This window comes from Callithrix jacchus, chromosome 7 (assembly GCF_049354715.1).
Source record: "Callithrix jacchus isolate 240 chromosome 7, calJac240_pri, whole genome shotgun sequence".
Taxonomy (NCBI): domain Eukaryota; kingdom Metazoa; phylum Chordata; class Mammalia; order Primates; family Cebidae; genus Callithrix; species Callithrix jacchus.
The window spans coordinates 55,669,158-55,956,554 of NC_133508.1; the positions used below are offsets into that span (position 1 = coordinate 55,669,158).

The 287,397-nt window shown below is 50.1% G+C and overlaps 3 protein-coding genes, 1 long non-coding RNA gene and 1 pseudogene across 8 annotated transcripts; 1 reads left to right on the forward strand and 4 right to left on the reverse strand.

Moving 5' to 3' along the window:
• Positions 1-61,969: 61,969 nt before the first annotated feature.
• On the reverse strand, positions 61,970-100,428 carry TAS1R2 (taste 1 receptor member 2). 3 transcript variants are annotated; one of them, XM_017974375.4, is made up of 6 exons: positions 100,304-100,428; positions 90,861-91,161; positions 87,517-88,275; positions 82,386-82,595; positions 69,443-69,566; positions 61,970-68,262 (listed from the first exon to the last, which is right to left on the reverse strand). In XM_017974375.4, the coding sequence occupies exons 2-6, from the start codon at positions 91,152-91,154 to the stop codon at positions 67,334-67,336; spliced, it is 2,316 nt and encodes a 771-aa protein (XP_017829864.3). In that variant the 5' UTR covers positions 91,155-91,161; positions 100,304-100,428; the 3' UTR covers positions 61,970-67,333. The 3 variants fall into 3 exon arrangements, with proteins under 3 accessions (XP_017829864.3, XP_017829865.3, XP_002750402.4); XM_017974376.4 differs by lacking the exon at positions 100,304-100,428 and adding an exon at positions 93,611-93,911; XM_002750356.6 differs by lacking the exon at positions 100,304-100,428 and having other exon boundaries at positions 90,861-91,439.
• A 3,247-nt stretch (positions 100,429-103,675) lies between these two features.
• On the reverse strand, positions 103,676-135,496 carry ALDH4A1 (aldehyde dehydrogenase 4 family member A1). Its single transcript, XM_009000525.5, has 15 exons — positions 135,403-135,496; positions 122,999-123,092; positions 122,040-122,132; positions 119,156-119,203; positions 118,194-118,349; positions 115,823-115,972; positions 115,668-115,742; positions 114,285-114,472; positions 111,917-111,990; positions 110,151-110,347; positions 109,943-109,990; positions 108,986-109,138; positions 108,048-108,169; positions 107,143-107,261; positions 103,676-105,163 (listed from the first exon to the last, which is right to left on the reverse strand). The coding sequence occupies exons 1-15, from the start codon at positions 135,462-135,464 to the stop codon at positions 105,051-105,053; spliced, it is 1,692 nt and encodes a 563-aa protein (XP_008998773.3). The 5' UTR covers positions 135,465-135,496; the 3' UTR covers positions 103,676-105,050.
• Positions 135,497-137,196: 1,700 nt separating this feature from the next.
• Positions 137,197-189,562, reverse strand: IFFO2 (intermediate filament family orphan 2). Of its 3 annotated transcripts, XM_035307937.3 has the most exons (10): positions 188,554-189,541; positions 154,473-154,533; positions 152,470-152,565; positions 151,124-151,264; positions 150,567-150,629; positions 149,668-149,807; positions 144,761-144,881; positions 144,206-144,298; positions 143,195-143,325; positions 137,197-141,531 (listed from the first exon to the last, which is right to left on the reverse strand). In XM_035307937.3, exons 1-10 carry the CDS (start codon positions 189,216-189,218, stop codon positions 141,426-141,428), a joined length of 1,617 nt encoding a protein of 538 aa, XP_035163828.2. In that variant the 5' UTR covers positions 189,219-189,541; the 3' UTR covers positions 137,197-141,425. The 3 variants fall into 3 exon arrangements, with proteins under 3 accessions (XP_035163828.2, XP_003733401.2, XP_035163829.2); XM_003733353.6 differs by lacking the exon at positions 150,567-150,629 and having other exon boundaries at positions 188,554-189,562; XM_035307938.3 differs by lacking the exons at positions 150,567-150,629; positions 151,124-151,264 and having other exon boundaries at positions 188,554-189,352.
• Positions 189,563-214,223: 24,661 nt separating this feature from the next.
• On the forward strand, positions 214,224-215,145 carry LOC100409029 (vacuolar protein sorting-associated protein 26C-like; annotated as a pseudogene).
• A 13,595-nt stretch (positions 215,146-228,740) lies between these two features.
• Positions 228,741-242,720, reverse strand: LOC118155352 (uncharacterized). Its single transcript, XR_004745760.3, has 3 exons — positions 242,613-242,720; positions 241,181-241,268; positions 228,741-231,254 (listed from the first exon to the last, which is right to left on the reverse strand). It is a non-coding gene; the product is annotated as an uncharacterized LOC118155352 (long non-coding RNA).
• Between the last annotated feature and the right edge of the window lie 44,677 nt (positions 242,721-287,397).

Genomic DNA, 287,397 nt, shown 5'->3' on the forward strand with positions numbered 1-287,397 from the left:
GGCACCGAGTGGGCAGCAGGTCACCTGCCAAGTTCATCCATGCTCCATACTCAGCCGGAATTCTTGGAGGGCTTCCAATGCTCTGTGCTAATGCCTGAGAGTCTGGGAACACTGAAATACTTCAACCAGCTCAGGCAGCTGATGAGAGAAAGGGGCCAGCCCCTCGAGAGTTCAGAGGAAGCAAGGGGAGAGGGCTGAATGGGTGGGATGGTCCCCTTATCTGTGGCTTCAGCGAGGACCTTGCTATCTGCTCAGCTACCAGGAATTCCAGATGAGGCCCTTCACATGAGCTGGGACAGAGGAGTGCAGGGCTTGCACAAACTCAGAGTCCTTCATGGAGATTAGGAGCTTTGCCTCCGTCCTGCTGTCTGGGTAGCTCAGAGTCCCTCCAGGGCCATCACAAGGCTTAGGGCTGCCCTCACAATCTGGTCTGGGGGAAACTGCTAGGAGGCTCTAGGATGAGACTAAGTCTTCCCTGCCCACTCGTAGACAGTGAGGTCCTTGCAGTGACGTCAGAGGAGCTGATATGAACCCTGAGGACCCCTGCTATTGGCCAGGTCCTCACTCCATGCAGGTGGCCCATGCCCTCTCTTGGGTCATCTCATTCTTTCCTTTCAACAACACTGCAAACTGGAAATGATGGTGCTCAGTTTATAGATGAGGAAACCAAGGTCTAGAGAAGCAAGGAAAAATACTAAAGATGGCACTCCAGGTGGTGAAGCCAGGGCATGAGCCCAGATAAGAACTTTAAAAACCAATGTAAGATAGAAAACATCACAAGAGTAAAGACGTAGCGATCACTGGCCCCCACAGTTACCGCTCACCACCCATCCCATTTCACGTGGACCCCACCAATCACCCCTCTACACTCTGGGTTACTTTGGAGCAAATTCCAGACCTCACATCATTTTTAGATAGTTCACTGTTGTCTCTAAAAGATAAGGAAGGGCCTGTGTTCTTAACTACAGGACCTGGCATGGAGTGGACATCAATAAACATTCAATAACTCTTCACTTATTCTCTATGTGAATAAAATCTCTAAGCACCTGTCAAGCCAAAAGTGCATTTGTGAATCTCTAAAAGGCAGTCAGCAGTAGTGGGGAGATAATGGGCTTCACCATAAGCTTTGGGTTCAAAACCTGGCTGTGCCAATTGCCATGGCTATGTGATACTGCGTGAGCTCATGGAAACTGCATAAGCCTCGGCTTCCTCCTCTGAAATCCACACATCATGACACTGACTTGCAAAGTTGTTAGTATTGAATGAGCACATGAATGCGGGGACATACCCCATAGAGAGCCTGGCTCTCTAGTGTAGTGTGTCAATGTCATAACATTCGATGGGTAATCCACCGAATCTCTTGTGCCTCAGTCTCCTCATCTGTAAAATGGACTAAAAACAGTACCTGCTGCAACGGGCTGCTGTGAGGAGTCACTGAGCTGATCTATGTTATGTGTGATGCCTGGCACTTCGTAAGTGTTCCATGTGAGTTACCAATCATTAGAAGCCTGTGGAAAAGTAATGTCCAGTGTAAGGGTCATAATCCTGCAAACAGAACAGTTCTGGATCAAGCTATGTTGAGATTAGAGCAATGATTCTTACCTGGGGGCAATTTCACGGCAATCTTAACTGGGGGCAATCTGCTGTCTTACCAACCCTAGGAGACATCTGGCAATGTCTGGTATCACAGCTGGGTGGTTGAGCCGCTGTTGGCATCGAATGAGTAGAGGCCAGCGAAGCTGCTCCTCATCCTGTGAGGTTCAGGATGGTCCCTTCAGGGTACAGTTATCTGGCCTAAAATGTTAGTGTCAAGGTTGAGAAACTCTGGATTAGAGAAAAGATCAGGAGGGGGTTAGCTCCACTGCACAGAGGCTGGGAGATTGAGGTTTCCATCGTCGGGGGCTGTGTCCAAACTCATGAAATTAATGGAATTTTTTCCATCTTCAGCAGCGTAGCAGTTGGTCTGGTTCTTTCCGGAAGACAGCTGGATGTGGCAGGACGCCCTCTGTGAGTTGGGTACACTCTGTCTTATGAAGTGTCCTCTCTGAGCCTCTGCAGCTGGTTTGGGAGTGGCCAGGCCCTGGTGGGTGGAGGGTTCCGCAGGACAAGGGGGCCCAGCTCCCAACTGGAATGCAGGGTCAGGTGGGGGTTTCTAGCAGCAGCTGGATGTGCTTCTGGTCCCAACCTGGAGACAAGAGGAGGGATCAGGGATGGGAGGCACATTCGGAGAAAAGCACGAGCAAGTCATGGGCTTTGGAACCAGAGTGGGAGCTGTTCAAATCCTAGGTTTCTTGGCTACCCCTGGATGACCTTGGCACGGAACTGATCTCCTCCAAGACCCCTTCTGATTTGTAAAGTGGGTGTAGCAATACCTATTTCACGGGATGTTGTGAAAATTTATGCAATAAATGTTGTGAGTCAGGACAATCAGGGGCTGTCCAAAGTCCCAGAGTAGCCAGGGCTTGAGTCCGTGTCTCTTAATTCTCAGTCTAAGCCCTTCCCCATGCATGCATTCATTTATTCATTCATTTGGTCAATCCGCCATTCATTCGTGATAGGAGATTGGAAGGGTGAAATGGACAAGGACCACACAATGAAGGGACTTAGAGATCCTGGTGAAGAAGTTAGATTTTATTCTAAGACTGTATGAAAGCCATGGAGGGTCTTGAGGGACAGAATAGACTTATGTTGGTCAGATGCCATGATTCATGCCTGTAATGCCAGCACTTTGGGAGGCCAAGGCGAAGCGGGCCGATCACAAGGTCAGGAGATCAAGACCATCCCGACTAACATGGTGAATGAAGCCTGCCAGGTGCTCTACTAAAATACAAAAAATTAGCAGGGCATGGTGGCATGTGCCTGTAGTCCCAGCTACTCGGGGGCTGAGGCAGAATTGCTTGGAAGTAGAGGTTGCAGTGAGTTGAGATCACACCACTGCAGTACAGCCTGGGCAACAGAGCAAGAGTCTGAGAAGGAAGGAAGGAAGGAAGGAAAGAAGGGAGGCAGGAGGAGGGAGGGGAGAGGGAGGTGGAGGAGGGAGGGGAGAGGGAGGTGGAGGGGGGAGGGAGGTTGTAGGGGGAGAAAGGGGGGAAGGAGGGGGAGAGGGAGGGAGGGGGGAAGGGGGAGGGGGAGGGAGAGGGAGGGAAGGAAGGAAGATTATAACCCCAGTGTAGGGGTTATAGAAAGAAAAGAAAGAAAGAAAGGAGGGAGAGGGAAGGAAGGAAGGAAGGAAGGAAGGAAGGAAGGAAGGAAGGAAGGAAGGAAGGAAGGAAGGAAGGAAGGAAGGAAAGGTGGGAGGGAGGAAAAAAGAAAAGGAAATAAAGGAGGGAGGGAGAGGGAAGGAAGGAAGGAAGGAACAGAGGGAGGGAAAAAGGAAGGGAAGGATCTGTTTGACTATTGGATGAAGCTGGACAGGCAAGAAGCCAAGGGCCCAGTGACAATGGTGGCTTTGACTGGGTGGTGGCAATGAGGTGGAAAGGAGAGAGATTCAGGACACATTCTGGAGGATAAGCCAGCAAGCTTTGCTCATGAATTGGGATATGGTGGGGGCAGGAAAGGAGAGAATGGAGAGTAACTCCTGGGCTTTGGTCCTTTAGAGTTGGGGAGATGTGGAGGCAACTTACTGAGATGGGAAAGGCTGGGAAAGGAGCCTGTCAGGGGCAGGATGCAGGGGGCAGAGATTCAACAGGTCTGCTCAGCCCCGGCAGAGCTGAGAGCTGCATGGGAGGCCCCTGAGTAAAGATGGCGCTGCTCGACAATATTGTAGCCTGGAGAAGATGATGCGTGTGGCTCTGGAAATTTGGCTGGGATGCAACGTTTGAGATCATTTAGAGAGGGGTGAGATAGAACATGGAAGAAGAAAAGAGAGCCAGGTACTGGGCCCCGGGTGCTCCAGACTTTAGAGTTCAAAAGAAAATAAGCTTCCAGCAAAGAAGTCTGCTAAGTAGCAGCAGAGGACAGTGGAAGAGCTGGGGAGAAAGATTCCGGAGCGGCAGGAGAGAGCGCTGGGTGAGGCCACACGCCCAGCACATAGTACGTCCTCCATGAGGCGACATGTGCAAGGCATCTGGAACACAGCGGGCCTGTAGTAATTATTCCATATTGGTATTAACTCCATGTTTTTGTTTGTTTGCTTGCTTTTTTTTTTTTTTTTTTTTGAGACCGAGTCTTGCTCTGTTACCCAGGCTGTAGTGCAGTGGCACGATCTTGGCTCACTGCAACCTCTGCCTTCTGGGTTCAAGCTATTCTCCTGTCTCAGCCTCCCAAGTAGCTGGGACTACAGGTACATGCCACCATGCCCGGCCAATCTTTTTTATTTTTAGTAGAGACGGGGTTTCACCATGTTAGTCAGGATGGTCTGGATCTCCTGACCTCATGATCCGCCCACCTCAGCCTCCCAAAGTGTTGGGATTACAGGCGTGAGCCACCGCATCTGGCAGTATTAACTCTTAAACATTCTTGGAAGATGGCTGCTACATATCAGTCCTCCATCAGCTAGCTGATGCTGGAGTCTGACCCCTGTCTGACAGGGCAGATGCTCCCACAGCTTCAGCCTCCATTCTCAGCTCTGCCAGCCCTGGGGGTGTGGCCCTGAGCATGTTCCAGAAGCTCTTGGAGCCTGCGTGTTGTCATCTGTAACAGGGTTATTGATAGAATGTGAGAACAGAATCAGGATTCGAGTCCCCTTCTGCTGAACCCAGAGCCCACTATCTTTCCGTGACACAGCATGGCAGCAGTTCTCACAGGAGGAGGGAGCTGCTGAAGGGGCATTGAAGATGGGGCTGCCTGGAGGCCCTGTTCTGGATGTACTCTGCCACACAGTGGTCCTGCTTCAAGCACATCGAGTCACTTGTTCTCCACTCTGGCTGCTGCCTGTTAGAATCAGAGCTGGGTAGCTGAAGAGGGTAGAGTGAAGGGGGTTAAAACATATCAATGTCCAGGCCACTCCCCTGCCCCACTAAATCAGTCTCCGGGAATGAAACCCAGATATCATCATCATCATCGTCATCATCATCATCATCATTTTAGGTCCCCAGTTGATACTGACACACATCCAGGATCGACAACCAATGGAGAAACTGAAGCCCTAGGTGTCTAACCCTCAGTCTTTCCTACCCTGAGTTCCTGCAGGATGAGAAACAAGGCTGGTTTTCTCTTCCCTGCATAAAACAGACCCACAGAGGAAGCGTGATGGGTAGTCAAGCACCCCTCAGTATGGGGTTAAACCCATCTGAATTACTTTTTAGCCATGTGGCCTTAGTCAAGTTCTCTCCAGCCTGATTCCTGGGAAAGATAAATCCTTCAATAACAATTGCACAACTCTTTCCAGTTGATAAGACATTATGACATATGCCATCTCTTTGAATTCTCCCCCATAATCCTGTACGGAAGAGAGAAATTATTAGTACTGTTTTCTGGTTGGGGAAACTGAGGCTCAGAGACAAAGTCAGTTGCCAAAGGACATTCAGCTATGGTTCGAGTGCAGGTTTTCTTTCTCTTTTGCCAAAGGGAGGCTGGAATTAAGAAGATCCACAATGAAGCCTTGCCCAAGACAGTGTCTGGGACATAGGAGAGAGGCTTGCAAATTGCAGAATGAATGAATGAACGAACGAATGAATAAATAAATAAATAAACTAAAGGATGGACAGTAGAGGCCAGGTACTGTGGCTTATGCCTGTAATCCCAGCACTTCGGGAGGCCAAGGAGGGTGGATCAGGAGGTCAGGAGATCATGACCGACCTGCCCAATATGGTGAAATCCCATCTCTAATAAAAAATACAAAAAAAATTAGCCAGGCTTGGTGGTGCATGCCTGTAGTCCCAGCTCCTCAGGAGGCTGAGGCAGGAGAACAGCTTGAACCCAGGAGGTGGAGGTTGCAGTGAGCCCAGATGGTGCCACTGTACTCCAACCTGGGAGACAGAGTGAGATTCCATCTCAAAACAAACAAACAAAAAATTATGGGCAGTAGATGCTTCTAAACAGGGCATTGCAGTGACCAAGGCTCCTACCCCAGTGAAAGAAGAGGAAGAAATCAGCCATTCCAGGCAGCGGCTGCACCAAGAACATGCCAGCATTTACGCACAGCATGGGGCACTCACAGTCGTACCTCTGCTGGAAGGGACCCAATTTACAGATGAGAGATTGGGGCCCACAGTCAGTGGATGGACAAGATCATCTAACTTCTGATCCAGAGCCCCTTCTGACATCCCAGAGTTCAAAAAAACTCAGGGAATTTTCAAGAAAATTCTGGGTAAAGCTTCTCTGGGGAAACAAAGCCCTAATTGTGGTGTTCATCCCAAAGAGAAATTCTGCATGTCTGACCAGTGTGTACCAGGCATAAGCTGGACAATGGAAACTGTCACAGGAACACTGGTTGATTGTCTTCCTGACACCCAAACTCGCTCACATCCCATGCCAGATTGGTTAAGTGCTTTACTTACGTTATTTCAGGGGCGGGCACACTTTCTCCACAAGGTCCAGTTAGTAAATATCTGAGGCTCTGTGGACCCTCCAGTCTCTGTCAGTTTCTCACCTCTGAATGTTGTACGAAAGCAGCCATGTATAAACACGTGAGCATGAATGTGTTCCAGGATTTAATATGTGGGCACTTAAATTTGCATTTCACATAATTACATACCACAAAATGTTCTTCTTTGCATGTATTTTTCAACCATTAAAAAATGCAAAAACTCGTTAATTCAAGGACATGCGAAGAAAAACAGGAAAAAAAATGCAAAAACTCCTCTTAGCTCCCAGCCTGTTTGGACACGGGGCAGGAGGATTTGGTCCTAAAGGGCCATTGTTTGCTAACAGTAGCCATATGAAGTAGATCTTGTTGTTACTCTCATCTTAAAGGTGAAGAAACTGAGTCCCAGAGAGGTTCAGGGATTTTCGTAAGATCACACAGCTAGCAAGTAGCAAAACCAGGAGTCAGAGTTGGACTCGGAGTCAGAGTTGGACTCGGAGTCAGGCAGCTGGGCTCTAGAGCCAGGCTCTTAACCACTCCGTTGCCATATGGGCACAAAACCTTCATGCGGAGGAAACTTTAAGTGCATGAAACTGAGACCCAGAGAGGGGATTCAGGCTGCAACCTACCAGAGACACACAGTGAGGGAGAAGCAGAGCCCCACCTGGCTCCCTGACTTAGTCCAGCCTTACTTCCTCCACAACGTGCAGCTTCCTCGTTTATTCCAACTAATTATCATCCGTTAAGCAGATCTGGAAATGCTGCCATGGGAGTCGGAAGTGGGGGTGGGCAACTGACAAGGCGGGAGCGGGAAGTGGGCAAGAGGCCCCCCTGCCTCCACACGCATCCACACGCATCCACATGCATACGCACACACCACAGCTTCCATTTCCTGAGATGTCCACCTGCTTTTATGAATATAAGTGGATTTGTAACAAGCATTGCAGCTGCATATAAGGCATTCAGACATGGAGACAATTTTACTAGATAATGGACTATCATGCAGGATACAATTTAAATTAAAAAATGCAATTTTCACCTTGAAATGAACAAATGATTACAATTTCTATACAAATTAAGGCATTCAGCCTCTCTTTCAGTAGTGGCACCAGCCCATGAAATATGACATAATTACCATGAAATACATTTTCAAATATTTTGATTTTTGTCCGCCGCTTTTTAAAAAACATAGGCCGCCTTCTAGGTCTGCGAGTATGTGTTGGCATTTCCCACCTTCTGGGAAAAACACATTAAAAAGAAAAGCCAAAGTCCCCGAAGATGAAGTGGGCCCCCCTCCCTGCCCTCCCCTCCTCCCATCTCCTCACCCCTCAGAGTTCCCTGCCCTCCCCCTCCCCCTCCCTTGGCTCAGAGATAAAATTGAAAAAAGGCAGACAGAGGAGAGGGGACACAGGCGCCCACCTCCAAAGCCTAAGCTTTATCTGAGTTGCCACGCTTATCTGCAGAATCACATCTGTTGGTTATCACAATGCCAAACGCTCCAACCCTCTATCCCACTCCTCTCTGGAAATGGCTCCCCCTTCCCTCCTACCACTGCATTTCACCCCCCCCCCAAACTGCACTCTTATTTTTTAATTATTTTTCCATTCTGTTGTCTCTTTGTGGCTGGAGATGGAAGGATGAACAGTCACTGCCTGTGGCTTAATCCAGCCCCACGGAACTCTGGAGTTGAGAAGGAGTGGACAGGGTAGGTGGCCAGTGAGTCTCAGCTACAGAACTGGGTGGAGCTCTCTGTTCATTGTCCTAGCTGAGTGACCTTGATGAAGGTCATCCCTACCTGAATCCATCTCCTCCCTGTGCCTGCCATCTTGAACAACCCACCCCATTGGTCTGAGCTTTGGGTGGAAGATCTCTTGGGACATTGGATCTGCATCCAAAACACTTAAAGGCAGATCTTCATGCTCTGCCTTGGTTCTTGGTGTTGGTCTGAGTCTTCTGTTCTGAACCACCATTGGCTAGGCAGGCTTCCCCACTCCCGACTCTGCATCTGCTGTCCCCAGAACTTGGCTCCCATCTGTTGTGTGGGCTCACAACACTCTTTCGGCCAGCTGTGCCCTGCCTTTCCCTCCTTAAGGGTTATTCTGGCTCTTTCTCCATCCTGGCTAGTCTAGTCTGGCCCAAGTCTCCTCCACTTCAGGGGGTTGTCTTTCCACCTAAACAAAGCCTGTGGAGGAAAACTGATGATGACATGCAGTGCTGAAAGCCCCTTGCTTTTGCTTAGCACATGTGTTTGGGTTTTCCACACATTCTCCTCTGATCCCATCTTGCAACTGCCCTGGATGGAGGACCTCACCCACTAAAGAAGCTCTCAACGATTGACAGAGAAGTAACCAGATATTCCAGACCAACGTGGGAAATGACTCCAAGAATGAGTGCGGACCACACCCTCTTCCTCTGACCCCAGCCTACCCACATCCTACCCTCCCTCCTCTCCTCCCCGACCCAGGACAAGGTGAAGACCGGATCATATTCCAGCTCAGAGAGAAAAGCAGGACATCCTAATGGAAAGAGAATAAATGTTAGGTTCAAACATTCAGAGTCTCCAACTCTGGTCTCTACCTCTTTCTTGCTCTCTGACCTTGGCCATATTAATTGGTCTCTGTGCCTCAAGTGTTCTCATCTACAAGATGTAGGTGATGATCTCCTCTGCACAGAGGTCTGAGAATGAACTTCTCAAGAGGGTGGCCAGCCTTCAGCGACGTGAATTTCCCTTCCCATGCTCTGGCTCCCAGCTTGCTAAGGGATTTTGAGATCATTTTTTAATTCTTCCAGGTCATCAAGAAAAGCCCAAGCCCCAAAGAGTTCATCACTTAGAAACTGGTTGGTATTTGGGGGTGAACCAGCTACCAGGGTATTGAGAGATGACGGTGCAAGTATCCAGGGAGAGGGTGGTGGGAGTTGAGAGGAAGCAGGAGGGCAAGAGCAAGAGCCGATTATAACCTGTCTTACTAAACACTTACACTCTGTCATAGCCGCTGTGATAACCGTCTCCATCTCATCAATCCCCACAATCGCATGATGAAGTTAATATTAATCCCATGTAACAAATGGAAAAACTCAGTCACAGAGAAGTTATATCACTTGCTTAAGATCACACAGCTAGGAAGTGACAGAGCTGGGATTTGAACCCTGCTTCCTGGCCCTAACAAAAAGCTCTACTCAAGTGTTCTGGGTTGACCAGATGACCATCTTTTCCCAGCTATGCATTTTCTAAGTAAAAAGATATAAGTAAATGACATGTGCCGTAGGAACTTAAGGCGTGTCAACAGCTAGCTGGTTAAGTAAGACGTACACAATTCGCTTCACTCCAAGGCAGAATTGACTGATGCCAAGCAGAGGAGGCAGCATTGCCAAGCACCCATGGCACTCTGGTCAGACCATGACCAGGGAGCGGCTGAGCCACGGGGCTGGGAGAGACGACAGCATGTGCATAGTCAGGCTGTCGGATTCCACTCCTGGTTCTCTGAAGTCCCCCATGTGGCATGACCAGATCACCTGGTGACTCTGGTCCTCTGCATCTTCACTGGTGGAATGAAGGGACTGATCTGAAATCAGTGATCTGCACGTATTTCCACAAGCCTCCCTGGGACAGGGGAAAGAACTGTGAGTGCCCACACCAAGGGCAATCAGAGTGGGGAAATAACCCCAACTAGCCCACCCCAGGCCAACATTTACTTAAATGGCCAAATCTTTTGTGTCAAAAATGCATGTACATTTGGGATTCTGTTCCCCAATGTGCACTATATTATAAAAACAGTGCCCGTTAAGTTTAGAATTTTTCCCTGCAAAATTCTATCTAAAACCACTACTACCAACCCCCAGAAAAGTTATGTTATATTTTTTTCCTGTGGCTTTTCTTATGTCTACAAATTCAGCAAAAGGCCAGATCCTCTGTAATAGCAACTTCCAAAGCCAAAGTCCTTCTAGGAGAATGCTCTATCCGTCATTATAACACCCACACATTCTAATACGGAACTGTTTTTAACACTCTAGCATAACATTGATACCTTGGTTATGATATTATTCTGATGCACAGGTGCCATCTCATCCCAACATTCCATCTGTCTACCTCATGGAAATCCTCTCATCTTCAATTCACCTGTTTTCAGTATTTGATTCTAAGTTATGGGTGAACAGAAAGGTGCTTCCTTGCCCTGGGAGGGCAAAGGAACCCATGGGAGCCTTTCTGCCGGCACCAGGCAACTAACCTCCACAGCCACATGACTTGAATTCGTTCGTCCTGAAAATGGGACAAAATGACTACCTTAGTAGTTGTTTGAGATCCTTTTCTCAATGTAATAGCAGTTTATAGCTAATATTTGCTGGGTGCTTACCAAGAGCTTTACTTCATTCTATCATTGAATCCACCCAAACACCTTACAGGCTGCTATCATTGTTCTCAATTTACGGAGGAAAAACTGAGACTTAGAGAGGTTCAATGACTTGACTTGTTCAAGTCTCACAGATGAGGGTGAGAGAGAGAGAGAGAGAGAGAGAGAGAGAGAGGGAGAGAGAGAGACAGGATTTTAACCCGTGACTGTCTGACCTCAGCTCAGTCCTCTGTTGAACCAATGAGCATAGATGGAACTTTGAGGAGTAAGGAATCAGTCCCAGAACCTGACACAGTGCTAATTAAATATTGATTGAGTAAATAATTGAGTTAGTGGACAGGCCTCTTAGAAATGGACCAGCCCTAAGAAATCATTAACCAGCAGCCAGATGGGTGAAGGGTTAACCCTACTTTAAAGATAAGATGTTTTGCAAGATCATGCAGCAACAAAGTGACAGGGATGGGGATGGTGGATGGGCATGGCAGGGACCCAGGTCTACTGCACATGGGGACTCTCTTTCCTCCACCATGCTGCTCCCACAGCGGAACAGCCCCCAGCCTTGGCAGAGCCATCCTGGACACCTTGGAAATCTGCTTGCACTGGCTTCTGACAGTCTTGGATTTAGGTAACTTGGAGCTGCTTTAGGGAAACAAGTGTGAAATTTGTGTCTGTCTCTCAGATGAAAGCACTGTCTGTTAGAAAGGCAGGATTTTTAAAACCACATATTAAAATACAGCTGATTAGAGGTAATGGGGACGGGGTAGAGACAGGAATCAAGATCCTGAACCATCTTCACAGATGCTTAACCATCTCCATAAATCCTCAACCATCTTCATACATCCTTAGCCAACCTCACAGTCACTCACCGCTCCTGGGAACTCAAGCCTCAGAGAAGAACCTATGACAAAGGCAGGGCTCTCTGAGTGTAGATACCTGGGATAGTGAAATAAACTGAGAACAACCCCGTAGTTCCACAGTAGAAGGGTGGTTGAGAAAAACATGGTATCTCCACTTAATGGCTACTCCTTAATGTCCATTAAAATGTAACATTTACAACATTTTTAACATAGGGAGATACTGATACGCCACTAATGAGCCAAATAACATAGGATAGGAAACTGGCCCTTAAGATGTGACCTTAAGGTACCAGAAGGTAGGCTAGAAGGAACAGAATGGACGTGTCCATAGAAGTTGCCCTGGAGAATGGGATGACAGGGATTACTTTACTCTCCAAATGGATGCTCTATTGCTTTGATAACTAGAAATTCATTAAAAAGAGGAAAGCAGACAAGGAGTAAATATGAGAAGGAAGACAAGAAGAAAAATGCCCTATTCTTGGCTGTCACTTCTTGTGAGTGACACCTTCCCAAAGAAAGCAGAAGTCAGCCAGGCGCGGTGGCTCAAGCCTGTAATCCCAGCACTTTGGGAGGCCGAGGTGGGTGGATCACGAGGTCAACAGATTGAGACCATCCTGGTCAACATGGTGAAACCCCGTCTCTACTAAAAATACAAAAAATTAGCTGGGCATGGTAGCACATGCCTGTAATCCCAGCTACTCAGGAGGCTGAGGCAGGAGAATTGCCTGAACCCAGGAGGTGGAGGTTGCAGTGAGCCGAGATCGCGCCACTGCACTGCAGCCTGGGTAACAAGAGTGAAACTCCGTCTCAAAAAAAAAAAAAGAAAGCAGAAGTCGCCACTAAGAGAGAAAGAAAAACAGGGGAAAGGATTTAACAAAATCCAGAAATCTCTAAGCCCAAATGTACCCAATGACTAAGAACCAATAAAAGGCTGCAAAAGAAAACTCCCACCCCATCTGTCTCCACGGCGGAGGCCACCATTCATGAGCAATTAGCATAGATGTTTCTAAACAGAGGATTCCAGCTTCATTACAGCACATGTGTCTCGTGACCTTCACCAATCTTCATGTCCTGGCACAGGTTTGAGCAATAATACTTATTTTTATTATAATGCCTAATACTTGTCGAAGCAGCCATTATGTACTGAGTATCTACTGTGTGCCACATACAGAGCCAAGACTTCAACATGCTTGACCTTATAGTACCAATAAGCTTTTCAGGTAATGGCAGGGAAGAAATCCAGGTCTCATGCTATGCAGCCCAAGGGCTGCTCAGGAGGGATGGTTCAGAGCCTGACCTAATGAGTACATGGTTGGTGACATCTCCCTGTTTATACCTTCAAGAGCAATGAGTTCTTTGTTTCCTTTAAATTTTAAGAATCTGTAAATTCTCTATGTTTAGTATCATGCATTCACATAGTTCAAAATTCAAAAGGACGAAGGCATCACTCCCAGTCACCCTCCCTAAAGGTAACCAATGTAACCAGCTTTTCACGTTGCTTCCAGAGACTGTTTTATACTTGTACAGGCAAGAACATCGATGTATTCTTTTTTATCTTTCATACGCATGTGGTACACCATTCATTTTCTTACTATTTTTTAATCTAACTGGATGTCTTGGAAATCTTTCCATAATGAATAGCTAGAGAACACCCATGTCCTTATTTATGGCAGCAGCAAAAGGAGCAATGTTTTCTTCTATTATTATTATTGACTGGATAGCAAGTCACAAGACAGGTACTGGGGTCATCCTCTGCAGACGTGTACACTGAGGTTCTTCCGCTCAGTGACCCACCAGGGCCAGTGGCAGAGCTGGAATTTAAACCCTGATCTCTGACTTTCACTGCCACCACAGCCAGCTCCCCAGGCAGGAGCCCTGAAAATATCAACCAACCCATTGCACAGAAGAAAAACATTGCTCCTTTTTCTGCTGCCATAAATAAGGACATGGGTGTTCTCTAGCTATTCATTACGGAAAAATTTCCAAGATATCCAGTTAGATTAAAAAATAGTAAGAAAATGAATGGTGTACCACATGCGTATGAAAGATAAAAAAGGATACATCGATGTTCTTGCCTGTACAAGTATAAAACAGTCTCTGGAAGCAACGTGAAAAGCTGGTTACATTGGTTACCTTTAGGGAGGGTGACTGGGAGTGATGCCTTCGTCCTTTTGAATTTTGAACTATGTAATTGCATGATACTAAACATAGAGAATTTACAAATTCTTAACATTTAAGGGGAACAAAGAACTCATTGCTCTTGAAGGTACAAACAGGGAGATGTCACTAGCCACGTAGTCACTGGGGCAGGCTCTGAACCATCCCTCCTGAGCAGGCCTTGGGTCTCACAGCATTAGACCTGGATTTCTTTCCTGTCACCCAAAAAGCTTATTGGCACCATCAGGTAGTCCTTTGAAGGAGCCCAAGTTAGTGAGTTAGTTCCAAGGGCAGGGATGGTTTTGATGGTTGAGATTTGAACTAGGAAGGTAAGAAAAAAAAGTTCAAGAACATTTGACTGAAAGAGAGAGAGAGAAAACTAAAGAGGACTTGATGTATTCTACAGACATTACATGAGCTCTTTTGTATCCCAGAGCTCTGTTGGGCACTGGGACGCAGAAGGAACAGCACAGGGTTCCTGACCTCAGGTAGTTCACATTCTAGCAGCTGGGGGCAGATGGTAAGTCGCTGAACAATTACATATTGAAAACAGTCATTGCAGCTTCCTGTAAGCCCAGCGAGGGAGCAGAGGGCTCTGGGAGGGGATAGCAGGGCTGCATTCAATGCCTCTCAGGAGGCTACATTTATACAGCAACCTAAATGATGCCCATGAGGCAGCCACCTAGAAGCATGCAAAAGGCATTCCCTGGCTGAAGGAACAGCCAGTGCAAAGGCCCTGCAACAGAATCTTCCAGAGTAGGAGATCATGCGCTTTGGGGTGAGGACACCCTAACTATGGTCAGGGTCTCGGCAAGTCATTCCACTTCTCTAAACCTTAAATCCCTCTCTGGAAATAGAATAATAGTCGCTCCAGAGTCCCAAGGCTTTGCACAGGTGCTGTGTGAAGCTCTTCAAGAGCCTGTGTCCTCCTCCGTTAGCTTTACCAGTGGTTCTCAAAGTGGCTCCCATCAACAGCAGCATCGGGGAACTTGTTAGAAATGCAAACTACCCAGCGCCACCCTAGACCCCCTGAATCTGAAACTCTGGAGCTGGGGACCAGCAGTCTATGCTTTAACAAGCTCTCCCAGCGATGCTTGTTGCAAACTCCAGTACAAAAAGCAGAGATCTACTGCATGGTCACCATCATCCTCTTCACCCTTCTTGTCCAGCACTTCCTCTGATACCATCCCTTAACAAGTTACCCACTTCCCTACTTCCCAAGGTCTCCAGTGTTGACTGCTAGGCCCTTCTGTGGTCTTGAATCAGCAGCTTTTGCTACATGCTTTCAAAGTCCCAGCAGGTAGATGCCCTGTCCCTTCTCCAGAGACTCACCAGCCGCACGTGCATCCAGGGGGCCCATCTCCTTTGTAAGTGAAATGAAGTGATTTGACACACAGAGGCTGGCATGGTGGCTCATGTCTGTAATCCCAGCACTTGGAGAGGCTGAGGCAGGCAGATCAACTGAGGTCAGGAGTTTGAGACCAGCCTGGGCAACATGGCAAAATTGCGTCTCTACTAAAAATACAAAAATTAGTGGAGCATGGTAGCAATTGCCTGTAATCCCAGCTACTCGGGAAGCTGAAGCAGGAGAATCACTGGAACCAGGGAGGTGGAGATCAAGGTGAGCCAAGATCATGCCACTGAACTCCAGCCTGGATGACAGAGCGAGACTCTATCTCAAAAACAACAAAAAAGACACACACACACAGTTTGAATCCTGGCTCTTCTGCTTACCAGCTGTGTGTTCTCAGAAAAGTTTCTTAACCTCTCTGTGTCTTGATTTCTCATCTTTAAAACAGAGATAATACTCATTTCCAGGATGGTCTCAAGGATTAAGTATATTAATCCAGATATAGGTTGGAAAACACCTGCCAGGGAACACACACTTGAATTTTAGAAATTCTCATTCTCCGGGCCCTTCCCACACAGGCTTCTGGACTTACCTGCTCCTGTTTCCCTCCATGCACCCCAGGCACCGGCCAGACTGGACCACCGTGATTCCTGAACCTGCATTTTTTTTCACGCCTCCACCCTTTGCCCATGCTGTGACCTCTATCTGGAACACTTCTTCCTCTTCACCTGCAAAACCCCTACTGGCTCACCCTTCCCCTCTGCCCTCCATTCACAACCAGGTTGGCCTAGCTCCCCTCTCCCCCAACATACAACAGCCTTCCCTCTCAGCCTCCAATCTCCAGGTACTTAAATGTCTAGTTTGATGTCTGGCTTCCCTCCTAGCATGTAAGTTCCCTGAAAGCAGAGTTTAGGTCTTATTCATCTCCATATCCTGGGTCTGGCTCTTAGTGAGTGTTTAATAAACATTTACGGAATCAAAATTTGGAGTAAATTTTTAAAAATCAAATGAGAGTTACAGGGACTGACAACTCAAGATCTTTAAGACACGGTGAGAGACCTTTAGAGATGGCAGAAAAGTACATACAATATGACCCCACGTATTGACCCTCCAAAAGCCATATTTCTGCACGTGCGTTTATATATTGTGTGCACGGAAGGGCATTTGGAAGAGAAACCTGCAGTGATACCAGGGCTGGAGTTGGGCAGAGACTCATCTCAATGGTGGGCGAAGGCTTTGTCTCCCTGTCTTATTTGAATTATTACCAAGATAATTAAGAGTTTGTTGTATATTAAAATCAAAGAAAAGAGTTTTCCTCCTGTAAATAGTTGATGTGAGCTGGGCGCAATGGCTCATGCCTGTAATTCCAGAACTTTGGGAGACCGAGGTGGCCTGATCACGAGGTCAAGAGATCGAGACCATCCTGGCCAACATGGTGAAACCCCATCTCTACTAAAAATACAAAAATTAGTTGGGCGTGGTGGTGCACACCTGCAGTCCCAGCTACTCGGGAGACTGAGGCAGGAGAATCACTAGAACCCAGGAGGCAGAGGTTGCAGTGAGCCAAGACTGCACCACTGAACTCCAGCCTGGCAACGAAGCAAGACTCTGGAAAAGAAAAAAAGAGTTTCTGTGGAAGCCTTCCCTCCCCCTGCTTCAGATTCATCCTACATCTGCAGGGGCTGGGGAGGCCAATGGGTCCTCTGGGCCTATCCTCCCTGCTCCTCACCTGGCCCTCGCTCCCTCCTCTGCTGAGTGTGTGATGGGCTGGTGAGCAGGACGGCATTGATGGGGCTGCTTTGGGAAGGGTGATCAGGCCAAAGGATGGCTCAGTCACCTGGGAAACAGCAAGGGAAGGAGGAAGACCAGTGGGTGCGGAGGGAAGGAAGAGAGAAAAGGACAGAAAGCCTGAAAATCACTGAACAGGCATTTCGTGAGCATCTACTGTGTTCTGGGAGCTTGAAAGATACCCAACAAGCCTTGTGTTTCAGATGGAGAAACTGAGGCCCAAACCTGGGAAGGGCTTGTCTAGAGGCAGGCCTGGAACTAGAACCCGGGTCTCTCGGCCCTGAGTTCTCCATTGGGAGAGTGGCTCCCAGGCAGGCCAGGCCCTTCTTATAGACTTCAGGAGATGGGCTGCCACCCCTCCGGCTGCATGGGTGCTGGCCCGCGACCCAACAAGGCAGGAGGGAAGCACCGCCCTTTGTCAGGCTCCTACTACATGCCAGTTCTCCCCGGAACCCTGAAAGGTAGGCACACTTATTTCCATTCACAGATAAGAAAACTGAGGTTCCGAGTGATGAAGTGACTTGCCCCAGAATGTTTGGTGAATACCTACTATGTGCCAATCTTACTATGTACCAAACTAGCTCCACCTACTGGTCTTGGAATGATGCTGGGACATTATAGCTGATTCAGCAGGTGAGGAAGATGAGGCTCAGAGAGGCTCAGATGAGGCTGTGTCACCTAAGGTAACACAGCCAGCACATGTGGGCTTTTCCAGAAGAGGAAGCTTTCTGGAAAAGGAAGAGTTGGTTGGACAGGGGGGTGGCTAGGTTTGGATGTCTGTATATACCTCCACTGATCCTAGACACTGGGGCTCCTATCTCGTTTCTGTCCTCCGTGCCCCAGTCCCTGCAGCTGTGCCTGCCCTTCTGGCCCCCTCAACTGTCACGGATTATCCCAGGGACCCTGGGGACAGGGGAGCAAACATCCGGATCCTATTACAGGGCCTAGCTGGGGTGTGGGGGCAGGGGTGCAAAGCCAGCGGACAGGGGCTCTAAATGAGATTCAGAATTTCAGCAGGGCCCTAGCATGGGCGGGTGAGGGGCTGAGAGGCTGCAGATGCGGACTGGGCAGGAAGGTGGGAGCAGAGCAGACCAGCAAACCCTTCCTGAGCCGCTGGGGCCAGTCAGGAGGCAGGATTATGAAATTAGTTCAGGGGGCAGCGCTGGGCAGAAGCTGGCAACGGTGGCCCCAGGCAATGGCCCAGCCAGGCTCCGTCCACCTCCCAGGGGTCACTGGGCACTGGGAGTTCAGTGGGAATATGGTTTGGTTTAGAGGCCAGCCCTTAAGGACAGGTCACATCCAATTCAGCCTGAAACTCCAAGCTAGTCAAGGAAGCCCCGTTGTGTTCCAAAGTCAACAGGGAGCCTGGGAAGGGCTATGCAGGGGGCATGGGTGGAGGTCCTCATCATGGGGGTGTCCCAGGGGCTTCACTGTTGCTACCCGGCATGGCCTGCTCTGTGTTGGCGAATTGGGAGGATCAACAGAAGAAACCCAGCCAGATGCAGTGGCTCATACCTGTAATTCCAGCACTTTGGGAGGCCAAGGTGGGCAGATCACTTGAGGTCAGGAGATCGAGACCATCCTGGCCAACACAGTGAAACCCTGTCTCTACTAAAAATACAAAAACTTAGCCAAGGGGATGGCACATGCCTGTAATCCCAGCTACTCAGGAGGCTGAGGCAGGAGAATCACTTGAACCTGGGAGGCAGAGGTTGCAGTGAGTTGAGATCACATCATTGCACTCCAGCCTAGGCAAAGAGAGTGAAACTAGGTCTCAAAAAGAAAAAAGAAGAGAAGAAACCCCACATTGGGCAACACTTCCAAAGCACTTACTGTGCTTGGAGAACATTGGTGTTCAAGAAAATGCCACAATGTGGGCACGGTGAGTACCCACTTGACAGATGAGAAAATAGAGGCTCAAAGAGGTCGGTGAAGATGCAACTCCCTGGGAGGAGGTGAAACTGAACTGGAACAAGAAGGGGGCGGTGGAGAAGGCATTCCAGGCAGAGGACATGGCAGTAGCAAAACCAAGGTGGCAGGACGGCCCCTGCATTGGGTGGGTGCCTTGTGGGGAAATAGAAGGTTCTCTTGGGTAGGGTAAGAATTCAGATTAGGCAGTGAGGACAGAGGTTTAGAAATGTTTCTGAAGTGCCTTGAATGCCAAGGGAAGCGGTTTGGACTTTGTCTTGGAAGCAAGAGGGAGCCATCGAAGGTTCCTAATGATGGCATTGCCATGATTAGAGATGGGCTATCAGGAGAGTCACCAGGGCAACTCTCACCCAATGGGTTAAAGAGAGGAGAGAGTGAACACGGCAAGGCAGGTGAGCAAGGACTCTGTTCATGGGGCCCTGAATGAATGGGCTACCGCACAGATATGTCATGAAGAGGAGGAAATCCAAGAATAACTGTGATTAAAATCCCAGTTGTGTTAGGCCATTCTTGCACTGCTCTAAAGAAACACCTGAGACTGGGCTGGGCATGGTGGTTCATGTCTGTAATTCCAGCACTTTGGGAGGCTGAGGTAGGAGAATCACTTGAGGCCAGGAGTTCAAGACCAGCCTGGCCAACACAGTGAAACCCAACCTCTACCAAAAAATACAAAAATTAGCCAGGTGTGGTGGCACGTACCTGGAGTCCCAGCTACTTGAGAGGTTAAGGCAGGAGAATCTCTTGAACCCAGGAAGCAGAGGTTGCAGTGAGCCGAGATTGTGCCACTGCATTCCAGCCTGGGTGACAGAGTGAGACCCTGTCTCAGAGAGAAATACCTGAGACCGGATAATTTATAAAGAAAAGAAGTTTAATTGGCTCACAGTTCTGTAGACTATACAGGAAGCATGATGCTGACATCTGCTTGGCTCCTGGGGAGTCCTCAGGAAGCTTTTACTCATGGCAGAAGGTGAAGCAAAGCAGGAGCAAGGGGTAGGAGGAGGCACCACACACTTTTAAACAACCACGTCTCGGGAGAACTCACTGCTGCCAAGACAGCACCAAGGGAATAGTCCTAAGCCATTCATGAGAAATCCACCCCGTTAGCCAATCACCTCCTATCTGGCCTCACCTCTGACACTGAGGGCTACATTTCTTCTTTCTTTCTTTCTTTCATTTTCTTTCTTTCTTTTTTTCTTTCTTTCTTTCTTTCTTTCTTTCCTTCCTTCCTTCCTTCCTTCTTTCATTTCTTCCTTCTTTTCTTTTTTTTTTTTTTTTGACAAAGTTTCACTCTTGTCACCCAGGCTGGAGTGCAATGGGGCCATCCCAGCTCACTGCAACCTCCGCCTACCAGGTTCAAGTGATTCTCCTCCCTCAGCATCATGAGTAGCTAGGATTACAGGCATATGTCCCTATACCCAGCTGATTTTGTATTTTTAGTAGAGACAGGGTTTCTCCATGTAGGTTAGACTGGTCTCGAACTCCCGACCTCAGATGATGGGCCCACCTCAGCCTCCCAAAATGCTGGGATTACAGGCGGGAGCCACTGCACCCAGCCTGGGGGCTACATTTCAATGTGAGATTTGGTGGGACACAGATCCTAACCCTATCAATCGCTTAATGTTTACTGAGAGCTTCCAGGTTTACTGAGTTCTGGCGTCTACTGAGCCTCATTCTGAGTATGTGCAGGAATTTTGTGAGCATTACATGAGGTAAACAGAAAGCACTTAGCTTCAGGACTGGCACGTAGTAGATACTCAATAAACAATAGTCAGGTTAGAGCCTGGGAACTCGCCCCCGTGCCCAAGTGACATCATGGGTGATCCCAGTTGGATCTAAGTTCCTTGGGGAGCTCTGCATTCCTGATAGCATGTGGTGGTGTCAGCACATCCCAAGCCAGGTGTGTGCCATCAGCCTAGGCCTGATGGGGCTGCAGGTATTCCAGGCACCTGCATCTGGGTCCCAGGCCAGTGCTTCTTGGGAGCTGGGGTGAGGGTCAAAATAGCAATGATGGTGGGGGAGGTGGTGACAAGGAGGATGGTGGAGGTGATGAAGTCATGATGGAACCCAATCTGCGTCCTTTCCCCACCCCACCCCCACGCTTTTGGTAAAAAATTAAACACTGACTGAGCCTTCCAGTACACTGTTTTCAAAGCTTTCCATGCGTCGGCACATGGATATTCCCAGTATCCCTGTGAGCCTGCACTGTCCCATTTCCATTTTTCAGACGAGGAAGCCAAGGCACAAACAGGCAAATGGCTTGCCCAGATCCCATAGCTGTAAGTAGCAGATCCAAGGTGCCAACCCAGGTCTGCCTGATTCCGGGCCCCAGACCCCTCATCTCCCAGAGCTGCTTCCCAGGTCCAGTGTTCAGAAGTTCATGCCAACACTGCACAGATTTTAAGAGTGGAATTGGCCAGGCGCAGTGGCTCATGCCTGTAATCCCAGCACTTTGGGAGTTTGAGGCGGGTGGATCACTTGAGGTCAGCAGTTCAAGACCAGCCTGACCAATATGGTGAAACCCCGTCTCTACTAAAAATATAAAAATTAGCCAGGTATGGTGGCGGGCTAGTTTATTTTTTTAATTGTCCATCTAGTGCGATTCAATATGATAATTTGAGGAACTGACAACTACAGTGAAGGGAAACACAGTGGGTCAAATGGGTGGAGAGGGAGGAGGGAATCTTGGGGAAAGAAGATTGTAGACATCTGGAAAAACGACTTAACAAAAACTACCTCTTCTGGTCTTCCACTAAGCATTTGCTCAGCAAAGTAATAGAACTAGTCAGATTCATGACACATATCAAAACTGGATTCTTGGTAGGAAACCCTTTGGTAGAACCAAGAGTCACTTAGTCAAATGCCCTTAAATGATAGCCAGTTAGGCACAAGCTCAGCCTACCTTGTCAAACCCATGACCGAGCCTTCTAAACCTCAGTTTCTTCTGCTGCACAAATGGGATCTTTTGTGGGAAAAAAATAGGATCACAAGCCCCTCCTAGTAGAGTGGCTGGCGGAGCTCAAGGAGATGGTCTATGTAGAGCCTTCACCCAGCCCCATTCCCAGCTGCGCAGTCACTGGTCACTAAGCAGCATTGTTGAGCGCCTGCTGGATACACTGCAATCCAGAGTGTTAGGACATCTTCCGTCCCCAGGTCTGCCATCCCCTTCATGCCTGGGTCTCGGTGGTGCCTGGTGTTGGGCTGGCCTGGCATCCTCAGGCAGGAAAGGGCAGAGGCTCCTTTAAGGCAGGCCCCAGCTGGGCCGCCTGGATATTGGAGCAGGGACGAGATTAGGTGGCGGAGTCGCTGGCCGGGCCAGATGCGCCTGAGCACGGCCTCGTTATGTATTCATGAGCTGTGAGGAAAAGAAATAAAAGGATTCATTATCGTCCAAACTGTTACTAATGACATGTACCTGGAGCCCGAGCACCTCTGGAAATCTAATGCGACACACTCTAAGAGAAAATGTATTCCCGGGCTCGACGCCGCGGCCGATGGAAAATGTCCCCTCCCCGCCCTTCCTCATTGCCATTCACTCAGGGCAACATTTACAATTCTTCTGCCATTATGTCCGACCAGGGCCTCTGAGCCTCTGTCACGACCTGCACATTAGCTGAAAATTGGAAATTCCACAGCGTGGCTGTGGCCGTGGCCATGGCCACGGTGGGCTGGGCCAGAGCAGGACTCTGAAACTGAGAGGCACAAGGGACTGAGCCAGAGGGGTGCCCAGGGGCACAGCGAAGGGACAAGGGGAGGAACAGTGCTGCTGGCCTTTAGGGGTCCTGCTGGATCTGTCCCCAAGCTGGCCACACACCACCATGCCGAGCCCAGCCTCGGGGTACCCAGGGTGGCGACCACAACCCCTTTTACCTCTTCGCCTTTGTTCTCCCTCCCACCCCATCCTGCTTTGAAAGTCTTCTGCCTCCCACATAGCAATCCCAATCCTTTGTTCCCTTCAACAACCCAGTAGAAATATTATGCAACGAGACATCAGTCTAGATCTTATTTTCCAAGATAAACGTGTCTCAGGTGCATTATAAAAGCATTATCTCAACTGAACTTCACCGCCACCCTGTGAGCTGAGTTCTATTCTGATCCCCATTTTACAGAGGAGAAAACTCAGACTTGCAGAGTGAAGGGATTTTCCCACAGTCACGCAGGGAAAAAGGAACAGAGTTGGGATTTCCCCCTGGGCTGGAGTGATTCCAAGACTTGAGCCTTGCCCTGGCACCACATGGAAACTCGAAGCTCAAGGCTTAGCTCCTCCAAGAAGCCTTCTCAGGCAGGTCTCTGCCTATTAAAGTTAAATCCTTGGGGTAGATGCCCCTGGGCTGTCCCCTGTGACAAACTGCAGGCCTCTGTTTAATGCACCTTCCTGAGAAAGATGCAGCTGCCCATATAGACTGCTGTGCCCTGGAAGGCAGGTGCCCCTCACCTGAGCCTTCTGTGTCTGCCTACAATGCTTATCACTCAGTAAGCACAGAGTTAAGTCCTGTGGAGTATACGTCTGTCCCATGTGGCTTCAGGAGCAGAGATGGGATGGACTGGGGGACCCAGGGAAAGTGGGTCTGGGTCTTATCCAAGGAAGAACTTTGAGTAGAAAGGACAAATAAAATACAATATTTCAAATAGACAATGAATGGTGTATTCATCCATTTTCACACTGCTATAAATAAATGACTGAGAGTGGGTAATTTATAAAGAAAAGAGGTTTCATTGACTCACAATTCAGCATGGCTGGGGAGGCCTCAGGAAACTTACAATCATGGTGGAAGGGGAAGGGGAAACAGGCACTTTCTTCACAAGGTGGCAGGAAAAAGACCGTGAAGGAGGAACTTCCAAACACTTAAAAAAACCATCAGCTCTCTCGAGAGCTCACTCACCATCACAAGAACAGCAGAGGGGAACCACCCCCATGATCTAATCAGCTCCCTCCTTTCACAGGTTGAGACTCCAAGTCCCCCCAACCTGACACGTGGGGATTACAATTCGAGATGAGATTTGGGTGGGGACACAGGACAAACAATATCTAATAGCTTTTTGGTGTAAAGATATCTCAACTATCATTGTTTATTTGAAATTCAAATTAAGCAGGTGCCTTGTCTTTGGATTGCTAAATCTGGTATCCAAGCTTGGAGATACCCCAAGCAACCGCACAAGGGGCCTGGCTCACCTAGAGATTTGGGGTCAGCACCTCAGGCCACTACATCCGGAACTCTTAAAAACGTTATTCAGAGATTCCATTCCCCAGACTTTCTTTTGGCTACGTGTGGTCACTTGACTAAGTTCTTGTCAGTGGAATGTGAGTAAAAGTGATAGCAGACCTTTCTGGTTAAAAGGAAAGGACAGACATTTATCTTGCCCTTTCCCACTTCCTGCTTGCTGGGTTGCGGAAGAAATGGCAGGAGCTGCAGCAGCTATCTTTGAACCAGAGGCAGAAGCCACATGTTGAGGATGACACAGTTGTCCCTAGTAGGCCTGGACCACTTACCTCTGGAATGTTACTCAAGGTAAAACAAACAAATAAATAAACAAAAAAGACCTAATTGTTTAAGCCACTCTATTGTTGAGTTTATTTGTTCTAGTGGCTTAGACTGTACCCCTAACTAACACATTCTCCCACCAAACTTCCAGCCCCCAGGAAAGTGAGGACTTAATCATTCAATGTGCTAACATCAACACGTGTCACCAAGTAGATCCTCAATAAACACTTGTTGAACAAATAAATGAATGGCCTAGATGAGTAAATAAACAAACAGCTAATTAACTCATTATAACAATGAGCGATTAGTGAATGCTCACATAACCATTAACTCCTTCGATCCTCACAACCCTCTGATGTAGGAACCATTCACATCCCCACTTTATAAGTGAGGACACTAAGGCGGCTTGGCCCAGTTTAGAGAGCAGGTGTGCGAGGGAGGCAGGGCGCAGTCTGACTTCAGGGCCCTCTCACTTAACCTTCTCTCCTGCCTCTCATTAGAAGAAAAGATGAGCAAGTGGGTGAGTGAAAGGGCAACTCTATAGCTGTTTATTCAACACATTTTTATCGAGTGTGACAGGCACCTGGAGCCTGAGCACCCCTGGAAATCTAATCTAAGGCACTGTTCTAGAAACTGGAAATTTAGCAATAAACAAGACCAACAAGAATCCATCCCTACAGTGCTTAGATCCTAGTCGGGCAGACAGGCAGTAAACAGGATAAATAAGCCTAATGGATAGTGTTACTATAGGATTCTGTTTGTGTGAAGTTCAAGAACAAGCAAAACGAATCCATGGAAATAGAAATCAGAGCAGTAGTTGCCTTCGGAAGGAGCATTAAAGGAAAGGACACAAGGGGTTCTCTAGGATGGTGGAAATATTGTTTATCTTGTTTTGGGACGTGGTAACATGGAGGTAGGCTTTGTTTGTTTGTTTGTTTGTTTGTTTGTTTGTTTGTTTTTGAGATGGAGACTTGCTCTGTTGTCCAGGCTGGAGTGCAGTGGTACCATGTCAGTTCACTGTAACCTCCACCTCTTGAGTTCAAATGATTCTCCTGCCTCAGCCTCCCAAGTAACTGGAATTACAGGCACCTGCTACCATTCCCGGCTAATTTTTGTATTTTTAGTAGAGACAGAGCTTCACCATGTTGGCCAGGCTGGTCTTGAACACCTGACAAGAGGTGATCCACCCAACTCGGCCTCCCACAGTACTGGGATTATAGACGTGAGCCACTGTGCCTGGCCCGAGGTTGATATTTACCAAAACTCATCAAACTTTATGTGTAAGGCCTGTGCATCTTATTGTATGTACATCAAGTGAACCTCAGTCAAGAATCAGTAAAATCAATATATATAGAAAATAGACATAATGTCTAGTAGTTCTAAAGACTAAGGAGAAAATAAGAAGAAAATCAGGGGTGGAGCCAGGGGGTTTTACATAGAGTGTTGGAAGGAAGGAAGGCAGGAAGGAGGGAAGGAGGGAAGGAGGGAGGGTGGGAGGGAGGGAAAGAAAGAGGGAAGGAGAGAGGGATGGGCAAATGAGGAAGTAAAAGCCATGTCCTGCCCAGAAATGAGGACTCAGGCACCCAGAGTCTGAACAGGGATTCAGGCACCCAGAGCTTCAAGCCCTGGGGAACCAGGCCCTTCCAGTGTGGGAGGGGCAGTGGCGCTTTCTATTTAAGAATAGCCTCTTGCATGGAGCCCTGCTAAGGAGTAGTTTGAGGACAAATGCTACATCCCAGGGTCCAGGAGACAGAAATCATGGGGCAGACAGACCAGGGTGGCTACTGTGCTCATTAAAGAAAAGCAGAGTCCCTTAACTCTGCTCACCCTGCCCCCAACCCTAATGTCTCAGCCAGCACAGCTGCCACCCTCCCCACCCTCGCTACCTCCACCAATAAGTGGACATAAACAGCAGCAGAAATTGGAAATCCATATGAAAAAATCCATATGAGCCGAGATTGCACCACTGCACTCCAGCCTGCGCAACAAAGACAGATTCTGCCTCAAAAAACAAACAACAACAACAACAAAAAACAGTGAATGAATGAAACAAAGGCTCTGCAGCACCTCTGATCCTGGTTACACAGCTCTGGTGACGGGGAGCTTATCCCCTGTAGGTCAAGCCTGATCTGCCATGGGGGGAGCACCAACTGGCCAAGGCTGCCTTGGATGGAGCCCTTGTTCTCCTCCCCATCCTCCTCTTCCCATTTCTGCAACCTTCCTCCAGCATAAACCTCCCCCAAGGGACATCGGTCCCAGCTACACACACACACACACACACACACACACACAGGCTCCCTGTTAGAACCAAGGAAGGAGGGGAGGTCTACCCATCCCTGTGAGTGGGAAAGGGGAGGAAAAGAGGATCTGAAACCATCTTGTGCCTTCATTCATTCACTTACTCGTTTATTCACTTAGTTAACCTCCTCTTGGCTCCCATTCCTGGGTAGATCTTGAGCTAAGCGTTAAGAACTGAGAGGAGGCCACGCACAGTGGTTCACGCCTTTAACTCTAGCACATGGAAGGCTGAGGTGGGAGGATCACTTGAGGCCAGGAGTTCAAGACCAGCCTGGGCAACATAAGTGAGACCCTGTCTGTACAAAGCAGAAAATTAGCCCAGCACGGTTGTGCATGCGCCTGTAGTCCCAGCTCCTCAGGAGGCTGGGGCAGGAGGAGCACTTGAGCCCAGGAGTTGGAGGTTCCAGTGAGCTATGATCTTGCCACTGCACTCCAGCCTGGGCAGCAGAGCCAGATCCCGTCTCCAAAAAGGAATAACCATGATGAATATGAAATCACTTTTGCCCTCAAGGAACTTCCAGTTCAGTGGGGGTCAGGCCGACAGGTAAGAGTATCTGTGCAGTGCCCGGTCTGCACTTGAAGCCAGGTAGGTGGTTGATGGGGAGTGGCAGGACCTGGAGCTGATATTTCTCTCCCAGCATCCCCCCACCCCAAGTCTAAAGAGGAAAGAGATTTATAAACAAATGATCCCCGACCTCCCGGCTACTTGCTGGGCTGGTGGCAGTAATAATGCTAATAATAATAATAAGTTTTCCAAACAGCTAATCTTCATGGCAGTGCTATTATTGTCTTCCAGTTCACAGATGAGGAAGCCGAGAGGTTAAGTGGCATGACACCCACTGCTAATGAGAAAGGAAATGAGATTTAAACTTGTAGCACTCTGACCTAAGGACCAAGATGCCTCCTTTGAGAGGAGTATGGGAGCATGGAAGGAGGACACCCACTCTGATCCTGGAGGCTAGGGAAGGCTTCCTGGAGGCAGTGGCCCTTGATCTTGTTCTTGAACACTGTTGAAAGACTGAATATACAAATGGACAACGGCCAGACCGAAGAGAAAAACAGAACTTTAACCCACAACCCACAGCCCCTGCCCAGGAAACAAACTACCTCATCTACAAAAGAAAAAACAACCCAGGAAGCCAGCCTGCTAGATGTCAGCCATGCCGTCTCCAGGGACAATCCGGAAAGCTAAACAGTAACTTCTATAACAATAGATCCCAAAACGGTCAGGCCCTGATGAGTAACTGACAGCTTCCCTAATGTTTATTCCTGCGTCCAACTTACAACCAAGCAGAGAAAGTCAAATGTGTACCCCTAACCAATCACTCGGGATACCCCACTTCTAGTTAGCCACCTCTAGCCTCCCCATGCCCATGGCCTCCCATCAGGACACACCTGAGGCTTCTCTTTTTCCCCCAATGTTCCTCTCTTTGAACCTCTGACAAAACAAAAAGGCTGACTCCCTTGCTATAGCAAGCTAAGAATAAATAGCGTTTGCTTTTCTCATTGCGTCGGTCTTCTTTATTTCCACAAGATGTAGGAGTTTGCCAGGTGGCAAAGTAGGGAAAGGAAGAAGCCAGAGAGAATGATATGTGCAAAGGCATGAGGTATAAATTAGCCAACTCTGAGAAGTGAAAAAAATAAGAGATAAGGCCAGTGAGCGGAGAAAACTCCTACTCATCCAACAACACCCAGTTTGAGAAGGTTCCTCTATGCATACAGCATAATAAGTACCTCTGGGGTCTGCAGGGACCAAGTGAACTTGCTCAGCTGGTACTCACCCAAGACCCCCAGGAGCAACTTACATCACCAGGCGAAGGTGGTTGGGGATGGGGAGCCCCATTGCCCAGATGTGGGGCCAAGGCCAGTGAGCCCTTTGTACACTCTTGCCCTGTCTGGGCTGCCCAAGCCTCTGCCTGGCCCCGCACCGTATGCCCTGGCGCCCCTCCCCTCATGTGTCAGCCACATCTTCCCCACCTTAGCTGCCCTCTCTGGCTGTGCTAATGGGCATGGACTGGCAGTGCGTTCTGATTTAATCAAGACTGGAGACAGGATTCCCCCCGCTGCCACCGCTTGTACTGCCCGGGGCCCAGGACGCTCAGATTAATTCACAAGACGTCACAGACGCTGTTCTGCCGCGCTTGTCATCTTCTCCAGCCAGGTGTGAGGTTTCCCAAGGCCCTGAACATGCGGCCTCAGCACCCGGGCTCAGAGGCTCCATGGCCCACCCCCTCCACATACACCTCCCCAGCTTAGGGGTACAGGCTGCAAGTGAGACACACCAGCCCAGAGGAGGGGCCTGGGGCGGAAGCCCAATTCAGATGTCTGAATCTGGGATGGGCCCTGTGGCAGAGGGAGAGAGGCTAGCCTGGGAACAGAAGAAATGGATTAGATTGCTATCCGACTGTCAATGCGTTAGATAAATCATCCAAAGCTCCCCTATCTACCCCTAACCCTCACCCCTGATTCCTTCTTCTTTTCGTCTTCGACTTAACAAGCATTGTCTGATCACAGCCTGTGTGCCAGGGCTGGAGATGCCACAGGGACAAAGGTATGGTTCCTGGCTGGAAATAGTGTTCTCTGGGCCTTGATTTCTCATCTGCAGAACGGGGCACCAATCCCTCCCTGGATGGCTTCACCAAGCGATTGTGAGGATCTTGGATGGTCATTAATTCGGCCATAGTGGGAAAGCAGTCGGCTCAGGGAATAGATGACCCAACACAGAGTCAGGGTGTCTGGGTTCAAGTCCCGGTGCAGCCACCAGCAAGCTGAGGGGCTTCAGGCAAATGACTGCCTCTCCCTGAGCCTGTCTTCTCAGCTGCAAAGTGGGGAGTGCAGAAATAACCCAAATAATATCTACTTGTCAAGCACTTACGACGTGCCACGCTCTTGGGAAGATATGAATTCATTTAGGCTCCACAATCTCCTGTTTTGAAGATGAAAGAAACTGAAATACAAGAGGTCAAATAGCAGGCCCAAGGCCACACAGCCAGGCCGTCTGGCTCCAGTACCTGCTCTCCTAAGCCCCTCGCTCCGGCGTCTCTCACCACCCGTCCATGAGCACCTGGCCCAATCTCTCCGCCCGCCCCAGAGTTCACGTAAAACAAAGCCCTCTCCAATGCTCTCTCGGAGTCCACGGCCACCAGGTCTCATTTTTGTTTTATCTTTCTTGGTATGTGTTTCTGTTTTTTGGTTTGGGTTTTAGAATCAGACAGGAAACTTGATCAGGGCAATTGCTATGCCTCCCCTATCAAGTAGCTCCCTCAAACGGGCTGATTCTCCCATCATTCTGGGGGTGCCCCAGAGTGAGGACAGGAGGGGAGCTCTGGGTCTCATGGCAGTTTTTCCACCTGCCAGTTCTTAATCTCCCTAATTCCCATCAGAGGCCCAGCCCTTCCTGGAGCCATCTGTTCTACCTCCTCTGGGGCGCCACCTGCAGGATGATCTCTCCAGCCGCCTTGGAGAAATGAATACAGTAATACCGTTTCCCAAATTACTGCATAGTTGGCTAAATGTGAGAAACCTAGAGCTGGGGGCATTGGCAGCTCAAGTGCTAAGAGTTAATTCAATTAGCCAGAGCACAGAAAGCTTGGGCCTGCTGTCTGCCTGCAGCACAGACCAGCAGGCTTCAGTGGACTTTCCACACCTCCGAAATCTCAACTCCCCTTCACCCTGTGTGGCTTTCCCCATTTTCCCTTATGGAAAACTAAGGCTTGGATTAGGACAAATACCTAATGCACACAGGGCTTAAAACCTAGATGACGGGTTGATAGGTGAGCAAACCACTGTGGCATGTTTTAGAATCCTGTCTAATTCTAAAACCAACGTACCTATGTAACAAACCTGCGCATTCTGCACATGTAGCCGGGAACTTAGAGTAAAATAAAATAAAATTTAAAAACGAAGGCTTGGGGCTGGGCACAGTGGCTCACGCCTGTAATCCCAGCACTTTGGGAGGCCAAGGTGGCCGGATCATGAGGTCAGAAGTTCGAGACCAGCCTGACCAAGATGAAACCCCATCTCTACTAAAAATACAAAAAAAAAAAAATTAGCCGGGCGTGGTGGCATGTGCCTGTAATCCCAGGTACTCAGGAGGCTAAGGCAGGAGGATTGTTTGAACCCAGGAGGAAGAGGTTGCAATGAGCCAAGGTTGTGCCACTGCACTCCAGCCTGGGCAACAGAAGGAGACTCCATCTCAAAACAAACAAACAAAAACAAAAACGAAGGCAAAGACTTGGAAGTATGAGTGAGTCCAACTCAAACAGGTGACCTGACCTGAAAAGGCCCTGACACGCCCCTCAGCACATCCTGGCAGCCTCAGGCTTGGAACCCAGGACTTCTGGTTCCAAGTTCTGCTTTTGCATTTGCTGCTCCGCCTGCCTGGAATGCTCTCCCCCAGATCTCTGCCTGGGCCCCTCCTTCTCATCCTTCCCTAATCCCATCATCTCAAGCCCAGGCACACTCCCTCCAGAGCAGCATCCATCCCCCTCCCGCCTCGATCTCCAAGTGTGTTGCCTCCCATGGAGAGGGCACTGCCTACCTCATCACCACCCCACTCGCACCTTCAGGCTGCCAGCTCCATGGCCATCTGCCTCACATCAGTCTAGGTCACAGCTGTATTGCCAGCACCTGGCACATGGTTGCCTTCAGTAAATCTTTGTGGAATGAACAAATGGGGGTCCATGAAGACCCCACAGTCTGGAACTTGGGCTTCTTCTTCTGTGGTCATGGCAGGAGGGGTGCCAGACGGACCAGCACGGGGGGGCACCCTTCCCATGACCCAGCTGTGGCTGCAGCCGCCTCTGATTAGGCCCTAATTCAGAGAGAGGCCTTTTGGCCATCAGCTTCCATTAGTTACATCAGATTTTAGCTGGGAAGTCTGGCTGTTGCCCAAGAAGGTGGTCTCACTGGAGTAGGCCTGAGTGCGAAGCTTACTCCTGTAAGCTTGGGAGAGACTCAGCAATGGGGTATCAGCAATGTGATGATCCAAGCTCTGCTGGGAAGGCTGGGGCGGGTTGGGGAATGGGTGGTGGAAGATGCGGGCAGGGCAAGGGTTCCCGGAGTGGTGACTCTGCCATCCATCATGGGGTCAGGGGATCACTCAGCCTCCCCCTTCTTCACCCTCATTCTGGATCTGCCACCACCATTCCGTGTGACCTTGGGCTGGTCACTCACCTTCTCCAGGGCTCACTTCCATGACTGCAAAGAGAGGGGATCAGACATTTTGGGGGCTTCAAGTTTCCATCTGGCTATGATGCCCACATTCCCTGGATATCCAGGGTCTCTACCATCTCCCTGGCTCTTTCCCCACTCACCCTGGCCCTCTGTGGCTGGAGAGATCTTTCCAACACAAATCACCCACATCCTGTCCCTCAGCCTCTGTCTCTGTTGCCTCAGCTCTTGCCATTTGCCACCAACTTTAGTAGTTTCTTTAAAAACCAAACATACACATACCACACAATGCAGCAATGGCGCCCCAGGCCTCTATCACAGAGACAGGAACACTGATGTCCATGCAGAAGCTGAGCACACACATTCACAGCAGCTGTATTTGTATTGGCCAAAAGTTGGAAATAACCAAAATGCCTTCAGTGGACATGTGGTTAGCACACAGTGGCTCACCCATTCCGTGGAATCATACTCAGCAATGACAAGGAATCGGTGATTGATACATGCAGCACCTGGGCACGTGCCTGTAATCCCAGCTACTCAGGAGGCTGAGGCAGGAGAATTGCCTGAACCCAGGAGGCGGAGGTTGCAGTGAGCCGAGATCACGCCATTGCACTCCAGCCTGGGCAACAAGAGCGAAACTCCGTCTCAAAAAAAAAAAAAAAGCCAACTCAAAGTCATGCTGTGTGAGTTCAATTCTATAACGCTCTTGAAATGATGAAATCACAGATCAACAGATTAGGGATGGCCAGAGGTTCGGGATGGTTGCAGGATGAAGGAGAGTGTGATTATAAAGGGACAGCACAGGGTCTTTATGCTCTGTATCTTGGTTGTGGTGGTGGATACACAAATCTACACGGGATAAAATGGCAGGGAACTGGCTGGGCGCAGTGACCCATGCCTGTAATCCCAGCACTTTGGGAGGCCAAGGTCGGCGCATCACTTGAGGTCAGGAGTTCGAGGAGAGCTTGCCCAACATGGCAAAACCCTGTCTCTACTAAAAATATAAAAATTAGCCAGGCATGGTGGCACACACCTGTAGTCCAAGCTACTCTGGAGGCTGAAAAAGGAGAATCACTTGAATCTGGGAGGCAGAGGTTGCAATGGGCTGAGATCACCCAGCTGCACTCCAGCCTGGGGGACAGAGCAAGACTCTGCCTCAAGACACCAAACTAGAGCTTATAAGATATCACTATTGGGGGGAAATTGGGTGAAGGGTACATGGAACCCCTGTGTACTATCTTTGCAAATCCCTGCGAAACCATAGTGATTTTGAAATAAAGATTTATTTAAAACAGGATTCAAACATCTATACAGCATGGCTCTAATGATGTGGTAATGGTCGTGGAGAAGGTGGGGCCACTCTCCTGTAATAACAGCATGGGAGACTTGCACTCTGACCACATGCTCCGTGAAAGGCACTTTTCAAACATCAGCTCATCTTATTCAGACGATCTTCCTGTGATGTTGAAAGGGATGCTTATTCCCATCTTACAAAAAAGGAAACTGAGTCTCAGGAAATTGGAGTTTCCTGAGAAACTCAGGAAATTTCTCTGTCCCAGGGACAGAGAAATTTAAGCCCAAAATGTCCTGTTTCCCCTCCGCCCACCCACCCCGCCCTCACCTCTGTTTCGGTCTCAGTTGCCGTTGGGTGGTATTGTTTATTTTCTTCTTTCTACTTCTCTGTATTTCCTCTAATAAGCATGCCTTACTGTAATCATCAAAAGAAAAAATAAGCAAACACTAGAAAGTGTTTCTTGGTGGGTTGCCTGTTTGTTCTGGAGCCCGTGGCACCACAGTCTGCGATTTCTGTCTCCTGGACATTCTCCTGGCTGCCCAGGACGGGAGCCGCCTTCTGGGCCTTCTGTCACATGCACCCCCTACTCACCCACTGTGGACAGTGGGGTCTGAAGTCAAAGCCCCAGGTCTGCTCACACCCACTAGGAGCCCTGGCACAAAACTCTTAACCTGGGAGCCTCAGATTCCTCATCTGCAAAATGAGAATTAGTAGACTGGGCATCGTGGTTCACGCCTGCAATCCTAGCACTTTGGAAGGCCAAGGTGGGAAGATCACCTGAGGTCAGGAGTTCAAAACCAGCCTGACCAACATGGAGAAACCCCATCTCTACTAAAAATACAAAATTAGCTGGACATGGTGGTGCATATCTGTAATCTCAGCTATTCAGGAGGCTGAGGCAGGAGAATCACTTGAACCCAGGAGGCAGAGGTTGCAGTGAGCCGAGATTGCACCATTACACTCCAGCCTGGGCAACAAGAGTGAAACTCCATCTCAAAAAAAGGGGGGGAATTAATAATACCTCCCACTTGTCAAGGTTGTTGTGAAGACCCAATAGAATAAGATGGCAATATTCCACCGACATTTGCTGTGTATCCACTGTGTGAGAGCATTTGATCCTTTGCAAAACTGAAAGCCACCTCAGTCCCTCCTGGAGCACGGCGGGGTGGGAATTGCTAAGTAAACATCACATTTGTTATTGTTGTCCTTGTCCCTGTCCCTGCCTGCTGGCGGCAGCCTTGTACATCCAGATGGGCAGCGGTTCCTTGGGAACCTGGCAGAACTGGGTGGAACTGAGCCTCCCTGGGAATGGCAGCCCAAGAGGGGAACATGCCACAGCCCACGAGACCCCGAAAGACCCCGCTAGACCCCGCTTTGCCTGCTGATTTTTCGCACCAAGAATCAATTTTCAAGGGTGTTTCCCAGAAGTGGTCTGGCCTCTACAGTATCATCATTCATCCTATCCTGGCTACCAGCCGCTCCTGACCAAGCCCTCTCTGCCCTGACTGCCTATTGCAGCTGGGACAGGAAGCCACTTCCCGAAAATATCCCAACCTCACCCATGAGGGCATTGATGCCAGCACTCCCTGCCCGCCATGTCCCAGCCTTCACCCGCTGAGGCTCTTGGCAAGGCTGGGCCAGGAATACCACACTGGAGCCAGGGAAGCATTTCCCAGGCTGGGGCTTAGAGAAGAGGAGTCCAGGCCAAGTGGTCAGAGCGGGGGGTGGGGCACTTCCTGCGTTCCAGTGGGAGACGAAGCCACTGCCAGCTTCCCATGCCCATCCCAGCTTGCAGATGTTCCAGGGAGTGTTCAGAGAAAATGCAAAGATTAAGACAGGGAGTGGGGGCAGAACAGGAGAGGGTCCATCCAGGGAAGATGAGAGAAGAGTCCTGCAGAGTCACAGGACCAGTGAGAGGAGGTTGGGATAGAGGACACACAGGCTGTCTCTGCTGCTGGCCTGCTGCGTGAACCTGGGGCAGTCACGTCCCACTATAGTCTTCAGTCCATCTACAATCCAAGGGTCTGGATGAGACCGTTTATTTCGAGAATTCACTGAGTACCTCCTGCTGCGGGCCCTGAACTGGGCCCTGGGGGCAGAGCAGCAAAGGAGACAGGCCTCCTTCCTGACCCCTGGAGCTGACCGAGGGTAGGAAGGCAGAGAACAAATGATTTCAATAAGGAATGTGAGATGGGCAGTGAACGGGTGCCAGGGGCAGACCTGGGTGCCAGGGGGTGGGAGGATGGGGCAGGCTCCTCCTGGGGAATCAGGAGGCTTCCCTGAGGAAGCAAAGACCTGGACACATAGGAATCCACTGGATGTCCCAGATTCAGGGAACAGCATGGCTGGGACTGGGAAGCTGGCATATGGGGAGACCAAAAGGCCCAGGGGCTGGGTCATGACCCCTGTCCATCACGGTAAGGATTTTAATCCTTAAGAACAACAGTAAGCCATGGAAGGGGAAGACGGGAAGATGGAATAGAGGTGCTGCCTTCAGTCCCCTTCTCATTTGCAGAGGTGGCCCAGTGGAATCCCAAGGCCTCAAGGAACCCAGTTTGGGAACCATTAGAGTCGCCAATTTCTAAGGACCCTTCTGGGCTCCATGAGGATTCCAGGACATCCCCAAGCTGCACTTGGGCCATGCTAGCGCCTTCAAGCAAGGCTTTGACCAAGCCCCACCCCACCCCAACCCAAGGAGTCATCTCACCAGGGTCCTATGCTCAATGACCATCGCCCTCCACTTAGTCTCAGGAAGTCAGGAGGGGAAGAAGTGAGGTCAGGTGGCCCAAGTAAAGGGTGGTTTCTGCAGATGCAGGGCCTTTCTCTCTTCTCTCCCCCTGCTCGAGACCTTGTCATGTCCAGATCAAGAGCCACCTCTTGAGGAAAGCTTCCTGGGATCCCTTAGGCAGAGTCCATCCCTCCCTCCCTTGGGCTCACTAGTGTGTGAGCTCCCTGAGATGGGGGTGGCATGGCTGCATCTGTGCATTCATACATTCAGCAGGTGCTGGGAATGCTGTGATGAACAAGGCAGGCCAGCTCCCTGTACTCAAGGGGCTCACAGCCACTTGTTATCTAAAATAGTGCCATATTTATCTCTGTACCTCAGGATCTGGCACCAAGGGTCCCCAGTGAGTCTGCTGAATAAGTGGATCAGAGAACAAACAAGGGTGGACAGAAAGGTAGGGGTGGGGAGGAGGTTGAAGGGACCTGGAGGGGAGAAAAAGGCCCCATGGGGAAGGCTTTGTGGGCCTTGCCTTCCCCAGGTCTCACCCCCATCCAAGGTTGCCCCTGCTTCTCACTGAACTGAAGGACCTCACTTAGTAGCCTTACCAGACACCCTGATCCCCTCCCTAAGCTGAATCAACTGTGGCCATATGCTTTGCAGTCCATGTTGGAGTTTTTTGAAAGAGAAATAAGGAATGGCAAAGAAAGTCAGATGCCAAACAAAGCACACAGGCATGGCCGCAGGGTACAGATGCCTTCAGATAAGTCTGGCTGGACCACTGAAGGGATGTTGGCCATGGCATTGTTTCAGCATAGCTGGGTGGCTGCTACACCCAGAAAACAACAGCATCCCTCAAATCAACACTAACAACACCAGCAAGTGTCAGCACCGCTATCACCACCACCACCAAAACCAAAATAATGTTAGCAACACCACCACCACCAAAACCAGTAATAACATTAGTACAAACACCACCGTCACCAGTAACAATGTCAACACCACCACCAAAACCAGTAATAACATTAGCACAAATGCCACCAACAACAACAACAACACCAGTAACAACGTCAACAACACCAAAACCAGTAATAACGTTAGTGCGAACGCCACCAACACCACCAGTAGCGATGCCAACAATACTAGCACCACCAAAACTAATAATATTAGCACCAACACCATCACCAATGCAAATACCACCTGTAATCATGTAACACCACCACCAACACCACCATCAGCAATAACATTAATACTAACACCAACACCACCAAAACTGTTAACAATGTTAACACCAACAAAAACACTAACACCACCAGTAATCATGTTAGCACCACCAACACCAAAACCAAAACCAGTAATAACACTAGTGCCAACACCACCACCAACACTAACACCACCAGTGATCATGTTAGCACCACCAGTACCACCACCAAAACTACCAACATTAGCGCCAACACCATCACCAACACAAATCCCATCTGCAATCATGTTAACACCACCACCAAAACCAGTAATAATCTTAGCACCAACACCATCACCAACACAAATCCCATCTGCAATCATGTTAACACCACCACCAAAACCAGTAATAATCTTAGCACCAACACCATCACCAACACTAACACCACTTGTAATCATGTTAGCACCACCTCCAACACCATCATCAGCAATAACATTAACACCAACACCAACACCACCAACCCCATAACATTACCACCTCCAATAGCAATAAAAAGAACACCCTCAACACCAACAACAATAACCTCAACATTCCAGTAGTGACAATACCCCTAACACCAATAACACCTCCGTCACCACTGCCAATAACAGCAACCTCAACACCAACACCAATAATAACACCTCCATCACCACTGCCAATAACAACAACCTCAACACCAACACCAATAACTTCCACATGATCAATACCAACATCACAATCTCTCTCTAATAACACTCCCCCCAACAGTGACATTAAAACCAACACTGTCAATGTCAACTCCACCATCAACAACCCCAACACAAGAGCAGAAACATGACCAATACCAACACTACTACCAATGACATCAACACCCCAGCACCATCGCCAGTACGCTATCACCACCATCAACAGCAGTGGCAACAATGCTCCCAGAAACAGCCACTACTGCCACCTTAACCCATCAGTCACACCTTCTACCTTAGTAGCAAACCCAGTAATAACATGAATAACAACACAAACTCCCTTCCTGACACCCCACTGCTACCAGCACTCACTTCATACCAGGAACCATACCATGTGCCATGCGCTCTACACACATGATTTCAGTGAGGGCTCATCTCAACCCCATTCAGTGTCATCTCATTATCTCCAGCTACACAGGAGAATACAGAGGCTCACAAAGGTTAGCTGCTGTGTGTTGGGTCAAGAATGCTGGACTCCTCACTCCTAGTCCAGTGCTCTCCCCACTGTATCTGTGTCTGTCTCCATCGCCTGGACGACCTCCTCCAGCCTGCTCCTCTTGCTCTGTGAAGTTGGCCTGAAATCTTCTCCATGACACTCACAGGCTGGATGAGTCTCTCCATGTGGCTTTCTATCTTCTCCTACAAAACGGGACAGTACATTATTCTGTCCTGACTGGCAGGGAGACCCTGAGATCGCATATATAAGTCTTCAGGCAGGGTACTCAGGGCACAGAAGGCATGGAGTAAGAGGCAGTTGTTATTGTTATCAGGGTTGGCAAAAAAAGGGGTGCTCTCATTCTATCAAAAGCCTGCATTCATCCATACAATGTTGGTAGGACCAATCACAGCCGTAACTGCTTGTGTTTATTGAGAACTCACTGTGTTGCCAGGTATGTCCAAAGGGCAGCGCATGAGAAAATTGAGGTTCAGAAATGTTAATTAATTAACTAAGCCGGGAAGTGGCAGAGGTGGGATTTGAACCCAGGCAGCGAGGGTCTCACTGTGGTCTTAATCATTTGTTTACGCTCCCTCCAGTAATATAATTAGCCTCTACCAAGCACCTACTATGTGCTGGTGCTTCTCAGATATTATCTCTAATCTTCACAACAACCTTGCAGAGCAGATAATACTGACCCTGAAATGAACTTGAACTTGGAGTCCACCAGGCTCCAAAGTGGGGCCCCCACCTCCCTGTCTCCTGGGCTATGGCCCTCTGGATACCCAGGGGAAACCCCGGCACCCTGGGGGCAAGGTCCTAAGGCCCCTCCCAGCGCAGGTCTACGCTAAAGGCTGTTCAGGCACAGAGGGTGGCTGATTCCAGGCAGGGCCCTACTGGCTCCCAGAGCTCTTTGGGAGCCAAGTGCCACTCCCCAACCGTCACAACCCCAGGAGATCCCAGGGGCTCAGGCTGGTTGGTTTTTGGCATCCCCGTGAGCAGCTGCCCGGACAGAAGGGTTTCGTCTTTCCAGACTGGATGGGAGAATCCTGCCCCCCTCCTGAGTTCTTGTTCCCAGGGAAAGACCTTGGCAAAACCCCTGATCCTTCCCTTCCCTGGGACGGATGGCTTCCAGCTGCCTGCTGCCCCCAGCCTGGGAAAATTCCTCCGTGCTCTGCAGGTCCCTGGATCTCTGAAACCTGAGTGGTGCCTCCATCACCCCACCCAGGGCTCCCTTGGCCACCATTTTCCTTTAGCACCAGGCACTCTTGTATTCCCAATAGGACTCCAATTACAGCAGCAACAGGAATGGGCAACTTCAACTTTGGACGGGCTTAAAACAAAGAAATTCTCAGTCACTGCTCCCCGACGTATGCCAGGCCCTGTGCTAGGCACCTTACAAATGACAAGTGGGTGCTCCCACCTGCTTGTGAGTTTGGCATTTTACAAATAGGGAAACTGAGGCTGGGGCAGGTTTCCATCACTGATTAATGACAGAGCTTTGTAGTAACTCAGGGTGCTCAGAGGTCCACCACGCTTTGTCTGGCCAACTCCCTCATTACAAAGTTGGGGAAACTGAGGCCCAGAGAAGGGAGGTACCTTCACAAGGGATACTGCGGCCCAGGAGGCTTTGACTCTCAGTCTCCCCTCTGCCTTCCATGGGAACGCATCTCTGACCTCACCTATTGTTCTCTGCCTTGCTGTTCACCTCAGTCCCTCCTCCACTCAGAGCGGAGAGGTTTTTAGGTGTCCCACTACTGCTTCTGAACCCACAGCCACCCCTAATCACCGTCAGAATTAGACCACACGCATTCCCTGTCTCTGATCCAGCTGCCCACACTGATCTCATACCCTGTGAGTTTCCCAAAACGCCCTGCCCTGCCGAGCCTCTGGGCTTTCACAGATGCTGTCCTGCAGCCTCTTGGCCCTTCCCTCCGCTGCCTGTGCTGTTTCTGCACTGAAACTGCTGGCTGACTCTGTCTCGCCTTTGGAATTGAAGCCTTAGCAGGGCCAGAGCTGGCTGCTCTCCTCTCTGGGAGCTCCCAGGGCCTGCCACCTCTTCTGGAAGGAAAACCAGCACACTAGAGCAGTGGGAAAGCCCAGGCTCTTAGGGACCCCCACTCTTATCACAGCCCCTTCACCCTGGCTATGTCAGCAGTGCTCAGAGTCTGTGACTGTGACAGAGGTTCCCGAGTCCCCCCCTCCCCATCATCCCCTCCACGAGGAACTGGAAGGATCCGTGGTGCTGAGCTTAGGGAGAGTGAGAGCGACAGGTGACGCCCCTGCCAGCGGGACCATTCCCACAAGCAGCCGCCAGCTGGGAAGATGGATGGGCCTTCCCCGGCCAGGGCCAAGGAACAAACAGGGAGCTCATATCGCCGGGGCTTCACGTCCCTGACTGGAAAGGGCCATAAAATGTTCCGGGGCCAGACACAGGATTTGGACCATTCCTCAAGTCATGGGGGGAATCCATTGTTTGGTTTTCTTCTTAAAGAAGAAAAAAGAGAGTGAGAAGGAGGAGGAGGAAAGACTATCTGCAGCGCTGCCCCCAACCCCATTTCCAGAGGCATGGCCGGGAGACACCAGCAGCTAAGGCTGCTTCCATCTTTGACCTGCCCTGCCTCTAGCAAGCTCTGTTGACCTCGGGCCAGGGAGCTCTCCCGGCCCAGGGCCATCCAGGAGTGAGCATCAGGGATTTGCACCCAGTGTGCTACCCTGTCCTCTCTGCCTGCCTGTGGGTGGATTCTCCAACCCAAAAGAATGCAGAACCTAAGGCTCTGAGCCAAAGCCAGGAGCCCCCGGGCAGTGAATGAGGAGGGACCCTTCACGTGGGCCCAGCTTTCAGGGCTGGCCTTCCTGTGGCCACTGTGATGCCCATGCTCCAGTGTGAAACCAGGGGTGGAGAGGCACAGACTCACCCCAGTCCATCCCCAATCCCCTCCACAATCAGTTCTTGCCCCGCACCCCACTCTGCCCTCCACGCCATCTCTCCAGCCTCTGCCTGGCCTTTTGCTTATGACTTCAGAATTCAAGTCATCTGGGAACATGTCCACCAGCCCCATTAGTTCATCAGCTCCTTGAGGCCAGGACCTATCTTACTGCTTCCTGGAGCCTCCAGAGTGCCTAGCAGAGGGCCCACCAATTACTCATTCATTCAACAATTATTGAGAACTTACTACGTGCCAGATATAGGCCCTACTATGTGCCTATGTGTAGGACCTAGAATACAACAGGGAACAAGGAGCCATGCCTTCCCTCAGGAAGCTTGCCTTCTAGTGGGAGAGATGGACAAAGATGAAGCCACTGGGGACAGTGCCGAGGGAAAGAAGTGGAGGAAGGATGATAGGATGGGTGGAGAGAGGCAGGCTCTCTAAGGAAGTGATGGTTTTGTATTTTTTTTAGACAGAGTCTCACTGTGTTGCTGAGACTGGAGTGCAGTGACATGATCACAGCTCACTGCAGCCTTGAGCTCCTGGGCTCAAGAGATCCTCCAGCCTCAGCCTCCCAAAGTGCTGGGATCATGGGCGCCCACCACCATGCCTGGCCAGGATTTGATGTTTAAAGTGACCTAAAGCATAAACAAGAGCCAGCCTGGCTCACTGTTTCCAGGAAATGAGAGAAATTTAGACTAAATTCTACTTACTCATGGGGCAACTGAGACCCAAGGAGTCACACAGCCAGTTAGAAGCTTGACCCCTGGGAACGGACTTGGCTTCTTTTCCTTCAGAGCTCAGGAGGAGGGAAAGGGAGGGTCTCAGCCTGAGGCACAGCCTAGGGAAGAGGAAGGGGGCAGGAGAAGTGACAGGGCTTCTGGTGCTGGAGGAGGGGCTGCCTTCCACCTGCTGGACACAGAGCCCCTCCCCATCCTGGACCCGAGGCTCCCCAAGGCCTGCTTGCCCACCCCACTGACCAAGCTTCAGAAAATTGATTTCTTAACTGCCATCCATCAACCCGGCACCTCCAGCTGTTGGCGTGACACCCGCGTCCCCAGAGCCTAATCCGCCCAAGGAAGCTGCTCCTGGACCGCCCTCCCTCACCCCTGTAATGACCTCTGCAATTCCAGGAGCTGGTAACTGGAGACCCAAGACGGCACCTCTCCTGTGACTACCCGTCCCCACCCCCACCCCATCGCTCTGAAAGGGGCTTCCAACCTCTTCCCCCAGAGGCCCTCTGCAGCCTCACAATACTGGGTCTACTTGGATACCCCTCAGTGACAGGGTGCTCAGCCCCTTCTGGGGCAGCCCTGATGATAACTCAGGTTCCACTGATTGTGGAGCAACTGAGAGTGGCCATTACTGTAGGTAAGCCTCAAGATAATCAGGCAAGTCGGTGTTACTCTTCACATTTGAGAGATGACGACATTGAGGTTCCAGGGTGGACCATCCCACCCAAGGACTGGCTCACCCCAAAGGTGCAGGCGTCACCCCTGCCTCCCTCGTCCTCCTTCCTGGTGGTAAACAAATTCCTTCACCCCATGGCTTCTCCCACCAGCCTTGGTTCCCCTGAAGACCACATGGCATCTTCCCTAGGATGCCCCCGGAAGGTCCTGAGCTGGGAGCCGTGGCTTCAAGCCAACTCTGAGCTTCTATTCCTCAGCCCGAGTTCCCCCAGCCTCCACTCACAGGGGAGACTGGACAGCCGTCCAATCACCTTAGCCCTGACAGCAACCCAAGACCCTGGAATGGCCCAGAGATCCCTTTCCAGTGGCAGAGGGAGGAAAGGAGAAAGGAAGAGCATTTTAGCCCTGGGGTTGGCAGCTCCAGCCTAATTTGTGGCAATTTGCTGCGTGATCTTGGGTAATAGAAAGTCCTATCTGAATCTCAGGTTCCAAAACGGAAACAGGGATAAAGAGTCTATGGAGAAGCTCCTCCCAGAGAGGAAGGACTCTGATGTGAAGACGGTGGAGCCCAAGGCCAAGTTCCACCCATGTTGAAGACACTGGGACAACCACAGTAAGATCAGCAAGGGGCTGCTGGGAGGTGAGGAGCAAGACCAGAGAGGGAAAGCAATTTGCCTGAGGTCACACAGCCACAAAGCAGAGAGACCTTGAGCCAGAATGCAGATTTTCAGGTGGGGCCCAAACCATCCTCTGATCCACAGGCCTTCCTGCAGGTCCCTGAGAGCAGTCAAGACCCCAGAAGACCTTGTCACCTCTGTGTAAGTCTCTCTGTCACCTCTGAGGAAACTAGTTTGGTAGGGTTGGAGGAGGAGAGGAGCTGTGCCCACAGCTGGTAGGAACAGGATCACAAAGGGTTAAGGCCCTGCTCAGGTCTGCTTGATCCCCCTAAGCAGGCACAACCCCAGGCGGAGTCGGGGCTTGTGTTTCATGCCACCCCCACCCTGGTCTGGCTATAAAATACAATCGTGTCTCGCTGCTGATTGATGGTCTGGGGGAAACCTTGGGGAGATGGGCTGGAGCGAGATCAGATTTTCAAGGGCTCAGTCACTGATATTCTATCCGGGGCCTTCCAGAACCTGCCACCGGCCCATTTCCCTGGGCCCTCCAAACCCTGGAGGAGGCAGGAGTAGAGAGGCAGGCATAGAGAGGCAGTCAGATCACCCTCCAAGGCCACACCACAAGGCAGGGGTGCCTGGGCTCACCTGTGGTCCACAGAGTCCCCTCCAGAAACCTCAGGAGACTTGCCTGGGTGGCTGTTCATTCATTCATTCATTCATCCAATTCATTCATTCATTCATTTCCCATATACCTACTAGATTATTTCAGGCAAAGGAGCTCCAGAGGTGAGCCTCGGCCAGAGATAGTCCAGAGACAGTTCCTGGCCTCATGAAGTCTTCCATCTAGCAGGCCCAGAAAAGCGTGTTTCTGAGACTTCATGCCCACCCACACTGTGCAGGATTGAGGACCAGATCAAGAGTGAGGTACCAGTGGGGGCTTAGGCTCTGTCTCCAGGCTGATCTGAGTTTGAACCCCAGCTCTGCCACTTGGGAACTATGTGACCCTGAGTACGTTGCTTAACCTTTCCTCACCTCATCTGTAAAATGGGCAGGTAATAGCATTTATCACCTGGCATTCTGGTGTGGAACGAATGAGGTAATGAATCCAGAGCTCTCAACATCCAGCCTGGCATTGAGCAATTGAGTAATTAAAGTTGCCCATTATGACTTTGGATTCTGGGAGACTGCCTGGCACTCTGTGTGAATGAATGAATGAAGCTGATATGCCAGGCTGCATTGGGTGCTTCCTACAAAATATCTAATTTAACCCCCACCGTGATGGGGAAACTGAGAAGCCATTCTCAGAATTTCCTTCCTCCTGCAAGCCCCAGGTCCTCAGTTTTGGCCTCAACTGGAGACTGACCACTTTGCCCTCCCAGTCAATCACGAGTGTCCTGGGGACAGAGGTGGTGCCAGTTTGTCTCTGAGACCTCTTCTTGCTCATTTAGCACCAAGCACACAGGAGGCATGAAGGGAGAGGAAGAAAGAAGGCAGGAGGGAGATCAGAAGAGGAGAGAGGGTCAGGAGCCCAGCCAGCCCAAGGGCCTTGGTTCCAGGTGCCTGCACTCCAGGCACAGCTCAAAGAGAAACTGTCTTTGAAAACCATCCCAGGTTCCTCTTTCTGCCCTCAGGCAGACACAGATGCCCATACCCGGCAGGTGAGTTTAATGTGCAGGCTTGAGGGTCCAGCCACCTGGACTCAAGTCTCACCATCCTCTACCAACAATATGAGACTGGGTGAGTCACCTCCCCTCCCTGGGGCTCAGTTTTCCCCCTCTTTTAAATGGGAATAATAATAGTGAGATCGTGTAGACTCTTCCTTGCCTCTTCACCCTGGCCCAGCCTGGTCATCTGAGCACAGCCTCCTCTAATGGTCTTTGCAGGAAGAAGAGCCCCAACCCAGCAGCTGGCCCTCAGCCTTGCCCCTCAACTCCCCTTCTTCTCAGCACCCCCAACCCCCCGGCCCCAGGGTCCTTAATCCACCCCAGAGTGACATGGAGCACGTGCTGTATCCCAGCGCCCGCCTGCTTCAAGGGGCGGAGGATCACACAGGCCGGGAGAAACCCAAGCTCTGCACGCAGCCTGGGGGCCAGAGGAATGTCAACAGCAGATTAGACCCCACACTGTTCCCAGGATCCAAGAAGGGTTAGGGGGGCTCTCTCCCCCAGTCCCCTCCAACTTTTTGCTTGAGGGTGAGAGTCCCAGGCCCCTGTCCCCAGAGCGTGGAAAGGCAGAAGTGTTGAGAGAATTTATCCACTCCTGTCACACAGGCTCAGAGATAGAGAGGGGCTGGCCCAAGGTCACAGAGCAGACCTGTTCAGAGCCAAGCCCCGCTCTCCGGCTTCCTTGCTCCCAGACCTTGCTTCAGCCCAACCCAACGCCAGAGATCTGCCCTGACTGTGACCTTGACCAGGTCAACAGAGCTTTTCTTCCTCGTTAACCTGTCAGCTAGCAACCCACTGTCTCAAATAACCTGGACTGATCCATCTCCCCCTGCCCCAACCTCGGAAAGTTCCACATCCCTTCAGCCAGGTGTTCCACAGTAAGGGCTCTTGCACCACTGCTGTGGGAGATTTTGCACTAAAATTCGTATTTCTAGCAGCTCTTAAAATAAAAGTCCAGGCTGCAGAGTTCCCCATAGTCCCTGCCTGCGCAAAGTCCCTGTGTGGAACGTTATCTGGGTATGTCCCATATGTTTAGTCCTTATCACAACGGGAATTCCTGTTCCATCAATAAAGAAACCAGACTCAGAGACGAGCGGGCACACGGAGAGCGTATTCACAGCCTGGAAACTCAAACCCAAGTCCAGGGACCCCAAAACCAGAGCTCCTACTGCTTCTTGTTCAAGGCAATGGGGTTACTGCCTCACAGCCTTGCAAACGGAAGTCTTAAATTCCCTCCAATTCACAACATTTTCTAGTTGACCTCTCCATTCCTCCACAAGCCTCAAACACTGGCTTGGGCTGAGCTTGGAGAAGCTTCCTCCCCAGTCTCTCCTGCTCTGGACTGACTTGCTGGGGAAATTTCCTGGGGTCCAGATTCAACCCCACACTTTCCCTTCATTGCCCACACTGCCACCATGATTATGAGACAAATGCCACAGGTCTGGCTTTCTAGGCCCACCATGGTCTAATCTAGCCCACCTTCCTCCCTCATCTCCCTCCCTCCTCCTCCTGTCATCCCAGAAAAACAAAGCCACTCCCTGATCCCACAGCCAGCTGCTCTTTCCTATCCCCTCTGCAGTTCATACCACACCCCCAGTCAGAAATTCTTTCCCTACCCTGGTCCTCAATTGCATCCTCCCCAATCCCAATCACGGGTGGCCTCCTGCTTTCTCTTAAGCATAGATTTTGGAGCCAGACAGACCTAGATTTGAATCCAGCTCTGCTGTGTGCCAGCTGGGTGCCCCTAAGCAATGCACTGTCCTTGCATTCCTCAACTCCTCCATCTGTAAAGTGGGTTTGTTTTTTTTTAGAATTCATCTCCTCCTCGCTCAACAGCTACTAATTCAATGAGGATTCAATGGGATGATGTTTGCAAAGTACCTACCACATAGTAGGTGCTGCCTGGCTTTCATTAGTATCTATTGCCAACATCTCTCCTCTCATGCTCTGTGTTTTAAGCTACCTGAAGGCAGAATCTTATTGTTGTGCACCATTTTTCCCCCAGGCCTAGTGGACCACCTGGCACATAGCCCGAAGTTCATGCTTTAGATATTGCAAGAAGAAACGTGAGTCTCAATGCTCCAAGGATTGGACCCTAAGTGTCCTTGGCTCAGTGACAACAGCAGGGGTGGGGTCCCAGCCTGAGACTGTCAGACAGCCAGGCAGGTGGCTAGAGAGGAAATGTCACCTTTGAACTCTAGACGATCTTGGTCATTGGTCAATCACTGGCTTATTGAGCACCTGAGTGTGTGCTGGTGTTGTACTAGGAACCGGGGTTACAGCAGTCGACAGAACGGATGAAGTCTCTGCTCTCAGAATGTTCATATTTTAGTCATGGAGACAGATCATAAACTCAAAAACAAAGAAGAGAGTGAGATGATTTCAGATGCCACTGACTGCTATGAAGAGCGTCCGGTCCCGTGATGTAATTGGAGATCAACGTCAGCAAAGGCCAGGCTGAATCGACAGGGAGAGAGCCGTGCACAGATGTGGGGCAGAGCAATCCAAGCAGAAGAAAGAGCACGTGCAAAGGCCCTGGGGTGGGAACAAGCCTGGATGGTTCAAGAAAAAGGAAGGGGGGCATTTGTGTCTGACACAACAAGTGAGTGACAATTATAATGACGAGAGCTGTGGGAGGTGAGATCAGAGCAGAGGGAGGCAGGGCTGTGTGGGGCCTATGGGCTGCCTGAGACGCCTATAGTTTCTTCAAAAATTGGTGGAAGCCACCAGAAGGGGAGTGACATGATCTGATTCCCACTAGTAGAAGTGTCCCCAGCTCTTTGTGAAGAATGAATGCCCTGGGGTGGGAGCAAGGAGGGAGGCAGAGACCAGCAAAGAGGCTGTAGGCATCCTGGCAAGAAAAGATTGCAGCCAGGTGGGATGCGATGGAACTTGCCTGTAATCCCGCACTTTGGGAGGCCAAGATGGGAGCATCCCTTGAGCCCAGGAGTTTGAGATCAGCCTGGGCAATATGGCGAACCCCTATCTCTACAAAAAACACAAAAATTAGCCAGTCATGGTGGCACACGCCTGTGGTACCAGTTACTTAGGAAGCTGAGGTGGGAGGATTGCTCGAGCCCAAGAGGTCGACGCTGCAGTGAGCTGTGATAGTGCCACTGCACTCCAGCCTGGGTGACAGAAACACACCCTGTCTCAAAAAAAAAAAAGATGGCAGCCAGTTTCAACATGGCACCCACGGAGATAGAGCCAAGATTTGGGAGACGTGCAGGAGGCATCCTCCACTTGTTCTTGGATGGGAGGAACAAGGATGGCTTCTGTATCACTAGCAGGAGCCACTGCGTCTATGAAGAGATCATAGTTCCAAGTCTGCACTCAGTGTGTGTCTGGGAAGATTTGCTACTATTATTATTTGCTGTGTGACTCAGCAAATCACCTCAATTCTCTGAGGCTCAGTGTCCACATCTGTACAATGGGTTAACAACACACAAAGAGTGCGTAGGACCACACAAGATCATGGATGTGAAGGGCTTGGTAATCTCTGAAATACTATAAAACAGAAACTACCAAAGCCATGAACTGTGTATAAAATCAAAAGGTTATGAAATATTATTAGTATCCTCATTATTACCCTTTCAGGGTTGGAGTTCCGGCTGGTGAGTGGGCATGTGGCACCCTGTAAGATGAACCAACGGAGTCTGTATCCGCTGTCCAGTTAAACTCCTTCCCTGAGATGGGGAGAGGATGAGGAGCAGCTTGGGTAATACAGGAAGTTCCAGCTTTGGGGCCAAGAGGCCTTGGGCCCACTCACTTATTCTTGGGTGACTTTGAGCCACTCACTGCTCCTCCTTCTCTGGGCCTCAATTTCCCCTTCTATAAAGCAAAGGGGTGGGGCTAGAGGCCCCCAGACCTTCCAGCTGTGACTCTGTTAAAAGCCTGCTCCCTGGCCAGGTGCAGTGGCTCATGCCTATAATCCCAGCACTCTGGGAGGCTGAGGTGGATGGATCACCTGAGGTCAGGAGTTCAAGACCAGCCTGGTCAACATGGTGAAACCCTGTCTCTACTAAAAATAAAAAAATTATCCAGGTGTGGTGGCAGGTGCCTGTAATCCCAGCTACTGGAGAGGCTGAGGGAGGAGGATCTCTTGAACCCAGGAGGCAGAAGTCGCCATGGGCCAAGATGGCACCATTGCACACCAGCCTGGGTGACAGGGCAAGACTCTGTCTCAAAAAAAGAAAAGCCTATTGTTTTCCTCCCACTCTGTCATGCTCAGAAATTTCGTCTCCCAGCACCTCCGAGGGAGGGCCAGCTGGCCACACCTGGGGGTCAGCTACCCAGGGCGGACTCACCCACAGGCAATTTCAGCTTTCGCCTAGCTCCTCTTCCCAGCTCCAAGTCGCCTCTGCTTGCCTTTCTCTTCCCGCTTCCCCACCTCCCGACTCCAGCCCTGCCAGGGTTAATTGGCCCACAGCCCCCACCCTGCAGAAAAAGCAGAGAAGGGGGGCCCAGGCTCCCAGAGCCTCCCCCTACACCCGACACAGCTGTCTCCCCACATCCAGGATAACCAGGTCCCAGGAGCCCGGGAGGAAGCGGACCACATTCTTGAGGGCCTTATGTCAGGCTGGCTGCTTCCCACTACCCCCCACCAGCCCAACAGCCCCCCAGCAGCCCTCCAGACCCCTCCCTCACTCTCCCCTGCCAAGGCGGCTCTGTGGGCATGGAGCCAGCCAGGCCGGGCATGAATCCTGGCTAGACAAGCTTCCTACCTCCCTTCTCGGTCTCTTCATCTGCAAAGCGGGGGCAATTCCTACTTCAAGCAGGAAGGCAAAAGCACCCGCATTGCCATCTTCATCCCCTTTGCCCCAAATGTCACCATCATCACCCCCAGCAATGGCAGCGGCCCTGGGGCCATCACCATCAAACTGTCATCCTAATGATGTCATTCCGCACATGGTCACTCAAAACCTCACGTGGGCTAAGAGCTTTCCAGGCGTCTTCTCATCTAATCCTAACAACCCACCTAGGCCCGGCCATGCCCCAATGGAGTAGGTGCTCTTATTGTACCTGCTTTATAGATGGGGAAACTGAGACCCCAAAGCATTCCTTGGATGCCTAAAGTGACAGGGGCGGGGGAGGAACCCAAGTTTGACCAACTCCAAAGCCCATTTTCTCAAACAGCCTCTGTACCATCACCCCAAAGCCACAGCAAAATTGCCATTGTTTTCACTGCCAAATTAGCAACCAACATCAACATGAGTATTATCGTTAGTGCCATCATCAACACGGTCACCACCACTGCCAAGAGCTGTCACCGTTAACCGCACCACCATCAGCTCCACCCGCCCCACCAGCCGCAAGAGCTTTCTTTACATTCTGCTCAGCCAACGGTCCTCAAGCACCAGCATGCACCAGAGACAGAAGACAGGCAGCGGAGCAGACCCCGCCCTGGCCTCGAAAAGCCTATGTCCCCTTCCCTCGTCACAACCCAGCTTCACTACCCTCATTATACAAAGGAAAGCCTGGAGCAGACTCATTCTCTGAGCTCAGGCCTTTGAGTCGCTGTACTCAGCAAATTGTCACCCAACAATTCATTCAATTCTCTAAGCGTTTATTAGGCATCACAGTATAAGCACAAGGGCTACAGAAGTAAGGAAAACAGAGAGCACCTCAAAGAAATCACAGGAGGGACGGAGTGCCAAAGAGAGGAGCTGATTATAGAAAGGGGTGAAATGGAACAACCTAGCCTAGTCTGGGAAATGCTGGAGGGCTTCCTGGAGGAAGCACCAGCTAAACTGAGACCCCAGTGCTAAGTGGAAGTGAGCTAGGCAAAGAGGAGAATATGCTGGGGCTGCTAGGAAGGCGTTCTGGTGGCAGACACAGAGTGTTCAAAAGCCCTGGGGCAGAAGAGACGTTTGCTCTTAGAGGAACCAGGGGGATCCTAATGTGGCTGATGCCAGGTGACACGGGAATGAGGAGATGACCAGAAACTGAGGCAGCCCTCCTGGCCTCATGGGGAGTGCAACGGGATGGCAGCAGGGGGCAGGGGACAGCTCTCACTGGGATTTGGAAAAACAGCGCCCAGTCCCGGAAGAGAGGGCATGGGCAACCCAGCGTGAGGCCCAGAGGAAGCAGCCCGGAGGGCCGATGGGGGCTGATGAAATGTTATGGACGGTGCTGAGCGATTATGCAGAGAGAATCGATTGATCGGCCTGGTGCCTGCCTGGCACAGAGACACAAGCACTAAAATGTCAGCCTGTGATCTGAGAGTGCCACTCCACAGCCCCTGAGCGAGACAGCCCCCCCAGGCGCAGGCAAAGATGGGGGTGTATACAAAAAATCCCAATGCCCCCAAAATGGAATCGTTGTCCTGGCAGGGTTGAGGCAGCAGGGAGAGGAACGGGGCATCTCGGAAGGTTCTGGCAAGGAGCGGCCGGGTGGACATGCTTCTCTGGGTTCTTGTGCATGCCGATAGCTCAGCTCCCAAACACGCAGGCAGGCAGGGAGGGAGGGAGGCTGGGCCCAGTGAGCTAGAGAGATGGGTCTGCAGATACATTCTAAACATGCAAATCAGAGAAGGGAAGGGGCGTTGGGAGACTTCTGAATGCCCACTCCCTGGGGCACAGTGGAGAGTGGAGGGAGGGCTGGAGGGAGGGCAGGTGAAGGGGGAGCTGAGGGAGGTGGAGGAGGAAACCACGGGGCCTGAGAGAACCTGACCCACTCCTGCCCCCAAGCCATACCCCTGCTCCCAAGCCAACTCCCTGCAGAACAGACTGATCCTTCCCTCCCTGCCAAAGAAGGCTGGGCAGCTGAAGCAACTCCTCAACACAAGCATCCTGTGCACCTACTACGTGTCACAAGCCTTGGGGATTCTACAGGGAGAAAACTGCCATTCAGAGACTTAAGTGACTTGTGCCAGGCCATATGGGTCACTTAGTGATCAAGAAGAGGGCCACAGCTCTTATGCTGCGCCAGGCACTGCATGGAGCCATTGAGCGCTCCATTCCATTTCAGCCTCACCCTACAATCAGGTGCTCCAAGAAGCATCATTACCCTCATTTTACAGATGGAGAAACTGAGGCTCTCCGAGAAGCAACTTGACTGAAGTTATCCTGCCAATAAGAGACCAGCTAGAATTTGAGCCCTGAGCTGGGATAGAGGGTCTACACCTGGAAACCGTACTCCCAAGATTCAGAGTGGTAAGAAAAAAGTCAGTCCAGGCATAAGAAAATAAGCCAGGGAAAGAGCCTCACTTAGGCTGGGGCCAAAGGGAAGGAAGAGAATAGAGAAAGGGCTTGCTCAAGGGTACAAGGTTCACAGCTGCCCAGACGCCCTGTGCCCTGAACACACTGGCTCGGCGTGGCTTTTCTATAGAATCCCTGCCACATGCTGGTCCCTTCTGCAAAATCATTGGTCCCCACAGAACATTCTCCACATTGCATGTGGTGATCTTTTTTTTTTTTTTTTTGAGATGGAGTCTTGCTCAGTTGCCCAGGCTGGAGTGCAATGGTGCACTCTCAGCTGACCGCAACTTCCGCCTCCCGAGTTCAAGCCTCAGCCTCCCAAGTAGTTGGGATTACAGGTGCATGCCACCACGCCTGGCTAATTCTTGTATTTTTAAGTAGAGACCGGGTTTCACCGTGTTGATCAGGCTGGTCTTGAACCCCTGACCTCGTGATTCACCTGCCTCAGCCTCCCAAGTGCTGGGATTACAGGCATGAGTCACCGCACCCGGATTGCATCTGGTGATCTTTAAAGCAGGAATCAGATCCAGGTCGGGCCTTCTCCTGCTTAAATCCTCTGGGTGACGTCCTGTCGCCCTGAGAATGAAAGCCTGGGAGGCCCTGCCCCATCCAGCTCCTGCCCCACCTCCATCCCTCTGTCCAGAAGATGCTTTCCCCAGAGCCTGCTGCTGCAGCCCCTCCCCACAGCCTCCCTCCCTGGCCACAAGTGGCCCCAGCCCCAGTCTATCCGGTAGCCTGGCCATTCTTCACAGCACTCACCTCAGTCCTCACAGCACTTAGTCACTTACTTCAGTCCTGTCCGATTCCTCTCTTGCCTTCACTGCGGGAGTCTGGGCTTGTGCACTGGAGTTTGGGCTTCATGACGGTGGAGAGCTGGTCTGTCCTGTTCCCCATGGCAACCCCCATGTCACATAGTAGATGCCCAATAAACACTTGTTTAATGGGGAATGTGCAGTGCCCAAAAAGGTCTCTTGCATGCGATCAGGGCATAGCATGCCTTGTCTGGCAGACGGAGAAACTGAGGCTCTGAGGGGCTGATCCCACAGCTAAGGGCAGAGGCCAACACTCTAAGGGAGCACTCACCTCCCAGGTCGGGATTTTCTCACTGCCCGGGAGACCTGGGCTGCCTTCTCTCCTCTCATCCTTGCCCCTCCCCCTGCCTCTCCCACCCTCGTTCACCAGCACCCTGTCCCTCCCTCCTGCCAGACTTGCTTGAGGCAAAGGTGGTTTGGTGGCAGGGCTTGGGGCTGGACTTCAGTTCAAGCCCCAGCTCCACCACCTCCTGGCTGACTAACTGCAGCCAAGTTCCTCTACCTCTCCCAGCCTCAGTTTCCTCATCTGTACAGTGGGGATGTCAAGGGGTGTTAGATGAGAGTGTGTGTGAATGTAAAGGGCCCAGGATGTGCTTGGCACCAAGGATACTCGTTTAACTCATGATGAGAGCAGCACTGCCATCTCCCCCAGCTCGTGAGGACCGGCACGCCCATCCCCAATCCAGGTTGGGGTCTCTGGGCATGGGGTCCATCTGCTTCTACCCGTATCCTTTTAACAAAGAGGTTAGTCAGTCTTTCCAGCCTGTCCGCTCACACCCTCCCTACTACTCAAACCATTCATCATTCCTCCGACTTCCTCTCCCGTCGGCCCAGCCAAGAGGTTGTGATTCACACACACACACACACACGCATGTACCAAACACACGTGTGCACACAAGCCCAGATGCCTGCACACACAGCCCACACAGCAGAGTAGTCACCCAGAGGGACCTGGCGTTGGGGTACTTACACACACACACCCCCTGGCAGACCCAGGTGCACACACGGCTCTCCGCGGGCACTGTGCACACACGGACCACAGACACCAGCACCTGTGCACCTGCGCTCACCTGCACAAACGGCCCTGCTTTCAGCCCTTGCCCCTCTCCCGCACCTGCAGCCGGTTGACCCCTGCTGTGGAGGTGACATGGGATGAGTTAACAGTTGGGCCTGGCATTTGGCACCACACTCTGGATAGACAGGAACAGCCTGCATGCATTCACTTCTGTGTCTCTGCGTCGTGCGTTTGTGTCTACCCAAGTGTCCAGCCTTTGGCCTGGAGGAGAGGGGACCTCACCATTTCCAAGCCCAGAGCCCCTGGCAGCGGCTCATCGTCCCTTTGCACAGGAATGGGGCCAACAGCACCATCTGCTGTCAGCTTCTGGAACTGCCCTGCAGAGAGCACATACCTGGCTCTCAGATCAGCTTTCCAGAAGGACCTGGGCTGTGGCCGCTATCCTGACAACAAGCTGGGCCATAGGGCCATCCCCAGTCCCGTGATCTAGAATGAGGCTGGTCATCAGAACCACCGGGAAGATGTGTGCCCAAGTTAGGGACCACTCTTCTTGTATGGATGGGGAAACAGGCCCAGAGCAGGGAGTGCAGGGTCCACTGGTTGCCCAGGGAAGAGGACCATGGCAATTTCATAAATAGAGATTTTGGGCTCCAAGTCCTCATTTTGGTTCCTATCTTGACTGTATTCCATGTTTTGGCAGGCAGGGCACTGATTTAAGGGAGCTGCCCAGGAGGCAGGCAGGCAGGCTGGGGTGAAGTGCTGGGACACACAGGCCCCTGCTCCTCACACCAGGCCTGATTGGGAAGGCCTATTGCAGGAATCCTGTTCTCAGCCACACTGAGGTACACATACCTGACACCCTGTGAGGGGGCTGTGGGCAGAGATAGGAAGGTCCAGGCAAGAAATGCAAACAGGATGACGGATGAGGAAGGCCAGGCCACAGGTGGATGGGGCAGTGCTGATGAGCTGCTTCTGTGCTGGGTTGAATGAAGGATGGAAGCAGCCTTAGCTTAGAGATGACTTGGTCCAGCATGCTTCTTTTACAGATGGGGAGACTGAGGCCCAGGGAGGAGGGGCGATGGGCCCAAGGTCACTGGAGCCAACAGCCTGGCTAAGAATCGATCCAGCTCTTCTGGTTCCCAACCCAGAGCTCTTGCCTTCCGCGTGCCTGGCTCCTTCCTTGACTTGGGTTAAGAAATATTCTTTCCAGGGGAGAGGGGCCCTCTCTTCACATCCCTGGCAAAAGTGGCTGAGATCGGCCCTTTTCAAGAGGATCTGGAGAACCCAGAGGCAGAGGAGACCTGGGGACTCTACCAGTTTCCTAAGTTCAACCCTAAGCCAACCCCTACCCCTGCCTCCCTTTTATTAATGCATAGATATCATGGACTATTGGGGTTAAGAATTCACAATAATAGTAGTCCTGATGAATGTTTATGTCCCCGCAAAATGCATCTGATGAAATCCTAATCCCTCGTGTGATTGTACTGGGAGGCAGGGCCTTTGGGGGTGATTAGGTCATACGGGTGGAGCCCTCACAAATGGGATTCATGCCCTTCTGAAAGGGACCCCAGAGAGTTCTCTCACCCTCTTTGCACCACGTTAGCATTTAACAAGTCAGCAGTCTGCAACCAGAGGAGGGACCTCACCAGGACCCAACTATGCTGGGACCCTGAACTCAGACTTCCAGCCTCCAGAACTGTGAGAAATAAATGTCTGTTGTTTATAACCTGCTCAGTTTATGCTGTTTCGTTACAGCATCTGGAGATGACTAAGACACATGATTATAGTAGCTACTGTGTATTAAGTAGTCTGGAGACATCTCCCTGCAGGAATGGATCATTCTTATCTCATTTACAGCTCAGATGAGGCCCAGGGAGGGGCAGTAGCTTACCCAACGTCACAGCACCCCAAGTGGCTGCACCAGCATACACCCTGGGACACCAACTTCAAGTCCAAGGCCCTCCCCCCTGCTCCTCACTACCAAATACAGAACAATTTGTGTCCCTGAAATTGTTCAGCAGTATTGCTGCCCGATGGCAACAGGGGTACAAAAACACACAGAAGTTCATTCAACAAGTATTTATTGAGCACCTACTGTACGCCAAGCTCTGTCCCATGTGCTCAGGGTACAGCAAAGAATAAAACAGACAAAACTGCTCTCTACTGGCAGGGGCAGAAGGGACAGATAAACACCATGAGTCAGCAAGCAGGTGTCCTGCCAGATGGTGACATGGGCTGTGGAGTGAAGTGGAGCATGGAGGGCGGATAGGGAGTGGGAATGACGACAAGCAGAAGGGGCCTCAGGAAGGTGTCACTGAGAAGGGGATGACTGAGCAGAGGCCTGAAGCAGGTGGGGGAACCAGCCATGTGAGTGTGCTTCTAGCAGAGGAAACGGCCTGTGCAAAGGCCCTAAGCCAGGTCCATGGTTCGTGTCCCTGAGAAACAGCAAGGAGGCCAGTGCTGCTGGCGCAGAGGGGAAAGTGGGAGGAGGTGAGATCAAGGAGGTGAAAAGATTGGCCTGCTGATGGCGAGGGGCTTTGGCCTCCAGACTTCATCCCCACTTCACTGCATCCCACAGGCTGCTCTGCCCAGCCAGAATGTGGGTGAATCCCCTAACGACCCAGATCTGACAGGGAGCAGAGTCTGCATGTTGCCAGCATAAGAAAGGGCAAAAGAAGATAACTTAGCCTTTGGCCCCTAACTGGAGGCTTAATGAAGGCATCCAATGAGGAAAGAAAGGATCAGCATTAACATCCTTGTCAACACCACCACCATCAGCATCACCATCACCATTTCACCACTACCACCATCGTTATCACCACCACCACAATCACCTCTACTACGGCTACCATCACCATTACCACCATCATCACCACCACCACCACCATCACCACTACCGCCACTACCATTGACACTACCACCATCATCACCATCACCAACATCACTACTACCGCCATCAACACTACCACCATCATCACCACCACCACCATAATCACCACCACCATCACCACTACTACCACCACCATTAACACTACACCATCATTATTACCATCACCAACATCATTACTACCACCATCACTAACACTACCACCATTATCACCACCACCATCATTATCACCACCACCATCATCACCACCACCATCAACACTACTACCACTACCATTAACACTACACCATCATCACCACCACCACCATCACCACTACCACCACTACCATTGACACTACCACCATCATCACCATCACCAACATCACTACTACCACCATCATTAACACTACCACCATTATCACCACCACCATCATTATCACCACCACCATCATCACCACCACTATCAACACTACTACCACTACCATTAACACTACACCATCATCACCACCACCACCATCACCACTACCACCACTACCATTAACACTACCACCACTACCATTAACACTACCACCATCACCAGCACCAACATGATCACCACCACCACCAACATAATCACCATCACTAACACCACCACCATTGTCATCACCACCAACACCATCACTACCATCAACACCTCTTCATCCTCATCACCATCGCCACTGAGTCAGATCTAGTCTGGGTTGCACTGGAGAGCAAAGCGGACCCCTGCAGCTGACACTGAAGCCAGAAAGCTTCCCAGAGAGACTGAGTGGGCTGGGCATCTGCCCCAGAGAGAGCCAAATGGCTGTTGGTCATCAAGAAGTAGAGCTGGAAGGGCTGGAAATGGGGTTGAGTCAGGACTAGGGAGTAGCAGCAGCAGGCAAGAGTCTATCCAGGGCAGCCATCAAGCTGGCTAGGAGAAAGAGGGACTAGGGAGTCTAAGGAGTGAGAAGGCAGCTGGCAGCTGTCCGAATAGAATGTCAAAGAGGGAAAGAGGACAGCCCCTACGGGAGCCTGCTCATGAGGTGAAAAGCAGGACAGGAGTCAGTGGGGTCCAGCAGGCAGGCAAGCCTAGCCCAGTTAAACGAACATTGCCATGACACCGTCACAGCATCCCACTCTCTTGCACAGCCACAGCCACCATCACCATGACAACCAGCCTCAACACCATCTTCCCCACAGTCATAGACACTCTCACATCCCCTGATGGTCACCACCACTACCGAAGCAGAGATTGCTGCTGTCCATCAGCAGGCACTGTCCCCTGCCTCCTTCAGTGACGGAGCTCCCAAGGTTACCTGGGCATAGGGGTGCTGTTACAGGTTAGCTTCCCCTGCAAGCAGACTCCTCAGTGGCACAGGGGGAAGAAGGAAGGACTGCATCTGCCCACGTGCTTCAAAGCTTCTTGACACTTGTGAATATCCTCCCACTTCTGTGCACGAAGGTCTGGTTCGCATTAGCACCCCAGGCCCCAAGGTGGTAGGATGCAGGGCTTGGGCTCCAACCAAAAAGTGTCAGACTCCACTGGGGCCGGTCTAACTACTTACTTAACATGGAACATCAAATGGTTTGATCTGCCGATTAGGCTCACCCAGAGCTGCTAACTGGAAGCAGATGGGCCTGTCGGTTATTATATGGACAACTTGCATTTCCCACTTCCCTATAGAAGGGGAAGGCAGTGCCCTGCCCTCCTCCTCTCGCCCACCCTGCATACCCCACAGACAGCAGTGTGTCTGAGGGTCTCCTAGGGAAGCCCAGCGTGGGAGATTTGAAGCCCAGGAAGAACGGGCCTTATCTCCTGTCTTGGAGGATGAGAGGGAATGGTTGCTTCTGGGTGGGCCTGGATGGGCATCTGCCCAAGGGGTCCCAAATTCTCAGAGCATCTACAAGCTCCTGCCAGGTTTCTCCAGTGTTCATGGGCCTGCCCAGGGAGATGGATATGGTTTGGATCCGTGTCCCCCACCGCTGCCCAAATCTCATGTTGAAGTGTTATCCTCAGTGTTGGAAGTGGGGCCTGGGGGGAAGTGACTGGATCACAGAGGCAGATTTCTCATGAATTATTTAGTGCCACACCCTTGGTGCTCTCCTCGAGATAGTGAGTGAGTTCTCAAGAGATCTGGTCATTTAAAAGTGCGTGGCACCTCCCCACTCTCTCTCTGCCCCTGCCCCCACCCTGTGAGATGCCTCGCTCCCCCTTTGCCTCCTGCCATGCGTGATTGGAAGCTTTCTGAGGGCTCCCCAGAAGCAGAAGCTGCTATGCTTCGTATTCAGCCTGCAGAACTGTGAACAAATTAAACCTCTTTTCTTTATAAATTACCCAGTCTCAGGTATTTCTTTGTAGCAGTGAAAGAATAAACTCACAGAGATCTTTATAAACCAGACCAGCACAGGCCACTGGACTGGATCCCAGTCCTGCATTGAGGCAGGGACATGGTAGGAATGACTTCAGGGTGTCACTCTTGGGTGGCACAAACACAGTCCCCCAAAACACCCAAAAGCCTTCTCAGCTAACCGCTGCCCAGACAAGGACCTGCCCACCCCATCTCACTCCCACGGCCAGCCAGTCACCGAAACTACCAAGACCACTGATGTGGCACAGCCGCCACTGGCCAGTGCCAGGCCACCATCCTCACTCACCTGGGTCCAGTGGCAGACTCCAAGGGGTCTCCATGCCTCCTCCCTCAGACCCCTTGAGCCCACTTCCCACATCGCCATCTCCTCTTTCCAAAACACCTTCAAGATTCTACCCTAGGAAAAAGTCCAGATTCCTTAGAATCAGTGCAGCTAACAGGCAGGGAGTTCTTATGCGCATGCCAGGCATCCCTGCTGGGAGCTCCCCAGTAGCCCTGGGAGGGTGGTGCTGGCATCACACAGAAGGGAAGGGCAGCACAGAACACCCCATCACACAGAAGAGAAGGGCAGCACAGAGGGGTGAGGGCCCCAGCCAGAGCAGCACAGCCTGGCAGTCTGACAGTCTCTCTCTCTCTCTCTATCTATCTCTCTATCTCTGTCTCTCCCCCTTTCTCCCTTCTCTTATTTCCTCTGAGTTGCTCCCTTTGTCTTTGATATGGTTTGGCTGTGTCCCTACCCAAATCTTATCTTGAATTATAACCCCCATAATCCCCAAGTGGCATGGGAAGGACCCAGTGAGAGGTAAGTGAATCATGGGGAGAAGTTTTCCTCATACTGTTCTCATCATGGTGAATAAGTCTCTCGAGATCTGATGGTTTTATAAAGGCCAGTTCCTCTTGCTTGCCACCGTGTAAGACGTGCCTTTGCTCCTCCTTCACCTTCCGCCATGATCATGAGGCCTCCCCAGCCATGTGGAACTGTGAGTCTGTTAAATCTCTTTTCTTTATAAATTACCTAGTCTCACGTATGTCCTTGTAGCAGCATGAAAACAGACTAATGCACTCTCCTTCCCTTTTTTCTCACTCCTTCATCCTCCTTCCCTTCCTCTCTCCCACCTCTCTCCTCTCTCTACTCCTCTCTTTCTCTTTTTTCTCTCTTCTCTCCCTCTTCCGTTCTATACCCCCCTCCCTTTTCTGTCTGCCCCTCCATCTCCCTCCCTCCTTCTCCCCTCTCTTTCCCCACTCTCTTTCCCTCTATTTGCCCCTACCCTCTCCCTCTCCCCCTCTCTCTCCTTGTCTCCCTGTCTTCCCCTCCCCTAGTTCACCCACTTTCTCTCCAGCTCCAGCTTCACTAGCCCTCACTCTGTTTTTCTGGCCTTCTGGGTCTCCCTGCACTGGGCTCTTGCCCAAGTTGCTCCTGTCTGGTGCACCCCTGGTGATGCCCTCCCTTGCTTGGCTCACAGTGATCCATTCTTCAGGCCTCTGCTTGACACCTGAATGCTCAGGGAGCCTTTCTCCACCTCCCAAGGCAAGAAGCACTCTCTTGGTGTCTCTGTAGCACCATAAGCCACCCCATCACAGATGATCGCATGGTGTTGTGAGCATCTGCCTGGTCTCCTGAGTCCTCCACTAGAATGTGAGCTGCTTGGGAACAGGAACTATGCTCCTGGGTGCTGTACTCTCAGTGCTACACAGGGCCTGACTCCTTAGTAGTGCTCAATAGCCATGTGCTAAGTGAATGAGTGAATGAGAAAGAATGAATGAGTGAATGAGGTATTGGCTTCCAAACCTCCCCTTGCTCACAGACTCACCCTGTCCATTACCTTCCCTACTTCCTGGCATACTGCAAGTTCTCCTGGCTTCTAACCTCATGATCCATTAAAGTTCTGTTTCATTCATTCATTCACTCATTCTTTCTTTCAAACAGCACCTACTGGCCGGGCGTGGTGGCTCACACCTGCAATCCCAGCACCCTGGGAGGCCGAGGTCAGGAGTTCAAGACCAGCCTGGCCAACATGGCGAAACCCTGTCTCTACTAAAAATACAAAACTTAGCCTGGCATGGTGGCACACACCTGTAATCCCAGCTACTCAGGAGGCTGAGGCAGGAGAATTGCTCCAACCCAGGAGGCAGAGATTGCAGTGAGCCAAGATCATACCAATGCTCTCCAGCCTGGGCAATAGAATGAGACTCTGTCTCAAAAAAAAAAAAAAAAAAAACCACCCAGCACCTACTGAGCACCTTTCTGTGCCAAGTGCTCTTCCAGCTTCTTGAGACACATCTGCGAACCAAACGGACAAAACTCGCTGCCTTCAGGGAGTTTGCCATATATTGGGAGAGATCAAGACAGAAAGTGAACCATACAATGTGTTTGAAAGCGGAAAAGTGTTAAGGAAATGAGTGAAGCAGAAAGAGAAAATAAATGAGGGAGCAAGCCATGTGCCTATCTGGGGAAGAGGATTTCAAGAAGAGAGAATGGCTAGTGGAAAGGCCCTGGGGCAGAATCATGGCATCTTCAGGGATGGTGAGGAGGCCAGTGTGGCTGCAGACGGGTGTGGGAGGCAAGAGGAGGCCGCAGAGAGGTCACAGAGGTAGAGGGGAGCCTGTGGGTCTGACACACACTTCAGGATTTTGGATCTTCAGGTCAGTGAGTTGGGGAGCCTTGGGGAGTGCAGAGTAGAGAAGGAACATGAACGAATTCAGAGTTTTAAAAGTCCACTCCCGACTCTAGAGAGCAAGGGTGAAGCCAGAGATGGCAATTTGGGCTTAACTAGGTTTAAGGTATATTTTGAAGGTAGAGCAGATAGTTTTGCTGATGCTGTTAACAGAAAAACCAGACTCTGTCAAATATCGTAAAGAGGTTTATTCTGAGCCAATATGAATGACCACAGCCTGGGAACACGCAGTTACAAGGAGTCCTGAGGAAGTGTCTCCGAGGCGGTCGGATTACAGTTTGGTTTTACACATTTCAGGGATGCTGGGGTTACAAGCAAAGCGATACATCAGTACATGGAAGGTATACATTGATTTGGCCCCAAAAGGCAGAATATCTTGAAGTGGGGGCTTATCATAGGTAGATTCAGAGATTCTTTAATCCACAATTGGTAAAAGGAAGAAAACTTTGTCTAAAAAGTTTGAGTTAGCAGAAAGGAATGTTTAAGTTAAGATAAAGATGCTGTAGGCCAGGCGTGGTGGTTCACGCCTGTAATCCTGGCATTTTGGGAGGCTGAAGTGAGCAGATCACTTGAGGTCAGGAGTTCAAAACCAGCCTGGCCAAGATAGAGAAACCCCGTCTCTACTGAAAATACAAAAAATCAGCTGGGTATAGTGGTGCATGCCTGTAATCCCAGCTACTTGGGAGGCTGAGGCAGGAGAATTGCTTGAACCCAGGAGGCGGAGGTTGTGGTGAGTTAAGGTTGTGATGAGCTGAGATCACGCCATTGCACTCCAGCCTGAGAAACAAGAGGAAAACTCTGTCTCAAAAAAAAAAAAAAAGATGAGGATGCTGTATCAGAGTCAGCCACGCTATGGCCTATTGAGCGAGATCAATGGCCTGCAGGCTGACCTAGCCCTTCCCTGTCACGCCTTTAGGTCTTGCTTATAACTTGGTATCCTACTGCCACAACGGGTATTTTGTCTGTCTTATGTATGACGTTGATTTTACCATGAATGCTGGTCAGTGGTGCCTAAACCCCAAAACAGAAGGGATGTAACGAGGCATCTGACTTCCCTTCGCCTCATGGCCTAGAACCCAGTTTTTAAGGTTCCCCTGGTCCCCTTGGCCAAGAGGGGGTCCTTTCAGCCAATGGAGGACTTGGGATTTTATTTTTAGTTTACCATAAGGTATGGGATGGGAGAGAAACGGAGTGAAGAATGACTCTGAGGTTTCTGGTCTGAATAATGGAAAGGCCACCCATGAGTTCTGACCACACCCTCCTCCTTATCTGTGAGGCTCAGCTCCAGCCTCTGCATTCCCCTTGTCATTCTCTCGGTCGCCCTCTGCAGCCCCAGCCACTGGAGGAAATGCCAGCACATTTCACCTGGCCTGGAGCCAGGCCGCCAGGTCCCCAAAAAGGACACTCCCACCAGGTCAGTGCCAGCTCTGCAAATGGCCCCAGATATTGCCCTGCCCAGCCAACAAGTGCTCAAGGCTTCAAGCAGCAATGCGTTGCAGGTGACCACAACAGGTGAGAAAAGAGCTTCACAGAGAACACGGCTGACCCTCTCCTGCATGAAGTCCCAGACCAGAAAGACAGCAGCCAAGTCCCAGGCATTAGGACCAACAGGGATGAAACTCAAGAGGCTATAGGAGCAGAGAATCCCCTCCTCCCTAAAGCAGGAAAGTCTCCCCAGGGGAGGAGGCATTTGACCCCAGCCCTGAAGGATAAATGCAAGTTTCCCATAGGGCAATCAAGAAGGAACATTTTGAGCAAAGGTGTGAAACCAGGAACATGTTTGGGGATAGTCAGGAGTCCACTGGAGCCACTGGGAGATGAGGCTGGGAAGGTGAGCAGGATTCAGATTTTATGAGGCTTTCCACGGCACACAAAGGAGGTCAGGCATGACCATCCAGGAAGCCCTCACTCAATGCTGTTGTGGATAAGCTTTTGGAAACTGCGACTTTAAATGAAAGGACTTACAGCAGGTCATCAGATAATGTTGTTTTGTTATAATATTGATGAGAACAAAATATTGGTTTTATTATATGCCTTGTCTTTGTGTTGAAAGTCACAGTTTCCAAGAATGTACAACAACGTTAAGTGAGGACGTACTGCCCAAGCACTGGGGAGCCATAGGTTTCTGAGGCAGGCGGGCTCCTGACGGCGACTGTTTAGAAGACATTACTCAGGTGGCCAGAGACTGTGGATCTGGGCAGGAATGTAAGGGCCAAAGAGGAAAGATCGAAAGGTGATCAAAGAGAGACACTTGCAAATCAGAGTGTGCCCAGAGGAGAGGACCAGGATGGTGGCCAAAATCAGGTCCTCAGAGCACCTGGGGACCTTCAGACCAAAGAAGAGGTGACCTGAGAACACAATTGCTGTAACCTCTCCCAATTTCCCCTTGAGCCCAAATCCCAGCTCCCTGACTTAAGAGCTGGATGGCCCTAGGCAACTTAATCAGCATCTCTGAGCTTCAGTTTCCTTTACAGTAGTACAGGGATGCTTTGGGTGGCAGAGGACAGAAAATCCAACTCAAGCTATCTTAAGCAATAAGGGATATTAACTGACTCAGGAAATGCAAGGTTTCAGAGGCAGGGCTGCCATCAGGTGAGATCCAGTCGCTCATAAAGAGTTTCAAGGGCTGAGTTTTTCCATCTTTCCTCTTTGCCTTCTATAAGTTCCAGCCTTCCCCTGAGGCTGACTTGCCTTGCGATCCCACAGGAACTGCCCCAGCTCTTGGGTCTAGGGCCTTGCAAGTTCCTATAGAAAGCAGCTTGGTTCTAGCCAAAGTTCTAAGAGTCTCTCTGATTGGACAAACCAAGGTCATGTGTCCACCTCTGAGCCAATCACTGCAGACTGGGAAGAACAGCGCTGATTGACTTGGCCTGCTGCACCCCTCGGAGCCAGGAGATGAACTCCTCTAACTTGGAACCATACAGGGACTGCTGGGCAGAGCAGAAGGATGGGGTCTGGGAGGCACTGGCCCATGTCCACCAACGTCACTGGTACCCATGGGGCGTGGTCACTGTGGGGACTGGAGATAATGTGTGAAAAGTACCTGGCACACAGTAGGTGCTCCTTGAAAAGCAATTCTTTTTGTTATTGTATGTAAAAGACATCATGAGAAAGAGGAATTCAATTTTCTGGGAAAGGAGATAAGATCTTGCTCTGTCATTCAGGCTGGAATGCAGTGGCACAATCATTGCTCACTGTAGCCTCTAACTCCTGCACTCAAGAGATCCTCCTGCCTCAGCTTCTTAAGTAACTGGGACTACAGGCACGCACCACCATGCCCAGCTAATTTTTATTTTTGTAGAGATGGGGTCTTGCTACATTGCCCAGGCTGATCTCAAACTCCTGGCCTCAAGCAATCTTCCTACATTGGCTTCCCAAACTGCTGAGATTACAGGCATGAGCCACCATGCTTAGGCTAGAAATTAGATTTAATTCACGATCCCAAAGGATGAAACTAGTGTCCATAAACAGAAATCCCAGGGAGTCAGGTTTTGATTCAAGCTAAGAATAAGTTTCTGATAACTAGAGTTGTCCTCGGTGAGGCTCCCGTCACTGGAGGGAACGCTAAAGGCTCAAGATCCCAGCCTCAGGGCTGCTCTAGGAGGTGTGGAGCAGAGGCCCTCTGAGGTCAGTGGGATTCCAGGATTCTCTTCGCTCATGGTGGTCCAAGAGGCAGAACCAAGAAATGAGGTGATTATCTCTTTAAAAAAATATTAAAGCAATGCATCAGAAGCATGCAAGAAAAGAGAATTAACAGCTTAAAACTCCCTGAGCCTCTGACAATCTGGTCCCAAGGGCAAGGGGGATGGGATACAGCCGCACCCAGGGACGGATCATGCAGGGTGGCTCCCCGAAAGCTTGGGACTGGAGTGGGCCTCAGTCAAGGCTCTGGGCTCCCCTGGGAAGTGAGTGGAGGAGACAGAGAGGAACATTCTAGAAAGACCTTGACCATCTATCCTTGGGGTCTGTGCCCAGCAGTCTCCAGCCCACAAGGCCAGGCCAGCACTGGGGACTGTGGGAAGAGGACCGAGCCGCAGAGGACGCTGGTCACGGTGGCCAGAGAGGGGCAGGATGGCATCCCAGGTGACCCAGGGGAGGGATAAACCAGCATGTGCACAGGATGCTGGGAGTAGCCACCCAGGGAGGACAAGGTCCAGACACCAGACACCCAGGGCCAGACCCCCCTGCATCTGGCCCTAGCCGTCCTTTGAAGCTGAGTTCTCAAAGCCTGGCCACTCTCGGCCACATGCTCCTCCTGGAACTGCCTGGGCTTCCTTCCATCCCGCCTTTCCTCCTGCTGGCCCCACCTGTCCCTCCCCCACACATCCAAACTTCCAGCCTTCCAACACTTCCGTGTCTTTCAAGGCTCTTTCCAAATGCTAGCTTCTCCCAAAGACTTTCCTGGTCACTGCACCCACCAGCCACCTCCCTAACATCTGAATCCCCTGCCATAGCACAGCTCCTTGACAAGGGAGCCCGAGCCTTCCCCCATGCACTGCAGTGGGGACAGCTTCCCAGGCCAGGCCACCTGGATATCACCCCATAAAGGACAGTGGCTCCGGGAGTGGGCTCTGGGGAGAGGAAGCGGGTGCTCAGACAAGCTTTGTGACTCTGGGTAAGCTCTATGACTTCTTTGAGTTCTTCCCCCGCCTTCGGCCCACCATCTATAAAATAAGGAGCATAATTGCACATATCCAATAGAGTTTTGCGAGGAGTATGTGGACTCAGTAGTAAAATTCTTAGCCAGGGACATGGCAACAAATGTAAGCTGTTGTCCACATCGAAGTCAATGTGGCGGCCTAAAGTCACACAGCCTGGAAGTGGCACTACTGGGATTGAGACTGAGGTCTGATTCCACATGTTCTTTCTCAAGGGACTTCTGAAAACGGGAAGGAAGCGCATTCATTTCACCCAAGGGAGGTTTATTCACAAGCATTTGGGAAGCATGCTATGCGTGGCCAGCCCTGCGAGATAACCCAGGGATCTGGGCCCGAGCTCTTCAGGAATAAGGAAAGGGAACCGATACGTGAGACAGCTGGCGAATGGAGCCACGGCTGCACTATCCGAGCTCACGGGCTGACCGGCAGGCCCCACCAGCCCACACCAACCCCCCCCCAGCCCAGCCCAGCGCCCCACAGGGCTTCCCTTGGCCTTGAACTTGAGTGAAGGGAATGAGCTGCAACCCACAGATGCCCACTGTGACCGCCAGATGGCAGCTGTAGGCTGCTAAATCAGACTGTCCTTGAAAACCAATAGGTCACCTTGGGTGGTTTTTTTCTAGAAGAAGGTGGCAGTGCCTGGCAATTAAAATTGGTCAAGGGAAAGGAACTAAGTGGATGTTTTAAGGCATCCATCACTAAGTGGGCAAAAATGGCCCTGATGCAGAGAACCTCCAGAAACTGCTAAGTTAGAAACCAGGGCAAGGTGGGAAAAGTTGGGGATGGCTTCCCTGCCTCCCTCTGGAGTTGAACCAGCAAGACCCCCAGCTTCCGCCTCCCAATGCCGAGGCCCTCCCTCCTGGACGCCCCTGGGCGGCACTAGTCCCGCCTCATGGTGTAACCCTGGATCATGCTGTTGAAGTAGGCTGGTGTGTTGCGCTCCGGGTAGAAGAGGATCATGTAGCACTTGGGGCCGAAGTAGCCCAGACTGATTGCCAGGAGGTTGAACACGGTGACCAAGAGGTCCACGATGGTGACCAGCACTCCATCGTAGACAGACATGAAGGTGCAGAGGGAGACGGACGAGGTGAAATAGAAGGTCATGCTGAAGGTGATGAACTTGGCCTCGTTGTAGTTGGTGGGCAGCTCCTTGCCCATGTAGGCGAAGCTGAATCCCACCACCGAGAGCAGCAGGTCCAGGCTGGTGTTGAACAGCAGACTGTTGCGGTAGTTGGGGTTGCAGGAAATGATCATGATCTTGGGGTCATCGGTGTCAGCGCGGGTGGTGGGGTTGAGGCCCGTAGCCAGCAAACTGATCACCACAGTGACCACCTTGAGTGCCGTGATAAATGCCACAGAGACGTAGGAACCCTGGTAGCGGACCCAGTAGCTATAGGCGCGCGGGAAGCGGCTGGCCATCTTGAAGACGCAGACGATCTGGAAGGAGCGCATGGTGATGCAGGAGATGCAGATGGTGAAGCAGACGGGGAAGAGGGCCTGGCGACAGAGGCAGGTGGTGACCTTGGGCGGCCCCACGTACACCGGGACCACCATGTACGCCACCAGCAGCAGTGTCAGCATCAGGAAGCACATCGGGCCTCCAGCCGAGCGAACCATGGGCGTATGGAAGTGCCTCCAGAATATCACCAGGATGGCCAGGGTGCTGAGGAAGCCCAGGGCGGCCAGCAGGGCCACAGCAATGGTGGGTGCCTCGTGCCATTCCAGGAAAGACAGCCGCCGCTTGAAGCAGGAGGTCTCACTCTGGTGGGACCACTCGTTACTCAGGCAGGCCTGGCAATCATATTCATCTGCAAAAACCCACAGCGACTCCCATTAGCCAAGCCCATCTTCCAAGCACCTGCATCCTCCCAGTCCTGCACAGACCCAGGCCCCAAGGATGGAGAGAGAGCGCCAGGGGAGAGAGTACCAGGGGCAACCCTGGCATTCACAGCAAATGCTCCTCGAGTCTCTTATGTGCATTGGCTCATCAAATCCTCACACAACCACACTTCACCAATGAGGAAACAAGGCTTAATTAGGTGAACTAATTTGCCCAAAGTCACAAAGCCAGTAAATCAGAGAGGCAGGATTTGAACCCAGGTCTTATTGACCCAGAGCCCATTACCTATAGTTCCTCCCTTCCAAGACCTCACCCTCTGGTGTGAGAGGCATTTAACCACTTACTCAAAGAATGCATTCAATACGTGTTTTTCTGAGCACCATCCATTATATTAGGCACCTGGGGTGGAAGTCCACAGAGAGATGGATAAAACCCAGCCCTTGCCTCCCAGCTATTGACTGACTGAGAGGAGGGCCAATGAAATCATTCCACAAACTTGCTCACCACCTCCTCTGTGCTCTGTGGTCTGCTAGACACATAGTAAATACTTGTGTTTGGTAAATGTCATCATCTGTTTAGTTTACACTAGTGAAGTCATAAAAAAACTGAGCTCCAACTCTGAACTGTGCCAAACACTAACGTGGACAGAAATGACGTTGTCTGTACCTTCCTAGAGTGTTCTATGGGGAGAAATGATCTTCTCATCAAGGAAGTCATTCGACAAGCACCCGCTGAGCAACGGTGCTGTGCTGTGCACTATGCTAGGCACTTGGGAAGCCAGAGGGATAAATGAGTTAGTGTCTTCCCTGTCTGCCAGAAACTTTCCTCCTATTGCAAGCACCATTCATCCATTCATTCATTCATCATCCACTGGATGTTCCCTGGCCTGACTCCCTGGGCCCTGGGCTGCATGTGTGCGGAATGCACTCAGCTGCAGCCTTGCTTGGGGCAATGTTGTTCCTTCTCCCTCTCTCTCTGAAGCAGCCTGTGTGGAGGATTTCACTCTATGCCAGGTTTTGGGAGGATGTAAGAGGAATCAGATATGGCCTTTGGACACTCACACCCCCCTGAGAGAGACTCCAGAGACTCCAGGAGTGGGGCAGGAGCGGGGCAGGGGCAGGGCAGGAGTGCTAGGCCTCCAATCATACTTGCAGTCTGATTGAGGAAGGTGCCGGGAAGGCAGTCAATGCACTCGAAACAGCAGGTGTGGATGCCCACGGGCTTCTTCTTCTGCCCTGACTGGCACCTCTTGGAACACATGGACACAGGGATCTGGAGGGAGGAGGGCAGAAGACCTTGAGTCCTCTTTTCCCACATTCTGGGGTCCTCCTCCTCTCTGCAACCAGGAGCACGTTCAGGGGAGAAAGCCTAATCCCTGCCTGGGAGGGGAAAAGGGGCTGGAAATGCCGCTAGAACCAGACCTTTGTAAAGACTCTTAGTTTTGCCTGCCCAAGACTTAATCCACCTTCCTCTGGTAATAGTACCCCACTGTTGAGTCAAAGATTTTCTGAGGTTGCTGGGAGTCTAGAGGAAACCCTGGGGCTGCTGCAGCTATCTTGTCATGAAAAAGACAACATGGCCGAGGAAGGATCTGAGAGATGGAGAGAGTGAGACCCTGGATCCATCTGTGCCTGAAGCCTCACTGTTTACCTGTAGAGTTTTCAGTTATATGAAGCAATAAATTAACTCCTACTGATCATTCCTCATTTGTTTGTTTTTTGAGACAGAGTCTTGCTTTGTCACTTAGTTGGAGTACAGTGGCACAATCTTGGCTCACTGCAGGTTCAAGCAATTCTCCTACCTCAGCCTCCCAAGTGGTTGGGATGATAGGTGCATGCCATCACACTCAGCTAATTTTTTGTTGTTGTTGTTGTTGTTGTTGTTGTATTTTTAGTAGAGACAGCGTTTCGCTCTGTTGGCCAGGCTGGTCTCAAAGTCCTGACATCAGGTGGTCCACCCACCTCGGTGATCCACAGGCCTCCCGAAGTGCTGGGATTACAGGCATGAGCCACTGCACTGACCCTGATCATTACTCTTAATGATAATTGCTTACATCATTTTCTGTCACTTGCAACCAATACTTAATTCATACAGCCTTTCTGGAAGGGCAGAGACTTTTCTCATTCAGGTGAACAAGAGCAGGCAGGCAGCAATCCTATCTATTGCTTTTACTTCTTTATTTCCAGAACATAGAAGAGGACCCAGCACAAAGGAGGCCTGCAATCATGGCGTATTAAACAAATGAATGAATTACATGGAGAGGAAATGATAAAAGCAATGGGAAGAGGGTGGAGGAGGATGGCACAATTGGAAAGATGGAGGATCTGGGCCCGGCTAGAGTCAGGATGCATGGGGAGGTGGTGGGAAAGCCACATTCCAAAAGCCCCTCTATGGCACACTAACAACGCCAGGGCAGTGGGAGGGAACCACAGCTCTCCAGCTGGCAAGTGGCCTTGTAAGATTTGGGTTTTATAAAAATCGTTCTGAGGACCCATTAGGTGAGTGTTGCATGAGCACACATAAGAAGGGCCAAGGGCCCAGCTGAGGGCAGTGCCTAAGCCCTGTCTCTGGCCCCTCTAAGGTCCTCTGCTTTCAGGTTCCTCCCTGTAGTCCCTCTTGTCCGCATCCATCAGGGGTGTTTCCAGATGTCACATGCCCCTCTCTGAAACTTCTTCATAGAAGAACCTCCATGACTTTCCATCGGCCAGAATAAAGCATCTTATCCTCTGCCAGGCTTTCTAGGCCCTGGTCTTCTCTGCTGTGTGTGTGATTACACACATGTGCAGGAAGGTGCACACCAATACACACACACACACACACACACACACACACATCCCTTATCCAGACCTGCTTCCCACCACTCCCTTGCCAGATATCCTGTCTGCCACCTTTCCCTAAATCATCAAATTAATCCTACCTTATGTCCCTGGAATCTCATCCTGCTGTTCATTCATTCAAAAAGTTATTGAGCACATATAGTGCCAGGCACTAGGAACATAGCAGTGAACCAAAGGAGGCAGAGTCGCGTTTCAAAGGAATTAGTATTTTCATGGGGAAAGAGAGATGATGACAAACGTATAAATACATGATGTGATGGATGGTGAGAAATACTGCTAAGAAAAATAAAGCAGTACAGAAAGGGTGGACAATGCTGTGGAAGTGGATCGCACTTTCAACTGGGGTGGGCAAGAAAGGCCTTGCTGAGCAGGTGATGTTGGAGGAGAGACCTAAGGCTGGAAGGGAGTACATCATAAAGATATCTCTCCAGGCAGAGGGAACAGCATGTGTAAGAAACTTGGTACAGTTGAGGAAGAGCCAGGCCAGTGGGGTTTGGGATGGGCAAAAGGGAGAGGGGCAGGTCAGCTCAAAGAGGTGGAGTCAAAATACTCTGGTGTTTGCTCTGAGTACATGAGAAGCTACTGGAGGATTCCAGGCAGAGGAGTGAAAGGATCTGACTTCATTTTAACAGCATCACCTTATTTTCTGTGTTGAGTATAGACTGCAAGATACAAAGGCAGAAGCAAGAGATGAGGTAAGATGTTATTTATTTCCCCAGGTGAGACATGGCCATGGTTCTGACTAAAGAGATAGCAATGGAGGTGAGAAGCAGTCAGATTCTGGATGTAATCTGGAAGTAGACTGGATGAGATTTCCTGCTGGATTGGATGAGGAAGGAAGGAGTCAAGGATGATGCCAGTGTTTTTGGTTTAAACAAGGGTGTTGCCTTCTGTTGATATGGGAGGACCTTGGGGGAGCAGGTTTGAGTAGGCAAATGAATATGTAAATCGAACTTTAGGGGAGAAGTCCAGTATGAAGATACAGAACTGAGAATTATAAATATGTGGATAATATTTCATGTCAAGTAGACAGAGAAGAGGATAAATCTAATGTCTGAGCCATGGCATCCTCCAAGGTTGAAAATAAGGAAGTGAGGGGGAAATGGAAAAGGAGATTTAGGAGTGGTCATGGGTGTGGGAGAACATAAAGAATGGCTCAAAGTCCACTTCTCTTTGTGTCCAAAGAGAAGTGATCCGTTGTGTCAAATGTTATTTATTTAGGGTAGCCACCATGGAAACTACTGGACTGGAAACACACAGACACTGGTGACCTTGACAGAAGCAATTTCAGAAGAGTATTGTGGATAAAAGCCTCCTTGGAGTGGGTGCAGAGAGATCAGGGGACTGCCAGTTTCCAGTCTAGCACGTAAGGAGCTTGGAAATCATCACTCTCATCCTCAAAACAACCAAAAAGCTGAACAAACTGAAAATTAACAATTCTTCTTAGATCCATCATGGAATCAGGGTCACAGAGAAAACTGCAGCCCCCAAAACTAGAGAGTGAGGTGGATACAGAAAGTGTTCAGAATACATGACTCTAGGGCACTAGGAGTAGAAAATGCCACTGAAGATAACAAATGGTAAGAAAACTGAAAGAGAAAATGACTAACTGCTGGAGACTAAGTGTGGACTAGCTTAGAGACAAACATTTCTGGGGCATAGCCTTAGGGGTGCCCCTAATATTGTCATAAGTTTAACCTCCAGGAGCCCCATAGGTTTTGTGGTGGGGGGAAATTGTAGAAAAAATAAAAACCTCATGCTTCTAGCAGGGATATAAGGAAAGGAGCCATTTTGAAATATGCTCAGAGCATTCTGGTCTCCTTAACAAGCCTTTCCTCAAGGGAAACTATTTTACCAGAACCCAACTGATACGAATTTTACCAGAACTTAACTGACATGGGAAAAGAGAAATTCCCAACTCCAGCCCTCTCTAGCCTTCTTGTCTTACCTAAGGGGGTGCGGTGAGAAGCACTTATGAAGGCCACAGTTCTGGGGCACAGGCTCACTAAAAAAGATTGAGACCTAATCATAGGATTACACAGCACTTCCCCTCTACCTTAACACCACATCAATCAAGGGATACAGCTGAAAGAACTGCAAGGCTCAGAGTGCATTTAAGAAGGAATATCTAGGGAAACCCAAAGATGAAATGGGAAACAAAAAAGGACACTAGAGAAAATTTTGGCCTCTGACACCATTGCTATTTATTTATAGCAAATAGTAAATATAATTTAACTCCAAATAAACATAAAATCTCATACTAAAAATTTATTTACCTCAATTTCTTTTACCCAATACATCATGTCTGGCTTTCAGCAAAAACTTAAAAGCCATGCTAAAAGGCAAAAAAATATAGTCTGAAGAGACAAAATAAGCATCAGAACCAGATTCAGATATGGCAGATATGTTGGAATTATCCAATGGGAAATTTTAAATAACTGATTAATTTTCTAAGGGCTCTAACTGAAAAAAGTGAACAACATGCAAGAAAAGGTAAAAAATGTAATCAGACAAATTGAAATTCTAAGAAAGAACAAAAAGGAAATGCTAGAAATAAAAAACAAGCAAACAACAGAAATGGAGAATGCCTTTGATGTGATCACCAATAGGCTGGATACAACTGAGAAAAGAATCACTGAGCTTGATGATATGTCAGTAGGAACTTCCCCAACTATAAAGCAAAGAAAAACAACAACAACAGTAAAAGACCAGGTACTGTGGCTCATGCCTGCAATCCCAGCACTTTGGGAGGCCAAGGTGGGTGGATCACTTCAGACCAGGAGCTTGAGACCAGCCTAGCCAACATGGCAAAACCCCACCTCTACCAAAAATACAAAAATTAGTTGGGCATGGTGACACATGCCTGTAATCCCAGCTACTTGGGAGGCTGAGGCACAAGAATTGCTTGAACCCAGGAGGCGGAGGTTGCAATGAGCTGAGATCACACTACTGCACTCCAGCCTGGGCAAGAGAGGGAAACTGTCTCAAAAGAGAAGGAAGGAGGGAGGGAGGAGGGAGGGAGAGAGGAAGAAAGAAGGAAGGAAGGAAGGAAGGAAGGAAGGAAGGAAGGAAGGGAGGGAGGGAGGGAGGGAGGGAGGGAGGGAGGGAGGGAGGGAGGGAGGGAAAGAAAAGAAGAAAGAAAGAAAGGAAGGAAGGTAAAAAAAAATCCAAGGACTATAGACAATTTCAAAGGTGTAACATACACATAATGAGACTATCAGAAGAAGTAGAAAAAGAAAAAAGAACAGTGGAAATATTTGAAGTAATCATGGCTGAATATTTTCCAAAATTAAAGACAGACACCAATCCACAGTTCCAGAAAGCTCAGAAAACACTAAGCAGGATAAACTATACCTAGGTTTATCAAATAAACTATACCTAGGCATACCATATTCTTGCTCCAAATAACAAACATGCATGAAAGAATGAAGCAAATAACAAAGAATGAAACCAGAAAGGGAAAAATACCAACAAAAACGGTTACTAGAGGAAAAGAAGGACATTTTATAATGATAAAAGGTCAATTCATTAAGAAGATATCATAAAAATAAATGTATATCCCCCTAAGAAAACAGCCTAAAATATATTAAGCAAAAACCATCAGAATCAAATAAAGAAATGAGTAATTTAACATGTAATCTTTAACAATAGGTGGAAACTTCTGTACTCTACTATCAATAATGCACAGAATTAAACAGAAGATCAACAAAGAAATAGAAAACTTGAACAACACTATAAACCAATTATATTAATCCATTTTCACACTGCTGTGAAGAAATACCTGGGACTGGGTAATTTATTAAGAAAAAGGGGCTTCATAGACTCACAGTTCCACGTGGCTGGGGAGGCCTCACAATCATGGTGGAAGGTGAAGGAGGAGCAAAAGCACATCTTACATGGCAACAGGCAAGAGAGTGTGTGCAGGGGAACTGTCCTTTATAAAATCATCAGATCTCATGAGACTTATTCACTATTACAAGAACAGAATGGAAAAACCTGCCCCCATAATTCAATTACCTCCCACTGGATTCCTCCCATGACACATAGGGATTATGGGAGCTACAATTCAAGATGAGACTTGGGTGGGGACACAGCCAAACCATACCACCAACTAAACCTAACAGACATCTATAGAACACTACTTAACAACAATAGAATACACATTTTTCTCAAGTGCATGTGAAACGTTCTCCAGGACAGACCATAAGTTAGGCCATAGAACAAGTTTTAATAAACTTAAAAGGACTGAAATGATAACAAGTATGTTCTCTAACAACAATGGAATGAAATAGAAATCAATAACAGAAAGAAATTTGTGAAATTCATAGATATGTGGAAATTAAAAAACATAACCTTCAAAAACAATAGTCAGAGTAATATTCACGAGGGAAATCAGAAAATACTTTGAGATTAATGAAAATAAAAACACAGCATAACCTCGCAAAAAGACAAACAATATATGATTCTACTTATATAAGGTATCTAAAGTAGTCAAACTCATAGAAACAGAAAGTAGAAGGATGGTTACCAGAGGCTGGAGGAAGGGAGAAATAAGGAGTTGTTCAATAGGAATAGAGTTAAAATTTTGCAAAATGAAAAATTTCTAGAGATCTGTTGCACAAAAATGTGAATATACTTCGCACTACTGAATTGTATGCTTAAAAATAGGTAAGTTGGTAATGTTATATGTTTTTTATAACAAATATTTAAAAATTTTAAAACATACCAAAATTAATGGGGTACAATGAAAACAATACTTGAGGAAAATTTATAATTAAAAACATATGTATTAAAAAAGAAGAAAGATGTGACATCACTAACACTATCTTATCAAATCACTAACATTCACTATCTTATCACAGAGTTTGCTCTTTCACTCTCGATCTCAATGTGGTCCATGTGAAACTCGTTCATCTTGGCATTCTGCAGAATATGAAGCTGGTCTATGATATTAATGATACCATGGTAATTGGACCTGGTTAGTAGGAAGTAGCAAGTACTTTTACATCCAAGTAAGACCTATGAATGCCAGAGGGTCAGAGATAAACCTTACAAAGATTCAAAACTTGGGGTGGGGGGTGCTCTCACATTGGTGATGTTTCTAGAAGGCCAATGGCACGGATAATGCCAGGACAACCATTCTAACATGATAGACAAGTCATCCACCCTACATCTGCTACCATGAAAGTACGGCACCTTGTGAACTTCTTTAGATTTGGGGGACAACATAAATTGCTCCTGGAAATACTGCTCCAACCCATTTATCAGGTGATTCAGAAGGCTTTCAGTTTCAGGGCAGACAGTAACAGGCCCAGAGAATGGCTCTGAAGAAGGCCCTGGCTTCCGTGTAAGCGATCCTGCCACTGGGGCCATACGATCAAGGACATCTGATGACGTTTGAGTTATCTATGCTTATAAGAATTGGCAAGCCCAAAGAGAGAGATGCAACAATGCCAAGTCTTCTACAACAACACCCTACTCTCTATTTAAAAATCAACTCTTGGAGTCCTCCTGGGCCATCGTGGAAACTGAGTATCTGATGCCAGGACATCAAGTGACTATCAGATTCACAGAGTCTTACAAAGAGGCAGGAATAAAAGCAAATCTTCATATAAGGGAAATGGTATCCAAGAAATGCCAGTGGCTCCAAGTAAATTTCCTAAATCAATTATTGTGACACCTGTATCTATTTCTGTTGTAACAAATGCCTCTCCCTCAAATCACACCTAAGACCTCATGGAGAGATTCTTTATGACAAATAATTAGAGAAGAACATTCAGGAATGATTCCCAAGTAGGCTGGCTTGATATATTAATGTGAGTTGACAGTGGACTGCTGCCATACTAAGCTTTTTTTTCAGTGCTAATCTTGAAGGATGGTAATGATGGAAGATACTGTTTGTATGTAGAGATGCAAGCAGGGCACTTGGTTGTTTGCTTTGTATGGCTAGACAGATATCCTGAAGAATGGATATTCCTGAGCTCCTGGACAATATGGAATGGCTTGGCTAGAAAGAGCAAAGAGTGGAAGAATGGAGACAAGGTTGCTTGGGGAAAGGTATATGCATGGATCCTTGAGAGTCAGCACAAAGCAAGAAGATCTATGTCTCATGTTAATACAAACCGGAGAACAAAGACAGAGTAATAGAAACCAGATTGAAAGACTGACTTGTCTCGGCTGGGCACCGTGGCTTATGCTTGTCATCCCAGCACTTTGGGAGGCTGAGGTGGGCAGATCACTTGAGGTCAGGAGTTCCAGACCAACCTGAACAACATGGCGAAAGCCTGTCCCTACTGAAAACACAAAAGTTAGCCAGGTGTGGTGGTACACTCCTGTAATCCCAGCTCCCTGAGAGGCTGAAGCAGGAGAATCACTTGAGCCCCGGTTGTAGAGGTTGCAGTGAGCCAGGATTGCACCACTGCACTCCAGCCTGGGTGACAGAGGGAGACTCTGTCTCAAGAAAAAAAAAAAGAAGAAGAAGAAGATTGATTTGTCCAATGGAGGTCTCTTGGCTTCTGTTCTCAGCCACCCCAAGGCCTGCACAGACTGGCCATGATATCAGGGATGGAGACTACAGGTAGGAACCCAAAACTGAGCTTCCTTTCATCATGGCCAACCTAGCTACTGCCACTGCTGAACACTTAACCTTCCAGCAACAGCAACAGAGACTGATGCTGAGCCCTTGACTCGGCACAGTTCTTAAAAAAGACCAGCCAACCAACTGCCAAAAGATCTATTACATCATATCCTTTCCTCTCTGGAAGAAGCAGTGTTTCAACCTCATAAGAATTTTCCTGCCGGGCACAGTGGCTCACGCCTGTAATCCAAGAACTTTGGAGGCCAAGGCGGGTGGATCACCTGAGGTCGGGAGTTCAAGACCAGCCTGACCAACATGGTGAAACCCTGTCTTTAAAAAAAGAAAAAAAGAATTTTCCTTCCCTGATTTCAGTGCAGCATCACCAACTGAGGGCTTACAGGGTAAATGATTTACTGATGCCGGATACCATATCAAAGGGGTGTGACATGGGCATGTGACCACAGGCTCCACTGGTCCTGATATATACCACATTATCCAAAAGTATCCTATCTAACCAGGTGATGAGATGACATACTAAAAGCTCAGCTAAGGTACCACCTTCGGGACCTCCTGCAAGGTGGGACACTGCCCTTTACGATGAAGTATAGACATTGAATGAATGGCTGGTGTATAGTGTTGTGGCCCCAACAGCTAGAGTATGTGTATCCAGCAACTTGAAAGCTTGGCTACATGCAATATTATTCTCATGGGCTCATTGGAGAAGCATTGGTGCTTCTCCTCTCTACAATCTTAGACTATGCTGGAATAGAGGTTCTGGTCCCCAAAGAGGGAATACTTCTACCAGCAGGCACTGTAGGGCTCTATGATTACCACATGGTCATTTTGGGGTCCTCATGCCAGTGAATGAAAAGGCCAAGAAAGGAAGAGGCAACTGACCTGGATTCTTGGGTAGAGCTGGCATGGTTGCTACACGAGTGGAGTAGGAAGGAGTAGGTCTGGCACACAAGGACTCACCAGGCAACCCTGGGTGCTTTGATCCCAGTGCACCTGCTGGTGGCAATCTGCAGCAGGCATAGCCCATCAAGGTAAGGCAACTAAGGGCCCAGACACCTTGGGGAGGAAGGTCTGGATCACCCCCAAGGCAAGTGACTGACAGCAGCCAAATGCTGGCTGAGAATGAAGGAATCCAGAAGGTGAATGTCAGTGACAACCTCGGGCTGTGGCTAAGTCCACCAAGCTCCCTTTCTGTAGAGACTGAGTTGGCTGATGCTCTGAAAAGTCTATGAGTCCCCAGGCTCAAGCAAAGCCAGAGTGGAACAAGAAATGGACCTCTCTGTGGAACAATAAAATACCCACTGTTTATTCCAGCCATTGCTGCAGCCACCAATTTCAAGCAAGTACCACCTGTCAGTACCTGGCCTTGGCGACACAGCTCTGTCTTGTATTCTGCCCTGAGGCTGTAGTATGAGATGCCCATAGGAGGATTCTGGAGCTAACACCCTATAGGGCAATCCCTGACCACCAGGTAATGGGAGTCAGTGGATTACCTTTTACTTCCTCTGGGAGACAGTGCTAGGGTGGCTCTTCAGGAGGTCCCAGTAAGATTGAGCTCCAGTTGCTCACAGTCGTGTCTGGCTTGAGGACGTTTTCTTGGACCAACTTTCCCTCTTCCCTGTGGAACTCTCCCCAGTCCCCCACTCTTGTTCCTGTCCATGTGTCATGTCCTGGAATAAATCTTCTGCACATAAACCTTTGACTCAGGCTCTGCTTTCTGGGAGAAACCCAAGCTAAGACAGTGCTATGGACTGAACTGTATCCTGCTTGAAGTTCTAATCCCCAGGACCTCAGAAAGTAACCTTATTCAGAAATAAGGCCATTGCAGATATAATTAGTTAAGATGAGGTCATCCTGGAGGAGGCTGAGTCCCTAATCTCATATGAGTGATGTTCTTGCAAAAGGGATGAATTTGGAGACAGACACATGGTGAATACCATGTGAAAGCAGAGATGGGGTCTGATATGGTTAGGATCTGTGTCCCCACCCAAATCTCATGTCTAACTAGTCCCCAGTGTTGGAGCTGAGTCCTGGTTGGAGGTGACTGGATCATGGAGACAGAGTTCTCAAGAATGGTATACTACTATCGTCTTGGCACCCTCCTCCTGATCATGAGGGAGTTTTGTGAGATCTGGTCCTTTAAATGTGCATGGTACCTCCTTCTTCACTCTCTCTTACTGCTCCAGCCATATGACAAGCTGGCTCCCCCTTTGCCTCCCGCCATGACTGTATGTTTCCTAAGGCCTCGCTGCAAGCCAAGCAGATGCCAGCATCATGCTTCCTGTACAGCCTGCAGAACTGTGTGCTCATTCAACCTCTTTTCTCTATAAATCACCCAGTCTCTGGTATTTCTTTGTAACAATTCAAGAATGGATGAATATAGGTGATGCATCTACAGTGAAGGAGCACCAAAGAGTGCCAGCAAACCACCAGAAGCTGGGAGAAAGACCTGGAACAGACTATCACACAGCTCTCAGATGGAGCCAACCCTGCTGACACCTTGGTCTTGGACTTCCAGCCTCCAGAACTATGAGACAATAAATTTCATTTGTTTAAAAGCTCCATACCAACCCCAGTTTGTGATACTTTGCTATGGCAGTCCCAGGAAGCTAATGCAGACACCACACTAACTTACTCCACAAAAATCCCCAAGGCACTCAAGAACTCACAGCATCAGGTACCTCTGCAGCTGAAGATAGAGTATGCTGTGGGGGAGTGGAGGGGAGTGGAGGGTAGAGGATGCAGGCTATTAGCAAAAGAGAGTGATGAAGGCTCTTCCAGAAACTTTTAGATCCCTAGATCCCCTCCCCAACTCCACAAGGCAGGTCTCTATCCCTTCCCACTCCAGCAGAATTCTGATGGTGTATTCTCTAAAGAGAGTAAAACAATGGATCTTTAGACTGACAGATGTCAGACTCAGTTGAAGGCATAGCTACCATACTAAAACACGAGTATCCGATGACAGGCTGTTATGAGTCTATTTTCACGTTGCTGATAAAGACATACCAAGACTGGACAATTTAAAAAAGAAAAAGGTTTAAAGGACCTACAGTTCCATGTGGCAGGGGAGGCCTCACAATCATGGTGGAAGGCAAGGAGAAGCAAGTCATGTCTCATATGGATGGCATCAGGCAGAGAGAGCTTGCGCAGGGAAACTCCCATTTTTCAAACCATCAGATCTCATGAGACTTACCCACTATCAGGATAACAGCACAGGAAAGACCCACCAGCACAATTCAAGTATCTCCCACCAAGTCCCTCCCACATGTGGGGAATATGGGAGCTGCAAAATGAGATTTGGGTGGGGACACAGCCAAGCCATATCACAGGCTTTAGCCTGAATGCTGTGTATAGAGAACCTCCACCACAGACTAGCTGTGTGGCCTCAGACAGGTCACACAACCTCTCTGTGCCTTCAGTTTCCTAACCTATAAAACAGGGAGAATGGTAGCATCTATCCCCTAGGATTGATATGAGAATTGAAGTCCTTAGCACTGGGCCTGGCACACATATGTTCAGTGAGTGTTTACAGAGGTCCCTGAACCCCTCTTCCTGGGGAGCTGGAGAGCCCTGAACATACATAGTTCCCAATCAGTGGGAGAAGGGCAGGACCCCAGGTTATATGCTCACAAATAGAGATCCTACCAGCTATTGATAAAGCAGAGGTCCCTAATCCCCAGGCCACAGACCAGTACCAGTTTGTGGTCTGTTAAGAACCTGATCACACATCAGGAGGTGAGCAGCAGGTGAGCAAGAGCAGAGCTTCATCTATATTTATAGCTGCTCCCCATCGTTCACATTACAGCCTGAGCTCCACCTCTGTCAGCTCAGTGGCAGCATTAGCTTCTCACAGGAACATGAACCCTGTGAACGGTGTATGCAAGGGATCTAGGTTGGGCACTCCTTATGAGAATCGAATGCCTGAGGCTGGGCATGGTGGCGTATGCCTGTAGTCCCAGCTACTCGTGAGGCTGTGGCAGGAAAATTGCTTGAACCCAGGAGGCAGAGGTTGCAGTGAGCCAAGATTGTGCCACTGCACTCCAGCATGGTGACAGAGCGAGACTCTGTCTCAAAAAAAAAAAAAAAAAAAAAAGAGAATCTAATGCCTGATGATCTGTCAGTGACTCCCATCACCCCCAAATAGGATCATCTAGTTGCAGAAAAACAAGCTTAGAGCTCCCACTGATACTACATTATGGTGAGTTGTATAATTATTTCATTATATATTACAATCTAATAATAATAGAAATAACATGCACAGTGTAATATGCTTAAGTCATCCAGAAACTATCCTTACCCTAGTGGTGAAAAAACTGTCTTCCACTAAACCAGTCCCTGGTGCCAAAAACCACAGCCCCAGGGTTGAGATGAGAATTGAAATTCTTAGCACCAGACCAGGAACGCACAGGTTCAGTGAGTGTTGACCTCGCCGAGGCCCCTCAACCCCTCTTCCTGGGAAACTAGAAAGCCCTGAACATGCATAGTTCCCAATCAGTGGGGGAAGGACAGGACCCCAGACTACACACCCACAAATAGAAATCCCCGTAGAGATTGATAAAGCATCTCCAGGCTCAGTCCATAATGAAAAGGGCCCCAGCCACTCCAGCATGAGCTCCAGACCCCACACCCAGGCCTGCCCGCCCACCGGGCCCCCTGGCTGACCGTGTTGTTGATGGTGTGCCAGGAGATGTCTTGGATGTGCTTCAGCCGTCCCTGCAGGGGGTTGTAGGAGGCGATGCTCTGGAAGGGATTCTGGCTCAGGTCCCATTGCCACTGGACAATCTCCAAGTGCAGGGCCACGTCCCCTTGCGGGTCGAAGAAGATTTGGTGGTCCAGGAGAGTGAAGTTGACCTTCCAGATCTCCTCAAGCAGCTGGTGGGGTCAGAGGGAAGGGAAGTGGAGCTAGCATCAGAATCTGGGCCAAACTTTTTCCTGGACCTGAGAAAGATTCTATCATGTCACTAGCCTTGATTTCCAACTCTGTAATATGGAGGCAATACATCTCCAAAAAGGTGACAGTTTAGGAGTCAGTGGCTGAGAGCTCTGCTCTGGAATCAGACAGATGTGGGTTCAGGCCTTAGCTCTGCCTCTTGCTGTGAGGCCTTGGACCTTTTGCTTAACCTCTCTGTAGCCGTTTCCTCTTCTGCAAAGTGGGAGCAATAAAAACTCTATCTTCTGGGCTTGGAAGCAAACAAATACATTGATCTATGTTAGGGACTTAGAGCAGAGCCTGAGACAGGAAGCACTCCTTCCAAGGTGCTGATAGAATTTCTTTTCCCTAGAAGTCACCTCAATCATCCCTCTGGGATCCAATAAATGAGGTACAGAGTCCACTGTCTCTGTCATCCCCAAAGGTCAGCTGGGATCTCCCCTGATCCCTGGGTCCTTCCTGCTCCCCACACCGTAGGGTCAGCTCTCATTCCAGTCTCTCACCTCTCTCAAGCCCCGCATCACTCTCAGTAGGCAGCAGCAAGGACAAACTAGAGCACACTTTGAACTGGGCATCCTCCAACCTAAGGTCCAGTCCCAGCTCTGTCTGCAAATTGCTGTGTGACTCTGGGCAAGTTTCTGAACCTTGCTGGGCTGACCCTGAAAAAGCTTCCAGCTCAAATATCCCAAGGATCTGGCTCCTAGATTTTCCCTCCACAAATGGGAGTGTTCATTGGGCGACACCTTCAGAGACACACAGACAGGTAGCCAAGGTAGTTGGGTCCTAGCCTTCTCCCCTCCTTGCCCGGCGGGTGAGGTCCTGGCTCAGACTCTTTGGAATGCGCACAGGTTGCTAGGCCAAGGGCAATGGTCCTTTGAGCTAAGAAGAAGGAGGCTCTAACCAGATGGTCAGCCTGAGGATAAGGATCAGGATGGTGGAGGCCCCTGGGAGTCAGGCCCTGGGTGCCCATATTGCACTCCTGCAGTATCTGCCCAAGCAGATCCTTGGATTCGAGGAGCCAAGATATCGCCCCCAAGGGATCGGAAAGCCTTTATTTATTTTTTTTTCTTGAGATGGAGTCTCACTCTGTTGCCAGGCTAGAGTACAGTGGCGTGATCTCGGCTCACTGCAACCTCTGTGTCCTGGGTTCAAGTGATTCTCCTGTCTCAGCCTCCCAAGTAGCTGGGACTACAGGTGCGCACTACCATGCCCAGTTAATTTTTGTATTTTTAGTAGAGACAGAGTTTCACCATGTTGGCCAGGATGGTCTAAATCTCTTGACCCTGTGATCCACCTGCCTTGGCCTCCCAGAGTTCTGGGATTACAGGCGTGAGTCACCGTGCCTGACTGGAGCCTAGATTATTATTGGCAGGGGTTTAGGTATCTTGGGGTTCCCCCATTGGGTTGAACCCCATTTCCCCTTCCCCATATAGCACCACCCCTGCCCCAGCATAGGCTGTACATCTAAGACAGACTCATATCCACCTCTCCAGCCCACCACTCTCTCCTGAGGTCAGGCACTCAGAGTCTGAGGAAGAGGAGGAAGAGGAGCTCCTTCAGCCTCTATGCTGCCCCAGGTAATTTGCATACATGATTGCAAATCCCCTCAATAACTCAGCAGGGTATATATGATTCCTTCCATTTAACAGATGAGAAAACCAAGGCTAGGAGATATTAAATTTGCCCAAGTTTGCACAGCTAGTAGGGCAGCACTGGGATTCCAATCCAGCTCTGATTGCTGAGCTCTGCCCAGCTCCCCACCACCTGCCTCACCATGTATGAATGGGTGGGTCATATCTGAGATGCCTGAGGGGTGGACAGAGATGGAGAGAGGGGTGTGGGGAAGGGCCAGACCAGTGCCAAGGGCCCCATTTGTGAAATAGAAGGATTGGACCAGAACCTGAGAAGCCCTCACAACCCTGACCCATCCCAGGCTCTCAACCCTGGAGAGGCTGGGGGAGAAGAGGGGCTGCAGTTCCCACTGCCTTTGGCATTTCCTTCTGCTGAATTCCACCTGAACCTCCAAGAACAGACTATCTTGGATGGCGAAGGTTAAATTAATGTAAAAAGCAATTTCGTTTTGGGACCAGGGAGGACCAGCGCTATGTGTCTGGAAGAAAGGAATGCCCGTGGCTCCTCACACCCATTTGCCTAGAACCCCAAGGGAGGAGGATGGAGGTGCCCTGCAGTCTCTACGGCAACCACCCCCTGGGGCCCTCACCTGCCAGGGGTAGACCAACCTGTTGGTGCAGGTGTTCTGGTCACAGCCAAGGAGGCTGTGCAGGGCATGGGCTCTCTATGATTCAATTACCTGCTGAACATTTTTACTGGGATGGCCACACATTTGCCAGCCTGGACTTACCCAACCTCCCACTGATGTCACCCCACCACCACCATCACCACAGGCGCACATCCGCCCAGTGCCATCTCCCACTCTCATCACCCCTGAGGCCTCTCTCTCTGCCTTGCCTCTCATGGGGTGCCCATCCCCACTACCTCAGCACTATTTCATCACCATCCACTACCACCACCCCCGGCCACTCCCTAGCTGGATGCCTGTCACCTCTCCGAACCTCAGTTTCACCTGTGTATGGGAGAGCACCCATGTAGAAACAGTGTCTGCTCATCGGGTGTCTGAGGGTAACTGAGAATTTAAATAAAGAGGTGAACACAATGTCTGGTGCATAGAAAGTGCGCAGTCATTCATTCATTCAGACCAGTGCCAGCAACCTGGGATATCACTGGAAAGGATTGACAAGGTCCCTGCTCTCACTGGCCTGTTTGGAAGGTGTGGGGAATAGCCATCAAACAAAAAAAGAAAATCAACACAGTAACAACTTGGGATATGTGTTTTGATAAAAATAAACAGTGCCGTGGTGTGACCCGGCAAGGGGGATGGGAGGTAGGAAGGACACCACAGACCATTTTGCAGGTTGTGCCCTGCACGAGTGGGTCCAGTTAGGACAACTGGGAGGAACAGCTGGAGTCCAGCCCACTCAGGCCACCAAGCCACACGCCTGCCACAGGTCTGCATCCATCCGAAGCAAAGAGCATCTTGTTCTGACTTCTCTTCACAAAAGGGCATCATCTTCTAATTCACACAAGGACACCGTTGATGCCAGCAGAGACCCCGGGCAAAGCCTACATGGGGTGGGCTGGGCTTCCTGTTCTTTGACTCCATCATCCCCCACCACAGTCCTAAATTGGCTTGCTGAGCTGTCTCAAGAACGTCATCTTGGTGCTTAGAACTCTCTATGAACTCCTGCTGCCTCTAGGACAAAGCCCCCTCTCCTTCACCCGGCACTAGATGCCCTCCAGTATCACCTGCACTTCCTGTAGCCTCTCAGTCTTTGCCACATGAACCCAACCATGTGGCCCCCACTCTCCCACTCTCCTCCTGGAAGCTCCAGTGCCTGCTCACTCCCTACATCAGTCCTGCCTTCCGTGACCCCCTCCCACCATGATGACGCCCGTGCCCTGTGCACAGCTGCAATTCTGACTTCCTGCTGCACTTGGCAGACAGAGCTTATAAACTAACCTCATCTCTTCCTAGGGTGGGGGTCCCCCAGGCCTGGCACATAGTAGGTGCTCAACAAAAGGGATAGAGCACCCTGGTTGCTATGATTGGTGCCCTTTCGTCTCTACTCCTGGGAGAAGGAGAGCCAACTGTCTTTCATCATAGCTCCTGCCAGTTGCAGCTGGGAGGATGCCCAGAAGGCGAAGTGGGAAAACCACAGCAGAATGGGCCAGACCTGGGTTCAAAGCCAGGGTCTGCCACTTACCACTGAACAATCACGAGCTAGTCACTTTAACTTCCTGTCCCTCAGTTTTTCTACCTGTAGATTATCCTCACAGGATGGTCATGAGTTAGATGTGATGTATACTAGGCATTCAGTGCCTAGCAGGCACTCGCAGAGCAGTAAAGCACCCATGATCGTTATGTGTATCGTTAATGTAGCAGGACATGGAGCAATACACAGCATTTTTACCAAGTGGCAGCAGAATTCCTTTTAAAGAATAACTGCGATCTTTTAAAAGAAAAATGTTCAAGGTTGCAAGGTTAGGATCTGAGGTTATGGGATAGAGAGGTACAATTACATAGAATGAGAAAGAGAAGTTCTTCAGAGCAAACTAATTTGCTCTGTTAAGGAAGTGAAGAGTTATTTGAGGACGGGAGAGGGATCTAGCAAGTGGGAGAAAGGAGAGAACGAAGAGGGGAGATGGGCAGGGCTTGGGGAGGTGGCTGAGCAAGAGTGGAAGGCTGGCTCCAAACTGTGAAAAGCCAAGCAATTGTTTAAGAACAGAGATCTCTAATAGCAAATTATAAAGTGTGTCTCTCTAATGCAAATCCCCTCTGCGCCTCTGATCCTGAGTAAAACCTTCTATATCCCAGCAGGCTTCGTGGTAGGGGGTTTCTGTGTGTGCCTGTGAATGTGGATGTGTGTGCTAAACCAGAAGAACAGATCTAAAGTCTCTGTCTGAACCCTGGTGATAGAGAACTAGGGTCATGAGAAGACCCATAAAAGTGATGAAAGGCCTTAGAGGGTCCAGGGGAAAATGCAAGCCCATCCCAGACTCCCAACCACGGAAAGGCTGGAGAGGGGAGGGAGGCTGCCATTCCCGCTGCCTGTGGGATTTCCTTCTGCTGAATTCTACCTGAATCTCCAAGAACAAACTATCCTGGATGCTGAAGGTTAAATTAATGTAAAAAGCAATTTTGTTTTGGGACCAGGGAGGACTAGTGCTATGTGTCAGGAAGAACAGGATGCCTGTGCCCCTTCACACTCATTTGCCTAGAACCCCAAGGGAGGAGGATGGAGGTGCCCTGCAGTCTCTATGGCAACCACCCCCTGGGGCCCTCACCTGCCAGGGATAGACCACCCTCTTGGTGCAGGTGCTGTGGTCACAGCTGAGGAGGCTGTGCAGGGCATGGGCCACGGCGTAGACCGCAGAATACACACTGTATACGATGCGCTCCCCAGAGAGCCTGAGAACGGTATTGAAGGACAAGGTGGAGTTCAAACAGGTGTCACACTCCTGGTTGCAGGTAGACCTCTGGTTGGTCGGCCCAGCCTGTGGGCCCCGCACGCGGAACTCGCTGAAGCCTGGGATGGGCACATTCTGGATGGTGATGCCCAGGAAGGTGCCCGTGCGGTGCAGCCCCGTGAGGTTGTGCAGGACCGGGTCGATGGCCCAGGACTCGGAGGCAATCCACACAGCGCCTGTGAAGTTCTGGCGCAGCACCTCCCTGAAGAAGTTGTACAGGCTCAGGTCAGGTGAGAACACAACCACGACGCGCGCCGTGCTCTGCTGCAGCTTCTCCACGATGCTCACCAGGCGCTGGTGATCCTCTGGCATTATGTCCTGGTTGGACTGCAGTGTGGGCAGCGTCTCCTGGAAGGCGATGCAGATGTCGCCACCGGCCAGGCGATCACCCAGCATCTGGCCATTGTCGCGGCCATAGGTGTCGCTGCTCACCAGCACACTGATCCAGTTCCAGTGGAAGTGCAGCATCAGCTGCACCATGGCCTCGATGTGGTGCTTGGCGCTGGGTGTGGTACGCAGCAGGGCCGGGAACCGCTGCTTGTCTTGCAGCTGGTCGCTGATGGCGCTGTAGGTGATCTGCAAGAGGAGAGGCCATGGCATGAGCAAGTGCCTCACTGGGTGCTCTGCCGCCACCCCAGGGCTCTATTCACCATCGTCATTCAGAAAGCACCTAGTACAACCCACCCCAGAGGGAGGTTGTTTACACCATCATGGTCTGTAGGTAGCCACATGCAATAAGAACCTACTGTGTGCCGGGCCCCAGCACCATCATGATTATTGAGCACCTACTGTGTACCATGCCCTGGGCCAAGCCGTATACACCATCATCCTCATAGTCATCAGCACACTGGCTTTTAGTAAGAACCACATCCTGGGCTAGGTGTGACATTCCCATCATCCCCATCACCTAGAAACCCTTACTGAGCACAGTGCTTTCCCCCTCGCCCTCATCACCATCAGGCTCATCAACTGGCCACGTTTCTTCCCTCTGCCTCCAGTGCTCCATGGTTTTCTTCCCAACTCACTGGGTGTCCCATCTCTTTTGCTGGTTCCTTCTCTTCTCTATGGCCTCTTAGCCTTGGAGGACTCTGGCCTCAGGCTTCGGTCCCTGTCTCGTCTCCAACTGCTCTCCCTGTCCCTTGATGGTCCCATCCAGCTTCATGGCTTCAAATCCCACTTCCACACTGACAACTCCCAATGGACAGCCTGGCCTGGACTTCTCTCCTGAACTCCAGACGCATACCACACCTGCCTGCCTGATGTCTCGGACTTCACAAATCCAACCCAAAGCCCTGCTCTCCTCTGACCCTGTTCCACCCACACCCTCCCCCATCTAGGTTGATGACGAATCCATCTTTCCAGTGACTCAGGCCAAAAACTCTGGAGACGCCCTTGACTCTTCTTTCACACACAGGTCACAGTGGATCCATCAGCAAATCCTCTTGGCTCTACCTTCAAAATGTATCCATCCAGCACCTACCAGCTCCACGCTTCCTGCTGTCCAGCCACCATCGCCCCTGGCCTACGCTGCAACATGACACACCCACTTTCCCCTACAGTCTACGCAGAACGTGGCAGCCCGGTGACCCTGCTCACATGCGTGTCAGGTCACTTTACTCCTCCTCTCAGAACCCCTCAACAGCTGCTAACATCACCCAGGAAAAGCCAGAGTCCTTGAAGGGCCCCTAAGGCCTCCAACATTTCTTTGCAGAGCCCTCACCCGTCTGGTTTCATCTCCTTCTCCTCTCTCTCCAGCTCCACTTCCGCCAACGTGCCAGGCACCTTCTGGCCTTGGCATTTGCTAACCCCTCTTCCTGGAATGCTCTTATCTTAGATCCCTCCTGGCCCCCTCACTCCTTCACCTCCCTCAAGTCTTTGCCCTGTTGTCAGTGAGACCCACCTGACCACCCTGTTGAAAACTGCAATCTCCCTGTACCAACTCCTCCTTTCCATCAACATGCCAGATCCCTCTACCCTGCCCACATTTTTATTTTATTCATTGCACATCTCACCTCTGACATCCTACCTCACTTATTGTTTACACTTATTTTCTGTCTCTCCCCGCTAGGAGAGAAGCTCCACGAGGGCAATGATTTCCATATTCTTGCCAATTATATCCCAATACCTACAACAGTACCTGGCACATAGTAGGTGCTCAATAAATATCTGTTACACGAATGAAAAAATGAATTCAGTCCTCAGATAGATGCTTCATGTAAAAGTACTAACATTAAACACTAACAATCGCAATATTCATGACTGCCTACTATGTGCAAAGTCTTTTGCTAGCTGATCTTGAATGAATATATAGTCTGTACCCATACTGCACTGGGCACTTTCAATCAAGATGATGATAATAGTTATAATACTAGTAATAATACAAATAACCCTTTTTTGAGGACCTACTAGGGCACAGACCTTGTGCATACCAAATAATATTAAGCACTTCAAGTTTTCATTCCTGTGCAAGATGCTTTATAAAAACATTATTGAGAGGCTGGGCACAGTGGCTCATGCCTGTAATCCCAGCACTTTGGGAGGTCAAAGCAGGTGGATCACCTGAGGTCAGGAGTTCGAGACCAACCTGACCAAAATGGAGAAACCCCATCTCTACTAAAAATACAAAATTAGCGGGGTGTGGTGGCATATGCCTGTCATCCCAGCTACTCGCGAGGCTGAAGCAGGAGAACCGCTTGAACGTGGGAGGCAGAGGTTGCGGTAAGCCAAGATCACAACACTGCACTCCAGCCTAGGCATCAAGAGCAAAACTCCATCTCAGAAAAAAAAATTATTGACTACCTACTGTGTGCTAGAAACTTACACAGGTTGAACACTAATCTTCAGATAGTCCTGTGATGGAACGCTCATCATCCCACTTTACAGGTGGGGAAACTGAGGCCTAGAAGAGTTAAGAGATGTGCCAAAGGCTTCACTGTGGCCAAGACTCAGAGCCAAGTTGCACAATCAGATCTGCCCCCCAAAAGCCTGAGCTCTTATGCCATAAGCTGCTGCCTTCTCAAGATTCAGGCTGATGTCCTGATCCTGCTTCTAGTCCTAGCATCACCTCCCATGATTGATAGAGGAAGTGGCTTCTGAGGCCCCTAGACAGCCACTCCTCTTCCCTCCTTTCCATGTTCTTCTCCAGGGCCCAGGGGCCTCACCTGTGGAAGGAGAAAGAGGGAGAGGAAGTGGGCCACAGTCATGACAGACTCAGAGTTTTCAGGGCCAATGACAGCCACCACACGGGGCACGTAGTTACTGTAGTCCTCTCGGATGGGAAGAAGGTTGTCCTCCTGTGCCAGGAAGTAGAGCGCCGGCTGGACATTGTTGGAGATGTAGCACACATCCACCATCTCGTAGCCCAGCAGCACATTAGGCAGCAGGCTGCTGTCATTGTTGATCTCCTCCACCGCGAAGCGCATGGCCTGCATGAGGTTGTAGCCACTCACCTTCATTTCATACCTGGAGGGGCCACAGCAGCATGAGGTGGAAGTAGATTCAGAGTGAGGAAGGGAGGGGTAAGAGAACCAGCCTTCCTCCTCACTGCCACAGGAAAGCCAAGGCATTGGCTGAAAAGGAACCACTTCAGAAGACTCTGGAATTTTCACGTCACTGTCACCATGGCACATCTCTAGGGGCACTATTGACCATGTGGCCACCACTGACACTATTATCCATGTGGCTGTGATCACTATAACCTCCATCACCACTCTACCGATGTCCACCAATGTGACCACCATTATCCACTATAACTTCCATCATCACCATCACCACTATCACCATCATCACCAACTATCCCTATTACCAATATCACCACCACTGCCATCACTGTCACACAACATTGTGACCATCATCACCACCATCATCTCTGTCACCATCACCATCTCTGTCACCACCATGACTATTACTATCAGCACCACTACTATCTCCACCAATATCACCACCATCATCACCATCATTTCCACCATCACCATCACCATCATCACTGCCATCGCTAACACCATCACCACCATCACCATCATCATCACCACCACTATCACCACCACCATTTCCACCATCACCATCACCACCATCACTATCAACAGCACCATCATCACCACCATCACCATCACCATCATCACTGCCATCACCACCACCATCACCATCATCACTGCCATCACCAACACCATCACCACCATCACCATCATCATCACCACCACCATCACCACCACCATTTCCACCATCACCATCACCACCATCACTATCAACAGCACCAGCATCACCACCATCACCACCACCATTTCCACCATCACGACCACCATCACCAACATCACTGCCATCACCAACACCATCACCACCATCACCATCATGAGCACCATCATCACCACCATCATCACCACCATTTCCACCAACACCATCATCACTGCCAACACCAACACCATCACCACCCCTATCACCAATATCATCACAATCACCATCATCACTGCCATCACCATCATCATCATCAGTGCCATCATCACCACCATCACCATCATTGCCACCAGCGTTTCCACCATCACCACCACCGTCACCATCATCACTGCCATCATGATTATCACCACCATCACCATTTCCACCATCACCAACACCATCACCACCATCACCATCATCAGCACCATCCTCACCACCATCACCATCATCAGCACCCCCATCACCAACATCACTACCATCAGTATCATCACCAACACCAGCACCATCATCAGCATCACTATCAACACCACCATCACCATCATCACCAACATTATCATTGATAGCATCACCATCATCACAGCAACCATCACCATTATGACTACCAGCACCATCATTACCAATACTATTACCACCACCACCACCATCGCCATTATCACCACCATCACCGTCATCACTGCCATCACCAACACCATCACCACCATCACCATCATCAGCACCATCATCACCACCATCACCATCATCACCACCCCCATCACCAACGTCACTACCATCAGCATCATCACCAACACCATCATTGATAGCATCACCATCATCACAGCAACCATCACCGTCATCACCACCATACTCTTTATCATTGTCATCATCACCAGTATTACTGTTATCAACATTATCAGCATCACCACCACTACATTCATACACCCCGCCATGATCACAGCATTAGAAAATCCAGCCTTGGGCCTGGTGCCATCACCTTCACCATTCTCAAGCCAGCATACAATCCCCAATGTCATAAATGATGCATTTCTTATAGTCAACCCTTAATCATCTTTTACACTGTCCTACCTTTCTCCTTGTCTCCCACAATACCTTCACCCCCTCTGCAAGAGGTCAGTATTTTTATAGTCCCAGGCTGGCTCCATGTCGCAGCCTTCATGCTGGCATGGGGATGCACCCACCCCCTACAATCTCCAAGTGATGCTGCCATCCCAAGGGGCTCGTGGAGGAGGTGAGGGAAGGGGAACTTCCCTCTAGGCCCAAAAGCACCCCTACCCACCCAGCCACAGGCCTTGGAAAATGCAGTCTGAGAACCTGCTACAGAAAACTCACATTCTGCCTCCCAAAGGTTTTTTGAATGAGCTTTGACACGGACCCATTGGGAGTCCTCCCAGTTGCCAAAGTGGGTGGGGCAGTTTTGATGGCCCTCTAGGCTCAAACATTCTGCAACTCAATTTTTTTAAAAAATGACATTGAGATGAGCCAAGCCTCAGTGTTTCAGAACACAATCGCCAAAGATTTTGGTAACACGCACTGTATAAGGCCTCCCTGGGGGCTAGGGGCATGGATCCAGAATAAGGGGGTTGGCAATAAATGGGGAGCAGTGCTCTAAGCCTTTGGCCCTGGCCTGGCTCCCAAGGACCACAGGACCAGCCCTGGCTTCCCACCCCATCCCCACTGCCACTTCCAGCCCCCACTGGAGACTCACTCCTTGCACATGGGCACCTGCAGGAAGTTGAGGTGGACAATGCCCTTCATGTTGGCATGGAGGGTGAAGAGGCCACCCAGGAGGTAATCCCCAGGCAGGTGGAAGTCCGAGTTCTCAGCTAGCTCAGCCAGGACCCACAGCAGGAAGAACAGGAAGCAGACGGTCCTTGCCCTGGGCCCCATGGCTGGGAAGTGATGGTGTCAGGAGGTAGTCCTGCCTCGCTGGAGAACTGGTGTTCAATGACAGTGCATTTGCACAGACATTTACATAGCGATGGTCCTGCCACTGACCGCGGGGCACCTGGAGCAGATGGAGAGGTTTGGGGGCCCAGGGGAGGAAAGGAGGCTGGAATTACGATGATTCTTTCTTAAAGCACCGTGGGGCTAGGTGGTCTAGGCAAACCCGATTTGGAAAGAAAGGAAGCACCCTGATAACTTGGCTACACCCTAGCCTTCTGCCACTTGTCCAAGGACAAAGTCTTATCTTCCTGACATTTCAAATAGTTCAGGAGCAAAGGACATAGGTGCTGTCAGGAGACAGAGTAGTGTGGCCAGAAGCACCCAAGCTCTAGAGCCCAGCCAAGTCAGGCCAGGCATGTAGTGATGTACAGGTGCTCAGAAAGTGGTAGCCATTGTCAGTAAGAATCAGGCATCATTTGCTGCTCATCATCTCATCTAAGGCTCACAGTAACGGGGACCATTACTAACCCCACTTCAGAGATGAAGAAATGGAGGCGCTGAGAAATGAAGAAACGCAGCCCCGGCCACATGACTAGCAGAGCTGAGATTCAAACCACGTGGTCTGACACCGGGGCTGGGTCCTTCATCGCCACACCTCATTACATCACAAAGTTAGAGCTTTTGATTAAAAAAAACAAAAACAGCAGTTACAAAGAGGATAGGGGAAGGAGTGGAGGGGGTGGCCTCCCACCCTCTGAAGGCTGCCATCGTCAGCCTAGCAACACCCTCTCTGGGTCCCAACCCTCAGACCCCACACCAAAGGGCAGGGTTGTTGGCAAAACAGAAAGTTGGAAATTCCTAAATTCAAAGGTGAATACTCCCAAGGAGTCAGAGGTGGGGAGGTGGCTCCAGTGAACTAGGGACCCATTTGAATCAGAGACCTTTGTCCACTTGGAGCTGTTTTGTTCCTTTCCAGCCCTAACAACAGGTGGCCGAGACTTAGGGGACCGGCCACACACCACTCAGCTGGAATGGGTCGGTCATAGGCACGTACCTGGCTGCTGCGCTCCAGGGCTCTGATGGGCAGAGGCTTCAAGGTACAAAGAGGTGATTAAAAACCCCGTGCACTGCCCTTGTCTGCCTCCATGTGAGCTGGCCCAAAGCCCCAGAGCTGACTCTCCACTACCCCACAGGCTCTCTCCATGCCCTCCCACTTTCCACGCCACACCCCCTGCAGACCCTCATCACCCCCTTTCTGCACCTCTCCATCTGCCCCATGCTGTCTGTTTAAAACCCCAAACCACAGCTCTCAGTTCATCCCTTCTCTGCTCTAATACCCCACCCCACCCCCACCGTCACCAGCTGGATCAAGTCTGAGCTCCTTGTCCTGGTATTTGAGGCCTCCCCAGCCTGGCCCCAGCTCACTCATCCTCCCTTTCCCAGCCTTTCTAGCCTGGTCTCTCCTGCAGCATGTGCCACAAACCACAGCCACACTGGCCTCCTCGGATCTGGGTCCCTGGAGGATCTTCCTGGGGTAGCATTCTAGTGACCTCCCAAGACCATAGACACCCACCCTGCCAAATACCTAGGGGTTATGAGTGGGTCATAACAACAAATAACACCTTTCCCGGAGCATGATTTGTTGTTTCTGTTTTTTAGAGACAGGGTCTCACTCTGTCACCCAGGCTGGAGTGCAGTGGCATAATCAAAACTCACTGCAGCCTCGACCTTCTGGGCTCAAGCGATCCTCCCACCTCAGCCTCCTGAGTAGCTAGGACTACAGGCACGTGCTGCCACACCCAGCTAAGTTTTTAAATTTTTTGTAGAGAATGGTGACGGTGGGGGTGCGGTGGGGTATTAGAGCAGAGAAGGGATGAACTGAGAGCTGTGGTTTGGGGTTTTAAACAGACAGCATGGGGCAGTCTCATGTTGCCCAGGATGGTCACGAACTCCTGGCCTCAAACGGTCCTCCCTCCTCTGCCTGCTGAAGTGCTGGAATGACAGGTCTGAGTCGCCACGCCTGGTGTGTATTAAACACACCCAGAGTCTACTAAATTCCAGGCATTGTGCCAAGCATTTTATATGCATTGTCATTTAATTGATTTGCATTAGCGTTTAATTCTTACAACTCCCCTTCAAAGTAACCATTTTTATTCCCATTTTGAAGATAAGAAAACTGAGGCTCAGAGAAGCTAAGAAAAGTCACAGAGCTACTAGGTGGTGAAGCCAGAATGTAAATCCAGGCTGCCCAAGCTCCTAGCCCCCGTGCTAAGTGTGTTCTGCCCACAGAAGCTGTCACTGTGCCTCCCACCATGGGGGTTCAGGGATGGCGCTGCCCTCCCTCAACACAGGTCCCACCCCAGGTGCTGGGGAAGGATTCATTCCCGGTAAGACCACAAGAAGCCACATATGACTGCACATGTCTGTTCTGAATCGGGGAATAAAGATGCTGGGAGCTGGGAGGCCCTGGGATGCTCTGGAGACTTCCATAAAGCCACATTATTTGGCAAAGCTTAGGAGTAAGGGGATGGCAGAGAGATAGAGCATCTAAGTTAACTGGGAACCCCAGGATATAGCGCTGATTTCAGGGCACCCCCTTTTCCTGCCCCAACCACTCCTGGGGCGGAGTCATCCCATGGGCCTGTAAGACAACAGCGGGAGGCCTCCTGATGCTGCAGGAAGAAGCAGAATTGGCTGTGTGATCTGGGCCTGTCCCTGCCCCTCTCTGGGCCTGGGTAAACGAGTGGATGGGAACTGGGGATGCATACAACAAAAGGAAGCGCGCTGCATGGAGTGTTTGGACATGTGGGCTCTGGGCCTGACTCTCCCTTCTCTGGGTCTCAGTTTCCTCCTCTATAGAGTGGGGAGGCCCCCTTTGCACTGCCTTTATCTGCCTCCGTTTCAGTCAGCCCAGAGCCCCAATCTCAGGTTTTGAGACAGGGAGGGTGGTAGAGGACAAGAATGCCTGGGCAAGCCGTCCATCCAGTGGGCACCGGCTGAGCCCACTGTGTGGCACAGTTTACCATCCAGAGACAGAAACCAAGGCCCTGGTGAGGGCAGTGCATGCTGGAGGACAGCAGGGAAGCAGGCCCATCCAGTGTGATGTAGTGTCAGAGCCAAGAGAGCCTACAGAGACCCACAAGCCTACCCATTGTACAGATAGGGAAACTGAGGCCTGGAGAGGGGCAGTCACGCAAGTCCAGAAAGGCAGATTGACTTTCAGGACCAAGTTCTTTCTGGGTCAAGTCCAGAAAGGCAGATTTCTTTCTGGAACAAGGGGCTAAGGCTGGGATTTGAGCCCTCTGCTCTAATGAAGTCAATCAAAAGTACATCAGGACAGCAGGTGATGCCACCAGGATGGGGTAAAGAGGAAGGAAGCACCAACCAGCCAAGAGCTCCATGGGGGAGGCAGGGTCTGTGCCGTGAAACATGGGACAACGAGGATGATAGTGAGCACAAGCGATTTCTGTTGTTAACGTGATTCAAGGATTCTATCTGCTGGGCGCTGCGCTGAGCCCTCGCCATGCTCTGCCGTCCTGTTTTATTCTACCGTTTTTGTTTATTTTTTTGTTTTGTTTTGTTTTGATTTTTTTTGAGATGGAGTCTTGCTCTGTCACCCAGGCAGGAGTGCAGTGGCATGATCTCAGCTCACTGCAACCTCCGCCTCCTGGGTTCAAGCGATTCTCCTGCCTCAGCCTCCTAAGTAGCTGGGATTACAGGTGTGTGCCACCAAACCCAGCTGATTTTTGTATTTTTAGTAGAGATGGGGTTTCTCCATGTTAGCCAGGCTGGTCCTGAACTCAAGTGATCCACCCGCCTTGGCCTCCCAAATTGTTGAGATTATAGGCATGAGCCACTTCACCTGGCCTATTCCGCCTTAAGGTGCTACTATCGCCCCATTTTGCAGAAGAGAGGAGATTGAGGTTCAGAGAGGACCAGTAACTTACTCAAAAGCACACAGCAAGTATGCAGATTGGAACAACCCAAGACCCTAATGGGGGCTGATGAGAGTGGTGGAGACTCAGGGACTCCAATGAGGAAGAAATAATGGGGGTCCCACTGACAGGGAGAGCTTTTTTGCGTGGGCTGTTACTATGGATAGATGGTGTCTCTGAAGACTGAAAACTGAAGGCACACTGGACAGAGAGTCAGAGTCCTGGTCCAGCTCCACCCCGACCTGCGACGCTGCTCTTGAGTAAGTCACTTGCATTCTCTGGGCCTCACTCTCCCCATCTGTAAAATGGACTAAGTGCTTCTTAATGGATTGGAGACAAGCATCCTTTTGAGATTCTGATGAAAGCCCTGCACACCAACACACCCCCAACAAATGCAGCCATGCACCCACATCCAGGACGTTGCCAGTCCTTGAGGCTTATCTGAGAACTCTCGGCTGAGATGATCTCCAAGGTCCCCTCAGGCCCTGACATTATCTAGGAGGGGCAAGCAGACACTGTCCAGAGCACCGGCTTCCCTGAGGACAGATGTCTGGGAATGCCATGGGAAGGCCTGGGAATGTCACTGGGATTCTCCTCCAGTGCCACACACATAGCATGTGCCCCAGTATGGCTGGACACAGCGCAGGCCAGCCCTAGCCATCACCCTCACCGCCTGGTCCAGGGCCTGCGGTCCCTATGCTCATACCTGTGTGGCTGTCCAGGTGATTAACAGCCGTGACACACTCATGCAAAGTACACGGGGGAAGGAGAGAGGGGTGAGCTATGGAAACAGCCAGCCAGGAGCTGCCCATTTGCCTTGGCATCTGCTTACCCTAGGGCTCACGGAAAGGAAATGAGCATGTCAGCTGAAAGGGGCTGCTTTGAAAGTCCTTCCTCCCCCTGCCCTATGGTTGGATGGGGGCTGGGGCACAGGGGAAGCCCCCAAGAGGGGCCTGACCCTAGGGACTGGGGGATGCATCAGCTGCTGCTCCCACCTGACCCTCTAATCTGTCTCTGCCTCTCTACTTGCAAGTCTCTCTATTCACTCCTGTCTCCTTCCCCACCCACCATTCCCTCTCTCTCTTTCTCACCAGCACTCCATACTCCAGGACAAAACTGGGCCACTAGAAACCCACCTCTAGTCTGGCTTATGATGGGCAGGGGGTGGGCACGCAGGGCCACCCCAGGACAGGTCTGGGAGATGGGCAGCCCCTAAGCCAACCTGTTTGGTTCAGAAGCACCTTGGAGGAGGGTTGCTGGGAAGACCTCAAAGCCAGGTCTCAGAGGACCCAGCCTCATCAGCACTTCTCACCCAACTCCTATGAGACAAGAAGTCCAAGGAGTGGAGTGGTGTGGGCTCCTAAAGCTGGAAAGCCAGGGGTCAGCTAAGACATGAGGAAGGGACCCTGCTGTGGTTGGGATACCCTTTTGTACCCAGGGATCCACTCAAGCCTCCTCACCAAACTTTGTTGGGTAATGCTGAACAAGTTGCCTCTCAACCAGAAAAAGAGCTGGAGGTCTTAAATGACCACAAGCTCAATAAGAGCCAAGAGGGTAATAGTAACTAAAGCCTAAAGGAAGGGAATCAGCTTTTATGGAGACTCTGCAATGCTTTCAAACAGCACTGCATCTGCTCGTCAGAATTCTATGAAGGGCCTTTTATCCCCATTGTACAGATGAAGAAACCAGAGCTCAGGAGGTTAAGTGGCTTGTCCAAAGTCACTGGGAACTGACTTTTCTTCCACCTCCTGAACTGATCCTCCTGCCTCAGCCTCTTGTGTGGCCGGGATTACAGGTGCACACCACCATGCCCAGTTAATTTTTGTATTTTTAGTAGAGACGGGGTTTCACCGTGTTGGCCAGGCTGGTCTTCAACTCCTGATCTCAGGTGATCCACCCATCTTGGCCTCCCAAAGTGCTGAGAATTTAATAATGTAAATTTGCATTTATCATTTTTTTTTTTTTTGAGTCAGAGTCTCACTCTGTTGCCCAGGCTGGAGTGCAGTGGTGCAATCTTGGCTCACTGAAACCTCCACCTCCTTGGTTCAAGTGAGTCTCCTGCCTCAGCCTCCTGAGTAGCTGGGACCACAGGCATGTGCCACCATACCTGGATAATTTCTGTATTTTAGTAGAAATGGGGTTTCACTATGTTGGTCAGGCTGGTCTCGAACTCACGACCTCAAGTGATCCTCCCACATCAGCCTCCCAAAGTGCTGGGATTACAGACGTGAGCCACTGCACCCAGCCAGCACCCTCAATTTTAGTGCTAGTAAAAGGGTGGGGTCTATGACTCTGTGGCTCTCAACTCTGAAACTCCGATCTGACTCACTGGGGTTCTAGTTTGTGGCTCTGCACTTGCTGTGTGGCCCCTTCCAGGCATTTCCCTGGCTGAGCCTCACTGTCCCTCCAGTGCTGCCTGCCCCAGTGCACATCCTGGAGCAGGTGCCCAGCAGTGCCTTTGTGGACCAGATGCTCAGGGGCTGAGGGCAACTGCCTGGGCACACAGAGCTGAGGGAAGCATGGCAGAGGCCTGGAACAGCCTTCTGCTCTACTTTGGGTGACCAAGGGGCATGTGGTACCTGCTCCATCATCCAGCGTGGCTGGCAGCCAGCCGGGCACAGAAGGACAAGACTGGCTGGTTGTGTTCAGAGCCATGACAGCAGCAGTGCCTCCTCCCGCCTGTGCACAGACCACCTGGAAGGATGGATTCCTGCAAGGGACAAGGACAAGGACTTGCTGGTGTGATCATCAGAAACAAGTTCTGCTTTTGCCCCTGCCCCTTACTAAGCAGGTCTCTCCTCACCTCCGTAAGCCTCAGTGGTCATCTGTGAAATGGGGCTAAAATGCTATTTCACAGACCAGTGTGGTCCAAGAGAATGTGTAGGAATAATTGGCCTATTAATAGGTGCTCAGTTAAACCTGGCTTCTCCTCTTTCCTGGAAACTCACATATCTAGATGAAGAAGTACTAAGGTTGAAAATTAAAAGTTCACACTGATGGAGCATCTCACCCTGGCAGGGCATGGGATGCAGCATGTTGTTTTTAAATATTTCATTTGGTCCTCAGCTCCTGGAGAAGTCTGAAGCTGGGAGGTCAGGGCACAGGAACAAGGGGCTAAGGCTGGGGTTTGAGCCCAGCACCTGTCCAGCTCCAGGGCACCAGACAGTGGTGGTTGGAAGTCAGAGATGTGGGACTGAAACCCAGTTTGCTCATTTCCTCCTGGCATGTGAGTTACTTCACCTATCACTGCCACCGTTTTCCTCCTCTGTAAAATGGGAGTAACAGCACCTGCTTTATGGGACTGCTGTGGGGATCTGAGGCCAGGATGCCCGAAGCATTTAGCCCAATGCCTGGCACAGAGCCTGCATTCAAGCAATGGTGGCTCTTGTTATTTACTATCTGGCCCCTAAACAGAACATCCAGGAAACAGGACGATGAATTTGGTGGGGGGATGAATTAGTGAAAATGAAGACTCCCTGGAGAGAGTGGGTCTGCCGCCTGCTGCTTCCCCTGACCACCCCCCACCCCCGCCACCCAGGAGCTCCTGGTCAGCCTGGTGTCCTGTAGCCAGCACAGGTGGCCCTTCATTTTCTTAGAGGGCATGCTCCACCGGCAGCCTGTGGGACAGTGGTGGCAGGGCCATCCGGCCTCAGTCAAATGGTTCATGCTCCAAGCCCAGGGCTGCTACTGGGCCCCTGTCCACAGCAGGGAAATGAAGGGGCTCCTTGGGCCACCGCAGACATGGGGACTTATTGTGGTGACCATGCAAAGAAGCCTCAGGTCCCTGAGCAGGCCCTGGGCCCTCAAGAGCCACCCCCCAAGGCTGGGGGATGAGGGAGGGGAGAGGGAACAGGGTGAGCAACAGCTTTGAGTCACCCCTGGTTCAACAGGAGGCACAGGTGGCAGGTTGGAGAGGGATGGATAAAATAACTGTAGGGGAGCAGGAGCATGGAAGGCAGGAGCCCGATGGAGCAGGTGGCGAAGAACATGGGCTGCGGGTACCCACAGACCTGGGGGCAAGCCCCTCTCTTCCTCCTAACCAGCTGCATGACCTTGCACTAGTCATTCCTCCTCCAACCTCCATGAGCCCGGCCACAGTTACCTGGTAAGGTCACTGCCAAGGCTCTAAGTGACCAGGCAGGTAAAGCACTTAGTAATTAGCCACCTCTGCCTCAGTGTGATCTTATGCGAGTCACACCATGGGTTTAAACACATTAACAGCCTGCCCGTCCCTCAACTCTACATGCAGTTGCCACCATTCCCTTCGGTGCCCCCGCCTAGGGCACCCTGGGTGTTGCCTGTTGTCCCTGGAGGTGTCAATGTGGTTTATAAAACAGCCCCCTTTACATCATGGGCAGGTGGGGACAGGCCCAGGTCACATTTTCCCTGCTCCACAAGTCAGCTGGCCTGCACAGGCCAGGGAACAGACCTGGGATCAAGCTAACTGGCCACAGTGGCTCCCCTCGGCCGTTCGTCTTTCGACAGTCAGCTCAGCACCAGCTGTGGGCATCTGGGTGAAGAAGAGAGAACAGGCTTTGAAATCGGACAGACCAGAGTTTACGTCTCAGCAATACCATACCCCCAGGAAGTTCCCCTGACCTCTGTACCTAAATTTCCTTATCTGCAAAATGGGAGCATGGCAGAATTTCCTTCCTAAGGCTGTTGTAAGGAACCATACAGGGTCTTCAGCACACATATTCGTCAGGGTCCTCCAGAGACAGAGAACAGGAGCAAGAGAGAGGTTTTAAGAATTGGCTGAAGTTCGTGTCCTTTGTAGGGACTTGGATGAATGTGGAAACCATCATTCTCAGTAAACTGACACAAGAACAGAAAACCAAAAACCGTATGTTCTCACTCATAGGTGGGTGTTGAACAACAAGAACACGTGGACTCAGGGAGAGGAACATCACACACTGGGGACAGTTGGGAGGGGTAGGGGAGAGACGCTGGGGGGTGGGGAGGGGGGAGGGTGGGGAGGGATAACATGGGGAGAAATGCCAGATTATAGTATGCACCTAAAGTAAAATAAATAAATTTTAAAAATAAATAAATAAAATAAAGTGTTGTTAAAAAAAAAGAATTGGCTCATGCGATTCTGGAGGCTTACTAAGTCCAAAGTCTGCACAGCAGCCCAGCAGGCTGGAGGCCCAGGGAAGAGTGGCAGCTCTTCTGTCCAAGGGCAATCTCCTGGCAGAACTCCTTCCTGTGTGGAGAGCTCCTTCTTCACTCTATTAAGACCTTCAGCTGGTTAGACCATGCCCACCACAGGACAAACCGTCACCTGCCTTGCTTTTTACTTTTAAAACTCCACTGAATTAAATGTTAATCTCATCCAAATACACCTTCACAGAAACGCCCAGAATGTTTGACCAGAATGTCAGCTCATTGCAACCTCTGCTTTCCAGGTTCAAGCAATTCTCCTGCCTCAGCCTCCCTAAGCAGCTGGGATTACAGGTAAACACCAGCATGTCTGGCTAATTCTTGTATTTTTACTAGAGATGGGGTTTTCCCATATTGGACAGGCTGGTCTTGAACTCCAGGCTTCAAGTTATCCACCCATCTCAGCCTCCCAGAGTGCTGGGATTACAGGCATGGGCCACCGCGCCTAGCCTTACGGGTAAAATGTTTTAATCGTTATGTGTCTGGCACTGTTCTAAGCATGTGTATGTATTAACTCATTCAATTCTCATGAGGACCCATGGTGTAGCAGTGTGAGTCCTCATGTGACGGAAGGTCAGAGAGGCTACATAACTTTGTGGCAATCATTCGACCAGGAGGCAGTGAGCGGGATGTGAACCCAGCAGGGGATTTCAAACATCAGCACCTACTGTTCCTCTGTTACACTGAGAGCACTGTGCCCACGACCCGGTGACACACTGGCAAGGCCACCAGACTTAGAAGATGTTGGCTGCCCCCACCATCCCCTCCAGAAAGACCATCAACCACTTTGATTAAGTAACAGGCATTTTATTGGGTGGCATCAGAGCAAATCCCATTGCCACCTCACAGTGTAGAACCCAGAATACCCCAGCCCATGTCCCCTCAGCCACCTGCCCTGGCCCCTCATGGGAAATGACATAGATCCTGGAAAGACGCAGAACCCACACCCAGCCCAGGTGGTACCGGCACCCGCCAGTGGCACTTGGGGAATGGTCACACAAGCTCCGGGGGCGGGGGGGGGCCCATGCAGCCATCCTAGAAGACCACCCAACACTTTCACAGTCCCCTAAAAACCATCCTTGAAAGTCATACTTTATAAATCCCTGACCACTCAGAATCCAACCAGGAGCCATTTGTGGGAGGAATCGTGGCCACCGACTGGCTGCATCAAAAAAAGAATGGGCCAATGACGGATTGGTCCACACAGAGCCACTCCCACGCAGAAGAGGAGGATTCTACAGGCAACGCCCTGGGCCCAGGCTGGCAAACCTAAGGCCAGGCCTCTGGGGGCTGGGAGAAGGGAGGGGCAGTGTCTGCCTCAGCCTGTGTCTCCATGTCACAGTGGTGGCTCAGCTCCTGTGGGGAAATCCCAGACCCTGAGATTGACTCTAGGAATGGAGGTCTCTAGAGGTAGGGCCTGAGGATCTGAGACCTATCCAAAATTTTCCAGAATCACAGCCCAAACCGGCAGAACCACCCCATCCCACGCTTTGGCAAGTGGCCTCCAGTGGGCCCCCAGCCCCACCATGTGGACCAGGAATCACATGAGCCTTGGTGAAACACAGGCACCTGGAGAAAGGCATGCCAGCATCTAAGGCAAGTGGCTGGGTACAGGGGGCCTCCTGGCCCAGGTGGGTCTGGGCAAAGACACACTGAGGCGGGTAGGCAGCCCAGACCAGATAGGGCAAAGCCAGCTGATGCCCTCTGTGCCCCATAGTCAGCCTGGGTTACACTTCACCCTGGACACCTGGAGGACCCGGGATCAAGGCCAGGAGCCTCTGTGAGTGGTGAGGTTTGCCAAGGGGCCCAGAGATGCCTCCTTTTCCCCAAAGGATCCTGAGAGCTGCTCCATCTCCTTTCCCCAGGTCCCTGAGCCACTGGGCTCAGGGGAGGGAAGGAGAACCTGCCAGGCTCCAGGGTCATATCTCCCACATGGCCGATGGGATAAGGGGTAGTGGCCCTGTTCCTTCCCAAAACAGTCTCAAACCAGAGCCTGAGGCATGGGAGAGGCCAGAATAATACAGTAGTAGGAAGGGGGTAAAGCCCAGGCTCTAGAAGGGCAGCTGTCCATGAAGAAGGAAGGGGTGGAGGGGCTGGAGAGGGGCCTGTGCAGTGAGGTCAGCCACCTGGACAGACAGACAGGTGGCCAGTAGAGGCCCAAGCGGCTCACTGCATATATGCGTAGCCCCAGTCCCCCAGGGGTTTATGCGTCTCCTTGATGACCTGGGGCGACGTCCAGCGCAGGATGTAGTGCGGGCCCCCTGGCTTGTCATTGGTTCCTGTGGAAAAGACACTTCTGTTTTCCTCTGAAAAGACACAACAGCCTGGGCAGAAGGGGAGAAGTGATGGAATCAACGAGCCAGCAGCATGGGCGGCCAGCAGCGGGCCTGCTGCCAAGCTTGGGGCATGGGAAGAGTTGGGGATGGATGGGAGACCCTGCCTCCAGTCTTCAGTCTGCTGGGGAACCTCCGTTGTTCTCTCCACATCACACTCTGCCTCCCAGACACCCTTACTCTCAGCCTTGAATCCTTGCTGGAATGCAAGGATGTCTAGGAGGCAGGGTGCGACGTGGAGAGAGCACTGGACTGAGAGGTAGAGACATCGCATGGTCCTGGGGTGCCATAACAAGTACATACCTGGGATTCATCCCTGGTTCCTAGCCAGAGCTCCTAAAGCTCTTGGGATTTCCTGAGTGACGGGGTGAAAGGATCATCTTCCGTATTCATAACAAGCCCCTTTAATCACACATGAGTTTATGCTAATGAGGGCTCTTGCAGGATGGGGCTGGTTGGCAAAGGAACCAACCCTGTGATTAGAGGCTTGGAAGCTTCAGCCGCAGGGAGGGCAGAGGGGCTGGAGGTTGAGTTGACCCCCAATGGCCAATGATTGAATCAACTGTATCTGTGTAATGAAGCCTCCATGAAAATCCAAAAGGACAGTGTCAGGAGAGCTTCCAGACTGGTGAATACAGACACATGCCAAGGGGGTGGCACAGCCCAAACTCCAGGGGGATGGAGGCTCCGTGCTGGGGACCCTTCCAGTCTCTGCCCTGTATGTCTGCACATCTGGCTGTTTATCTGTGCGTTTTCTTTCTTTTTTCTTTTCTTTTTTTTTTTTTGCAATAGAGTCTCGCTCTATCACCAAGTCAGAGGGCAATGGTGCAATCTCAGCTCACCGCCACCTCCAGCTCGCAGGTTCAAGTGATTCTCCTGCCTCAGCCTCCTGAGTAGCTGGGACTACAGGCACCCGCCACTGCCCAGCTAACTTTTTTATTTTTCATAGAGACGGGGTTTCACCATATTGGCCAGGATGGTCTCGACCTCTTCACCTCCCAAAGGGCTGGGATTACAGGTATGAGAGCCACTGCACCCAGCCTCATCTGTATCCTTTAAAATACCCTCTCGATACATAGGTAATAGTAAGTACGCCTCCCCTGGGTTCTGTGAGCCAGAGTTCAGTATCAAAACTGAAGAGGGCATCGCGGGAACTTCTGATTTATAGCCAAGTCAGACAAGGTAACCCTGGGCAGTTAGCATCAAGTTAAACTCTAGGATGCCCAGCCAGTGTCCACCAGGAACGGGAGAACTGGTTGGTGTGGGAAAGCCCAGCACACTTGGATCTGGCGCTGGCTCTGCCATTCGGGAGCAGTACCCTTTGCTAGGTCATTGCTCCTTCTAAGCCTCAGTTTCCCATTTGTGAAGTAGAGGCTGTTGGACTTAAGAGAAACTGGGTATGGTACAGAAAGTGTGGTTGCTGGAGCCAAAATTACAACCCCACCAGGCCCATGTGGCCTTGATCAAGTCACTGCCCTGTGCCTGTTTCCTCCTATGTAAAATGGGGAGAATGGGTCCCTTTGCTCACAAGTGTGCTGAAAGGAGCCTGAGCTAGCTGGCCCACAATACGTGCTCAGTAAATGGTGGCCTTCCTGTTACTCCAGCATGCTCTCAAACCAGAGCCTGAGGCGTGGGAGAGGCCAGAAAACAGTGGTAGGAAGGGGGTCAAGCCCGGGCTCTAGAAAGGCAGCTGCCCATGAAGGAGGGGTAGAGGGGCTGGAGAAGGGCCTGTGCAGTGAGATTGGCAGCTGCATGGGCAGACAGGTGGATAGTGGAGCCCTGAGCGGGGCTCACTGCATGTATGCGTAGCCCCGGTCCCCCAGTCTTCCTATTTTACAGAGGAGGAAACCGTGACTTGCTCAGATGCAGCATCTAGGGTCTTGCACCAGGAACTCGGCTCCCCTGTGGGAAAGGGACCCACTCACCAGAGGCTCGGGCCCCCCCAAAGGGCTGCTGGCCCACGACCGAGCCGGTGGACTTGTCGTTGATGTAGAAGTTGCCAGCAGCATTCCTGAGCACCTTTGTGGCCTCCTGCACGACATCCCTACAAAGCAGGGCAGTAGTAAGAGAGCAACCAGCTCATGTCCCTCCAGCCCCCACTCCAGCCCATACTGGCTTTCCAGGTTCAGCACGAGGCCGAGGCCTAGTCAGGGAAGAGGGATGCTGGCCAACTCTTGGCTGTGGACCTTCGGTCAGGTGAACCTGTCTCTGAGCCCAGCTCCTCCTCTGGGGAGGGGCTTAGCACGCCCCATCGAGGGCAGAGTTCAAGGGAGTGGCCTGTCCTAGTCCAATGTTCCTGCCCCTCAGGAGCAGGGGAAATCCCAGCCCCCAAGCTCCCACCTTGCCTCTGTCTCCAAGCCCCTCTCTACTCTCTCATAGAGGCAGATGTGGGGGCAACCAGTGCCACGGAGGAAGGAAGAGGAGAAGCCTCAAGTTTAGCCTCACGGGACCCAGGTTCGAACTCCACCTCTGCAGCCCCTGGCCTGCCCTGCCCTGCTCTGCAGCGTGGGACAATCACCTTGCTCAGCGGGGCCCCATCAGATCTCACAGAGCTGGTCAAAAGCACCAATTCCCAGCCCTGCCCATAGAGGTTCAGATTCAAGGGTGCCCAGTGGCGCCCTGGCACCAGTACTGGCAACAAAGAGCCTGCTGCTGCTGTGGGCTCACATGGGGAGCCCTGGCTGCTTGTCTGGGCTGATAGGAGGGAACAAACAGGAGGTGGGGGTGGCATTATTACTGGGAGCCATGTCCAGGAGGTGGGGATGAGGCGAGAGCCGACAGGGACAGGACACCCAGAGCATAGCACCAGGGCTGCGGCCTGGCCACTCACTTATCCTGGGAGAACACTGCCCCCGTGAGGCCATAGCTGGTGGTGCTGTCAACCAGCTGCAGAGTCTCCTTGTACTTATCATCTGGGTAGACGTACACAGTCAGTACAGGCCCGAAGATCTCCTAGGAGAGAGGTCCCCGTGTCAGGCCCTCCATGGGGCCAGGGCCATGAGCCCTCCCAGTGCCCTGCTCTGACTCCCCTCTTCCCAGTCCCTGGGCCTCAGTCCACACTTCAGAATCTGCAAGAAGAGTGAGGTGCTGCCTCCTCCTGGGTTCCCTCCAGGACAGCAAGGTGCCCAGCTCCCTGCCCTGTCCACCGCAAGCTGGCAAAAGATGCAAACATGTTCTGGCTCTCCCTGTCAAACCCACACCCGGAGGACAAAGGGTCCAGGTCCCAGAGGCTTCTGGCAGCAGCTGAGATGAGAATGGCCCAGAGATACCATTCTCTCCAGGAGGGTTTGTGGTTCCCTCTGCCACCAAGGGGCTGGGGAAGATCTCCTTCTCGGGCAGACTCCAGCCCTGCACTGCCAACTTGGGCAAGTGCCTTGACCTCAGTTTCTCATCTATAAAATGGGAACAGTAACGCTCACCTCATCTCAGCCAAGTGCTCAGCCAAGCTATCCCACAGTACGAGTCTGTCAAGGTGAGCCATTATGATTGCTGTGGTGACCGTGGTTGCTGTGGGCAGCAGAAGCGCTCGGACCCCATCCAGGGTGAAGGACACAGCCCTAGATCTGGAGTCAGGCAGCCTGAGCTCAACACCAGACTCCGCTTTCTCCTGGTAGGAGGCATTCAGTCCCTTTGAGGGCCTCCCTTTAGAGCCTCATCTGCGAAATGGGAGCATGTCTCCAGGAGAACATGCCGTGCCAGTGGCCTGTGTGTGTGCTGTGCTCTGGTGGGACTGTCTCCCTCTGGGCCCAGGCTGCCCACCCCAGTCACCTCCTTCATGATGGGCTCCTGAGGGTCCTTGCTCTCCACGATGCAGGGTTCCACAAAGTAGCCCACGGAGTCATCACACTTGCCCCCAGCCAGGATGGTGAGGCTGGGCGAGGAGCGTGCATGCTCCAGCCACTTCTTGATACGGCCAAAGGACTAGGGTGGGCAGGGAGGAGGGAGGTCAAAGGTGCTGGGAGGGCAGCCCAGAGGCAGCCCCCACAACACACTCACCCCAAAACACCTGTACCTGAAGGGCCCAACTCCTGAAACAGGGGCAGGGGTGGGGGACAACGAGGGCAAAAGCCAGGGTCTGGCTGAGCCACAGTGGAGACAAGGACAGACATGCACACCGTTGTGTGTGCGTGTGTGTGTGTGCGTGCATGCATGCGTGTCTGTGCGTGTGTGCACACACGTACGTGTGCTAGTACAATATGTGTACTCGCATATAAACATAGACACACGCCAGTCAATGCATATATAGGCAGGTGCATGGTCACATGTCTTTGTTTAAGCATGTAGGGATCTCTATGCCTTCCACATGTACATGCATGTGGGTGGACTTCTTTACACAGGCGTGTGTGTGCTTATGTGCAAATGGAGATGTATGTGTTTATATGGCAAGGTCTAGAGGTGTGCCCACACAGAGCTCTATGTGAACACGTTCATGAATACAAATGGACATGTGCACGTGTCCTCGGGCTTCCACCTGTGCACACGCAAATGCCCATAGGAGCTCGCTGAACCTGCTTCCAGGGTGGGCACGAGATGAGCTCTTCTCTGGCTATGGCTGATCCTGCCCTTTCTGAAGCTGGATGTATATGTGTGGCTGCTGAGCTGCCTTGATCAAAGCAGTGGGGCTGGGTCATCCCCTGGGTCAGGGTCCCCCATATCTCTTCCTCCCTCTCCCACACAGTCCTGGGGCTTGCCCCCTCCTGGGAATGCCTGATTCCCACCCGGTACCTTGGCATCAATCACTGCAGAGAAGAAGGTCCCAAAATCCTCTGCAGGCTGGAGGCAAGGGAGGCGCCAGAAGAGATGAGTCACTGCAGGCCAAGACAAAGGAGCCCCCTCCCCGCACACCCCAGCCAGGGCTGCAGAAGAGCCTCCTGGGGACCCAATCCCATCAGTCCCCTGCTGGGCCACGGCGGGGGGTGATGGCACCACTCACGTCGCCCACTTTGATCCGGCCGTGCTCCTCCAGCAGCCGCCTTTTGATCTGCGGCCACAGCGATTGTGGCACGTAGAGGCGAGAGCAGGCGGAGCACTTCTGGCCGCCGTACTCGAAGGCTGAGCGCAGGGTCCCGCTCACCACGCTGTCCACATCAGCTGAGCGATGCACGAAGTGGAAGTTCTTTCCGCCGCACTCTACAGGGGCCAGGGGTGGGGAAATGACCAGGGGAGCCAGCTCCCCCAGCTGCCCAGGGGCCCAAGGCACCACCTGCGTCATCCTTGGCCCGGGACCAGCCCTAGCATGGAGCAGACCAGAGAGGTAGGAGGCTCAGAGTGAGCGCCAGCTGACACCCCAGAGACCCAAGGCCAGGCCGTTCTCCCACTCCGCAGATGAGGAAACTGAGACCAGGGAGGGGTGAAGGGCATCAGAGGTGATCAGGTCCAACTGCCCCATTACATGGATGGGGAAAACCAAAACTACCCAACGTAAAGGCAGAGGACGGATGAGAAGGCCCCCAAGAGCCAGTCCATTCCCAGAAGTGGGCACAGCTTTTTGTGGGATTCTCCCGAGCCCTCGCCCATGAAGGAGAGGGGAGCCCACCCCATTTCAGCTGCCAGGGCTAGGCCCCTCCTCCCCACCCACGGTGAAAACCACTCCCCCATTTCCCCAGTGGGAGGGAGCTTCAGGCAGGTCACTTGACCCTCCTGGCCTCAGTTTCCTTTCCCCATGGGAAGCAGCAGCTAACAGCTGCTGGAAGCACTTACCAGCTGTCCAACTGTGGACAGAGTACCCTGCGCTTTGTCCGACTGAAGCCTCACAACAACCTCCTGTTACTATCCCCAATTTAAAGCCAAGAAAACTGAGGCAGAAAGATGAAGTAACCTGCTCCAGGTTGGGAAGTGGTAGCACAGCTGACCCTGAGGAGCCTTCCCTGATACCCCCATCTGAGCTCCCACCAGTCCAGACACAGGATCCAGACTTCCCGGTGCACCCCACTTCACCCCACGGGAAAAATGCTGAAGCACATGTCCCAGCTCTGCTGGTCATGTCCCATGGCCCTCCCTGCCTCTAGGTCTCAGCACAGTCCCAAAATGTGGTCCACAAAACACTTGGTCCATTGGGGTCTTTGCAGAAATGGGCTTCTGTGTCCCAGTGAGTGTGGGAAACACTGCATGGCAGAGATTGATGTGCAACACATATTAGAGCATTAAAGGCTCTGAGAAGTCCTGCAGGGTAGGAATCCATTTTGCTTTAACACCACACATGCCAAATGTCCCTGACCATAAAACTGTTTCTCTCTGGGAGAATTTTAATATGGCAACAAGGTCCAGCCCTGCGTACCTCTCAACCCATCTTCTACCAGCCCTCCTCCCTCCCTACTTACGGGCCTCGCTTCGTTTCTTCAAATACAAGTTCATTCCCACTTCTGGGCTCTGCATCTGCACTTTCCTCAGCTTAGAGCTGCACTGCCCGACACAGCAGCCACCAGCTACGAGTGGCTACTAAGATTTAACTTAATTAAAATGAAGAAAACTAGACCTGCAGTTCCTCAGTCATGCAGGCCACCCTTCAAGGGCTCAACGGCCACATGTGGCTGGTGGCTGCGTATTGGAAAGTGAAGGTACTGGACGCTTCCCTTATCACAGAAAGTTCTACTGGGGAGTGCTGGTGTCTGAAATGGTTGATCTATCTGACTCCTCCTTTGTGACAGCCAGGGGGAGGGGTCCCTCGGGTCACAGGGGAGGGGGGTGAGGGGGGCTTACCTCCAGTCAGGCGTGGGAAGGTATGGAACCGGTCCAGATTCTGGGCCACCTGCTTCCACAGGTGTTTGAAGGTACTGGAACCACAGGAAAAAGGATGGGGATCAGGGAGCCAGGCCAGAGGAAGGGGACTGAAAAACCCAGGGAGGAGCTCGGGGATGGGAGGCAGCAGCCCAGCAGGAGGTGGGAACCAAGTGGGGGTGACAGCTGAGAACAGACTGCATTCCAAGACTACTATAGGGAGGGCAAAGGAGGCCTGGGCAGCAAGATGGTGCAGAGGAGGTGCACACTCTGCAGCCAGGAGGACACTCGGGGCTGTGTGATCCTGGGTTCCCTATTTCACCTCTCTGAGCCTCTAATTCTGCACCTCATCTGGGAAGCAGAGAGAACAATCCCGACCCAGCAGGGTTGTTTTGTGATGAGTTCAAGTGTGAGGCTAGTGCTAAGACATGCTGGGCACACTGCAGGAGGCTGGCAGGGAACAGACCCTGCTCTGGTCTGCGAAGGATTCCCCCCCCACCAGCCCAGCGCCCAGGCCTGAGAGGCCAAACACAGAGAGAGGGCTGGGAGAGGGAGCACAGGCCCCGCCCCAAGCTGCCTACCGGGAGGGCCTCACCTCCTCCTCAGGCTCCAAGTGTGACCAACCTCAGCACCACAAAACAATAAAAATGCTAATCACCCAGGAGCCAGCGACACAGCAGCTAATACTAATTTATGGCCTTCCCACCTTTAAGCCTGCTGTTCATCAGAGCATGGAGAATGGGGAGCCCAGGGGCCCCCCTGAGGCTGGCAGAGCAGGTCTTTTGGAAAACAGCCCTTCTCAGCAATTCTAACGCTGCCACCACCCCACCATCCCTCCCCCAGGCAAAGCTTCAGGGAAGGGGGTGGCAGAGCCTGGGGCCTGGGAGAGGAAGTAAGAAGGACCTGGGCCTCTGGCTGCCCCCAAGCATCTCCACCCAGATAACACCCGGGCATCTCACAAAGTGACCAACATGGTATTCATCTTCCCCCAAGCCTGCTTGCCCTCCCAGGTGCCCACCTTGGACATTCTCACTGACTACCCCCCGCATCCCCACCCCAACTCCAGGGCAGGCAACCACCAGCGTGCCTCCCTGCACCCTTCTCACCTGAACCTGCCCCTTCTCCACATCCCTCATCTATCGCCTGGTTCAAGCCTCCACCTCCCCTCCCTAGAGATTGACAGCACCTGGCCGGTCTCCTGCTTCAGGTCACAGAGATCATCGAAGATGAGGGTGCAAACACAGGGGCGCAGAGGGGCCAGCAGGGAAAGGAAACAGGGTGGATGCGGTATGCAGGCAGCCAGAGCGCACCCACCCACCTCCAGCCAGCAGTACCACCAGCAAACGCAAAATCAGAGCATCCAAGTCCAGGCGATCAAGACAGGCCAACATTTGGATTTACCTATGAAATTGTCCCAATTATACAAAGTTGGGCCATCACTATCAGGGGTCAAAGAAAATAGAGCCTCTTTCCAGATCCAATTTGGGGGCCATCATTTCCAATCTCTGCCTGACACAGAACTCTGACTCAGCCACTCTCCCTACTTGAAACCTTCCATGGCTCCCATCACCTTCAGGAGAAAGGCCAGACGCCTTTGCAGACTCCTGAGGATCTTATGGTCACTGGACTAACCCACCACCGCCACCTCCAGCCTGAGAGCCAGGACCTTGTCTCTGGTGTGTGCTCACCCTGAGCCTTCTTGTGAGCTGCAAAACTACATGCTCAGCCAGTCAGTGCATGGACAGTGGAGATCAGGTAGCCGCCTGCCTCCCCACCTCAACTCCAACCACGCCCCACCCTCACCCTCTAGCCCTGTGGCCCCAGACTCCACACTCCAGCCACACAGGATCCTGCCACGCCCCAGAGCACATGTTTTTGCCTTGATGATGTCATAGGTACCATTCCCTCTCCCGGCATATATGCTCTTCTGCCCCTTTCCCTCTGCCTGGCCAACTCCTCTGTTAGATGCCACCTCTTCCAAGAAGCCTTCCTGGCTCCTCCAATTCATTCTATGCTTCCCTGTGCTCTTTCCAGTAGCAGAGGTAGCACTGAAATCAATATCACCCACAGCAACGGGGTGCAGTTCCAGCCTTCCAAGCTCTTTCCTGTTCATTAACATGTTTAATCCTTGCAATGACTCTGCAAATTAAGGATAATCACTCCCCGTACAGGTAAAGAAATGGAAGCTCAGAGAGATGAAGGGACTCACTCACTGCCACACAGCAAGTGGGGGAGTAGGGTCAGTGCATGACCCCTGGGTTCAGAGCCCCACCCCCAGGCAGACAGGCAACCAGGGTTGCCCTTGAACCTCCCCTAGCCACCCCAGCCCGCACTATCCCCAGGGACTTACGGCACACTGCCTGTGAAGTTGATGCCACAGAGGTGCTCTGAGCTGGTGACAGTGTCCCCAAATAGAGGCCCATCAGCTGGCACAAACTGGATGATGTTGGGGGGCAGGCCGGCCTCCCGGAGGATGCGGTAGACAGCATAGCTGGCCAGCATGGCAGTGTCACTGGGCTTCCACAGGACCACGTTGCCCTGCCCGGGAGGTGTTTTGGTGATGCATGAAAATGGCGCCACCAGCCCTCAACCCCCACCCCACCCTACAGCATGGTCGGCCCTTACCTGGAACCACCAGACCCTGTGCCAACCAGGACATCCCCTACCTGGCTCCACTCCTCCAAAGCATCTGGCCCTGTCTCCAAAAGTCCCTGCCAGGGAGGCCACGGCATGGCCCCATCTGCCCCACACTCTGGCCAAGGCTCCCTTTCCCCAGAAGCCTGCACCGACAGATCCTGCCATCACCTGGGCAGGTCTGTTCTTAGTGCTGGAGTCGCTGCGTGCTCACTGGGTACGGCGGGGCAAGTGCACATGGGCTCTCTCAGCACGTGTCCTGGGTCAGGGCGTGTGGGCGCCTGGCCACATCCCATATTTGTCTGTGCCCCTGCCTATCCCTAGTACTCACCCCGGTATCAGCATCCAGCATCCCCGTCTGGGGCTCAGGGTTCCTGATGGCTATGTGGGCCCTCTCCTGCCTAGGCTGTCTGGGAGCTGAGCTGCATCTCCCCCCAGGCCTGGAACCTCATCCGGTAACAGCCACCCTCACTCTGATAATGGCAGAGGAGTGCCTTGAACACCACCAACCCTGAGAGAGACTAAATCTAAATCCTCATCTGCTCCATCATTTATTTACGAGTCACTTGGTCTTGCCAATAAGTCAAGGCTGTGTGTCTCAGTTTTGTCATCTGGCAAAGAAGCAGAGTCACAGCTCCCTCTTGGAGCCAGTGAGAGGAGGAAACGGATCAGCTCCATCTGTGCTTGACGGCAGCAGGCACGTGGTGAGCACTGAAGGTGAGTGGTAACTATCATCATCAACAGTGCAGCCAACCCTCTGCCAGCTCTGGCCCAGCCCTGCCTGCTGCTGGATGGGTCTCCTCTGAGCCTCCCAGCCCAGTCATGGAGGCTTTCCTATCATTTCCACTTTGCAGATAAGGAAACTGTGCCTCAGAGAAGTTCAGGGATTGCCAGGGTTTCCCAGGCACAGAGTGACGACACCGGGATTCAAACTGGGTCTCTGGTCCCAAAGCTGACCCGCAGCCCCAAGCTGCCTCCACCTTCTGTGCCTCTCCCCATGACTAGGCTGAGACCCAAAGGGCTTCAGGTGGCCTTTTTCTGTCTGTCGGGACCAGGAGGACAATCAGCTCCCACTGTCCCACCGCTGCCCACATCTCACCATCAGGGCTGGTGCCCCTGCCAGGTTGCCGCCGATCGCGGTGAAGTTAAAGGGTGAGATGGCTGCCACAAAGCCCTGGGGAAGGAGGCATCAGTGAGGCCAAGCCTGTGGCATTGGGCTGCCCTGCCTGCCCACCCATCGCCTCCTGCAGGTACCTCCAGCCCCCGGTAGACTGTGCTGTTGGTGCTCGGGGGCACACTGAGGGGCTGCTCCCCCTCCAGCTCCACTGCAAACTTAGCATTGAACCGGAAGAAGTCGATGAGTTCTGCTGCAGCGTCGATCTCTGCCTGGATCACTGTCTTACCCTGCAAGGCAAGAGGCCAGGGGTCAGGAACAGCCAACAGCCGCCTGTCTATCCTCTTCCCACATCTGACCCTGTGCCCAGAGCAAGCACTGAGCTGGGCCCCAGCAGGGACCAGGACACTTTTGCAGGGCTGACCAGGTCCCGTTCCAGGGGCTGAGGGGGAAAGGATTCTCAAACCCCTGAGCCAGCACCTCCTGCAGCCGGCGCTCAGGGCTGGATGGGGATCAGCAGAATGTACTGGTCCTCTGCAGTAGGCCAGGTATTTCCCATGCACTGTCTTTGCTTCATCACAACTCTGAACGGTGGTGCAGGGGAAAGGATCTATGATCAAGCCTCAGACCAAATTCAGGATCAGAGCCTTCCAGGCAGAAAGGCAGACTAGCATGAGCAGGAGGAGTCTGGCCGCTGACCAGGACAGAGACTCAGAGTGTGGGAGGCAGACGGCTCCTTCCCCAGGAACGATGTTTGGCCTTGCTGGTTAGTTTGGGTCAAAAACCAAGAGGCGAGTGACTGTGATTCCCTTAAACCACCCATTCTTACTGACAGCAAATGTGAGCTACAGGGAAAAGAACGATGGACAGCCAAGAACACGGCTTTTCCAGATTGAGGCGGCCCCCAACTTGGCACCCAAGGTCACTGGCAGGTGCACGATCTATTAGAGACATGCAGCCCAGGAAGCTGAGCTAAGATATGTACCGTGCTTCCTGGAAGTTTTTGAGTCTTAGCCCAAATACAGAGAGAGCCTAAACTGGGCCTACAGTGTCTATGAGTGTCTTCCCACCCGTGTGCGGCTCACCCAGAACACGCAGAGCCAGACACCCACTTCAGAGGGCTGCTGAGCTGATCTAAGGAGGCATTCAGCAGGATGAGGGGCTGTCATACCAGCTCTGTACAGCAGAGGGTGTGCTCACCACGGGGACCGGGGAGCGGGCAGTGGCAAATGCCTGATCCAAAAGGCAGCCTAGGTTCTGGCTCCTGCAATTGACCCTTGAGGAACCCAGGTTAGCTGGCAGCATAGGGCTCAGGTCCTGGAGGTGGTAAAATAACTCTATCTCCCTCAGCTCCTGTCCCCTGTGCACTCTGCCTGCTAGAGCGACTCCTCACTTCACTTGCATTTAGCAGGGTGAGGAGCTGTTATACCAGCTCTGTGCAAAGAAAACCATTTATCATGGACTTGCCATGACTCCTGAAAGGGATGCAAAGCCCAGGAAACGAGTGAGAATGTCGGCTGGGCGCAGTGCCTCACACCTGCAAGGCAAGCAGATCACGAGGTCAGGAGTTCGAGACCAGCCAGGCCAACATGGTAAAACCCTGTCTCTACTGAAAATACAAAAAGCAGTCAGGCGTGGTGGTGGGCGCCAGTAATCCCAGCTTGAATCTGGGAGGCAGAGTTTGCAGTGAGCTGAGATCACGCCGCTGCACTCCAGCCTGAGTGACAAAGTGAAACTGTCTCAAAAGAAAAAAAAGACTGAGAATGTCAAGACATGATTACTATGTCCAAGAAGCTTGTAAAGGGGCAGTACCTAGGAACTGAACACACCCCAGCACAATCTGAGCTGCAACTGATGCAGAAACAACATGCTTTGGGGAAACAGGCAGGACTAGTCCTTTCAGCTGAAGGAGGCTCAGTGGGGGCGCATCTGGGCTGGACCAGGAGAGTTCACTGAGCACGGAAGACACAGCAAGCGTGGCCAGGCAGTCCTGCTAAGTCCAAAATGGCTACACCGTGGGTGGGACAGCTTGGCAGGGACAGGCAGAGCAGCTGGCGAGCTGGACAGACATGGGCAGAAGGGCCCTGGGTATGGGGCTACAGTCTTGGGACTTGTCTCTCAGTGGTGAAGAGACCTGGGTGAGTCATAAGCCGGGAGTAACATCCTGGAGGTGTTGAAAAGACCACTCTGAGGGCCGCAGGGGGCTGACCAAGCTGGGAGCCAGGGATACAGTGCAGGCCCCTAACAGTCGAGGCAAAGCATGGCGAAGGCCTGGGAGTGAGGGCCGAGGGATGGAGGAGAGGGGACATTTCCGAGGCAGGACACGTGGGCTCTGCACAATCCATCTTGCCTAATGATTGGTGATCGTCCATCCCAGTTCCTAGGCCTTGTCCCTTGAGGATTTCTCTGAGTCCCCGAAAGGGCTTGGTACCTGAAGTGCTTCAGCTAATGTTGGCTGCCATGGATGGAGTATGACTGACTCCCACCCCAACCTGCCCCACCGGGCCTCACCTGTCCCACCATGGTCTTGGCCAGGATCTCAGCTCTGTGCCGCCCACTCAGCAGGTCTGCCGCCTTCAGGAAGATCTGGGCCCGGTCTGCGATAGGCTTCAGGTCCCACTCTTTCCGGGCAGCCAAGGCAGCCTCGATGGCTTTGTTGAGCAGGCCCTAAAGGGTGAGGGAGAGGTTGGGGCTGCCGCCTGCAGCGGGAAGTGCCCTGGGGAGTGAGTGAGTAGGGAGAGACCTGGAAGGCCACTCTCTTCCACCTGGGGACAATGCCTGTCTCTCTGGGTCCTCAGCCCCCTGCCACCACAGCTGCCAACACGGTGTCCCCTCAGAGCTGTCCTACTGCCAATCTGAAGCCCAAAGGGCCCTGCCAGGTTGGTTGGCTCTCCAAGGTCTTGGCAATGAGCCCTGCAGCTGTTACACTGGCTCCACTTTCTCTTGTGGTCTTACCTTATTCTTGGGACCTGGTGCCCCTGAACCCACCATCCAGAAACTTGAGGTCAATGGGAGCCCGAGACACGGCTCTGCTGCTGGCCTCCCAGACCCCAATGCCCTCATAGCCACACAGTGCCAGCTCCCAGACCTCCAGCCCCCCCAGCCCCCCAAGCCCCTCCTGCTGGCCCTTTCTAGTGCCAATTCTCTGTCTGGCTTTCCATCGATGGTGTCTCCAATTGCCCTGACTCAGCCTTCCTGAACCCACTCCTCCCCAGTCCAAGGTCTGCCCCACCACAATGGGCATGTCGGGGAATGTCTCAGCCCTGGCAGAGGCAGGGTGCTCTTGGCTCAAGTTAACCTTTACATGCCTAGTCCAACATCATCACCCAGGGACTCCCTCAGGGCCAGCAACCCCCTGCCCCCTTACCCACCAAGGGCACAGCGACAGATTCCCAGCCCCTATCAGCAGCTGGCAGGGCAGGGCAGGGTAGGGGCAGCAACCCCAAACACCCAGTCATCAGGGGCTCACTCACCTTGTCTGCATAACAGAACTTGGCCACCTTGTGTCCATGGTTGAAAGGCTGAAAGGAAAGAATAGTGAGGTCCCTGCCCAGGAGGGAGGTGCTGGGATAAAGATGGAGAGGGCCGGGCTTGGACTGGTTTTCCTGGAAAGTCCTGTACATACCTGCTCTCCCCAACTGCTCCCATGAGGCCCTCCCCAGTACCTGGCCCACAGGTTGCTCCCTGTTCAGGGTGCTGGTATATCTGCTGTACCATGAATAAGACATGGCTCCTTCTCCAGAAGGCTCATGGTCCAGGATAAAGGCATAGACCATAGGGTCTTTCAAGGAAAGCACAGACCTTTGTGGTCAGAGGCATGAGTTCAAATCCTGGATCTGCCACCTACTAGCTGTGGGGACCCACGTCAACTCACTTCCTTCCCCAAGTCTCCTCATCTAGGAAATGGGAACTGCCCTCCCTGTCTCTTAGCACAGACAGGAGAACCAAAGGGGCTCATGAGTGAAAATGTTTTGGTCCACCATGAGGCTACAACCATGGCGACTTCACCATGTGAGGCCCAAAGGAATGCGCTGGTGTTGTGAAATGCCCAGGACTTCTGCCCTGCCCCGAAGCCATTACTGACAGACCAATTGCTTCCTGAGCCCAAGATTTACTTATCTAAATGGGAAGATTCTCAGCAAACTTTTACAAACAGAACCTGGTATTGGTCCAGACTGTATCATTTTGTAAGCTCCCCACTATTTTGGAGACCTTGGTGGAAGTGAAACATTCCACGGGAACGCAGGCCATGAGAAACAGCCTGCCTAGCCACCCTACCACAAGGCAGACAAATGCCCACCTAAAGAAACATCACGGCTGGGCGCGGTGGCTCACGCCTGTAATCCCAACACCTTGGGAGGCCAAGGCGGATGTATCACCTGAGGACTGAGGCCAGGAGATCGAGACCATCCTGGACAACATGGTGAAAACCTATCTCTACTGAATATAAAAAATTAGCCAGGTGTGGCAGCATGCGCCTATAGTCCCAACTAATCGGGAGGCTGAGGCAGGAGAATCGCTTGAACCTGGGAGGCGGAGGTTGCAGTGAGCCAAGATAGTGTCACTGCGCTCCAGCCTGGGTGACACCAGCGAAATCCATCTCAAATTTAAAAAAAAAAGGCAACATCCCTATTATATCTTGCTGGGAAAAGGTCCAAGGAATACACAATGACATACCACTGGAGAAGGGGCCAAACCACCTGATCATAAGAACATCTTATCAATATCCTGCCAGCCAGCAAGTCATTCCACGTACACCAGACCTCCCGCCCACACCTATAATACCCCAGCCTGTAAGCAGTGGAGGGCTCTGGTATGAAGCTGGCCCCCCACATCCTCAGGTTTCTGCAATATACCTGTGTTGCTGTTTCAGCCGCCCTCTCTCTGTGTGTCCGTCTTGAACCCTCGCTTTCCCTTCGAAACCTAACGCCTGGCAGTGGTGAAGCTAGCATGACCAATGAAGCAGGGAGAAATTTCACTTCTTTCCTTCCCAAGGCTGGTAACACAGTTTCCATCCTAGCGGCTAACACTTTTGCTACCTATCCATTTTCCAGTGGGTTATCTGAGCTTTCCTGTCTAACACAGTAGCCACACGCCACATTTCACGTGCTGACAACCACACGTGGCTGGTGGCCTCTGGAACGGACAATGCAGATCTGGAACGTCTCCATCATCACTGGAGGAAATTCCACTGGCTAGCGCTGCTCTAGACTTGGGTAGAAAGTGGCCGTTCCCTTTCATGTCAAACCTTGGCACAGTCACCCTGTATTCTGCTCATACCTGAGATTGGCCTGTGACGCTCAGGGGCCGAGAAGGTGGCTGGGACCTGGGCCCCAGTGGACTGCAGATAATTCCTCATCAGTGCTATGTCCTGGCAAACATAGATCCTGCCCTCACAAGGCCAATACCCCCACATGTCTGGTGCCACAGAGATCAGCACATGGCCAGAACCTCCAGCCAGGTCAGCGAGGCATTGTGGGAAAGGAAAATCAATAGTATCCACCCAGGGGCTTGTCAGAATGCCAGAGGAAAAATCCAAGCTGCCATGCAGCCTTGGAGGCCTGGGGGCTGCAGGTGAGGGCAGGCTCTAGGCAGTCACACAGACCACCAGGGAGCGGGGTGGTGGCAGCTGCTGTCAGTTGGCACCTGCATACACACCCAGTGCAGACAGAGTGACCTGGCCGGTGCCTATAGACCCAAGGGATGCTTAGACAGCTCCAGGAAGTCCTGTCCCAGCAACGAGAGTTCCAGGACACCTCTGTGCTCAACTCCGGCCCCAGGGAACCTTCAGAGTCGGGGGGCTGGGTACCCCGCCTCAGTCACCCCTCCCTCTGCACATGTCTGCCCAGGGTTCCAGCCAGACAGAGCCCAAATATACTTTCCCTGTTTGCAAAAGGGCCAACCTTTTACTCTCTCTGAAATCACAGACCTATGAGTTTCTGGCCCATGTAAAATGTATACCAGTTTCTAAACAGATAAACTCCAAGTGGGGGGCTTTTGAGGCCAATGTCATCTGAGGAGCTCAGGGCCTGGGACCCAGCTTTTTGCCATTAGCTCCCAAACCCCCTTGGTAAGAAATCTATGAGGAATAATGGAAGATACTGTATGAACCCCTCATGGTCTTCCTCACCCAGGCACAGGACTCCACTATGGGCTGGGTGCAGTGTGGGTGCCATTCTTTGCTTTGCCAAAGAATGCCAAAGTTTTACTAGTCCACAGAATTCAAAATCTAGGGTGGGGAGGGGTACTCTAATGTCCCTGAAGTCAGAACTCACACATTCTGAGCTTATGAGCCATCAGAGAAAGGGGTCACATATTCAGGGGAGGGGCTGAGCCCTGCCCGCCCGCTGGACATACCGACACCTGGTACTGCACGTCTGACGTCCACACCTCCTCATCCCCCACCACGCATGGGATGGCTTCAGTCCGGCCCTTCAGGTCCTTCAAGGCCTGGGGAGAGGGACAAGAGTGGGTACGGTCACCGCCTTCCTCTCTTCCTCCCATCTAAAACCCTAATGCAGAGTCCACAGGCAGAGATGCCCAGGCAGACACAGAAAATGCGAAGGGAGCCAGGCTGGGTCTGTGGCCACCAGAGAGTGTGTGATCCCCTCAGAGGGCAGCAGGACTCTGCTCCAGCCATTGTCACCCTGCAGGAAAGTGAAGTCTACCCATTACACAGAGATTTTAAAAACCTCCATCTGAAACTTATGTGAAATCTCACGATCTTTAAAATCCTGGCAATTAGGCTGTGCAAGGTGGCTCACGCCTGTAATACCAGCACTTTGGGAGGCTGAGTCAGCTGGATCAGCTGCGGTCAGGAGTTCGAGACCAGCCTGGCCAATATGGTGAAATCCCGTCTCTACTAAAAAAGTACAAAAATTAGTCAGGCATGGTGGTGGGCACCTGTAATTCCAGCTGCACAGGAGGCTAAGGCAGCAGAACAGCTTGAACCCGGGAGGCAGAGGTTGTAGTGAGCTGAGATGACACCACTGCATTCCAGCCTGGGTGACAAGAGCAAGGCTCTGTCTCAAAAAAAAAAAAAAAATGCTGGCAATTAACTGGTAAACATCTTTAAGTAGAAAACATATGACGTCTGACCTGGTCTGAGAAGCCCCAAAGTAGCTCCAGGCTGCCACCCTGCTCCTCCCAGCTGTCTCCACACTCCAAACCCACAGTCCTCCCAGGCTTCCCCGCAAGGCTGGGAGCAAGGGTAGAAGCGGGTGCTCGCTACAGGCATGGAGAGCTATCTCAAGGCTGCTGGGGGCAGCCTCTGCTCCACGCCCTGCACCTCTCGGGGGCCCCCACCCTCCTGTTACCTTTTGCAGTGCATCTCGCTCAGGGCTGCCCTTCGTGAAGGCTAAGATGGGCTCATTGGCCACTTTCAGGGAAGAGATGTGCTTCCACTGCAGCCTGGGACACAAGGGCAGGGGACAGAGGCAGAGAGGTCAGCAGCAGCCCCGCCACAAGACCCCAGCCCCTCTGCCTCCAACCACTGGTCCCAGGTGGGCACCAAGAGCCTGGAATCTAATGCAACTAGAAAGTGGGGGTCTAAAACCCACCTTGGGCTGGGTGCGGTGGCTCATGCCTATAATCCCAGCACTTTGGGAGACCGAAGCTGGCAAATCATTTGAGGTCAGGAGTTCGAGACCAGCCTGGCCAACAGGGTAAAATCTCCTCTCTATTAAAAATATTTAAAACATTAGCCAGGTATGGTAGCATGTGCCTGTATTCCCAGCTACTCAGGAGGCTGAGGCAGGAGAATTGCTTGAACCCAGGAGGCAGAAGTTGCAGTGAACCGAGATTGTGCCACTGCACTCCAGCCAGGGTGACAGAGAGAAAAACTCCATTTCAAAACAAAACAATAAAAACCCACCTTGGGGTCCACAACCCAAGGTTCAAGTCCTAGTCCCGCAATTTGTGTCCTTGGGACTGTGACTTGCCTCCTCTGAGCATGTTTCTACATCTATCAAGTAAGAATAATCACACTGAACTCACGTGATTGTTTGAAGTTTAAACACACAGATGTAAAACCACGTTTAAGTATGATGCGCATGCAGAGCGTTACTCTCCCTTTCTTCCCCCACAAGACAGCCTTTATCTCAAAAAGACCCAAGTTCCTTCTCTCTCTAAGCTGAAAAGGCAGCACATTCCAGAGCACTGTCTCCTCAGAATGCAAACCAGCTGAGATCCCGTTGGCACAAAGGGCTGAGAGCTCCGGGTGGGCAGGAATGTCCAAGATGTGGACCATGAACTTGGAGGGCTGCCCTGAGCTCAGCTCACAGCGCTGGGAGGGCTGGCCCTGGGGGTGAGGTGCCTGATCCCAGCACACTGAGTCTCTAGAACTCCTTGCTCAAATCCTCTAACCTCATTGACTAGTGACCACCACCCCCTACCACATCTGAGGGTCACAAGTTGGGAGATCAGGTGGCTCAAAGCCAAGACACTGGGGTCAGTCATTCCAGAGCTGGAGCCTCAACTCTGCCACCTCCCAGCTCTGCGACTTCCTCTTCAGGCCGGTTTCCCCCTCTATAAATGAGAATAATGTGATGACAAAGTCACCTAATGCCCCCAGGGCACTTGAAACTGACAAACTTCCCATCTACCGCAGCATTGGATGGGCCTCACCAGCCACATCTCTAGAGAAATAAGATCATGTAGGTTCTAAAAGGAAAATGACTAGTTCAAGATCAAGAGTAGGAGAAATCTGCGCTTGAGTCCAGAAGGCTCAGACAGCATCTCTCTCTGGTGTCAATGGCCCCAGACAACCGAACAGCTGGAGGTAAACAGGTGGGGTTCACTGGTCAGCGCAGTGAGGGAAAACACACAGCATGAGGAACCACAGGACATCTCCGTAGGATGCTGTTAGGATGTGAGCTTTGGCAGGTGACTTGGGGAGGGTTTAAGGAAGCGAGGGTTAGCTCTGGATCGGCTGCTGTCAGAAAGCGGGGGTGAGGCTGACTGGGAAAAAAGTAACACTGAGCAAGATGTCTGGTGTTTGTGGGTGGCACAGAGACCTTGTTTTTGTCCACGCTTAGACAAAAATCATGAAGAAGAGGCTGGGCACGGTGGCTCATGCCTCTAATCCCAGAACTTTGGGTAGTTAAGGCAGTCAGATCACTTGAGGTCAGGAGTTCGAGACCAGCTGGGCCAATATGGTGAAACCCTATCTCTACTAAAAATACAAACATTAGCTGGGTGTGGTGGTGCGCTCCTATACTCCCAGCTACTTAGGAGGCTGAGACAGGATAATTGCTTGAACCCAGGAGGAGGAGGTTGCAGTTGAGCTGAGATCATGCCACTGCACTCCAGCCTGGATGACAGAGTGAGACCCCGTCTCAAGGAAAAAAAAATCAGGAAGAGGGCTTGTTGTGTCTCATCTGATCATGGTCTCAGAGGAGCATGGCCTGAGGCTGGCGTTCTGAGGTCGCTTTATGACCTATGGGAGGCAGAGTGGCCTGACTGTGAGTGTCAAGGGCCAGGAGTCTGGGGCTGAAAGACACAGCCCGGGAGGACTGGAGGATATAAAACTGAAGTGGTGTGAGCAGGTCCTTTGTTCATTCAGCAAGGTTGACTGAGGACCTGCCAGGCCTCTGGTGCCATCTCAGACCCTGGAGATGAAGCAGTGACAGAAAAAGCGATGCCTCTGGCTGCAGGCAGGTGACCTTCAGTGAGGGCCCTGGTCAGGAAATAAGCAAGGTAACTGCAGCTGGTGAGCATGGCAATGAGTAAAGAGGGCGCAGGGGGCTGCTTCAGCCAGGGTGGCCAGGGAAGACCTCTCTCAGGAGGTGACCCTGACACAGACCCAAAGGAGGCTTGAGAGGAACTGGGAAGAGCATCCCAGCTAGAATGAGGCAGAAGGAGGGGATGAGGGGCCTGCATGGTTGAGGCAGAGGGAGAGGCAGGGGCAGGGGGCCATCAAGATCCTGGCAGGAAAAGTAAGCATATGGGCCCTTCTCCCCGCTCCCCACCGATCTCCACCCTGGACGGCAGGTCTGCACCCCCACCCCCACTCTGCCTCCAGCGACGTGAGCACAAGGGCCCTTCTCTCCCCTCCCCACCGACCTCCACCCTGCACCCCCACCCCCACTCCACCTCCCACTAGCTGTGTGACCTTGTGCAAGTCACTTGTCCGGAAGCCAGTTTCCCTCTGTAAAATGCTGATACCCCCTCATGGGGTTACTATGAAGATTTGATAATGATAAATAAATTAAAATCTTCACTGCCCTCTTCCACCTACTGTCACAGGGAGATCCGAGAGGCAGCCACGAGTCTCCACAGTCCTTCAGGAAGGGGCAAGGCAGTGTCAATCCCCTGGGACCATCTGGAAGCTTCTGACAGGGACCCCAGCTAAGCTCCTGACCATGCAGTCCAGCCACACTTCGGGGCCTCAGCAGCACCACACCCACCAAAGATGGTGAGCCAGATATCACTATCAACTCTTTCAGCCGAGAAGCTCGACTCTAAATAACTAATGAGTCTGTTCCAGCCCTGCTTGGGAGTCCAGTTCCTGGTGGACAGAAAAAGCACAGGCCTCAGAAGCAGACAAATCTGAAAACAAAGCTCACACCTGCCCCATGACCTCAGCGCATTCTTAGAAGGAGTCTCTGTTTCCTCACCTGGAAAATGGGGATAGTACTATTGAAAAGAGAAAAATAGCTCAGAGCAGTGTGAGCGATGTGAAGTATGCAAAACATTTCAGGGCCAGGGACACAGGAATACTGGACTTGAGTCATGCCCTGTGCATGCATGCCCAGTGGCAATTATTTCAAGGCATTTTGTTTCTGACTAGCTGCCTCATGCATTATCTTCATGATCCTGGAAAGTGTCACACAAAGAACAATGCATGGCCATTCAGTGGCTTACATGTTTTTTTGGAATCAGAGTCTTGCTCTGTTGCCCAGGCTGGAGTGCAGCGGCGCAATCTCAGCTCACGGCAACCTCTGCCTCCCAGGTTCAAGGGATTCTCCTGCCTCAGCCTCCGGAGTAGCTGGGATTACAGGTGCCCACCATCACACCCAGCTCATTTTTTGTATTTTTAGCAGAAACGGGGTTCGAACTGCAGACCTCGAGTGATCCACCTGCCTCAGCCTCCCAAAGTGCTGGGATTATAGGCATAAGCCACTGCGCCCAGCCAGTGGCTTAATTTAATATAAATTTTTGGTAAAAGACTTAGAAACTGCCTCTTTCCCCCCGCACCTTAAAAGCCCAGTCACTGCAGCTAATCAGAGTGTATATTCAGGGTAGCTTGCATCCATGCTCCCTAGTGACCATCCTCAAGTTCTGAGCTCTAAACTCTACACTTAATCCTACTCTCTGAATCTCACTATTTAAGGTTGACATGGTGCACCTTGCAGGGTCATCAGGAGAGTTAAACCTGTTGGCCTTTCCTCGCCCCTCATGCTCTTGCTTTCCGAAGAAAATTGTAAAGGTCTCAGAATGCTATTTCACTAGGTCAGGCTTTCAAAGACAAATGGCGTCCCAGATGCCCCCCAAGAATCACAGAATCACAGCCTCACGGGGGGGCCAGGTACTCAGCAACTACTAGAGGAATACACAGCATCATAGTCCATCCCCAGATTAAAATGTAGTAGGCTGGGTGTGGTGGCTCACACCTGTAATCCCAGCACTTTGGGAGGGCAAAGTGGGGAGATTGCTTGAGGTCAGGAGTTCAAGACCAGCGTGGCCAATATGGTGAAACCCTGTCTCTACTAAAAATAAAAAAAAATTAGCTGGACTTAGTGGCATGCATCTGTACTCCCAGCTACTCAGGAGGCTGAGGCAGGAGAATCACCTGAATCTGGAAGGTGGAGGTTACAGTGAGCCCAGATCACGTCATTGCACTCCAGCCTGGGCAACAGAGCAAGACCCCATCTCAAAAAAAAAAAAAAAATGTAGTAGTGTCCAGTTCTCCTTTCTCCATCCCCTCCCAGGAAACATCAGAGACAGCGATCCTGCAGGCCTCCCTCCCGCTTCCACGGGGCAGGTGCCCAGATGCACACTGTGACCTCAGGATTACATGTCCCCATGGCTTTCTCTGTGCCTGGAAGTCTCCAAGCACTGGCCCAGCCGTCCGTCCATCAGTCTGAGTGTGGCGTGGAGAACAGACAATGCTTCAGAGTTCAGCCAGAGTCAAATGCAGCTAAAAATGGCCTAGGGACTCCCATCAATGTTTCCTTTTTTTTTTTTCTTTGTTCATGGACGATTTTGGACTAACAGGAGTCGCTTCCACTGGCTGCTCGGGTGAAGGCAGAGATGAATCATTCACAGGACTTAGGGCTTCTATGAGGATCTATGAGGACCTTCTTGGCAGGATGGCACTCCTCATCCATTCATGCATTCATGCAGTCAGTACACATTTATCCCACATGGCAAGGATGCAGAGAGAAATCAGATCAGGTCAATAACAGCTCACTCATTTATTTAGCACACATGTTCCAAGCACCCAGCAAGTGCCTGGCTCTGGGAGGCAGATATGAATCCAACCCAACCTTTCTCAGAGTATCTCTCAGTCTTCCCACTTAGGGAACGTGGCACAGGGCAGAGTCTAAATCTGACTCAGGTTTCCCTGACAATCTGCAGTGCCCTTTCTGCTTGTGGCCTGGGCCTAAGACCTCAAGTTGGCCCCCCTCACCCTCTACAAGTGGGATCTGATCTCCAAAGGCCATGCACGTTTCACCTCCTGCACCAGGAGCTGTGGGCCAGCCAAAGCAGCTTCAGAAATCTACAGAGGGAAAAACTGAAAAGACACAGAGGGCCCCATCCAAGACACCTGGTCCAGGTCCTAGACACTTTCACCTGGACTCACGCCATGCCAGTCCCGCTCCAACCTCCAAGTCATTCAAGTCCACACGGCAACCAAAGTTAGCATGTTGAAAATCTGATCATCAGAGAGATGGCACAGTGGGGAGCTCAGTGAGACACTACTCAGTGGTTTCTCATTCCGTCTAAAATAAAAACATCAGAATCCTTAACAAGCCTCCAAATGCATTCTCCGTCACCCTGCCCCATTTGCTACAATCCAGCCATCCCAGTCTTTTCTGGGGTCCCCTCTGCTTGAGATGCCCTCCACTGGTCCAGCCTCACACAGCCAGCATGGGGCTCCGATCGGATCCTCTTGTAGCTCTAGACTTCTCTGGAAGCACTAGTGACACAACCCTATTACAGATTTCCGACTGACCATCTGTGCACCCGCTGGGCCACAGGCTCTACACACCAGCCCATATCCATTCCATTCACCACCAGGCACCCCAAGCCTAACGCACTGACCAGCCGTAGGAAGCACCTAAGGCAAACAATCCATTCGCGAGTGGTGTCAGAGCTGACACCGGGCCCCCAGGACTGGACTCCAAAGCCAGTGCCCTTCTGCTAACACCTGGGCTGGACACAGACCCCCTGGGTTCCCCAGTGGCTAGGATGAGGGGTGGCCAAGGCCAAGGAGAAGAGCTAGAGAAAGGAAATTCTCTTTGCTTCATTCAGCCTCCTGGCTTTGCCAGCTGTTATCTGGGGCCTGATAAGGCTAATTCTCCCTATCACTGAGATAAAGGCAGCACCAGGTGAGCAGAGAACGTGCAGGGCAAGGGCGGGGCCAAGAGGGAAAGAAAGGCCCCGTGGGGCGCTAGGCACAGTGGCACACGCCTGTAATCCCAGCACTTTGGGAGGCCGGGACGAGTGGATCACTTGAGGTCAGGAATTTGAGAACAGCCTGGCCAACATGGTGAAACACAGTCTCTACTAAAAATATAAGAAATAGCTGGGTGTGGTGGTGCATAGCTGTAATCCCAGATACTTGGAAGGCTGAGGCAGAAGAATTGCTTGAACCCAGGAAGCAGAGGTTGGAGTGAGCCAAGATCATGCCACTGCACTGCAGCCTGGGCAACTGAGTGAGACTCTGTCTCAGGAAACCAGAAGGGCCCGAGGCCCGGGATGAACTGCTTCAGCCACCGCCCAGCAAACACCAGGGAACATTTGTTAAGCACTTGCCACCACGTGCAAGCAGTAACCTAAGTGGGACAGGACCATCTCACAGAATCCACCACACAGACTATGAGGGAGGCATGACAGGTTGAGTGTCCCTGATCCAAACACCCAGATCCGAAATCCTCCAAAATCTGAAATGTTTTGAGTACCGTGACCCTCAAAGGAAATGCTCATCAGAGCATTGTGGACTTTAGAACTTGGGAGTAGGGATGCTCACCTGGCTCAGCAAATTTTCCAAAATCCCAAGAAGTCCAATAACTAAAATACTTCCAGCCGGGCGCAGTGACTCACACCTGTAATCCCAACACTTTGGGAGGCAAAAGAGGGCAGATCATTTGAGGTCAGGAGTTCGAGACCAGCCTGGCCAACATGGTGAAACCCCATCTCTATTAAATATACAAAAATTAGGTGGACATGGTGGCATGTGCCTGCAGTCCCAGCTACTTGGGAGGCTGAGGGGGGAGGATGGCTTGAGCCCAAGAGGCAAAGGTTGCATTGAACTGAGATCTCGCCACTGTACTCCAACCTGAACAATGGAGCAAGACTCTGTCTCAATAATACAAACCAGAAGATAAAACACTCTGTTCTCAAGCATTTCAGATGAGGGATACTTGACCACAGAATGATCTGTTTATGGATGAGGTTCAGAGTTACTCACTCCTGGCTCAGGGTCACGGCTCTTGAGTGACAGAGCAGGATTTGAACCTAGGTCTTCCTTACTCGAGACTTACAGTATAGCTGAAGCACCTGGAACATCTCAGAGGCCCATGGTCAGGTGGAGCTGATGGGACATGTTAATCCTCCTCACCATGTGGCTAGAATTCATTTCCCACCTGGGCAAAGAGGCTGCCCCAAGATGGGCAGTGACTTGCCCAAGGTCACTGGGCTGTCTACTGGCACTGCAGCTCAGCCCAGGGACTCTTCACTCCATGCCAGGCCTCTGCCAGGAAAGGAAAGGTGTAAGAATAAGGAGGCTGCAATAAAGGGAGAAGTCTCCTCCATGCCCTGAGGAGAGCAGGGTCAAAACCCTAACGGAAGGTCGGGCGCAGTGGGTCAGGCCTGTAATCCCGGCACTTTGGGAGGCCAAGGTGAGAGGATCACTTTAGCCTAGGAGGTTGAGACCAGCCTGGCTAACATGGTGAAACTCCTTCTCTACAAAAAAATACAAAAATTAGCTGGGAGTGGTGATGTGTGCCTGTAGTTCCAGCTACTCGGGAGGCTGAGGTGGGGATGACTAAGCCCAGGAGGTTGAGGCTGCAGTGAGCTGAGACTGTGACACTATATTCCAGCCTGGGCAACACAGTGAGACCCTGTCACAAAAAATAATAATAATAACAGAAGGGGTTTTGCACCTGGGGTACTTAATTGGAATAAAGGGAAGAGACTGAGGACCATACCTCCCCTCCCGCGACCATCCTTCACTGCTGGGGACCCTGCTGCCTTGATATTCCTGATGGAGGAGGATTACTCCGGGAAGCCCACTGGTGGGAGAGGGGGATCACCATAACAGCAGCAGCATTTACTGAGTATTCCCAGTGCTGGGCACTCCAAAGTGCTTCTCACGTATGAGATCATTTAACCCGCAGGACAATCCTATGCAGTGACTACTACTATCATCTTTATTTTCCATATGAGAACATAAGGGAGCACAGAGAGGGTGAGTAACCTGCCAGGAGCCACAAAGCTGCCAAGAGTCGGAGCCAGGATCCAAGCCTTTCTGTGCTCTGGGCTATCTCAACAGCAACTGCTCAACACCTACTGTGTGCCAGGCCAGAGGCGGGGCATAGGAGGCACACTGCTCCCAGGAGGGCCACTGCCAAGCACTGCCTCAATGGCACTTTCGCTACTTTAGAAGTGTGGTGATAGTCATAGGTTTTAATTATTCTTCCACTCAAATACTCACAGAGCACACATTCAGTACCAGGCACCCAGGAAACCACCGGTCACATCACCACTAATTCTTGCAGCTACCTGCTAAGTGGCTGTTAATACGATCATCCCCATTTTGCAGACGAGGATGGTGGAGGACAGAAGCTACCTTGCCAAGGTCTCAAAGCACTCGATGGGTTCCCTGTGGTGGCCAGAAGGATGTTCCAGGCCAAAGTCACTGCCCAGTCCACTGGTTGGAGGCATGAGGAATTCAAGAGCTGAGAATGTCTAGGGAATAATGGGAAGTGCCAGCGCCCCCCCACCCCCCCACCCCCACCCAGGGCAAGCTATGGCCATCCAAGGTCCAGGCAGACTTCGATATTTTGAAAATTAAACCATCAGGCAGACTAAGAAGAGTCTGAAATCACACAGGATCATTGCAGGGGACAGGGTAGTAGTCAATTCCAGCCCACAAGCCCCCTGAGGTCAGATGGGCTGAGCAGGAGTCACACCTGGGTTTGGCATGAGGAGGAGTAAGGAACAGAAATTTCTTATAAGCCAACTACATGCCTAGGCTGGCTTGGTTGTTTGTTAAATTTCTATATAAATCTGTATCCTGCGTGTTTCCAAAGAAAACTAGGAACATGAATGGTAAAGTGAATTGAGAAAAGAACAGGAAGTCAGCTTAAAGGAGAAAAGAGGCAGTCCCACGGGAGGCCTGGGGTTTGCCAGCTCAAGGCCTTGGACAAGCTTGCCTTAATTTCCATGGGCCTCAGTTGTTTCATCTATGAAATGGGGTGGCAACCCCTACATCATGGGTTGCTGAGAAGCTGAGTAAAATAATCCACATAAAAGGTAAATGGCAGTCATTGTCACCAGCCACCATCCCTGGGCCCACCTATAAAGGCCACATGTTTGCAGTGACTATCCTGAGGCTGGCTGTGATAAATATCGGTTGACAAGGAAGGGCTCACATGGTAAATTCATTCATTCCCTAAGCGTTTTGCCAAGGGCTTACCACGTGCCAGACACAGTTCCAGGGCCTGGGAAAATACTGGAAGGCAGACAAGTGCAGAAAGGGAAAAACAAGCTACAATAAATTTCTTGTAGACGAGCTTGTTTCTATGGGGTTTTTTTTAAAGCAGATATATTCATGAAAAGTTAAAGGATATGAATCAAAATGTTAACAGTGGTTACCTCTGTGTGGCACAGTTGCCGGTGATGGTTGTATTTTTTGCTTTCTCTGTACTTTTCACAACTGACATGTATTAAACAAAAAGAAAACAGATATAAAGGGTATTTTTAAAAACTGGCTGAGATTCCCAGCACTCAAGGCAAAAAAGGAAACACTAAGAAACATCTCCCATAGGCCGAGTGCGGTGGTGGCTCATGCCTATAATCCCAGCACTTTGGGAGGCCAAGGCGGGCGGATCACCTGAGATCAGGAGTTCGAGACCAGCCTGACCAACATGGAGAAACCCGTCTCTACTAAAAATACAAAATTAGCCAGGTGTGGTGGCACATGCCTGTAATCCTAGCTACTCAGGAGGCTGAAGCAGGAAAATTGCCTGAACCCGGGAGGCGGAGGTTGCAGTGGGCCGAGATCACACCATTGCACTCCAGCCTGGGCAACAAGAACAGAACTCCATCTCAAAAAAAATAAATAAATAAGAAAGAAAAGAAGAAACATCTCCCATACCCGTTCCTCAAAAGCAGCAGTTTTTCTCAGGACTAGAGTTTTACCCGTAAGACACTGAGAGATGTCACTAAAAATCCCTGAAACGGTTTCTCCATAAATGCAGACATGGGATGTCACAGGTGAGCCCTAAATGTTAGTTGAGTAAAGGAACGAGCGATCAAATACCAAACCTGCTCCCCTAGAGCAGTGGCTCCCAACCAGAGCTAATTTTGTCTAGGTCACATCCAGCAATGTCTACAAACCTGTTTTTACCATCAGGGCCAGGACTTCTTTTAACTGTCAGGGCCGGGGGTGCCGCTGGCAAGCAGTGGTAAAGACCAAGGGGCTGCTAAACATTCTACAGTGCACAGGACAGACACCACTGCAACAAAAATGTAGCCCCAAATGCTCACAGTGGTGAGGTTGAGAAATCCTGCCTAGGGCATCGGGCCAGCAGCTGCATCAAAGAGGTAAGCTGAGCCCAGGGAAGCGGTTGCAAAATGCTCTTTCTTTTTCCCCTCTCAATTCAGGAGGCCTCATAATTCAGAGCATGAATCTGGATTTAGACCAACTGTAATTTCAGTTGTATTTCTCTGCCTTAAATGGCAGATCATTTCCCATGATACTTATCAGCACAGTGTGGTGCTTGATTGCTTGATAATTATTACTGTTATCATGGACTTTTCTTTTAGAACACAGATTGCTTTCTACTAGATATTGGAGGGTTTTTGCGTCTAAGCTTTTCTCCCCTATTAAGCTGAAAACTCCTCAAAGGCCCTGGGTAAATTCACTGGGTACGCCTCACCTCCAGAGTGTTTGGCAGAGCACCAGCTCACAATAGGCACTCAGTAAACACAGGACTCTACAAGCCCACCTTCCTGGGTCTCAGAGTGCAGGGAACACCTGCAAATGGGATTTCACACCAAGTATGGTAAGGTGGCCCCAGTCTCAGCCAGCAAGAGGAACCCTTCTGTCCAGGTCCTCTTCCTGCGTCCTTTTCTATTCCCTTCCCACCCAGACAGGATACACAGCAGTGTTGAAACTCATTTGTGCTCAGGGCACCACCCTGCCATCCCTTGGGGGAAGGGAGAGAGCCACTGATTAACCCAGAAAGGGCACAGCTCATCAAGAAAGACACAGCCACTAACAGCCCCAGGGGTCAAGCAAACAAAACTCACATGGGAGGGGGAGCTGATCCCCAGGTGGACAGCTCTACCAGACAAGGAGCCCTTCTGGGGCAGGGTCTGTGTCCCATCTACCTCTCCAAACCTAGCTCAGAGCTGGAGGGGCTCTGGGAATATTTGTCATTGAGTGGGCAAGGGTCCAGGCACCCAGCTCCACGAGGTCAGGTTTGCAAATCTGCGTTTGCAGGGCAGCTCCACCCCTGAACTGCTCCTGTGTTTCTTCATTATTTAGAATAATACCTGCCTCAAGGGAGTGAGAAGTTTACATAGAGATAATAATAATGATCCTGGTAATAATAACCGGGCGCTGCCTAAGTGCTGGGTACTGTTCAGTGCACTCCTCATGTATTAGCTCATGTAATCCTCATGGTAAGACACCTGCCGAGTGCCTGACCAGTATTTGGTTCATTATAAGCACTCCATAAATATGATTATTCCACCTACAAGAAAAAGGGAGTCCCTCTTTTCCGTCCAACATTTAACTTGGAAAAAAAGCCGGGGGCAGGGGCAGGACGGAAAAGAGAGAGGTAGAAATCCTGGTAGAAGGAGGAGAGGAGGACTCGGGGAATCTGGCGCGGGTTGGGGGCACTGAACGGGAGACGAGGGTGGGGAAGTGAGATGTGTGGTGTGCTAAAAATTGAGGTGCCCCTCGGGGGAAGCCAGCAAATTGCCAAGACCCAGTATTAGGAGTGAGGTGAGTGACTACGGAGGCTACTTTCCGAGCGAGGGAACTGGCGGGGCCCTCGAGGCACCCTACCCAGTCGCAGGATTCAGGAAAAGGGGTCCCCTCGCTAAAGGAAGGTACTACCTGAGGGAGACGGAGGGAGGAGGCTAAGAGATAGTGGGAGACAGGCCTGGGTGGGGAGCGGAGAGGACCCCCTGAGGAACTCGGCGGTGACAGGAGCAGCTTGAGGGCAAGGCAGGGAGAGAATGCGGCGCGGGGGACGCCAGTGCCTCCCAGGTTCCCGGGCCCACGCGCGCGCTCGGGCCGCCCCAGGCAGTGCTCACTCACCCGGCCCGAGTCCAGGGGCGGGACAGCAGGGCGCGGCGGAGCGCGGGCGCCGGCAGCAGCATCTCGGGATCGCAGTGGGGTTGTTGGCTGGATTGTCAGCCCGGGCGAGGCTAGAAGGCAAGGCCCGTCTGGAGCGCACCACCTGCACACCACCTCGATCCGTGGGGGGGAAACGGATCACCCCTACTGTCCTCCGAGCTCGGGATCAGCCAAAGTCTCTCTATATTTAGGTTCGGCTAATAAAAAATATCTCTATGCGGCATATAGGGGGCATTACACAACGCAGGGCAAGGGAACCCGAAAGCGAAGTCAAGAAAGTCATGCGTTTTCCCCTTCTTTCTTTATGGTATGACCGGGGGGAGAGGGCGTGAACCCCGTCGACCAATCAGAGTGACACATCAAAGCTTCTAAACCAATCAGCGGGGCGGTCCTGTTGCAACCTTCCAAAGTGGGGAAGAGAGGGGCTGAAGGAGCCAATTACATAATCGGAATGGGACAAGTGCTGAAGCGGGGCGGAAGGATTCGTTGCGCCCGGCCCCCAGGGGTCACGCCCCGGGTGCTGCGAGACTGGGTTCTTTCAGACTACCTACCAGTGGCGAGTGCTTGGCTGGAAACCTGTCTGCTACCAGACTCCTCGATCCCGCAGGGCAACACCGCGGCCAGCCCCTTGCCTCTTCCCGGTGCCTTTCAGCTTCTTGGCCAGGACCCAGCCGCCCTCCACCTACCCGCCAGGCGCGGGGCCGACCAGCTTCCCAGCTTCCTTGCAGATTACGATCAATGCAAGATGAAACCCAGGCTGGCCAACGCTTAACTTTTCCTTTAAAGCCTTTGGCCGTAAAACCAGTTGTTACTGAGCCTTTTACCCACATGTAAAAATTTCAGCTTTCTTTGCAAAAAGTTGTTTGGTAAACACTCGAATGCTATTTAAAACTCCGGATTCTGAAGTGTTCTCTGATGACCAGGTCTCCGGGACCCAATCTATTTTACCTAATGTTATGTTTTTCCTTACTCTCTATTCTGTTTATATTTCCTCCAGCAGCATGAACTGGGCACCTGCTTAGGAGTCACTGCCGATGCTGATTCTGGTTCCTCCGTAGGGCACCAGGCCGGCTACATATCCTTTCCGCACCTCAGTTTCCTCATCTGTAAAACAGAGGTAATAACACACAACTCAAAATGCCCCCCCGATGTTAGGCCACTTCTTTTTCTCCAGATTAGACCATTTAAGATACTTTGGGGGAATTTAAACACTTAAATGAAAGGTAGGAAAGGGAAACCACGTAAGTGCCAAGTATTAGGAATGGCGAAGAGCAAACTGGAGTTGGTGGCGGCTGTCTTCATCTTTGGAGAAGACCCTGGACAGGTGGGCTCAGTTCACATTGGGGCAATGTTGCCCTGAACATGCCTATTAACAAGAAAAACTGGAACATTGGATAGTGTCAAATCCAGGGCTTGGGAAGGTGGCCTCCTGTGGGCACATTGGAAAGCCTGGAGGAATGGGGGCTTTGTGATTAAAAAGACTTCAGTTCCAAACCAGCCCAAGCCAGTTACTCAGCCTGTCATCTCAGGTCCTCTCCTCCCCTTCAGTAAAATGTGTGTCATGAGTCCTGCTTTATCATCTTCCAAAGATTTATTGTGAGCTACAAATGTAACAGGTGATATGAAATCCTCTATTTTATGGCCAAGAAGCTAATGAGTTTATTTGAGTGTTTCTGTGGCCCTCAGCCCTCTCACCCCTCCCCCACCACCAGATCCATCTTCTACTTAAAAACAAAAACAAAAAAGCACCATCAATTCTAAGACATTTCACTTTATTTAAAAGAAGCCAATATACAGGATATAAAGGGCATGATATTTACAACAGTACAGTAAACAGGTTGATTTCCAGTAGGATCAGTAGTCTTTCAGTGAGTATAAATGCCCCCACTTCCCTGTGATGCTAGACCCAGCTGGCAGACAACAGCAACAGTGGGGCAGGATGGAACCATGGGTATAAAGTCTCCCTGGACGGGGCTAAAAATCAGGTAGATGCAAAAACGTCCACAAGGGGTCTTGCAGGGGAGGGCCTTGCCTGTTTCCCAGAGAGCTTGGGAGGGAGTGGTCTTGGTGAGGGATTTGCCCAGGACTAACACACAGCTCACCCTAAGCCTGGAAATCTTCCATTCATAAAAAAATCCCTTCTAGAGAGATTCTGGCTTTACCTGCACCCACCAAGCCCCCTCCAGACTCCCCACTCCAGGAGAAATCTCTTCTAGAGCCAGAGCTCAGTGTCTCAAGGGGGAGGACCCCAGTCCCAGGAAACTCCCAGCACCCTGATCCCTCCCCCAGGCCCCTGCAGGGAACACAGCAAGGCTTGCAGCCCAGGCTCAGCCCGGGCTGGGTTATGAGCATCTTTTGCTATTTCCAGTCCTTCTCTGGCTGCCTGACCACCTGGACCCACAAAGGCCCAGGCTCCAAGGAAGTCGTGTGCTCCCACCGTCCCCCATGCTCTACTGCCGCCTAACCCTCTCCCAACAACACTGGGCTGGAAATGGATCTTGGCAGACCAGAGTCAGAGTAACTAATTAATCAGAGCCTATCCTCCACAGCAGAGCTTGTCCCCTCCCTAGTGCCCCCTTGTCCCTTCCCCCACTCACCTCACTTCTGAATTTCCTGCAGCCCACCCTCCCCCTCAGATCCCCACTCAAGACTTCCAAGGAGCTGAGGGGTCAGAGGAGAGGAGAATGGGGTGAAGTGGGACCTATACTCTGCTGAAGCTGCTTATGGGTATGGATGACCAGAGTGAGGAAAGAAGGCAGGGAGAGGGGAACTGGGTTCTATTCAATCCAGCAACAACATGTGCCGTGTCTCGTCCACAGAAAAATGCTGGGCTATCACAACTGCCTACCCTAGATTAAAAAACCCTTCCTTTCACAAAAATAGATGAGAGTCTCTTGCTTTATAAATAGATTACATTTAGCTTAAGTTACATCTTATATTCTCCCCTACCCCACCCCCCATCCTCCCATTCCAAGCTTAAGTGATTTCCTTCTCCCTAGGTCATCTGAGCTCCACCCACAGTGTTAGTCCACGATGGATTGATTGATCCTTCAGGGACCTCAAGACAAGAAAGAAAACTGTGTTGGCTTGCCAATAATTTTTTTCTCTGTTCAGAGTCTCAGAGGAGTGAGTGTGTATGTGTGTGTGTGTGTGTGTGTGTGTGTGTGTATTTATTTCACAACCAACCAGGGAGCCAAAAGAATGCTAGTCTTCCTATCCCTCCCCAATCCTCTGTTTGTATAAAACCCCAAAAAAATAGGAGACAGAGGGCAGCGCAGGAGAGCCCATCTGAGAACAATTCTAAAATACCAGTGTCAATATGACACTGGGCTTAGAAATAGAAAGTCAAAATGAAGTATTTACAGCTTTACAAAGGATGGACCAATTTGTCCCCGCTAGGACTGGTGCTGCCCCAGCGAGCATTGGGGTCTTTCTTGGCAAGCTGCGGGCTCATGATGAGGGGACAAGCAGGGCCCACTGGCAACTAACTGAAAAAAACCATGTGGTAGAGAGGCACGCAGTCGGGCAGGCCAGACCCAGGAACCAGCCCAGGAAGCAGGCCTATCACACCCTGGCTCTCCCTCTCCACCCAACTGCCTCAAGTCCTCACTCCCAAGAGGAGAGCCGATATTAAAAGCCAGCAGGAAGGGCCTCTTGGGTCAGGATCTCTTTCTGGCTCCTGCAATGTTCAAACTCCCTAGAGTACCCTAGTCCTCAAAGACAAATGGCCTATGTATACAAGGAGGAAAGCAAAACCACTTATTACCAGACACCGGTCACCACAGCAACCTGAGTTACCCTCCAACACCAACACTGCTGCCTTGCAGTCTTAACTCTAAAGATATGTCTGTCACCCTCCCACCACCTTGGGGAACAACCCAGGGCTGGCTTCCACGCTGCCCATGGAAGTCCCACACCATGCCCTGGACAGAGGAGACCTGCGAGGGTGGACATTTTCCTGCCCTCGTGGAAACGGAAAATCTTTTTAGCAGCTGAGGTCCAAGCCCAACTGGCTCTGATAACCTTTGGTTAAAATAAAAATTCAACAACAATAACGACAATAACCAGGTGTGTTTGAACCCTGTAACCTTTAGGACATGGGTCAGTGAGGAGGAGAGAGAAGGGCCATCTCTCTTCCAAAACCATTGCCCCTCCAAGTACCTGCCAAAGGGAACTGTTTGGCTAACAAGAGATGCTGACTATGGAAGCCTCACAGCCAGACTGCCACAGGGGGCCCGCCGGAGGCGTCCCCAGCAAAAGAAAACAAAGGAAAAAAACTCATGACAAAGGCCACCAAATCGTGACAAATTATATCACACGAAGTCACGAACACATTCTCACACACACTCTCTCTCGTTACATATATCTATTATGTACAGAATTTTTAAGACTGTAACACAGGTGGGGGAAACAGAAAAGAGAGAAGACCCTTAAAGGCCATGGAACCCTGGGGACCACGATCCCAGTTAAACCCAGAGCCCCCTCCTCTGCCTCCAGACAAGGCAGAGAGACAGGAGTTCCAGTCCTTGGGCACATTTTGCTACTTTGACTATAGGGAGCTCCCAGGACAACAAAAAGTTAAAATCAGCAACAGACCCACTGCAGTGAGTACAAAAAGAGGTTTAAAAATAATAATAAAGCAAAGCCTGCTCAGCTGGCTGCAAGCTGAGATGTGCGGGGAGAGGGGAGGGTCACAACACAGTGCCCTTCAGCTCAGGCCCACTTAAGCCATTCAAGTCTTGGGGGATGCTGGCTCAGATCAACACCCCGACTGGCCAGTGGAGGGAACTGCTGAAAGAGGCTTGTGTGTGTCCAGGAGCGGAGAGAGGATGGCCCTCACTCCAGCTCCTGCCCTGCCAGCAGCCCACCCTGCCTCTCTCCTGCCAGCGGCCAAAAGCAGGCAACTGCCACACAGTCCTCACCCAAGGTGGGTAGAAGGGAGCAGAGACCAGACCCGGCCCCTTCAGACTTTCTCATAGAGAAATTACAGATCTCTAACCCTCTATTGTTCGCTGGCGAGGCAGGGAAGAACATCAAGTTATCAGGGCAGTAAAAGATCCCCTCCATCCCTGCCCCTGCCCTGAACCCACAGAGGCCGCAGAGAGCAAGCGGTCAGGCAGGCCAGTGCCATGCGGGAACCCAGGGCTTGTGACCAACCTCGGCCAAACCCACACAGACCACCCTCAGCCCGGCCTCCCTCCAGCTCCAGGAGAGGTCCTGCCTTCCACAAGGATATAAGGCAAGCTGCTTTTGTTGTTTGTTTTGTTTTTTGCATAGTAGTTTAAACACAGTGAGGCCCCGCCTTCCCCTCACAGTGCCTTGTCCCTTCAACTTTGCCACTCCATCCCCCCACAAGAAAATGAAACATTTGTCTTCCTTCCCTTCTTTCTACTGGTCTCTCCTTCAGAGAGTGAGAAAATTGGGGTGGTCCATACCCAGGCCCAGAAAGTTTACATAGGCAAGCGGCTCCTTCCTGGGGGTCGGCACAGCACCCCAAGCCCCCCGGCTGGTCTGGGCTGGCTCAGGAGGAAGGGAGGGGGCAGCCCATGGCCAATCAGAGGAGCAGGTGGGACGGATGGCAGAAACCACATTACATTACACCCGCTGGCCCCGCCCTCACCTTAGAATTCTGTATAAAAACACCTGCTAGGAATAATTCTTTGGAGCTCAAAGTGGCTCAGCTTAAGGGAGAAGGCACAGTTAACACTGCAAAGTCCGCACAGAAGTCTGCATTTGTAATGTGGAGAACAATAGAAATTGACAGCACCATTCCTTGGGTGGGTGGGGAATGGGGACGGGGCACCCGTTGGTGGTGTGGAAGGAAGGAAGGAAGCAGCAGTCCCTCGGGGCCTCCAGAGAAGGGAGGGCAGAGAAAGTCTGTGTGGTGTGGCTTCGAACCCTACTCCAAGGGGCCTTCTTGGACCCTTGAGGAGAGGGGGCAGGGCCCCATCACCAAGACCAGCAGGCACGCAGGGCCTCAGTCATCAGCTGACCATGGGCTCCACATCCGCCTCCCGCTCGAACTCATCCTGGATCTCGTCTGTACTTCCTGAGTCGCTGCTGGCCACGGAGCTGGGGGACGGTGAATTCCTGAGAAGCACAAGAGGATGGGGAAACTCAGAGAGCAGCCTGGGGCCCCTGAAGGGCCAAGGAATGAGAAGGCCGAGCCGCCACCTCTATAATATCTCCCCTCAGAGAGGCCTCACCCTGACCTCCTACCCTCACTCAGCTGTCCTTAGGATACTGTAAGCTCATGAGGTTACCCTGCACTGGCCCTACTTGGTCTAGGTGTGTTGGCTTCTCTAGAAAGAAAGCCCCTTGGGAGCTGGACCGTGGATCAAGCTTGGCTATTACCCTCCAAGCACCTCACCCAGGTCTGGGCACATAGAAGGTGCTCAGTAAACCCTGGCTGACTCAGAGCTCGAAGGGAGGCCACACAGGATATGGGTAACATCACTGGGCTGGAGTTCTAATTCTATCTCAGATGAGCTGGGGGTGGGGGAGCCTGGGCAAGCTGCTTAACCTGCCTAAGTGTCTGCTCTTCCATCTGAATAATGGACATAACAGTGGGTTCTGGGGGTTTGAGGAGTTAAAGGTCTGACCAGCAAGGCCACAGCCCTGCACACAGATCTGCCCCTGACAGAGCTGTCCCTCCCTCTTGGACAGTAATGCAGCAAAACGAAGAAAACAATGACAATGTATTTGTGCTGTGTGATAAGCATTCTCTACATATTAGCTCATTCTCAGCCTGGCTGTCCCCCAACAAGGCTGTGTGTCCTTGAAGACAGGGGTTCTGTCTTTGTGTGCCATGCCCAACACATGTGTCTCCCGGGGACAGGCCCTGGGTTGGAAGAAGGTGATATAGTTTGGCTGTGTCCTCACTCAAATCTCATCTTGAATTGTAGTTCCCATAATCCCCACATGTCGTGAGAGGGACCAGGCAGAGATAACTGAATCATGGAGGGCACGGTTTCCCCCATCCTGTTCTCGTATAGTGAGTTAATTCTCATGAGATCTGATGGTTTTATAAGGGGGTTCCCCCTTTGCCAGGCAGTCATTCCCTCCCCTGCCACCCTGTGAAGAGCTGCCTTCTGCCATGACTGTAAGTTTCCTGAGGCCTCCCCAGCCATGTGGAAGTGTGAGTCCATTAAACTGCTTTCCTTTATAAATTACCCAGTCTCAAGCAGTCTTTCCTTTTTTTTTTTTTCTTGAGATGGGGTCTTGCTATGTTGCTATGTTGCCCAGGCTAGTCTCGAACTCCTGGGCTCAAGCGATCCTCCCACCTCAGCTTCCCAAAGTGCTGGGATTACAGGTTTGAGCCACCACCCAGCCTCAGGCAGTTCTTCATAGCACCATGAGAACAGACTAATACAGACAGGAGAGGAAGGGAAATCGCTGCCTACAGACACTCCAAATGGGAGCATATCCTTCCCACCTCCTCTGCTCCCCAGTTCAGCAGAAAATAAGGCTTAAGCTTTTTGAGGGCCCTACCGTCTTGCACAGAGCAGGTCTTTGACCTGTATCTATTGAATCAACAGGGGCAGGGTGGTGGTGGGACTTGCATGAGATTAGATATGTAAGGCATCTAGCACACAGGTGTGTCAATAGTCACTGGACGGATGGATGGATGGATAGACAGATGGGGAGAGAGATGGGTTGGGAGCATGAAACATGGCCAGGCTGTAAGCTGCAGCCTCAGGAGTTTCCCTCCAAGGACGCCATAGCTGAATCCCCTGGGAGGATGGGCAGTTACCTGTCTGCAGAGCCTTTGATGAGCCGGCGGCAGGTCTCCATCTGCACATCCAGGCCTCGCTTCATGCTGCACATTTCCATGTACTCGTGCAGGTGTCGGTTCATGTCGCTCTTGGCTGTGGCCAGCTCCAGCTGGGAGGAACCAACAATGAATAAGAGTGAGGGCAAGTCATCCTCATGGCAGAAGCCTTAGCAACCTCCCCTCCTGGACTCCTCAGGGATGGCGCCATGCCATCAGGACCCTGCCTTCTGGACATCAACCTCCCTCACCCTCTACTCTCTGCACACAGGTCCCCGTCCTCTAGAACTCCTTCTGTCCAAAGGGGAATGGTTGCTTAGCAACCCCAGCAGCAGCCTGGCTCTGATACATCCCACCCAGTTGTGAGAACTCAGCATCGCTGGGCTCCTCTATCACAAAAATCCTGAAGTCTTTTTCATGTTTCTGACCCTTGTCCTCTATGAAGTGATACTTCCTCTAGGAAAGGAGCTGGGCTTGCCTTTCTCCTGCATAATTGCGATGACTGTCATTTATAGAAGTGATCACATGCACAGCCTCTGAAGCCAGACAGAATTACACTTCAATGCTGCTTCCTGGCTGCAAGGCCTTGGGCAAGTCACTTGGTCTCTTCCAACCTCATCTCCTCCTCTGTAAAAGGGGTGCATGGAGCCTACTGCATAGCGTAGAGGTGAGGATACCGGGCATCCTCAGCACCTAGTGTCACTCTATATCACTCCAGTGTCAGCTCTGTGGTTATTATGGGATCATCTCAGCTATATAATTTTTTTTTAATTCTTTGAGGCAGGCAAGCATCATCACCGCCATTTGACATATTAGGAAACTGAAGCCCTAAGAAGAATGTGACTCACCCCTGAGGTCTCCTGACTCCCGATCCTGTACCTGCCCAACTCTACCAGTCCCTGTCCATGACATATGGCCATTTGATCGCCAGGATCTCAACCGTGTGGACTTCAGGAGAGCATCACGAGTGGGCTCCACATCCCGAGCCCTCACCTCAATCTGTCCTATCGTTTCCTGGTACTCCTTGTCTCTCGTCTTGAAGAAGGATTCAGTCTCATGGATCAAGTTGCCCAAGTTTTCCTCTTGCTGGGGAAATAGAACAAAGGGGAGAGTTTATTTTATTTATTTATTATTATTATTTTGAGACGGAGTCTTGCTCTGTCAACTAGGCTGGAGTGCAGAGGCATGGTCTCAGCTCACTACAACCTCTGCCTCCTGAGTTCAAGTAATTCTCCTGCCTCAGTCTCCCAAGTAGCTGGGATTACGGGCGCATGCCACCAGGCCTGGCTAATTTTTGTATTTTTAGTAGAGATGGGTTTTCGCCATGTTGGCCAGGCTGGTCTCGAACTCCTGGGCTCAGGTGATCAGCCTGCCTCACCCTCCCAAAGTCTGAGATACCAGGCATGAGCCACCATGCCCAGCACAAAGTGGACAGTTTAGCTGGGTGGTGAGGGCTATAGGAAAATAACAGGGCTGAGGGATCATTCAAAGGAGGTGCCCCCCAGGCCCCTAGTCCCCGAGCTTTGGGAAGCCAGGCCCTGGGCTCACCTCGCCCTGTAGGTCAATGGTCGGATTACAGTTGGTGAAATCCTCCCAGAGCAGCAGCGTGTCTTCATTCTCTTCCCACGTCAGGCTGTCACAGTCATCGTCAAAGTCAAAGGTCTCTCGCCTATGTGGATGACAACAGAGGGCATGAATGAACAGAAGCCAGGCTTCAGGGATACACACAGGGGACAGAAAGGGGCAGCTGCCCAGTGGGCACACATCTTCAAGGCTGTACTCAGAAAAGACAGGGTGGTAGCCAAAGGGGACATTCACCTTATACAAAAGGAGTTTAACTCTTTTAAAATGCAGAATGTATTTATGTATTGTTTCTACAATTAAAAATGTGTATTTATTTTAAATGTCAGGCTTTAATTGGGACTAACGATATTTTCCTCCAAGTCCAATCTCACAATTTTCCTCACTCATTTAACAGCTATTTCTTGAGGCCCTAGTTTGAGTGAGATGCTCATAGTATCTTCTCTGCAATTGGGAAAGGTTGGTATTATTCCTGTTTCACGGATGAAGAAACTGTGGCTCAGAAAGGATAAAGCCACATAGCTAGCAGGTAGCAGAAACGGGCTAGCATACCAGAACTTTCCGTTTCCTACAGCATCAAGACACTCCCCAAGCACCATTAGGTGCTGGGCACTGGACCAGCCACTCAGCATACAGCAAAATGCAACACCCTCAAAACAATTCCACCCTCAAAACAATCCTGTGAGGTAAGCATAACTATCATTCCCATTTTACACGTGAGGAAATGGAGGCTCAGAGGGATTCAATGGCCTTCTAGACCGAAACATGCTAGAAATGAGATTTGAATTCAAAGCCTGGGGGGCATCTAGGCCTCCCTGCTGGCTAGAACTGGAAGGAAGCTGCCCAACCCTGCGGGTTTCCCTGGGACTAAGGGGCCTCCCAAGATGCACTGGTCACGCTTCCTGGAGGAGAGCCACATACCAGCCCATCCCACACACGCCTCTTTCCAAGGGGAAGACTGCGTCTGTAGGAGGGATATCACTTGAGCCAGTGCATCGACAGCACAGGACGGTGTGGACCCTGTCTCCAGGCTGCCATCCCAGGGATCCCCCCATTGCCTGCACTCCCTCAACTCCTTCCTGGATCCTCCAGGGCAATCAGTGTTCCCAACGGACTGGGTTGGGGACTGGGCAGGTTCCAAGAAGAATGTCTGATAAAAAGCTGCCTCAAGGCCGGGTGTGGTGGCTCACGCCTGTAATCCCAGCACTTTGGAAGGCCAAGGAGGGCGGATCATGAGGTCAGGAGATGGAGACCATCCTGGCCAACATGGCGAAACCCCATCTCTACTAAAAATATAAAAAATAATTGGGCGTGGTAGTGGGCACCTGAAGTCCCAGCTATTCAGGAGACTGAGGCAGGAGAATCGCCTAAATCCGGGAAGCGGAAGTTGCAGTGAGCCGGGATTATGCCACTGCACTCCAGCCTGGAGACAGAGCTAGACTGTCTCCAAAAAAAAAAAACTGCCTCAAGCGCCCCCTGCAGTCAGGGCCGGGCCGGCTCCCCTGCAAAAGCCATTCCCACAGGAGCCCATAGATGGCTCTGCGAGTTCAGGGACCAGAGCTGGGAGGCGGGTGCTGGAGAGGGCCATGTGGCCGGGAGCTGCTGGGGTCCAGCCATCACTGCATCACACACATACACTCGACTCCTGACTTCACTTCCTTCCCAGCGTCTGGGATCTGAAGAAAGCCCCAGCTGAGGGACAGGAAGCCAGGAAGGACAGGAAGACTGGCAAGAGAAAGGACTCGGAAGAAGCCCCGCTTCGCAAATCTGGAGGGTGGGGCTGAGGAGGAGCCTTGGCCCTGGTCGGGGAGAGCTACAGGTTCCCCTCTTCTTGGTCTGAAGCCCAAGCAACTGACTTGGATCAAAACAAAACACAACCCTAACACCGCTGCATTATTGAAACACTTCATCAGATCCGGCCAGGGGCAGCCTAGCTAGGGCCCTGCCCATCACTGGCGGAGATGTCTGTCCGTGGGAAAGGCCCAGGGCCCCGCCTGGGGTGGGGTCAGGGCGGCCCACACAGAACTGCAGAATGCGGCTTGGGGGTGATCAAAGTGATCAGAGCTTTTGTTGTTTGTTTTAACTCAGGTGACTTTATAACCAGCTAAACCTAATTCCAAACTGAACCCCATTCATCCCTGTCAACACCGTAGCGCCCGCTCCTGCAGCTGGTCTCACCCGACTTGGATCTGAATCCTCTTTCTACACACTGGAGCCTTTGCCCATGGGCCCCTGGCTTCCACTCTGGTCTGTCTTCCTTTGTAGCTCACCCCATTCCTGGTCGACTTGACAATGCCCTGGGGACTTTATAAAAGCAGGGACAACAATCTCTTCAGATAAGTCTTTTAATCCAGCCACATGGACCCAGCCTGGGATCTCGGGGACATACAATCCTGTCTTAGACTCAGAAATGCCCGGGGCAATGTTCAGAAAACCTAGACCCAACCACTGGTTCTTTTCAAAAGTGCTTCTTGGCCAGGCGCAGTGGCTCAGGCCTGTAATTCCAGCACTTTGGGAGGCCACGGTAGGCCAATCACTTAAGGCTAGGAGTTTGACCAGCCTGGGCAACATGGTAAAAACCCCATCTCTAGTGAAAAAATACAAAAAAATTTAGGCAAGTGTGGTGGTGCTTGCCTGTAGTCTCAGCTACTTGGAAGGCTGAAGCAGGAGAATCACTTGAACCTAGGAAGCAGAAGCTGCAGTGAGCTGAGATCACACCACCACACTCTAGCATGGGTGACAAAGCAAGACTCTGTCTCAAAAAAAAAAAAAATCCCCTCTTGACAGGCAGCAAAAGATGAGAATATGAGATGAGGGGGTGTCAAAAGATGAATTGAGAATCTAGGGTCTCCTTATCACCCTCAAATAGCAAATCCTCAAAACACAGCTCCCATCTCAGTTCTGTTTCAGGGGAATGGCGGGTCCAGGAAGCATCAAGCAAAAGAGTTCCTGTCCCCACCCACTTCCAACCCTGCTCCTGATTCTTGTATACCTTAAAAGTCAGCCTGGAATAGGGACAGAAGAGGGAATTCTCTTCCAAGCATGGTGTAGGGGACAAAGCCCTGGACCAAGAGTTGGGGACCAGGCTCTGTCCTAACTCCATGCCTGTGCCCCTCTCTGAGCCCATTCCCTCATCTGAACGTCAGGAGTGAGCTCTGCACTATGGAATTCTGAGTCAGCCTCAGAGCTCTGCAGGAAGGTTAGGAGAGCCCATGCCCCTGGCTTTTGAAACATGAGATGTCAGAGGTGTCTGCTAGAAGGAGCAGCCCTCTCTTGGGTGGGGGTGGTTCTGGAAGGTGGCAGGGCCTCCCGGAGCTCTGGTTGGTAGCATTTGCCAATTTCCTGCGATGGCAAATTTTAAGCTACTGATATAACATCACTGAGGCTGGAGTGGGCATAGCAGCTTCTAAGAGCTGGCACCAGCAGGCTCGCCCACCACTGACCATACCTAGCTCAGACCCTGTCAGCATCCCAAGCCGCATTTCCTTCTGAGAGCACAATAGAGTGGGAGGCAGGCCTGGCTCTGAATCCCAGCCTGACCATATACTAGCTGAACAGTGTTGGCCAAGTCCCTTCTCTCAGTCTGTTTCCTCATCTACAAAAGGGGAGTGATCAGCCATCTCCTAGGTTGGGCATCTGGAGTCAGTGAAGTGGTATTTATGAAGCACCCTCCAAGTAAACATCAGGAGCCATTTCTGCAACCCGTGTGGTCATCTCAGCCAGCCCACCAAGGGCAAACTAGTGCAGGTGGGTCTGTTAAGCTCTGCTCAAGAATGGCCCACAGGCTAGGCGTGGTGGCTCATGCCTGTAATCCCAGCACTTTGGGAGGCTGAGATGGGCAGATCCCTTGAGGTCAGGAGTACAAGACCAGCCCGGCCAACATGGTGAAACCCCATCCCTACTAAAAATACAAAAATTAGCCAGGCATCATGGTGCATGCCTGGGATTGCAGCTACTCAGGAGGCTGACGCAGGAGAATAGCTTGAACCCGGGAGGTGGAGGTTGCAGTGAGCTGAGATTGCGCCACTGTACTACAGTCTGGGTGACAGAGTGAGACTCTGTCTCAAAAAAATAAAAATAAAAAAAGAATAGCCTACAAATAAGACCACCACTGTCACTGTTCCTTCTGGGCTCATGACATCCTCAGACTCAGACATGTCTACACATGACCAGGGAAGGGAGAGCCCAGCCCCTGTATCTCATAAGCAAGACCACCCCTCCTCCCACAGCTTTTTCGGAGGAAGCTTTCAAAGGAAAGGCAGGAGAATGGTAGAGAACATAAAGGATGGTGGTAAACGGAGGAATATGCACCTGCCCAGATTCGGCAGCCGCCACCTAGCACTGTCAACTGTGCCCCAGGCTCAGCGATGCCTGCCCTCCTCAAGCTTCCTAGAGAGGCTGAACTTATGACACTTCCCAAATCACAAATGTTGAAAATGAATCTTGGCTGGGTACAGCGGTTCACGCCTACAATCCCAGCACTTTGGGAGGCTAAGGTGGGAGCATCTCTTGAGCTCAGGAATTCGAGACCAGCCTGGGTAACACAGTGAGACCCTGTCTCTACAAAAAAAGTTAAAAAGTAGCTTAGCATGGTGGCATGTGCCTGTGGTCCCAACTACTTGGGAGGCTGAGATGAAAGGATCCCTAAACCCAAGAGGTTGAGGCTGCAGTGACCTGTGACTGTGACACTGCACTCCAGCCTCCAGCCTGAGAGATAAAGTGAGATGTTGTCACAAAAAAAAAAAAAAAAGAAAAGAAAATGAACCTAAACTCATCCAGTGCTACGAGCTACTCTCAGCCCAAGCCTCCTGTTCAGCAACTCTGCGCAAGCAACCCGGGGAAACAGAGAGCGTGCAGGCCATGGGGGTACTCACAGCTGGTTAAACATGCGCTTCATCTCATCAGTGATGTTCATGGAGCCAACCTCGTCATCTGAGAACCGGTTCACCTCCCCATCCTGCTCGGAGATGTCCTCATCGGAAGCAACCTTACGCTCCTTCTTTTTGGGGACCACCTGAACCGGAAAGAAAGAAATCAAGGTAATTGGGGGGGTCTCGGCTAGGATGGAGGGTAAGGGTGAACTGGGAAGGGAGCCGGCATCCCATGGGATGATGAGTGTGGCTGGGGCCGGCCAGTGCCAGGAAAGGTATGCAGGTCCTCTAAGAAGCAGGCGGCGTTAGCAGGAAGCATGAGGTGGGAGACATGCAGGGGGCACATGGATGGCTGGACTCTTCCCTGCCCTGGGCGGCCCAGTGGGTGCGCCGGCTCAGCTCGCCCTTTCACCACAGAAGCAGTCCCACGGTTTAGAGAGAGGAGCGGGCCAGACCAGGACACAGAGTCACCTGGGATATCTCAGAGCCAGCCAGAGAGAGGGAGAACCCCTGACAAAGGCCATATGGACCCATGCTGCCCAGAGCCCTCCTGCTCACATGCAAAGGCAAAGGACAGGTGGCCTGAAGGTTCACCAGAAGCTTCCACTCCAAGCAGACAAGCCATGAGCAAACGAAGGCTGCATTGGCCTCCCGTGCTTCCCCGCAGAGGAACAGCAAGAAGGCATGGAGGTGGAGAGAGAGCCCCAGGGAGTCCCGGATCTGGCCCAGCGACGTCAGAGTCACACACACAGAGCGACAACACACCATATAGTGCCCTGGGCTCAAGCAAAAGCCAAACCACAACCCGAAACTCAAGAAGCAGCCTTCAGAGAATGACATGTGCCTCATTCGGCTGCACTAGCCCCCAGCCCTCTCCGGAGGACAGCCTCACTCGCGCTAACCTGATCGCCGTCTCTCGGGGGCACCCACACTTGCACGTTAGGTCGGGGGGGTATCGAGAGCCTCTTTGGGGGGGAATGAAAAATAGTCAACAGCCAACAGGTCCTCTTCTGAACTCTGAGGCCCCTCTGCCAGAGCTCAGGCCAGCTCCCCCAGTTCTCCCCATAAACTGGCCAGGGCTCCCCAACCATGGGGATGATGCCCAGTTCTGGCACCCAGAGGAAGAGGCAGAAAGCGGGGCAGTAGGCGCAGTGTGGGCTGGTGGAGCAGGCCCTAGAGGGGCAGGAGACTGAGTTCTGCCACTTCCTTCCTTGAGTACAGCACATCACCCTTTGGGCCTCGGTCTCCCCAGCCATAGAATGAAGTAGTCAGACCAGCCTATGAGTCCACGGGCGCCTGATTCTACTTTTCCTGGGGAGCCACAGGGTCGGGTAGTGCTACCTCTGGGGGAAAGGGAGGAAGTGAGTGGGATGTTGGGGGAAACAGGGGTTGGCGGTGGAGGCCAGGGCTGCACTGGGAGAGTCGGGGGTTGGCTGGTGAGCAGGGCAGCCCTAGTCACCTGGAAGATCTTGGACACGTCTTCCGAGTTCCGCTGCTGTGCGACATCGCACAGCTTGGCCGTGATATCGATTCGGCGGCAGATGTCCATGTCCACCTTCATGGCCTTTTCTTGGATCTTTGTGTCCAGGTCTGTCATGGGCTGCAGGGAGGACAGCAGGGTTTACATGAGCAAGGGATGGTGCAAGCCTGGGGGTCTGGGCAGAGAGGTGGGGGGACCCCTAGGTGTCAGCAGGGGTGGTGCAGGGAGGCCCCCAGAGTCCAATGGTGCTTTGGGCTTTTCCATGAAGTGGAGGGGTGCAGCGGCGCTGCTCGGGGTGGGATGGGGCTGGGGCCTTGGGATTCAGGGGCCAGTGTGAGGCCATGTGTGCTGTTCTCCCTAAGGGCTGGAAGGCATCCTCCCAGCAGACACAGGGTCCATGTTTACTTTGTTAGACCAAAGAAAAGAAAAACAACTCCCGCTGGAGAAAGATGGCCTTTCTTTTTCCACTGGCACGTCCCACCTGTCCCCCATACAATGCTGCCTGCCCAGATAAGGCAGCTCTCTCTCCTGGACACTTCCCACAGCTGGCAGGGAAAGTCACTGATGACCACAGGGTGGATCCCCCTGGACCCAAGTGAGAGGGAGAGCAGTAGCCTCCAACTGGGGTCCTAGGAGGCTTCTACCAACCACACCCCAGCTTCATGCCTTTCCACACCAGGAGCCACACCAGAGTCAGTCACCCACGTTCTGGCCCCTTCTGCCTTCTGGTGGGGTCTTCCCACCCCGTACTGCCCACAGTCTGAAGGAGGAGGAGACCTCGGTCTCCAGCAGCAAGGAGCCCTTTGCTGCCAACAGCTCTCTCCCACCCACCCCTGACAGATAGCGGGGCCCCGAACTGTCAAAAAGACACACACGCTGGCTTTTCCTGACCTCACAGAGCAACCCTGCCAAAGGCCACTGGGCCTACGAGTCTCTCAGGCCAGCACAGACCAAAGGGCACCCAGCCCAACCTACCAGACGTCCCGCTGTGCCCAGACACTGAGAACTGCCCTCATCAAGGCGAGCTGGGAAGAAGTGGGAGCGAACACACACAGACCATCAGGGGAGCCCGGGGGAGGGCGGGATGGGTTAAGCAGCAGATTAATGCATCTCTACTCAGACCAAGGTAAGCGGAAGTAGGGAGGGGGCAAGAGGAGGGCGCCTGGTCTCCGATGCATCCAATGCATCCATCATCCTCACGGTCAAACACAGCCAGCCAGGATTCTAACTAGAAGCCGAGCTCCAGAGCCTCGGAGGGAATGAAGCGTTTTGCATGATGGGTGTGGGGGAGGTCATAACACCCAGGGGCAGCGGGCGGCACTTACGTCACTCATAAGCCCCTTAAACACCACCAGCTCAGCCTTGAGCCGCTCGATCTTCTCATTCATCTCCTCCTGGATGGCATCAGCCTCTTGTGCCGCCTGTGGGGACGGAGATAGGGAGGCTTCAGAGGGGCCGGGTCCTCTGGGGATAGGAGAGTCTGGACCCCTGAGTCCAGAGCCCTGGGCACTCAATGTCCACCCCAGCTGGGCACCTGCATGCCAGGAAAGGGGCGCCAAGGACCTCATCCCAGCCTGGCTTCCCCCTCAGCACTGCTGACTGCTTAAAATACTTTTCACTATCACATGGAAAAATCCATGGCAGATATTAAAAGAAAAAGAGCAGGTTAATGAACAAGCAATCCTATTACATTAAAAATACAAGATCAGTCCAGGCGCGGTGGCTCACACCTGTAATCCCAGTACTTTGAGAGCCCAAGGCGGGCAGATCACAAGGTCAGGAGTTCGAGACCAGCCTGGCCAATATGGTGAAACCTTGTCTCTACTGAAAATACAAAAATTAGTCGGCCGTGATGGCGCGTGCCTGTAGTCCCAGCTACTCGGGAGGCTGAGGCAGGAAAATCACTTGAACCTGGGAGGCAGAGGTTGCAGTGAGCCATGATTACACCTCTGCACTCCAGCCTGGGTGACAGAGCAAGACTCTGTCTCAAAAATATATATATATATGATATCAATCTGTGTGAAACTACCAATATTGGATCATCTCTGCTTTCAAAATGACAATGTCATGTGTGTTGACCTAACACACATCTAAAGAGCATGGGTGCATGTCTGCACAGACAAGATCGGAAGGTCACACACCAGTTTTTCAACTGTGGCGGGGTGGAACTAGAGATAATTTTTATTTTCTTTGTGCTCCTCTATATTTTCCACATATTTGACCATGAACTCATTAAATTTATAAAGAAAAAAACTACTTTTGTTTTGTTATAAAAGAAAGGGAAACATTCAACCTTTTCCTTCTACACATTGACAATGATCTCAAACTGTCTCTTCCTTCGAAGGTAAATGCTTTAAGTGTCAGAAAGCAATTTCTAAGCATTTTCTTTTTTTTTTTTGAGATGGAGTTTCGCTTTTGTTGCCCAGGCTGGAATGCAATGGCACAATCTCGGCTCACTGCAACGTCTGCCTCCTGGGTTCAAGTGATTCTCCTGCCTCAGTCTCCTGAGTAGCTGGGATTACAGACATGCACCACCATGCCCAGCTAATTTTGTATTTTTAGTAGAGAAGGGGTTTCTCCATGTTGGTCAGGCTGGTCTGGAATTCCCGACCTCAGGTGATCTGCCTGCCTCAGCCTCCCAAAGGGCTGGGATTACAGGCATGAGCCATCACACCTGGCAATTTCTAAACATTTTTGAAAGAACTTTTCATGCCTTCTCATGGGATTGCTACTCTTGCTCCCATTTGACCAAAAGGAAAATAGAGGCTGAGAAGATGAAGTTTGCTGCTCAGGTTACGCCACAGGCGGGGGAGTTGCAGAGCCCAGAATGCAGAGATTCCAGCTAGAGCAGCAAGGGGAATGTTCCCAATTGCCCACCATGGAGAGCCTGCTCAGACTGAGAGCCTACCTGTGACATGCCACCTGCCCTCTTCAAGGCCTTCAGCCCCAACTCAGGGCACCCTGCTTGCTTGGGGGCTTACAGACCACCTAGTCCAAGCCTCAGGTGGGGAGACAGTGACTGGTGAGAAGAGTCACGGTCCCAGGTCATAAAGCAGCTGGGACTTGCACCCCGGGACCTGGACCCAGGCTTCTCAACTCCTGCATCAGGGCACTTGTGTAACACTGTGCTGGGTCCATTCCTAGCTTCCAAGCAGAGGAAGTAAAAGAGATCTCTTGGCTCTATAAGGGAGAGACTGAGGCAGCAGGAGGTAACACAGAGTAGGGGCTGTGTGAGAATTTCCTGGCTTTGCCGCATGAAGACTGCACCCCTTGGCCACATGGCTCTCTGGCGTGCCCTCTCCTGGCCGGGATGCCTGAGGGCTCTTACCTCCTGCAGCGTTTCCACCATGGTCTGAAGGTTCATGCGCTTGGCAAGCTCCTCCTCCCATCTGTAAAGCCAAGAGGAACAGGTGGTCAGAAGATGAGCTCCAGAAGGCCAGTCCAGCCCTCAGATACAACCCAGCATCCACCAGGGCCTAGCCTGAGCTGGGCGAGGAAGGTGCATTGGGGCATCCATCCCTGCCTGCCCTTTGGGAGCGCCCAGCCTAGGGGAGGTGCTGTGAGAGGACAGCCAGGCTGACACATAACCAGAGCACCAGGTAGCGGTGACAAGTGCCATGCTTAAAGTATGAGCACAGCACCGTGGGAAGACAGAGGCGGGAGGGACCGCCACCCTGCCTGCATGCAAACTGTAAAGCGCTGTGCCAACACTGCTGCTCCTGCTTTTGCTGCAAGATGCAGTCGCAAAGCTGGTCCTTAGGAGCCAGGCTGCGGCCAGCTCCACTCTCGGGCTCTTTGCACCCACAAGAAACAAACTTTTATTGTGCTCAGTATTGCAATGTCCTACAGCCTACCCAAACCAACACAGAACTCTCCTATTTAGGTGTTATCATCCCATTTTATAGATGTGGAAACCGAGGCTTGGAGAGGCTAAATGTTTTCCCCAAAGACACACAGTGAGGCGGTGGGGCTGGAATTCAAACCCAGGTTTGTTTTATTACATTAAAACAAAACCCAGTAAATCCAGATTTAGCATTTATGATGTGCCAGGCCCTGTTCCAAGGGCTTCCATACTACTCTTTTGCGTGCGTACTGCTCCAAGCTGAACAGAAACACAGGCAGGGGAGAAGGCAGAGGAGGGTTCAGTGGACCCCCAGCCTCAACTGCAGGAAGGGACAGGAGCAGTTCCCTGGGGTTGGATGACAATACCAATACCAGAGCCACCTTCACGGAGACTTACTTCATACCAGGCACTGTTCTACGTGAAGTTTATTCAATCCTCGTAACAACCTATGCTCTAGGTACCATCATTATCACCAGGTGAAGAAAGCAAGACCCAGAGGCACAAGCTGAGCCCAAGGCCAGGGTAAGATAGGGTCGAGCTAGGACTGAAACCCAGGTGGGGAGGCCCCAGACTGGTTGCTCAGAATCCCCTCACAGAGCTCCTCATAGACCCAGGAACTGTCAAAGCCTAAAGGCCCCAACCCAGCTCCTCCAACACAGAGTCCCTCCCTCTCTAGAGGAAGCTGGGGGCAGGTTCTTTCCCTCCCTCCATCCTGGGACAGACAGAGGAGCTTCTCTCCTTCTTCACCCCACTGCTACCCTCCCTACATGGCCTCGGAGCAGAGCAATCTGGAACCGTGTTAGGATGCTGTCGGGGCCAGCTAAAAATAGGCCAGAGGGGAGGGAGGGCTGGAGAGTTGGTTACGTCACCCGCTTCTGGAAACAAGAGAAAACAGATACTGTTTGCACACACAGAGGAAAATTCCTCCTCTCTCCCAGATGAGACAGCCCCGGCCAGGGCTCCTGGAGGACACACACTCTCTTCCTCTCCCCATTTTCTCTGGCCTTTACCGGCCCCAGCATTAGCAGCCAGGCTGAGATCTGTGTGGGCTCCAGGGTCCGGACCTGGAGGGCAAGGGGCTGGGATTCCCACCAGGGCTGGAGGGCACAGAGGAAGCTAAGAAGGGGCAGGGAGGGAATCTAAGGACCTAATCCAGCCAGGACAATCTCATTGTACAGATGGGGAAACTGAGGCTGAGTGGTCAAGCCATTTTCCCAGGTCACCTAGTATAGCAGGGGCAAGGTTAAGAGTCTGGTCCCAGACCACCTCTCACTGAGAAGAACAGGCCCCATGTTGGGGATAGGAATCGCAAGGTGGGGGAGTTCCCAGGCCACCACACCCCTGTCCAGCAGCACAGAGCACCTGGGGCTTCCCTGAGGGTTAAAGTCCAGAGCACAAGTCCTGAGCTGGATCATCTCTCCTGGCCACACTGCTCAGAGGGGGTAAGGCGACTCAATTCCAAAGCCACTGAGCAGGGCGGGTGCACGGGAGAGCTGCAGCATGGCTCTGGCTGCAGCCTGGCGTCCAGGGCCAGCCCACTACCACATCTAGCAGTAAGAGCAGGAGTAGCTAAGAAAGGTGCAAAATATAAAGAATGACATGGCTCCTCTCTTGGACGCAGGCTCGCAGGGCACCTCCCCAATATTCTCCATTCCCCAGAGGGCCCCTTGAGAATGAGGCACAGCACCCCTCACTTTTCCTTTGAGCAACCATCTCATGAGGAAGACGAGGCAGGGGCCAACAGACCCCTTGTACAGATGGAGAAAACAAGGACCAGAGAGGGAAGGAGACTTGCCCCAAATCCACCCAAGGTGAGAGCACAAGCCCAGATCTGTGGCCTCTCCAGACAGTAACAGCCACAGCAGCAGCAGGCACCATTCACTGCAGGGTCCGGTCTGGGCCCCATACAGCGACACACACATCACTGATTGAATGTGAATTATTAACCCTCTTGGGGAAAGAATTTCTATCCAAGCCCATTTTGCAGATGAGAGAGCTGAGGTTCGAAGAGGTAAAGTAACTTGTCTAAGGTCACACAGCTAGCAAGCAGGGAGCTGGGAGTCAAAGCTAGTCCATTCTCTAAAGCAGCAAGTCTCAATCTAGAATGTGCACACAAATCACCTGGACATCTTATTAACATGCAGTTCCTGGTTCAGCAGGCAAGGGCTGGGGCAGACAGCCCCCCAGTTATGCCAGGCTGCAGATGGCACTGAGTGCCCAGGCTCTGAAGACCACACAACCCAGCCTCTCCACCTCGCCTCTCCTCTCCCGCCCCAAGTTCTGCACCTGCCCCACGCCTCAGTCATGTTTCCTGAGCTGCACACACCGCACCCCCAGGATGAGCTTGCACCAGTGATTTCATGGGCTTTTTTATTTCCAAAACCGGACTGGGTAGGCAGCTGGCTGGCCTGCTCCCAGAAGGTCGAAGACAGACCGTGCATGTGGACAGCAGCCGGCTTGACTGAAGAGACGGACTTCAAGCCGGCTTGAAGTCGCCCGCCCTGATGTCCCTCCTGGCGGCGGTGGAGAAAACCTGGCTCAGCCGGCTCCAATGTTGACAGTGCAGAAAAGCTCTGTCCTTGGAGAGCTCTGAGGACTGGCATGAAGAGCCAGGTGGGTGATGTGTTTCTTATGGCACTCCAGACACCCGCATTCACTGCCCGCCCACCCAGAGCCAGGGAGCACTCAGCTTCACTGAGAACTGGTCAACCAAGTTGCTGGCGTGGAGATTTCAACACCTGCTTCCCAAACACAATTCTCCCTCTGCCCTGGGTCTGCCCACAAGAGTAAGGTTTCAGTGGGGAGGGTGTTTCAGGCAGAGGGACAAGCAGAAAGAGAGCAGCAGGAAGGGACAGGCCAGGGGCCGCCTGCCACCAAGAGGCGGGGGTTTGCAGACACCGTTTCCTTTCAGCCTATGCCCTCCCCGATCTCAGCCCCAGCCCACAGCTGAGCAAACCACCTGCCCAAAGACTGCCTAGTAAGCGGCAGCGTCTGGATTCGAACACAGGTCTGGCAGAATCCTACACCCAAGGCTTTAAGGCTGAAAGGGGAAGGAAAGCTAGAGTGAACATAAAGAAATAATTTTGGGGGCACAAAGGTCAGTTTCCTTGAGTTTCCCTCAGCAACCCAGGAGCTGTTCTGTTGGCTGGGGAGGGGTCTTTTCTGGTCAGAAGACTCCAGGATATTGACAGGCCTGTCACTGGAAGAAAATGAGGTGACAAACACATCCCAGTGCTCTCTGTGGGGCAGGGCCTTTCCATAGATCTGCTCTGTCGTACTGTGCATGCTCTGGGAAAGCTGCCCTGTCTCCATTTTACAGGTGGGAAAATGAAGACCCAAGGCCTAGGACAACTCCAGCCACAGCCAACATGGCTTGAATCACTGAGAGCTGCCCCTGCCCACCCTGACCCAACAGCTCATCAAACTTCCAGATCCTTCTCTCTTCGAGCACTGGATTGGAGAGGGGACATTTATTGATTACCTTCTTGGTGGTGTCCACCACATTTGGCACTCATTCCTCCCTCTATAAAATCCTGCTGAGCCCTCCCCTAGGATCGTCTCCATGTTGCAGATGAGGCTCAGAGGTCAGGTAACTCATTTCCCCTCTTCCTCCCTCCTCATCAGCCTTGAAACCCTAGCCGTCCTCCCAGCCTTGTCTCAAATGTCATCTCTTCCCCAAGCCTTTCATCCACTTCCATTGTTTGCCCCACAGCTTGAGGCAGCAGAGGCCCCAGGATCTCCTCTTCCCCAGTGGCATGGTCATGGGACCCCATGGCCCTTAGCTGTCACCCAAAGGAGCCAATTCCACAATACCAGGGCCAGTGGTGGCTCCAGCGGGTGGTCACTGCCACCTCCACCTTCCCCACCACCACCAGGGGCTGGCACTTATCTCGGGAGGTCTCTGGCAAAGAGATGGAGAGGAAGCAAGAGTCGAGGTCCTGGTCTAGGTGGGAAAACAGGCACAGGAGCTGGGTCTCAAGCAAGGGTCCAACCCCTCTGCAGGCCCAGAGAGCTGGTTATGATGATCATTTCTGTGCTTGCTGCTGTATTCCCTGCGCCTAAAACTGGCTGAGCACTTGCTAAAGAGTAAGATATTTAACAAATGGATTTGTTGGATGGATGGATGGATGGATGGATGGATGGATGGATGGATGGACAGATGGATGGACAGATGGATGATTGAATGAATCCAAAGCTGCACTTACTCCTCAGTGCCCTGACGGCCCTCACCTCCAGCCAGAGCTCCCTTCCCCCTGGAGTATCCTTAGCCTGAACCATCCCAGCCTGGGGATTGCCGTAGGCAAATTCCCAGCACAGGCCCCCGACACTCAGCTTCATCCATTGACTCTAGAGCCTCTGCAGGAGCCAGGCCATCTCCCAGGAGTGGGAGGGATGGCTGGGGCAGGAAGCAGGCAGGAGAAGGAGAAACCTTCCTTTTCCCACTTACCGCAGCCCTGGGCCAGGGAGGGGCGGCAGGGATGTCAGGAGAAAGAGTGTAGGGAGAGGAAATGAATCCACAAAAGCACAGGGCAGCTGAGATCGGGGCCTTGGCCACCATTTCAGCAGAACAAGCACTCTCTGAGGCTGGTGGCCAGGAGGGGGAGGTGGCAGCACCACCCCAGCCAGATGTGGTCTCTCTGCATTCCTGAGGAGCCACCACAGGAACCACGTGAGGAACGAGAAGTCTCTGCTGGCCACTGGGGAAAGGGGGTGGGCAGATTCTATGCCAGTCCCCACCCCCACCCCACTCAGAGCCAGTGCCTCCCCGTCCCCCATCAGCTCAAGATGACACACAGACCCACAGGAAAGGGATGAATGAGCCTGCCCTAATGAGGGGCGGAAACCTACGCTGAAGTCACTGGCAGAGGGGCTGACTCACAGATTTTTCACTTCCTGTGCAGTCAGAGAAAAGGCTCAGGGCTCCCGCTCAGGAGGAAAGTGGGTGCAGGCCCAGCAAAACAATGAAGGCTCCAGGGATGGCCCTGGGGCTCCTGGAGTGAGCATCCCAAGACTCCAGGGCAGCAAGAGGAGGGTTCAAATCCTGCCCCACCTCTTCCCAGTGTATCAGTTCCCCTCTGGACCTCAGTTGTCCCCTCTGTGAGTGGGGAAGCCAGCCACCCCCTTTTAAAAGTGGCTATGGGAACCACAGGAAGGGGACGGTGTGGGTGAAAGCACCCCTGGCACCCATCAGACCATGGGTGCTCAGCAGCTCCATGTGAACTGCACAGCACGGCACATGGGCACCTCCCAGCTCCAGAGTTGGGAGGGAGGTGTGGAAACCACCCACACCTTTCGGGAAGAGGAGCAGCTGGCACACCTAGGTCGACTCAGTCAGGTGAGGGAAAACAAGCTCAGGTGAAGCTGGGCTGGAGCCCTCAGTGGAAGACCTCATTCTGGGCCAAGCGTGGGCCTGGCCTCTGGCAGAAGGCAGGTGGGGGCAGAGAGCAGCTTCCTTCCCAGCAGGTGGAGGGCTGGCACCCTCTCAGCTCCATCCTGGCCACAGGGAACCACCCCACTGCAGCAGGGCCAGGCGCAGGTGGCTGGGGACTTGCTGGAGCCCGGTGGCTCTGACCACAGGAGACTTTGCCTGGCCAGTGACCCCAGCTCTGCACTGCCTCAGCTCCTGTGTTCACCCACTCGCAGATGCACAGAGGGGTCCCCGAATGGATGGTGTCTTGCCTAGGCCTCATAGCAGAGCCAGGGCCAAGCCTGGGGGCCCCAACAGGCCGATATTCTCTAGAATAATATCTGAGCTGGAGGAAGAGAGTGCAGGCACAGAGGTAGAGCAGGGGAGCCCTGTCTTCAATGCAGTTTCACAGAATCTGACGGGTGCAGACCAGAGCGGGCTCGCCTGTGGGGACAGGGCTGTGCGCCCCCAACAGCCCCACTTGCTTCTGCTGAGTCCTTCTAGAGAACCTGAAAACCACGACTGAGTCAACTTCCTCCTTGCCTATCAGCTCCCCCTCGAATACCACAGACAATTCATATTTAAGGCAGAAAAAAAACACAATAAGGGAGTGGAAGTGGGGCAGAGCCGGGAATACAATGTGGAAACCCCATCACCACTGCTAACACAGGGCTCACCTCCCAGCAGCTCAGCCCTGAGGGACGTGTAGATACTTTGCCTCCCCACTTCCTCTCCCACATGGCGTGCTGCAAACATGTCTTCTCCCCCAAAAATGGACAGCTAATAAGCTCAAGCCCCCGCCCCTGGGACACCTGGTACCACCTCTTGTGGCCTCCTGGCTCCCATCTCCACGGAGCCCCGGATCCCTGGGAATGGCTGCCTCACAGACGTGCCCATCAGAGCCCGGCTGCCCAGCTGTACTCTGCTGCTCTCGGAAGGAAACACAAATTAAATGCCAACTGATTGTCTCCAAGGAAGAGGTATTAATTTAATGTGAACACTTAACCAGGGCAGCCGATTCCATTACAGACTGGCGGTAATGGCCTGGGCAGGACGGATCACAGGCTGCACGCTGGGGATGGGGGCCAGGTTTGAGAAGCCACTACATCAAGTGTGCCCCAGCACACTGCCACCCACACAGACACACAGAGCTGCTTTAAACCAGAAACAGTGGCCTCCTCCAGGGATGCCAGCAGGCCAGGTCTGTACAAGGCTGCTCAGGGGAGAGGCAGAGGGGTCTGACATCCATAGGGAAGACCCCTGTGGAAGAGAGAGTACTAGGCTAGGAAGCAGGAGGTCCTGGTTCAAGTCCTGGTCGTGTTGCTAATTTGCTGCATGACCCTGAGCAAGTCCCTCCTCTGCCCTGGGCCTCAGTCTCCCCATCTGTAAGAGGATCTCTCAAAATCTCTCTGGATATGATATTTACAGAGCTATTTGCACACCCTGGATAGGGCCCTTCCTTGGAGTCTGGAAGAGTGACAGCCTCTATCTAGAGTTATCCTGGGTCCCATCAGGGCTCTGACAGCCTGCACTCAACAGCAGACACCCTCTGGGTGCCCTCTCCCTGGTCAAAAAGCATGGTGTGGGAGCCTGCATTTGTTCATTTGTTTGCTGATCATTCATTCATTCCATAAACAGTTCCTGAGGGCTTGCCATGAGCCCCACAGGCCTTAGAAAGTCAAAGGGTGTAGGCATTTCTGCAAACCTCTCTAGGAAGGGCAGGAGAACTGAGAAAGTCATCTGCCACTGTGTGATCCTCTGAGGGCCTGCCTACCTCAAGCTAGGAGCCTCAGTCTCCACCTCTGTAAAATGGAGATAGCAATCCCACCTTGGAGGGCTCAGGAGAGCAGGCTCAAGTGAGACACACAGGTGCCCTTGACGGATGATGCCCATGCTCTTCATTGGTGTCACCCTGGCTCTACCTGCCTAGGGGAGGGAGGGGCAAATGGGTAGGTCAAAGTCTGGACCCCCTAAGCAAGGTCACTTGTCCATCCTGTCCTGGCCCTCTGGGGACCCAGGAGCAACTGAGAGAGGCAGCACTGGAATCAAGTTCCTAAGGAGTTTTCCCAGCAAGGAGGTGAAAGTGAGTCCCGCCGCCAGGCAGGGGGGATGAGCTGCATGGGGTCATCACATTCCCCCCACCTGTATCCTGGTGACCAAGGGGGCCCTTTACAGGGCAGCTAGCTGGTCTCTGGGCTCTCCGTGGTGAGCAACCAGGACTTGAGAGAGGTGAGTGGGAGAGAACAGCAAGCTCTCGGCCCCCACCCCAGCCACACACCCCTTCAGGCATCAAGACAGCCAGCCCCGTGCAGGAAGTCCTGGAGCTGGTCCTGCCTCGCCCCAGCTGGCTCCGTGACCTGAGGCCAGTCCCTTCCCCTCCTCTGGCACCACTTTCCCATCAGTAATGTAATGATGTCAAACTGGATGGATTCCTAGGGCCCACCCAGCCAAGTTTGATCAGAAAACAAGTTCCCTGATCCCCGGACAAGCACCCCACACTGACCATAAAGCCACATGACAAACCACAAATGCTCAAAAGCCAGCTGGGACGTCAGTCCTTGCATTCCAACCAGTGTGTGTAGTGGAGAGAGGAGCAGGGGCTCTGGAGCCAGAGGGTCCTGGGATCAAATCCCAGCTCTCCATCTTGCAGTTCTGAGACCTTGAACAAAGGAGGACGTTCTCTGGGCCTTGGTAATACCTCCCAGCTCCGAGGGGTTTTTGCCCACATTCCATGGAATAGCATGTGAAAAGTGCCCAGAACAGTGCCTGGCCTACCATGAGCATGTCATTGGTGTCATCATCCTCAACCTTGAGACCACCCAATGGCAGCTGCCCAGAGAGGTGGGGAGAGGCTGGGAGAACACTCTAGGACCACACTGTAAGTGAGGAGGTCAGACTTGCACCCAGGGCCCTCGGACACCACAGCCACTATGCTGCATGACAACCATGTTGTTGATGGTCATGATAATGAGCTAAATGCCACCTTCACCTGGCTGGGTGGCTGGCAGTACATAGGGCAGGATGCCAGAAGGAAAGAAGCCAGATGCTAATGCCACAGAATCTCCTCACTGAAAACCCTGCTTTTGCCCTCCACACCCCAGAGACACACCCCAGGAACTAACAGTCATGCTCAGCCTTTGAGGTCTGTCCTAACAAGGCCACTGCGTCAGCAGGTGGGTCCAGGGCAGGAGAGCCCAGCTGGTCTCATGATACTTTCCAACACACACAAGGCATTTCAGGGTGTTCACCCAGGCCAACTTCTGGCTTCTGTGGGCAACGTGGGGCCTAGGGAACCCATGGGTCACCTGTCCCGTTGCCAGTCTCAGGTTCCCATAGTTTTCTGAGCCACCTGTCCAATTCCCCCGTGTCTGTATTTGCTCAAGTTCCCAGCTTCACTCCCACTTGGTATCACTTATTGAAAACAACTTTGGAGAGGCTGAACATGGTGGCTCATGCCTGTAATCCCAACACTTTGGGAGGCTGAGGCAGGAGGATCATTCGAGGCCAGGATTTTGACACCAGCCTAGACAACGTAGTGAGATCCCATCCCTACAAAAAAGTTTTTAAATTAGCCAGGCATAGTGGCACACACCTGTAATCCTAGCTACTTGGGAGGCTGGTGTTGGAGGATCCCTCGAGCCCAGTAGTTTGAGGTTCCAGTGAGCTAGGATCAGGCCGCTGCACTCTATCCTGTGTAACAAAGTGAGACCCTGTCTCAAAAACAAACAAAAAACACTTTGGAGAAATGGCAGCTCTGCGGACACTTGCAATCCCAGGCAGCATGCTGGGCAATGCCCTCCCTCCACTGCTTCTGTCTGGAAACTACACCCAGATGGGCACTCACCCCACCCCCCAAAACACCAGGCCATTCCAAGGAGAAAATTGTCTCAACCAGCATCTCACAGTGAGGAAAAATCTGCATCACAAATTGCAAGCCACCATGAAGTTTCTTCCTGGAGCACCACTTCCAGTCTCTTCCGGGCTTGGGTACACCTTCATCACCTCCTCCAGGGAGCCCTTCATGACTTCCCCAGAATAAGTCACTATGCCCATTCTGATATTTCTAGTCCTGAGCCCATGCCTTCATCACTGGCATCCAGGGGCTATAAATTTTCACTTCCCTGTCTCTCTCATCAGACTCCACTCCTCTATGACAAGGGAAGAATTTGCATTTATTATAAAATGCTGATTAGGTGCTAATCAGTCTACTCCCACCATGTCTAATTCTGTGAGCCAGATGTTATCATTCCCGCTGTACACACTCAGGTAAAATGACTTGCTCAAGGTCAAATCCAGGTCCATGTGGCTCCCAAGCCTGGGAAGCCTCTCAATGGTTAGATAGTGTCTCTTCGGCTCCGTAAACCCCACTCCCTGCCCGCAACTCCAGCACATCGCTTAGAAAACATCCCCAGATTGCAATGCCAGGGTCAGATACACAGATGGGTACACATGTACTCACAGTCACTGACCCAGAAAAGCCACTTTGCCCATGCACTTATTCTCAGCGCCAGAGAACCCAGGTGCAGGAAGGCCTCGGTACACCACCACCTCCACTGCCAAGGCAACGAGCTGGGGCCGGCATGTGGTGAGCAAGGAAGGCACCAAGCTCTGAAGCTGGATGGAACAAGGCTCAAATCCCAACAGTATCAGCCATTGGAAATGGGCAAGTGATTTTCAATCCCCAAGCCTCTCCACTGGGTCATCATAAAGATCCCCCATGCCTCTGGAGGCTGCTACAGTTTGTGAAAAGGAGGGTATACACAGGCTCAGAATAAACAGAAGCTCCTGTCCCTTCTCCGCCTTCCCTGTCACTGGCTCCAGGGTCTTAGAGAGCAGCACCCTTGCTGCTCTGGTCTGTAAAATGGTCTGTTTCTTTCTGGCTCGACTGCATTATGGAGATCATGGGGTTGCAGGAAGGCTGCAGCTTGTTGTCCGGCCCCCAGGCTCTGACTGCAGAGGTCCCACCGCTGGCCCCACCAGACCGGGATGCCAGGAGGGGCAGAGGGTCTGCCACTTCTGAGCTGTGTGCCTGGAGCACAAGCACTTAACCGCCTGTGCTCCAGGTCCCCTAGCTTTGAGTAGGAACTAACAGAAGCACCTGCCTTGCCAGGCTGTTGTAGTAGATGAGTCAACACACGTTTCACACTTAGCGCAGAGCCCAGCTCCCAGCAAATGCTCAATAGATGGAAGCTATGATTCGTCATGGAACACGGCCTTTCTGATGTCCTCCCTGCTGTGGAAAATGGGCAACTCAGTTGGGGGCAGTTCCTCTGAGTACACTGGCCAGGGCCCTAGGCATGAGGCAGGGAACCTGGATGCCAAACCAGCCCCCTCTGCTACCAATGCCTGGCAACACATAAGCTGCCAAGACACACAGGAGGATGTCTCATCTCCCTGTGTCCAATTCGGCACCACATCCCAGTGCCTGGCACAAGACCTGGCACCAAGGGAGCCTTGGTGAGTGAGCTTTGGGTGTTTGTGGAGACACCCAGGCCCAGCAGCCCAGAAGATCTCCCACAGCCCAACTCAGGCCAGCTGCTGGCTTACACTTCATCTTCTTCCCCCAGGACAGATTCAACAAACATTTCCCAAGTGCTCACACAGGAGCCAAGTGCTGGGGACACAGAAGTGGATTCAGAGTATTATCTTCCTGCAAAAGAGGGGAGGCAAGTTCCAGAGCTCTCGCCGGGGCAGGACCTCCGGCTCCTCCAGCCTCAGATCCTCAATCCCTTCAACCCAAGAAGCATGGAAGATCTGGGCACTCACTGCCTTGTGCCAGGCAAGCAGGGATGGAAGGGGTGCTCTCCCTGGGCCAGGAGGCATCTTCCCCATCCATGAATGAAGGGGCCCCATCCAACTTGTCACTGCCCACTTGTGCCCAAGGGCAGGTGGGAGGAAACCAAGCATCAACCATCATACTGAAAACGCTAGTTCTCTCCAGGGTGGAAGTGGGTGGCTGGGGATTGAGGGGTAGAACTGTCACTCTGATCCCTCTGTATATTTTCTTAATACACATAACAGGCCAGGCAAGGTGGCTCACGTCTATAATCCTAGCACTTTGGGAGGCCGAGGCAGGCAGATCACTTGAGCCCAGGAGTTTGAGACCAGCCTGGGCAACATGGCGAAACCTCGTCTCTACAAACAATACAAAAAAAATAGCAAGGTGTGGTGGCACCACCTGTAGCCCCAGATACTCAGGAGGCTGAGGTGGGAGGACTGCTTGACCCCAGGAGCTCAAGACTGCAGTAAGCCAAGATGGCACCACTGTACTCCAGCCTGGGTGACAGAGCAAGACCCTGTCTCTAAATAAATATATAACATATAATTTACCATCTTAACCATTTTTAAAGCGGCATTAAATGCATTCGCATTCCTGTGCAACCATCACCTCCACCATCTCCAGCACACTCTCCATCTTGCAAAACTGAAACTGTACCTGTTAAGCAGTAATGCCCCATATCCCTCTCCCTGCAGCCCCTGACCACCATTTTACTTTCCGTCTCGTAAGTAAAGTAAGTATTTCTGGGTACTTCAGATAGTATTTGTCCTTCTGTGAATGGCTTCTTTTTTTTTTTTTTTGAGACAGGGTTTCACTCTGTTGCCCAGGTTGGAGTACCGTGGCACAATCACAGCTCACTACAGCCTGCACCTCCTGGGCTCAAGCGATCCTCCTGCCTCAGCCTCTAGAGTAGCTGGGACTATAGGCATGAGCCATCACGCCCAGTTAATTTTTTTAAATTATTTTTTGTAGAGTCGGGGTTTCATCATGCTGTCCAGTGAAGCTCGAACTCCTGTTGTAGTGTGTGTCAAAATTTTCCCTCCTTCTGTATCGTTTTCATTTTGAATGATGTCATGTATACCTGGTCAACACATCGAAATCACTTAAACTTTTAAAAGACAAAAATACCTGCTCATTTTTCCTTTGCTTAAAATTGCATGAATGTTTACAATGATTACCAAGAAATAGAAAAGAACAAACCAAGTAAGATAAAACAAACGTAAAACCCACCCAAATGAATCCCCCTCCCCGAGAGAATTACGGTTAGCATTGGCTGTCTGTCCTTCCCAACTTTGTCTTATGAGATTTTCTCTTCTTCTGGGATTGTTTTTTAATGACAATGGGACGCAACCATATGTGGTTTTCAAATGTGCTTTTCCACCTAACAATATGTGGCAGCATCCTCCCGAGCAGGTGACATAGCAGGTGGCTGCAGGGCCACTGGTTTGATGTGTCCTCCACTGTCAGCGTGGAGTCCTTGCAATCTAAAAATCACGGTGAATACCTTCGTACCGTCACATTTGCATACATGATACATGTCCAGCTATATTCCTCTGGAATACCCCTATTGGGTTTCTGGGTAAAGTGTGCAGATGTGGAAAAGGCTTTGTGCCCCTCTAAATCGCCATGTGTGACAAGGTGGAGAGAACGCTCTCTGGCATTCTCTTCCACAGCCTCCCAGTTGCCCAGGGAGCCAAGATAAAGCAGGGTCCTGGGTCATCACTCCAGCTCCGCCAGCAACAATGTTTTGTGCCTTAGTTTCCTCATTAGTCAAAATGCTGCCTCCGATGGGTGCAGGAAGACCCCATATAAATACTGTCCTTCCTTACAGGTGGCCCTCTACCTTCCTCCAGGGAGCAAGGGTTGAGAGATCAGGCTCATCTGGGAAAAGGCCAGACACTTCTTCTCCAAAAGGGTACAGAGGTCTCACCTGGTGGGTGATAAGACCTGGAGAACAAGGCCACGTGCTAGGGTGGTGTAAGGCTGAACAGCATCGCCCCCACACCTGCAGCCCCCATCCTGTGCCAAAAACTACATCAAACCTCCAAGGCATGTACTGCGTTCTCTGCGCAACAGGTTCTACACCCCCTCCCCTTTGTCGTTTTCCTCTCTCGCTCTCTTACCTAATATGACTTCAGGATCCAGCTTCTAACCCCCTCCGGAAGGCCACCGCTGGCTCCTTGGCCAGGGTCAAGTGCCACTCTTCTGTGCTGCAAAGGCACTGGGCCACTTGCTACTGAGGTTACTTGCTCCCCTGCTGGTCTCCTCTACTTCACTCATCTTTCTTTTCTCTCTCTTTATTCTTTTTCTTTTCTTTTTTTTTTTTTTTTTTTTTAAGATCTCACTTTGTCGCCCAGGCTGGAGTGCAGTGTCGCCGTCATGGCTCTCTGCAGCCTGGAACTCCTAGGCTCAAGGGATCCTCCTGCCTTAGCCTCCCAAGTAGCTGAGATTACAGGTGCATGCCACCACACCTGGCTAATTTTTCCTTTTTTTTTGTAGAGATGGGGTCTCACTGTGTAGCCCAGTTGGTCTCAAACTCCTAGGCTGAAGCAATCCTCTCTCCTCAGACTCCCAATGTGCTGGCTTTACAGGTGTGAGCCACTGCGCCAGGCCCTCATCTCTTTCAAGAGTAGGCCCATCTCTGAGTCACAACTGCAATTCCAGCACCCAGCACAGAGCCTGGCACACAAGAGGCCCCAAAAATATTCACTGGATTAAAAAGGCCCAGTAAGTGTCATCTCTAGGACCTTCTCTAGGAGATTCAATCTAGGCCAATGCAGCCCTGACTCATGGTCACCTTAGACATGACCTCCCTGCCAGCCCTTCCCTGACAGCCTCAGTTTCCTGAGACAATCCCCACAGTCCAACTCTCTTCTCTGCACCTTGAAGCGTGGGCCTACCTTGCCTGTGGCAGATGATGGGAAAGCTGGCATCCATGGCTCTCCATCCCTGGGACATTATCTTTCTGCCTAGGCCTAGCCAAGCCCCCACGGACCCTCTGCCCCATTCCCATCCCCATCCCCAGTGACTCCCGGCTCTCAGCCTCCAGAGTTCCAGCTCTTGCTTAAATGGAAGCCAGCAGGGGGTCTGGGCAGCAGGTCTTTGGGCACTCAGATCAAGAGGCAGGAGGCCCAGGGGGTCTGTGCCCAGGAGAGTGTGGGGGGCCCCACCCAGGGATATGTTTACAGCTTTGAGAAAAACAGCAACTCCCAAGGCTATTTTGGAAATCTAATATGTACTTTGGGTCTCTCCATTGTTTATTCCAAGTGACTGTGCTGCCCTGAAGGTAAATGTAGGGCACCTCAGGGTAATCTCCCGCACACATACTCACCCGCAGTGCCCTGGAGCCAGCTGCCTTGGAGTCCAGGCTTCCCTTATCATCTGCATCCTGAACACTTGAGGAGCTGGCCACCAGGCAGAGCCCACCAGGGAGAGTTAGCACACCTGGCTCGAAAGCAACGCTCTGCAGCCTTAAGCCAAGTCATTTCCCTAGGACTTAGTGTCCTCGCCTGTAAAATGGGTGGGTATGACCCCACCTGGATTAAATGAGGGTGGGCAAACACAAACTGGCTCCAGGTGGGGCAAAAAAAAAGCACAGAACACAGGATCCTAGGACATCAGACAGGACATCCAGGTCATTCATAAATGAGAAGTCTGAAGCTCAGAGATGGAAGGTGATGTATCCAAGGTCCCACACAGGCAGGCTGGCTCAGTGCAACTCCAGAGACTATGAGCTGCCTGCCATGTTGCTGGTAAAGGGAGGAGAACATTCTGGAGCAATCTCCAGGAGGGAGGAGGGAAGAATGACAAGGACCCAGCCAACCAATGACACATGGGGCTTGTGCCACCGAGGATGGGTGATGGCCACGGCCACCTGTCTGTGCAGCGCCGTCCCTGTCCTCACTAGCAGGAAGGGGCAGGTTCCAGCACAGCTGAGACAGGTAATTAGACCGCAAACATGCACACCAAAAGAATTAGTGACTAAATACAGCTCAAGGGGATGGACTCATTACTTAATCCCCGCCTCCTATCATCATGGCAGGCTCTGGCAACCAACCTGATGTGAGCCAATGGGGAGGGCAGAGGCAGGGCACCAGGCAACCCCACAACACACACACGAGAGTGTTCCTTCCACCTACCCATGGGGTGGGAGAGAGAAGTCAGTCCCCTGAAGATGGGAGGGGGAGGCCAGGCGCGGTGACTCACATCTGTAATCCCAGAACTTTGGGATGCTGACATGGGCAGATCACAAGGTCAGGAGTTCGAGACCAGCCTATTCAACATGGTGAAACCCCGTCTCTACTAAAGATACAAAAAATTTAGCCGGGCGTGGTGGGGCATGGCACGTGCCTATAATCCCAGCTACTCAGGAGGCTGAGGCAGGAGAACTCCTTGAACCCAGGAGGCAGAGGTTACAGTGAGCCAAGATTGTGCCATTGCACTCCAGCCTGGGTAACAGGGCAAGACTCCATCTCAAAAAAAAAAAAAAAAAGATAGAAGGGGGAATGAAATGGAGCAAAGCCTCCCAGAGACCCTCTGCGACTGTAAAGCTCCTCAAAGCGCATCTTGACTGGAGCTGGTCATCTCGCCCCCATTCTGCTGATGGGGAAACTGAGGCTCGCCAAGGTACACTGACTCATCTAGGGTCACATAATCATAAGAGCATTATGGAGGCTCCCATCGGCCTGGCCTAGCCCCCATTGGAGGGTAGAGCCCTGGGCTCTCAGATGGATGGAGAGTCCTCCAAGGGGAATCCCCCAAGTGCTGCCCAGATGATGCCAAGCACCCCACACAGGGGAGGCAGAGGGTCACTAGCCCCAGCTGTGCAATAGAACTGGCACAAGCACAGCCTCTGTTCTCCCTGAGATTTGGGCCTCCAGCCACAGGGTTCCCAGCCCAGACTCAGCAAAAAGCCAAAAGGAGACGATCCAGGCCAACGGGACAAGAAGGAGCTGGGCTGCGGGAAAAACAGGGGCCATTTGCAGCCGTCCCCTGCCTTATCCTGAAACACTTTGACATCAGGCAGAGCTGGGATGAGTGTCCAAGTCAGCCACTCCCCAGCTGGTGATCTGGTAAAAGTGACTTCATCTCTCTGAGTCTCAGTTTCCTCATCTGTAAAATGGGAATAACAACAGTACCTACACCTCCCTGGGTGGTGAAGACCCCACAAGATCATAAACACCAAGTGCCTAACATTATTTTGCTCCTCTTAGCGCGTAGGCACCACCTCCAGCTGCTGGGAAGGCTGAGAGGGAGGCTGCTGGGAGGGCTGCTTCAGTGTCCAGGGCCCCGGGCTTCACTAAGCTGCGCCACACTTCCCCTTAGAGGCTTTGTCTCTGGGTTCCCTCTCCCATGCCGGGACTGGGGAACTGTCCGATGTCCAGAGTGACCAAGTGTCCAGCACATAGTAGGCCCTCAACCAGGCCAAGAAGCCACCAACCATCTAAGTGCCCAACACACAGTAGGCCCTCAACCGGTACTGACTGAATGAATGAGGTTGTGAGCTGGAGCCACAGGGCACAGCCACCAGCAGGGCATTAAGGGCAGCCCAGCTCTGCCTGTGCTGACTTAATGTGTGGCCTCGAGCCCATCCCTGCACCTCTCTAGAGGTGCACAAGGAAGCTGGGACCACATCTGGGACTCTGACTCCCCCACTTCTCACTCAGGGAGTCCCTGCAGGGAGGACAGCCTGCCCAGTGGGGAGCCCTTTCCCAACTGGCCTGACCCCCCCACCCCTCCAGCGACAGACGGCAGGGGCCACGCCCACCCCTGCAGGCCCTCAAAGGCAGCAGACAGTCTCCTCCTGGTGACTTTGCCTCAGGACAGATGGGACATGGTGTGGTATCTGTCAGGCCAGATGGCCTGGTTGGCCCCAAGGGCAGGGACACCAGCTGGGAGCCCAGCCCTGGCAGGCAACACTGCTTAACCCCTTCTTGCCCCAACCACAGAAGCCAGTGTCCCCCTGGCAACTTAATCACTGGTATACACTCAGGCCTCCTGTCCTCTCCCCTTGGAAGTGAGGGGCCTCCCTGGTGCCTCAAGGGCCAAAAGGGAGTCTGAGAGGCTGTGGGATGAGGGAAAGACACAGGATGGGTGGGAGCAGAGGACGTGCCACTGCTCGGCCCTAAGGGCAACCCAGGACTGCCGGGAATCTGCCAACCCAGGGAACCAGCAGGCAGAAGCACTGATTCCAGGCCAGGGAGCCCTTTGTGGCCACATGAGGATGGCTGCTCTGCTTCAGGGACATCTGTCTGGGGCAGGGACCACCAGGCCACGAGGCCACCAGCCACCTTTATCAAGCCCCCTGCCCAAACCACAGAAGCAGCATTGCCCCATGAAGAAGGACACCCAACTCTGACAGGCTGCCTGAATGGCTGTGGATGTGTTGCTCAACCTCTCTGGGCCTCAGTTTCCCCATCAGGAAAGATGGGACCAGAGTGATCCCTGGGATCCAGGCCACTTCTGGCTAGAGGGCTCCATGACTCCTGGAAAAGGAATGTGCCTCCTTCCCAGAAACTTGTGGGATCCTACAGGGACCAACCAGATCTTTTCTGCATAAAGATTGTGCCTCAACTTGTACCTGAGTTAAGGCACAGTCTCTAAGGAAGTGGAAAAAAGAGAGATTGTAGGTGGGAAGAGGGTACACAGCAAGGTAATGGTGCTGCCTTGAGAACTACCAGGCAACTAATGTCCAACCACTTTCCTACTCCGTGGAAGGCTAAACAAAGGGGACATGCAGCAATAGGGATTATGGCTAGACACCAGAAGCACTTCCCAATGGAAAAGCCCACAAGGACACTGGACACCCTGTCTAGAAAGGGCTCTGGAATGGGCTTCCTAGGCAATAAGATCTTCAGGCAGGATTTGCCATGGTCCTAGCCCCAAGACGAGGAAGGAACAGATGACCTCTGGATACCCCTGGAGGAAAAGAAGCCAGTGTCCAGTAGGGTAAAGTAAACAGGGCCTTGGAGTCTCTCCCCTCAGGGGCTCAGCCAACCTGCTGTTCCAGACGCAGGAAGGTGTCATCTCAGGGCAGAGCATAGCCAAGCTTGGCTCTAGTCTAGGGCCTGCATGCTGGTTCAGGAGGCACCTCTGGAAGTCTCTCAGAACAGAGGCTGCCAACAACTCCCGAAAAGCCAAGAACACATCAAAACAGCAGAGGAGGGAAGAACTTGGTAAGGGGACTGCCGGCCAGGAGTGAGAGCTGTTTGTTAACACAGTGGAGAAGCAGAAACATGGGGCAAGGACCTACAGACTGACTTTGAGCCCCAGCTCCACCACTAACTTGCCATGCAACTTTGGGCAAGTCACTGCCCCTCTCTGACAAAAGGGAGAGAAAAGTCTAACCAATCTCTATAGACTCTTCCAGCCCTGATTTAACTGTCACTTGGCAAGCTCCCCAGAATCCGCAAGCTCCCAGTTCATGCAGCATCATCCCAAAATCCCAAGCACAGGGCTTGAGCACAGCAGCCCAGAAAAGGATGGATGGATGGACGGACTGATGGATGAACAGATGGATGGATGGACGGATGGATGGATGGATGGATGGATGGATGGATGGATGGATTGATGGACTGATGGAGTAACAGATGGATTGATGGATGGATGGACTGATGGAGTAATGGTGGATGGATGGATGGACGGACGGACAGATGGACAGATGGACTGATGGACTAACAGACAGATGGATGGATGGATGGATGGATGGATGGATGGACTGATGGAGTAACGGATGGATGGACGGACGGATGGACTGATGGAGTAATGGATGGATGGGCAGACAGATGAACAAACAGATGGAAGAATGAATGATCAAGTAGGGTAATCCTGGCAAAGAAGAGGTGAAGTTCCTAGGTACCCCCTGGGATAACTCCTTATACCTGCCCACAAGGCCTCCCTGGAATCAGTTGCTAGTGATACAGACCCTCCAGTATCCAATGTCCTTCTTTAACTTGTACATACATGTGCACATACCTACATACACAGATATGAATACACAACACATGCTCAAACAGTGACCCAACTCTAAATCCTGGTAAGAGGAAGTTCCAAGTCTCCCCCAAAGCCATGAGGTTTGTTTATCTGCTCCAGTCTGATCCTAGGGTATCTTGGCTTTTAGAATTCCCCTTCCAAACCTGGGTGCAACATGAGACTCAACAGTGATGGAACTAAGTCAGAGAGACCTGAGGTCACATGCCTACTCTGCCACTTTCTAGCTTTGACAAGAAACAAGTTATTTCACCTGCCAAGACTCAGTTTTCTCATCTGTACAATGGACATACCCACAGCCACCTTGCTGGAGTGGTGTGATAATCCAGAGAACACATGTGTGAAGCTTTGAACACTGCAGTGGCCATACAGGGTGCTCTTGGGAAGTGAGCAAGATGGCTATGAAATTATGAGGTCTTGGCTCCCTTCTTGGAGGGGCTGAGCACAAGCCAAGCCTCCCAGGACTTCTATTTGGGCCCTGCAATCCCTTCTACCTCGTTTCCCACCTTGAGGGGTGATGTGCCCAGACTTAAACTGGGCAGAGGCTACAAAGCAGCCTTTGTCTCACAGATGAAACCCTAAACCAGCTGCCCTGACATCAACCCTGAAAAAACAATGCCAAGCCAGCCTTCGACGTCACTCCTCTGCCAAGGTCTGGGAGTGGGCCCTTCACCCACAAGGCCTCACAAGGCAGTCTATGAAAACACAAAAAACATCTACCCATTGCCTACAGACACTCAGAAGGAGGAACAGCCGCCCCGCTCACAGGACAGGGCTTGAACCTCCATATCTCAGCCTGCCAGAATGAGCTCGCAAGTGTGGCAGAGATTACTTTGGGTAATAGTCTTCAAGAGTAAGGTTCAAATCCTGGTCCTGGACCTTCCTCATAGTAAGACCTCAGATCAGTGATGTGACCCCCTGAGGCTGCTTCCAAATCCACACAACAGGGAGGCTGAGACAGTCCATGATCCCCAGGGAAGTAGGGACAGGGAAAGACTCCCCCATACACATCCACATTCCATCAGGCCCTCCTAGGAGCCACAGGCTCCAGGCGACACCCTGCGCTGCACACAGCCTTAAATGCCAAGTCTTGCCTTCCCAGTCACCCTGCTCTCACAGCCTGCTAGAGAAGAGAGGGGACATGACCTCCTCCTCTCTGCCCAGGCCGCTCTACTGGAGAGAGGAAGTGCTTGGAACACAAAAGGCCAGCCTTCAAAGGGGGAGGGAGCAGGCAGTTCTCACCGGGCCTCATTCTCCTTTTGTAGGAGATGGGATGGGATGATGAGACCCACAGGGTGTTGGTGAGCCTGGCCCCAGAAAGGCTGCCCTCTCTCCTTATCTCCAGAGAAAGCCCTGGAGCTGGAAGGCTTGAGAACTTTGCCTAGAATGTTGGTTTTGGGTGAACCATAGAGACTGGTCCTTCATTCCCCACAAAAAACTATGTTTCCAGAGCCCCTTGTCTGGGACGTGGCCTGACAAATGGTACTTTGGGATTTGTACACGTTTTTATTTGTACAAACTGGGGCCTGGGGGCTGGTGGGAGCCAGGCCAGGGCAGGAGGGAGGGAGGAGTAACCGCTGAGGGGCCAGCGCCACACTTAGCACTCCACAGGCACCATCTCGCTGAATCCCTGTAATCTCATCAGCTAAGACTGTCATCCCCATTTTACAGATGAGAGAACTGAGGCTCAGAGCAGTAACACAACTCCAGGCAGTCTTGCCCCAGAACCAGAATTCCCTCCCAAGAGAAGGCCAGAATCACCGGCCAACAGGAAACATGAGGCAAGAGCAAATGAAGCAATTTCCTTTTAATTCCCCACAACTGAATGATGCCTTAGGGCTCAGAAAAGGAATAACCTACAAGTTGGAAGTCCCTAAACTTAGCATCAGGTTAATTCTGCCTCTGCCAACAGTAGCCTGCTAAGCTCAGGGGTTCAGTTTCCAAGTCAGATAAGTCCTGATGTTTTATTTTATTTGTTTACTTTTTTTTGAGACAGAGTCTCATTCTGTTGCCCAGGCTGGAGTGCAATGGCACAATCTTGGCTCACTGCAACCTCTGCCTCCTGGGTTCAAGCCATTCTCCTGCCTCTGCCTCCCAAGTAGCTAGGATTACAGGCATGTGCCACCACGCCCAGCAAATTTAAGTCCTGATGTTTTAAATGCTAGTCTTTTCTTTAAAGGCAAGTGTGAAACCAACTGCAATGTAATATTGAGACTCAGCCAGTCATAGTGGCTCACATCTGTAATCCCAGCACTTTGGGAGGCCACAGCAGGAGGATCACTTGAGGCCCACAGTTCAGACCAACCTGGCAACATAGCAAGACCCCTGTCTCAACAAAAATTAATTTTAAAAAAATGAAGGGTGTAGTGGTGTGTGCCTGTAGTCCTAGCTACTTGGGAGGCCAAGGCAGGAGGATCACTTGTGCCCAAGGAGTTCAAGGATGCAGCAAGCTGTGACTGTGCCACTGCACTCCAGCCAGGGCAACAGAGCAAGACCCTGTCTTCAAAAAAAAAAAAAGTCTTTCCATGTAAAAACATGTACAAATCCCAAAGTACCATCTGTCAGGCCTCATCCCCAGACAAGGGGCTCTGGAAACATAGTCTTTGTGGGGAATGAAGGATCAGCCTCTATGGTTCACCCAGCACCAACATTCTAGGCAAAGTGCTCAAGCCTTCTAGCCCCAGGACCTTCCCCAGAGATAAAGAGACAGGACAGCCTTTCCTGGGCCAGTCTCACCAATACCCTGTGGGTCTCATCATCCCATCCCATCTCATACAAAAGGAAAACTAGGCCCAGATAAATGAGGCAGCCAAGCACAGGGCTGGCAGACCCGAAAGGCAGGTCAGTGTCAGCATTTCAAGACCTCAAACCCAGGCCAGGGGCTGGAGAAGTGCCTTTTGTAACAGGGAGACAAACCGCATGGGCAACCTCAGATGTCTGTTTTGTAGGCTGAGGGAGTTTCACCCGCAGCGCCAGGGACCCAGATGTCTGGTAGAGGAGCAGGGCCCAGTCTCTATGGACCCCACTGTACAGGCTCCAAGTCATGCCTCTGGCAGTAGCTTCTCCAGACCAAGTGCTCTGTCCTCTGGGAGTTTTCCAAACCCCTCCTGCAAGTGCCAGCAGCCCCCAGAGGGAGCCCTGAGCTCAAGCGTTTCAAGAGAGTCCTGTTGAGGGGGCAGGATGAGAAGATCTGGGTTCCAGCCCCTGCTGTGTTGCGTGACCTCAAGGTAGCTGTTCTCCTTCACTGGGCCTCCATTTTCTCATCTATAAAATGGTCATAGATACATGAATAGGGGTAAGAGAGAAACAGAAACCACTAAAGGATGATTGAAAGTCACTGTGAAAGGCGGAAGGCATATCTAAGTTGGTTGGGATGTCAGGGAATGATTTTGCCTGGAAGCAGGAGGATAGATGAAATGACCTTGAAGGGCACCTCAAGCCCTCTGGGCCATCCAGGGGATGAGAGGAAGTCACAGGTGTGAGGGAGAAGGGACAGGCAGGGCGATCGCGGGGAGAGGTAAGGAAGCAGCCAACCCTCCCCAGCCCCCACCTCTTGACCTGTGTCTAATCCTAGGCCCTGGACCGTAATGGGGGCTGGGGAGGCTGAGGGTTCCCAGTGGCCAGCACTGAGCTCCAAACCAGCAGTTTCTCTCTCATAGGCAGCCTCCCTTGCCCCCTACCATGATGTCAAGATCTACCTCCTAGCCCCATAGTACAAGGGGTCTACAGTGGCCAGAGGCAGGGCAATGACCCAAAGGGTCCCAAATCCAGAGGATATAAACAGAGGCTCCAGACCTGTGCTCACATGTACGCACATACATACACACACACACACGCATGCACACACATGCATACCCATGAGCTCACAAAGCCGAAGCAGCAAGAGCCACTCACCGGGGCCCAGCATCTGGCTGAGGGATGGGGGACAGGGTGCCCCTCAGAGCGCGCCCTGGGCAGGATGGGCGTGAGAGAGCCAGCCACTAAGAGTAGAGAACAAAACAAGAAAGGAAAGAGGGAGAGGAAGGAGAGCAAGACAGAAAATGAGAGCCAAGAAGACCACAGGAGGGAGGAGGGGACAAGACAGGGAAGAAGCAAGCACAGGACAGGCCATGTTATGGAAGTGCCAGGCTCAAGCCCGGGCACCAGGAGCAGCTCTACACTGTGTCCTGCACACAGCTCAACTCCAGGACTTTGTACAAGCTGTCCTCTCTATCTGGAGCACCCTCCTTCTCTTCCACTCTTACTGAGCCTTCCAAATACAATCTAAGTGATGTCACCTCCAGGAAGCCTTCCTTGACTGGCCTGAAACTAGCTTGGGTACCTTCCAGAATCCCTGGGTTTGGGGCACCCCAGGGTCTCTGTCACCAGTGTCCCAACCCAAACCTCCAAGGCTCTCTGGTCCTGACCTTACAACAAGCTTTTCCTAAAACTTCCACTCCCACCCCCAGGATGGCCTTCTGCCCATTACCACAGTGGGCCAGGAGCAAAAAGGGGGTGCCAACGGGCCTGGGAAGATGGGCCAACCCTATACAGAAAGGAGCCCGTCTGCCGGGGCATTTCACAAGGTCTACTTAGACCAGCAGCTCTTCCCCTCCCCCAAGACAGCAAATAGGCGGCAGTGAGCCAAGAACCGTCTTAAATAACCCAAGTAATAAAGATGGCCAATTAAGAGGGCGGAAGGCGCTGTCTCCACTGCAGGGGCCTCTCTCCCTCGAGCAGCAGATGAGCAGGGTTCGTGTGAACACACATCCCGGAGTCAGAGCACGCAGGCCAGAGAGCGCTGAGCAAGCATCTCGGAGACAGCTCAGGGACAGGCCCCACCCCCAGCACGGCCACGTGGAGGGGCTCCTGCCAGGGCCAAGGCCCAAATGCCATTTGATTCCTGCCCAGCTCCTCTCCCCAGAACCCCTAGCTCATTTCCTGATTTTGGCGACAGCAGCCGGAGTCAGAGCCCCATCATCGCACTTGCCATCATGCAACACGACCATTCCCCTTTTCCAGATAAGAAACGGAGGCTCAGAGAGGCAAAGTGACTCTCAAGGTCTCAGCTATACCCTGCAGGTTCCTCTCTTCCCAGCTTTTGGGTTCCACACAAACGTTCCACTCGAAGCTGTCTAACATAGCAGGCTTCTGTCCAACATCCCATCTCAGGATCCAGGGGAGGTGTGAATGTAAAGGCAAAAGAGGACAAGGTATTGCATGCTTCGGAGAGCGTCAGGCTGCAAGGGAAGTTGGGAAAGAAAGCGCAGTGTGGGTAGAGCTCAAGGCTTCCAAGGATTTAGTCCCCACAGGCACTGCACTTGCCGATTTACAGAGTGCTCCATGGGTATCACTTCAGATGGTCTTCCAAACAGCCTCATGAGGTCAGATTTATTAGTCCCATTTCACAGAAGTGAAAACTGAGGCTCAAGCGGGAAGCTGCTTGCAATGGGCACGGCCCTTTCTGGTACAGCAGAGGATTATGGTTGGATCTGGAGCCTGACTTCCTGGGATCAGATCTGGGCTTGCCACTTTCAAGGTGTCTTGGCCCAGTTCCCTCCCTGTCTCTCTGGCTCAGTTTTACCAACTCTAATATGGGCTAATGATAACACACAAGTCACAGGTTTATTAGAGCTTCAATGAATTAAATGTTTGCAAACTGCTTTGAATGAAGCCTGGCAAAGAGTAAATGCTATGCGAACACTGCATGAAATGCATTAACTGATACATGTTTATTGTGCTCCTAGTAAGCACAAGCCCTGTTGGAGAAGGTACGGGGTACATGCAGTTGTCACATGATGCTGTCACATGGCATGACACATTTGTCTATGTCCCCAGGTTCTGAGTTCTCAAGGGCAGGGGCCTGGCCCACGGTGGGTGCCCAGCCACTGTCATAAGAACATCCCCACTTGCGCTTCTCAGACATCCACACCCAGCAGTCCAATATTCCCCAAAAAGAAGCACCAAATGATTGCAACAAGTTTCCTGTTCCTGGCAAAGTTCACAGCACTGACTGAAAGCAAAAGCTAGGAGGCTCCAGTCCAGGGAGGAGGCCAGCTCTCAAATAGACACCAGAATGCCCAAGGCCGTCTGCTGCTGGTGATCCGTGGATGGGAACCTCTGGCTGCTGCCCTGGGGACACACAGGGGCTGAGCAAGATAAATGGAGCACTAATTCAGAGGCTGAGATCCACAGCTACCCCAGCTTTACCAGGCGACATTTCACAGAAGTGAAAACCAAGGCTCATGGCAGGAAAGAGGCTTGCAATGGGCATAGCCCTTTCTGGGTTCAGCACAGGATAAAGGTTAGATCTAGAGCCTGATTTCCAAGTTACTTCTCCTCTCTGAGCCTCAGTTTCCATCCTGCAGGGCTAACTTATGGAAAGCACCAGACAGATCATAATATGTCCCCTGTTCCCCAGCTCTAGCCCTGCCAGCCCTGCCAGCTCCCACTGAGACCTTCTCCAAAGAGCAGGGCCCTGGACAGGCCTGCTACAGTGGCCCGGGAGCCTCATCTGCCTGCTACTGCCAGTGATTCATTTGCTTCTCAAGAAATAATTACTGTAAAGTGACAGCAGGGAGTCTTCCCAGCGTGGCAGCCGCCTCCTGTTCTGCCACCCGCTATGGCAATATTGTGACAGGTGCTGGGGAGACCCCGTGCCTCCTGCCTGCCTCTTCACCCTGAGCCAGCCTTCGCCAACCTCCAGGGGCACAGGACAAGGCCACCTCCTGGGAGGAGCACTGACCTTGGGGTCCAGAGACCCAGAGATGGAGATGGACTCACTGAGAGCTCTGGGACAGATCTCTTCACCTCTCTGAACCTCTCATTTGTAAAATGAGCATAATCACTTCCCACCTCTTGGGACTGCTCTCATAAGTATCACATATTTAAAGAAGTCATCACTGAACCTAGCGCAAAGTAGGTGCTCAATAAACAGGAACATTAAGCCGTATTGATTTATTTTTAAACCCTTTTTCAAAATGTTTTCCTATTGCACTGTTTGAATTGATTCTTACCTCAAACCTGGGAAGCAGCACTCTAAGAAACCGCATCCCCATTTTACAGAGCGACAAGCAGAGGTGCAAGAGATTAAATGGCACGCACAGACTCATGCTATGAACGTGGTCTTCACAGGGTTGCTGGGCAAGCCCACTTTCCCACTGTCCCCATCTCAGGTGGCCATACTGGAGCTCAGACCACAGCGCAGGCAAGTCCAGACCAGGACCTGGGCTCCACAGACCCTCAAGAGAACCAGGTATTGGCATTTACCGGTCTTACTGCTGGGTGACAACTACCTTCTCTTATACCACGACTAGAATGAGAAACCACATCCTGCCCAGGAAGCCAAGTGCCCAGTGCCCGGTGTGGGTGGGGGGGACACTCCCCTGGTGGGCAGGCAGTGGCAACGTCACAAACCTTTAGCAGCCTCCCATCTGGCCTGGAATTTTCTAAGCACCTCACCGTCTGGCAATGCTCAGAAGGCTGTGCAACCCACAGATGCTGCCAGCAAAGGGCACGGGACACCCTCTCCCGGTTTCCAGCTTGGTTCTCAACCTCTGCCCACCCCACAGGGCCAGCACAGCTCAGCCTCTGTAGGGCACCCAGTCTCTGTGCTGTGAGATCATTCCGATCTTGACTGTTTACATGCGCTGTGCTGCAGCTGAGCCCACACCTAGTCTACTTCTCCCACAACCTCCGGACACAGGGCTTGGCATCCCTGTTTTACAGATGAGGAAACTGAGGCTCGAGAGACAGTGACTAGCCCAAGCTCACTCGGCTTTTAACTCCTGCCCTGGGGCCCCAGCACCCAGCACTGCCAGGCTTGGGGTTCATTCAAACTTTTTGAACTTTGGCCCAGGGCTTCCGATTCCAAGTGCAGGCCCTACTCTCCACAAGCAGCTGAACCCCTGGATGTGGTCTGTGTCATCCGTCTTCTGTCCCATCCTCCTGGAAGCCTACTAGCTCACAGCAGCCAGACACAGAGGCCTCCCTGCTGCATGAGTATTTACTCAGCGTGGACCTTGGCCAGGCCCTGACTGGGCTCTGCTAGCAAAAGACGAAGACAGAGCCAGAGCTGGCCCCCGCAGAGCTTCCAGTCTATGCGGGGCAGACACATCTCAGGTAGTTACAGCGCGGGGTGTGGGGGGCTGTGATGCAGGAGGTGGTGGGCGCTCAGGACCACTGACGGCAGAAAGTCAGGAAAGAGCAGCACATCCCTAATCCTGAGCACAGGGACACCGCAGGCCTGCATCCTTTCTGTCCCGGGCCTTCAGCCATCCGCGACATAGGAAATAAATGGAACGCCAGCCGGGCTTCATCTCCCAATGTGATCAAAAGCCGGGACTGCAAATGCAAAGCCCACAGCCTCCGGTGTCGCTGACACATGGCACAGTTTAAATCAATTCTCCTGGAAGGCAACGCATCTTGTTGCAGCAAAGGGCGTATTCAAATTCCGGGTCTACCCTTCTGTGTCCTTCAAACACGGTCATGTGTGGGGACGTGGGCCACAGGACTGAATAGAGAGCCTGGTGTGTGCATCTGCATGTGAGAGTTTGTGCATGCGTGTGAGTGTGACTGCACACACACGTGGGGGGAAGGGGGACCCAAGGGGGGCCCTGCATCCGGTCTCATTTGCCAAGGCAAAGCCCCGCCTCACATTCCTCTGAGAAGGAATCTTCAGCGTCAGCTGTCTCCCTGCTTCCTTTTCTTTTCTGGGACCTCACTCCCCTCCCTCTAGCTTGAGGCTCTGAGAATCGCTCCCAAATTTGTCCCCAGCGAGAATGCCAACCCGGCCAAGGGATTCTGTAATACAGTTCTCAAGGGACCCGAGGCGCTAGCTAGATGTGTGCTTCTCTTAAAGGAAGTTGGGAGAAAGGGCTGGGGGATGGTGAGAGATTTCCGGAGGCACAAATCAAGTGCTAAGAGTAGGTCAAACAGGCTTCTTAGATGCTGGACAAAGAAGCAGCCCTTTTCCCTCCACCCCCAACACCATCTCTGGCGCCTCCATGGGACAGAGAGCCCGGCGACGTGCCCTGGAATGGACTTGTTAGGCAGTCGGGGCATGCTGAGAAATCCTTGTAAATTAAGGGAACAAACTTTGCGGGGGGGGGGGGGGGGGGAAGGGGGCTGGGCGGCTCAGGTGGGATAGGCAGGCCCAGAACCTGCCAAGGCCCAGGTGCTTTCACACCAGACCTCATTTGTTCTTTCTCAAGCCCTGGGAGAGCAACAAGATGATCCCTCTTTCACAGAGGATGAAGACGGGAGCTCCACGGGCAGCTCAGAGAGGCCAAGCCACTTGCCCACGCTCACAGTGGCAGCCCCAGTATGCGGACCCCTTTTCCACCATCACAGGCTGCCTTGCTGGAAAACCAGAAATAATCCATATCGGTGGCAGCTTCGGAAATAGCAAAAGTGTCAATGGGAGTGGCAGGGAACAAAGCCCTCAGACAGCCTTCCATTCCAGGGCAGCCTTCGGGCTTTGGGACATTCAGGGGTCAGCACCCACCTGCTTGAGCGCCCCCCAGGGTGTGACGGGAACGGGCATGGGACACTCCAGCTAACCCACCCACCATCCCTTTTTGGAGTCCTGCATTCTGGCCGACAGCCCAGCCCCTTCCGCTCACAGTCAGAAATAGCTGTGACAAAAGTCCCTCCCATCCCAGAAAGTGGCTTTTTAAAAAAATGTTTAAAACAGACACACAAAAAGGTGGAAGGAACATAACAAAGCCCTGAATGCGGGCAAATGATGCAGGCATCGCGTCGAGGCGGGGAGGCCAGCTCTGCACGGCAGATGGAAGGTCTGCCCAGCTCAGCACTGACGGCCAGCCCCCTCTGGGCCTTGGTTTCCCCACCTTTAAAATGAAAGTACTCGGTGGAATCAGCGATTTCTTTCTTTTCAAAACAGCAGAACCCTTTTTCAAATGAAATCTTTTTTCAGACTGCCAATCCGGAAGTCTGAGAGGTATGGAGCTACGGTGGGCGACGTGGGTCAAATCGCAGGTGCTCAGCCTCCCACTGTCCCCCAGGTCTCCCAAGGCGCCCTGCTATGGACTCCAGGGCTCTAAAAAGCCCACCTGAAAGCCACCATGCTGAATGATGACAGTGGTCTCTCCAGGCTCCCAAACCCCCCCTCCAATCATCCCAGGCACCAGGGAAAAAGAAACCTAGCCTCCAAACTGACTTCAACGGGTGGGGTGGGGTGCATATACTCAGCCACTTGTACAGAAAGAAACAAGGCCAGCCAGCTGCAAATCACACTGGGCCTGAGGGGGCAAGGATGGCTTGAGGGGGCAAGGATGGCTGGAGGGGCTTCTGGACAGGGGCACCAGACCCCCAAAAGAGTCGCCCTGCCTGAAATGCAGCTAGGCCTGCGCTATCAGCGCCAGGCAACTTCCTCTACCAGCCCATGGCAACTTTGTCACTGCTGCAGGGACCTTTTTCTTGACAATCTCAAAGCCTTCCTGCTTCCTTTCTTTGGAGCCAATGAAGAGAGGGGACACAGTTGAACCAGTTCAGCCTGGGAATGGAATGGGCAGCACTGCCCATCTGTGGAGCCGGGACCCTAGTCATCTGGGGCAGAGACAGGAGAGGGAAGGGGAGGCCAGGAAGAGAGAACGGTTTGTGAACACACTGTGGTCTCCAGAGGCAGAAAGATCAGCCACAACGTGGGACCCCTGGAATCACTGACCTAATGCAGAGAGCAAGCTGAGAGAGATCACCTACAGGAACTCCCGCGTGCAAAGGTGGAGGATCTGAGGCCCAGAGAGGGCAGCAGTTGGCCTCAGAGGTCACACACATATTGGCCAGAGGTCACACAGCACCTAGTGGCAGAGCTGGACCTAAAGTCAAGGTCTCCCTCCACTGTTGAGTTCAGATAAATTCAGTGGGGATCTCCAGGGAAAAGCCCCCAGCTTGCAAAGTCAGAACAGGATATTTTGGTGGTTCTGGGTGGTGACAGAGCAGAGATGTTTGTTTTGGTTTCCAAATCAATGCTTGACAACCTTGTCTTTGTTGCAGCTTCAGCGACCACATTTCCCACATGGTAAAGACCTGGTTGGGCCAAGGAGAAACCAAAGCAGTGGTGACCGGGGCCAGGGCCCAGACACCCCAAGTCAGAAGCTCTGGGTTTTGGGTTGGTGTTTCCAAAGCACAGTTCGTGGACCACTGACAGCACATGAGATGATGCTAGGAGGTCTACGGTTGACGTTTGAAGTTTAAAATATATTGAATATCTGGGTGGATTCATAAACAAAATATGATCTATACATACAGTGGAATATTTTCAGTTATAAAAAGGAACATCCTACCAATACATGCTATAACATGAATGAACTTCAAAAAAAACATGATCTAAGTGAAACAAGCCAAACACAAAAGACTAGAGTGTCTGATTCTCTTTCTATGAAATGTCCGGAGAGCAGGTCAGTGATTACCTGGGCTGGGTGGGAATGGGAATTTTCTGTAAATGGACACGAAGGATCTTTTTGGGGGTGATGCAATGCTCTAAAACGGGATTGTGGTAATGACTGCATGACTCGGTAAATTTACTAATCTTTCACTTGTACACTTAAAATGGGTGGGTTTCGTGATATGCAACTTGTGCCTCAATGAAGTTGTGAAAACATTTTATGTAAATAATAGCACAGGTGGTAGTGTGTGGATGTGGCCACAGATCACGGGGGTGGAACTCAACAAGCCTCCAGCTCAAAGAACGCTGAGTCTGGCATCCCAAGTTGCCCTTTAGGGAAGCAAGTGGGGGTCTCGGGAGCTGCAGGTTCCTCCATGTGAACCAAGGGAAACCTTGGAACCTTTCCTTTCTGGGTTAGGCTCCTTCTGGACATCACTGCTTGGAGTTCTGGGATAGACATCCTGGGATGATTTAAAGCCCCTCATGGCCACAGCAGTCCAGGCAAACACCTTTGTCTCATCCTTTAAACAGTGACTTCTCTTATGGTCAGGGGATTGGAAGCAAGCTGGGAGCTCAAACTCAGATTTGCCTACTGTCAAGGCTGGGAAGACCCTTTGAGATCATCTAGCCCAGTGTTTTTTCAACTTTTAAAAAAAAACGGTTATCAAATGTCTGCCCTCTTCCCCAAAGAAAATTGTTAGGAGACACCCAACACATACTACTAGCAAGTTAGTGTGTTAGCGGAACCCAATGAGTTAGTATTAAGAACTTAAAAGTGAGTGAGCACATTTTCGTCACTGTATTAACATCTAAACGTACTTTTCAATGATAATTGTTATTAGATATTAAAGGAGCCCCTAAAGCATCTCTAAGAAAGCCTGGGGTTCAAGGAGCACAACTCTAGCCCACCCCCTTCACTTCACAAGCAGGGAAACTGAGGCCCCAGGAAAGGAGTATACCTGCTTTGGAAAAATTCAACGTGAGTCCTGAGTCAACTTCAGAAAAAAATGGAAGAAGAGGTGCGCAGGCATCCCAGAAGGGCGGGAAGAGACGCCCGCACTCCACCTGTCTCAGCAGCGCTGTCTCATTCCAGGCCAGCGCCAGGAGCTGACATCACACCCCACGCCCTGGGTGCAACTTGAATAGCTCATTGCTCAATGCCAACCCATCTCCCTCCAAGACTGGGCACGGTTTTTCCATCACCTTAGTAGCCAGGTCCAAAAAGCACACACGCAATAAAACAAACACAACACGAGCCTAAGGCATGACGACACAATCAACAGTGGCAGAGAGGAGGGCCCGACCCATCCCTCCCAAGTTTCACCATGGAAAGCAACTGCCTGTTTCTCTAGCCTGCCTCAATGACATTGACCATGAGGGGCCGAGAGGTGCCCTCCCTGTGGCAAGACACCAGGCGGGCCATTCTCAAATCCTCCAGAAAGAGAAGTAACCCAGCAGAGAAGCCCATCTCCCAGTGGCGTGTAAGACCTACCCCCAGGAAGCAAGGCCCTTGGCATGTCTTGAGGACCCTCAGCATGTCTACTCCCTGCTAGCTTGACAAAGTGCCTATCACCTTAAATAACATCAGCTTGACTACTTTATACCTCCCAAAGAGCATCATGATCCTGCTGCTCTCCCCTCCAGCAACTGTGGGCAGATTTTATTATTCCCATTTCTCTGATGAGCAAACAGGCTTTCAAGTGGTTTGATAATCTCACCAGCAGGTATAAGGCTGGCATTTGAATCCTACTCAGTTGCTAGCCTGCCCAATGGGAGAATAAGGAAGGAGCCCCAGGAGACCTATGCCCAGGTCCCTGGGCAGACCTTTAGAGATGGAAGGAAGGGTCCTTCTCAGTACATCCTCCAAACCCTGGAGTTCAGAGCAACAGCTCTGAGTGGAAGGCTGCCCTGCCTGGAACAGTGGCTGCCAGGGCCAGAGGGCCCCTCCCCTAGCCAGACCTGAGATGCCACAGACAGACCCCTCTTCTCTTATTGGAAGAGGAGGCTAGGAGACCCCTCTCTTCCTATCAGAAAGCCAAGCAGACAGTATTGTCAGCCAGGCTGCAGGCAAGAAGCAGTGAGAGTTCCCCAGCTGGGGAACCTGGTCTGGGCAGGAATGCAGTGGCGGGTGCTGCAGAGAGTCTGGACCCCGGTTCTAGCAGAGATGGTGGTCTCAGTCCATTCAGTGTCTAGTCTCCAGCCGAACGTTATCTTCTCCTGGGGGCTTTTAAGGCTGAGTTTGTTAGGGCTCAATAAACCATGAGACTCAGGGAGTGGGGAGAAGAGGGATGAAAGGAGGTATTTTATAAAAGCTTGTGAGCAGTCTGCTGTAGTTGTGGTTATCCCACCCAGCAAGCTGGACCTTACAGAGCTGGAGCAATACGGCAGACACTGGCCCCAGGGGGTAGGGGCAGATCCATCCATTTTCAAACACATGATCTCATTTAATTCAAGAAATAAAAAGGCAGTGGGTTGGTTAGAGTTTTTCTTTTCATCTGTTGAGGGAGGGGGGCCTACTTCCTACTTCCTTGGGAAAAATACTTATGCTAGGAGACTGACTAGCCAGCGGTGGTTAAAATCTCTGGCCGAAATCCTGGTTTCACCACTTACTCACCAAGCCACCTTAGGCAAGTCACTTTGCATTTCTGCACCTTGGTTTCCTCATCTGCAAGATGAGGATATGACTGCCTTATTGTGCTGAGAACTAAATGAGACCACATTAAAATACAGATAGTTATTATGTCACCTCGAAAATAATGTGCCTGACCAGTGACAGCGAGGAAGTGGCCCCTATGGTGGCCAGCGCCCACCCCCATCCTGGGATCTAAATAACTGGGCCTTCTTGGCATGCGTACAGCGCTCTGCAAACACAGCTTCCAGCCCACCTGCCAGGACCAGCTGCCCCCCCCCCCCGCCCCCGGCCTCTCCTGGGCACGCATTCCTTGGCAGCAGCCTGGACCTGGGCGCCCCCTCCCAGGGCGGCGGGGGAGGGGTGGCCACTCACCTCCGCTTGTACTCGTCGCGCTCGCGCTTCACCTTGGCCAGCACGTTGTAGAGCGCACGGATCTCCGGCGTGATGGTGTCGATCTGCACGCCCACGCCGTCGGGGTGCACCCACGACACGCCGGGGCCCTGCACGGTCTCCACGCCGCCGCCGCCCGTGCGCCGCACCTGCGTGTAGCTCCAGATGGTCCCGGGCAGGCGACCGTAGTGCTGCGGGTGCGAGCCGCCACCGGGGGGCAGGCCGCCCAGGGCCACGGCATTGGCGTTGGCGCCCGCCGCGCCGCTGCCGAGGCCGTGCCCGCCGCCGGGCGCCGGGGGCCGCAGCAGCTCGGGCCCGGTCTGCACGGCCTGCTCGCGGGAAAAGGTCTTGTAGCGCAGCCGCCGCTCGCGCTCGCTCTGCTGCTGCTCCAGCTGCTTCTCCAACAGCCGGTTGCGCCGCTCCAGTTCGTGCACCTTGGCCAGGAAGCAGCGGAAGCGCACGTTGAGCCCCTTCAGGAGGTGGATGTTGGAGCCCAGGTCGTCCCGCAGCGCCGCCGTCACCGGCGACGGACCCGGCCCGGCCCCACCGCCGCCGCTGCCGCCCCCGCCTGGGCAGCCCCCGCCGCCGCCTCCCGGCGGGCAGCCAAAGGCCAAGGCCATCTCCCCGAACAGCAGCGAGTTCACCATGCGCCGGCTGCGCGGCTCAAGGCCCCGGGCCCGCGGCTCCAGGTGCGGCTCCAGCTCCGGGCAGGGCTCCCGGCGAGGCCGGGCCAGGGTGGGCGCGGGCTCCAGCGCTGCCGGCCGGGCGGTTCCAGATGCGCGCCAGATGCGGCCTCCGCAGCGACAGCAGGACGGATGGCCCCGGAGGCGGGCGCCGAGGCGAGCGAGGACACTCGGCCGCTCCTTGGGACGCGATGGAGGCCGCGGTATCTGCGCGGGGCCAGAAGGATCGTGGGTATCACCGCCCGGGCTGTCAGAGACGCTGTGGAGGCGCCGCGGCAGCCGCACGCAGAGGACTCTCCGCCGGCACTACCCTCTCTGCGGCGGGCCCCGCCCACTGCAGACACTGGCCCCGTCCCCGCCGCTGCCCCGCCCACCCCTCCTCCCTCTGCGGCGTTCCCGAAGCCCGAGGCTCCGCCCCACGAGGCCCGCAGCGCCAGACCCCGCCCACGAACCCTTGGCTCCGCCCACCCTGTGTTCTCCCGCTTTCTCCGCAGCGTAGACTCCGCCCAGCTCCTTGGCGGAGCCACGCCCTCTCCTGAGTCTGATCCTGCCTTTCGGCCGGGCGCCGATTCTCTGCCGGGGGACCCGGACCGCAGAGCTGCACCAGGGACCGGGTTAGCTGGAACCGCCGCAGAGCCAGCCGGGCCTCTTAAAGAGCCGGCAGCCTCGGCAACGCTCGTTTTCCCCTTTTTAGGGCGCTCATCTCCCACGTCGTCTGCCAAGAGGGCTCCGTTTTTCTGTCCTCGCCCCCAATGCCCCTGGACCCAAATTCCCCCGGATGCGGGCGACCGCGGCTAAAAGGGCTGGGGGACCACAGTAACCGAAGGTGCACCGGTACCCCACCCCCACTCCAGCCTGAGTCGGCCCAGATCGACCTTCCCAGGATAAGGCGGCGCCTAGGCCGGCACGTCCCCCACGCTGCGGACCCAGTGGTGGGCTCCTCGGACGCTAGCTGCGGGCCTCGTCCTCCCGAGATCCTCCCGGGCACTGCCAAGGCCTCTGGTTGCCCCCACGCCCCCGCCCCACCCACTGAGGCGCTGAGCAGCGTGGAGGTAGGGGAGGCTAAGCAAGACCCTCCCGGGATGACACCCACAAGCTCGGCCTGGGCCTCTGAGCACCTCCCCACCACCTACACCCACACGCTGAGATGAAGCTGACGGGAGAGCTGGGGATTCATTTCACAGACCTGGGGCTTAGGAGGCAACCCAAGAACCCATTCATTCATTCATTCATTCAAATAAATGTTTTCACACCTACCACCTTAAAAACCAAGTTCTCCAGTCTCTGGTGTCTCCCGAACCATGTTGCAAACATTAGTATATGTCAGGGACCATACTTATTCATTATCCCCATTTTACAGAGAGGATCACTAAGACGTTAAGTAGCAGCAATGGTCCAAAGTGCATGCCCTAACCGGCCTTCCACAATGCTGGCCTGGTGTCCTTTTCAGCATTTGGTCCTCACCACAAACCTCAGAGGGGAGGTAACCCCCACCTTTGAACGCCTGTGGCTTGCATTGTATGCACTTAACCAGATATGTGACATGTTCCAGATTCTTCTGACTGCATTTTTTGAATTGCAGTTTAATTTTTGTTTTGTTATTAACTTTTGTGTTTGTTTTGTCTCTTTGTATGTAAGCTTGAGGACAGGCACCCTGTCTTACATGGACAATGCCTTGGTGTTCTTGGTGACAAAAGAGACACTGGCTTGCCCTGGAGTGATGTGGCTGTGATGTTAGTCTGCTGTGTTTTTGATTCAGCCACAAAACAAACCTTCCCCATATTTCCTTCCCTCAACCGCAGTTTCTTGCTTCCTGCTAACACAGACTCACCTTAAACACCCAGCTCTGAAACTCACCCTTCTAGAAACCTTTCTCTACTTAACCCAACCCAATCGGGACACTGCCCTTTACTCTTTGTTCTCTCTTCTCTTGATGATGTTCTTGTTTACCTAACCTAAAGAATCAAAACCCCTTTTCTTGAAGCAGAGGTTCATGGACCCCCAAGAGGACTGAGGATAGGATTCTGGGGGGTTCATGACACGGGGGTAGACAAAAGTTCTATCTTTATCCTCACTAATCTCTAAACGGTTTTTAACATACCCTCTGATTATGAATGCAGGCAAAAGTAGATGTTCCTGTGATTTTGTCACTAGTAGAAATCACAGATACTTACATAACACACTACAGTTACTGTAAACATCTCAAGATAACATCTAAGCTTCCAGAACTGTGAAGTTAAAGTCATGTTAGACCCACCACTGAATCTTATTTAATGTATTAATAAAGGAGAATGTATGCTACTATATGACAAACATTTAGTGCTTTGACATCTATTTCTTAGTAAAATGATTTTTCTTTTTCTTTTTCTCTTTTTTTAAAGATGCGGTTTCACCATGATGGCTGGGCTGGTCTTGAACTCCTGACCTCAGATGATCCACCCACCTTGGCCTCCCAAAGTGCTAGAATTATAGGCGTGGGCCACCGCGCCCGGCGTAAAATGATTTTTCATTGTAATCCTAGTGTCTTTTTTAAAATTTACTGTAAGGAGGAGACACAGGCTCCACCCGAAGCCTGAGTGGTCCCGTGGAAGAGAAAGGGTTAAGAAGTCACACCTGGGGAATGGCTCCCTGCACCATTTTCCGGGAAGGATCCGTCCTGCTAACAAAGTTGCCCTGGAATTGGGGTGCAAAGTCCTCCTGGGGGGTAGATATTCAGACTTTCCACGATCAGTCATGGAGCACCTGCTTTGGCACAGATCCTGCATTAAACGCAGAGGAAAGAGCTAAAGGGGTTCCAGGGGAGCTGATGGAAATAACCAAAAAAGACCATCACGAGGCATGGGAGGGGGTGCAGGGCGGGGAAGGAGATGACCAAGCAGAGACCAGAAGATCTGAAGGAATTGGGGGAAGTGGTAGCTGGACCTGGAGAGTTTTCAGCAGAGCCCTAGAAACAAGGTAATGTACAAACAAAATGGCTAGAAAATCGTTCCGTGGCCACATAGGAGTAGAGGCGAGATGATGCATGTCTTGCTCTTTGTGGGTGAAATGAGAGGCAAGATTAACCTAACAGTCCTCCAGCTAGGGTGATCAACCATCCCAATTTATCTGGGACTGAGGAGGTTTCTCTTGATGCTAGAACCTAGAAAGCAAATCAGAACGAGTTGGTCACCCTACATCCAGCCAATGTCAATGTGGAGGCTTCTGAGGCCAAAAGTCCTGTAGCTCAGGATGTAGCCAGCCCAGTACTCTCATTTTAGGGACCAGAAAACTGAGGACCTCAGAGAGGTAAGGACCAACCCAGGTCACCGGAATAATTGATAGCAAAGCCTGGTCTAGAATTCTGGTCCCATTCCTTTTCCAATGGTAGGTCCTCCCTGGCCCAGACAATGAAATCAGTGGTCTCACAGGCTGGCTCCCCCATTCAAGATCCAAAGGGGGCTAAAGGTGGGTCTTCAAGGCAGGGGGAGGGTCCCAATAGACAAAGGAACATCCGTGAGGGACATGCCAGCCTCCTCTCACTAAGCAAGGATAATTCAGTTTTTGGTTTTTGGCAGGGTACCTTTCCCTGGCCCTCAAGGTCACGGTGGTGTGTCTAACCTGCCCAGACTCTTTTTGGAGGCAAGAGGGGAGACTGGAAAAAGGTGGGCTTTTGAGACAAGAGATTGGCTAAGGTTTGTATCTGTACTCTAGCAAGTCACTTTACCTCTCTGAAGCTCTATTTCCTCATCCGGGAAATGGGCATAACTGCTGTCAATGAACAGTTGCTGATTGAATAAATAAAAGAATTAAGGAATGAATGAGCAAATGACTTTTACCCTTCCTGCCCCACTCCCCAGCCATTTCACCTGCTAAAGACCCCCCTTCCTTCAGGTCCCAGCCTCAAGCATAGAACCTTCTCTTCTCGGAACCTTCTCAAGTACCTGCCAGGTCTGTGTGGAAAGTGCTTCCTCTGGGCTCTGCCAGCACCGCCCACCCTGTGGCAGCCCCAAGTATACTCTCTTGTCATTGCTGGATTTCTTGTCTGCATCTTCACCCCTCCTAGCCCAGCCTTCTAACACTTGCTAGCCCATGTTCTCCATTAAGGCGGAAACACTTGATCAGATTCACCTCCGGAATCCTTATCCTGTCATGGTACCTGGCACATAATAGGTGCTCAACAAATATAAGCTCAGGTGAACAAATGAAGGAGCTGTTAGTTACTGGAGAAATTCTGTAATGTGGATCATGGCTGCTTAGTAAATGTTACATTTGCAGAATTCAATTGAATGTCTTTATTTTACAACTTTATTGAGGACTATTTTACACATTATATACTTCACCCATGTCAGTGGTTTTTAGTAAATTTACAAAGTTGTGCAAACATCATTATAAATCAATTTTAGAATATTTCATCTTCCCCACTCCTACCCCCTGCCCCAGATAACTGCTAATTTAGGATCGGTCTCTACAGATTAGCCTTTTCTATGTATATCAGATAAATGGCATTCTACTTGTGCCAGGCCTTGTTTGTTGAGCACAAGGTCTTTGAGGTTTATCCATGGAGTAGCATGTATCAGTAGTTCGTTCCTCTTTATTAATTACCTCTCTTTAAATTTCAATAGTTTTAATTTTTCCTTTACTCAATTCTTCATCTAGAAAGAGGACTATAGGAATATGTGAGGTAGGGCCAGGTGTGGTGGTTCACAACTGTTATTTCAACACTTTGGGAGGCAAAGGCGAGTGGATGACTTGAGACCAGAAGTTCGAGACCGGCCTGGCCAAGGGCTTAACACCATCTCTACTAAAAATACAAAACAAAAAAAAAAAGTAGCCAATCATGGTGGCATGTGCCTGTAGTCCCAGCTACTCAGGAGGCTGGGGCATGAGAATCACCTGAACCCTGGAGGCGGAGGTTGTGGTGAGTCAAAATCACGCTACTACCCTCCAATCCAGCCTGGGTGACACAGTGAAACCCAGTCTCAAAAAAAAAAAATATATATATATATATATATATATATATCTGACCTAGTGCAGTGGCTCATGCCTGTAATCAATCCCAGAACTTTAAGAGGCCGACGTGGGAAGATCGCTTGAGCCCAGGAGTTCGAGTCCAGCCTGGGCAACACAGTGAGACCCCGTCTCTACCAAAAAAAAAAACTTAAAAAAATATTAGCTGAGTGTGGTGGCACATGACTGTGGTCCTAGCTACTTGGGAGGCTGAGGCGGGAGGATCACGTGAGCCTGGGAGGTAGAGTCTGCAATGAGCTATGATCTCACCACTGCACTCCAGCCCATGACAGAGTGAGACTGTCTCAAAAACAAAAAGGGTGGTTGTAAGGGTTAAGTGAGTTCATACATGGAAAGTCAGTATGTTCAATAAATGCTCAACAATGCTCAATGTTAACTATTATCATTGTCATTTTTTAACTTTTTCGCTTAAGCAAATGTGGACAGCTCATAAAATATATAAAGACGCAGGAAAAAACAAACATCTCCCACAGTCTCACACCCAGTGGCCCTCTGGCGCCAAAGTTCAGTCCTGCTGCCAGGAAGAATAAATTGCTCCCCACTCCCGGCATCCCCCATCCCCACCCCCAGGCTGCGGTTTCCATAACATTCCCATCAAGTCTCTTCACGGTGGAATTAAAGAGAACAGTAAAACAAGATGGCACAGAGAGGATAGGGAGTGGTGTGAGTCCACATGATGCTGCAGGTAAGAATTCAGCTGCACAGGCGAATTCCTGAGATGTTCCATCTCTCCTCTCAAAACACAATAATGACAACAGCTAAGAACTAAAACAAAAAAAAAGGTTGGCAAAAGGGTGACTCTTGCTGGTTTTGGCAGTGGCAGCTCATTGCCGGGCCTCGGCCTTCACAGGCACCTCCAGGCTTATGAGCAGCTTAAGCTGCATGTTGGCCCAACAATTTTATTCTTGTTGGATTGGCCTTCCTCGAAAAGACATTGATTTTGCCAAAGTCAGGGCACTGGAGTGTCCCTCTGGCTGCCCTGACAGCACTGATCTTGGTTCTCAGCCCTGAGGGAGCCCTGGTTGCCTTTGGCACCTTCTCCAGGCCTCCCTGTGGAGGCAGCTCAGGCGACCCCATCTGTTCTTACCCTGTGGTAGTGTGGTTAGGTGCAGGGGACAAGGGCCAGGCTCTATCAATTATTGACAGAGTGACTTTGAGCAAATCACTCAGATGCTCTGTGCCTCGGTTTCCCCTCTGTAAAATGGGAAGGTAGACGTCCACAGGTCTGCTGGGAGGATCAAAGAAGTCCACAGGTATGATGCACTTGGAGCAGTGCCTGGCATGTATTAGGCGCCAGCTATTGTAAGCCAATGCTCCTTGAATCCCAGGTGTGTGCCAGGCACTGTCTGAGGTCATGGTTTGAGCTCCATGTGACATCAATGGCGGGGTTTGCAGAGGTCTTATCAGGGCCACACTCGATCACTTTAGGAGCAGCCATGGGTCTGGCATGGGGCCCTTGCCTTCAGGCCTTATTCCCCCATTCCCACATGATGGGCGTCAGTTGAATACCTCCTGCACCCCGAATCTCTCATTAAAACTCTCTACGTTAAGACCGTCTTACTGATGGGGAAACTGAGGTTCACAGAGGGAAAGGGCTTCTCCAAGGACACACAATTCATGGTGTAGCTAAGCTTTGCATCCAGCTTTGAATTCCAAGGCCAACCCCTTTCCTGCTCTGACCGTAGCTCCTCCTGCAACAATTCAAAGGTAGAACATTAAACACAGACTGGAGGAGTGCGCTCTTGAAAGGACTTCTGCCAACCTAGTTCACAGTGCTGGTGGAAATCTCCAAATGAGTGGAAGAAGGCACTGAGAAGAGAGAGACAGGAGCACCATCGGTGATCCCAGAACCAGGCAGAGAAGCACTGGTGCCCCTGGGCCTTTGCACCTGCTGTCTTCTCCTCCAAGACATCATCCTCCTCACTGGCTGCCCTTACTTATTGCCAGATCTTAGCTTTGGGAGCCTTTCTTTTTCTTTTGTTGTCTTGTTTTGACTTTGCATAGAGGTATGTATATAGGTAAAGTGCACAAATATCAATGCTAGAGCTCTCTGAATTTCTGCATATGCAAGCCCAATGCACTCACCAAGTCATTTCTCACACACGAGAAGGCACCCCCCCGCCGTGCTCCCTCTCAGCTGACGCCTCCCAAAGGTAATCAGGTGCTGACTTTTCTTTCCCTAGATTCCTTTCTAGACTGTTCTAGAACTTCATTACATGGAATCATACGGTCTAGTTTGGGCTTCTTTTGCTCAACCCTATGTATATTGGATTCATCCATTTAGTTGGGGGTGGTGTTTTGCTCTTTTTCTCTGCTACATAGCATTAGATAATGTGAGCATCACCATTTTTTTATCCATCCTACTGCAGATTGGGGCTGTTTCTCAGTTTGGGACTACTGGAGTCAAGCTGGAACCTTCTCACACACCTCTTTTGGGGAACACAGTCCTTGTTCTTCCTGGCACTTGCCCCAGGGGCAGTATTGCTGTGTCACGGGGGACATGCATGTTTAACATTAACAAATACTGCCAAACAGATTTCCAAGCCATACAATTTTACCTCCCCATCAGCGATACATGAGGGTTCTGATTGCTCCACCTACCAGCTAACATTTAATAAGTCAGTCCCTTTGGTGTTAGACTTTCGGTGAGGGTGAGGGTAGCACTTCCTCCTGGAAGCCACCCCACGCCCCTTAAACTGGGTAGGGATTTCCTATTCTTCTCCATTGGAAGCATTCATATCTCTATAGCATCTCCACCAGTTCACCATCTTCCTCATCTCAGGAAGGGAGGGCTCCTTGAGGCAGGGAAGGACACTATCTGCCCCACTCACAGCTCCTTCAGGAGGGAGAAGCCAGACCCTGTCACCCCAGCCCCAAGCACCCTCCTTCCGACTCTTCTCACTACAGCCAGATATCTTGCCCTGAGGATGCAGTACCCCTGTCTTTGATGTGCCCTAATTAGTTAATTTTTTTTTTCTGAGTCAAAGTCTCACTTGCTCTGTCTCCCAGGCTGGAGTGCAGTGGCACAATCTTGGCTCACTGCAACCTCTGTCTCAACAATGCTCATGCCTCAGCCTCCTGAGTCGCTAGAACTATAGATGTGCATCACCAAGCCCTGCTAAATTTTGTATTGTTAGTAGAGATGGGATTTTGCCATGTTGGCCAGGCTGGCCTCGAACTCCTAACCTCAAGTGATCTTCCCACCTCGGACTCCCAAGGTGGGATTACAGGCATGATCCACAGTGCCCAGCCCTAATTAATTTAAAGCTCAATGCTTAACAGGACAGCTTCTTCCAGAGGCCTCTCCCAGCCTCAGTTTCCCCATCTATAAAATAGGAAGAGCATCTCTGCCCCTTAGGGTTTTGGTGAGGGCTAACTGAAATGTTGTCCAAGTCCCTGGAAGGATACCTGGCAGACGGTGAGTGCTGCATCAGGGCAGCTCTCTGAGGTCACTGGAGAGCTTGCAGCTCTCTCTCAGCAGAGATGGCTTCTCCCACCTCATTCTTAGCATCATGGGAAAACACCATAAAGTGCCCAACCATGTGAATTGATGCCTAAAGAGATGGGTCCCTGACTTCAGGGACCAACACCGCTGAGCACCTTCTCATTGCTCCACACACAATCTCTCATTCATCCTCTCCTTGCCCTGCTCAGATCAGTTCTAACAGCAGTGGTTTATGAGCACCTAGACATCAGATCAAGTGCACCAGCTCAAGGCTTCACATGCATCATTTCATTCCATCCTAACCTCATCAATTTCAGGAAGGACCATCATTCCCATCTCACACATGTAGACACTGAGGCTTGGAGAGGAGAAGCTTGCTGGCCGAGGGAAGATTCCAGAGCCTGGACATCATAGGTCCGAAATCTTAAGCCAGGTCCTACCTAGAGACTGCGATGTCCACACCAGCCTCAGGGCAAGTGATGACTCCACAGCCAAGTGCAAGACCAGGATAAGTAGGTTGTTGCCAGGGAGACCCTGGGAGTTCCAGAAACCCCAGGGTAAGGGAGGATAGGGGCATCCTTGACCAGGAGGCACCTCCTGTCTTCTCCACCGGCTTGGCTTGCTGAAGGCGAGCCTGGTAAATCCCACTTACCTCATTTCTGGTTTACAAATGACTCTCACGTGTCAGGGAAAACCTTCCCAGGGAAGCAGGGCAGGTCCTCTGAAGCTTCATCATCTTATTTCTGCTGAAACAGATGTCCCAGCAATGGGGACACCTCCTAGGAGGTGACTGAAAGGGAAGGATGAGTCAAAAGGCCTTCTTCCTGGAGGACTGCCCCATCCAACGCTGTGAAAAGGAGGAATGTGGCTGAGCTCATCCCAGCCCCACGATAGGAATGCCTCCCTCGTGGTCCTTAACACAACTTCAAAATTACTTGCCAGCCAGAAGTCACTGTGTCAGCCTGGCGACTTCCCTGTTGGCTGTTTCGTAACTGCAGAGGCCTCAGCCTGTGGGAGGCTTCCTTGGTGTATGCCTACCCAGCACTTTCCAGCGCTATGCAGAACAGATGATGGGAATCACCAAGTGCCATCAACAGGAGATTGACTAGATAAGTCAAAGCACGTCATCCCTTATAATACTCAGGGCCATCCAGTAGGATAAAACCCATCTATATTTATTGGTGTAGAAAGAGTTCCTCCACTTATTGTTAAAAGTAAGAAGACACGCTGTAAAACACAGAATTACCATTTTTTTAAAAAGTGTGTTTGTTGCTGGGCGCAGTGGCTCAAGCCTGTAATCCCAGCACTTTGGGAGGCCAAGGCGGGTGGATCATGAGGTCAAGAGATCGAGACCATCCTGACCAACATGGTGAAACCCCATCTCTACCAAAAATACAAAAATCAGCTGGGCGTGGTGGCGTGCGTCTGTAGTCCCAGCTACTCAGGAGGCTGAGGCAGGAGAATTGCCTAAACCTGGGAGGCAGAGGTTGCAGTGAGCCGAGATTGTGCCACTGCACTCCAGATTGGCGCCTGGCAACAGAGTAAGACTCTGTCTCTGTCTCAAAAAAAATAAATAAATAAAGGGTGTTTGTTTTATGTCTACAAGTTGTCTAAATTTGCATACATGGAAAAAAAATCTGTAAGGACATCCAGAAGTTCAGCAGATTCTTTTTACTTTTTGAACTGCCCTACGTGTTTTTTGAACTAATGAAAATGGTAATACTTAGAAGGCTCTGTGACAGACACCATGGTAGGCACCTCACCAGCTTCATCACAGGCAATCCTCACATCAAGATGACAGCAGGAGGTGAAATTCCTTCCCTGTTTTACAATGAGCACTTATTACTTTTATTAGAAGAAACAAATGGAAAAGCTATTTTCATTTTTTTTTTTTGAAACATAGTCTTGCACTGTTGCCTGCACCGGAGTTCGGTGGCATCATCTCAGCTGACTGCAACCTCCACCACCTAGGTTCAAATGATTCTCCTTGCCTCAGCCTCCCAAGTAGCTGGGATTACAGGCACCCACCACCACACCTGGCTAATTTTTTTTGTATTTTTAGTAGAGATGGGGTTTCCCCATGTTGGCCAGGCTGGTCTCGAACTCCTGACCTTGTGATCTGCCCAGCTGCTATTTTCACTTTAATAAAAAAACCCATTGATTGGATATGATAGCATAAAAGGTAGGAGGCAAAGTGGCAAATCTAAAGATATTTGGGAGTGACCCTTGACTTCAAGAAGTTTTTAGCCCCAGGTGTCTAAACAGCAAGAATACGTGTTCACATTTGGTAAGTAGACCAAGGGAGGAACCGGAGATGTGTTATGAGAACACAGACCAAGACATGGCTTTGGGGACAATGAAACAAATGTTTACTGAGCGGCTACTATGTGCCTACTGCTCCGAGCACCTTATCTCACTCTGGGCTCACGATAGCCTTTGAAGTTAGTATAATTTCCACCCTTGCACCTTTGAGGAAAGGCAAGCTTCCGGATTTTTCCAGAGCTATGAAACTGGTAGGAGCAGAGATGGGATTCAAAATTCTGTCTCCAAAGGTGATGCTGTCTCTCGTGCCCTCACCAGTCTCAAAATCCCTAGGGATATACTGAGGACAAAGCAGCTTTCCAGGCCAACCTTGCTTCATAGGTCGTGTTTCAACAGCAGGAGAGGAAAAAGTAGGCAATTCGCTTTCCAAGCTTCAGTTTTCCCACCTTTAAATTGGGGGTGCTAATACCTGCTTCATAGGGTTGAAGTGAGGATTAAAGAAGAAATCCAAGGTATGCAGGGTGGATGCAGTAGAAATAATCCTGAACTTAAAGTACCTTGATAATATGCCTGGCTCACAGGGAGTGTTTGGTGACATAGAACCTGTATGGGTTCTGGAATCCGGCTGCATGGGTTCTGGGAACCTGAGGAGGCTTCCTGGAGGAGGTAGCCTTGAACTGGGTCTTGCAGGTGGTAGAGCTAGGACACTACTTGGGGACCCTACACTTTATAGCAACCCCTCTGCTTAGGCCAGATGCAGCAAAGAATTATTTGTGGAACTTCTACCCAGTGCTTAAGACACAATCCTAACTGTGACCCTGTGAGGTGACTGTCACTGTGCTCATGTTTTAGATAGGGAAACTGAGGCTCAAAAGACTCAGTAACGTGTCCAGGGTAGTGGTGTGAAGGTTGATGCCCAGGCCTGTGTGACCACCAAACCTATACCACTCATACAGTAAAAACCTGGTCCCCAAAGGTTAGAGCTGGTCCCACTCCCCACATGACCCTATCCCAACTTCACAGCCTGGGCTCAATCCAGCTTTCTGACTTACTTGCTGTGTTATCTTAGAAAATGTACTCCAATTCTCTGATCCTTGGTTTCCTTATCTGAAAAATAGACAAGTGGACCAAGGGAGTCCTTAAGTAAGAGTCCTTACTTAGAAGAATTTCTGTGAAGATTAAAGAAGATGCTATGCCTGACATGCTTGGCACGGCCCCTGGAATATTATGAACACCCAACAGTTGATAGCTACTTTGTTACTTGACAGGGTTTGGCTGTGTCCCCACCCAAATCTCACGTCAAATTGTAATCCCCATGTGTTGGAGGAGGGACCCGGTGGGAGGTGATTGGATCATGCGAGCAGATTTCCCCCTTGCTGTTCTCACTGTTCTTGTGAGTTCTCATGAGATCTGGTTGTTTAAAAATGGGTAGCACTCCCTGCTTTGCTCTCTCTCCTGCCGCTACGTGAAGATATGCCTGCTTCCCCTTCGCCCTTCTGCCAAGATTGTAAGTTTCCTGAAGCCACCCCAGCCATGCCTCCTACAGCCTGTGGAACTGAGTCAATTATATCTCTTTTCTTTATAAATTACCTGGTATCAGGTTGTTCTTTATAGCAGTGTGAGAATGGACTAATACATTATCATTAATATTATTATGACAATGACTGTTTTAATTATTTTTAAGGCAAATAATATCTATTAAGCAGACATCACATTTCAAATGCCTACAGAGGCTCGAGCAGGCAACACAAATCTATGATGAATAGGGCAGTGGGCAATAATAGGGCATGGTGGGGTCTGTGACAAATTGGCGTGTGCAGACCTTTGCTTAACGGCACTCTGTGATATAATTGAAAAAATAAATATTTGATCTTTTTCTCTGGTTTCTAGTTCTCAGCAGAGTTTCTGAGTTTCTCAGAATTTATTATACTTTGCTTGCTAGTGAGGGGACTGCCAGACAGCTTCAGGATGGGGGCTGAAGACCAAGCCATGATTAGAGGGGTTGAAACATTCACACCACCACCCATCTCTGGAAAGAGGAGAGGGGCTGGAGATGGAATTCAATCACCCGTGGCCAAGGATTTTAATCAATCATGCCTCCATAAAAACCCCTAAACAATGGGGTTCAGAGAGCTTCTGGGTTGGTAAACACGTGGAAGTGATGGGAGGGAGGTGGGGGGACCTGGAGAGGACATAGAAGCTCTGTGCCCCTCCCCCAGTACCTTCCATCTGTTCCGAGTTGTACCCTTTGTAACAAACCAACAAACACAAGTAAAATGTTTTCCTATATTCTGTGAGTCATGCAAGTGAAATCCTGAGCCTGAGGAGGGGTCATGAGAACCACTGATTTATAGCCTGTCAGTCAGAAGTCTGGGTGACCTCCTGAGACCACTGTCTGAAGTCAAGCAGCTTTGTGGGACTAAGCCCTTAACTTGTGCAGTCCGCACTCCTTCCAAGTAGTGTCGGAATTGAGTTGTGTTATTGATACCCAGCCGGTGTCAGAGAATTGGTGTGGAAAAAAAAACCCACACGGTTTAGTGTCAGCCTAAAAATACAGCACATGGTCAAACTAAACATAATAATAATATTTAAAAGTACAGGCTGGGTACAGTGGCTCTTACCTGTAATCCCAGCACTTCGGGAGGCCAAGGTGGGATGATTGCTTGAGTCCAGGAGTTGATCAGCCTGGGCAACATGGCGAGACCCTGTCCCTACAAAAAATTTTAAAATGCACCAGGCATGGTGGTACATACCTGTAGTTCTAGCTACTCAGGAGGCTGAGACAGGAGGATCTTTTGAGTCCAAGAGTGAAGGTTGCAGCAAGCTATGATCACGCCACTGCACTCCAGCCTGGGTGACAGAGCAAGACCCTGTCTCAAAAACAAACAAACAAAAAAAAGTATGGCACAGTGTCAAGTGGCTGAAGAAGGCTCGGGATGAATCCTGAGGGGGTGGCCATGCTTGGTTTTTGGTTACCCCAATGTCTGCTAGGTGACAGTTCACCAGCCATTAATAAAGTATTGTACTTGCTTCTGTCTGAGTTATTACTTTACAATATGTAATAAATCCCAAGAGCTGTTTATAAATGTTTAACTATACAAGTCAAATAAAAAACATCTAAGGACCAGATCTGGCCCCCAGGCAGTACATTTACAACCCCTGAGTTTGGTACTTCCCCTCAGAATGAGAGCACCTGGCATGCTGCAAATCTCCTGGGTACCAGGAGTTAAGGATCTCATGGAGTAAGAGCTGGCAGAATTGGAACAGGACCAGAAGAGCTCATCTGGTCCATGCACATACGCTACTGTCATTCCCATTTCTCAGATGAGGTCACTGAGGCCCGGAACATCAGAAGGCATCATGTCACTTGGGACCTTAAAATTCCCAACAGCCTGACTCTTTTGTCCCGTGTTCTATACAAGCCTCATGAAACCCACCCGCCCCAGCAAGCTGGTGTCTAGAAAAGGCAGGCAGGGTTGTGAGGCTATCTCAGTCGGCTTTTGTGTTCTTAATTCCCCTTTGTTGCGATTTCAGTGATTATTTGAGTGATGCTTTACAAAAATACTCCAAGACCTTCAGGCATAAATGTCTCATCGACTTGGATTCATCAGAATTGTGATTACTACCTTGTTAAGAATCATAATTCTCTGCACTGGCCGTCAACTTGTCAATAGACAAGCTCAAAACACTTAGCAGAGGTTGACTGATACCCCAGAGGCTGATCAGAGAGAGCCATGTTTTCCCCAGATATTCAGCAACCTTGATTAGAACTCAGGTTCTCCAGCAAAAGAGCCAGGCTCATCTCTAGGCGAGGGGTGGCATCACATCAGTGCTGTCGCCCACCGTGGATCCCAAGGTGATTTGAGGCCATACAAGGCAAAGCATTAAATAAACATTGACTTCCCCAATGAGATAACCTCTGGTTCATTCCTTTCCCATTTTTTTCCCCAGATTTCAACAAGGAGAAAGTCTCAGTCTTGTTCTCATCTCTCTTTGACACCTCTCTATTCCTCTTCAGCAAAGAAAGAACAGGCCCCAGGCTCAGATGTGAGGCATGTAGATAATTTAATAATGTAAACTTGCATTTATCTTGTTTTTTTGGGTTGGAGTATTCTCACTCTGTCGCCCAGGCTGGAGTACAGTGGTGTGATCTCGGCTCACTGAAACCTCCGCCTCCCAGGCTCAAGCGATTCTCCTGCCTCAGCCTCCTGAGTAGCTGGGATTACAGGCATGCACTACCACACCTGGCTAATTTCTGTATTTTTAGTAGAGACACGGTTTCACCGTGTTGGCCAGGCTGGTCTCAAACTCCTGACCTCAGAAGATCCTCCCACCTCACCCTTCCAGAGTCCTGAGATTACAGGCGTGAGCTACCGCGCCCTGCCTATCATAGTTACATGGTCATCTTGTATTTATGTTAAGTGATGTTGATATGACAAAAATTTCCTTTTCAAAGGAATTATTTAAGTAAGTACAAGGAGGCAAATCTAAAGAAAATATAAAAGTTAAGGACAGCAATCAGCAAACTATGACACAAGGGTTCAATCTGGCCCGCTGCCTGTTTATGCATCATTCACAAACTAAGAATGGATTTTACATTTTTTAATGGCTGGAACAAAGATCAAAAGAAGAACAGCATTTTGCAGGAGTCAGACTCACACCTGTAATCCCAGCACTTTGGAAGGCTGAGGTGGCAGGCCCGCTTGAGCCCAGGAGGTTGGGGTTACAGTGAGCTATGAACGCACCACCACACTTCAGCCTGGGTGACTTAGCAAGACCCTGTCTCTAAAAATAATAATAATATTTTGTGGGCCGGGCGCGGTGGCTCACGCCTGTAATCCCAGCACTTTGGGAGACCGAGGTGGGTGGATCACGAGGTCAGGAGTCTGAGACCAGCCTGGCCAATATGGTGAAACCCCGTCTCTATTAAAAATACGAAGTTAGCCCTTTGTCGTGACACATGCCTGTAGTCCCAGCTACTTGGGACGCTGAGGCAGAAGAATGGCTTGAACCTGAGAGGTAGAGGTTACAGTGAGCCGAGATCGCACCATTGCACTCCAGCCTGGGCAACAAAGCAAGACTTCATCTCAAAAATAATATAATAATATTTTGTGATAGTGACAAATATATGAAATTCAAATTTCAGTGTCCATAAATAAAGTTTAATTGGCACACATCCAGGTACATTCATTTCCATCTTGTGTAAGCCTGCTTTCCTGCTACAGTGGCACCATTGGGTAGCTGCAATAGAAAATGGCCTGTAACATCTAAAATATTTAGTATTTAATCATTTATGGAAATTAGTTGGCTGACATGACAAAGATCTTGATGATGGTATCAGTGAGTGAACCCCTCATTGGAACTCTGGAAGATTGTCATCATTTCTTTCCACCCAGTTTATAGGTGAGGAGGAAACTAAGGCTCAGAGAGGTTTGGTGGCTTACCCAGGGTCACACAGCTAGTCAGCAACAAGCAGGGATTTAAACCCAAGTCAGATTTGAAAGGGGTAGGGGGGTACACAGGGCTAAAACTAACATATGCTTTGCTGAGCTTTCTTTCCCCAACTCCCACCCCCTCAGTTCTGCATGTCCCCCAAACGTTTCCCACTGTCTCTCTCTCTCTCTCTCCTCTCTCTCTCTCTCTCTCTCTCTCTCTCTCTCTCTCTCTCTCTCTTTTATTTTTATTTTTTAAGAGATGATATCTCACTATGTTGTCCAGACTGGATTTGAAGTCCTGGGCTCAAGAGATCTTCCTGCCTCATCTTCTTGAGTAGCTGGGACTGCAGGCGCATGCCACCACACTTAGCCAGCTTCTTCTTCCGGCTTCTTCTTTCCATTCTTCACCCCAGCAAGATGATCCCTCCTCCAGGAAGTCTCCCCAACCGCCCATCCCTTCCCCTTCTGCCTTCTCCCTATGGAAGGACGCTGTGGATTCATCCTCATTTCCTAACAATGTGGCTCATCTCCCCAGGCTCAGGACCAGCCCCTGGGGAGGGAACTGTGTCTTATACAAAGTTCACACACTGGAGCAGGACAGGAGAGTCCTCCATGGCTTGATTGAGCCAGGTCTCCAGCCTCACCTCACCTCTCATTTGCTTATGTTTGACGCTCCAGAGATCCTGAATTGTAATTCCCAAACCCATCCCCAAGTAATATCACCACGTTACAACTTCCCAAACCTATTGTGCTAGCTCAGATTCCACCTTTACACAGGCTGTTCCTTCTTCCTGCCTCTTTTGTACCTAACTTCTAGTCATCCTTCAAAGCCTCAATCAGGTGTCAGTATGGAAACCACTGTATACTCCAATCTCACTCCTAGCAGAGAAGATCCGTCTCCCCGTGCTGTTTCCATACCTCCCGTTATTGATAAGGCCTTAGAATGGGCAGCTTAGACTGCAAGTTCTGGAGTCAAACATCCTGGGTTCCAATCTGGCTCCTCCCAGTTCTAACTGTGTGTTCTTTGACAAGTGTCTGAGCCTCTCTTTGCATCAGCCTCTTCATCTGTAAAATGGGTACAATGACAGTAGAATGCGCCTGGGATTAGCGTTAGGATTGAATAAGATAACACCCATGAAACCCCTGCACATAGTAGGTGCTCATGAATAAATTTTTGCTGTTATACTGCCCTGTATTTGTAATTGTCAGTTTCTTTCCCCTCCCACACACCCTGCAATTGATCAGGGGTTCTATGGGACTGGAGACTGGGTCTTGCCTAAGTGGGATGACTCCCCAGTGCCTAATGCAGCCTCAGATCTGGGTTAGATACTCAGTAAAGGTGAGTTCCTGTCCATCTTTTTCTTCCTCACCTCCACCCTACCCCTGCTCCCAGCTGAATCAAGCAAACTGAGTACAAGCAAACTTGTACTAGCCTCCCCAGACACAAGTCTGCTTTCTCACGGGGGTCCCAGGGCCATGCTGGAAGCTGCCTCAATGGTGTCCCTTCCAGACTCTTGAAAATCAGAGGACAGGCCAGATGCCGTGGCTCACATCTGTAATCCTAGCACTTTGGGAGATCAAGGCAGGTAGAACACTTGAGGTCAGGAGTTCGAGACCAGCCTGGCTAATATGGTGAAACCCCATCTCTACTAAAAATAAAAAATAAATAAAAATAGCCAAATGTGGTAGCAGGTGCCTGTAACCCAGCTGCTTGGGAGGCTGAGGCAGGAGAACCACTCCAACCCAGGAGTTAGTGATTGCAGTCAGCCAAGATCACTCCACTGCACTCCAGCCTGGGCATCAGAGTGAGTCCCCATCTCAAAAAGAAAGAAAGAAGAAAGGAAGAAAGAAAAAAAGGAAGGAAAGCAAGGAAGGAAGGAAGGGAAAAAAGAAGGAAGGAAGGAGAGAGAGAGAAAGAAAAAAGGGAGGGAAGGAAGGAGAGAAAGAAAGAAAAAAGAAGGAAAGAAAGAACAGGGAGGAGGGGAAGGAGGGAGGGAGAAAAGAAGGAAGGAAATCAGAGGAGAGTACCCTGTAAATGCTGGTTTATGAGCCAGGAAACAGACTAAGATGCTTGTCTTGTTCCTGAGTCAGTGGGACCTCAAAGGAGGCCACAGTAGTGTCCTTGTTCCCGGTCCAGCCCCCAGGCTGTCTCCTGTGAGTGGGCTTCCCCACTAAACATAAATCTGTTTTAAAAAAAAAAAAACCCAGCCAAAGACATACGTAAATGGCATCCTTGCAGCTGGGCTGGGGGCCAAGGTAGCAGGAGGCAGAGCAAGGCCGAGCCTTTCCAGTCAAACCGAAGTCTCCATCGCCTAAATGGAAAGAAGGTGGGTCAGCTGCAAAACAGGGCTGAAGGCCAGGTAACCCGTGGCCAAGTGCCCCGGGTTCACATGTGAAGCTCAGCTAGGTGTGGTGGCTCAGGCATGTAATCCCAGCACTCTGGGAGGCCGAGATGGGCAGATCACTTGAGGCCGGGAGTTCAAGACCAGCCTGGCCAGCATGATAAAACCTCTCATCTCTAATAAAAATTTAAAAAATTAGCCGGGCATGGTGGCACGTGCCCATTATCCGAGCTACTCAGGAGCTGGAGGTTGCAGTGAGCCGAGATCGCAACAGTGCACTCTAGCCTGAGCAATAGAGAGACTCTGTTTCAAAAAGAAAAAAAAAACGAAGAAAAATGTGAACCTCACAACTTAATAGCTGTATAACCTCGGGCAAGACAGTTCACCTCTCTGAGCCTCAGTTTCGAACTCAGTAAAATGGAAATAGTAGTTCCTGTCTTATGGAGCAGTCTTGAGGATACCGCCAGCCACACACACCGCCAGCCACAAAGTACGGTCATCCGCCCTTACCTGCAGCTTCACCTCCCACAGTTTCAGTGACCCCTGGTCAACAGCAACCTGAAAACAGATGAGTATGTATAGCACAATAAGAGATGTTGGTGGAAAAAGAAAGATCACATTCACATAACTTTCATCACAGGATATGGCTCTAATTGTTCCATTTTGTTTCTATTGTTGTTAATATCTTACTGTGCCTAATGTATTAATTAAACTTTATCATAGGTATGTACATTTAGAAAAAACACACAGTAGATACAGGCTTTAGTACTATCTGCAGTTAGAGGTCCACTGGGGGTCTTGGAATGTAGCCCCTCAGATAAGAGACAATTGTAAATCCTTACTTCACCCAGCTCTTTCATTTATTTTTATTTATTTAATTATTTATTGAGAAAAGATCTTGCTCTGTCTCAAAAACAAATGGTTAAGACAAATGAAAAAAAAGAGAGAGAGATGGGTTCTCTCTCTCTCCTCCAGGCTGGAGTGCAGTGGTGTGATCATGGCTCACTGCAGCCTTGACCTCCCAGACTCAAGTGATCCTCCCACCTCGGCCTCCCCTGTAGCTGAGACTATAGGCTTACGCTACCACACCAGGCTAATTTTTGTATTTTTTTGTAGAGACAGGGTTTTGCCATGTTAACCAGGCTGATCTCAAACTCCTGGGTTCAAGCATCCTGCCTGCCTCAGCCTCCCAAAGTGCTAGGATCACAGACATGAGCCACGGCGCCCAGCCAGCCCAGCCCTTCTCCCCAGTATAGGCGCTTCCACTGACTCTCTGGGAATCCTTGGGGTCCCCTCTTTCCTTCTCAGCCCCTTCCAGGGTAAGTCATTCCTTACACTCACCTCCTCAGAGTGGAGAATAGAAAGCCCAGGCTAGGCCAGGCACAGCGGCTCACGCCTGTAATCGCAGCACTTTGGGAGGTCAAGGCAGGCGGATCACGAGGTCAGGAGATCAAGACCATCCTGGCTAACACAGTGAAACCCCGTCTCTATTAAAAACACAAAAATTAGCTGGCTGTGGTGGCACATGCCTATAGTCCCAGCTACTCAGGAGGCTGAGGCAGGACAATCGCTTGAACCTGGGAGGCAGGAGTTGCAGTGAGCCGAGATCCCGCCACTTGCACTCCAGCCTGGGCGACAGAGTGAGACTTCACCTCAAAAAAAAAAAAAAGAAAAAAGAAAGCCCGGGTTTGTGGGGCACACTGGGAGAAAGATGTGGATGGCTAGCGGGGGTCATAAGACTAATCTGGTCCCCTCATAGGACCATAATCACAATTAGTGCTTGGGAGCACTGCCTAAGGCAGGGTGCCCCCAAAAGCTGATCTGATAGAAGGCTTCGTGTACCTAAACACGGCCCTTACTGGAAAGTGATCCCAGAAAACATCTGCAGGGGGTGAGGAAGTGAGATAGAACAAAGAAGGCAACCAGCCACCTCCAGGGACAGATAGTGTTCATTCATCCCCAACGGAGGGATCCTAGGAGCCACCGGAGAGCACAAGCCAAGGGGTCTGGGGTCTTCGTACACCAACTCCTGTCTGCCATTACACAGGGCTGCTGTCTACTTATGTGTTGGAGGAGTGTTCATTCCCCATCACTTTATACCTGCAGAGGTACCATGAGAAAGTCCCAGGCAAAGAGTGGGAGGGGCCGGCATCTGGAAGCGGGGTGTGTGCTGGGGGCAAAGAGGGTGAGGGACTGTGGGGGCAAAGAGGGTGAGGGACTGTGGGGGCACCTGCTGCACCTGCTACAAACACCTACTGTGTTGCGGGCACTCGGTCCCCATCCACACGATTTCTCACTCAATCTCCCCAACAACCTTGCAAGATGGGCATCACTATCTCCTCTCTTTTTATTTATTTATTTATTTATTTATTTATTTTCTTTTTTTCTCTCTTCTCTTTTTAAAACAGCTTTATTGGCCAAGTATGGTAGCTCACACCTGTCCAGGCTAGCAGATCACCTGAGGTCAGGAGTTAGAGATCAGCCTGGCCAACATGGTGAAACCCCATCTCTACTACAAATATAAAAATTAACGAGGCGTGGTGGTGCGCGTCTGTAATCCCAGTTATTCAGGAGGCTGAGGCAGGAGAAACACTTGAATCTGGGAGGTGGAGGTTGCAGTAAGCCGAGACTTTGCCATTGCACTCCAGCCTGGGTAACAGAGCAAGACTCTGTTTCAAAAAAATATAAAATAAAAGAGCTTTGTTGAGGTATGATTTTTGTACCACAAAATTCACTCATTTTAAGTGAGCAATTCAACTTGTTTTAGCCTGTTTGCAGAGCTGAGCCACCATCACCACAATCTAACGTTAGAACATTGCCCTTTTCCAGTCAGTCCCCATTCTCCCACCGCAGACACCTCCCACCAGCCCTTGGTACTCATTAGTTTCCAATTTCACTATTTCCTGTCTCCATACTCTATCTATTCTGGACATTTTATATACATGGAGTCATACTGTGTTAGTCCATTTTTGTAATGCTGCAGAGGAATAGCTGCAACTGGGTAATTTATCAAGAAAAGATATTTAATTGGCTCACAGTTCTTCAGGCTGTACAGGAAGCATGATACTGGATCTGCTTCTGGTGAGGGCCTCAGGAAGCTTCCAGTCATGGCAGAGGCAAATCGGGAGGATGTGAGTCATCTGGTGAGAACAGGAGTGAGAGAGGGAGTATGGGGTTGGGGGCGGTTGATGCCACTCTTCAACAACCAGATCTCATGTGAACTCACTAAGTGAGAACTCGCTCATCACCAAGCGGATGGCACTAAACCATTCATGAGGGACCCACCCCCACAAACTAAACACTTCCCAGCAGGCCCCACGTCCAACATTGGGGATTACAATCCAACATGAGATTTGGAGGGGACATCCAAACCATGCCACATACAATAGAGGGTTTTTTGTGTCTGGCTTCTTTCACCTAGCGTAATGCTTTTGAAGTTCATCCATGTTGTAAATGTTTCCACACTTCGTTCTTGTTTATTGCTAAGTAGTATTCCTTCATATGGATGCATCACATTATGTATATCCCTTCATCCATTGAGGGAAATTTGAATTATTCCCACTCTCTGGCTATTGTGAATAGCCAAAATACCATGGCCATTCACATTCAAGTATTGTGCGGACATCTGTTTTCATTTCCCTTGAGTAGACCTAGGAGTGGAATTGCTTGGGCATGTGGTAACTCTGTTTACTATTTTGAGAAAACACTTTTTCAAAGCCACTGCACCATTTGGCATTCCCACCACAATGGAGGAAGGCTCCAATTCTTGACTTCCTCACCAACACTTGTTATTATCTGTCTTTCTAGTGTAGCCACCCTGGTAGGGGTAAAGTGGTGTCTCACTGTGGTTTTGATTTGCGTTTCCCTAAGGATGCAAAGCACTAAGCATGTGGATCAGCTTTCTGTGGGAAAATCTTCTTTGGAAATGACTATTCAAATCCTTTGTCCATTTTGTAATTGGGTGATGGGTCTTTTTTACCATCTCCCTTTTGCAGATGAGAAGACCGAGGCTCAGAGAGGCAGCGCAGCTTGTGAGGGCCAAGCAGCCTGACTCCTGGGCACCGCCCTACCCCAAGCTGTCTACAGATCCCCATTTGATCTGATGCCCTGAAGGCAGAGTTAAATGCTGGGTGGGAGTCAAACATTTGGTTCTTTGGAAACAGGAGCTGGAAGATTCCACAGCGCTCCTGCTTTCAGGGGCCTATGATTACCAGAGAAGTCCCAGAGAAAGGCACTTTGCTTCAGCCTGCTCCCATCACCCAGACAAGCCTGCATCTCTTCCAGAACGAGGGACCAGGTCACAGCCCAGGCCCTTCCCGCCAGGTGCTCTGAGTTTGCAGACCTGTCATGGACCATGTGGCTCCCTCAGCCTCCTGCCCACCTCCCTCCCAGCCCTCCACGTGGGAGCATGGCCTGCTTTCTCCCGACCTCAGGCCTTGGCTCTGCTTCATAGCTACTATTCTTGTCTCTTCTCTACAGTGCAGTGATTGCACTAATGGCCCTCTGGGTAACACCCCTGCTGGGCTGACCCAGCTCTCCTCTAGAAGTCATTGGTCAGTCCTCTCAATGGACATTGTCTTAGCATCTGCTTGGTGCATGATGCCGGGGACACAGAAAGAACAGGACAGTCTGTGACCCTGACAAACCCCAGCCTGGTGGAGGAGGCAGAACCATCAATGACTGAGGGCAGTGAAGTTTTATGGGAGCAATACCAGGTATGAAAAGTCTATTGGAACACTGTGGGGGGTAGGAGGGGTTAGGGGGTAGGAGAGGTAGGAGGCGGAAGTGAAGCAAACTTGGTAGACAGCCCTACTGTTGGAGAGGAGGGGCGGGAAAAGGCGTTCCAGGCAGAGGAACAGCAAGAACCATGGCAGAGGGGTGCAAAATATGTTTAGGGAAATACAGGTTGCTCTGTTTTGGGGGGATGTAAAGGGAAGGAGTGGGGACCTGACAGGGCTGGGGTCACAGAGGGCCTTAATTCCCATGCAAAGGAGTTTGGAACAGGGGGCAGCAAATGAGGGATTTAAGCAGGGAAGGCTGACCAAATCTATGGTCTGGAAAAGTACAACTACAAGGATCAGTTTCTATTAATTTATTTTACTTACCTTTTGTGAGACAGAGTCTCACTCTGACGCCCAAGCTGGAATGCAGCAGCATGATCTCGGCTCACTGCAACCTCCGCCTCCCAGGCTCAAGTGATTCTCCTGCCTCAGCCTCCTGAGTAGCTGGGATTACAGGTCCCTGCCACCACACCTGGCTAATGTTTGTATTTTTAGTAGAGACAGGGTTTCACCATGTTGGCTAAGCTGGTCTCAAACTCCTAACCTCAAATGATCCACCCACCTCAGCCTCACAAACTGCTGGGAATACAGACATGAGCCACCAAGCCCAGCACAGTTTATCTTTAAATTCAGCCCTCTGCTGCTCCCTGGGGCCTCTCGTGCTGCAATGTAATTCCACTACATTTCCCAAACCATCCACACTCCCACTCTCTTAAATGACCATTTCACACCTTCCCTCTCCCATAGCTCTGACACCTCCTTCCTAACCTCCTTCTCAACTAATGACCTTCCTTGCTACTTATAAAAAAAAGAATCAACCAGAAGAGTCAGCCCACACCCATCCATCACCTCATTCCCAACTTACATGACTCTGCTCTGTGGTTCCTTCCTTTGCTATGAGTGAACTCTCCACTCTTGCCTGAGACCAATTCCTCCCCTTATGTATTGGACCCCTCCTTCTAGGAAGGACATCTATGAGATGGCCCCTGTCTGCTGGGTCATTCTCCTCACCATACAAATCTCTGCCTTACTGATAGTTTGTCTGTGTCCCCATCCAAATCTCATCTTGAATTGTAGTTCCCATAATCCTCATGTATCATGGGAGGGACCCAGTGGGAGGCAGTCAAATCATGGGGGCAGTTACCGCCATGCTGTTCTCACAATAGTGAGTGAGTTCTCACGATATCTGATGATTTTGTGAGGGGCTTTCCCCACTTTGCTCTGCACTTCTCTTTCCTGCCGTCATGTGAGGAAGGACATGTTAGCTTCCCCTTCCACCGTGATTGTAAGTTTCCTGAGGCCTCCCCCGCCCTGCAGAACTGTGAGTCAATTAAACCTCTTTTCTTGATAAATTACCCAGTCTCAGATATTTCTTCATGGCAGCATGATAACTGACCAATACTCTTACCTTAGGGTAATTTCTCAATCTTCACTTTTTTTTTTTTTTTTTTGACCCTACATGTCCCTCCAGGTACTGGCTCATTTCTCTGGTCATTTTCACAATAAAATTTTACAAAAGAGTTGTGAATTTTTCTCCAGTCACATTCAAATTAAAGAACTGAATCAGTTAAAAGAGAATGAAACTGAATATGAAACTCTAAAACTCTCATGAAGATTTGAAAATGAACTCAATAAAATTTCTAGACATGAGAAATATATTAATCGAAATTTAAAAATCAGGCTGCGGAGAACTGGAGATGGGGACAGTCCTGGACATCAAGATTAAAAGAGCAAATAAAGTTTATGACACTGGGGAGGTGCTCTCCTGTGTGGTGGTAACATCGAGTAAAGATTCAGTCCAACACAACGGACTGACTTGGCCCATGGAAGGAACTGTAAACCTCCACCTCAATGCCAAAAGTCTGGGTGTGTTTGAAGCTTCTTATAATTCTGTTAAGCCTATCCAGATTATCATCAGCACCATAGAAATGGTGAAGCTGGGGAAATCTCTCAGTGGCAAAACAGAAAGCCCTTCGAGTTTCCTCTGCACATGAAGGGTAACAAAGTTCTGTGTGAGACTTATCATGGCACGTTTGTCAACATTCAGAACATACTAAGCTATGACTCGAGGCAATCTCTGTTGGCCAAGGACTTGACAAAGACCTGTGAATTTATCATTCACTGTTCCTCAGAAGGGGAAGTTGACTCCCAGTCCTGTGACCTTCATGAGTACACCTGAAACCTTATAGAACGTCAAAGAGAGAGCTCTGCTTCCCAAATTTCTCATTCGAGGACATCTCAACAATAAACTGTGTCATCATGCAGCCGCTAAGGGGAGAGCTGGTGGTGAAGAGCTCAGAGGCGCCATCAGAAGCATGGAGCTGCAGCTGGTGCGCGTGGAGACATGCTTCTGATGGAGACATGCTTCTGATGCGCGTGGGTGTGCAGAAGGCTATGTCCACGAGGCCACGGGGATTCAGAACATTCAGATCACCGACAGTAACGTGTGCAGGGGGCTCTCTGTCCCCATCTACATGGTCTTCCCCAGGCTATTCACCTGCCCTACGCTGGAGACCACCAACTTCCACGTGGAATTTGAGGACAACATCGTGGTGCTTCTCCACCCTGACCACCTACCTCATCATGGAGAACTTCCCGCTGAACCTCTGCACGATATAGCCCAGAGGAGGGAGGCAGAGAAAACCAGAGTGCCCATCTGAAAATCCAGCTGGTTATTCAAATCCTAAGGAGAACTACAGCCAGTGGCATTTACTTGTTTTTGTGATTATTCCGTATCAGAAATGAAACGGACCCTCAAATTAACTTTCCTTCCTCATTTCTTCGAGGCTTCCAACAGGTACCTCTACTCAGAACTTTTCTTTGAAATTCAACACTTTTTTTTTAATGCTATTTGCAAGATCATTTCGCAGAAAACACTGACTGTGGCTCCTGCCTTCCCTGTTCCTTTTTAGATATAGGAAACAATTGTGACAGCAGTTTGAGCTTTTTTGGAAAGTGGGATCGTGGGGACAAAAGGGAACCTCTCTCGGAGTTGCTAATGGATGTAGCCGGGGACTCCCCACATCAAAGGGTCTGTGACCAGTTGACATGCAGGACCGCTGCAAGCATACCAAGTGGTTAGGAAGCTTGTAGATACTCTCCAAGGTGGAGCACAAAGTGCTAGCCGCTGGAAATGGGTGACTTCCCTCCACCCCAACTCTGTTCTGTAGTTCTTTCTATAACATTTTTTATTATAACTTTAAAATTTTTAAGCAACTGTAAAAGGGTGTTTCTTGCTCTCATGGGGGGATTTGGCTGCTGCTGAAGTGTTTCAAAGTCTCAAAAACGGGCATAAAATATCCTGCTGCCATTTCCTTGAACATATACATAAAGAGAGAGAGGGTTTTCCCTCTGTCGCCCAGGCTAAGAGCAGTAGCAGAATCACAGCTTACTGCAGCCTTGACCACCCTGGCTCAAGCGATCCCTACCCTCAGCCTCCTAAGTATCTGAGACTACAGGTACATGCCACCACATTCAGCTAATTTTTAAGGTTTTTTGTAGACAGGGTCTTCCTATGTTGCCCAGGGTGGTCTTGAACTCCTAGACTCAAGTGATCCTCTCATCTTGGCCTCCCAAAGTGCTGAGAAGACAGTTGCGAGCCACTGCGCCCAGCGGTTTCCCAGAATGTATTTAAATGCAAAGTTACAGAAGGGGAAAACATGTATGTTTGCTCCTGCCATTACTGGGTAGATTCTGAACCACAGGAGACCCATGTGCGTGGCGGGTGAAGGCCCTTCTCCCCAAGGTGGTAGCAGGAAATGGTCCTTGACTTGATGAACTTGGTCTGCCTCTGAGCCACCCGAGGAAGCTGTTTTTTGGCCTGAAGCCAGGATTTCCTCAGTCTCCCTTTGTGGTTTGAAGGATATGATCTGCTACAATACATTTCATTCTTCAAATCCTACCACGCTTTTGTTGGCCCACAATTAATAGGACCTCAAAGTAAGCCACGCTGCTTTGCACACACACTAGCCTTCCTTCATACTTTTCATTCTGTATGGACTCAGGCAAAACAGGCTCAAGCCAAAAGCTTCTTAAGCTGTACCTCCACTGTCCTGAAACAGTGTTCAGTGACATGATGGCACAGGTAAACAAGCCTGATTTAGGTGCCACTTTATCCAACAGCTTCACCCGTGAAATTAGTAACACTTACCTGAGGCACTCGAAACTTGGTGCCCAGAAAATACATCTCTGGTTTATAAATATTTGGTGCTCACATGACATTATTGATTTGACGATGTATTTAAACCGGGCAGCAGAAAATAGAGGCCACACTTCCCGGGAAATTTTAAAGGAAGAAACCATTTTTAATGAGATGAAACTATTTAATGAATTTAAAAAGAAGATGACAATTTTGAGAAAAGGTTTGGGATGTGATTGCTATATAATTTCTTTAATAAACTGATTTTATGGATATAAAAAAATAAAAATCAGTGGCTAGATTAAAAAGCAGATTAACAGGGCTGACAAGATAATGGAGAAAATGGAAGATAGATTAGAAGAAACTGTCCGGAATGCAGCACAGAGTCAAAGTTATAAACTATGAAAAAGAGATTAAAGACATAGACCACAGAGTGGGAAGATCTAACACATATCTCGTTAAAGTTTCAGAAGGAACTGAGTGTGGTAGGATTAAAAATCCCCCCTCAGACCAGGTGCGATGGCTGCAAAGTAATTCCAGCACTTTGGGAGGCCGAGGCAGGTAGATCACGAGGTCAGGAGTTCAAGATCAGCCTAGCCAAGATGGTGAAACCCCATTTCTATTAAAAAAAAAAAAAAAGGTAAGAAGCAACAACAAAAAAAATCCCCTCCCTCCAGATATCCATGTCCTAATCACTGCAACCTGTGAATGTTACCTTATGCAGCAAAACATGGAAGGGGATCTTTGTAGATTTGATTGAGTTAAGGGTCATAAGATGGGAAGATTAGCTTGGGTCATCTGGGGAGAACTTAAAGGCAATCATATGAGTCCTTGTAAGAGAGAGATGTAGACTCAATAACACACAGAAGAGAGGTCTGTATGAAGACAGACAGAGAGAGATTTGAAAATGCTGCCTTCCCTTAAAGATTGAAATGGAGCCGCCATCAACTAAGAAATGTTGACAGTCACTCGAAGTTGGAAGAATCAAGGAATAAATTCACCCCTAGAGCCTCCAAAGAAAGCATGGCCTTGTCAACATCTTGATGTCAGTCCCATAATTTTGATGTAGTACTTCTGGCCTCCAGAACAATGAAAGAATACATTTCACTTTTAAGCCTCCAAGTTTATGGAAATTCGTTACAGCAACCAATGGAAACTAATACAATGGGCGATAGCAATATTCAAAAGGATGATAGCTAGCTAAAAAATTTTCAGAATTGTTGAAAGACATGAATTGTCACATTCAGAAGCACAGGAAATAAAGAGCAGGATGAAAGTTTAAAGCCACATCTAAATATAACATAATAAACCTGCAGGAGAGTGTGGTCAAAAATGAAACATAGGCCAGGCACAATGGCTCATGCCTGTAATACCAGCACTTTTGGAGCCTGAGGCCAGAGGATTGCTTGAACCCAGGAGTTAAAGACCAGCCTGGGAAATATAGGGAGACCCCTATCTCTACAAAATATATAAAAATTAGCCAGGCATGGTGGTGCATTCTTGTGGTCCAGCTACTTGGGAGGCTGATGCAGGAAGATTGCTTGAGCTTAGGAGGTTGAGGCTGCAGTGAGCCGTGATCACACAATTGCATTCCAGCCTCAGTGACAGAGTGAGACCTTGTCTCAAAAAAAAAAGAAAGAAAGAAAGACAGTCAGAGAGACAAACAATAGATTACCAGCAAAGTAACAGGGACTAGTCGGCAGCTGCCTTTTCAACAGTGACAACTGTAGCCAGAAGACAGTGGAACAATATTTTGAAAGGACTAATAGAAAATAACAGTCTAGAATTGTGTACCCAGCAAAACTATCTCTCAAGAACAAGGACAAAATATTCAAAAAAAGCAATATTGAATGTGTTGGCCACCAGCAAACTTTCATTAAAGGAATTTATTAGATACCCCTCAGGAAGAAGGAAAATGATCCCAGACATAAGGTCTAAAATGCAAGATAAAACAATGAGAGGACAAAAGAGGCAAATATATAGGTAACTATTAGTAAATATTAACTATACAAACAGTATCTGTAAAAATTAATTTATTATTCAGCGCAGCTCCAAATTAAATCCCAACAAGGTGTTCATGGCGTATAACAATCTCTATAATTTATAAGCAAAGGGACAAAAACAGCCAAGACATTCCTGAAGAAGAATAATAAGGAGTAGAGCTTGGTCTGTCAGGTCTCAACACAACATAAAGTGACAATTAAGATTTGCTTTAAAGCACTAGCAATGGAGATAGTATGGAATTGGCTCAGGGATAGACACACAGACAGTGAATGAGATGAGAGAGTACAGAAGCAGACTCAAGAATAAATGAAAAGATGATCCATAGAGGACATGTTTTGCAAAATAATGTAAAAGATGAACTATTCAATAAACAGAGCTTATGTAGTTACTTATCCATATGGAAAAATATTGAAATTGTATCCTTCTCTACACAAAATCAATTCCAGGTGGATTAAATTCTTATGCGCGCAAGGCAAAATTTTTAGAAGAAAATAAAGGACGCTATTTCTGTGACCTCGAGAGAAGGAGGAATTTCTTTTAAAAGCCACAAAAAGCACAAATCATAAAGGAAAACTTCAATAAATTCTACTACATTAAAAATAAGAACTTAAGTTGGGCATAGTGGCTCTAGCCTGTAATCACAGCACTTTGAGAGGCTGAGACGGGTGGATCACGAGATAAGGAAACTGACACCAGCCTGGCTAACACAGTGAAACCCCATCTCTACTAAAAATACAAAAAATAGCCAGGTGTGGTGGCGCATGGCTGTAGTAAAAGCTACTCGGGAGGCTGAGGCAGGAGAATCGCTTGAACCGGGGAGGCAGAGGTTGCAGTGAGCCAAGATCACACCACTGCATTCCAGCCTGGGCGACAAAGTGAGACTCCATGTCAAAAAAATTAAGAAAAATTTTAAAAAAAGAAGAACTTCGGTTCATACACAAAAAAGCGCTATCTAGAAAATGAAAAGACAAGTAGTCACAGGTTGGGAAATGACACTTAGAATGCATATAATTTACCTAGGATTAGGATCCGAATACATAAAAGGCTCCTGAAGAATCAAAACAAGAAAAGCAACACAGTAGAAAAAGACTAAAAACATAATCAGGCAGGAAACAAGTAGAGGGGACACAGGGACACAAGTACTTCCAATAAACATGAAGAGATGCCCAACCTCATTAGGAATTAGGGAAATGCAAGTTTAAAACCTCCATTTTATGCCAGTTTACACCCACCAAGTTGGCAAAAACATGAAATTCTGACAACCTCAAGTGTTGTAAGGGCTGTGTAACAATGCAAGCAATTATATATTGCTTGGGGGAGTGTAAATTTGCATAATCATTTTGGAAAACAACATGATATTGTCTGGTCAAGTTCGAATGCACATAGCTTATGTGCATTTGAATGCCCAGAATTTCCATTTCTGTGTACTTTTCTATTTCTGTGTAATTTATATTTCTGTGTACCTACAGACTCTTACACATGTGTATTAAGAGATGTAATAGATATTGATGAGAGCAATCCTGTGTCTATCAAGAGGAGAATTGATCCATAATCTGTGGTTTATAAATACAGTACAGGGCTGGACACAGTGACTCATGCCTATAATCCCGGCACTTAAGAAGGCAGAGGTGGGAGGATTGTTTAAAGCCAGGAGTGTGAGACCAGCCTGAGCAACATAGCAAGACCTCATATCTATAAAATATTTCAAAAATGACTCAGGCATGGTGGCATGTACCTGTAGTCCTAGCTACTCAGGTGGCTGGGGCAGGAAGATTGCTTGAACCCAGGAGTTTGCGGCTGCAGTGAGCTATGATCAACACCACTGCACTCCAGCCTGGCTGACAGCGCAAGACCCTGTCTCTAAACAAACAAACAAACAAACAAAAATACAATAAACTACATTATGGCAGTGAAAATGAATGAATTACAGCTGTGTTTAACAACATGGATGAATAACGTGTAGCAAAAACACACATGCTGTAAGAAAACGCATATGGTACAAATTTCCCAAATGAAAAACTGTGTATGGTACCTATGGGACTATTTCTCCAAAGTTCAAAGGCATGCAAAACGAGACAATATACTGTTCAGGACTGCAACCATCTGTGAGGAATCAGTAAAGAAAGGGGCAAAGAAATAATAAACACAAAATTCAGGGCAATCATTACCTCTGGTTGGGAGGGACAGGAGAGCTTGAGGAAGTCACCGGAGAACATTTCACAAACTTGTAACGTCAGCTCTCTGAAGCTGAATCGTGGGTACATGGATTTATTATCATTATCATTATGTATAGCTCACGTATATGATATACTTTACACGGATGGATATTCTTAATTTTGAAAAGGAAGTGATTGTGGTATGAGAGAACCAGTTATGATATCATTGTGTATGTTAATATACTTAGTATTTGCAGAAAAAGCAGGGACTGGTAGGGAGAAGCGATTGGGGGTCGCAGGGGTGATGGTTGCTTCTAAGGCATGTTTGGGTCACATGGATGGTTGTTATTAATATGCTGTGTGCACTGGACTGAAGAAGCAGAGTGAAGAAAGTTAGATGGAGACTTTGTATAAAGGAGGAGAATTGAGAATTTGCTGGAGGAGCTGTGCGTGTAGCCCTAGACTTACCCTTGGAGCCATGTGCAGACTTCATAGCTCATGCGTGAGGCTGCTTCAGCCCCAAGGCAACTCTAGAGAGTTTACTGGTTCCCTTATTGGCTCCTCATAGAACCTTTCTATCATGAGACTTTTTCTTTACCTCTTAAAAATGCCTCTGGGATGGCTAACACCTGTAATCCTAGCACATTGGGAGGCCGAGGCAGGCGATCAGGCGGGTGATCTCCTTGAGCTCAGGAGCTCAAGACCAGCCTGGGTAACATGGCGAAACCTCATCTCCAAAAAATCAGCTGGATATGGTGGTGCATGCCTATGGTCCCAGCTACTCAGGAGGCTGAGGTGGGAGGATCACCTGAGCTTCAGAAGTCAAGGCTGCAGTGAGCCATGATTGTGCCACTGCACTCCAGCCTGGGTGACAGAGTGAGACGCTGTCTCAAAAAAAAAAAAAAAAAAAGGCCTGACATCTTGTCTGGGGAGGTGCACACAACCTGTTGGGGTGGCTACACTTGGAGGTTGTAGCAGATCCATTCTGGGACCCTGTCTCTGTAGATTTCTGTGGCACTTGAACTCCTGCCTGAGCTCTTGGAGGCAAAGTCTTTGGAGATCCAGCCAGGGGCCCCTGGCACTCACAACTGGGGTCAAAGTTAATCTTGATCCTTGATGCTGGTTCCACAGTTTGTCTTGTTGTCACTGAAACCTCAAATCCAGTTCTGGAAGGAACCTAAAAATGTCCCCTGGGCAGCTCTACCTCTGGAGACCAACTCAGACAGACTGTGACTTCTTCCCTTTCTGAATGTTTCCTCTGAGGGAGAGGCCATTGATTCCCTTGGGAATATTTTCTCCATCTACATGAGAAGTTCCTCTTGAAAAGCTTGAGGGAAAGGGTTTTTTTCTTTTATTATTGTACTTTAGGTTCTAGGGTACATGTACAGATCATGCAGGATGGTTGCATAGGTACATACATGGCAAGGTGGTTTGCTGCCTCCATCCCCCGTCACCTCTATCTGGCATTTCTCCCCATGTTATCTCTACCTAACCTTCCCACCCCTTGCAGTCCCTCCTCTACTCCCCCCACCAACAAACCCCAATGTGTGATGCTCCCCTCCCTGTGTCCATGTGTTCTCATTGTTCAACACCCGCCTATGAGTGAGAACATGCGGTGTTTGATTTTCTGTTCTTGTGTCAGTTTGCTGAGAATGATGCTTTCCAGATTCATCCATGTCCCTACAAAGGACGTGAACTCATTGTTTTTTTATGGCAGCATAGTATTCCATGGTGTATATGTGCTACATTTTCCCTGTCCAGTCTATCATTGATGGGCATTTGGGTGGGTTCCAGGTCTTTGCTATTGTAAGCAGTGCTGCAATGAACATATGTGTGCATGTGTCTTCATAACAGAACAATTTATAATCCTCTGGGTACATACCCAGTAATGGTATTGCTGGGTCAAATGGAATTTCTATTTCTAGGTCCTTGAGGAATCGCCACACTGTTTTCCACAATGGTTGAACTAATTTACACTCCCACCAACAGTGTAAAAGTGTTCCTATTTCTCCACATCCTCTCCAGCATCTGTTGTCTCCAGATTTTTTAATGATCGCCATTTTAACTGGCATGAGATGGAATCTCAATGTGGTTTTGATTTGCATCTCTCTAATGACCAGTGATGATGAGCATTTTTTCATATGTTTGTTAGCCTCATATATGTCTTCTTTTGAAAAGTGTCTGTTCATGTCCTTTGCCCACTTTTGAATGGAGTTGCTTGTTTTTTTTCTTCTTAGGAACGTACTGCCTTGTTCAGACTTCAGTGAGCTCCCATTTATGGAAGGCATCTGGACCATGAGTATCAAAAGCTTTAAAATGGCTTTAGCCTGGCACAGTGTCCAAATAAAACGATCCTAAATGAGTAATTGGACAACTGTAGAAAGAGGGACTTCCAAGGTTGTATATAATAAAGGAAATTTCAAAACAAGCTGTGTGTCAACATGAAGGGATTTGAATATATAATGTAAATCCAAGCAGCATGATACAATGCATTCATTAAGGAAAAAAACCTGGCTTGGGAGAATATTTAATGACATGGAAAGATATTTTCAATATTGTATAAAGTGTTTTAAAAAAGCAGATTGTAAAATAGTATGTTCAATAGAGTCATATGTTTACTTTTTAAGCATAGAAAAATATAGAAAATATTTGGAAAGATGTAGTAAGATTTTTTTTTTTTAGATAGGGTCTCTCTGTCATCCAGGCTAGAGTGCAATAGTGCCATTACTGCTCACTGCTCAGCCTCAACTTCCCAGTCTTAGGACAGCCTCCTGACTCAGCCTCTAGAGTAGCTGGGACCATAGGCACATGCCACCACACCTGGCTAATTTTTTTTTTTTTTTTTTTTGAGACAGTCTCATACATCACCCAGGCTGGAGTGCAGTGGCGAAATCTTGGCTCACTGCAACCTCCACCTCCCAGGCCCAAGGGATTCTCGTGCCTCAGCCTCCCAAGTAGCTGGAATTATAGGTGTGCACCACCACACCCTGTTAATTATCATATTTTTAGTAGAGACGGGGTTTCACCATGTTGCCCAGTCTGGTCTAGAACTCCTGACCTCCAGTGATCTGCCTCGGCCTCCCAAAGTGGCGGGATTCCAGGTGTGAGTCACCGCACCTGGTCTAATTTTGTATTCTTAACAGAAATACGGGTTCACCATATTACACAGGCTGGTCTCGAATTCCTGAGCTCAAGTGATCCACCTGCCTCCACCTCCCAAAGTGCTGGGATTACAGGAGTGAGCCACCACACCCAGCCAGTAAAATCTTAATATGATTATCTTTGGGTGAAGTGTTGTGAGTGTTTTTTTCCCTTCGTTTGGCACGGCTGCATTTTCAGAGGACCAGCAATGAATATAGATTAGGTCTAATTTTAATTTTTTTTATTACACAAGTAATGCATGAAGACAGACTCATGGTGAAATATTCAAACAAAACACAGAAGGTCAGCCTCATCTTTAGCCACCCACTACCACACCAAGACCTGTCCCTCCTCCCCCATGAGCACTGTCCCAAATTTAATGTCATTTTTCTCAGTCCTTCTCCTGTGCATCTTGCTCACTGCTCCCTGCTCACTCCAGACCAAGCACCCTGGCCCCACTTCCTATTCCCCATAGGTCCACCAGTCCCTTCTTGCCTCGGGTTCTCACCCAGGCTATTCCCAGGTTAAAGACCCCCCTCTTCCCAGGTTGATTCTCTTTCCTCTTTCAGGTCTTGGCTTAAATGCCACAGTATCTAAAACCAATTTTGCCTTTCTTGTCATAATTTTCCATCCTTTGCCTCCATAGAGCTTATCAGACCAGAAACCCAGAAGTTAATCGTGTGGTTGTTTTGGTCCATCTTCCCACCAGACTGGGAGCCCAGGATTCCTCCCCTCCTCTCCCCTCCCCTCCCCTCCCCTCCCCTCCCCTTCCCTCTAATCTCTCCCCCTCCCCTCCGCTCCCCTTTCCGCCCCTCTCCCCTCCCCTTCCCTCCAGTCTCCCCCTTCCTTCCCCTCCCCTTCTCTCCCCTCTCCCCTTTCCTCCCCTCTCTTCCTCTGGTCCATCATGTTCTTCTCTGTGTCTTCAATGCCAAACACAGTGCCCAGCACATACCAGATGCTCAGTGAGGAAGAATGAATGAAGGAATAAATGAGACATCCTCCAGAAAGAGGGAGAAGACGCAGCCTGGAAACCAGAGAGAAAAGATACAGAAGTAAGGCAGTATGGAGAGGGGCAAGGAACTCCTCTCAGGGGAAACCCCACCAGCAAGGAGTCCAGGAAGGTGGTGGTGGCACAGAAATCGCTAAGAAGATGAACATCTAATTTCATCCCTAAATCTTGACCCCAAATCTCAGTAAAAAGCTTGTGCTGCTCAAGTGAGTGATCCTTGAGAAGCAGGTAAAGGAAAAACTGAGCTGCTCGTGAATCCACATAGAGGTGGAGAGAACAACTGCAGGAGGTCGGGGCGACCCAGAGAAACACAAGCCCCTGAGAATCCCCGGGAATCTGGGCCGGGTGGGGACACTGTGGGTCTTCATGATGGGGACTCATGGAAGGGAAGGGTGACCCCACAAGGCTGGAGGAATTTGGGGACACCATTTTCCTACCGGATTCATCACCTAAAACTTCGGAGGAAAAGAACATTAGAAAAGAATCAGAAATAGGCCAGGTGCTATGGCTCATGCCTGTAATTCCAACACTTTGGGAGGGCAAGGCAGTGGATCACTTGAGGTCAGAAGTTCGAGACCAGCCTGGCCAACATAGTGAAACCCCATATCTACTGAAAATACAAAAAATTAGCCGGGCGTGGTGGCATGCGCCTGTAATCCCAGTTAATTGGGAGGCTGAGGCAGGAGAATCGCTTGAACCTGGGAGGTGAAGGTGGCAGTGAGCCGAGATTGCGCCACTGCCTCCAGACTGAGCAAAAGAGTCTTACTCCAACTTGGAAAAAAAAAAAAAACAGAAAGAAAAAATCAGAAATAACACACAAAAGGAGGTGGCTCATTCCTCTTGGGGGAATGAGCGGGGGGCAGCAGGGCACACAGGGAGCAAGCCTGGGCTTTGGACTTAGGTAAGTTTTGGGTTCAAACCCCAGGTCCACCTCAGCAGCTTTAGTTCCTCATATGGAGAGTGGGCACAGTAGCCATTATTGACATCGGATGTTGACAGATGACATGAGATAACACATCTCTAAAGCACTAGCTGGCACGCCTCTGGCCTCCCTCACAGTGGGTGGAGAGAAGGGAAGACACAGGCCAGTGCAAACAGCAGGGGACTTTGTGTGTCTGTTCGAGTACATGGCCAGCTTCTGGGATGTGTGTCCTCTGCAGCCACTGCGGCCCATGAGAAGGCCCCTGTGCTTGGCTGGACAATCTGCTATCATGGCCTTGAAATTCTTAACTTCTGATCAGGGGACTTTACATTTTCATTTTGTCCTGGGCTCTGCAAATTAAATTGTATAACCAGTGATGCACGTGTGGGTGTGTGGGTGCGTGCAAGTGTGTGTGTGTGTAAAGGAGGGGGAAGGAATGCTGCAGTGGGTGCTCCATGAAGGGATGTAACTGACAGCAACCACACCCCCAGCCGGTACCCACCCCACAGTCCTGAGCCAACCCCACGCACCAATAAGCTCAGGCTTTGCCTGACAATAGCCCCTCTCAGTTCCAATTAATAAGAAAAACAAACCCTCCTAGCCTTTGGGCTGTTACCCAAACACCCCACACCCACAGGCCAAGGCCCGACACCCAGCAGTTCCATCTGTGGGCTCCCCACGGATTTTCCCAAGGTCCCTTCCACCTCAAGAGCGGTTCCACCAGCCCAGGAGGCTGACTGCTGGGGTTTTCATACTCTGGGCATGCAATCTGCTCACTCCCACAGCACTTCTGCACGGCTCTGTATCGGCCCCCACACCACCCTGTGCACACCCTAAGTGATGGGTTGACTACTCTGTCCTCCCTGGAACAGAGGTAAGCTGCCTGAGGACTGGAGCTGGGCTGTGTTTAAATCTCTGTGTATTTAAAGCCAGGTGCAGTGCTACTGAACACACAGTGGGTGCTCAATAGATGCTTGATAAAGTCATTTATGCACTCTTTCCACACACATACACCATCCAGTGGTGGAGACTGGTCACAGACAAGATTCACATAAAATAAAGAAACACTAAGAAGTTTTCTGTCTGAGCAGGCACATGCGAGGCTGTGCCTTCCACTCCACTTTCGAAACTGCTGCTTCTTGCGTTGCTGTTTGCTGTCCTGATAAAAATAGGGCAGGCAGTGAAGTGGAGCATGACAGTTCCGATGCAGTCAGGGGACCTGGTTCTGGTCCCACTCAGCTCAGTGACCTTGGGCAGGCCACTCCCTCCTTGGACCTCGATTGCCCATGGGTCAGGTGAACGAGTCGGAGGCAGGGCTGCACCATCCAATCCAGTAGCTGATCACCTCAAATGTGGCTGGTGACACTCAGGAATTGAATTTGAAACTTTATTTACTTTTAGTTAATTTAAATTTGAAACAAGATACATGCTTCAGACAGGAGAATTTTTTTTTTTTTTTCGAGACAGAGTCTCGGTCTGTTACCCAGGCTGGAGTGCAATGGTATGATCTCAGCTCACTGCAACCTCTGACTCCCGGATTCAAACGATTCTCCTGCCTCAACTTCCCAGGTAGCTGGAACTACAAGTACCCACCACCACACCTGGCTAATTTTTGTATTTTTTGCAGAGACGGGGTTTCACCATGTTAGCCAGACTGTTCTCGAACTCCTGACCTCAGATGATCCCCAGACCTCAGCCTCCTAAAGTGCTGGGATTACAGGCATGAGCCACTGCACCTGGCCATTTTTAAGTGCATTTGGAATAACTTGCATATGTGAACCTACTTTTTTTAATTGCAAATGTAATAAAATCTGAACATAGATCAAGTGTCTCACAGCCTGGCAAAATAGAGAGATACTGTCCCTATGAAAAACAAAAACATAAATTAGCCAGGGGTGTTGGGGTGCACCTGTAGTCCCAGATACTGGGGAGGCTGAAGTACAAGGATGGTTTGAGTCTGGGAGGCCAAGGCTGCAGTGAGTCATGATCACGCCACTGCACTTCAGCCTGGGCAACAGAGCAAGTCCCTGTCTCAAAAAAAATAAAGTATTTCTGGGAAAAATGTAGTATTGGGAATGGGACTAAGATATGCTGCAACCGTAACAGATTTCCAAGACTTAATTTTAAAAAGGTCATACCTTTAATATTGATTACATATTGAAATGATAGTAGATAGAATGGGTTACATAAAATATATTATGATGAATTTCACCTGTTTGCCTCCTTCATTTCTAGTGTGGGTACTAGAAAGTTGAAAGTTACCTATAGGTTTCACGTTCTTCTTCCACTGGACGTCGCTAGATTAAGGAATCTCTTAAGGTACTTCCTTTTTATTTTTATTATTCTGATATTCTACAAATCTACCAGGAATCATTAACTCCTATGGGTTTGCCTATCTGCCATCATATTCTTCCTCATCCCATTCCTCTGTTGGCACCTTGATTTTCCAAAGGAAAATTGCCTCTGTGGGATCTTTGCCCCAGCAATAAGAGTGAGCATATGGCCCAGGCCTGGCCAATCAGAGCAGAGCACTCTCCTTTGCCCACTGTGATTGGTTCAGAAATGACACATGACCAGCAGACAGAGCCAATGAGACTTTATTTGATTGCAAGTTTGGAAATAAGTTGGGCTTTTCCACTGGGGTTGTTAAGGAAGGGAGGGAGCCCTAGACCTACAGGTGCCCATCTTGCCGCCATGAGTGAGCAGCATGTCTGAGAAGGAAATCATTGAAAAGAAGGGGAAAACAGGAGTGAAAAGAGTCATAACCAGTCCCACTTTCTCTTCTGGCATTTTCACATGCCCCTCTCACACCCGGCCACCCCCCCCCCCGCCCCCTACCTCCAAGGACCTGGCAAATTCTTCATCCATCCAGCCCCAGCTGGCCCTGTCAAGGTCACCAGTGGCCTCTGTGTTGCCAGATCCAGGGGTTACTTCTCTGTCCAGCTCTTGACAACATTCAACATAATTGACCATTCCCACCCTCTTCAAAGCTTTCTCTTTCTCTTGGCTTCCATGGTGCCTTATGCTCCTCCTCCTGCCTCACTAGCCACTTCTCAGTCTCTTCTTTCATGTATTTGTTTTTTCATGTGTTCTTTCTGCAAGTATGTACTAGGAGCCTTCTGTGTGCCAAGCCTTATGCAGGAGCAAAACTCCTGCCCTCATAGAGTGACTTTCTGGGCCAAGTCTTCCTTATTGATTCTCCACTTCTGCTCGGCCCCAAAATACTGTCATGTACTGAGGCTCAACTGAGAACCCCATACCTTTTCCATCTTATCCAGACTCACGGTTTAAATTCCATCCACATATCGATGACTCCCAGATGTTTATCCATAGCCGTGGCTGGGGCCCTGAACTCCAGACTCATATATCCAACTGCCTACTTGACATAACTACTGGGTTATCAACAAGCTGTCTCAAGCTTAATGTATTCAAAACATAACTATTGATTCCTCCATTGCCAGCCTCAACCTGTTTCTCCACTTGTCATTCTCCATCCCAGTCAGTGGTACCACATCCACCCAGTTGTTCAGGCCAAAAACCAAGAGTCATCCTGATTCCTATCTCTTCTCCTCACCCTCTTCTCATCAGCAAGTGCTGACAGCTCTGGCTCCAACGCGGACCCTGGAACTGCCACTTTTCTCTACTTCCGCTCCTATCACCCTAGTCCAAACCACCATCATCGCTGCCTGGACCACTATCATGACCTCCAAACTGGTTTCCCCTCTTCCATTCACGCCCACCTCGCCCTTCAACTCTTCATATCATAGCCAGATTGATGTTTTAACCATGTAAATCAAGTATCACTCCTCTCCTTAAAACCTTCCAGTAAAGAGCGTGGGCTATTTAGAGCATTTATGAAAGACAATGGATTAGTAATTCGATATATAAACAACTCCCACCACTCAGTTAGAAAAAAACAACCTTTTAGAAAACTGGGCGAGGGATACGGACTGTATTCACAAGAGAAGAAATTCCAAGACAATTCACAAGAGAAAAGCCAATAAATGGAAAATTACATGTTTAACCTCGCTGGTAATCAGGGAAATACAAATAAAAACGAGTTACCATTTTGTATCCAAAACACAGTCAAAAACTTTAAAGGCTGACTCTACCAGTTGTTGGCAAGGATATAAAGAAATGGGATGTTTGGGTGCTGCCATTGGGAATATAAAGTAGCATGACAACTTTGAAGAACCAAGTGACAACTTATAATGCTGAAAATAGGCACACCCTGCAACCTATTAATTTTCCACTTCAGAATCAGTTGTAATAATAAAAAACACGGTATGACCTAAGTATCTACCAATATGAGAATGGATGAATAAAATATGTGTGTGTGCCATATAATTCTATATAGTAAGTAAAAAGAAATTAACTAAAGTTGTACCTATAAAACATTGTCAGAAGAGGTGAGACATCAAAAGAAGGTGCACACTGCTTCCATTTGTGCAAATTTAAAATTCTAAACTTAGAAAAGAGAAATGGCCAGGTAAGGTGGCTCATGCCTGTAATCCCAACACTTTGGGAGGCCAAGGCAGGTGGATCACTTGAAATCAGGAGTTCAAGGCCAGCCTGACTAATAGGGTAAAACCCTGTCTCTACTACAAATACAAAAATTAGCTGGATGTGGTGTTGCACACTTGTCCCAGCTACTCGGGAGGCTGAGGCAAGAGAATCACTTGAACCCAGGAGGTGGAGGTTGCAGTGAACTGAGATCACACCATTCCACACCAGCCTGGTGACAAAAGGAGACGAAGGAAAGAAAGAGAGAGAGAGAGAAGAAAGAATGAAAAAGGAAGGAAGGAAGGAAGGAAGGAAGGAAGGAAGGAAGGAAGGAAGGAAGGAAGGAAGGAAGGAAGGAGAAAATGGCTTGTTTTTTATGCTTGAGGTAAATCCTAACTTCTTGCCCTGGGGCACAAGGTCTTTGCCCATCTCTCTAACTCCATCTTATCCCATCCCCTAAGCTGTGACCACTCTGGCCTTCATTCAGACATCCCTTAGCACAGCATTTTCATGCCCACCATCCAACCTGTCTTTGAACCTTACTGCCTCTGCCTAGCACTTAAACTTGATCTTCCCCTGAGCCTCTCTGTCACCTCTAGACATTCTTGTGTTTGTCTATCTATTTGCTTCTTCTGGGGCCAGGGTTTTCAGTTTCCATTGTTTTCTTAAAGGCATCTATGACACAAACACAGGAAAATTGTTTTTGTAACACTATCCTCTTTCCGTTGGGGTTATAACCGGACCAGGTCCTCTAGACTGTAGGCTGCTCGAGAGCTGGAGACTGCCGCGTCCGCCACTGTTTCCCAGAATGTGAGTGCAGGACCTGGTGTGTAACAGGTGAATCTCAGTGAAATCCTGAATGAATGACAAATGAATGAATGAGTGAGTGAAGGAATGCATGCATGCTTTTGGAGCCTGGAAATCAGGCCCATATTCACTCTCAGATCCTTTGGGTGCCTGAGATATCAGACACTGGAACAGACAGGGAACAGAAAGCTGTCCTCAGAGCAAGGAAGCCTAAATGCTTGGCTCCCTGAGGGACTCACAGGGCCCTGGAGGGGGCTCCCCTCTTGTTCATCCTGAGCCCAAGGCGATGGGTCAGGATCCGTTACTGCTGCACCCTGCAGAGACTGCCTACCTCCTCCCTCCACCTCGCCCCGGAAGGAAGGCTGCAGACGCAGCCTCCTCAAAGATGGCTTTGGTAGCAGGGGTGTTGCCCCCAAGATCAGTGCTATAAACAAACTCAGGCAGCCCCATGGAAACCCCACAACAAGGCACCCAAACAGAGACCAAACCCTTCTCAGGAAACTCAAGGGGTGAGGAGAGGTGTCTACTCCACCAGTGACTTAGGAATCTAGAAATTCCGGTGGGGCCAACTGAGCAAGGGGTGCAAGACACCCGGCCTCATTCCACAGAGAGAAATCCCAGGCTCCAAGACGAGTCCCCATTTTCCAGGTGGCTAGAGCCTTGTCCAAGGCCGCAGAATCCCACCCACATTCTTTATGGGGCAGGAGCAAGGGGTAAGGGGCACTTCCACCCAGAGAATAGTGGTTCCCCAACCTTTTTGTTTACTCTCAAAATGTATAGATTTTATGTATCTATAAGTTATAGAAAAATTCCATTTTTAAATATATATGCACATAAAAACAAAAGCTCGTTTTATGTATCCACCATGGTACACACCTCCCTGGGAAGTTTATGAAGGAAGTCTAAGCTGCTTCGTGGCTGGGCCCCCAGGTGTCACGAGAAATATTTAATACCACTGGCCACCATTGATTGAGGTCTACCACATGCCAGGGTTTGTGCTACATGATCTATATTTTTAAAAACTGAATCATCATAATACCTATGAGCCCCGCTTAACAGAAGAGGAAACAAGGCAGGGAAGGCCAGGTGACTTACCAAAGTCCCCTTGGCCAACCAGCGGCAGAGCTGAGATTCAAACACAGGTCATCTGATTCCTGCGACCCTAACCTCCACTTTAGAGGTGTCATTTATGAAACCCAACTCAGACACGTGGGGCTGCACCTGATTTATATTCAGTTCTCACAGAAACCCTGGCAGGGGATCTACGTTTCTTTTCCCCTCTTACAGAGGAGCAGACTCGGGAAGACTAAGTAACCTGCCCTAGCTCACACAGAGAGGTTAAGTAACGGCAGAGACCCACATCTATCTGATTCCAACATTCTCCCACAGGGACTATTTTCCCAGTCAGGACTGAAGGCTAAGCCAGTTTGCCCACCTCCATTCACCACCCCCTATCTCTGTGTCCAGAGTACAGCCAAGACCTTCTCTAGGTTGAATTTCTCAGACACAAACCAGCACCTAAAACGATGACTGGCAAATAGTCTGAGCTTGATGAATGAATGAATGAATGAATGAATGAATGAATGAATGAACAAATGAACTAGAGAACATGTAGATGAATAGATGAATTAATTTCCCCTGATGACATTCTCTCCTCTCAGAAAGAAAGAGTCTGTAATTTCCACCATGAGAGGCAGATCCAGGTGCCCACCAAACACTTCCATGAGGTCTGGAGACCATGAAGAGCTGTGGTCTAGGATGTGGCCTCACCATGTGTTTCTGGAGAAGGAGCCCTGTTGTTTCCACAATAACCCAGCCTTGGTCCACAGAGCCTATTTATGCTCAGATTTTCACTGGCTTCTCTCCACGGCTGTGGTGAAGTAGGTACTGCCCTCCGTTTTACAGGTTGAACAGCCTGCAGCCCAGAGTGGGGAGGTGAATTGTCCAAGGTCACACAGGAAATGGGCGGCAGAGTCAGGGGCTCACCTTTCTTCGCACTTTCTCCTCCAGCCTACTTCTGTGTATTGGAATCTGACCTTAAGTCACCATGGTTGAGGGATGGAATTAGAGGTTCATCCCAAATCCACAGGTCAGGAAGCAGCATCCTACTCCTCTTTTAGAGAGAAATAAAATGGAAAGAGACACTGCAAGGGATCCCAGCCAGGCAGCACAGCCAGGGCTAGAGACCTCCGGAGAGCCACAGGGTGTGTCCCAGACAGTCAGGCTAGGAACCAGGAAGAACCGGGGGCATCACCCAGGGATGGCAAAACAGGCACAACCCAGTAACAGGTAGCCCCAAGAACCAAGGCAAGCAGAATCAGCAATGGGCCCTTCCTCTCCCCTCCCACTCACCCCTCCTGGTGGGGCACAGTATCACTGGAGAAGCCAGATGCCGGATGATGGGCTGGGAGGGCAGAATGTTTCCCTAGAATGGGCATGGTGCTGCGGTGCCTGGCCCTGCTGCCAACCCAACCCAGCCCAGCCCAGCCAGGCCCTCACCAGACAGCCAAGCACAATGGCCCTCTCAGGCAGACAGACAATTCAACCCTTTCAGGCCGAAGGCAGCCGGGTTGGCATTCCCTGCACCTCTGTTTCTCTCTGGCTTCTGTAAGTGAATCACTAAGAATTAATGACCCTGGGAACAATGAACGGGGAGCAGGTTTGGGTTCTTCTTGAGCAGACAGAAGACTGGATCCTAGGAACACCATTGCATTCCTGCTGATGGAGACCGGAGCAGTGGATGTTCCAGGGTCATGGATGCATGCTCAAGAGTGCACAGAATCATTACTGTGGCCATCCGAACCACAGAGCATGAGGGCCACAGCCTCATGGATTATTTGAGCCACTGATTGTTCTAATCACACAGCCACAGAAATCCAGTGTCTCAGAACCAGCAATTTCTAGAATCCTAGAATCACTAGCTTAAGGAACCACAGGCTTCCAGGACCATCAGTCATCAGTTGCCAGAACCCAGCTCCTTGGAGCAGGAAAAGAGCTGCTGGTTTGAGAGATGGTTGGAGACCATCCTGTTGGAGGCCTCATTCTGCAGTTAGGTAAACCAAATCAGCTGATCAAGGTCGCAAAGCTAGGGCTAGTATCCAGGCCTTGCCACCCCCTGCCCTCACTTCATTCTAAAGAATGGGGCAGGAGTGGCAACAACCTCAGCTCCTGGACACTCAGAGTTTAGCCTGGTCCCCTTGGAAGGAATATCTGACACTGCCAGCGCACTTGTGGTCATGCCCTTCCACTGCACCCGAACCAGAAGCTTTGTGGACTCTGATGGCAGGATGATGTGTTTTGCAAGTCTGGACAGGCCTGGATTCTTTTAACCAATCCTCCACTTCCTCACCTAATAAGGGAGAATTGTGCAACCTTATGATATTACCTGGGGCTCTGCCTACTGGTGATCACACAGGAGAGAGAGCCAGTCCTCCTGGGTTTCAGCCTAAGAGACCCATTGCCTCATCAGGGTCACTTCAGTTCAGTGCCAAGCCACAGAAGGAAATCCAGCCTCACTTTCTAAAGGCCTATCACATGCTAGGCTCAGGAAAGTTACTAAGATGAGAGACACACTATGCCCACCTTTGAACCCCTTAGAGTCCACTGAGACAGTCAGATATCTATGTGATTATATTAATATGTCAAGGCAGGACTGATGGTAATACACAAAGAAGAGACAGAAATTAAGAAAAGCTTCATGAGAGAAGGGTAGCATTTACACAGAGCCATTCAATCGCTTTTCTACACATCACTTCCCGACTTCTGCTTCTGGCTGTGATAAAGTAACAAGGACTGGACTTACCTTCCCACCCAAAGCAACTAAAAAACTGAACAAAATCAGCCAGGCATGGCGGCTTACACCTGTAATCCCAGCAGTCTGGGAGACTGAGATGAGCAGATGACCTGAGGCCAGGAGTTCAAGAGCAGCCTGACTAAGATGGTGAAACTCCGTTTCTACTAAAAATACAGAAGAAAAAAAAAATTCGTCGAGCGTAGTGGTGCACAGCTACTCGGGAGACTGAAGTATGAGAATCACTTGAACTGGGGAGATGGAGGTTGCAGTGAGCCAAGATCATGCCACTGCACGCCAGCCTAGGTGACAAGAGTGAAACTCTGTCTAAAAACAAAACAAACGACAACAAAAAACTGAACAAAATACATGAAATAACTGTTTGCAATCATTGAAAAACAGGAATGACCTGACGTGACTCCTAAGAGAAAATAAACAAATGAAAAGAGTCCTGTGTTTGCCTTGCTGGTTTTTGTGGTGGTGGTGGTGGTTTTGATATGAAGTTTCACTCTGTGGCTCAGGCTGGAGTGCACTGGCGTGATCTTGGCTCACTACAACCTCTGCCTCCCAAGTTCAAGTGATTCTCCTGCCTCAGCCTCCCAAGTAGCTGTGATTACAGGCGCACACCACTACACTTAACTAATCTTTGGATTTTTCGTAGAGATGGGGTTTCACCATGTTAGCCAGGATGGTCTCCATCCCCTGACCTCATGATCCACTCACTTCAGCCTTCCAAAGTTCTGGAATTACAGACATGAGCCACCACATCCAGCCAGGTTGTCTTCCTGGAGTTGTATTCCAGACCATGGCATACCAAGCAGAATATAGTACTTTTGCAGAACTGAGGATTTGGAGATTGGAGTTCAGGGCTTCAGTCAGAAGTTGTGTGGCACAGTTTTAGAAAGAAAGATGCTCTGCAGAAAATGAATTCTGGAAATCTGCATGGGATCTTTTTGAGTTGTTGCTGAGTCCTAGGTCACACATACAATGTGTGTGTGTGCGATCAAACCCAATGAGACTAGGCAAAGAACAACTTGAAAGCTGCAAGCTGAACAATCCCCAGAGTTGGCACAGGACAGGAGACATTGCAGCCATTTAGAGAGGTAAGAACTCATTGAAAATCCATGCAAAGCTGGGCATGGTAGCTCACACCTAAAATCCTAGCACTTTGAGAGGCCAAGGCAGGAGGATCTTTTGAGCCCAGGAGCTTATAGCCTGGGCGACATAGTAAGACCCTGTCTCTATTTAACAACAAAGAAGAAAGAAGAAGAAGAGGAGGAGGAGGAAAAAGAAGAAGAAGACAAAAAGAAAATTTATTCAGTGGAGACTCCATAGAGGTCATGCCTTAGTAGCAAGCTGAGCTATCTCTAGCATGAAGGCCAGGTCAGACCAGCCATACCAAAGCTTAAAAACAGGCTTCACGAGGTCAAGAGATCGAGACCATCCTGATCAACATGGTGAAATCCTGTCTCTACCAAAAATACAAAAATTAGCTGGGCATGGTGGCACGTGCCTGTAGTCCCAGCTACTAGGGAGGCTGAGGCAGGAGAATTGCTTGAACCGAGGATGTGGAGGTTGCGGTGAGCCAAGATCACACCATTGCACTACAGCCTGGGTAACAAGAGTGAAACTTTGTCTCAAAAAAAAAAACAGGCTTCAAGGGGATCGAGCTGACTTGCAAGTAACTTAGGTCTCTGATAGAACAAAGCCCAGCATTCTTTTAAAGGAAGACAACAAAATTGAGACTCTCCATAATGAAACATTCACAAAATCTAGCATCCAGTCGAAAATTCTGTACATACCAAGAAGCAGAAAAATGTGACCCATAGTTAGAAGAAAAATTAGTCAATAGAAGTGTACCCAGAAATGACAGAAATTATGGAACTAGCACACAAAGATGTCAACACAGTTATTACAAGTATGTTGACTTATTTATGGGAAAAAATCATCATAATGAGAAGAAAAATTGAAAATATAAAAAATAATTAAGTGGAACTTCTAGAGGGGAAAAAATATGATTCTAAAATGAAAAATTCATTGGATGGGATTACCAGGAAATCAAACACTTCAGAAGAAAAGATCATTGGCCCTATAGGTACAGCAATAGAATTTATCTAAAATGAAGCATAGAGAGAATAAAAAAGCCTGGAGAGAAAAATGAGCAGAGCCTAGTGACCTGTAATAAGACATTAAATGGTCTAATATATGTAATTGAAGTTCAAGCAGGAGAAGGGAAGAGAGAGATAGTAACAGGAAATATATTGAAGAAATAATGGCAGGAAATTCTCTAAATTTAAAAAAAAAAACAAAACAATAAATCCACAGATCCCAGAAGCTTGATAACCTGCAAGCAGAATAAATACAAAACTTCACACCAAAGTATATCATAATCAAATTGCTAAAGCCAGTGATAACAAGAAAATCTTAAGAGCACACAGAAAAAAAGACATTTTACATACAGAGAAACTATGACAAAAATCGACAGATTTCTCCTCATAAACGATGCAAGCCAGAAGACAATGGAACCTCTGTAAAGTATTGAAGAAAAAAAAGCTGTCAACCTAGCATTCCACATCCAGCAAAAATACCCTTCAAACAACAACAAAAAAGAGAAATAAAAACTTTTTCAGGCAAACAAAAGATGAGAGAATTTGTCACCAGCAGACCTGCACTACAGGAAATAGTAAAGGAAGTTTTCCAAGTGAAAGATAAATGATACTGGGTGGAAACTTGAATCAACACAAAGGGCTAAAGAGTGGCCAGAGACAGGAAACATGTCAGTAGACGTAAAAGGTTTTCCCCTCGTTTTTCAACTTCTTAAAATATGCCTATTTAAAGCAAAAACAATAACAGTGTATGGGGATTTATAAGGTACATAAAAGCAAAATGTATTACAACTATATCACACAAAACACAGAATATGGAATGGAAGTATGTCTACATTTCTTACATTATCTGTTGTAGTTTATTTTTGTTGTGTCGATTAAGCTTAGCTACATTCTTAGAATTCCTTTCTCTGTATAGTTTGAATTGGCGTGGATCACTAGAGACATTTGCACAATATTTGCAAGGGGGAGCAAAGCAATAGCTGCCTATGTTTTGTTTTTGTTTTTGTTTTTTTAATCTCAAAAAGCTGGAGAAGGGATGCCAGGTGCTGTCGCAGCTCACATATGCTGTCACTTAACGACTAGGTCACCTCATTGTCATGAGGTAATAGCTGGGTCCACAGCTCTCCCAGTTTCTTCTGGGTCGTCCTTCAGCATGCCTGACTCCTGACCCAGGTGCAGCTTCATGATGAAAAGCCTCACTCTCTCCTGTAGGTTATCTCATCATTGAAGTTGGCCTCATGGAAGGGGTGAGAGACCACATGCAAGTTCTAGTTTGTTCCGGCTCTTCCCTATTGTTTCCCAATGTAAATGCATCTCCCCTTCCCAAGTGCCTCCACTGCACTGGCAGTATAGCAGGAAGACACACAAAAAATAGCCTTTTATAGACTGTGTAGCCAACTCCATATCATTGTGTAAGGACAAATTCCTAAAATAAATCTCTGATTTTATATCACTCTCAGCAGTTTTGTTTCTCTGATTGAACCCTAACAAATATGTAAAATGGCATAATCTTTTGTGAACATTATAAGTTAAAGTGCATATTATTATTATTATCATTGTTATTTTGGAGTAGAGAGTTCCCTCTATCACCCAAGCAGGAGTGCAGTGGCATGATCATGGCTCACTTCAGCCTCAATCTCCTGTACTCAAGTGATTCTCCTGTCTCAGCCTCCTGAGTTGCTAGGACTACAGGCGTGAGCCACATACCTGGTTCCTAAAGATGCATATCATTAACCCTAAAGCAACTCCAAAAAAAAAAAAGAGAGTGAAAATAGAATGGAATAATTTAAAAAAAATAATAACTAATCAAAAGGAGCCAGCCAAATGAAATTTAAGAAACGAAGAAGAGATGGGATAAACAGAAGGCAAATAGAGAGATGGAGGATTTAAGCCCAATCATATCAATAATTACATTAAAAGCAAATTATCTAAATAGTTACATTTAAAGGTGGAGATTGTCACATTAGAGTTTAAGAAAAGAAAACAAGACCTAGTTATATGCTGTCTACAAGAAACCCACTTTAACTATAACGACACAGATAAGTTAAATGTAAAAAGATGAGAAAGTACTAGGAAAACACTAATCTTAAGAAAGCTGGAGACCAGGTGCAGTGGCCCATGCCTGTAATCCCAGCACTTTGGGAGGCCAGTGTGGGCAGATCACCTGAGGTCAGGAGTTTGAGACCAGCCTGGCCAACATAGTGAAATCCCATCTGTACTAAAAGTACAAAAATTAGCTGGGCATGGTGGCAGTGCCTGTGATCCCAGCTACTCAGGAAGCTGAGGCAGGAGAATCACTTGAACCCAGGAGGCAGAGGTTGCTGTGAGCTGAGATCATGCCACTGCACTCCAGCCTGAGTGACTAGAGCAAGATACCAACTCAAAAGAAAGAAAGAAAGAAGAAAGAAAGAAAGAAAGAAAGAAAGAAAGAAAGAAAGAAAGAAAGAAAGAAAGAAAGAAAGAAAGAGAAAGAGCTGGAGTGGCTATAACACCAAATACAGTAGACTTAAGAATAAGGGTTATTGTCAGAGATTAAGAAGGACATTTATTAATGAGAAAGGGATCAATTAATCAAGAGGATATAACTCTCCTAAGTATGAATGTGCCTAATAGCAGAGCTTCAAAATACTTGAAGCAAAAACTGAAACGAGAAATAAACAAATCCATACTTAGAGTCTGAAAAGTCAACATTTCCATAATTGATAGAACAGGTGACAAAAAGTCAGCGAGGATCTGGAAGACTTGAACACTGTCAACCAACTTGAACTAAGTGACATTTATAGAACACCCCACCCAGCAACAGACGACACATTATTTTCAAGGGCACACAGAGCATTCACCAAGATACGCCAAAAGCTGGGCTGTAAACAAGTCTCAGTATATTTCAAAGAGCTGAAATCACCACACTGATTCTGAAGAAGAAAAAAAAGATAAGAGAACGCACAAGTTCTTTTAACTCAAAGATAGAAAAGAAAAACTTTCTATACAATGCAAATGAGTCATCTTTGCTGAGGAAGAGTGATAGCAATGGATTACTCCAGTGTGTCTTAACACCTAACTTCTCTCAAACCAGGCCATGAATCAGACGAGACTTCCAGACCAGGGGAGCATGTCACGGGAGGACTCAAGAGAGGTTGCTGATAACAGTGGCTTTAGTCAAGAAACAGGCCAGTATATAGCCAGTTCCCTGAGTTCCTGTGACAAATCCCACTTCTATACCACCCCCCGGGTGTCCCTTAGGCACCTCAGTGTTTCCAAAACCAAGCCAACAGCATATTCCCAGCCTCCCAGAGCCCCCGCCTTTATCCCTCCTTCTCAAAACACTCGTTTATCCTGAATGATCCGTCTTGGTTAATGACACCACCCAGAAACTTGCAGGTGTCTTCAATTCTGCCTCTCCTTCAGTCTTCACTTGGTTAGTCAGTCACCGAGCCCTGTGTGATCTCTCATTGATCTCTCCAACCCATCTTCTCTTCCCTCCTCACCGCTACCGCCAAGTCCAAGCCCCTTCTCATTTCTCATCATCTTCTCCAACTGCCTCCTCCTCCTCCCACCCCCGCAGCCGTGCTCGGCCCTGCTGGCCAATGGACTCTCAACTTTGTTTTTCAAGTCTTAAAAGTCACGCAACAGTACATCTATCGTGTCAAAAAATGTTTCGTACAAGCAAGCAAAACTCAAAATAAATTAATAAATAGAAGTAAAAGCAAATTTTAACTTAAAAGCCCACTACCATCCAGCAACAACCAGTCTTCACATTTTGGATTACCAGCCTTCTGACCCTTTCCTAAACATTCATTTTTGATTTTCCCCAAATGGGATTGTTCTAGACATTCGATTAGGGTGACCCAGTTCACCTGGGACTGTCCCGGCTTTTGCACTGAAGCTCCTGTGTTCCAGAAAACCACTCAGTCCTGCGCAAACCGGGATGGTTGGTCTCCCTACAACTTTCCCATTTAATAGATTAGCACCTTTTGATGTTAATAATAGACAGCTATGTCTTCATTTTAATGACTATAGGAATACCAAAGCATATAAATATCTAAGTGGGTTTTTAAAAACTGCTCTCTTCTACTTACCATCCCTTCATGCACCCCATGGTTTTGAGTGGTAAGTTCCAAAGTGGGATGGAGGGAAATCCACGGAATTCGTAGGAAAAGGCATTGGCTTAGGGAGAAAGAGTAGCAGAAGTTCTATTGATATGTATTGCTTTTTTCATCATCATAGCTCACTATAGCCTTAAACTCCTGGGCTCAAACAATCCTTCTGCCTCAGCCTCCCGAGTAGCAAGGACTACAGGTGTGTTCAACCACACCTGGCTAATTTTATTATTACTTTTGTAGAGATGGGGTCCCCCTGTGTTGTCCAGGCTGGTCTTGAACTCCTGGCCTCAAGTGATCCTCCTCCCTTGGCCTTCTAAAGCACTGGGATTACAGCTGTGAGCCATCATGCCCAACTCCACATGTATTTTTTAATCTCATGGTTTTCGTTTTTCTATTTTTGTGTGTTTTACAGTGTATGTGATACATGTGTACAGTAGTGCATGCATATAACTTAGGTATAAATAGCCGGGCACGGTGGCTCACGCCTGTAATCCCAGTACTTTGGGAGGCCGAGGCAGGTGGATCACGAGGTCAAGACATAGAGACCATCCTGGTCAACATGGTGAAACCCCACCCCTCCTAAAAATACAAAAAAAATAGCTGGGCATGGTGGCACGTGCCTGTAATCCCAGCTACTCAGGAGGCTGAGGCAGGAGAATTGCCTGAACCCAGGAGGCGGAGGTTGCGGTGAGCCGAGATTGCGCCATTGCACTCCAGCCTGGGTAACAAGAGCGAAACTCTGCCTCAAAATAAATAAATAAATAAATAAATAAATCTCCAGGTAATGGAGGATTTTTTGTTTATTTTTATCAACCTTCAGTGTCTCCAAAGGTTGGAGACACTGGCCCAGCTGATAAAACATTCCCTCTTTAGCAGTCCTGGAACGTCCAGCATAGTCAAAGCTTTGCTTGTCTCTCCAGTTTCATCTGCTGCCTCCCCCACTGATACAGTTTGGATGTGTCTCCACCCAAATCTCATCTTGAACTATGGCTCCCATAATTCCCATGTGTTGTGGGAGGGACCCGTTGGGAGATAATTGAATCATAGGGGTGGTTTTTTCCATGCTGCTCCCGTGGTAGTGAATAAGTCTCACGAGATCTGATGATTTTGTAAGGGAAACCCCTTTGGCTTGGTTTTCATTCTATCTTGTCTGCTGCCATATAAGACATGCCTTTTACCTTCTGCCATGATTGTGAGGCCTCCCCAGCCGCATGGAACTGTGAGTCCACTAAACCTCTTTTTCTTTATAAATTACCCAGTCTCGGGTATGTCTTTATCAGCAGCATGGAAACAGACTAATATACCCATCTCCCAGCAAGCCACACAAAACCATATCTGTTCCCTGAATATCTGTATTTTCCCCTCCAAGTGGTTCCCATCACCCCGTCCCATTCACCTCCTGGCTAACCTCCGTAATTCCTCCATTGCAGCTCACAGGCTAACCCAGGTCAGATACCACCTCTGCCAGGAAGTCTTTCTGGAACACTCCTCCTCTCAAGCCTGTCCCATCCAGGTTAGGTGCCCTCCCTCTGCGTTTCCATAGCACCCTGTGCTTACCTACACCACAATGCTGGTTTAGTAATTGCCTGTTTCACCCTTTGTGACTTCCCCTGAATCCCTGGTGGCTGCCCAGCCCAAAGTCTGTCACATAGGCATCTCCTAGTAAATCATAAAAGAATAAAGAAACAATAACAGCACACACATATATAGCACTTTTCAAATGCCAGACACTGTTGTGAGGCTGCAATTTTCATACATTAGAGGAAGGTCTTTTTGTTGCCTCCACTTTACACATCAGGCAACAAAAGCACAGAGAAGCCAGTGGCAGAGCTGGGCTTTGAACTCAGGCAAACTGGCTTCAGAGTCCATGCTAGCCGTCATTATTCTACGATGTCACTCAGCTGAAGAACGAAGGAATAAATGAAGGAACAAAAGAATGAACAAAGGAAGAAGTAAAGGAATGCCCGGGGGCCTGGCCCCAGGCTCCTTTGCAGACATAAACCAATTGCCCTGTCTTTAGGTTGCCCTTGTGAGTAACCATCTGATGCCATTTTTCATATTTTACTTGCCACTTGTGGAGGCACCAGAAGTTTGTCCCTCCTCCCTCCTCACCCCTGTACCAGCATCAACCAGACCTTCCTCCCTTCCTGACTCCTCCATTGCAGCTCAGAGGGTAATGAGCATCCGTACTACAGGACCATAGTGTATTAGAGCTGGAAGTACACTTAGCACTATCCAGTCCAATCTTCCATTTTGTAGATGGAAAAACAGAAGCCCAGAGAGGCAAAGCAAATTCCCCAAGGTCACACAGCAAGTTAGTGGCAGAGTCAAGAGTGGGCCCAGTCTCCTGGTTTTCCGTCTGTCTCCCTTTACTAAGCTGCCTCTGTTTATTGTTTGAGCTTCATCAGTCAAAAGCCATTTGGGGCAAAGCACAACAGATAGATTTAGAGATTTCTCAAATGCACTGTTGAGAAAAGTTTCTGGGAATCGGGAGGTGATAAATGGAAGGTCAAGGCCCTGCAATTTCCTCCAGGCAGAGAAATAAATAACCAAACCCATCACTGAGGACTCACCATGTGCTAGATGCTTCTCTGCATTATCTTATTTCATCCTCCGTCAGATAGTAACTATCCTGGTTTTAGATACAAGCAAACTGAGGCTCAGAGACATAAACAGAGTGACCAACGCATCCCCAGTTTCTTGGCACTGTCACAGTTTTAAAACTGAAAGCCCCACGTCTTGAGAACCCCTTTAGTCTCAGACAAACCAGGACAGTGGGTCACCCTCGAGGTAAGCAGCCTGCCCAGAGGATTGGATCCCAGAGATCCAAGCCCAGGTCTTCCGTGGATTCCCAGGCCCTTTCTCCCACACTACGCTGCACCCTCTGGGGAAATACATAAACTTGCGAGGGAAAAATAGACAAGCAAGTGGAGTGGGGGAGGGTGGGAAGTGGGCCAGAGGATGGTGGACACCAAGGGGCTGTTCTGAAGTCAGGTCAGCCCTGGGTCACTGCAGCCCAGCCATCTGGGAGGTACAGTGCTACTGGGTGTCGGACCAGGGCAGGACAAACGAGGTTTTTCTTCTTTTCTCTTTATCTGGAGGAGTCTATTTACTGCAATAACCCTGGTACCTCAGCCAGGTCTCTGGTCTCTTACCAGGCTGTGAAAAGGGGTTTGGGGTCCGAGGCTCTGACCAGACTAGTTTCCCTGGGACCCTGGCGTGCTCGCTCTCCTATCCTGACAACCTGATTTGGGTGAGGGAGGCACGATGAGCGCCGCAGGGCAGGGGACCCCTGCCAACCCATGGATGCCACAGGGAGATCAGGACCCCACACTTGAACAGTGGATTTCCCTGTCACCAGAAGAGGACTTGAGAGTATCCAACCACCTTCTGGGAGCCAGACTCCTGACTGCTCTGGTCTCTTTCAACCTTCTCCCTAAAGCACTCTGACAGGAATCCTCACCTCCACCCTACAGAAGTGGAGGGAATGTCCCTCAGTGAAGTCACACAGCGTGTTGGTGACACAGGGCACCCAGGGCAGAGCAGTGACCCCGACTCTCCCTGCCTTCCAAGCCTCGGCACGAGGCTGTAAAACAGTGGCAGAGAGACAGACTCTGTCCTGGGTGTGTGTCTGTGTGGCTTGCTTCCCACACCACACCTGCCTGGACACCTCTCCCACCCTCCTCCACCGGGTGATTTGTCCTCATCCCAAGACCTCAAGCGTGGCCTCCCCCTATCCTCAGGCTGAGGTGAGTGCCTGTCTTACAACTCAGGGTGATCTGTGCTGAGGCAACCACAGTTTGTGGGGCTTGGGGTATAAAAAGCACCTGTCTGACCCCTTCTGCACTAAGAGACCCCAAAAGGACAGGAACTGACTCCCTATCCCAGCACTGATGTATTTGATTGGTGCAAAAGTAATTGCATTAAAAGTAATGGCAAAACCTGAAATATTAAGTAGTTTTTGCCATTACTTTTTTTTTTTTTTTTTGAGACAGAGTCTCACTCTATTGCCCAGGTTGGAGGGCAATGGAGCGATCTCGGCTCACTGCAACCTCAGCCTTCCAGGTTCAAGCGATTCTCCTGCCTCAGCCTTCTGAGTAGCTGGGACTACAGGCATGCATCACTACTCCCTGCTAATTTTTGTATTTTGTTTCACCATGTTGGCCAGGCTGGTCTCGAACTCCTGACCTCATGATCTGCCCACCTCAGCCTCTGAAAGAGCTGGGATTACAGGCGTGAGCCACCACACCTGACCTGCCATTACTTTTGATTGTAATTCATGTAATTACTTTTGCACCAACCTAGTATATCAGTGCTGGGGACAAGGAGTCAGTTCCTGTCCTTTTAACTTGCATTAAAAGTAATGGCAAAAGTTACTTAATACTTATTTGTTGCACAAATAAATAAGTAGATTAATGAATGAATTGCCAAATATTCTTGAGCTCCAATTTCAACCAGGTGGCATCCTGAAGGCAACGGCCCACCTAAAAGTCTCCCAGCAGCTGCCTCGGTTCCGCTCCCTCTCCCACCCTCCCATGGGCCTTCATCTGTCACCACTTGACTCAAAGTGTGGTCCCCAGATCCACAGCACCAGCATCACCAAGAGCTTGTTGGAAATTCAGTAGCTCAGCCCCCGCCCCAGACCCCAGGCCCTTGAGTAAGAGCTTGAAACTGTTAGAAATTGTGATATATTATCTTAGGTGAGCCTTGCTACAAACCCTACTATGTGCTGGCATTATTCTCATAGCTACAGATGAAGCTGGGGTTCAGGGAGAGGAAATACCTTCTCGATTAAACAGCCAGGAAATGGTAGAGATGGGATTTAGACTTGGGCTTGTCTCTCTTCAAAGTGGACGGAAATGAACGCAGCTATCCATGTAGTGAAAGGAAGAGAGAAACCTGCATGTAATGAACATCCACAACCTGCCAAGTCCCTTATGACTGTCTCATTTCATCTTCCCCACTCCCTTACAAAGGAGGGGATTTTGCATCCTCCTTTTACAGATGAGACTCTGAGGCTCAGGAAGGGGAGGTGACTTGCCCAAGGTCCACAGCTGGGAAACAGCTGAAATGGGGCGCAAAGCTGGAAGTCTGCTCCCCGCCTTGGGGGATGGACACCAGGTGACAATAGACAGTGTCCTTTGGCGGCAGCAGGTGCTGGCTCTCAGGGGACTGTGGGGCCACTGCTCACCTCACACCTGTCCTCCCTTTCCCCTGAGAGACCTTGTGGCCTTGGGCCTCATCCATGCTTGCTTGCTTGCTTGCTTTCTTTCTTTCTTTCTTTTTTTTTTTTTGAAATTTAAAGAAAAAATTTGTTGAAGATCTGAAAAACAATTCCTAAAAGATGGACTTTTCTAGAAAACAAGCTACACAATGCCTCATGTCCATCATATTAAAACGTGCATTAGACACAAATACGAAACCGTGAAACAAGCCACCGTTCTCCAAGGCTTTGAGCAAAGACGCAATGCCTAAATTACAGCATGGATGACTTGGGAAGGATGAACTAACTCTCTTTAAGCACCGTTAAAAAAAGAAAAAGGATATCAGCCCTTTGTCAGGTGGGTAGATTGCAAAAATTGTTTCCCATTCTGTTGGTTGCCAATTCACTCTAATGATGGTTCTTTTGCTGTACAGAAGTTCTGGAGTTTAATTAGATCCCATTTGTCTCCCTGGCTTTTATTGCCATTGCTTTTGGTGTTTTAGTCACGAAGTCCTTGCCTATGCGAAAGAACTATAAATCGTTCTGCTATAAAGACACATGCACATGTATGTTCAATGCAGCCCGGCATACAATAGCAAAGACCTGGAACCAACCCAAATGCCCATCAATGATAGACTGGACAAAGAAAATGTGGTACATATACACCATGGAATACTACGCAGCCATAAAAAACAATGAGTTTGTGTCCTTTATAGGGACTTGGATGAATCTGGAAATCATCATTCTCAGCAAACTGACACAAGAACAGAAAGCCAAGCACCATATGTTCTCACTCATAGGTGGGTGTTGAACAATGGGAACACATGGACTCAGGGAGAGGGAGCATCACACACAGGGGACAGTTGGGATGTAGGGGAGAGACAATGGGGGGGTGGGGAGGGAGGGGGTGGGGAGGGATAACATGGGGAGAAATGCCAGATGTAGTATGCATCTAAAGTAAAATAAATAAATTATTTAAAAAAAAACCTTTAAATAAAATAAGTAAAATTGTTCTTTAAAAGAAAAAAAAAAGGAGCGGCTGGGCACAGTGCCTCACACCTGTAATCCCAGCACTTTGGGAGGCTGAGGTGGGCAGATCACAAGGTCAGGAGATTGAGACCATCCTAGCTAACATGGTGAAACCCCGTCTCTACTAAAAATACAAAAAATGAGCTGGTGTGGTGGCATGCACCTGTATCCCACCTACTCAGGAGGCTGAGGCAGGAGAATCGCTTGAATCCAGGAGGCGGAGATTGCAGTGAGCCTAGATCGTGCCACTGCACTCCAGGCTGGGGGACAGAGTGAGACTCAGTCTGAAAAAAAAAAAAAAAAAAAGCACAAATGGATGACTATGTTCAGTTATATACACTGAATTGAACCTTTGGGACTAGGAATCAGAGCATTTTGTCATATAGCATTAACACGTTTCTTCCTCACCCTCAGCCCTCAACTTAGTCATTAACCAGCTCTGATGGAGCACAAATACTTGGTGCTGGTGACGACTGGCTACCAAGGTGGGATGGTACCCTCCCAGCTTTCCCATCACTTGTCCTGGCAGGCACCAAGAATTCCTGAGGTCACCTCAAGGCCCCTTCCTGCATTCCTAGCATTCTTGTCACAGGGCTCTCCTTTCTGACCCCACATGTGATGCTCCGGGGCAGGCTGGGCTCACAGGCAAATGCGCCACACCCTGGTGACCAGTGCAGGAGAGTGGGATCGGTGATGCCCTGCCCCTTCTGGCTGGGAGACCTTGGCAGATTCCTTTGCCTCTCTGAGCCTCAGCTTCTCCACCTCTGAGAGGGGTGGGTAATAATCGGACCTCCGAGGTGTTTGTAAGGAGGACTGGGGGTGTGTGGAAGTGGCTGGGGCTTCTGTATCTCTCACTTTCAGCAATCAAAACATGGCCCAAGACCGTCAGATGGGTCAGCCAGCGGGAGTGGGCAGCACATGAGCATGGATGTGGATGAGCAGCTCGCAGGGACAGGGGTCACTGGGAAGGAGAGGAGAGGGAAATGGGACTGGGCCATGGGCATGGGTGTGTGTGCCACTTGAAGAGGTGGCTCTTGGAAAACCCACACAGGGGCCAGGCAGTACTGCCCAGGGAGGAATATTTGCCCAAATCTGCAGAGAACACAGCTCCACGACCCCAGGGAGGGAGGGGAGCTTCAGAGAACAGCCTCTTGGCACTAATCTCCACATTTCTACAGAGAACACCAGCCACGGTAGCCAGGCCTGCTTAGTGACCTCAAGGGCAAACAACATAGAAGAGGAGAGGGGTGGACAAAAGAAAGGAAGACGAGGTAGGGGCCAGTGGTGGATGTGGCTGGGGGCTGTGAGCGCTTGGGACACACTTGACTCCCAGACCTAACCAGGCAAGATTTTGCAGAAGCCAGACATGTAGGAGAGCAGCTGGCAGCCAGATCCACTGAAATTTGGGTGGGTGCTATTAATGCAATCCATATATAAGCACAGGCTAGGGACCGCTGGAGAGATGGGCATCAGGCAGAGGAGACGCGTGCCAGGAGGGGACAGCAAGGGCTCTGGACAGGCAGCCGCCAGAGCCCACGTCCAGCCCAGGCTGTGTGCCCTGTAGCCTGTGTCTGACCACTTACCCTCGTCCAGACCTCGATACAGGGCAAAAAATCACACCTAGGGGAGCCCCAGTAAAGTCCTTATAAAGTGAAAACTTCTTGATGAGTCAGCCCGAGCTAGGCCAGCCCAGCTCATTCATTGCGAAGGTATTTTTTTCAGTGCTTTTCTGCAAAGCCTTTCACTGCTGCGGAGGTGAAGTCATCGGCTGGTAAACGCTCTGCCTTGCGGTAAGTTTCCTCTGAACTTTCTGCTTCTGTTTTACTTGCCAAACCTCGAGGAGAGCTGGCAGTCAGAGTTGTGCAAAGGTCACTGGGCTGAGTCGGAGGCCTGGGTTTAAATCCCAGCCCAGTCCCTTTCTAGTTTCGGGACCTCAACGAATGTAAGCCACATTTCTGTGCCCCGGTTTCTCTGTTTCTAAAATGAAGTCACTACTACCGAAAGGATCCTAAAGAAATACAACACTACACACTCATGTAATCAACAAATAGTGATTGAGTTCTTAGTGTGTGTCAAGCACCATGCCAGACAATGGGAATTATGGTAAGGAAACATGCATACACACATGTATACACACACATACACACATGTACACACATGCACATGTGCACATATACTCACACATACACATATACAAGCATGTACACACGGCGTGTATACATACATCAACACACACTGTTTCCTGATTCTTGTCCTTGGACGTTTCACATTCTGGTGGGAAAGACAGACGTGAATCCAATGATCCCATCAGTGAATATTAAAATACAGCTGTGATTAGTACCGCGCTCCTCTGGTGCTCTAAGGGATTGCAATGGACGCTTGAGCCAGTCTGGGTGAGCAGGGGTGGGACAGGGAAGACTTCCTGGAGCACAAATGGAGTCGGGGATGGGAAAGACAACCTGGCATCGCCCAGACAGAGAGAAGGAGTGAGCAAAGCCCCTGCGAAACCATAGTTTGTCCCAGGCCAGGGAGGTCAGCTTACCCCACCCCGGGCAGAGCCACGAGGGGTGTGGACGTAGGAAAGATGGGAAGAGTACAGAGCTGGCAGCCCCGAGGGCAGCTTCCAGCTCCAAGATCCCAGACCAGCAGCATCCAGTGCAATCAAGCGTCTGATCTAGCCCCAAGTTAAGTTTAATCCATTGATGTTTCATAACGTTTGCTTGCTGCAAACATCAATGGATTAAACTTAACTTGGGGCTAGATCAGACACTGTCATATGCCTACACATAGAGCAGTAGGTGCCGGAAAACTGATCACTGAAAATATTCTATCCATCAGTTTTATTTTTCTGTGATTTGAAAAACACTACCATGGTTTGGTTTAAGTAATAGAAATCAGCCCAACGCACAGAAAAACAGTTTTCCATGGGAGACCCCCTGAACCCTGCTGAACTCAGCACTTGCCTTCCCAGGAAACCACATTCGCGAGGCCACAAGGGGGTAGCCTGGGAGGAACAGTGGAATTTCTGGGTGACTGCTGAAGAGCAAATCACACTGACGATTTTGCCTACCCTTTCATTCCAGGAGCAGAAGAAAACTCAGGTCCAGGATCCAGGCAATATTTGTCTTATAAATATGCTAAATAATGACCTGGTTTTTTTTTTTTTTTTTTTTTTTGAGACAGAGTTTCACTCTTGTTGCCCAGGCTGGAGTGCAATGGCACAATCTCGGCTCACCGCAACCTCCACCTCCTGGGTTCAAGCGATTCTCCTGCCTCAGCCTCCCGAGTAGCTGGGATTACAAGCGTCTGCCACCACGCCCAGATAATTTTTTTGTATTTTTTGTAGAGACGGGGTTTTGCCATGTTGGCCAGGCTTGTTTCCAACTCCTGCTCTCAGGTGATCCACCCACCTTGGCCGCCCACAGTGCTGAGGTCAGACATGTAATGACCTCTTATCGGGTGGTCCTTCACCAGTAGCCGTCTGTCATCCTGACCCAGTAGTGAGCACCAAGAAAACTGAGGCTGTCTGTGTCACTGCTGCATCCCCAGCCCCGTTGCTGTTTGGCACAGGGAGGCCACTCAGAAAATACATAAGGAAAGAGAAAGAAGAAAAGGGAGGGGATGGTGCTTGTCATATGGAACTCTGGGAGTGTCATGTTACAGTTTCAACTGCTACATCAACTTTTACAAAAATCCGATATTGAACTACCTAAACTTTCTATTACTTTCTCTAAGATCACAGTGGGCTTAGGGGATCAGCAGTTTAGATAATCCGGGTCTCTCTCTGTAGAAATTTGATCTACAGGCTGGGCACAGTGGCTCATGCCTGTAATCCCTGCACTTTGGGAGGCTGAGGTGGGAGGATCCCGAAGTCAAGAAATCAAGACCATCCTGGCCAAGATGGTGAAACCTCGTCTCTACGAAAAATACAAAAATCAGCTGGGCATGATGGCGCACGCCTGTAGTCCCAGCTACTTCGGAGGCTGAGGCAGGAGAATCGCTTGAACCTGGGAGGCAGAGATTGCAGTGAGCTGAGATCACAGCACTGCACTCCAGCCTGGTGACAGAGCAAGACTCCATCTCAAAAAAGGAGTTGAACAAAAGGGTGGAGATGAACACATTTCCCCTTCCTCAATATATTTCCTTGCAACAGCCATCATCGTCCAAGATCATTCCTTCTGAGATCAGAGGGATGAAAGAAGGAAGGAAAAGGAAAAGCGAAATGAAATTCCTCAAGCATCTCTGGAAACCGCTCTGTGCCCAGCCTTGTGCCAAGCGCAGGTTATCCAGGGAATGGCAAGTGGAGCATTCCAGCTACCAGATAATAATGAAACACAGCAGCCATGGGTCCCCATACCAGAGCTCCAACCACAATGTAAGCAGGAAAAGATTCCAGGTCATGCACATGATTCACAAATGACCCTTGGACATGGGCAGGGACAGGCCACTGGCCTCTAGAGACAGGTGACCTGCTTTCCAGCCCTGGCTCTGTTGCTTTCTTGTTTGGGCAAGTTTCCTCTCTGCTCAGAGCCTTGGTTTTCTTGGCTGTAAAATGGGATCACCAGGTGTTGGTAGGGCTGTGTGAGCTTTGAATGAGATGAGCTGTGTAAAGACCTCAGCCCCAAGTACAGCTCTCAGGGGTGGAATGATTCATTTCAGCTGGGGGAAACTGGGAGGGTTTTTCAGGTGGGTTTGACATAAGTCCCTGGAATCAGGGCAGGACTGAACAGGCAAGGCACAGGGCAGGGGAGAGTGGCCGCACACCCTCAGTGAAGGATCTCTGTGCACAGATAAGGCTGGTTTGTCGTTGGTGTTGGTAGCACAGGTGACTACTCCCTTTGAAGAGTGATTTAATTTTAAATGAGGGCTGACCACAGACTTAGCCACTTCATGTTCTATTACCACCTGCCTCGGTTTATTTACACTTCAACCAAGCTTTGGGTTCAGTAAAGGTCACCAGGAAATAACTGCCTCGCACTTTACTGGAAACCCGTAAAAAAATTCATGCACCATTAAGGATCGGTGAGAGGAAGTCACACTCAGGCCTTCACTGAACTGCAACTACTGGCCCAAGATTACCCTCTGAGCAGGGAATCAAAGGATAGATAGATGCAGGAGATTTGGGGTCTCCATTGTCAATTTGGAGCGGGATGGAGAGACAAGCACAGATGGACAGGTGACAGAGGGCTACGGCTCAGACCCCCACCATCTTTGCCTGGTGCTTAGGATGAATGAAATATACTGAAAGGAGCACAGTAACAGCTTCCATTTGGAAGCTTTTACCAGCAACCTCTCTGCTCCACAATGAAAAGAAATTTAACCACAGCTGTCGAGAGACTTTTTAACGTTCACGCCCTTGAGCCCAGTCCTCTTCCCTATTTTAAGACTTCTTCCTAAGAAGTCATTTGCAGGCCGGGTGTGGTAACTCACGCCTATAATCCCAGCACTTTGGGAGGCAGAGATGGAAGGATCGCTTGAGCCCAAGAGCTTGAGACCCATCTTGGGCAACTTGGGTAAACCCCATCTTTGCAAAAATACCAAAAAAAAAAAAAATTATGTTGAGGCTGCAGTGAGCTGTGATTGCGCCACTGCACTCCAGCCTGAGTGACAGAGGGAGACCCTATCTCAAACAAACAAGTCACTAGTGCTTCTAGCAAATAGTTTAGATATCAAGAATCTTCAGAGGAGACTTATTTATTAGTAACAACTGGAAGAAATTAAATGTCCAACAATAGAATGGACAGCAACAGAATTTGTCCAACAAAATTCAGCATACAGATACCTAGTATTTCTGGTTCAGAAAGTTTTCTAATAATGATATGGTGAAATGTTGGTGATAAAAATACTCAGTAGGGGCAAATACACAAAATTATATATTTAGAATATGCCTCCAATTCTGTTGGGGGGTTTTTTCTTTTTTTTTTTTTTTTGAGACAGAGTCTCGCTCTATCACCCAGGCTGGAGTACAGTGGCGTGATCCTGACTCACTACAACCTCCACCTCCCAGGCTCAAGGGATCCTCCCACCTCAGCCTCCCGAGTAGACGGAACTACAGGCGTGCACCACTATACCCAGCTAATTTTTGTGTTTTCTTATAGAGACAGGGTTTCACCATGTTGCCCAGACTGGTCTCAAACTCCTGATCTCAACTGATCCACCCACCTCAGCCTCCCAAAGTGCCCAGATTACAGGTGTCAGCCACTGAGCTTAGCCCAAATTTGTGTTTTCAACAAGTGTGCAAGAAGCTTATTTCATTCAGCCTTGTGTTGTGATTATTGATTGGCCGTGTCCCTCTGCCCCCCAGCTATAAGCTGTTGAAGGACCACAAGAGTAACTTGTCACTGTAGTAAAAGAATGGAGTGATGGGGGGGGGGGAGGCAGTGGATTATCAGAGAATCTGAGTTGTTTATTTAAAAACAATAGTAATAGCATATGTTAGTGAGTATTTAGTACATGCCAAGTTCCGAACTGAGTTCTTCTCACACTTGCCACTTAATCCGTACAACTCTATTATGTGAAGATGATGCAGTTAATTCGGGCAGTGTTCCCAAAATGTGGTCCCTGGAACCAGCAGCATCAGCATCACCTAGGAGTTTGCTGGAAATGCAACTTCCAAGGTTCCACACCAGACCTACCAAATCAGAAACCCTGGAAGGCAGGAGCCAGCAATCTATGCTTGACCCAGCTCTCCAGGTGCTCCTGATGCAAACTGAAGTTCGAGAAGCCCTGGACTAGGAGTGACAGGCACCTCAGGGTTATTGAGGGCAGCCTTGAACTTGAGGATTAAAAGTTCTGTCCTAGCCCAATCAACGTAAGACCACATGTAGCCTGACAAAATCAGATTGACTGGCCCATTGCAAAGCTGGCAGGTTTATACTTTCTCAATCCAAGCTAATTTTTTTTTTTTTTTTACTTTCTCGGCTAGACGGTATTAAATGAGTTAACATTCATTAATTGATTAGAACAGTATGTGGCAAATAATTAACATAAATTATAATTACGTTACATAAATATGAATGGATATAAGTAAACTATAATCCATAATATAATCTTATAATTAGTGCTAATATTAATTAACTAATTAAAGTAATAAAGATTATGGTTACATAAAAAGAAGAAGAGGCTGGGCGGTGATTCATGCCTATAATCCCAGCACTGGGAGGCAGATCACTTGAGGTCAGGAGTTCGAGTCTAGCCTGCCAACATGGCAAAACCCCGTCTCTACTAAAAACACAAAAATTAGCTGGGTGTGGTGGCGCACGCCTGTAATCCCAGCTACTCAGGAGGCTGAGGCAGGTGAATCACTTGAACCCAGTAGGCAGAGGCTTCAGTGAGCCAAGATGGGGCCATTGTACTCCAGCCTGGGCAACAGAGTGAGACTTTATCTCAAAAAATAAATAAATAAATAAATAAGAAAGAAAAGAAAAGAAAAAAAGAAGAACGCATACCAGAGGAAACAAAGGATAGGACAGAGCTATTGTGGAATTTTGGAGCAGGATGGAATTTAGGTAAAATGTAAATGAAACAATGTTTTTGTTTGTTTGTATTTGAGACAAGAGTCTCACTCTGTTGCCTGGCTGGACTGCAGTGGTATAATCTCCGCTCACTGCAATCTCCGCCTCTTGGGTTCAAGAGATTCTCCTGCTTCATTCTCCCGAGTAGCTGGGACTACAGTCTCATGCCATCATGCCCAGCTAATTTTTGTATTTTTAGTAGAAATGGGATTTCACCATATTAGCCAGGATGGTCTCGATCTCTTGATTCACCCGCCTCAGCCTCTCAAAGTGCTAGGATTGCAGCCATGAGCCACCACGCCCGGCCAAAACAATGTTTTGATTGACTCAAATCAGAACTGTGTGTTTAAAACATTAACATCAAGTCTGGACCACAAATTGCATCCGGAGCTCTATTTCCTTGGAAACTACAAAGTTAAGCTAGATTCGGAATGTTGGATCCAGAAAGCGTTATCTGAAGCTCTTGCACCTGGGCTGGAAATCAGGGATTCCTCTCTGTCAGTGTGACTGAGACCCTCAGAGCAGGAGCATGAGGTTTCATTCATACATTTCATCCTTCTGCAAAATTCCTCCCGACAACATTCAAACAGCAAAGTTTCTGGTAGTCTGATTTTAGAGAACAAGGCTTCTTCTCATTGAGTAAAAAGGCAGTCATCACTCAAAGATGTGAGTTGCTATTACCTCATACAGCTGCAGTGTGTTCTTGGGAGAAATACGTTTCCTGGTAACTTTGCAGCCAGCTTTATCGATGTCTGTCATTCCAGACTGACCAATAGCTGGTCAGGTTTATACTTTCTCAATCCAAGCTAATTTTTTTTACTTTCCCAGCTAGAAGGTATTAAATGAGTTAACATTCATAAATTGGTTAGAACAGTGTGTGGCAAATAATTAACACAAATTATAATTTATAATATATAAATATTAATTGATATAAGTAAACTATAATATATAATGTTACAATTCACACAAATATTAACTAATTAAAGTAATAAGGATTATGGTTACATAAAAAGAAAGAGAGCCCAGGCGGTGGCTCATGCCTGTAATCCCAGCACTTTGGGAGGCTGAGGCAGGCAGATCACTTGAGGTCAGGAGTTCAAGACCATCCTGGCCAACATGGAGAAACCCTATCTCTACTAAAAATACAAAAATTAGCTGGATGTGGTGGCGCACACCTGTAATCCCAGCTACTCAGGAGGCTGAGGCAGGGGAATCACTTGAACCTGGAAGGTGGAGGTTTCAGTGAGCCAAGATGGGGCCATTGCACTCCAGCCTGGGCAACACAGACTCTGTCTCAAAAAAGAAGAAGAAGAAATGTTGTGTTATGTTTTGTTTTGTTTTTTAACTTCAAGCAAGATAATGGAATAAGAAAGTGTCTCAGGCCTCTGATTGCAGTAATAGAAAGATTAGATTAAGAAACATTCTGGAGACAGTGTGGCGATTCCTCAAGGCCTTAGAAATAGAAATTCCATTTGACCCAGCAATCCCATTACTGGGTATATATCCAAAAGACTATAAATCGTTCTACTATAAGGACACATGTACACGAATGTTCATTGCAGCACTGTTTACAATAGCAAAGACCTGGAATCAACCCAAATGCCCATTGATAATAGACTGGATTGGAAAAATGTGGCACATATACACCATGGAATATTATGCAGCAATCAGAAATGATGAGTTCGTGTCGTTTGTAGGGACATGGATGAATCTGGAAAACATCATCCTCAGCAAACTGACACAAGAACAGAAAATGAAACACCGCATATTCTCACTCATAGGTGGGTGATGAAAAATGAGAACACATGGACACAGAAAGGGGAGTACTAAACACTGGGGTCTATTGGGGGGAAAAGGGGAGGGCCAGTGGGAGGGGGAGGTGGGGAGGGATAGCCTGGGGAGAAATGCCAAATGTGGGTGAAGGGGAGAATAAAAGCAAAGCACACTGCCATGTGTGTACCTACGCAACTGTCTTGCATGCTCTGCTCATGTACCCCAAAACCTATAACCCAATAAAAAATTAAAAAATATATATATATACAAAAAAAAAAAAAAAAAAAAAGAAACATTCTGGGTTCTAGGTCAGGCACCATGACTCACACCTGTAATCCCAGTACATTGTGAGGCCAAAGTGAGCTTGAACTCAGGGGTTTGATCAGTCTAGTTAATATGGTGAAACCCTATCTCTACAAAAAAATACAAAATCATCAGCCAGTCTACTCTGGAGGCTGAGGTGAGAGGATCACATTATCCCAGATAAGTTGAAGCTGCAGGAAGCAGTGACCATGCCACTGTGCTCCAGCTGGGGCAACAAAGTGAGACCCCGTCCAAAAAAAAAAAAAAAGAAGAAAGGAAGGCGGGAGGGAAGGAGGGAGGGAAAGAGGGAGGGAAGGAGGGAAGGAAGGAAGGAAGGGAAAGTAAAAGAAAGAGAGAAATAAGGAAGGAAGGAAGGGAAAAAGGGAGGGAAGAAGGAAGGAAGGAGAGAAAGAAAAAGAAGAAAGAAGGAAGGAAAGAAAGAAAAAGGAAGGAAGGAAGAGAAAGAAAGAAAAAGGGAGAGAAAAAGAAAAGAAAAGATCCTGGGTTCTAGTTCCGAGAAGGAGAGAGAGAAGTATTCACTGAGTGCCTATTTTGTGTGGAGCTGCAAGCTACCTCATTTACTGTGTAAGCCACGTACTGTTACCCGTTACTCATGAAGGGAGGGTTAGGTCACGGCCTAAACTCATCTCACTCATTAGGGGCAGAGCCAGGATTCAAGCCCAGCCGCAGCTAGATGCATGCTCATCCATAAACCACCCACCCATTGGGAGCTTTTGTCTTTCATTTGTAAAACAGTGGAAATACAACACAATATTAGGTTGGTGCAAAAGTAATTGAGTTTTTTGCCGTAAAAAAATGGCAAAAACCACGATTCATTTTGCACCAACTTAATAGTTTTAAAGTTCTTTATCATGCCAGTTTTTCTCATAATTAAAGCTCAGCAATGAACTTCCTCCCCACCAAAGAAAATATATGAAAAGATAATGGGACAAGGATAGTCATTATACATTCTTTACAATATCAAAAGGGAGCCAGGCATGGTGGCTCAGGCCTGAAATCCCAGAACTTTGGGAGGCCAAGGCAGGTGGATCACCTCAGGTTAGTTAGAGACTAGCCTAGGCAACACGGTGAAACCCCATCTCTACCAAAAAAAATACAAAAAAAAAATATATAGCAAGGTATGGTGGCATGTATCTGTAGTCCCAGCTAGTTGGGAGGCTGAGGCAGGAGAACCTGGGAGGCAGAGGTCACAGTGAGCCAAGATTGTGCCACTGCACTCCAGCCTGAGCAACAAAGCAAGACTGAAGCTCAAAAAGAAAAAGTGGAACTAGCCTAAATGCCAAACAATAAGTTCTGATTAAATCAATGAGAATATGCTGGTACAATAGAAGACAACGCAGCCATTACAAATGACGTTGTTAAATATATTACAAACATAAATCTATTTATGACATAGTGTTCATCTATTCCTAATAATCTGCAGAAAAGATAGCTTAAAATAATGTATATGATCTACAGATTCAATCCAACAACATTTTTTACAGAAACAGAAAAATTCATCCTAGAAGTTGTATGGACTCTTAAGGGATTCTGAATGCCCAAAACAATCTTGAAAAAGCACAAAGTTGGAGATAATACATTTCTTGATTTCAAAACTTACTACAAGGTTCCAGTAATCAAAACAGTATGGTGCTGGTGTAAAGACAGACATAAAGACCAATGGAATAGAATAGAGAGTCCAGAAAGAAACCTCTCCATAAATAGTCATGATTTTCTTTAAAAAAAAAAAGTTTTTAAGGTCAGGAATACATGTGCAGCTTTGCTCCATAGGTAAATATCTGTCATGGGGGTTGTGCAGATTATTTCATCACCCAGGTATTAAGCCTGGTACCTGTTAGTTATTTTTCCAGATCCTCTCCTTCTTCCCATCCTCCACCCTCTGATAAGCCCCAGTGTGTGTTGTTCCCCTCTATGAGTCCATGTGTTCTCAACATTTAGCTCCCATTTGTAAGTGAGAACATGCAGTATTTGATTTTCTGTTCCTGCATTAGTTTGCTGAGGATAATGGCCTCCAGCTCAATCCATGTCCCTGCAAAGGACATGAGTTCGTTTTTTATGGCTGCATAGTATTCCATAGTGTATATGTACTGCCAGTCTATCACTGATGGGCATTTAAGTTGATTCCATGTCTTTGCTATTGTGAAAAGAGTTGCAGTGAACACATGTGTGCATGTGTCTTTATAATAGCACAATTTGTATTCCTTTGGGTATATACCCAATAATATGAGTGTTGAGTCAAATGGTATTTCAATCTTTGAGTAATCACCACACTATCTTCCAAGATCATTGAACTAATTTACACTCTCACCAACAGTGTATAAGCGTTCCTTTTTCTCCACAACCTTGCCAGCATCTGGTTGTTTTTTTTGTTTGTTTTGTTTGGCTTTTTAATCATAGCCATTCTGACTGGTGTGAGATGGTATCTCATTTTGGTTTTGATTTGCGTTTCTGTAATAATCAGTGATGTTGAGCTTTTTGTCATATGATTGTTAGCCACATTGTGTCTTCTTTTAAGAAGTGTCTATTCATGTCCTTTGCCCACTTTTTCAATGGGATTGTGTGATTTTTTTCTTGTAAATTAGTTTAAGTTCCTTATAAATGCTGACCTGGTTTTTAGCAAGGGTGCCAAGACCATTCAATAGGAAAGGAGAGTCTTTTCAATAAATGATGTTGGTGAAACTGGATATCTACATGCAAAAAAAAAAAAAAAAAAAAATGAAGCTGGACCCATACCTTACATTATATACAAAAATTAGCTAAAAACAGGTCAAAGACCTAAATGTGAGAACTGTAAGGCCGGTTGCCTCGCCGGGAGCTTGGACACGTCCATCCCTCTCCACACCTGAAAACTACATCACCAGAATCTGCACTCAACACATGCCCACTTCTGCACTCCACACCAGAATCTGCACTCAACACTAAACTCTGCACTGGGCACCTAGCCTGCCATTAGAAAACCCTGCCAAAATTTAAAAGAAGCCCCACCAAAACCTAACCAATAGCACAGCCCACTCACCGGAAATCCTGCCTACCTACCAATAGCAGCTCGCCCGTCCATGTCCTGTTTCTCCACAGCCAATCAAATGCCTTCACTCCCTATAACCCCCCGCCTTCCCCCACCGAGAGGAGTCAGGCGCGACTTCTCTGGCCCCTTTCCCTGGGACCACAGAATCCTGTGGTCATTTAATTTTCTTGTGCTGGCCTCAGTTTCCTCATTTTAAACTCAGCAATAAACCTTATGAGACAATAACCCTTACAAGAACTAGAATTTTAAGATTCTTAGAAGAAAACATAGGGGAAAACTTCATGACATTGGATTTGACAATGGTTTCTTGGATTTGACACCAAAAGCACAGTCAACAAAAGAAAAAACAGGTAAGCTGGATTTCATAAAAATAAAAGACTCTTGCACACCGAAGGGCACTGTATACAGACTGAAAAGGCCACACATGGGATGGGAGAAGGAAGGTATTTGTAAATCATCCATGTGAAAAGGCATTAATATCTAGAATAGAAATAACCCCCACACCTCAACAACAAAATTCAAGCGATCTGATTAAGAAATGGGCAAACCTGCACGTTCTACACATGTATCCCAGAACTTAAAGTAAAATAAAAATATAAATAAATGGGCAAAGGGGCTGCTGTGGTGGCTCACACCTGAAATCTCAGCACTTTGGGAGGACAAGGTGGGTAGATGACTTGAGGTCAGGAGTTTGACCGGCCTGGGCAACATGGTGAAACCCCATCTCTACAAAAAATTACCTGGGTGTGGTGGCACACACCTGTAGTCCCAGCTACTTGGGAGGCTGAAGTGGTAGGATCACTTGAGCCCAAGAGGTTGAGACTGTAGTGAGCCAAGATCGTGCCACTGCACCCCAGCCTCGGTGACAGAGAAAGATCCTGTCTCGAAACAGAAATAAAATAAAATAAGACAAATTACAGGCTGAGCACCTTGGCTCGTGCCTAAAATCCCAGCACTTTGAGAGGCCAAGGCGGGCAGATCACCTGAGGTCAGGAGTTCGAGACAAGCCTGACCAACATGGAGAAACCCTGTCTTTACCAAAATTACAAAATTAGCCAGGTGTGGTGACACATGCCTGTAATCCCAGCCACTCGGGAGGCTGAGGCAAAAGAATCGCTCTAACCTGGGAGGCGGAGGTTACAGTGAACCGAGATTGCACCACTGCACTCCATCCTGGCCAACAACAGCAAAAACAAAAGACAAACACTGCATGATTCCACTTACATAAAATGTCCAGAGTAGTCACATTCCTGGAGTCAGAAAACAGAATGGTGGTTGCCAGGAGCTGAGATGAGGTGGAACGTGGACTTAGTGTTTGGAGGGGAGGGCTGTTTATTTGTTTATTTTTATTTTTGTAGTGATGAGGTCTCACTATGTTACCCAGGCTGGTCTCAACCTCCTGGGATCAAGCAATCCTGCCTTGGCCTCCCAAAGTGGGATTACAGGCACAAGTCACTGCACCTGGCTGGACTTAGCATTTAATGGGGCAGAGTTTCAGCTGAGGAAGATGGAAAAGTGCTTGGGATGGTGGTGATGGCTGTGGAACGTGAATGTACTTAATGCCACAGAACTGTAACCTAAAATGGCGTCAATGGTAAATTTATGTCTGTTACGTATATTTTACCTCAGTTTTTTAAAGTGTATATCAAATGGTCTCATTTTTGTTTTTTACAAATGCATATGCTTAAGAATATATGAAAGAAAAAAAGATGAAAAGAAAAAAGAATATATGAAAGGATATACTTATAATGCAAATAGTAATTATCTCAAGGTAATTGATTATGAGTGATTTGAGGAAGTTCTCTTATTTTCTAAAAGTTTACAATGAATTTGTTTTATGTATATAATAAAATACAATCCTGAAAAAATACAAGCAGCAAAATTTCCAGCAATGTCAGCATTCAGCAATTCTCTTCCACATAAAGCAAGTGTAAGTCCAGGCGTGGTGGCTCACACCTGTAATCCCAGCACTTTGGGAGGCTGAGGCGGGCAGATCATGAAGTCAAGAGATTGAGATCATCCTGGCCAACATAGTGAAACCTCACCTCTACTAAAAATACAAAAATTAGCTGGGCCTGGTGGTGCATGCCTGTAGTTTCAGCTACTTGGGAGGCTGAGGCAGAAGAATCACTTGAACCCGGGAGGCGGAGGTTGCAGTGAGCCGAGATCATGCCACTGCACTGCAGCCTGGTGACAGAACGAGACTCCCTCTCAAAAAAAAAAGTATAAACAGGACAAAATTATTTTGAAAATAACTGTTTGAAAGCACTAGAAAAATGACCAAAGGCAGATACCAACTTAACAAGTCTTAACTCTCAGGAAAAGTGGCTGCTAAAAATAGGAACTGAATTTTTGGCCTTCACACCTGGGGGTATTCCTGTCCTCCCAGTAAGGGTAAATAATTAACCTGCGGCTTTACTGGGCACTGGTGAACACGGTTCAGAGGTGGCATATTTGACAGGGAGATGTTGAAGGCAACAGAGCCATAGAAGGGCTAGAACAATAAACTTTTTTTTTTTTTTTTTTTTTTAGGAAAGTAGGAAGGAAAGAAGGAAGAAGGAAGGAAGGAAGGACAGAAGGAAAGAAAAAGGAAACTGAATAGTCTTGCTTTAAATGGAGAGCAAAAATAAATAAATAAATAAATAAAAAGAAGGAGTTACAATTCTCGCATCTGATAAAATAGATTTCAAAGCAACAAAGATATAGTGGTAAAAGGATCAATGCAACAATAAGAGCTAACGATCCTAACACCCAGATACATGGGACGATAAGATCCTAACACCCAGATACATGGGACAATAAACTCTTTACCCGTCTTCAGGTGACTGCTAAACTAAGCATAAATGTGGGAGAGCCCAGGGAAAACAAAACTCCTGGGGGCACCTGAAAACGTCCTCCTTCTCCTTAGCATGGCCAAAACTGGGACCTTTGCATGAACTCCTCAACCCTGGCAGAGCTGAGTCCCAAAAGGAGAGAAAACGGAGGAGTGGGTGGAAAAGGATTGGAAGCATAATGACCAGTTGTTTTGTTTCCAAATTTGGTGAGAAACATTGACTAAAAGATCCAGGAAGCTAAACAAGAAGGTGAAGCACAATGCGAGTCATACATAGCCACACCATGGTCAACTGCTGAGAGACGCAGTCCTGAAAGCAGCAGCAGAACAGTTGCACATGACATACAGAAGATAATGATAAGATGAGCCACTGAGACCACTGGCCAACATGACGAAACCCTGTCTCTACTAAACACACAAAAATTAGCCAGGCACGGTGGCGTGCAACTGTGATCTCAGCTACTGGAAAGCTGAGGCAGGAGAACCGCTTGAACCCAGGAGGCAGAGGTTGCAGTGAGCTGAGATTGTGCACTTGCATTCCAGTGTGGGCCACAGAGTAAGATGCTGTTTAAATAAATAAATACATAAATAAATAAAAATAAGCAGCTGAGTTCTCACCAGAAACAATACAGGCCAGAAGACATTGGGATGTTGCGATGACATGGGATAAAGCATGCAAAGTACTGAAAGAAAAAAAATTCTTGTCAATAAAAAAATTATCTCATCTAGTAAAACCATCTTTCAAAATAAGGGTAAAATAAAGACATTTATGGGAAAAATTACACTGGGTTGGTGGGACCAGGCACGGTGGCTCACGCCTGTAATCCTCAGCACTTTGGGAGGCTGAGGTGGGTGGATCACTTGAGGTCAGGAGTTTGAGACCAGCCTGGCTAATATGGTGAAACCTGTCTCTACAAAATATACAAAAAAAAAATAGCCAGGCCTGGTGGTGCACACCTGTAATCCCAGCTACTCGTGAGACTGAGGCAGGAGAATCGTTTGAACCTGGGAGGTGGAGGTTGCAGTGAGTCAAGACCACGCCAGTGCACTCTGGCCTGGGTGACAGAGAAGACTCCATCTAAAAAAAAAAAAAAAAGTATGTTGGTGGCACATTTCATTGTAGTAAAACTCAAAAGGTTAAAGACTAAAAGAAAATTGAATAAAAATATAAACTAAAGGGAAATTGTACGTGAGGATCATCCAGCTCCACAGGTCGGAATATAGAGCACTGGAAGTGGTAAACATGTGATCTGTTTTTCTTTCGTTTTCTTCATTTCTTTAACAGATATATGACTATTTAAAGCAAAAATTGCAACAGTGTATCATTAGGTTTATAGTATATAGAGATGTCATATGTATGACAAGGGCAGCATAAAGGAGGGTGAGAACTATGCTGCGTCATTTGGTGGGAGTTAGTCATTATTAATACAAAGTAGATTTTGATAAGGTAAAGATGCATATTACAATGCCTGGAACGATCACTAAAAGTCCACAAAAATATCAAAGAAGAGAATTTAAATGATATACTTAAAATATTTGTTTAGCACAAAGGAAGGTAGTTGAGAAGGAACACAGGAACAAGGAGATAAGACAAGTAAAAAGCAAATAGCAAAATCGTGGACCAAGTCTAACCACGTGGGTAATTACAATAGATGTGAATATGAACTAACCAAACCTCTCTCAGCGAAAGGCAGAGATATTTCAGATTAGATTAGAAAGCAAGACCCAAGTATATTCTGTCTACAAGACAGTAAGAAGGTCTACGGCCATGCCACCCTGTGCGTGCCTAATCTCATCTAATCTCAGAAGCTAAGCAGGGTCGGGCCAGGTTAGTACTTGGATGGGAGACAGGAAAAAATGAAAAAGGATATATCAGGCAAATAGTGGCATGAGAGAGCTAGATTGGCCATCTTAATAACAAACAAAATAGACTTAAAGACAAGGAGTATTACTGTAGACAAAGGAAGAACATTTCATAATAATGAAAGGGTCAATGTGGCCTCAGGATACAGCAATTACAAATGTATGTACATATGATGACGATGCCCCCCAAATACATGATGATTCAATACTCCTTTCTTAGTAATTGGTAGAAAAAGTAGTCAGAAAATCAGAAAGGATATAAAATACTTAACACGATCAAGAAACCTGCACTGACTGGCATTTATAAAGCTCCACCTAACAAAAGGAGAATACAATTATTTCAAAGTGAATATCACAAAAAGAAATATGGGAAATCCCCCAAACATGAAAATTAAACAATGTACTTTTAAGTAACTCGTGGTCAAAAGAAGACATCACAAGGGAAATCAGAAAACTATGTTGCCCTAAAAACACAACATATCAAATTTTGCAGGATTTAGTTAAAGCAGAGTTTAGAGGGAAATTTATACCTTTAAATACTAGAAAAGAAGAACGCCTAAAAATAATAATTTAAGCTTTCATCTTAGGGAGCTAGAAAAAGGAAAGCAAATTAAACCTGAAATAAGTAAAAGAAAGGAATAAGCAGAAGCACAGAGATTAATATGGTAGAAAACAAATAAAATTTTAAAAACATTAATGAAACTAAAAGCTCATTCTTTGTAAATGTTAATAAAATTATCACACCTTTAGCTAAACTGATCAAAAAAAAATAAATGAGGGAAGAAGTCATAAATTACCAATATCAGCAATAAAATGGTGACATTACTATGAGTCCTACGGACATTAAAAGAATGATTTCCACTTAAAACCAAAATGAAACAACAGGAGGCAGATTTACTCTCCTACTTAAAACAACAGAAGTTGGAGACAAAAAGATATAAAACAAATTTTTCAAGACATTGGGTAGTAGGCAACAAAGACCCTGATTGCTGAAAGACAGGGAACAGGCTGGGTGCGGTGGTTTATGCCTGTATTCCCAGCACTTCGGGAGACCAAGGCAGGAAGATCACCTGAGGTCAGGAGTTCAAGACCAGCCTGTCCAACATGGTGAAACCCTGTCTCTTCAAAAATACAAAAATTAGCTATGCTGCCTATAATCCCAGCTATTTGGAAGGCTGAGGAGGGAGAATCACTTCGACCCAGGAGGTGGAGGTTGCAGTGAGCCAAGATGGAACCATTGCACTGCAGGGTGAGCGACAAAGTGAGACTCAGTCTCAAAAAAAAAAAAAAAGATAGGGAACAAATGAAGTCAGCCCTGCAATTACTGCACCTCACTGCCTTGAATGAGTCTCCTGGCTGCAGCACAGGGAGGGGAGACCCAGCTGAAGCCCAGCAGACTCCGAGTTGAGAATATAGAGCTGAAAGTCTGGGAAGACCAAGTTGGCCAGTTACAGGACAGAATACTGAAGAGAGCTGCCTGGAGAAAGAACCCCAGAGTTCTGCAGAGGGTCCCCCTCAAATACGCATTAGAGAGTTGATTGGTATATGGGTGCTGGAAAACTACCTAATACCATGGAAAGAACCATCATGATGGACTAGAGGAAATAGTGACTAGAGATCACACAGGCTGGGAATAGTGCCAGACCGAAAAGCCTCAGAATTCATCAGACATTGTTTAAAGTATTCAGAAGGGTCTTGACTTGGCAGTAATGCTGCTCTGATATTATTTACAAACCTTACGGATAGGACCCAAAAGGATGAAACTGCTTCCATGTAGTTTAACTGTGTCCCAGAAAAAAACAAACTCAAGAATACTTATAGGAATACAAAGTACTTAGCATCCAACAAGGTAAAATTTACAAGTCGAAATGTATTAGGCATGGGGCACTTGTTATCGGGACCTCCTGAGGCTGTGTCACACACAAAAAAAGAAATACATATATATATATATAATTTTGGGGGGGTACCTAGTCTCACTCTTTTGACCAAGCTGGAGTGTAGTGGCACACAATCTCGGCTCACTGTAACTTCCACCTCCTGGGTTGAAGTGATTCTCCTGTCTCAGTCTCTTGAGTAGCTGGGATTACAAGTGCCTGCAACCACACCCAGCTAATTTTTTGTGTTTTTAGTAGAGATGGGGTTTCACTATGTTGCCCAGGCTGGTCTCAAACTCCTGGCCTCAGGTCATCCACCTTCTTCAGCCTCCCAAAGTGCTGAGATTACAGAGGTGAGCCTAAAAATAAATTTTAAAAATTACTAGGTATGCATAATGAAGGAAAATACCACCCATGATGAACAGAAAAATCATTCCATTGAAATGGACCCAGAATTGGCATAGATGTTAGAATTAGCAGATGATAACATGAAAACATATAGCTGTATTCCATGTTTAAAAACTAGAGGAAAGGTTAAACATGTTAAGAGGGGAATTTTGTGAGATGAAAACTATAATGGAATATACAGTGGGACATAGGAAACTTTTGGGGTGGTGAATTTGCTATTATCGTGATGTGGTGATAGGGTCACATGCTTATAGTTCAAAACATATAAAACTGTGCCCTTTGAATACGTGTAGTTTATTGTCTGCTAACTGTGCCTCCATAAAGCTATTACAAAATAAAGGTAAATAAAGAAGGACAAGAGAATATTATAAACGACTTTATACCAACAAATTTGAAAACATAAAGGAAATGTGCAAACATACAGAAAGATTCTACAAATTATCGAAAACTGACTCAGGAAGACATAGAGCATCTAAATATACCTGTATCGAGTAAATAAATTGAATTAGCAATTAAAAACTTTCCCACAAAGAAAAGGTCAGGCCCAGATGGTTTCACTGGTGAATCCTATCAAATACTTCAGGAAGAAATGCTACCAATTCTACGGAAACTCAGAAAATACCGGGGAAGTAGCACTTCCAAATTCATTTTCTGAGGCTAGAATTACCCTGATAGCAAAGCCAAAGAAATAACAAGAAAGAAAACTATACCTCAATTTTCCTCATGAGCATAGATATAAAAATCTTTAACAAGGAGCAAATCAAACTCAGCAATATTAACAGCGGATAATACATCATGGCCAAGTAAGATTCATGCTAGTAATGCAAGGTTGGTGTAACTTGCAGAAATCAATTCCTGCTCTACACCATATGATCAGATAAAGAAGAAAAACTACAAAGCCATCTCAATAGATGCTGGAAAAGCATTCGACAAAATTCAACACCCATTCATAGTAAAAACTCTCAGCAAACTAGGAAGAGATGGGAACCTCCTCAACTTGAACATCAAGAACTGGGCGCAGTGGCTCACGCCTGTAATCCCAGCACTTTGGGAGGCCAAAGTGGGCAGATCACTGGAGGTCAGGAGTTTGAGACCAGCCTCGCCATCATGGAGAAACCTTGTATCTACTAAAAATACAAAAAAAAAAAAAAAAAATAGCCAGGTGTAATGGCAGGCACCTGTAATGCCAGCTACTCAGGAGGCTGAGGCAGGATAATTGCTTGAACCCTGGAGATGGAGGTTGCAGTTAGCTGAGATCACGCCACTGCACTACAGCCTGGGTGACAGAGCCAGACTATCTCAAAAGAAAAAGAAAAAGAAAAGAACAACTATGAAAAACCTACAGCTAACATCATATTTAATGGTGGAGACTAAATACTTCCTACCTACAATCAGAAACGAGATAAGGATGTCTGCTCTCGCCATGCCTGTTCCACACTGTGCCATTATACACCCATTCCAATGGCTGAGATAAACAAAGCAAAACACCTGACTCTACCCGGTAAAGCAGGGAACAAAAATAGGGGACAAGGGAGTTGTTGCGGAGGAAGAACTGTGAGAACAAGGAGGGATGCTCTGACCTATATTCACGTCTGGTTTGGCGTCTGTGTGCTACAAACCGCCAGCCTTCTGGCCGAGATTGGCGGAGAAGATGAGCTTCCTTGGAGACGGAGCCCCGTCCAACAAGGCAGAGGGGCGTGTGACCCAGTCACTGCAAATCACTGTGACAGACTCCACAAGGGTTCCCAGTTCTGTGGGCGCACTGAGGAGGGGGCCATCAACCCCTTCCGGGAGAATGGGAGAGGGGAGGCTTCCCGGTAAACGCCCCCACAGGCGGGGCGGTGGGCTCGGGGAGGGGGGTGGCGAGCCTCTTGGAATCTCAGACCGTGGGGCTTCAGACTGTTGGCTTCACTTCCTGCCATTCCTTCCCTCCTCTTCCCACCCACTAGGGTGCCAGGTGGCTGTCATTTCTTTTTTAATTAAAGTGAACCCAATTCGATCTTGCCTAGAGAGTTTCCTGATACCTCCTGGAATAGAGTCTTCCTGGGGTGCTGCAAAAGCTGGGTTGGGTGTCTGTATTCTAAACTCTGAGGGCGACTATGGGGACCAGCCTCCTGGATGCGGGTTTGGTCTCAGTGGGTTTGGGGGCAGAGCGAGGTGGCAAGGACAGTGTTCCAGGTGCATAGAGGCATCTGCGCACACTGGTGCTGTCTTCGTAGAAGAAAAAGAAAACAAACCCCTGGGCAAAGGCCCTGCCATGGTGCCCGGCATGTTGAACTACCCAGATACCCTGTGTGACCAGGGCAGAGCTGCCAGTGACCTCGGGGAGCCACCGAAGTCTGGGTGTAAACGTCTGTTTCCAAGGGCAGGACAAAGTCCTGGAGTGTTGTTCAGCTCTGTGAGTGCAACTAATTGTCTCAAGGGCGTAGCTTCGTGCCAGCCACATCAGCAACTCCTGGCGGGCAGAATCTGGCTTTACATACTTTCCTTATGCGCCTGGAAAGAATGTCTATTGCAAGCCTGCTGAATACTTTATGGACATTATGGAGGCATCTAGTCTTTATGTATACATGGGGACAGTATCCCCATTTTAGGTTAAGGAAACTGAGGCCCAGAGAGGTGAAGTGACTTGCCCAAGGTCACACAGACGCAAATCTGGGATTCCAGCCACAGTTTGTTCTGCCAAAGCCCCAGCTTGGAAATCCTGGGCGAGTGAGGGCACCGCTGGGACTGGCCTGCTCATCTGGCTGATTCCCTGAATCCCAGCACCCCAGAGAGGGGGCAGCAAGCAGGCAGGCAGCCTGAGGTCAGTGGCTCCCTGCCTGCTTGGCTCCCTGCCTCAGTTGTCCTGGGTGCTAGGAACGTCATGGTAATCTCAGGCATGAGTAAGGCTCGAAAGATGCACTGAAAGTTAGATGCAGTGATTAAGAGGACGGAAGGGGTGTCCCCCGGCTTCCCACCCCGGCCCCACAGTCATTTCCCAATCCCCTCTACTGGTTTGACAGAGGGAACCAGTCCAGTTGACGGGAGGGAGGTGCGGGCCTGCAGGACATGGCTGCAGGAAGCAGGCTGGGCAGGAGCAGGGCACGATTGCAACAGCCCCTGCTGCCAGCTGTCTGCCGTGCCCCATCCTGCCCGGCGGCCGCGTGAGGCTGCCTGTGTATCTGTCATTGCTACTCAGACTCCTCAGGGCTACCCATCCCCTGGGATTGGCCTTGGATCCTCTACCAGCCCGACATTCTGCTCCTGTTGTGTGGATGTTCAGCTCTGAAAGTCCTCAAACAAGTCCCTGCGTGGTCACCAAAGCACCCCCTGGTCACCCAGGTCTGGAGGACTCCAACCACTGTTTGCTGGGGCCCAGACTTAGGGGCCTGGTGTTTTGAATCACCTTTTTGAGGGCCTGTCCTGGCTCCCAGGTGGCTGTAGGAGATCCCAAGCTACGTCCTTGGAGCGTCCTTCACCAACTCCAGGCACAGCCAGCATCCCTGCCCTGGTGGCCTCTCCTTGTGAACAGGTGCACCGTGGCCCTGAGGACAATGTGCCATGTCTCGCTCCTGGCCTGTTTCCCCATCAGTTTGTAAGCCTCTGGCGAAGGTACTCTGGAAAAGTCTGGAGACAGAAGGAAAAAAGGGAGGGAGGAAGTAGAGAAGAAGTGAGGAAGAAAAGGTGGGAGGCTGGAGCGGTGCAGGGAGAGGAAGGAAGGAAAGTGGGAAAGATGGGAGAAAGGGAGGGAGGGAGGGGTGAGTCTAGCATAATGTTCAACCCACAGGGGTGTTGCTGAATAGAAAGAAGTGATTCTGGGCCAGGCACGGTGGCTCACACCTGTAATTTCAGCATTTGGGGAGGCCAAGATGGGTGGATCACCTGAGTTCAGGAGTCCGAAACCAGCCTGGCCAACATGGTGAAACCAGGTATCTACCCAAAAAATACAAATATTAGCTGGGCATGGTGGCATGCACCTGTAATCCCAGTTACTGGGGAGGCTGAGAGGGGAGAATCACTTGAACCAGGAGGCAGAGGTTGCAGTGGGCCAAGATTGCACTATTGCACTCTAGCCTGAGTGATGGAGCAAGACATGTCTCAAAAAAGAAAGAAAGAAAGGGGAGGGGTGGAAGGAAGGAAGGAAGGAAGGAAGGAAGAAGGATTGATTCTGATGCGTCTGCTTGTTAAATTTATTACTTTCTGAAAAAGAAACATTTTGTTTTTATAATAGCACTAGCACAGGGCAATGTTAATTTTTTTCTAGATCAAAGGTTGACCATTTTTTTTCTATGCAGGGCCCAGATGATTTAGGTTTTGGGGTCCCGTGCTTGCTGTAGCATATTCTTCTGTTTTTGTTTGTCTGATTTTATAATCATTTCAAAAGGTAAAAGCCATCCTTCGCTCATGGGCTGTACAAAAACAGGCCACCAGCTGCATTTGGCCCATGGGCCATAGTTTGCAATATTTATTCTGGATAATTCAGAAAGATACAAGTCAGAAAGCAAAGATCACCTATAAACCCCTCATCCAGACAGAACTCCTGTCTCCATGTTGAGGGGTTTCTCGCTGGACTTTCTGGGCATGTTTGGGATGAATATTTTACTGAAACAGGGTCATACCCTGGATTCTGTTTAGCAACTGGCTTCTTTAAATTCAACAGTATAATGTGGACCCCGCTCCACGCTCCTGAATATGTACCTAGGACATCGTTCTCACGGATGGGTAGAGCTGCATCATTTGAGCCTGACCATTGCTTAGGCATATCTTGAGGGTGGAAGAGTTCATGACTTCTAAGTCCTTGCTCAGCTTAGTCAAAGAAACCAAAAGGCTGGGAGCAGTGGCTCACGCCTGTAATCCCAGCACTTTGGGAGGCCAAGGAGGGTGGATCACGAGGTCAAGAGATCAAGACCAGCCTGGCCAATATGGTGCAACCCCGTCTCTACTGAAAATACAAAAAAATTAACTTGTGTGGTGGCGCACGCCTGTAATCCCAGCTACTCAGAAGGCTGAGGCAGGAGAATCCCTTGGACCTGGGAGGCAGAGGTTGCAGTGAGCAGAGATTGTGCCACTGCACTCCAGCCTGCTGACGGACTCCATTTCAAAAAAAATAAATAAATAAAAGTGAGACCCAAAAGGACAAATGGATGACGGACTTTAGTGACCTGGATACACAGCAGCTCTCCTACAGCTGACACACAGAAATGCCTCTTTTGTTTATTTATTTATTTATTTATTTATTTATTTATTTATTTATTTGAGACTGAGTCTCCCTCCTCTGTCACCTGATTGGCGTGTAGTGGCATGAACTCGGCTCACTGTAACCTCCACCTCCCAGGCTCAAGTGAGTCTCATGCCTCAGCCTCCCAATTAACTGTGACCACAGGCATGCACCACCACACCTGGCTAATTTTTTAATTTTTAGTAGAGATGGGGTTTCACTATGTTGGCCAGGCTGGTCTCAAACTCCTGACCTGAAGTGATCTCCCCACCTCAGCTTCCCAACGTACTGGGATTACAGGCATGAGGCACCGCTCCTGGCCTGGAATGCCTCTCTCTGATGACTTTATTATGCACTTATGTTCACCCACTGCTTTCCAGTGCGGGCAGGAAGTCTCAGGTGGTGCTGACGGACCAGAGAAGAGAGACACAGCCCCGCGTGTGCTTTCACTCCCAGACTGGGCTGGAGAGCAATGCCACTGGACTGAACAGAAGCCCAGCCGATCCGCGCCTGGAGGAGGCAACAGAGCCGCCAGGCCCAGACTCGGAGCTCTTTGATGGGCCTTTTAGTCCAGGCAACACTGACTCACCCAGTCACACACAGGTTTCTCCAGCATGAGTGCAGCTGCTATTTAGAGACTCTGGGAGTCGGGGTCCTTCACTTTCCAGCTAGTGGTTGGATGCCCCAGCAGACAAGGCCTTGGAGGATGGGAGATGGGGGTCTTTTCAACACATCCTAAGGCAGCAGGGTAACTAGAGGCAGGCAAGGGGAGGCGGGGCTTCGTGCATAGTGCTAACCCATGATGGCATGTGTCAGCCATGTGCAGGCCAGAACAGCCCCTCCTTACAGATGAGGAACTTCAAGCACAAAGCAGTCAAGTAACTTGCCCAAGGTCACATTGTGGGAAGTGGGAAACCCTGGAGCCGACCCCTCCACCCCCCGGGACACTGGTGCTCCCTCAAACCGTGCAACGGGGCCTGTATTCTCCTGTGCAAACCACAGGCACGTGCTGGGGCTGCGGCAGTGCGATGGGGGAGCCAGGTGAGCCCCCACCCTGTAGAAGCAGGAGAGCGTGGGGGGTCACCCAGCCTCTGTGAGCTGTGCCCTCGTCCATGCAACTGGGCATTGCGCTTCCTGCCCATCTTCCAGGAGGGGTGCTGGGAGACACACCCCGGAGCGCAGACACACACACACTTCAGGTCGTGTGATGTGAGGGGGACAGCTGGACAAGCTGGCCAATGGGAGACATCACAGAGAAATGGCACTGAGGTCAGAAGTGGGAAAAAGCACTGTCAGCTGAGAAAGGAGCCTGTCCTCCTCTCCGGCCAGGGATGTGGAGCTTGCTAAACCTCCCCTCTGCCCTCGCCCTGCCCTGGTCCAGAACCTCTCCCGTCTCCCCTGGACTATTTCAACAGCTTCCCGCTGGGCTTCCTGCCACCTGTCACCACCCTCTGTCCAGCTTCCCCACCCAGCCACCAGCATCACTGACCTAAAAACTGAACCTGGCCATTTCACTCTGTGGCTCCAAATCCTCCTGTGGCCCCAGTGTCATGGTCTGAGCTACATGACATGGCACAGAGCCCTCTGCTGCACAGCCTCATGTCCCCGATCACTCATCTCTCCCTACTCTTGCTCGCCACACATACTTCTGAGCCTTTGCACATGCTGTTCCCTCTGATCCACCCGCCCCCTCTCCTTTCCTGGTGATTTCCAATGCATCATTCAAGATTCTTCCAAGCATCACCTTCCCAGAGGCCTGCCCTGACTCCTGGGCAGTCAGGTACCTTTTCGGAGCACCACAAATAGTCCAGGGCTTGGAACTCTCTGTGTGCACCCTTTCCCTTGCCCATCAGGGTCTGGGAAGACCCTCATCCCCATATCCCCAGGACCCACACCAGGATCTGGCCCAGTGTCAGTGGGATCTGGCCCACTGGTGGGCCGAGTTAAGGACCAGATAAAAGCCAGCAGCAGAGGGGCCTGGAGCCTGGCCCTGCTCACTGACCCCTTGTCCAGGGTCCCAGCCCATGTGCCAGCCTGGGTGGAGCTGGGGTGCCAGTGGGAACCCAGTAGGGCAAGCAAGAAGATGCTTGTCTGAGGACCTAGCCAAGGATGACTTCACTGCCAAGTCAGCCTCCCAAACATGCAGGGCGGGGGACGGGGACCGCCCTCCCAGGAGGGGCGGTGCCTGGGACAGTTTTAACAGGCAAGGAGCGTGCTTGGGGGCCAAAAAGCGAGGCGGGTGAGTCAGGGCAGGGGAGACGCCTTGCCCTTAAAAGGAGAACAGCCTCCTTCTCACCTGTCCCTCCTGAGCACATCACACTTCAAAAAGAAAAAAGAAAAAGAAAAGCAATCGGAAGGAACGAGCCCAAATCCGCAGCTGGCACTTTTTCTCGGAGGTGATCAGTGTTCATTCGGAAAGAATGGATGACACCATCCCTGGTGTGAGCCAAAACAAAAGGGCCTCAGGTGTCCGCCAGGTGGAGGACCCAGAACTCAGCCCACTCCTCCCATCCCCACCCCCACCAGTCATGCCCCAAACTCGTCTGCCCCGGAGGGGGCTGTGTGCGGCTCCCACCTCCCGAGAGGTTCTGGACCTAGGCACCGCCTCTTCACAAGCCTTCATAGCTCCAGGCTCTGAGGGACTTCACAGCAGAACCACAAGGTGGGTCCTGTGACTGGATGCCACAGGCGAAGAGGCAGAGGCCGGAGGAAGAGAGAGGTGCCCAGGCTACACCATTAGGGAGTGGTAGTGCCAGGAGACAAGAGACCTGTAACTCGACCCCCTTGGTGTCGTCCTCCTGGAGAAACTGACACCAGTGGTTGTCATTCCCAGGCAGTGGCTGCCCCCAGAGCCCCTTCGCAGGGCCTGAGTGAGAGTGTGGAGGGCAGAGCTGCTGGCCCTTGGGTGACAGCTGGGTTGTGATTCAGGTCACCAGGGTCGGTACCCTCCCACAGTCATCCTGGGGACCCCCAGTCCACTGAGGCAGGGCAGAGACCTGTGAGCCACCAGGTCCAGAGGGTGGCTCCTGCCAGGGGTTTGTGGAGACAAGAGGTTCCTGCAGGGCAGGGTCACTTGCCCAGGAGGGAGCCAGGCACAGAACTGGTGTCTGTCCGTGATCATCAAGCTGAACTGAACCGAAGGAGGCTGCTCAGTGGAGCCACAGCCAGGGGCTGAATTGTGTTCCCTGCCCTCCCCCAACAACCAAAGAACGTTGATTTTCTAATCCCAGAACCTCAGAACGTGGCCTTATCTGGAAACAGTCTTTATAGAGGTAATCAAATTAAAATGAGGTCAGGGTAGTGGCCCCTAATCCAGTATGACTAGTGTCTTTCTTTTTTTTGTTGAGATGGAGTCTCTCTTTGCTGCCAGGCCGGAGTCCAGAGGCACAATCCTGGCTCCCTGCAACCTCTGCCTCCCAGGCTCAAACGATTCTCCTGCCTCAGCCTCCTTGCTAGCTGGGATTACAGGTGCACACCACCACGCCTGGCTAATTTTTGTATTTTTAGTAGACAGGGTTTCACCATGTTGGCTCAGGCTGGTCTCAAACTCCTGACATCCTGATCTGCTCACCTTGGCCTCCCAAAGTGCTGGGATTACAGGCATGAGCCACCTCGCCCAGCAACCAGTATCATTTTAAAAGGGGAATGATGGCCACAGAGATAGACTTGCTCAGAGCAGAAGATGTGATAAAGGCAACGACGGGGTAATGCTTCAACGAGCCCAGGAATGTCAAAGAGTGAGGACAGAGGCCTGCCCCAGAGCCTCCTTCAGAGCCCTCCGCAGGAGCCAAGCCCGCACTTGATCTCCAATCTCTGGCCTCCAGAACAGTGAGACAATAACTTCCTGCTCATTTAAGCCACCCAGTTTAAGGTACTGTGTTACGGCCCTAGCAAACTCCCACCTGGCTTCCTGGACGTTTGACACCTGTGGCTACACAGGGTTCGGGAGGACCCACCCTTGGCTTCAAGCTCTGCATTCCCCATCCTGAAATTCTTTTTTTTATTTTTTATTTTTTTGAGACAGAGTCTCACTCTGTCACCAGGCTGGAATGCAGTGGCATAATCTTGGCCCATTGCAAACTCCACCTCCCAGATTCAAGGGATTCTCCTGCCTCAGCCTCCTGAGAAGCTGGCACTACAGGTGCGTGCCACCACACCCAGCTAATTTTTGTATTTTTATCGGAGACGGGTTTTCACCATGTTGGCCAGGATGGTCTCAATCTCTTGACCTCATGATCCACCCACCTCAGCCTCCCAAAGTGCGTGAGCCACCTCGCCCAGCCTGAAATTCTTAATAACTTTTGAATGAGGGACACACAATTTCATTTTGCACATTTTCATTTTCCTTACCCCACTGAGGAAGTAGCTGGTCATGTTTCCAGACCTCCCTGGCAAGCCCCTGCCAGAAGCCCAGATACCTCCCCATAGCCAGAGTGCAGCTCAGCACGAGGTTTTGAATTCGGTGAGACCCAGACCCAGCAAGGTCAGGATCACAGGGGATGGCTCTAACATGACCTCCTGCCACCTCGGTTCCCCAAAGACCTGCTCAAGGATGGAAGGTCCTCATCTTGGCCCTGAAATCAGGAGGAGTCACTAGACATGGCCACACACCCCATGCCCTCCCTAAAGCCCCTCAATCTTTTCTCGACTTTGTGCTAACTCAGGTCACAGCAGCCAGCGTGTCTAGACTCATGCCTGGCACTCAGCATCACAGCATCACAATTCTGCACAGGACACTCAGCCTTCTGGGAGCTCCTAAGAAACAGGTCCTATTTATTTCTTCTTTAAGTAAACAAACAAACCCTCCCAGCAGGCGGGTCACTTCATTGGGCAGGAGTTGCACTGGCAGCTCTGGAGAGAGCCTGTGCATTGTGTCCCTGACACCCAGGGGGACAGGAGCTGGGTCCACTCCCTTCACCTGGTGGTCAAAGAGCCTGAGCAGGGAGGAGGAGGGGGTGGAAAAGGGAAGAAGGGCCTGATTCTCTGGGCTGCTGGCTCCTGCCAAAAGCAATATTGTGCATAATCACATTAACTCCTTGCAACAAAGCCAGGGAGAGAGAGAGAGAGCAAATGAAGCCAGGGTAACTGAGGCCCACAAATCATTCCAAATCCGACTTTAGCACTGAGTTTCACGGTGCAGCAACCTTTTCCTCATTCACGGTGGCTGGCGAGAGCGCCTCTTCTCATCTTGCCCCCACCCTTTGAGCTGCTACAGTGGCTAAGGGAGGATGTTTGGAGCTGAATGGAGGGAGAAGAGGGAGAGGATGACGGTGGTGGTAACCCGCAAAAAACCAGCCCACCAGCCCTGAGTAGGGTGGAGTTGGCTATACCGCTCTCGTCCAGTTACAATGTCCCCCAGCCCAGCCTATCTGTTCCCTCCCCTCACCCAGCCAACTCCTCCTGGCACCCTTGAAGACTCCACCAAACCTTACCTCCTCTGGGGTAACTGTCCTGATATCAACATCACCCACCCCCAGCCTGTCTTTTGCTCTGTTCCTATAAGATGTGCTCACAGGCCAGGCGCGGTGGCTCAAGCCTGTAATCCCAGCACTTTGGGAGGCCAAGGCGGTGGATCACGAGGTCAAGAGATCGAGACCATCCAGGTCAACATGGTGAAACCCCGTCTCTACTAAAAATACAAAAAATTAGCTGGGCATGGTGGCGCATGCCTGTAATCCCAGCTACTTGGGAGGCTGAGGCGAGAGAATTGCCTGAACTCAGGAGGCAGAGGTTGCGGTGAGCCGAGATCACGCCATTGCACTCCAGCCTGGGTAACAAGAGAGAAACTCTGTCTCAAAAAAAAAAAAAAGATGTGCTCACGATGCCTGTAATCCCAGCACGTTCAGAGGCCGAGTAGAGAGGATCACTTGAGTCTGGGAGTTTAAGACCAGCCTGGGCAACATAGCAAGACCCAATCTCTATTTAAAATAAAAGATTTTTTGGCCGGGCGCCAGTGGCTCATGCCTGTAATCCCAGCACTTTGGGAGGCCGAGGTGGGCGGATCACAAGGTCAGGAGATCAAGACCATCCTGGCCAACATGGTGAAACCCCGTCTCTACTAAAAATACAAAAACTAGCTGAGTGTGGTGGCACATGCCTGTAGTCCCAGCTACTCGGGAGGCTGAGGCAGGAGAATCACTTGAACCAGGTAGTTGGAGATCGCAGTGAGCCAAGATCACGCCACTGAGCTCCAGCCTATTGACAAAGCAAAACTCTGTTTCCAAAACAAAACAAAAAAAGGATTTTCTGAATTAGCCAGGCATGGTGGTACTCACCTGTAGTCCCAGCTACTCGGGAGGCTGAGGCAGGAGGATTGCTTAAGCCTAGGAGGTCGAGGCTACAGTGAGCCATTATCATGCTATCACTGTACTCCAGCCTGGGTGAGAGAGGAAGACTCTGTCTAAAAAAAAGTGTCAAACATCCTACCTGGGCGATCAGCCTGCCCATCTTTCTGGAGCTTTTTGATTGTTTTGCCTCTGTGCCTTATATGGAAACTGGTGCAGAGGAGGAGGCGTGTGCTGGACCCCTATCTAAGGAGGCAAGAGAGGAGACTGGAAAACCAGTGAGGACAGCCCTGCAAGAGATGGCGTGCTTACATGAGGTGGTCGCTGCAGGTCCGGTGAGTGTGGTCAGATGTTGGGTGTAGAGATGAATAGAGGAATGCATGGATTGCCAACATAGAGAAAGATCTTGGTGCCCAGTGGAGACACAAGCTCCAACCCATTTTGGTGGTGGCGGTCAAAGAACTGGTAGAGAGGGCAGAGGGCAGGCAGGTAACTTTTGCCTTCTTCCAACCCAGGATCTCAGCAACCTGGAACAGATGTGGCTGCCTTGAGAGCAAAGTCAGATAGTGGCATGTATTGGGTAACCCCTGTGGCTCTTCTGAGCCTATTCTTGACATTGGCCCCATGCCAGCAGGGGAAGGAACAGATCCTCCCCGAGTTACCTCCAGCCCTTCATTCAAAGAGCTCAGTCCAACCAGGAAACAAGACAGCCACGGGCAGCTAGCTGACAGAGCCTGGAATCGGTTCCTATGAATCTCAAGAAATGAAATGAAACCCAAGAGCATAGGCAGAGGCCTGTGGGGACCACCAGGGGAGACTTTGCACAGAACCATCGAAGTATTTGGGCTTGCTTCATTATCAAGGAGGTGCCTGGGAATTTTGGAAACAACAGGGAGGTGGTAAGGTACCACCTCCCACCCTGCTTCCCAAGACAATGGCTGTTTTATTCAGGTGCTCTCCTTCTGGCTCATTCTAGGTGTGGTTTTCTGCACAGGGGAAAGGAGAGGCAAGGGGCCCCCAGCGAAGGAGGCTGCCCCACCACCCTGTTTTTTTTTGTTTTGCTTTGTTCTTTGACACGGAGTTTCACTCTTGTTGCCCAGTCTGGAGTCCAACGGCATGATCTCGGCTCACTGCAATCTCACCTCCCAGTTCAAGCGATTCTCCTGCCTCAGCCTCCCAAGTAGCTGGGATTACAGGCACGCACCACCAAGCCCCAGGCTCAGCTAATTTTGTATTTTTAGTAGGGATGGGGTTTCTCCATGTTGGTCAGGCTGGTCTTGAACTCCCGACCTCAGGTGATCCACCTGCCTCAGCCTCTCAAAGTGCTGGTATTACAGGCATGAACCACACGCCCAGCCCCCCACCCTATTCCTGAGCCCCACACAATTCAGTCTGAGCGGGCATGGCATCCTGATGGGAGGGTTATGACCCTAGCTGTGTGATTCTCAGGACTCCACCTGCTCTCTGGGTGCATTTTTACAAGGCTGATGCAACAGCCCACACCTGCACAGGAGTGTACGATCCTCATGGGGTTCTCAGGGTCTCCGAGGAGGGGGTCAAGAGGGCTTTGAGGTTGTCCAGGGCAAAGGCGCAAACGGTGCTGCCTCTGTGAGGGTTTGCATGTAACTCCCGCCCCCCCACTTCCCTATTCATTTGTTCATTTACCTAGATGTCCATCAGCACACCTTCTGGGGATCCCGGGAGAAGAAAGACAGTCCCTGCCCATTAGGAGTTCTTGTTTTAGAGAAGGAGACAAACAACCAAAGAAACAATTACAGCTGGGTGTGCGAAAGGCACCATGGAGCCACTGACTCCCACAGTAGCCCAGGGGGGTTCCCAGGGAACAGGGACCCAGTCTCCCTGTCCCCTGCCCAGACACTGAGGGTGGGGACCCTGGGAGGCATCAGACCAAGGGCTCCCTAAGGACATGCAGTAATTGTCTCCTCTGTCTGCCCTGGAAATAATGGGGAGAAGAATCCTGTAAAAGGCTCCCCAAGGCTCGGAAGACTGGCTACCCAAGTGGGTTCTTTGCGAGCTGGGACCATATTCCTTCTCGTTAGATGAATCACTGAATGAAAATGATGGGAGCAAAAATGCTTTGCAAACTGGAAAGCTTTGGATGAAGTTGGGAGTTTGGAAGCAGAGATGGTCGTCACTAGGCTGGGAGCCTCCTGAAGGCAAGGGCTATGCCTCCTCCAACTGACTGGACCTCCCGTTTTAATTCTGTGGTCCCAGAAGCTTCTGTATCCAGGGCGTGCTTACTGAACCCTCATCCTCCACTGACATGGATACTCCAGAAATAAGGCTGAGCCGATGCACCTGAACGCTTTCTGCCTCTTACAAAGAAATTCCTAGCTGTACTGTGACATCTGAGATCACATTTCTAAACCATTTACTAAAACCCTTACTATATATATATATATATATATATATATATAAACAGTGTATGAGGGGAACTTGACCTAAATTTATATTCGTGTGTAACTGCTGTGACTATACAACAAGATCTTTTTTTTTTTTTTTTTGAGACAGAGTTTCGCTCTTGTTACCCAGGCTGGAGTGCAATGGCTCACCGCAACCTCCGCCTCCTGGGTTCAGGCAATTCTCCTGCCTCAGCTTCCTGAGTAGCTGGGATTACAGGCACGCGCCACCATGCCCAGCTAATTTTTTGTATTTTTAGTAGAGACGGGGTTTCACCATGTTGACCAGAATGGTCTCCATCTCTTGACCTCGTGATCCACCCGCCTCGGCCTCCCAAAGTGCTGGGATTACAGGGGTGAGCCACCGTGCCCGGCCCTACAACGAGATCTTTAAAATTCTTTAACTGACAAATAAAAATGGTGCATATTTATGGTGTAGTTTTGATGTATGTGTATATTGTGAAATGGCTAAGTCTAGCTAATGACTCTATGCATCACCCTACATATTGATTACTTTTGGTGTATGATGAGAACATTTTAAATCTACTCTCTTAGCAGTTTTCCAGGACATTATACACTGTCCTTTACTACAGTACCACCTTGTACCACAACAAGATCTTATCATCTTGGAGTTAGAAGGAAACTGGGTGCTCTGGTTCTCAAACTTGGCTACACAGGGATCATTTGGGGAGCTTTGAAAAGCACTCAGGCTGCACTTCAGACCAAGTAGAGCAGAATCCGTGAGAGGGGGATCCAGGTTCTGTACTGTAAACTCCCGGGATCACAGCGGCTCATGCCTGTAATCCCAACACTTTGGGAGGCCAAGGTGGGAGGATCGCTTCAGCTCAGGAGTTCAAGACCAGCCTGGGCAACATGACAAAACCCCATCTCTACAAAAAATACAAAAATTAGCTGGGTGTGGTGGTGTAACCTGTAATCCCAGCTACTCAGGAGACTGAATTGGGAGAATCGTTTGAGCCCAGGAGGTTTAGGCTGCAGTGAGCCAAAATTGCACCACTGCACTCCAACCTGGGCAACAGAGCAAGACCCGGTCTCTAGATAAGTAACTAAATCCCCCGGGTGACTCTGGTATGTAATCAAGCTTCTGCAGCATTCTAGAACGACTTCCTTCCCAATATAGGAATCACAGTCACTGATTCATTCAACAGATATCTATAAAGCACCTACTCAGTGCCTGAAACCAGGGCTGTCTCAGAATCTGTTCATTGGTTTTCTAGCCTTTACTTGGCTACGTGAAGTGATGGGGAACTCACTGCTACACGAGGCAGAACTTTACCCAAGATCGGGTTTCCAGCGGTGTGTAGGGAGGGGAGATGGGTTGAGAACAGAAACTAAGATGCATTGGTTCCTACAACGTGCCAGCAATGGTGTGGGAAATTTCACAGGCACTGCTTCTCTGAAAATGTACACGCCCCTATCCAGTGAGGCAGGAGATACAATCACAGTATTGCAGATGAGGAAACTGAGGCTCAGACAGGAGAAGGGGCTCATCCAAGACCACTCAGCTTGTGTGTGGCAGGGCAAGGTCCACACCCCAGGGTGTCACTTCGGTGGGGAGTTGGGGCTGGTTGGGGGACAGGGATCTCAGGTCAGGCAGGGATCCCGTCCAGGGATCATGCCCAGATGTCCAGGAAGAGTGCACTGAATTAGACCGAAGTGCAGTGCTGCAGTCATTGCTCACTGCAGCCTTGACCTCCTGGACTCAAGCGATCCTCCCAGCTCAGCCTCCTGAGTAGCTGGAAGCACAGGTGTGCCTCACCACACCTGGCTATTTTTTAAATAAATTTTTGTAGAGACAGGGTCTCAGTATGTTACTCAGACTGGTCTCAAACTCCTGGCCTCAAACAATCCTCCTGCCTCAGCCTCTTAAAGTGCCCCATTAAGAAGTTAATGTGGGCCAAGCATGGTGGCTCATGCCTGTAATCCCAGCACTTTGGGAGGCCAAGGCAGGTGGATTACAAGGTTAGGAGTTCAAGACCAGCCTGACCAACATGGTGAAACCTCATCTCTACTAAAAATACAAAAATTAGCCGAGTGTGGTGGCAGGCGCCTGTAGTCCCAGTTACTCTGGAGACTGAGGCAGGAGAATCGCTTGAACCTGGGAGGGGGAGGCTGCAGTGATCCAAGATCATGTCACTGTACTCCAGCCTGGCCACAGAGTGAGACTCTGTCTCAGGGGGAAAAAAAAAAAAGTTAATGTAGAGATTAACTCGTTAACTTATTAACCTCCACATTCTGGACACAGGCTTCCCCGACCTGTCCCTCAGGGCTGGGAGAGACTGTAACAAACTCAGTTGCCTCCAACTATTGGGGACCTTAGTCACCCCTCCAAAAAGTGGCATTACACATAAAAAGACCAGGCTGGGCAGAGTAACACCCAGCTTAAGGACTGACTGATGGTGACAGTGAGGTCCTGTGGGTGGGGAAGACCCATCCTCATTCTCAAATCCTAGCCCAGAGGTGACGTTTCACCCTCCCATGCATCCTGGATGGGTCATCTGTGTAGCAGTAACAGCAGCTGCCCTTTTTTGCACACCTACTGTGTGCCGGGTGCTTTCCCTCTATTACCCTAGCCCTCATAGCAACCCTGCAAAGCCAGATTATGGTGATATTCTTGCAGAGACAAGCAGAGACAAACCTGTCTTCTGAGCCTGGGTTCCTGTCCACTAAGACCAGTGTCTTTCAAGCTGCAGGTTGTGACCCATTAGCGGGGTGTGGAGTCAATGTCATGAGACAGGAGCAATTTTTTTTTTTCAAGACAGAGTCTCGCTCTGTCACCAGGCACCAGGCTGGAGTGCAGTGGCGAGATCTTGGCTCACTGCAACCTCTGCCTCCCAGGAACAAGCAATTCTCCTGCCCCAGCCTCCCAAGTAGCTGGGACTACAGGCGCGCACCACCACGCCTGGCTAATTTTTGTATTTTTAGTAGAGATGGGGTTTCACCATGTTGGCCAGGATGGTCTCGATATCCTGACCTCATGATCCGCCCGCCTCAGCCTCGCAAAGTGCTGGGATTACAGGCGTGAGCCACCATGCCCGGCCAACATAAGCAATGTTTTTTAATGAAATCAAATGGAGTAGGAAAGAGAGTAGAAAATAATGCATATAATAAGAGAAGACTTGTTTCAGGAAACTTGTGTTTCAGTTGTATATGTGTGTTCATGTGTGTTTGGTGGGGGTGCAGGGTCCCAATGTAGAATATATATTTCCTTTCTTCTTTTATTTTTGAGATGGAATCTCATTCGGTTGCTTGAGCTGGAGTACAGTGGTGCAGTCTCGGCTCACTGCAACATCCACTTATCGAGTTCAAATGATTCTCCCACCTCAGCCTCCTGAATAGCTGGGATGTACAGGTGCCCATCACCACATCCAGCTAATATTTGTATTTTTAGTAGACAGGGTTTCACCATGTTGGCCAGGCTGGTCTCGAAATCCTGATCTCAGGTGATCCGCCTGCCTCGACTTCCCCACGTGTTGGGATTACAGGCGTGAGCCATAGCACCCAACCTATATATTTCTTACCGAGAGATGTGAGCAAAATGTTGAGAAGCAAACACCCTACGCTGCTGTCCATACCATGCTCATGAGAAGTGGCTCCCTTTTCTCCTGGGAAGGGGTGGGGTAACAATGTGCTTTGAACACTCAGAAGGGAGAGTTCAGGAGGCCACAGGGTGAGATCACCTCTATTTAACAGCTCCTCTGGGATGCATAGAGTGAGAGAGGGCTCTAGCGCCCAGCACTAGAACTAAGAGCTCCCCACACCTAGCAGGCTCTCGTGGTCTTTACAGAACCTCTGTGCCCAGCTGGTTCTTGAGGAGATTTAGAAGCCAGCCAAAGGTGTAGGCAGCCTCCAGGCAGCATGAGGGATGTGGAGTCGGACTCTGGAGGCCGGGCTCACCCAACAAAAATCCTGGAACCAAAGCAAACCACACCCATGACCCTCATTTTCCTCATCTGTGAAATGGAACAATGGCCTAGCTCAGTGCTCCCCAGCAGAAACATAATGTGAACCATAACTATTCTAGCCGCCACAAAAACGTGTAAAATTAAACAGGTGTTGTTAATTTAAACAATGTTATTTAAACCATCCATCCAAAATAGCATCAATTCAACACGTAGTCAATACTAAAAATCTGTGAATGAGGCCAGGCGTAGTGGCTCATGCCTGTAATCCCAGCACTTTGGGAGGCTAAGGTGGGTAGATCACAAGGTCAGGAGTTCAAGACCAGCTTGGCCAACATGGTGAAACCTCATCTCTACTAAAAATACAAAAATTAGCTGGGCATGGTGGCGCGCGCCTGTAGTCCCAGCTACTGGAGAGGCTGAGACAGGAGAATTCAGGTTGGACTGATGACAGAGCCACGGCTCAATATCATATGTGATTAGTGGCTACCAGCTTGGGCAGTGGTGATGTAGATAATATCTAGGGTCTCCTCCACAATGCTATGACTGGATTCCAAAGGCCAGGCTCAATTGCTCACACATTTGTTTCCTGCTAAACTCTGAGGCCCTGGCTGGTCCCAATTGCAGAAAGCCATTCATTCAGGTGACATGTTTGGGGAGTTACTTCAAAAGTGACAATAAAATGGATCCTTGACTCTGAATTGCACAAACCTGGCTTACCGAGCTTCCTGCTCTAGGGCAGTCATCTTCTCAAGCCTCAGTTGTTCTACCTGTAAATTGGGAATAATAATAGCTGGCACCTACTATGTGCCAGGCATTTAATAATAAAGCACCTACTATGTGCTGAGCTTGGTTCGACGACTTTTATGTGTATTCGCTTCTCACTCAGAGTCTATCATTCCCCCTAATTTGTAGGAAGGAGCATTAAGGCACAGGGAGGTTAAATAATTTGCCCAAGGTCACACAGTCTGGTGTGGTGCTTGGGAAGAGGCCCCTGGGTGACCTCCAAACACCTGGGGCACAGTGTGGTCATGCGGGGGTGGGGACAGCCCCTGCTGAGCCGTCCTTGTCCCACCCCCAGCCAGAGGCTGAGAGGGGAATTTAGCTGAGAAGGCATCTTCCTCATAGCTCAGGTGCGGAGGCCTCTGGAGGCGGGTGATTCAGGGTCTGAAGGGCCCGGGGCTCCTGGCTCTGGGGCAGCTGGGGTAGGCTAAGAGGGGTGGCCTTGGTGAGACAGGTGGGCAGGCCAGGAGCCAGTGGGGATGCCTCTGAGGAGGAAAGCAACCTGCGGGGGGGCTCCCTGGGGGCCATCGCAGTAGCCAGGCAGGAACCAAGACACCTTGGCGGGAGGAGGAGCTCGGCTAACTCAAAATCAGACTCAAACCTTAAAGAGGGATTTTTAGCTGGAAAGTCCCGAAGCAATTCTGCCTTTAGGTGAGACTGGACACAGCTGCTCTAAAAGTCACCAAGGGCCAGGTGCGGTGGCTCACACCTGTAATCCCAGCTACTCAGGAGACTGAGGCAGGAGTATGGGGAGAAGGGGGGGTCGCTTGAACCCAGGAGTTTGCCACCAGCCTAGGCAACATAGCAAGATCCATCTCGACAAAAATTTAAAACTTAGCCAGGCACCGTGGCTCGTGCCTGTAGTCCCAGCTACTCAGGAGGCTGAGGGTGGGTGGATCACTGGATCCCAGGAGTTCAAGGCTACGGTGAGCCATGATCATGCCACTGCAATCCAGCCTGAATGACAAAGTAAGACCCTTTCTCAAAAAAATAAATAAAATTTTAAAATAAAATAAAAATCACCCCAATCCACCCTTTCCCCCCATTTTTACCCTGCCTGCTGCAGAGTTCTGACCCCCAGGTGCTCCCAGGGCTGTGAGCCTCCCCACCCCTCCAGCAGGGAAGAGAAGCCTTGCCCCAGCATCCCCAGCCCGAGTCCCAAGACTCACTCTGATGGGGACTGGCTTTGGTCACACATCCACCCCTGTGGCCAGAGACGTGGCACACACAGACTAGCTGTTTGAATCACAAGCTGCACCTGGCTCCCCACCCTCTTCTCCCCTGCAACCTGGGAAGGGGAGGTGCTCTGGGCAGGCAGTGAGTAGATGTCTGCCCCATCGGCCTCTGGTTCCACGCCTGCCTGGCTGTGTGACCTGGGCAGTCTCCTCTCAAGCCTCAGTGGACTGGAGCAAACGTTTCTGACCTTTATTTTAGGTAAAGAAGTCTGATGTGGAGCTCCAGTGTAGAAATCAGATAATCAGATCCAAGTGGAGACATGGGGGTGAGGGTCTCAGGGGCCTCTGCTGCTCCCTCTGTCCCTGACAGACATGGGTCACCCACGTCAATAAGGAGCCCAGCGCAGTTACCAGCACCCGATCATGTCTGGTTAGATTGACCAGGCAGCGTCCAAGGAACACCACATCAAGGCAGCAGCCCGAGGGGCTTGTCATCAAGGAGAGAAGGGGATCGATAAACTCCACTCCCACCGTCACCGCCACCCCTCAGCACCCTCAGCCT

Bases quoted from the DNA above. Each gene is read 5' to 3' on its own strand.
- ALDH4A1 (XM_009000525.5), bottom strand. From the start codon at position 135,464: ATGCTGCTGCCGGCGCCCGCGCTCCGCCGCGCCCTGCTGTCCCGCCCC. The intron at 123,093-135,402 runs GTGAGTGAGCAC...CTTGTGTCCCAG, and splicing joins CGCCCCTGGACTCGGGCCGG to GCTGCAGTGGAAGCACATCT. The intron at 119,204-122,039 runs GTATGTCCAGCG...CTTTCCTTTCAG, and splicing joins ACGTGCAGTACCAGGTGTCG to CCTTTCAACCATGGACACAA.
- TAS1R2 (XM_002750356.6), bottom strand. From the start codon at position 91,439: ATGGTGGTCACATTGGTGGACATCGGTAGAGTGGTGATGGAGGTTATA. The intron at 82,596-87,516 runs GTGAGGGCCCCA...TGACCCCACCAG, and splicing joins GGGTGGTCTATCCCTGGCAG to CTGCTTGAGGAGATCTGGAA. The intron at 68,263-69,442 runs GTATGATTGGAG...GGGTTTTTGCAG, and splicing joins CTTCCTCAATCAGACTGCAA to ATGAATATGATTGCCAGGCC.
- IFFO2 (XM_035307937.3), bottom strand. From the start codon at position 189,218: ATGGTGAACTCGCTGCTGTTCGGGGAGATGGCCTTGGCCTTTGGCTGC. The intron at 149,808-150,566 runs GTTAGCGCGAGT...TTTCCGGTTCAG, and splicing joins CCCCGAGAGACGGCGATCAG to GTGGTCCCCAAAAAGAAGGA. The intron at 144,299-144,760 runs GTGAGCCCAGGG...CTATTTCCCCAG, and splicing joins CCATTGACCTACAGGGCGAG to CAAGAGGAAAACTTGGGCAA.